Source organism: Erpetoichthys calabaricus, chromosome 3, assembly GCF_900747795.2.
Source record: "Erpetoichthys calabaricus chromosome 3, fErpCal1.3, whole genome shotgun sequence".
In the NCBI taxonomy this organism is placed as follows: domain Eukaryota; kingdom Metazoa; phylum Chordata; class Cladistia; order Polypteriformes; family Polypteridae; genus Erpetoichthys; species Erpetoichthys calabaricus.
The window spans coordinates 275,665,269-275,897,461 of record NC_041396.2 but is presented as its reverse complement, the minus strand read 5'-3'; the positions used below and the strand labels follow the sequence as shown (position 1 = coordinate 275,897,461).

The following is a 232,193-nucleotide window of genomic DNA, read 5'->3' as shown; positions in this document are numbered from 1 at the left end:
CTGTCTACCAAAAAATCCTAAAGGAGAATGTCCGGCCATCTGTTTGTCAACTCAAGCTGAAGCGATCTTGGGTGCTGCAACAGGACAATGACCCAAAACACACCAGCAAATCCACCTCTGAATGGCTGAAGAAAAACAAAATGAAGACTTTGGAGTGGCCTAGTCCAAGTCCTGACCTGAATCCAATTGAGATGCTATGGCATGACCTTAAAAGGCGGTTCATGCTAGAAAACCCTCAAATAAAGCTGAATTACAACAATTTTGCAAAGATGAGTGGGCCAAAATTCCTCCAGAGCGCTGTAATAGAGTCATTGCAAGTTATCGCAAACGCTTGATTGCAGTTATTGCTGCTAAGGGTGGCCCAACCAGTTATTAGGTTCAGGGGGCAATTACTTTTTCACACAGGGCCATGTAGGTTTGGATTTTTTTTTCTCCCTAAATAATAAAAACCACCATTTACAAACTGCATTTTGTGTTTACTTGTGTTATATTTGACTAATGGTTAAATGTGTTTGATGATCAGAAACATTTTGTGTGACAAACATGCAAAAGAATAAGAAATCAGGAAGGGGGCAAATAGTTTTTCACACCACTGTATATATATATATATATATCTATATCCGAAGCCATGCAAGCACACTCTTGAGAATGCAACGTATAGTTGTACAGAAGAAAAGCAATCTTGCCTCAAATGAATGGCAACCTTTTGTAGGTCTATGAACTTAATTTAAACTTTAGGTTTACACGGTGCTTTCTTTCCGAAGTACCTGCACTCATGAATAGGTCTGTATGTGTCAGTCGGTCAAATCCACGCGCTTCGCACCGGCGAAGTACCGCTTTTAAATTTTTATTAAGAAGAAAACAAAACCTTTTTAAATTGAGGGAAAATATACTAATAACAGTTTGTTAAGGATCTGTTTTTTTGTGAAGCTGCCTTCACTCGAGTGATCACTTCGACCTGACTTGGTGGCCAACTATAAGCGTTACCTGGTAGGTAACCACCCATACAATCAGATTGTGAATCAGACTACGAATGCCGTGAATGTAATTACCCCGATCTACATGTTGTCAAATAAACGAACCACACGCCGTGGCGCGGAATGTAATTACCCCGATCTACATGTTGTCAAATAAACGAACCACATGCCGTGGCGCAATTTTAGGGGCTTTGCCTGTAGCGCTGACATCCGAGGTTCGATTCCCGTAAGGGAGTGAAGTGAGTGGCTGGTTACCTACCAGGTAACGCTTATGGTTGGCCAGCAAGTGAGGTAACATCAGCCATGGTGCCTTCAGTTGTGAGAAGCAGATCATAGAATGGTTGAAAATAGTTTACTGTCAAATAATGCAAAGAGTACGCGACACGTCTTTCCCCCTTATTCTTGGCTCATCAGGCGTACACACTCACTGCACTTGCTTACGGTAATCGAACCTCGGACGTCAGCGCTAGAGGGGCTTAGCAGCAGTGAAGTATTGCTTTTAAATTTTAATTAAGAACAAAAGAAAACCTCAGAGGTTCGATTCCCGTACGGGAGTGAAGTGAGTGGCTGGTTACCTACCAGGTAACGCTTATGGTTGGCGAGCAAGTGACGTAACATCAGCCACGGTGCCTTCAGTTGTGAGAAGCAGATCATAGAATGATTGAAAATAGTTTTGCATTTACCTTTTTAGCAAAAGGCGAGCTTTTAAGCCTGAGAAATCACCCCGCAAATGCACACGTTTAATTGCACATGTGTTAATATGTATGCTTACACAGTATCAAAAGACAGTGAACAACGTCATTTACCTTTGTTCCCGCGTTTGATAAAAGGCGAGCTTTTAAGCCTGAGAAATCACCCCGTAAATGCACACGTTTAATTGCACATGTGTTAATATGTATGCTTACACAGTATTAAAAGACACTCAAAAATTAACGTCATTTACCTTCGTTCCCGCGTTTGACTCGTGCTGTAAATCTCTTCCTTGTTTTTAGTTCACGTGATTACGTAGGAGGCGTGATGACGTGATACGTGACTCCGCCTCCTCCATTAGAGTATATGGACAAAAAACATGTTCCAGTTATGACCATTACGCGTAGAATTTCGAAATGAAACCTGCCTAACTTTTGTAAGTAAGCTGTAAGGAATGAACCTGCCAAATTTCAGCCTTCCACCTACACGGGAAGTTCGAGAATTAGTGATGAGTCAGTCAGTCAGTCAGTCAGGGCTTTGCCTTTTATTAATATGTATAGATATATATATGTGAATGTATGTATGTATATATGTATGTCTATATTTATATATATGTATGTGTGCATACAGTGGTGTGAAAAACTATTTGCCCCCTTCCTGATTTCTTATTCTTTTGCATGTTTGTCACACAAAATGTTTCTGATCATCAAACACATTTAACCATTAGTCAAATATAACACAAGTAAACACAAAATGCAGTTTTTAAATGATGGTGTTTATTATTTAGGGAGAAAAAAAATCCAAACCTACATGGCCCTGTGTGAAAAAATAATTGCCCCCTTTGATAAAAAATAACCTAACTGTGGTGTATCACACCTGAGTTCAATTTCCGTAGCCACCCCCAGGCCTGATTACTGCCACACCTGTTTCAATCAAGAAATCACTTAAATAGGAGCTGCCTGACACAGAGAAGTAGACCAAAAGCACCTCAAAAGCTAGACATCATGCCAAGATCCAAAGAAATTCAGGAACAAATGAGAACAGAAGTAATTGAGATCTATCAGTCTGGTAAAGGTTATAAAGCCATTTCTAAAGCTTTGGGACTCCAGCGAACCACAGTGAGAGCCATTATCCACAAATGGCAAAAACATGGAACAGTGGTGAACCTTCCCAGGAGTGGCCGGCCGACCAAAATTACCCCAAGAGCACAGAGACGACTCATCCGAGAGGTCACAAAAGACCCCAGGACAACGTCTAAAGAACTGCAGGCCTCACTTGCCTCAATTAAGGTCAGTGTTCACGACTCCACCATAAGAAAGAGACTGGGCAAAAACGGCCTGCATGGCAGATTTCCAAGACGCAAACCACTGTTAAGCAAAAAGAACATTAGGGCTCGTCTCAATTTTGCTAAGAAACATCTCAATGATTGCCAAGACTTTTGGGAAAATACCTTGTGGACTGATGAGTCAAAAGTTGAACTTTTTGGAAGGCAAATGTCCCGTTACATCTGGCGTAAAAGGAACACAGCATTTCAGAAAAAGAACATCATACCAACAGTAAAATATGGTGGTGGTAGTGTGATGGTCTGGGGTTGTTTTGCTGCTTCAGGACCTGGAAGGCTTGCTGTGATAGATGGAACCATGAATTCTACTGTCTACCAAAAAATCCTGAAGGAGAATGTCCGGCCATCTGTTCATCAACTCAAGCTGAAGCGATCTTGGGTGCTGCAACAGGACAATGACCCAAAACACACCAGCAAATCCACCTCTGAATGGCTGAAAAAAACAAAATGAAGACTTTGGAGTGGCCTAGTCAAAGTCCTGACCTGAATCCAATTGAGATGCTATGGCATGACCTTAAAAAGGCGGTTCATGCTAGAAAACCCTCAAATAAAGCTGAATTACAACAATTTTGCAAAGATGAGTGGGCCAAAATTCCTCCAGAGCGCTGTAAAAGACTCATTGCAAGTTATCGCAAACGCTTGATTGCAGTTATTGCTGCTAAGGGTGGCCCAACCAGTTATTAGGATCAGGGGGCAATTACTTTTTCACACAGGGCCATGTAGGTTTGGATTTTTTTTTCTCCCTAAATAATAAAAACCACCATTTACAAACTGCATTTTGTGTTTACTTGTGTTATATTTGACTAATGGTTAAATGTGTTTGATGATCAGAAACATTTTGTGTGACAAACATGCAAAAGAATAAGAAATCAGGAAGGGGGCAAATAGTTTTTCACACCACTGTATGTATACATATGTGTATATATATGTAGATATGTCTATATTTATATGTATATATATGTACATATGTATATATATGTAGATATGTAAATTTGTATATGTGGATGTGTATATGTATGTATATATATGTATATGTGGATATGTGTATACAGTATGTAGATATGTATATATATGTATATATGTATATATATGTTTACATAACCTCTTTAACACACTACTTCTCCGCTGCGAAGCGCGGATATTTTGCTATTTTATATAAATGCAAAGTTGACTGACTGTCTCATTCACTCACCAACAAATACATTATTTCCAGTTTAGTTATAAAGCTGACATTTCGCAGGATTACATAACTAGGGCAGTAGATATTGACCAAGAATGGATATTTCAATCAACATATCAATATTTAGGGGTAAACCCCATATCATAACAGAAAAATGAAATAACCAAGCTCAACCAAGTAATCTGTGCAAACATTACACTTGCAGGTCCCTCCAGAAGATAAAGACACTTTACCCACCAGATATATTCTGTTCTAACAGGAACCACTGCATCTACTGTAAATGTGATTGTTTTATAATAGGCCTATAGTCAGATTTGGTCCACTAGAGCAAATTAATAGCAAATGAAGGTCTACCATCACAAAATGTGATCTAGAATATTTCTTGAAAAACATGTCTGATGTCTGTAGTTGCTGATTTCGTTGCCTGAGCACATCGTATTACATGACTAGTAATGAAGGGTGTCAGATTAAGACTACTTTGTAATGACTAACCAGTACAATTACATGTTTCTAAAGTATTGCAAGCATACTCCTTTTTCTGACAGTCAATAACGTGTTCCCTGAAGGATCTGATGCCTATGCAAAGGCTTTACATGCAAGGCAAGTTTAGGGCAGAGACTATGGCTGTTTGTCCTTTTTCCAATCTGTTGTGGTACATAAAATATGTGACATCAGGCAGAGAAGTCTAACTTATGTACAGCATTGTACTTCTGTGACTGTCATTTTTTATTGATGGAAAATAAATAAAAATTTGATCACAAAAAAAACAAAAAAAAAAAACATTGTACTTCTGCCTGAGCACTAATTAGTTGTTTGCTCTCGCGTACACAAAGCCTACCACTATAACTTAAGACAAAGTGAAATGACTGGCAGTGAAAGAAGCACGGTACAACTGCCTCTGACTTGCGAATATTATGTAAATCAAGTTTGTGACTAAAATCACTGAAAAAGTCAAGTAATGTGATATGGCCTTAAGTAAATGTATACAAGTTGTTAAGATCTAAAACCCCACCGTGCACACTTTGTAGCACATTTCACTTTCTTTCATCGCAGTCATAATAATCTTTATATTGGTGTCCAAAAATAAAGTATCAAAAAGCAATAAACAGCAAACAATGAGACTGATTTTCACCCTAGTTTCTTAAATTTACTGTTTACAGATTTTAGTTTCTCTTGTTTTTCTTCTGACAGTGCATATATGAAATTACTCTTTTGATGACACAGTAGAGATGAACTCCTGACTAGCAAGGATAAACAACAGGCAAATCAAGTTAAAATTACTAAAGTTACAATTATTAAATTAAAATAACTTTGATCACTTTCCTACACTTGTCCTTGTTTAAAGTTTATTCATGTCTCTCGTTTTGAACTTTTCCAGTTTGTTATTTTTGATTGTCCTTTTAGAAAGTTTTGAATCATTAGTTTGTATACCTTTTTTAAATTAAGGATTGTTTGTTCTAATGTTTTGACAAATTTTTTAATTGTGATACATGAATGTCTTTTTGTTGCCTTCATTTCACTATTTTAAATTCAGTTATTACCTTTCAAAAGTACTGAGAAATTGTTTATTTTAGTTTTATTTTTGTTTTTAAGTCAGAATTTGGCAGCCTTTACCTACAGGCTGTATTCTTTACTGTGCTGTTATTTGTACACCCTCCAAAAAGGCACAGAGTGTGCAAAAAACTTTACTAACAACAACAACCAGTATTGTTAAGCACAAAATCTTAAACACATAAAAAGCTTAAATCCCCCCAATTTTTTTTTACCTGCTCTGCAGATATTAAGAGAATCTCATGTCTAGCCTTCTCAATTCCCTCCTTAGTGCCAGCAATCTTGATCTGATTACTTGAGTCCTCTGGCCTAGGAATCTGAATCTTCGTGGCAGTTTTCAGCTCCAGTTCCAGCAGCTTCTCACCATTCTTTCCAATAACAAACCGATGGTGCTCCTTAGGTATGGTGACAGTGGCTGAAGCCTAAGCGGAGAGGGAAGGTGGGGGTTGATATAACCTTTCATTTAATAAAGGGTGGCCTTTCATCTTACAAAGAGAAGTGAACACTGTTTAGGTGTATTTAAGGTAGAAATTTCCAACTCAAAATCTAAAAGCCTGAAAGAGACTGGTGGTAGTTTTGAGCTCCTGTGAAGATGTAGGATGGATAAAGGAATTATCATACATCCTAGCAAGTGGCAAATATCAACACAAAGCACAATTCCAGCCTGGTAAGGTATACAAACAAAATATTATTAAATACTGCATATTAACTCTGGGATGTCCCATCTTAAAAATTCTTATCATACAAATAAATGCATTAGAACAATGTATTGCGCACATATTAAACTAGGCTTATAAACAAAATGTGTCTTGTAAGAATAAAATTAATTTAAAAAGTCATGGATACATGCTATTTGTTCTTCAGAATTTGATTTTAATCTTTTCATTACTAGGCACCTGTCTCTCTGTACACAGCAAACTGCTTGATAATTTCATTATTAATCCCTAACTTTCCAAAATATGAGTTTAGCAAGAGTAACATTTGATTTCTTTATTTCCCCCCTTGTTGATCATAACATATTTCACCTCTATCTGGATAATTTTTTTTATCTGTATAATGAAAGACCCATTTTTCTTTTCAGTATTTTTCTCTTTTAACCCTCTTTTGACAATTTTAAACAACTTTAAAACAATGAGCTTAGGTCTTACTTACAAAAATGACCATACTTCCCCACCTGGGTCTGAAGCCGAGCTACAATCTCCTTTCGAGCTTTCATGACAGAGTCAAGCTTGCCAGTCACCATGATGGACAGGCCCTGATCTTTAGCCAAGGAGAGCTCAATGTGGGCTCCTGTCTTCTGCATAATATCAAGGCAAACCTTAGACTCCTCTCCTTCACCAAACTGGCTGTTGTCCTTGTACCTGCGCTCTTCCAGAGGGACATGAAACACCTATATGGTAAAGAAATAAAAACACCACACACAACACATGAGCTGAAATTTCAGAATTATTTAATAATGCCCAGAGTTTGTAGCAAGACAGAGCTCTGCACAGCAAGGACAGAGTAAAGAGCCTCAATTAAATGACAGTTATTTTTAACTTTTTTTTTTTTTTATAAACTACAACTCAGGCAAGTATCCAGACCAAAAGTTGGTGGTTAACTAGTGATGCTTACAATCTTGAAAGAGCGAGTTTATAATTAAAAATACTGAATAAAAACAAGAATAAAATTTCATGTCAGCGGAAACAAAGTTAAAGATAAAAGATAAAGGGGTGTTTGTTAGAGGACTTTGTGAGCAAGTGACACACCATCTGTGGTCAAGTGACCCACGTCCTGATTACAGAGGAATCGAAGCATTACGCACATCCAAATCTGTTCCTCGGAGAGTCGCAGTCAGGGCGGCTGATGGAATGCTGTGGACAGCCTGAGGGTTCGCGGGATCCCCTCGAGGTTGCTGGATATCATGGCCGGCCAATACACTGGTACTGTGAGTGCTGTGCAGAGTGTTGGCAGAACCTCTGTGCTTTTCCCAGTTGATTCTGTGGTTCATCAGGGGTGTGTTCTTGCTCCTACTCTGTTCAATACTTGTATGGACTGGGTGTTGGGCAAGGTCGTGGGGTCCAGTGGCTGTGGGGCATCTGTAGCTGAAGAAAGATTCACGGATCTTGACTTTGCCGACGATGCTGTGATCTTCGTGGAATCAATGGAGGCTCTGATCGGGGAGCTCGAGAAGCTGAGTGAGGAGTCTGAGTGTCTGGGCTTGCGTGTGTCCTGTATAAAAACCAAGATCCAGGCCTTTAATGACCTCTTGGGCACAGACATCAGCAGTGTGTCTGTCTGCACAGAGAGTGTCGACCTTGTCGAGAGGTTTACTTGGCAGTGACATTCATGTCTCTGGTGACTCATCCTATGAAGTCAGTAGATGGATTGGGAGAGCATGGGGGGGTCATGAGGTCACTGGAAAGGGGTGCATGGCACTCCCGATATCTATGCTAAAGGATGAAGGTCAAAGTCTTTAAAGTCCTGGTGCTTCCTGTCTTGCTATATGGTTGCAAGACATGGACGCTATCCAGCGACCTGAGACGAAGACTGGACTCCTTTGGTACTGTGTCTCTCTGGAAACTCCTTGGGTACCGTTGGTTTGACTTTGTGTCGAATGAGTGGTTGCTCATGGAGTCCCGAATGAAGCACATTACCTGCATTGTGAGGGAACGTCAGTTACGGCACTACGGCCATGTGGCGTGTTTCCCCAACAGTGATCCAGCTCGTAAAATCCGCATTGTTGGGGACCCGAGTGGCTGGACCAGGCCAAGGGGTCGCCCACATAACACCTGGCTGTGGCAGATAGGGATCCCGAGTTGTGTCGTCATGTAGTGGGTGCGGCAACACACTGTACCAGTGCATGCTCCCCAACTTGACTTGACTTGGAAACAAAGTTAGAACTTGAAATATTGTTTGAATGAGTATTTGAACTGCACATATGAATATTTGGTTGAGCCAGCTTTGGGAGTAAGCATCAACTAGCTTTGACACACCACTGTTTTTTGCACAAATCCGCTTGTTAGATTTACCATACCTCATTCAAATTGCTTAGACAGGACTAGTGTACCATACATATCAAATCATAGAGGTAGTGCTTTGTGTAGCTCATTAGTTTTCCACAAGTGTAAAAGTACAACCTTGCACCCATGCTCATAAAAGGTTTGGAAAAATGTATTGAGAGTTAAAAATTTACCTCACGCTGGTAAAAAGACTGGAGAAAACAAACCATAGAGGTAAACAATGCAATCTTTATGTATTTTTAAGCAAAACATGGTACACTGTATTTTAGTTATTTACCATTCATGATTTAAAAGGAAGCAATCAAATTCTCATAAGTCTTCAAGAGGCACTCTTTTCATTTGTGTGCGACTGGTACCTGGCTTTACTTTTTGTTGAAAGATGGAAAACTCAGACAGCCTTGGTGTCACTATCCCTCCTAATCCATTAACAACTGTGTTTGGTGTACTTCCAGATGGGCTTAAAGCGGAGAAGGACAAACTGTAATTGCCTTTACTGCACTATTGGCACTGTCACACATGTGCAATTGGGAGGCAGCTAAAGGGCCTGAATAATAGTAATTCCACAGCAGAACAGGGGGCGGCAAGGTGCACGGACTTTCTTTCTCAATCCTTTGCAGACCATCCACGGGAAATCCCGCATGGTTCTGGCACCTCTGACGAACTCACTTCCAGTCCCGGGTGGTTTCTGTTGGGTTCAAAGGGCAACAGCGACCCCTGGCGTTTACATCTGGCGGAGCCGGCAGAATTCTGACCATCAGTTTGGGTCAGAAAACCTTTAAAAATAACATATACGCTAACCCGACAGACAGACACAAAGGACACAGAATAAAAGCACTAAGAAGTATTTTAATGTTTCTTCTTGGAAAAAAGTGTCTCCCAAGCACCCCAGCCACAATGAACAGGCAATTAAATGAACACAATACTCTCAAATAATAATAATTCTCTCCTCCACACCTTCCAGGAAGCTCTGTCACACTCCTCCCAACTCCGGCTCGCTTGCTGCAGCTCCAGTAGTCCTTTTTATAGTCCTTGATGGAGAACTGGTCTTTTCTTCAGTTCAGAAGTACTTTGGAGCTTCCGTCCTCATGACCTTGGAGTACTTCCGAGCTACAGATGAGGCACGACTCCTCCTGTCCCTTTACAGCTCCACCTGGCAGCACCCATGGCACCCAACAGGGCTGAGCAACTGAACTCCAAGTCCCAGGATGCCCTGCGGGAATCCGGGGCACCACTACATTCCAGGGAAGCTGCCTTCTAGCGTTCTGGGGGAGGCAGTGTCCCCCGTCCTTTAAGCGTTCCAGGCCAGGTTGAGCTGCCTGCCATCCCTCACACAGTAAATGGAGAACTCGGTACGCACACTCCCCAGACTTTTGAATGTTTTCATCCAAAGACCTACATTTCTTAGCTCAAAAACATAAGTACAGTTTAAGCTCCAATAAGTGTGATGGTGCTTTTTGATGGTTTGACATCCAGTCTAAGATCAGACTCTGTTTGCTTTTTATATTAAGGGTCAGGAACCAACAGCCATGCAAAAAGGAACTTTAAATGAAGTACTTATCTATAGGGCCCACACACTGATAACTTTAGGATGTGAAACCACAAAAACTTACATTGCTAAAGATGTGAACCTGTGAAAACATACTGTATACTTGTAACACCTCACATACAGTGCCTTAGCTGGGATCTGAATACATGACTCTGGAGTTGATACAAATAAGATAACATTTGAGTATAACCATCTACACTGAGGTATTTATTTATTGTTAAGTAACAACAAACAGTTGTACAGTGCAAAAAAAAAAAAACAAAATGAAATTTGTTGTACAGTTGTCTGGTGAATTAATGTAAAATTACAAAATGTACTATGGACAGGCTTGGGTTTGATTTTCAGCACCCGTGTAAAACTCATCTTTTGATGGTTGTTTTTGGTGGTGCATGTCACCTATAGTGAAAATAGTGCTAGTTAGAAGTACATTAGTTTGCAAGCATTTCCATGAAACGGTGACAGGATTCCTGGAAAACAGCGTAATACTCAGCTAAAACAGAAAATCAACACATGCAAAATGCATTACCACTACATTTTAAGATGAAAAGCAATATAGTAGAGAACAGCAAAATTATTGTAGCATTACTGAACTAAGAACATGAGTTGGGATTATTTAGAAATGTACCCATTTTTTGCACCTTGAATATGCTTGTGATATGCCATCTGTTGAATTCTATTAGTACGCACATAACAAATGGTATAACACAACATGCATGGTTTCAAGATAAACTGCAACAGCCTCTTATACAGTGTGATGGATGGCCGGGGCGCCCCTTCACCATATCTGTCAGTGGGACAAGAGTGGGAAGCCCAGTATTTCCCCCTGGACGCTAGATGGCAGCCTCCCTGGGTTGCAGCAGTGCCTTGGACTCCCCCAGGGCTTCATGGAGGTTGGAGTTCTGTGCAGCTCTGTGGGGTTCTGCAGGCGCCGCCATGGGGTGCTGCAGCAGGAGCTGCTAGCCCCTTTTGGGCACTGGTTTCGCCTTACCCGGAAGTGCAGCCAGATGTTGCCAAACAAGCACATGGAGCACTTCCGGGTACCCAATAAAAGGGAGCCAGCAACTGCCGCTCAGCGGCCAGAGTCGGGTGGGAGGAGGACAAAGTTTGCTGAGGAGGAGTGGTGGTGCCAAGAGGAAGAAAGTGCTTGGTGTATTTGTATACTGTGCTTGGGACTGTGTTGTGGCTGGAGGGATTACGGGGTAGATGTGCCCTCCAGCTGAAGAATAATAAACAGTTTATTCATTTTACACGTGCCTCCCGTGTCCAATCTGTGTCTGGTCGGGCGCTATACAGCGTCCATTTTATAATAGGTAGTACTATCAAAAAAAAAAAAACTGTAATAACCAGTGGTCAAGGTAAATCACACAGAGAATGTGTACAGTGATACAATAAGTCAAGTTTCCAATCAACATGCTGTATTATCGAGGGATAAGCGAGACTCACCGCATTCGTTAATAGATTGTGTGTGTTTATTCTTAAGACACGAAAGTAGAACAAACAGATAATATTCACAAAATAACATTAGTCATGCCTAACTTGCAGTCACACACTACTCCACACAGGATCTTATCCACAAAAGTACTGAATGTATTAGTGAAGCCTGCAATGCCTGTCACTCCTTAGTGAGTTCTTATGTGGACTGCTATCTATTGTAGGCATGGAGCTGGACAGTTTGACATCCGTGGCAGAGCGACAGGCACTCAGCAGGCTCCTATCAATTATGGAGAATCCACTGCATCCACTAAACAGTGTCTTCTCCAGACAGAGGAGCAGCTTCAGCGACAGACTGCTGTCACTGTCCTGCTCCACTGACAGACTGAGGAGATTGTTCCTCCCCAAAACTATGCCACTCTTCAATTCTACCCGGGGGGGTAAACGTTAACATTATTCAAAGTTATTGTCTGTTTTTACCTGCATTTTTATTACTCTTTAATTTAATATTGTTTTTTATATCAGTATGCTGCTGCTGGAGTATGTGAATTTCCCCTTGGGATTAATAAAGTATCTATCTATCTATCTGTCCTCTAGTACATGGTTTTATGCTATGTACTAACCAACGGTGTCTTACTTCTACTGCACTTATTCTGCAGGGATAAGCAGATGGCAATGTCCCCTACACCTGGTGCCCTTATACTTGTCTTTATAACTAGAGTAGTTGAAGTAATAAGGTATAGAAAAGTCAAAGAAATGTGGTTACTTAAAGTATAGAAATGACAAGAAAGCATAATACAAAAGAAAATAGATAGCAAAGCTTACTAAAAATCAGTCATGTTAAGGGTGGATGTTGCCCTAGACAGCTTTTTGACTCAGCAATCACCATGATACATAGCTTATGCTCTCCGACGTCCAAATGAATTGGTCTCTCTCTCTTTCTGATGTGTCCTGGTTTCTAACATTGTTTCCAATGTTGTTTTTTTGCCCCTCAGATGAACCATATTTATGTTAAAATTACACATAAGACACTGTGAAATTACACTCATATGATTGGCTAGCTCTTCTGGTGATGAATGGCTCTGCCCTAAATCTTTAATCTTGTATGTACATCTGTATAATATCTTACTGTCGCCATAGTTTTTACCATTATGGGAAAAAACTTGTCTGATCATTTTAGACTAAAAGCACCATAAATACATTTGATAAAAAAACATATGCATTAAAGTTATAAATTACTAGCAATACACAAAATGAATGTACAAATGTATTTGGGTCAAAAATTATTAGTCCACAAGAGAGGATGCTTTGAAAGTAAAATGCCTCTGAAAATTAGTTAAATTAACTTAAGAGTCCTATAAGTTACATTGTAAATAAGTTCATTTATAGTTCATCATTGTTCATTTAAGTAACATTAAAAAAGTAACCTGCAGTTTCATAAATTGACGATTTTATTTATCAGGACACTCAGTGAATTTCCATGGACTCGCACTACAAAGCATCTAATTTAAAGATTTGTGGTGTTGCCTGCAAAATCTGTCTCAGATGCAATTTTCTTGCAGCATGAGCTAAATGAAGAGCTTCATTATTCAGCCGTGCAGAGACCATTTACTTCCTGATGTCAGCACTCACCTTTTCTGTGCAGCATCTCTACTACAAATTGATGATAGCAAAGGCTTTCATCAAGTAGATATTTCTCTTCAACCACAGTACCACAGTCATTCTAGTAGCACTGTTACCAAACATACACATAACAAATTTTACGAATAAGATGCATGACCTGAAAACCAGGCTACCCACAGCTAATAGGCCAGAACTCACCACTGATTTCTGAACTATACCAACAACCAAGAGCCATATCAACATCACATTCCACTACATTAAGTAAATGAAGTCTTATAGATGAAATCAACTGTACTATACACAAAAACCTTTATTAAAGGAAAAAAACTTTTTAAACTCAAAACTTTAGTTCAGGGGTTTTTAATTTTAGACTATGAGGCATTAAAAAAAGCTACAACAACTGAAACCTGAAAATGAATTTGTGCAAAACTTATATATCATGACCAAAAACTATGTAAACAATGAACACATTTCAAAGATCACATCCAATAAGCATATTTCAAGGCTTACTTTTTCTATGACAAATGAAGATGTAATTAGTGCAATAAATGAAATAAAAAAGAACACTTTCATATTAAATAAATTTATAAACAATAAACAACTTTGAAGTGCTTTATTTTCATGTGATGGGAAAAGGAGCAAGAGTGCAAAATAAATAATGAAAAGAACTCTAACAGATTAATGAAAGAGATAATAATTCAATGAAATAACAAAAATAACTGAAAAATAAAGTAAAATTTTATCCTTCTAAATAAGAGAAGCTCAAAGTCTATTATTTCCTCTGTGAGAGCAGGTCTGAACCACCATCAGACAAACACCAGCACTTTACAAAAACACACGTTTATTCTTACAATAAAGTCCACACAGCACACAGTGCTCCCGCACCAATCACTCCCAACACGAGCCTCTCCCAATGTCGTTTTCAGGCCGCCTTTCTCTCTCCTGTCACTGGAGCTTCGTCCTGCTCCAGCTCCCAACTCTAGCTCCCCGACTGTAGGAAGGCGGCCCATTTTATATTCAGCTGGATGTGCTCCAGGTGCTTGAGGACATTCTTCCGGCGGCACTTCCTGGTGTGGCGGAAGTGCCGCATGAGCACCTGGAAGCACTCCAGGTGTCACTGGAAGGACCTTCCCCCATCTTCCCAGGTGTGGCGGAAGTGCAGAGTTCCCAGGCTTTATGAGACTTGGGGCACCCCCTGGCGGTAGCCACGGGCCCCCACAGGTTTGTGCCTCTTTGCTCCATCCCCATGATCCCCTGCTTATCCAGGGCGGTTGCCCCCTCGTGGCCTGGGGGACGTACTGACTGCCTCCCCATCCTTCCAGGCATCCCGGCTGGGTCTGGCCCCAGGTCTCCTGTGACACCTCACACTTTCAGGATTACATAAAATAAAAAAAATAAAAATCCCACAACAGCTATGAAAAGTTAATCTTGAAAGTGCAATTCAGTGTCCCCAGGCAGCTTTTTTGCTATAGTCAATAAATGGTTGAGTTTTTGTGAATGGCAGGTCATGCTCCATAGTAAATATGGGAAATCAGATAATTTTTTGGTTGCATACATGGTCTAGTATAACATAGTAGCTAGCAGTGCTGGTGCCTGTTGCTCTTGTAAATGCTGATGTAAACTACAGAGCATTAATAGTGATCCTGTAAATTTAAACTGTGTTTTGCTATACCAATATCTGTTTTCCTCACTCATGTCACAAAGTAGCGGGCGGCACGGTGGCGCAGTGGTAGCGCTGCTGCCTCGCAGTTAGAAGACCCAGGTTCACTTCCCAGGTCCTCCCTGCGTGGAGTTTGCATGTTCTCCCCGTGTCTGCGTGAGTTTCCTCCAGGCGCTCTGGTTTCCTCCCACAGTCCAAAGACATGCAGGTTAGGTGGATTGGCGATTCTAAATTGGCCCTAGTGTGTGCTTGGTGTGTGGGTGTGTTTGTGTGTGTCCTGGCACCCTGCCTGGGATTGGTTCCTGCCTTGTGCTCTGTGTTAGCTGGGATTGGCTCCAGCAGACCCCCGTGACCCTGTGTTCGGATTCAACGGGTTGGAAAATGGATAGATGGATGGATGTCACAAAGTAGATTCAAATGCCCCATTTATGATCAGATTGGATGATAATTACAAGTTTCGCTGTGGGAACTTTTACTGAAAGTCCCAAAAAACCATGATGCCCAAATTCACAGCATTGTGAGATAAGATGACTTTGCTCCTCTTTCAGTGGTATAAAATAAAAGCAGAACCAGGTCAGTCACAGTTTACTTGTGGTTATTTGGAGGTTTATTAATTATATTTGGAGGTATGTGATGTAAGCTTAATGTGCTTAGTCTGTTTTATTTTCAGAAAAAATACATATTTATCTTTAATTGCTTGTTTTGTTGACCAAGTAGCAAATCAACAGTAATATTCTCAAAACCTGACCAGAAATTCATGTGAACACAACAATGTGGAAACATGTGAAAACACTGCAACTTCCTCAACAGTACAGAGGCGAGCACCAGGTTTGTTTAATTTGTGCCACCAAGTGTCAAAGCGTTGTCCTTCACAAGCCCCTCACCATTTTAATTTTTAAAACCTTGTTCTACTGCACTTGTCCCCAGCCAATGATGATTACATTTTAAGAAAAAACTTTCAATTATGCACAAGCATGCTAGCATAGTAATTGTGAGAATACTATTATTGGACTGGATAAATGTATATAAAAGAGAAAAAAATGTATTTCTATTTGGTTGAAGCCATTTTAATAAAATATTGACATGGCCAGTGAATATTTCAATGAATCTTAAATCAGCCATATTCCAGAAATGAGGTGTTGCCAAAGATCTTAAAGCCATGCAAACATAAAGCTGACAGACTGTTGGTTGCGGCAGTGTAGACACAGGGACTTGCAGGCAAAGTGGTTGTCTGTGCATTTATCAACTTTACTCTCCATTGTGAACAGGGCCTTAGTAGCAGGTTTCTTTCCTACAATGCAAAACACTATTCCCATTACACTAATATATTCAGGCACATATTAAAACAACTGTATACCTAAATGTGCTTCATACCTGAGTGATGACAGAGGACTTGATTGGTCGAATCTTGCTCCATGCTCCCGATGGTTCACTAGATTTTTCTGTGGGTGCACCCTTTTCTGGTAGGGGAGGGAAGGCTTCAAGGTATGTAGGAATGTAAGCTTCATCCTCTGGTACACCGCCTTATTTTAAATAAACAAACAGAAAACCCCAATAGTTGTTGCACCAGTGATGCAGCTTATACTTACTGAAATACATTTCACAAGAAATATCACAAAACATTTCATCCACCAACAATAAGCAGTGGAAGCTGGTCAAAGTGAGAGCACAATCTTGTCAGGGCAGTCTTGAGTGTCCTGGTAATCCTTCAGCTATGTAGAGTCTGAAATCATATTTTGTTTAGATAGGACTGATGTGGATTTATTCATTGTAGGGTGTGGAAAGCTTAGATGCAGTGGTTGTCCAGTTTTGTTGTATGCCTACATATGCACAAGTAATTATTAATAAAAAAAAAAAACACTTGTCAATATGTCAAACAAAGCCCCCAAATGGTTAAAGAATGCTACGGCACCTAATATTGAAAATGTAAAACCAAAATTAATAAGATATCATTTTCTAATCATAGACATAAAAATAGGAATATAAGATGGTGTTAGGGCTTTTGTAAGTCAGTAAAAGTGAGGCACTTTATGAAAATAGGGGCAGTAAGGTTAGCATGAATGAAACTTACGCACACTAGTATAAACTCAATGTTTAGAACTGTAGGGAAACATAGAAGTAGAGTGTGCAAGTAATGATACCTGAAAGAGTAGAATATGAAACGATGATATGCAACAAGTACACCACAAACGCATTCTTCTCAGTCACTATAAGTCCCTGTTTAAATTCCTTCTCATTGTAAAGTAATTGAAATGAAAGCACAGCAATTTTAAAAATAAAGTATATCCTAATATGAAGGTTCAAAGATTTAGACAGATAAATAAAAAATACACTTCCCTCCTAGATGAAGTTGTGTAAACGTTGCAGAGGAAGTGAAAGGATTTTATTCCTGACCAGTGGATGTACCCAACATTGCCCTGAAATACCTGTGAATTGGGTTAAGGTAAGAAATATATATATATATACACACACATTTATATTATGATGACACTTTAGTTATTATTGACTGAAATGTTAGTGTCCCATCTGTCCTCTACACTACCTCTGTGATAGGTATCAATTTCTCTGCTCTTATTAGTCAAGAATGTTTTGTCCTTGATTGGATTTAATAATTGCCTGAATTCCTTTCAACTATAAATGCTACTTCTTTGCATTTTCTGGTTTACTGTGGTTTCACAAATACATATTTAATCCCACATCAATAAAACTGGAAAGCTTGTTTAAAACTGAATCCATAGATCACGAAAACCATCTAAAGTAGGGGGATCCAGGAGTGACTGGAGAATTTCATAGACATCACTGCATGTCTCCATATTATTAAAGGAGAGCACACCAGTGTCAGTATTCAATGTTATTTAATTCACTCAATGTTGATTTAAAATTTCAACACATCATCACATTATATTAGTATCAAAGCCAAAAACTGCAACTGCCTCATTATAAAATGAACTTGAATAAATGTTTACCATCAAGAAATAATATAATTTAACATAGTCCTGAGTTGCTCTTTCTAACACATTCTAAAATAGTGTTTCATTCTTTTGCATTACACTTAGCAACAATACAGTGGAACCTCAGTTCACGACCATAATTCGTTCCAAAACTCTGGTCGTAACCCGATTTGGTCGTGAACCAAAGCAATTTCCCCCATAGGATTGTATGTAAATACAATTAATCCGTTCCAAACCGTACGAACTGTATGTAAATATATTTTTTTTTAAGTTTTTAAGCACAAATATAGTTAATTATACCATAGAATGCACAGCGTAATAGTAAACTAAATATAAAAACATTGAATAACACTAAAAAAACTTTGAACAACAGAGAAAACTAACACTGCAAGAATTTGCGCTATAGGGAAAAAAATGAACATTTGAAAATCCGTAATTTAATAAACCACCAAGAAAAATAACATTGCAACAATGCACGCTACAAACCGATTGCTGTAAACAGAAGTGAAAACAAAAACAAGCCCGGTGTATTCTTTAACTGCCTTCTCTGCCTTATGAGTCCAGCCCCCTTTCTCTCGCATGTGTGTGTGTGTGTGTCTCTCTCTCTCATGTGTGTGTGTGCATGTGTGTGTCTCTCTCTCTCTCTCTCTCTGTGTGTGTGTGTGTGTGTGTGGGGGGGTGTCTTTCTCTCTCTCTCTCTCTCTCTCTGCACAGGGAATGCACAGGGAGAGACTGAACACATGCGGAAATCATCGGCGCGTGCACAAACCGAAAGGGAAACTGGCTTGTTCGTATACCGAGTGTGTGGTCATGAACAGATGCAAACGTTTGACGAACTTTTTGGTTGTAAACCAATTTGTTTGTGTTCAGAGACGTTCATGAACCGAGGTTCCACTGTATATAGATGTATAATATTGTTGGCTTTTTCAAAAATGTAAGGTTTTGCTTCAACAATAAAAAAATGTGCTGTCATCAATTAATTTTAGAATTATCGTCAAGGGTATATAGGACATCACAAAATAATAGGGAGTGGGTGAGCAAAACACCAGAGTTTCTTTGAACATACAGTTTTATGGAATCATAGCTGAACTTCATTTAGCATCCAATTTTGCACCCGCGAAACTCACTAAAAAGGGCATTTTGGAATTTCAAAAGTTTTGTGAGTGATTAAAAGGAAGGAAATTTGTTCATTAAAGATTTGCCAACTCCATACACTTCTTACAGATCTGTATATTTCTCAAAAAATAAGGAAAAACCATGACTGAACACAACCCATGATGAGACATCATTCTCTTAGACACATGGACACAATCTGTGATACAGCAAGACAATAAAAGTGTTATCCAAATTGGTTATCCTATTGTTAAATTCTGCAAAAAGTATTTTTTTCTTTAAAATATACACAAATAGATTTTTGTTCGCAACCTGCATAGTTTAACTACTTTTCACACAGAATTTCATAAATATATGTAGTTCAGCAGGGATGCCCAAACATTTGCATGAAAAGTTATATATCTGAGCATTTTATTTTATACCATTTTTGTTTACCCTTGTAAAGTGTGCAAATAAATTTTGTGTCTATTGTCCATCAACACTTTCAGTAATAAAGTGTGCTCAAGTATACACACTTTGCAAGGTTATTTACATTTCAGATTGTGTTTTGTAGGTGAAAAATTGGTGTGTTCTGAGCCTGCCCTCAGTGAACACACTACTTAAGAATAATTTGAACTAAACAGCATCTCTGTTTGTAACTCTGTCACTACTATGGTAAAGGGCTGGGTTTTTTCACAGAAAATAAAATTTTAAAAGGGCATACATATGTTTGTTGATGTTGCAAAAGAAAAAAGAATAAAAATTATGTTTAAGAATATTTCTCAAAAACATGGATTTCCCTGATGGTGCTGATATATCACTTAATTTTGAACTTCCCACAAATTAATCATAACATTATTTTTTGGAAAAATACTTGCTTACTGAATTTTATCCTTTTCTCATATTAACACTTTTGGAAATAATTATCAGTGGCAAATTAAATCTCTCTATTATATAAAATAATTTTGGGACGAGACGAGACTTTTTCAGAGAGACAAGACCTTTTCAGAGAGATAATTTCAAGTCCGGCGAAACGAGACTTTGTGCCAAGAGATGAATTGAAAACCTAATAGGTCCAAGCTGGGGTAGAAATATAAGACAAACAGTAGAAGAAGAAAAGAAAGAATAGAAGACAAAGTAGAATGTCGTAAAGAGGTTAAAAAATGTTGCCGCAATACACATGCAGAGCAGGTTAGAGATTATTAAAGTACTAAAATTCGAAAGTCTCAAAAAAATTTAGCAAAGACTGCATTAGTGCTAACAAACGAAAATTATTACTCAGTAAAATAAAGGAACAGCGAAAAGAGATCAAATATATGGACACAGGTAATATGACAGAAGTATGCAGATTATTCGGCTTTAAAGTTTAAGTCGGGGACTTGTAGATCGTCTAATTTGTGTTGCTATCAGGGAATAGTGTTTCTTCCCAATGAAGAGACATATCTGCGAGAAATAAAAGATTTGTTATTCGGTGAAAGTGAAATCCACAAACACTACAGGCAAAATATCCAAATCTACAATAATCTGTTCGCGTTCGCATCATTCAATGCTCAAAACATAGGTTTACACGATTCAGGACCATATGCTATGAGAATCTGTGGTTCCACAACAATTAAAGCTACTACAAGTTTAATTTCCAAGACTCCACAATTTGGTCAGGTTTATATTTATGATCACGGAGAAGCGATGCAACATAGAATCAAAAGAGTTAAATGATCGGACGAATTAGAAATTCTACAGCCAATAATGGATACAAATCCATACGTCCAAAAGTATCACACTTTACACAAAAGTTATCCAAAAGCATAACACGATTCGTCGCAAGTGGCAGATACAGGAAATGACAAGCATGTAGAGCCCACATGGGGGTTGGCGAGCGAAGTGAGCAGGGAGCAGAGCCTCCTAGCGTATATTAAGAAAGAAAGAAAGAAAGAAAGAAAGAAAGAAAGAAAGAAAGAAAGAAAGAAAGAAAGAAAGAAAGAAAGAAAGAAAGAAAGAAAGAAAGAAAGAAAGAAAGAAAGAAAGAAAGAATAAATTTGTAAAGACTGAACTTATCATTTAAGGGTGGTGATCATCCAAGTTTTTACATTTCTCTTTTAAAGATATTTAAAATAATGTTTGCAATCATATGATATGACAACAAAGAAAACATGAAAAAGTAGAGGAAATTTACATTTACATTCAAAGCCCATTCAAGCAGACTAGTGTACTGAAAGTTTGTTGTCCTTAACAAGTGTGAGTTAAGAGTTCTCATAATGAAACTTGTTAATAATGACCGGATCTACTGATTTTTCTCTTTCTATTTAGTTTATTAGCTTATTTAACATATATAAAATTATCCTCCACTCACTATAACTCAACATGTTATATTATGTAAATGTCAGGAAAAAAAACACAAATAGTTACACCATGCAGAAGAATTCTTGTATCAAGAGTATAAGGTGCTCACTGAATAATATTAACCAATATTTTGTTTAATTTCCAGTTCCATACCTGCTGTGTCCTCATCTCTCAAGCCACTGCGGTGCTCAGCAAAACTTTCAGGTGTCAACACGGCCACTGAGCTCATGGTTTCAAACCCAGATTTGCGAGTATCCGGTATTCCACTGCAAATGGATATAATCAAGTAAACAGAAGGTCCCTATTCTGGACTTTTTACTGCATGGTAACCACAGCTATATTTTAAACAGATTATTAATAAAAATAACTACTATAGAAACACTATAACCAAAAATAAACAAATTTAAGACTATTCTGGAATGTTTACCCTTACAAATTTGTTCTATTTTAACTTATTTAAAAATAAAAAGTATTACTAAAGGGAAGTTCTCTTTATTTGCAATGAACAGACAGGTTTATACAGTTTTTCAATATAACTTAAGACATGTTCAATGCCACCCTCGCTTCTAGTCTTAAATTTAAAGAATTGTTAAAGAAATACTCCACCAAAAATGATATTGTAATGTTATTTGTGTTAAAAAGAAAAAAATAAATATCACATTACACATGTTGCATATTCCACATGTCATTTATCAGTCTTAAGCTGAAAATGTGTCAAATGCATGTTTTTTTTACTAAAATATGCCAGAATGGGGGAGATTGGACTTAAATACAAAAAGTTTCCCATTTATTATGTGCAGTGAAAATTTCAGAAACATTAACAACTTTTTAGTTAAAAAAAAAAAAAATGACTGGAGAACTCATTTTTTTTTTTCCATGGATGTTTTCCCCATAGTTTGCTGTGGTACAGCATTGGTCACTATTCTCTTGTATTATATCATAAACTTTTTTCTCTCCATTTGGCATGAAAGTATAAAATTAGGAATTTTTCTTGGCTTTCACCATAAACTACATGGGGTCAGTAATATATTAAAAAATATTTTAGGCTGGAGTATTCCTTTAATACCAGCAATGCTACACCTTAATTAAGCTGGTGATGCCTGGATTATACGTTATTAACATATTTATTAAGCAGATTCTTACAGTGCTTCACCAGGACAAACTCCTGCCCCATAAGCAGCACAGATATTTTCACTAGGAAGAAAATCTTACCTCCAGTCCAATAATTCTGGAAAGCCACTCACCTGCGAAATGGTCAAATGCCAGAGAAGTCCGTCCTGAACGAGGCTACCGATGGCGCTTCAGTGTTAATTTGTGTCTTTGGTCCTGAAAAGCAATAGAATTTAAATAACTCTTACTGAAGTCTATCCACCTAAAAGTCACAAAAAAAGCTTTTCCAACAAATTGATTTTCCTGTAAACAGATGTCTATTATTATATTAATGTTTTGTGAAATAACTGACAAGATTTGACTATGCAGGTCAGTTTAACCTACAGTAGACTGCATACCCTAAAAATAAATGGCTATTACTCGGTTTAGGTAATAAAGGAGCTACAAATTGCTGAAGTGTAGTGATTACAACACTTCATATTTTTTTAAAAGAAAGTATTTACATAATCAAAAATCTTGATTTACACCAATATCAACCAAATAAAACACAACAAAAGGTTGCTTTAGGAATGTCCCTCCGTAAAAATAGATTTTACAGTACATGACCAAGACATTTCATGAAGCACAACCCTGTAATTAATTTTCCTTTGGGCCTCATTCTGCCAGCTATCATTGCACTAAGTTTACATGGCATATCCCATAGCATTGCAAAGTTATACTGTTTGGCACAAGCTGTTTAGAAACATTGTCTCTCTCCTGCACCTAGACAATCTCTCAAAACAAGTATTGCAGTTACACATTTTTAATTTTTTTAGATAAAAAAATACATAAACACACACACACTTTATATCACTCTGAAGCAACAAGCAAACAGTTCGCAACTATATATGTACAACTATGCACTCGTTCAAACCTTTACTTTCAAAATTACTTTTAATTTTAATCAAATAAACCGTAACCCTAATTTTAATTTAATTACTTTCAATGTTTACTACTAGACATAAAGGAAGCCTACATTTTGTACACTCAATTGTATTTTCTGTGCTGCGATTCACACATCTTGTCCCGTCTTCTGTTATAGTTACCCCATAAAGTTTATTTATTTATTATGTTGTTTTTTTCTTGCACTGCAGTCTGGAATAATTAAGTACATACATTTCCATTCCAGTTTCTTCCAGTACTGGGTTATGGGGGTGGGGACAATACTATATGACACTCACAAACAATAAACACAGTGCAAATCTTTAAAAAAAAAAAAAAAAAAAAAAAAAATCGACAAATTATTAAATGTTCATAAGAGGTTTATCAAGAAGATACAATGCTAACATGATTAACAAGTTTTTAAGTAAAACAGTCAAATTTCATTTATCACAATTTATTACTCAAATTTCTTTAATATAAAGGCTAATACTTCAATTTTCTTTCTCTCTCTGGTCAAGTCTGCCTTAATGTTCTCAGGAAGTTCAGAGCAGAAAAAAACACTTGCTCTAGCTGAACTACTGTAATACCTCACATAAAGGAGTACTAAAAATTAATTACAGTAAATCTTAAAAAAAAAATGCAGATACTGAAAAAATCATTTTTTGTGATCGGTCCATTTACCAATCACCATTTGAGTCTTTTGTAGTAAAAATTAGCCAAATTAAATTAGTAGGCAATCAGTTGGAGCATTACTAAATGACATACGAGTTCTCCACAAAAAACTGCATGCATTTTATCACCAAGGGGGACCCCTAATCCCTCAACGCCACTTCCCCCAGGGCATCAAATTAAATGCATATAAGTGCACTTGACACTCCAAGTGAAACAAAGGCACTCACTCATAAAACTACCCTGACTCAAATTTATATGTACCGACAGACTAGGTAGTATTATGTAACCTAAAGGTACTTCTCTCTTCCCCTCCCTTTTTGCTTCTGGCGAACCAACACCTAAGCTCACGATCACAGAGCCACTCCACCTTTATAGCATGTTTGCTAATGTGTTCTTTGAGCTTTACAGAACTGTTGTCCTTCAACTTCACTTCTGCTAACAGCCTAGGTTTTCATAAAGCAGCCAGCTCCATTTCTCTATGTAAGTCAAACTCAGGGCTCAGACAAAAAAAGGACATGCATGTTACCATAGCCTACTAGTATTATCATCAACAAATAAGAAAAAACATGGGTAGGCAAACTTTTCTTTTGTTTGTAAATTTCAATCAAATCAAAAAGTCAAACCACTTTTTAGATTTTGGGATATTTAAGTTTTTCTATGATAGGTGTTGTTTTTACTGCTAAATATTGAAATGTTTTTGATAGTGGATACCTACTACCCTCTATGTACAATCCTGCTCAATTTCAGGTTTTTAACTAAAAAGGAAATAGTGTTTTGTTTATCAGTGAGTAAGCGAAGAAGCGAGTGAGTCAGCCTTATATTCTATATGAGGAAACCATTTTCTCCATGTGTCCGTTATCCATGTTACTTAATAGGAATTCTGCCTATTCCAAAGGAAAAACGGGCTTTAGTTTAATCTAAAATATGTGGTTTATGCCAGGACCTCTTCACATACATTATTACAGACGTATATTACACACACAAAGTACATACTTCCTCCTGATATCTAGGACTAAATACTTATACTCCCAAAGTTAATTTTGCTATTTCTGTACAATATAAATTCCTTTATTTAACCCAGGCACAGGGGATGCACAAAACAGTGTGTTTCTTCATGCCGGTCCCAAGCCTGGATAAATGGGGAGGGTTAAGTCAGGAAGGGCATCAGGTGTAAAATTTTGCCAGATCAACATGCGGGCAACGAAACAGATTTCCATACTGGATTGCTCAAGGCCCGGGTTTACAGCAATCGCCACCAGTACTGTTAGACAACAGAGTGCCATCGGAAATTGGGCTACTGTTGGCCAAAGAACGAGAAAAAGAGGGGGAGACGTGCAGAGGAAAAGACTGGAACAGAGGGTAGGAACATTGAATGTTGTCAGTATAACTGGTAAGGGGAGAGAGTTAGCCGATATGATGGAGAGGTCGATATATTGTGTGTGCAAGAGACTAAATAGAAGGGGAGTAAGGCCACATGGATTGGAGGTGGATTCAAATTGTTCTATCAATGTGTGAATGGGAGGAGAAATGGGGTAGAGGTTATTCTGAAGGAACAGTATGTCAAGAGTGTTTTGAAAGTGAAAAAGAGTGTCAGACAGAGTAATGATTATGAAGCTGGAAATTGGAGGTGAGATGATGAATGTTGTTAGTGCATATGTCCTGCAAGTTGGGTGTGCAATGGATGAGAAAGAAGACTTCTGGGTTGAACTGGATGAAGTGATGGACAGTGTACCCAAGGGACAGAAAGTGGTGATTGGAGTGGATTTCAATGGACATGTTGGTGAAGGGAACAGAGGAGACGAGGAGGTGATGGGTGGGTATGGTGTCAAGGACAGGAATGAAGAAGGTCAGATGATAGTGGATTTTGCAAAAAGTATGGGCATGGCTGTGGTGAATATGCATTTTAAGAAGAGGGAGGAACATAGGGTGACATACAAGAGTGGATGAAGATGCACACAGGTAGATTACATCTTATACAGAAGAGTTGATCTGAAGGAGATTAAAGACTGCAAAGTGGTGGCAGGGGAAAGTGTAGTTAAGACAGCATATGATGGTGGTCTGTAGGATGACATTGGAGATCAAGAAGAGGAGGAGAGTGAGGGCAGAGCCAAGGATCAAATGGTGGAAGCTGAAAATGGTAGACTGCAAGGTTGAGTTTAGGGAGGAGATAAGACAGGCACTGGGTAGCAATGAAGAGTTACCAGACAGCTGGGCAACTACAGAAGAAGTAGTAAGAGTGACAGCAAGAAGGGTACTTGGCGTGACATCTAGATAGAGGAAGGAGAGAAAGGAAACCTGGTGGTGGAATAGAGAAGTAAAGGAGAGTCTAAAGAGGAAGCAGACGGCGAAGAAGAAGTAGGATAGTCAGACAGATGCAGAAAGTGGACAAGAGTACAAGGTGAAGAGAGAGGTGGAGAAGGCTAAAGAAAAGGCAAATGATGAGTTGTATGAGAGGTTGGACACTAAGGAGGAAGAAAAGGACCTGTACCAAATTGGCTAGACAGAGGGACTGAGCTGGGAAAGATATGCAGCAGGTTAGGGTGATAAAGGAAACATTCTCACAAGTGAGGAGGGTGTGTTGAGAAGATGGAAAGAGTACTTCGAGAGGCTGATGAATGAAGCGAATGAGAGAGAGAGAAGGTTGGATGATGTGGAGATAGTGAATCAGGAAGTACAACAGATTATCAAGGAGGAAGTAAGGACAGCTATGAAGAGGATGAAGAATGAAAAGGCAGTTGGTCCAGATAACATACCTGTGGAAGCATGGAGGTGTTTAGGAGAGATGGCAGTGGCATTTTTAACCAGATTTTAATGGAATCTTGGAAAGTGTGAGGATGCCTGAGGAGTGGAGAAGAAGTGTACTGGTACTGATATTTAAGAATAAGGGGGGATGTGCAAAGCTATAGTAACTACAGGGGGATAAAACTGATTAGCCACAGCATGAAGTTATGGAAAGAGTAGTGGAAGCTTGATTAAGAAGGGAGGTGATGATTAGTGAGCAGCAGTACGGTTTCATGCCAAAAAAGAGCACAACAGATTCAATGTTTGCTCTGAGGGTGTTGATGGAAAAGTATAGAGAAGGCCAGAAGGAGTTGCATTGCGTCTTTGTGGACCTGGAGAAAGTATATGACAGGGTGCCTCGAGAGAAGTTGTGGAATTGTATGAGGAAGTCGGGAGTGGGAGAGAAGTATGTAAGAGCTGTACAGGATATGTACGAGGGAAGTGTAACAATAGTGAGCTCTGCGGTAGGAGTGATGGATGCATTCAACGTGAAGCTGGGATTACATTAGACAGCAGCTCTGAGCCCTTTCTTATTTGCATTGGTGATGGACAGGTTGACAGATGAAATTAGACAGGAGTCCCCTTGGACTATGATGTTTGCTGATGGCATTGTGATCTGTAGGGAGCAGATTGAGGAGACCCTGGAGAGATGGAGATATGTTCTAGAGAGGAGAGGAATCAAGGCCAGTAGGAACAAGAGAAAATACATGTATGTGAATGAGAGGAAAGTCAGTGGAATGAGGAGGATGCAGGGAGGCAGAGTTGGGGAAAGTGGATGAGTTTAAATAATATTAAGATCTACAGGATGGTAGTGAGACCAGCTTTGTTATATGGGTTGGAGACGGTGGCACTGACCAGAAAGCTGGAGACAGAGCTGGAGGTGGGAGAGTTAAAGACGCTAAGAATTGCATTGGGTGTGACGAGGATGGACAGGATTAGAAATGAGTACATTAAGTCAGAGAGGTGAGATTGCATTGGTTTGGACATGTGCAGAGTAGAGATGCTGGGTATATTGGGAAACGGATGTTAAAGATAGACCTGCCAGGCAAGAGGAAAAGAGGAAGGCCTAAGAGAAGGTTTATGGATGTGGTGAGAGAGGAAATGCAGGTGATGCGTGTGAGAAAGCAAGATGCAGAATACAGGAAGATATGGAAAAAAAACGATCCACTGTGGCAACCCTTAACGGGAGCTGCCGAAAGAAGAAGAAGAAGATACATTCCTGTATTTATTTATTTATTCATTGATCGTTGCATTTTTGTCCTGTGAATCTGTACCCTTGTTTTTTTGTGTCTCAGGTATTGCTTGCATCTAAATTTCCCTTTGTGATTAATAAAGTTTATCAAATCTAACACACTACGGGTCAAAAGTTTTAGAATACTGACATTTTTCCAGATTTAAGCAGTTCAAGTCTAGTAAATAACCTGAAAAGATACAAAGGTAAGCAGTACAGAGCCAGAGGTTTAAAAAGTTGCTTAGGTTACCAAAAACTGAAAAATAATGTAAGTTTCCGAATTATACAGATAAGCCCTTTACAGGGAACAAGTAATGGGTTAATAACGTACAGAATTTCTGCAGCAATGGAAAGATTTTTGTTGATTACTTACAAACCCTCTTTTAAAATAGTGTTGGGCAATGGGTGCTGTTTCACCCTCTGAAGCATTATTAGGAGTACAAGTTGCTAACCCATGACTTGTTCTCTGAAAAAGGATTTTTAATGAAACTCTGAAAATTACCTTATTTCTCAGTTTTTGGTAACTTAAATGTTTCTTTCCTTAACCTCTGGCAGTTTACCTTTGTACAATTTTCAGTGTATTCAGTGAACAAGTAGAAAAATGGGAGATGTTCTAAAACCTTGGACTAGTGGTATACAATCATAGAGTACTGAGCAAAAAAATACCAAGAAAGAGCAGTAAAGAGGAAAAAAAACATAAATAAAGTTAATATTTGGTGGATCAAAGAACAGCAGCAATTCTCTTAGGCTTATTTGCATACAGTTAGTGAAGGCCCTAGCATGGTCAGTTGCTCCGGGCCTATTGAAAAACCTACCAGAGTTCCACTACAGTCTTTATCTTACTTGCTCCTGCCTCTGCAAATAATTACCAGGTCCTGACCGACTTGGTAATTTTGAGGATGTGGGCTCTATGGGGATCATACTATCTGTTTCAGGATTCTGTGTTTCTCTTTTCACTGCAGACTTAACATTTTTTTATTAAATTCTAAACCCATGAATCTTTATAAAACTGACCTGAAACAGCCCAAAATTAATCACTTTCTTGTGTTTCATAAATTCTGTACTGCCCCTGGGTTCTGACCAGAGAAGGACACATTCCTCAGATGACTAATACTTGTCGGAGGGGATTGGAATACCTAGAAAAGTGAGCTATAACAAGCAGCCTGAACAGCAGAGATAGAGGCTTATACACAACATTTAGAGACACATCAATTGTGTCTCTCTGCTACTAAAGCAAATTGGTTTCTTGCCTTACACCCTGTGATGCTGTAATGATCAATGGCTCCCTGTTACCCTAAACTGGGCAGATTAAATGTATCCCTCAGTTAGGAATATGACACTGACCAAACACTGTCAACTGCATACAAAGAAAACATCAATACACCAAACAGGCCCCCACAATTATCAATGCATTTCAGTCACTGACTGCACATGTGCATTGCATTGTGGTCTGTGTGCCAGCTTCACAATGTAAGTATCAACAGCAGCAGTTTTTTTTTGTTCTTTTTATATAATTCAGATATTTTTGTTTTAAGAAATTAAGTACTGCATTACACGGCTTGTTACTTTAAAAACTAATCCAACCATGTAATTTTTTAACCCAGCAACACTGGTTCAAAGCACCTGCTATCATTCTTCTGCCCCCAATCGTTCTGCTTTCGTGGACAAGTGAGTTTCTGAGCTTTTTTTCCAGCTTTGCACCAATGGATTTTTGGTCTCAACTCTGCCATTTCAAAGCTGAACATTTTCTGCTCTAGAAGGAACTACATCCAATGAGCAACACTACATTTCTAGACCTCAACTATGCTTGTTTATTGTGCTTCTGCAGAAGACCTTGGATACCACATGGAAACACAGGTCTGCCACTAAAATTCTGCTTAGAAGAACCTAAACATTAGATCATTAGCACCAGTCTCTTATATTTGCGTAAGTAAGCATAGCCTACATGCCTAAAAAGATCTCACACTTTTGAACTCAAAAGGGGTCTACTACTATATTAGTTTCTTTCTTTCTTTAAGGACATACAAACCTCTTATCTAAGTTATCTAAGTATCAACTAAGTAACCTAGTACTGGCATTCATATGTATTAAAATATAATGCAGTGTCCAAATTTATTCTTACATTTACCAGTACTCTTCTGAAACCAAAAAATACTGCTCAAAATCAATTTTAAAAATAAAAGGTCAAACATTATATCTGTAATACTGAATTAATGAACTACAGGATATTTTCAATTAAACTAACTCTTTAGAGCTGTTTTAAACAACAAACCTTTAAAACCTTGTTTGCCAAAAAATCCCTTTGTTAGCTTTGTCACTTTTATCCCTTTCAGAAATAAACATTATCTTACCTATCTTGCGTATTTTCTTCTTAAAATTCCAACTGAATGACAAGTAAACCTCGAACAAAGTAAATTGAAAAGCATTTTCTTTTTTCCCCAGCTATGGACTACTACTGTTACAAACAGTAAACAGATATCCCCCTTTAATCTAGGTTTAGATAAGTGTTAATGCCCCATATATATTATATATTATATATATATATATTATATATATATATATATTATATATTATATTATATATACACACACAGTGAGGAACATAAGTATTTGAACACCCTGCGATTTTGCAAGTTCTCCCACTTAGAAATCATGGAGGGGTCTGAAATTCACATTGTAGGTGCATTCCCACTGTGAGAGACAGAATGTAAAAAAAAAAATTCAGGAAATCACATTGTATGATTTGTGCACAATTTATTTGTATTGCACTGCTGCACATAAGTATTTGAACACCTGGCAATCAGCAAGAATTCTGGATCTCAAAGACCTGTTACTCTGCCTTTAAGAAGTCCACCTCTACTCCACTTAGTCATCTTAATTAGTACCACCTGTCTGAGCTCTTTAAAGACACCTGTCCACCCCACAGTCAGTCAGACTCCAACTGCTACCATGAGCAAGACCACAGAGCTGTCAAAAGACACCAGAGACAAAACTGTGGACCTCCACAAGGCTGGAAAGGGCTACGGGGCAATTGCCAAGCAGCTTGGTGAAAATAGATCAACTGTTGGAGCAATTGTCAGAAAATGGAAGAGGCTAAAGATGACTGTCAGTCTCCCTCGGACTGGGGCTCCATGCAAGATCTCACCTCGTGGGGTATCACAGATGATAAGAAAGGTGAGGAATCAGCCCAGAACTACACTGGAGGAGCTGGTCAATGACATGAAGAGAGCTGGGACCACAGTTTCAAAGGTCACTGTCGGTAGAACACTATGCCATCATGGTTTCAAATCACGCATTGCACGGAAGGTTACCCTGCTCAAGTCATCACATGTCCAGGCCCGTCTGAAGTTTGCCAATGACCATCTGGATGATCTAGAGGAGGCATGGGAGAAAGTCATGTGGTCAGATGAGACCAAAATAGAACTTTTTGGTCTAAACTTCACTCGCAGTGTTTGGAGGAAAAAGAAGGAGGAGTTGCATCCAAGAACACCATCCCTACTGTGAAGCATGGGGGTGGAAACATCATGCTTTGGGGGTGCTTTTCTGCGAAGGGGACAGGACGACTGCACTGTATTAAGGAGAGGATGAATGGGGCCATGTATTGTGAGATTTTGAGCAACAACCTCCTTCCCTCAGTCAGAGCACTGAAGATGGGTCGTGGCTGGGTCTTCCAATATGACAATGACCCGAAGCACACAGCCAGGATAACCAAGGAGTGGCTCCGTGAGAAGCATATCAAGGTTCTGGAGTGGCCTAGCCAGTCTCCAGACCTAAATCCAATCGAAAATCTTTGGAGGGAGCTGAAACTCCGTGTTGCTCAGCGCCAGCACAGATCTAGAGGAGATCTGTGTGGAGGAGTGGGCCAAAATCCCTGTTGCAGTGTGTGCAAACCTGGACAAGAACTACGGGAAACGTTTGACCTCTGTAATTGCAAACAAAGGCTTCTGTACCAAATTTTTCTCAGGTGTTCAAATACTTATGTGCAGCAGTGCAATACAAATAAATTCTGTACATATCATACAATGTGATTTCCTGAATTTTTTTTTTTACATTCTGTCTCTCACAGTGGGAATGCACCTACAATGTGAATTTCAGACCCTTCCATGATTTCTAAGTGGGAGAACTTGCAAAATCGCAGGGTGTTCAAATACTTATGTTCCTCACTGTATATATCTATATATATAATTCACTATGCCGCTGCCAGAGCAAGACACCCACGGAAGCACGCAGGACGGAGCCACACCCACCAACTCTAAGACCATTGGATACGACGACAACTCGCAGAGCCACGCCCACCAACTCGGACGCGACGACACAGAAAAAACAGCGTCATTTATGTTCGTCTGTGGTAGAGTCCACATGAACCTCTGAGCCACGTTGACTGTTCATAGAGGCATGTTTCTTGCGGATGTGAATCGCTATATGCAGCGTGTAAAACAGTTTGCGAGGGGTATCCAATGGGATCCTTAAAACAATCCTTTAAAACTGAGGTTAAAACACAATGGAAGGAAGCAGTCTTTAAAAACCAATAAGCCCTGTGCCTCTGTTTCATTAGCGTCTCACCTGCTTCACCGATGCAGGCCCTGCAACAGTCAAGACGCTCTCTCAGCGGAGCTGACCTTCTCTGTACCTGACTCCACTACTGTCAGTCGCCTGATTAAAAATGGCCTTTTGAAGGGGAGGTATGGACCCGCTATACCACAGGAACACATTGTCTTCGAGCCTGCTCTCGCTCACTCTAACGTACTGGCTTTCTCTCTCTCTCCTCACTCGCTCGCACACTGCATAGGAGAGAAACACCCGCAGCATTACTCCACCCGGAAACCGTTTCAGCCACACTTCCACACCCCTCGCTACGGTGTGAGCGCGATGATTATTTATTTAAAAATGGCCTTTGAAGGGGAGCTGTGGACCCGCTATACCACAGGAACACCTGTGACATTGCCTTCACATTGTTTTCCTTTTATTTCTGATCCCGTCGAGCAGATCAGACACCCAGGCAAACAACACTGAATAATCAATAGCTACAACTACTTTGCCCACCCCAACTCCTCAACTGAGTCGGTTTCGTCTGTGTTCAGCAGTGTTTCCCAAACTCGGTCCTGGTGAACCCCTGTGTTTCGTGATGGAAACCGGGGCTTGCAACTGTTCCCCACGAACAAGGAATTCCCAGTAAATGCGGGTCATACGCTTGCACTGATTACGTCCCTGCCCTTTGTACACCCTCCCACCCCTGCTACTACCATGGTCGGGTGACTTGGTGGATTATATATAGAAAAGAAGCCAGAGCCGCAAAGAACAATGAAAAGTCTACGTGGCTCAGAGGTGCATGTGGACTGTGCAAAGACGAAAACAACTCAGATGACGAGTTGCAGGTGGGCACATGAGCAGGCAGTGCATACTGAACAAGAAATCAGCAGACTAGCATGATGGAGAGGGCGGAATGGGCGTCCATCCCCTCTCCTCCCGTTCCACCCTCCGCGCCCGAGCGCCGTCCAACCCCGTCCCTCGCTCTGGGAGGAGAAGGCGCGACGGCGGTCCTCCAGTTTTCAGTCACGGACAATTGTATGTTGGTTCGTACCATGCATTGTTGCAATGTTACTTTTCTTGGTGGTTTATTAAATTACAGATTTTTCAAATGTTCATTTTTTCCCTGTGCTTAAAAATCATTAAAAAAGTGGCCTGATTATGCAGCGTATGCTACGCCGCAGGTTGGCTAGTATATATATATATATATATAATATTTAAAAATGATTCGGTTTGGTCCGTTTATAGGAGATGGACGTCTGAAGCAGAGCTCCGCTAGCAGCGGCTTTATTTTCCCACGTATTTCATATTATTTAGAGGTATCCTGTATTTAACCCGACCAAGGAACTTCCACTACAATATACAAGCATGAGTAACAAGAAGAAAAGTCAGAAAGAACCGGAAAAGAAACTTAAAGCTGCATCGAAGTCCGGACAGACTTCCGGCCTGAGTGCAGGTGTAAGGTATGGCATCACGGAGACTGACCTGGAACAGGCAGAAGAGTGCGCAGAATTCCTGGGGCCCCGCTCCATTGTATCGTCTCCAGTCGAGAGTGAAAATGGGAGCGAAGGCGCAAGTGATACAGGTCGCGAGGGATCGCCGATTACTGAGGATCATTCGAGACTAGAAAGGGCTCTGCAGGACGTGCTCTCATCTACTCATCGCGAGCCTGTAACAGGAGCTGCATTTTCACTTGCGGAGCACGAAAGCAGAAGCGAACTGTCCGAACTGAAAGAGATGATCGCTACACAGATAGCTACACAGAAAGAGATGAACACTACACTGGCCACTGCCATGGTTACGGCCATGAATGAGCTTAAGAAAGATAACACAAATGATCTTAAGAAGGTGGCCACTGAGCTCAAGAAGGATAACAAAGATAAGGAAACGCGTCTATTTGAACGTTTCAACGTGAACTTTAAAGGCATGTGAGTTATAGACGTGAGTGTGAAAATGTGGAAGTGATTAAAGTAGGATTCGTTTTATTTATTTATTTTTTTATTTCTTTCTTTTTTTTTTTTTTTTTAATTTATTTATTTATTTTATTTTACTATACCTTAAAGTAGACTGTTTAACTTCATACCCTTGGTTTAATGCTTGTTCTACTATTTATACAATTACCATTATACTATTACAGCATGAATTACCAGGTTTATCCTAGACTATTTTTTAAAATCACTCCCAGGGCTTTTTTTTTTTTTTTTTTTTAATCTTAATATCTTAACTTAAAAGCGCTGAAGATTATTTCAAGATTAAATATTGTTAATGAGAACATTTTCGGCAGATAGTATTAAGGATTTAACTGTAAAAGATATCTCTGTTTTAATTCTGTAACGCCGCTGCAGGGTGGGGTTTGTTTTGTTTTGGACGTGCTCTGTCTCTTCGTATGTCAGAGGACTGGAACATCGCGAAGTGGGGTCTAGCCTCTTGTGGGGAGGCAAAATGGGGGGGTGGGGGGATAAAAGGGGGGAGAGAAGGAGTGCAGGTTATATCTAATCTATTCTTATAATCCTTATAATTATAAATATCAATGCAGCAACAGGCTAACATGCAACAACTCCTGGGGAATCTTGAAACTAAGATTAAAACTGCCATATTACCAATTAAAACTATAAAATGACATTAAAAACTCAGAATCAATGTCTCCATGATGGGACAGTTAACTTTGTGAGCTGGAATGTTAAAGGCCTGAATCACGAATTAAAGAGAAAGAAAGTATGCTCTCACCTAACAGGCTTAAACGCTAAAATAGTATTTTTACAGGAGACCCACTTACTAACCAAGGATCAGTTCAGATTACAAAAAGACTGGACTGGCCAAATGTTCCATTCTAGCTTTATAAAGAAAACTAGAGGGGTGGGAATTCTCATACATAGAACAGTTCCATTTGTAGCATCAGAGGTAGTGTCGGACCCTGAAGGGAGATATGTGATGGTCATGGGCAACTTATATAACAGTAAAATGATTTTGATAAATGTTTATGCACCCAATGTTGATGATAAGGAATTCATGCAAAATCTATTTGCATCCATTCCCAGTGTGAACACTCATAAAATTATAATGGCTGGGGACTTTAATTGTGTTTTAAATCCACTCTTAGATAGGACTCCTGTGACAGGGGGGACGACATCTAATACTGCAAAGATAATTACACAGTTTTTAAATGATCACAACTTATCAGACCCCTGGAGGTTTCTTAACCCAAACTCAAGAACATATTCGTTCTACTCACCAGTGCATTATAGCTACTCAAGAATTGATTATTTTTTTATAGATAATAATTTCCTGCCTACAATTAAATCATGCAAATATGACACAATTGTTATCTCTGACCATGCCCCTCTAGTCTTGGAGCTAAAATCAATAAGCCCCTCGTACTCACCTCGCAGATGGCGTCTTAACCCTCTTTTATTGGCAGACGAGAACTGCACAGAATTTATATCCAAACAAATCAGCTTCTTCCTAGAGACAAACACGTCTACAGAGGTTTCTGCAGGAACACTCTGGGAAACTCTAAAGGCCTTCCTAAGAGGCCAGATTATTTCATATCTTTCCCATAGAAATAAATTAGAAACCAAGAAAGTGTCAGAGCTAAGAAATGAAATTACTAGAATAGATGAAGAACAAGCCAGGCGTCCAAGTGAAGCTCTTCACAGGAAAAGGCAGGCCCTGCATACAGAACTTAACATCTTAACAACTAAAGAAACTGAACAACTTATTTATAAGTCTAGACAGCATTACTATGAACACGGAGAAAAAGCTAATAAGCTTTTAGCTCAACAAATTCATAAACAAGAAGTTCACAATGAAATACCAGTAATCACCAACAAGAATGGAGAAGAAATCATCGACCATAATAAAATAATGCACACATTTAGAGATTACTATAAGTCTTTATATTCCACTGAGCCCAAAGAAGACAACACACAATCTAATGCATTTCTGGATAATTCACAAATACCACAAATAGATGCTCTAAGTGCTGAGGAACTAGATAAACCTCTAACGCTAACAGAATTACTAGACGCTATAAAGTCACTACAAAGCGGGAAATCATCAGGCCCTGATGGTTACCCCGTAGAGTTTTATAAGAAATTCTCCACTCAGCTAGCTCCACTCTTATTGGTAACATTTACAGAAGCTAAAGACCACCAAATACTACCTCAAACATTTCGACAAGCATTAATCACCGTCTTTCCTAAACAAAATAAGGACTTGTTACAATGTGCATCATATAGACCAATTTCACTCCTGAATAATGATGTTAAGATACTCTCAAAAATCCTAGCTAGAAGGATGGAGAAAGTGCTGCCCTCGGTAATATCACAAGATCAAACTGGATTTATTAAAGGCCGACATCTATCTTCAAATCTCCGACGCTTGTTTAATGTTATATATTCACCAGCAAAATCAAACACCCCAGAGATATTACTATCATTAGACGCAGAAAAGGCATTTGACATGATCGAATGGAATTACCTTTTCACTGCATTGGAGAAATTTGGGTTTGGCCCGAATATTTGTGCTTGGATTAAACTACTGTATACCAGTCCAGAAGCTTCAGTTTGTATTAATAAAATTTGCTCAGACTACTTTAAACTAGAACGTGGTACCAGACAAGGATGTCCCTTGTCGCCACTGTTGTTTGCAATCGCTATTGAACCACTGGCGGTTCACTGCCGAAATTCTCATCAGATAAAGGGGATTGTCAGAGAAGGACTGGAACAGAAAATTTCTCTATATGCAGATGATATGGTCTTATATATATCGGACCCAGAAAACACTGTCCCTGCTGTTTTAACAGCACTAACAGAATTTCAAAAGATATCTGGTCTTAGAATTAATCTGAATAAAAGTATACTCTTTCCAGTGAACTCACAAGCATATAATATTAAATTAGACACCCTACCTTTTACCATAGCAGATCAGTTTAAATACCTAGGGGTAAATATCACAAGTAAACATAAAGCTCTTTATCAACAAAATTTTGGCGTCTGTATGGAAAAAATTAAGCAAGACTTGCATAGATGGTCAACCCTTCATCTCACTCTAGCCGGAAGAATTAACATTGTTAAGATGAATATCCTTCCTAAACTTCTCTTTTTATTTCAAAACATTTCAATATATATCAATAAATCGTTTTTTAAACAGTTAGATTCAATAATAACCTCATTCATTTGGAACTCAAAACACCCACGTATCCGAAGAGCGACCCTACAAAGACCTCAGGCAGAAGGTGGCATGGCTTTACCTAATTTTCAGTTTTATTACTGGGCAGCAAACATATGTAGAAGAAGAATGTTCTCCTCAGCACCATGTATTTTGTGTGTTTAGTAAATTAGAATCTTTATAATAACTATTTTGTAACTTGCCAGTGAGAGACGCTTTGGCTTATGAACTAACAAAAATATATTATTCCAGGGTTCAGGAGAAATAGTGTCCACATGAATAAAATGTAAGCTGTTTCTTGTTTTTCCCTTTTCTCAGAGTGAATGTTTCAGGGACAAGGTCACAAGGCTGCAGAACTGCACATGTAGTTTATGCAAAGGCGTCTCTCCTGTGCTTAGCTTCCAAAACACAGATAATGCTTAGCTCAACAGACATATTGTTTAACTTTACTGGTTTGATAAGGATGTTCTTTCTGTCTTATTAAACATGAGATGCTGAAGTATAAAAAACCCCTCCTGGCTTTTGATCAGGGTTCAATTGAGCTTTGCGGCTATAGGTTATACTCTTTTGAATCTCTACTTACTGCGACTCCAAATAAATAAATAAACAAGAATTGAGAAAATATTATCTGTCTGCTTTTCAGTGTGCATTTTTTCGTCCACAGTTTTGGCGCCCGAACGTGGGGCAGGTGACGGGCAGACGACTCCCTGGGCGGGTTCGTCCAAGTGGACCGATTTCCGGGATCGAGGACCAGCTCCGGTAAAAGTTAGGACTGGCCAACCTTGGGCGCTTTCCTGCGTGGGGAGTCGCTGACCTCCTCCTGACCGAAACGAAAAGCAACTGGACGGGATTTTTCCAGGCAGGCAGAAGGAGTCGCGGTGAGTAGATTCGGGGGATTCCCGTTGGTTTGACTGGTGTGCTGGAAGAAATAGAAGTATACGGGGGAATAATAAAAGAGAATAAAAAATAAAAAGCATGCTAAAAGAATAGAGAATTATACCGTATCGACCTAGAAGGGTTCTAGGGATTCATAGAGAGCGACGGCACAGTGTGAATGCTAGTAAGTCATCCCTTAAGAATTCGAGTAGAAAGGACCGAGTGGCACGTTCCTATATTAAGAGGAATAGGGGTGAAAGGGGCAGTTAGAGTACGTGTGAAATTTGAAGAGGGGAGGTTGATTTCCACTTGTCAACTGGTTGATTCCGGGGACGACAAGTGGAACGAGAAATAATCGGGGATTGGGTTGCTCTCTATTGAAGGCCTGCCGCTTACTATGGGAAATTGTAATGGCACGCCAGTCAAACAGGTCCCCCAGGGTCCTCAAAACCTAATGTTAGAAGGGTTATTTTCAGAGAATCACCAGGCTCCTAGTACACCGTCGGGATTGAAAGGCGGGTCCCCTAAACAGTTAATAGAGAAGCAGACTGGGTTGGATTTAAAAAGGCATGTAAGAAGTGGAATAAGCAGAGGCGTAACAACCTGCTGGCTGCTGAAGTCAAAACACAAAAAAGACAAGGAAGAATTATTGCTAGCGTTGCAGAAAATGAAGATAGAGACAGCGCCCAAGCCTGAAAGTAAAAGAAAGCAGACCGAAAAGAAAGACCCCCTATACCCCATAATCTGTCCACCCCCTCCTTACCAAAACTCCCCCGCTTCCACCTCCTGCACCCTCTTCTCCAACAACACCCCCTGTTAACAGACGAACCGTCTGGAGCAGGTTTTTACGATGAACAATATCATTATGACCCATCCTCACATATTGACCCTGAGGAAGATAATTCAGATCATTCACAAGGTGCTACTGGGTTGCAATGGCAGAAATTAAAAGAGTCATCTGTCTCCCAGCGCACGAGCAGTCGGTGGACTGCAATTTGTGGAGCTGTTACAGCAGCTGGATAACATGTATGAAACAAATGCTGCAGAGTGGACACAGGTGCTCCGTCGACAGCTGAGCACCGCATGGGCAACTGTAAATCACGGTGATCATAACGGTGTCCCTTGGCGTTGGAATGAAGGTCCTTTCCTTGCCCAGTGAGAGCCTTTGAAAGGAGCCCTGGCAGAAAAATATAAAAAAGGGCACAAACTGGTCACTAATTTCAGCCGGCTCACCGATTGCAAGATCTGATGGCTAATCACTCTGGGCTAGACAATACAAACGATAGAACTCGTGCTGCAGTGCCTCCTTTCATCTCGGGACTGAGAAGTGACATTCAAAGCAAAGTCTGCACGTCCTGCAAAAAAGCTGGAAGACCGCAACGTTCGAGGAAGACAAGCGTCATGCAGAGCATGCTGACAGTCAGACTAAATTAAAAGAGTCAGACACACAGACCAAACTTTTGGCTGCACAAATAAATTACTATACTGGAAGAACTGACCTGGCTAGGGGGAGAGGACGTGGAAAATTCTTTGGAGGTCGAGGGCGAGGGCACGGAAGAGGACGCGGGTTCCATTTATCAAACCCTAATAATCCTTTTGCTCAGATGCCTAACCCTTCGGAGCAGAGGAGCAGACGCCAGCGTCATATGCCTGCCGCTGCTGCGGTGAACTTGGACATTTCAGACGCAACTGCCCACACAAGCGCCTCCGTCACCCCCTCTCCCTGAGCCTAATGACATTCCTTGGTCCTAAGAAATATCAGGGACCCCAGCCACTTTTTCCAGTTTCCTTTGCTTACTCGTCATGCTGAAACTGATCTTTTATTGACTTTAATGGCAAAGAAACTGCCTTTGAAATGGACACAGGAGCCATGCGCTGAAGGAGGTTCCTGTGCAATTACAGCTCAGCATTAACAGTTTCATTATTGACTCGTTCCTTTCTGTTAAATCATTTGTGTCCTGTGAAACTGCTGGGATGGGATCTTATGACTTAATTGTCAGTCTCAATTTTCTTTAACTGAACAAGGATTTTTGCTGCTCCATTCCTAAGCTCCTGTGCCAAAACTTCACACCCCCAGCCCTCTTTTACAGCCTGGACCCTGAACATCTCCCCGCACACCTTCCTTTTTGAAAGTCCTTCATTTCTTTCCCCTCATGCCTATTTTCCTCACTTACAAGTCCCGGACACCCTGCCTTGTACTGCCCAGTATTTCCCTACTGAAGTGGACACACCTTGGTTAGAATCTTTTCTTTCCTCCAGCACATGCCCTGAAACTTTGCACATTCCATGTATTTTTGTTGTCTACTAAAGCAGTTGCTTCAGTGCACCTCACATATTCACAAAGCGTTTTCTGTTTAGGAGATTCGGTTCCCCATGTTTCCTTAGCACTGTGGTCCCAAGGGAAAAATTGATTATGGAAGGATAGCACACTGAGCCACTGGTGATTTTCTCAAAATCTTCCTTCCGCCCGTACCATGTCCAGGATCCTCTGTCTCCAGAGGCAGAGGCTGGCATCGCCACCGTACATTCTGATCTCGTGAGGCGAGGAGCGATTATTCCAATTACATACTTTCCAGTCAACTCCCCCATTTTTTCCTGTAAAAAAAAGGCTGACGGGTCCTATGACAAGTTAACTCTGCATTTTTTTTTTCCTAGAACACCTATTGTTCCTAATCCTTCCACTATTCTTTCCACGATGCCCCCGTCCGACCGGTACTTCTCTGTTCTTGACCTTGCTAACGCTTTCTTTTCCATTCCCGTGCACCCTGATTCTCAATCCTGGTTTGCTTTTACCTTTCAAAACCGCCGATGGACCTGGACCGTCATGCCTCAGGGATATACTGAAGCCCCTTGTGTTTATGGTTTTGGCCAGAAAAAGATAATAAATTGATACAGTATATAGATAAGAAAAAAGAAAAGAAAAATAAATAAACAACAAGTGCACATGATACTCAGAAAATTGCTATTCTTTTTAGGTGAAAATGGCCATAAAAAAGTGTCGAAGAAAACAAAGAGAAAAAAAAAAAAAACTGCAGTTACTTCAAGCTATCGTTAAATATTTAGGTCATGACATTTCTTGCGATACAAGAGCTCTCTCTAGCGGCCGTTTAACCATCATTCAAAACCTTCCAAGACCGGTCACAAAACAACAGGTTAAGTCAGCATATTTCTCTGTGGCTGCATAGCTTTTGGTGGGAATGTTTTCTTGTTGTGGAGTTGTGCTGTGTGTTTCCAGAGATGGATTATTTTTGTTTACAGTTGGCATTTGGGTCGCCACGGAAATTAGTGTTTCCTTGTTGTCGCTGACCCAGTTCCGCCTCAGACTTTTCCATGATCTGGAGGCTAGCATGTATGGCACCACGGTGAGATGAATTCCTAATTTAAAAGTAGTACCAGCTTGCGGCCTGAGAAGTTGTTTGATTGTAAGTTTTTCAGGAGGAGCACAGCCTTTACAAAATCTAGCTAACACTGCCATCTGGCTACATGCAGTGGTATAGCAGGCTGACAAGGCTCTATGTGATTAAAATAAAAAAATAAATAAATAAATAATAATAAAAATGCATTACTCTCACTGACTATATTCTCGTCCATTCACTGTGTTCGTGGACGAAAAAGGGGGGATTAATGAATGCAGTTTTAACGCAACCACATACAGACAAACAAAGTGCTCATGAGCCCCCTAACAGTAAAGGTACCTCACACTGTTCATTCTATTTTAGTAGAGGATTTAAGACCAGCGCTGGCAAACCGATCCAACATCAAAAACTTATTGAATCCCTCTTAGAAGCTATAACTAAACCATCAAAGTTAGCGATCGTTAAATGTCAAGCTCACATAGGAAAACAAGATCCTGTCAGCAAAGGAAACGAATTAGCTGATCACTTTGCTAAACAGGCTGCATATAATAACACATCAATTTCTTTATTCCAACAGAGAAATAACCAGGACCCTGATAATCAACTTGTTTCTTTACAGAGTGCAGCCACGGACAGAGAAAAAAGAAAATAGTCCAAAGAAGGGTCCCTCTCTGATGGAGTCTGGACCCATAGGCAAACTAACAAACCTTTCCTCCCAAAGGCTTCTTTCCCAGGTATGGCAAAAATCGCTCATGGTCTAGACCATGCTGGAAGGGACGCCATGATTCAGGATGTTGAAAAACACTGGGAAGCTGCAGGCTTTTCTACATATGCAGAGCAGTTCTGCAGATGCTGTGCATTATGCCAAAAGTCTAATGTAGGAAAGGGCACCCAGGTAAGTCCAGGTAAGTCCCGCCGTTACACCTAATCCAATGGGTCCGTTTGAACACCTCCAAATGGATTTCATTGAACTAACTCCGTCTAAAGGTTACCGTTATTGTCTAGTAATTGTTGATGTGTTCTCCCGATGGGTGGAAGCTTTTCCTTCTAAACACGCTGATGCTAAAACTGTAGCCTAAGCTTTAATCAAAGAAATTATTCCTAGGTGGGGCATACCACAGAAATTGCAAACTGATAATGGCACTCTCAAATCTAAATTAGCAAAAATCTGTGAGCAGACAAATTTATCCTGACCAGACACTTTGCCTCTGGCCTTAATGAGATTGAGGGCAAGAACACACCGGCAATTAGGACTGTCGCCGTTTGAAATTCTGACCGGACACCCATGCCTGTGGGCATGGTTATGCGAAATGTTAACCTGCATACTGTGGACAATGATCTTCTCTCTTGTCTTACAGGTCTCCGAGCTTCTCTGAAAGAAGTCCACGAGCAGGTTAACCAGGCCTGGAGGACTAATCTTCCATCTAAAGACACGCCGATTCCCTTAGGCACTTGGATCCTCGTCCATGACACTCGGAGGAAACATTGGCATCAGCCGAGGTGGAGAGGACCGTTCCAAGTTCTTCTATCCACACCACATGCAGTGAAAATGGAAGGATTGCCCGCCTGGATTCACGCCTCACATTGCAAGAGATGGCACCCTTGATTGCTGTGCTACTATGCTTTCTTTTCCCTTGTCTACTGCCCTGGTCACCTTGACTTTCCTGTTAGGAATCACCACATCAGTGCAGGTTGATTTCTGCTCTATTATCAACTGTGGGACTGGTCGACAAGCCCAGTGGACCTGGTCTGACAAATACGTGTGTATGACTGTTTCAAGGTATTATTGGGGAAGTAACTGCGACACCTGGCAATGGGTTTTTGCTAACACTGGAACTGAGGACTGGGGTTCTCAACCTTTTGAGGCCCAAAAATACGGTTTGAAAAATCGATTTTCTATCATAAAAGGACATGCTTCTCATAAATGTGTTGACAACCATTGTAACCCCTTGATCATCATTTTGAAGAACTCCTCTTTACATGACTCAGGAACCTATATATTAGGGGCATATGTATCTGGAACAGACCCTTTAGGGAGATTTCTAATTAAGATTGACAATCCTGTTACTAACACCTCTCATTCTCCTGCACACACACCCGTCTCCCCAACTTCTGGTTCAGACTTTTCTTCTGTTAAGATTATGAATATTTCCACCCTCTCATCCACTTTTTCAATTGAAACTGGCTATGGCGATCAGAACCGTTGGTTACAGTGGGTATTATATTCGGCTAAGCAAGTAAATCAATCTGATTGCTACGCCTGTGCTACGGCCAGGCCACATTTGGCTACCGTCCCTTTCCCTCTTTCTAATATTTACCCTGTTGGTCTTCCTTGTCTCCTTGCCCTTTTTACCTCTCCGTCCACACCAAAAGACTCTAACTGCATTACACTTTCTCTCCTCTTCCCCCCCCACTCCTCAAATGACTCCCCCCGATGTTCCAGTCTCATGAAGGCAATTATACCTGCTTCTCTAGTAATTATAGTTCCCCCTTCTGAGGTACTAATGTTGGTCATATCCCTTCTTCCTTCTGTTCCCAGACTTTCCAGGTTAACTCCACCTCATTTAATTCTACATTATCACTTTTCCTGTTGACACAGTCCACTCCGCGTGCTGATGTTTGGTGGATGTGCAGTACATTAAAATTACTTGATATTCTTCCACCTGTTTGGACTGGCACATGCACATTAACCCAACTTGTTATGCCATTCCACCTCCTCCCTTTGAATTCTCCTCGCATGTCGTCCAGCTCTGGCCGACGTCGTCGACCCCGCTCTACTGACCCCTCCACATTCTCTCTTCACGGCCCTGGCGTTTACTTTGATTCCATTGGTGTCCCTTGTGGAGTCCTTGATAAATTTCAAGCGCGAGATCAAGTTGCTGCCGGATTTGAGTCTATTTTCCCCCAAGTTACAATAAATAAAAATGTAGATTGGATTAATTACTTATATTACAACCAACAGCGTTTCCTGAATTTTACTAAAGAGGCTGTTGAAGGGATACATGAACAGGTTGATAGAACATCTCTTATGACTTGGCAAAATTGATTAGCATTAGATATGCTCCTTGCTGAAAAGGGGGGTGTATGTGCTATGTTTGGTGATGTGTGCTGCACTTGCATCCCTAATAATACGGCTGCCGATGGATCAATCACCGTGCTTTGCCAGGTTTAACTGCCCTTTCAAATAAATTAGCTACCACTTCTGGCATTTCTAGCCCCTGGGGCTGATGGCTCAGGTCAGTTTTTATTTCACTGGCCGTTGCTTTTATCATTCTGTTACTTGTGGCCTGCTGTATAGTCCCCCTAATTAGATATATTGTGTCCCAGTATTTCACTGCCTCCGTGGCCAAGGCTTATATGTTACACGAAGAATGCATGCTTCCCATTTCTTCCTCCTTTCCTTCCACTCCTTCCCCTTCTCCTACTCTCTCCCTTGTTACTCCTATGTCACCCATATTTTTGTTGGTTCAAAAAGGGGGGAATGTAGAAGAAGAATGTTCTCCTCAGCACCATGTATTTTGTGTGTTTAGTAAATTAGAATCTTTATAATAACTATTTTGTAACTTGCCAGTGAGAGACGCTTTGGCTTATGAACTAACAAAAATATATTATTCCAGGGTTCAGGAGAAATAGTGTCCACATGAATAAAATGTAAGCTGTTTCTTGTTTTTCCCTTTCTCAGAGTGAATGTTTCAGGGACAAGGTCACAAGGCTGCAGAACTGCACATGTAGTTTATGCAAAGGCGTCTCTCCTGTGCTTAGCTTCCAAAACACAGATAATGCTTAGCTCAACAGACATATTGTTTAACTTTACTGGTTTGATAAGGATGTTCTTTCTGTCTTATTAAACATGAGATGCTGAAGTATAAAAAACCCCTCCTGGCTTTTGATCAGGGTTCAATTGAGCTTTGCGGCTATAGGTTATACTCTTTTGAATCTCTACTTACTGCGACTCCAAATAAATAAATAAACAAGAATTGAGAAAATATTATCTGTCTGCTTTTCAGTGTGCATTTTTTCGTCCACACATACAAGCCATAAAAACCTGGACACAAATAAATGCACATACACAGGCTTGGTCTGCAATAGAAGTAAAATCCTGTAGTACTTCTTTATATTCCCTGCTTTGCTCTCCAATAAATGAAAGTTATCGCAAATATACTAATAACCCAATTGTGCTTTACTCACTCAGAATATGGAACCAAATTAGGAAGCATTTTAAGATGGAAAATCTTTTATCAGTGGCACCTTTGCAAGGGAACCACCTCTTTCAACCTTCGCAAGTATATCCAGTTTTTAATACCTGGAAAAGTTTTGGGATTAAAATGCTCAGAGATCTTTATATAGACAACATATTTACATCTTTTGAACAATTACGTTCAAAATTTAACCTCCCAGCTACACATTTCTTTTACTATCTTCAAATTAGAAATTTTGTTAAACAGAAATTGCCCGATTTCCCCCACCTTGCACCCTCCACAATGCTGGAAAAAATACTGCTCAATTCTGAGGAAACAAACACTATTTCCGCAATATATAAAATCTTATTAGAGTCCCTACCTTTCAAAGATCCAAGAGGACATTGGGAAGAAGATCTCTTAATCAATATATCAGAAAAGGAGTGGAAGGTAGCAAAGCAGAGAATTCACTCGAGTTCTATATGCGCAAAGCATAGAATTATTCAACTAAAAATTATATATCGAGCTCATCTGTCTCGCTTAAAACTGTCCAAAATGTTTCCAGGCCAGGATCCAACCTGCGAGCGCTGCAACCAAGCTCCTGCCTCACTGGGTCACATGTTCTGGGCCTGCACCAAACTAACATCATTTTGGACAAAAATTTTTAAGTGCCTCTCAGACAGCCTTAGTATCACAATCCCTCCTAACCCACTAACAGCTGTGTTTGGTGTCCTTCCAGATGGACTTGAATTGGAGAAGGACAAGCAAATGGCGATTGCATTCACTACACTCTTGGCACGCAGACTTATTTTGTTAAATTGGAAGAATCCTAATTCTCCTCTTATAAGTCAGTGGGAAACCGATGTTTTATATTATTTGAAATTGGAAAAAATCAAATTTTCAGTTAGAGGATCTGTACAAAATTTTTTCAAAACTTGGCAGGATTTAATCAATATTATTTTAGAATAAGAGAATTAACTATTATTGTATTTAACTCCCTTCTCCATCTCTTATTTATATAGATATTTACTTGTCCCCTTCTTTTGTCTAATGTTGCCTTATTAACAAGCTTAAAGAAATTTTCCTTTAGCTAAGCTCTCCTTCTCAGGGGTGGGGTTTGATTTGTTTTCAAATTTGTTGGGTTATAAATGGATCTGTTTGTATGGAATGATTACAATGAAAATTAATAAAATAAAAATATAAAAAAAAAATATTTAAAAATGATGGGTCGAGACGTGATCATCTTTGAAGTCCACTTCCACTTTGAAGTCCCGTGAGACTACTTGCACGTCCTGCCATACTTACAAATAATTTCTCGGAGACACTTTAACGTCCCACGAGACAAGGAAGTGAGACAAAAGAACAGCTGCTGTACAGGCTTTTAAATGATCGACGCGCAGCGCGACATGCAGAACACACAGTTCGGTAGCAGCAGCTGATCTGTCCACATCTCCTTAGCATGTCTTGAGCCCAATATATTATATATATATCATTTTTTTTTTTTTTTTTTTAAATAGCATTTCTCATAATGAGTGGTATGAAGTGGAGGAAGGGATTTCTTTGAACAGACTGCTAATTAAGCCATAGAGGGACACCAAATGATCAAGTATATCCAGTTTAAGGTTAGTTTTATAAAAATTTATTTAGCTTTTTAAAGATTCATTTAAAGAACATTTTCCATTTTTGAAAATGTATACCATTCAGTAAATACACCTTTTGGTTTGAATTCAGGGACATCTTCAAATGATTACTTCAGGTAAATCTAAAACCGATTCTTGATTCTGTAACTTAAACATCCTTACTTGCTTTTGAGATGATACAGAATTCAGCAAGTTCCTGCATCCAAGAGAAAGACAATTGGTCTAGGATGGACAAAAAAAACAAACAAAAAGAAACGGCACTGATGTTCCTAAAGGACTTTTGTAAAAAATACAACGAAGATTAGCTATATGTATAGTCAGTACAATATAAGCCAGAAATGTTTGTTTCTTGCATTTCAGTGAATCATAACAGCAGATGTTAGCATGGACCCTTGTTTAGTTAATGACTTATAAAGGCCGCCATTGACTAGTAGGAGTAATTCATATATGCTGTATATTTAAACCGTGCATCATATAAACTGAAGTCAACCTGTTATTTTAAACTGAGAATGCACTCTAATTTTAAATAATGAACTGAATGATATATTTAGTAATCCAAACAGAATTTTTACTTTTTCTTTGGCTATGATCTCTCTGAGACACCACTAACCTATGTATATGAAAGATACGCCATCAAACATGGCACAAAAATAAAAAGCATATAGTAAATAAGACACCATGATACAAAAATGCAGTATGAATACCTTTTTCAATTTTCCTGTTTTGCCTGATGCCTTTTCCTGATCAGGAGTTCATCGGATTACAGTGAAATTTGGCCTACACTCTACAGCTGGAGCAAATGTAGGTAATTAACTTGCTTAGGGATCATGCCATGGGTTAGTAGTGGGGCAAAAACTCTTATTATATAGGTACCCAATTTTATTACATAGTAAATCTGTAATATTTTCATCTAAGCATTAATATTCTGTATGATTCAAGTGATGCCCAAACTGAAACTAAAATGTTATCACCAAGCAAAATGAGTTGCATGATAGAGAGCTTATGGTAAACAATTTAGAAGTTGCACTTAGGCACACACAGCAACTGCCAGCTCCTTAGAGACACACACATGAAGAGGTTCTGAATAATAATACACAGAAGGAATTCAGCTGTTTAGAAGTAACAATCTTGGTAGCTATGGGATTAACTCTAATTGTTGCATCTATGCTCAGAATAAAAATAAAAAAAGAAGATGAAAAGGTCCAAATCCTGATATACACAACATTTCTTTCCACTTCTTATCCAGACAATCTTTGTTTAGAATGTGTATTGCTGTTCATAGATTTTAAGAATGAAAACAAAGCATTGAAGTGACACTACAGAATAACTATAGTTAGTCGGATGGAGGGAATGTCCCACATTTTGTGCATATCTAACATATCTTGTCAATGACTATCAGGAGAGATAATTAATATGCCCACATATATTAAAAAAATACTTCATGTGGCATACTTACTTTTTCACATAACTAAACATACTGCACAATGGTGGTGCTTGCCTGATGTCTCCCCTATTTCTTTAATGTTGGCAGTTATTTCCATAATTGTGCCTGTTGCCAAGTGGGCAAACTATGTAAGTATGTGCATGAAGGTGCTATGTTGTGCTCAGCAAGGCTTAGGCTAGTCTGTGATGCTGTAGCAGTCAATGTTTAAAAGGATCAGATCTACAATAGGTGTGTTGTCAGCTTCTTACAGATGTTTTTTAAAACACCATATGCTACCTGACTCTCTGTGGCACTTCTTCTTCTTCTTCTCCTTTCAGCTACTCCCGTTAGGGGTTGCCACAGTGGATCATCTTCTTCCATATCTTTCTGTCCTCTGCATCTTGTTCTGTTACACCCGCAACCTGCATGTCCTCTCTTACCACATCCATAAACCTTCTCTTAGGGCTTCCTCTTTTCGTCTTCCCTGGCAGCTCTATCCTTAGCATCCTTCTCCCAATATACTCAGCATCTCTCCTCTTCATATGTCCAAACCAATGCAATCTTGCCTCTCTGACTTTGTCTCCCAAACTGAGCTGACCCTCTAATGTACTTGTTTCTAATACTGTCCATTCTCGTCACGCCCAGTGCAAATGTTAGCATCTTTAACTCTGCTACCTCCAACTCTGTCTCCTGCTTTCTGGTCAGTGCCACCGTCTCCAACCTATATAACATAGCTAGTCTCACTACCGTCCTGTAGACCAGGGGTAGACAACGTCGGTCCTGGAGTGCCACAGTATGTGCAGGTTTTTGTTCCAACCCAGTTCCTTAACGAGAACTCAATTATTGCTGATGAAGCACATATTGCTTAAGTGACATTTTAATGCTTCATTTTAGTGGTCTCGCTTGTTAAGGTTCTCCAACCTTAATTGCTTATTTCAATCTTAAACTGCTGCATTCAGTGTTTTAATTGCTCCTTATTAGCAATAAGATGTAAAACAGGGGTAGGCAATGTCGGTCCTGGTGAGCCGCAGTGGCTACAGGTTTTCATTCCAATCCAATTGCTTAATTAGAAACCAATCATTGCCAATCTCAGACCTTATTTAATTTTATGGCTTGTTAGTCTGTGCAATGTAAGGCTTTTATATCGTAGATTTTTTTCCTTTCCAAGGATATCATCCAAATGATTTGAAGCCTAAAACAGATCATTTTCAGTCTGTCACATTTTTCTATTAAGTGTTTTATTAAATCAAACCGTGCATGATGAACACACACAGATGTAATTGGAAAAAAGCTAGCTGGAGAACTGCTGGCTGCTTTGTCTTTTACATCTTATTGCTAATAAGGAGCAATTAAAACACTGAATGCAGCAGTTTAAGATTGAAATAAGCAATTAAGGTTGGAGAACCTTAACAAGCGAGACCACTAAAATGAAGCATTAAAATGTCACTTAAGCAATATGTGCTTCATCAGCAATTATTGAGTTCTCGTTAAGGAACTGGGTTGGAACAAAAACCTGCACATACTGTGGCACTCCAGGACCGACGTTGCCTACCCCTGCTGTAGACCTTCCCTTGTGGCAGTAACAACAAATAAAAGGGAGGACTTATTTTTACATGCTAAATGATTCCAACATATTATGTATATTAATTTATGTACATAGATTCCACTATTTTGACAAAAAAAGTAAAAAAGACTTTTTTTTACTATATAAAGACTAGCAGCGTTTGAAATTCAGCTTTGAACCATGGGAATAATGTCTATTACTTAAAGTTACTGAATGATTTAATTTAATGAAGAGTGAAAAAGCTTTCTCATTTTTATCCCATTATGAAATTAGTTCAGGAATAAAAATACACTAGCCAACCCGCAGCGTAGCATACGCCGCATAATTATGTATTGATGGGTGAACACTTCCTGAACGACACAGTTGTCCAAATGGGTTGGGTTTTATGGATTCCACTGTGAGTGAATGAAAAGATGGACCTCCTTGAGAGAGCAACATACAATTGTCCGTGACTGACAGCGGGATCGTCTGTGACAATAGAGGCCACGCTGGTGAAAGTTACTTCATCAGTAGGGATAAGTTTCAGCACTTGTTCATTAAGGTGTAGCAAGTCTTCGTTGTTGACGCTTAATATAGCTTGCATACGGAGTTGTTCCGGAGTCACAGGTGAGAAACACGTTTTTAATGTCTTTTACGCACAGGGAAAAAAATGAACATGTGAAACATCCGTAATGTAATAAGGTATAATGTAATAAGGCACCAAGAAAAGTAACATTGCAATAATGCACGCAACAACCCGATCACTGTAAACAGAAGAGAAAACAAAATCGAGCCCGGTGCATTCTTTAACTGCCTTGTAGCACAGTGGTAGTGTTGCTGCTTTGCAGTACGGAGACTCTGGAAGATTTTGGGTTCGCTTCCCGGTTCCTCCCTGTGTGGATAGCGCTTTGAATACTGAAAACACCGGTATATGAATGTAATGAAGTATTATTATTCTTATGCGTCCAGCGCTCTCTCTCTCTCGTGTGTGTGTATGTGTGTGTGTGTGTGTGTGTGTGTGTGTGTGTGTGTGTCGCTCGCTTGCTGTACTTGTTCCTGCAGGCATAGGCCGCATAATTATTTATTGATGGCTGAACAGTTTGGAAAGACACAGTTGTCTAAAAGGGGTGGGGTTGAGGATACAACAGTAAGTGAATGAAAAGATGGAACTCTGGAGAGAGCAACATACAACTGTCCGTGACTGAAAACTGGTTTTGGCACATACATGCATATCTTTTTGAAAGTTTGGCCCTGTGCCTTATTAATTGTCATCACAAAGGCCAATCTAACAGGAAATTGTCTTTGTGTAAAAGTAAAAGGCAAATGATCCGCGACAAACAAACTGTTTTATACGCTGCATACCAACCCGCGGCGTAGTATACGCCGCATAATCACGCAGTTTTTTTAATGATTTTTAAGCAGAGGGAAAAAAATGAACATTTGCAAAATCCGTAACGCTGCTTTCAGTAAGTACAATGCACACGCGTTTTATTTGTCGGCCACTTTTTGCCAGCCATCCTTTCTGGTTTGGGCTGCTTTTACAGTGTTCCCGCTTGTGCATATTAAATCTTGAAATCCTTTGAGTAAGTAATTAACTAACTACCACCCACATGCACAGCTTGCGTGAAAAAAATGTGCCCGTTCTTTCATCATTTTGTTGCAGCCTATCAAAGACTTGCTGATCATGTTTTCTAGACTCAATATACATTGGCTTTTCATTCAGCGCTGGGGCGCGCATTCATCTCGGATTATTACATCCAGCTAATCTGCTACACAGCTGCGTTTGAAAAACTGATTTATCCCGGATGAGTTTCACCGGCATTAATGATTAGGAATCTGGTTGGAACAAAACCCTGCAGCCACAGGGGTTCACCAGGACCGAGATTGGGAAACACTGCTGAACAAAGACGAAACCAACTCAGGTGAGGAGTTGGGGCGGTCAAAGTAGTTGCAGCTATTGATTATTCAGTGTTGTTTGCCTGGGTGTCTGATCTGCTCGACGGGATCAGAAATAAAAGGAAAACAATGTGAAGGCAATGTCACAGGTGTTCATGTGGTACAGCGGGTACACAGCTCCCCTTCAAAAGGCCATTTTTAAATAAATAATCACCACGCTCACAGCGTAGCAAGGGGCGTGGAAGGGTTGCTGAAAGTCAGCTATGTTGCGAAGTTTGAGATGACATTTTTCCAGAAAAACCCGACTGATAGAAACAAACAGTTACCTGATGCAGGAATTTCTATAACATTGAAAGAAGTGTTGTTTCCATGAAATACATTTGAAGCGGTAGCCATGGTGGGCAAATGAACAGTCAACGTGGCTCACAGCTGGATTTGGACCGCAGCACAGACCAAAGCGAGTGAGTATGTGTTTGATGAGCCGTTCGAGTTTGTGGGTGTGGCTCCTTCCTGCGTGCGCCATGGGTGTCTTACTTGTCGGCGGCTTAGTGAATCCACACCCCTTCCTGCGTGCGCCATGGGTGTCTTACTTGTCGGCAGCTTAGTGAATTATACCGAAAAGTCAACGTGGCTCAGAGGTGCATGTGTACTCTAGCACAGACGAACATAAATGACGCCGTTTTTTCCGAGTCGTTGCGTCCGAGTTGGTGGGCGTGGCTCTGCGAGTTGTCACCGTATCCAATGGTCTTAGAGTTGGTGGGCATGGCTCCTTCCTGCGTGCGCCATGGGTGTCTTACTTGTTGGTGGCTTAGTGAATCCACGCCCCTTCCAGCGTGCTTTCATGGGTGCCTTGCTTGCTCTGGCGGCGGCTTAGTTTAGTGAATCCACGCCCCTTCCTGCGTGCTTTCATGGATGTCTTGCTTGCTCTGGTGGCGGCTTAGTGAATTATATATATATATAGATAACTCGTGCGTGGTTTGACAGCATGTTGATATGGCAAATAAGGTATGAATTGCAATGGTTTTAACTTGTAGTGCCCTGCATTTAAATGTGAAAAAAAGAAATGATATTTAAGATTAATGGCTTTCTAATGCAGCACAGTTCAAAACCTTGAGAAAGGAACAGGAACTCCACATTCATACTGTAATATAACAGACACAGCTACAATACACCCATTCTTTTTAACTATGTTACTGAGTGCATTGGATGTGAGGCATACACTAATCTTGGACAGAAACCATGCTTACGTATTTCCCCATTTACTCATACAGGGCTAATTTAGGGTCATCAGTTAATCTAGCCTACCTTAGAAAACTCCACACAGGAAGTGCCAGCTACAGCTGAAAATTAAGACGAGCTTCAAAATTTGTGCCCACCTTTGCATCAGTGGCTAGTTAACAACGGTGGCAAAATAACCTGCTTCAAATGTTTACTCCAAAATTAATTTATTTTTCTCTTTAAATTTTACACACTGGCCAGACTTTCATGTGGCTCAGCACATAACAAATTGAAGCAGCTCTTAAATAATATGACATATAGTTTCATAAATGCACAGTTAGCAGGGCTGCTAAAACAGCTTACTTCATTGTTGTAAATGAATCCACAAACACTATATTTACACCAGTTTTTTTTATTTTTTAAAGTGATGTTCATTAATATAAAAACTAAACAAATATGACGAACGCACTGAAAGAACATATAATATATTTAAATGATATGGAAGTGATCAGAATGTTTTCTTCATTTAGGAGTAATTATATCCATCCAGGTCAATGGATTGCTACACAGGCATAAGCAACAACAAAGTCTGACCACATATGTGAGGTACCTTGAAAATCTCAGGCTGTTTACCAGAGTACTGAAATTTTCACTTATAATTTTGATATGACAAAGGTAGCCACAAGTTGGGACAAAGGTTGAAAAAAAGTGCAAATTTGAAAAATGAAATCAGACATTTTTTATTTCTGAAATATAAATTAGTACAAGACTTGCTCATTCAATATTACGCTTCAGCAAACCTAAATCAAATATCAACAAATGTCAAATACCTGACAAAGTGATTTTCTTGAAATGTCTTATTTGAAAAGTGTGTTGTTACAAAAAGAACTTTAAAACATTTATAAATATGAATACAGTATTTGTTTTATCGGAGTATTTACTAATTTATGTGGTATTGATTTTAAACAGCATTTATTTTTAAGTTCCTAAACAGAAAATGTCAGAATAAATGTACTATGTGCATTTTGCTTTTGCTTAAGTATGCTATGAAGCAAATTTGTTTACAGAAAGGAAGAGCTACTCGCACTACAAACAAAAAGATGTCTTGGGGGAGTGGCGATCATTCCAGAAGAACTGAGGCACAGGTATTCGGGATGCAGGGCCGGCGCTAAGGTAAAGGCGAAGCTTGTGAACAAATGCAGGAAATATAAATCATCTTTACCATCAGTGGTAATGGGGAATGTCACTGGTCAACAAGACGAATGAGCTAGCAGCACTAACTAAAAACCATCGGGTCTATCAGTAGTGCAGTTTGTTGTGTCTGACGGAGACATGGCTAACCGACAGCATTCCCGATGGGAATATGGACATTCCGGAATTCACAAGTGTAAGAGCCAACAGGGACAACACTGTGGTAAAAGCAAAGCTGTGGGACTCAAACTGTTTATTAACATTACATGGGGTAACAAGGGGCATGTAACAGCTAAGAAAACAATCTGCTGTTGGGACACCGAACTGTTAGTAGCAGGTGTACATCCACACTACATGCCCAGATAGGTTTTCTCAAGCCATCGTTGTTGTTCAAGTTCCTCCATGGGCAGACGAAGGGAAAGCATATGACATCATACTTGCAACCACTGCAAGACTTCAGAAGCAACACCCAGAGGATTTCATTGCAACCTCTGGTAATTTCAATCATACTACACTGGACTCAAGTCTGGCTTCCTTTTTTCACTATGTTGATTGTCCCACCAGAAAGAACAAGACAACTGACCTTCTTTATGCAAATGTAAGGGATGCTTACCAAGCCACTCCCCTCTCCCACTGGGTAGGTCTGATCACAATCTTGTTTACCTATAGCCTCAGTACAAACCTCTATTTCAAAGACAATCCACAATTACTCACTCCTTCAGGAAATTGTCTCCTGAAGCTGAAACCACATGGAGAGGATATTGAGGGGATTACGAATAGGGGTGGGCGGTATGACCAAAATTCTATATCACGGTATTTTTCTAAATTATCCCGGTTTCACGGTATTCGACGGTAGTTTTTTTCCCCATGCATGAGTGGATGTTAACCACATTTTCCACTGGAATTACTGGCTAAGAATAACCTATTCCACTGTCAAGAGTATTGTACATTGTACAAAAAAAACATTTTAATGTGCACACAAGTATTAATACAGGTTTGCATTGCCCCATAAAGTGATAGTTTTCAAGGAGGTGGCACTAATGGAGAAGGTATCATATTGCATGACAGATGCAGTCAAAATATAGAACCTTTTTATTGAACAAATTTTGCAAAAACTTAAACTATAATTTCGACAACATGTTTTCAACCATACAAAGAGGCATTTAGACTTAGTAAAATATCCAGAAGTGCTTGTCAAAAGTTGTATTGCACTGAATATGTCTTAGAAAAGGAATAAATAGTAAATATTTTTTGTAAACCAACTACACTTTCTGTTAATGATAACAATCTCTGTCCACTGACACGTTAAAGTGACTTTTTAAACAACTTTATCATCATTAAACTGCATAATATTTAAACTAATAAATAATAACAATAAAATAAATAATAGTATTATTACTGATAGTTGCACTATTATGTTCAGTGTAAAGAACTTTATCGCAGGTGTGACGAGGCTCCAAAAAACTGGATGTATGAATGGGTATCGCACAGGTTTAACTTAAATATTGTATAAATGTTGGGTTTGTGATCTGGTGGTCGGAGACACGAACACAGAATTCAATGCATGTTCTTCTGAGCGGGCTTTCTTTATTGCACGTGTGCTGTCTCTATCTGACGTACTAAAACCCCAGTTCCTATCCGTCCTTTTTCTTTCTCCACATAACCAATCACCACACGATAAACGTCTTTGTGAAATTAAAACTAGTTATAAACTTAGCCCACAGAGTGTTCAGAACTTTAAAAATATCTTCGTTATACATGTTTAATTATGCCATCCATTCAGAGCTGCGCCCATCTCTGAACGAGTCGCCAGCACATCAAAGGATGAATATAAGCAAAACATACACTAGCAGGGTCAATATAGCACAACAAAACCCCACATCCTACATGACTTTGAAAGGAAACTGAAGCGCTGAGTAAACCCACCAGAAAAACATGCAAATGCAAGGCAGGCACGCCGCCATGCCCCCATATGATTAATGCATGCTTTAATGCATTTCACCATGAAAATTATATTAAGTATTTATTTTAGCATTCTAAATGTTCAGAGAGAAGGAAGATCATGAAGTGAATGTATTCTGTGTGGGGTTCGCTGCCGGCGCCTCCTCTTAGTGCAAGAAGAAGTCAGTTTAAGAATCACTTAACACAAAGCATTTAATGTGCTATATAACTTATGACGGGCTTTGAAAACATGTCGTCACACTATTACACAGTACCCAGGTACATTACACTGTATTTAAAACAAATAAAACAAGTACAACTTGGCTTGCAGTGTTATCCAGTAGTATAGAAACAGTATTTACACATCTGACTTTTAAAACTAAAGTATCTCCAGGCTCTCTGTCCATTTTCACCACGCAGCATTCCTATGCTACCGCCCACTATTTGGTGGTGTAGTAGTGAAAAAGAGCCCTAGTGCAACAAATCTGTGTTTAGCGGTGTAGCAGTGAAAAAGGTCCCCACTTGAACAGTTTCCCGCTGCGCCACGTTCCGAACGTCGTTTAGGCAATTTAAACCGGTGTTGCGGTATAAGAAAAATCCATATTATAAAAAAAAATTTAAAACGGTTTTCGGTACGAACCGGTATACCGCCCAGCACTAATTACGAACAGACTGACACTGACAGTTTGACTGCCCTGTTCCTACATTACCTGTCTCAAACTCACTGGTCATAAACGCAGATACTCGCCCATCCCACCCCAAAGCTGCCACCATAGATATTGTAGCCCTCTCCACCCAACACAGTTCTCAACAAAACCATGCCAGATGTCCAAAATTGCAGCAAATCTGTTGTTTTTCACACGTTCTGCACAGGTGTCTTTGTTGTCAAATCGCAAATGCGGTCACAGGACATCGTATCTTTGATTGCCGGTACAACAAATAGTTCTGAGGAGGCGTCAACCACGGCACCAACTGTGGTCACCGCTGCTCTTGTGAAAAGAATGGAGATAAATGACAGAGAGAGAGGCAAGTTAGTTGTACAGCGTGAACGTCACTGAGAGAATAAAACTGAATAATAAAAAAACAAGCACTTTTACAAGTAGCCAAAATTTACAGAGGGTGTTACAGACTCAAATCAAATGTATGTTTTTATTGCATTATAATAATAATAATAATATTAGCAGCTGCTCAATCCTTGGAGCGCTGAGACTCAAACCCGGTACCTTTGGGTTATAAGGGAGCAGTTCTTACCTCTGCTCCTTTCAAGAATACACATCAACTTCCTGTCAATTGACATCTGAGCTTGGGTTTTTAACTCACTGACAGCAACACGTAATTCAAATTTTTTTTTTTTCTTTGGTAATACTCTTAAATAAAAGCACACGTTTATTTGATATTTGGACTAAAGTCTTCACACATTATACACTTCACGTCACTATTAATATAACATGAAAAAAGTTTCTGCTTTAGGTATGTGTTCAGCATTTCATGCCTCGCATTTCCTTTCATTCCAAGACTTAACCAGCTCTTTGTAGACACGGAACACACATGAAGTGCATATATTCCAAATAATTATATACTTTATTTGTTACCCTATACAACTCCAGGCACCTCACACGCAGACAAGGAGCCTTGGCTTGAGCTGGGAGAACTTTTTGCCAGAGTTGAGCTCCGTCAAGGGGGGATGGGATAGCAGGCTGCTTGCGCTGATCGACACATTTGCAAAACAAAAGATGCTGATGGAGAGGTGCGAAGGAATTTAAGGTGGGCCGGGACTACAAGTTATTTAGTAGGCTTCAGAAATTCTAGTGTTAACATTCCATATCATGAAGACCTTGGGGCGACTACTTCTTCATCTCCACAGACCACAACTGAATCACACATTATCACCCTGCAGTTTACCTATTGAGAGAAGGTGGGTGTGGACGATGCCATTCTCTATCTTCCCCACCGTATCCACTAGCACCTGGACAAAGGATGTAGTGCTGCGAGAATCACATTCTTTGACTTTTCCAGTTCCTTCAACACAATCCAGCCCCTTCTGCTGAGGGACAATCTGATGGGAGTGAACTCATACCTGGTGAACTGGATTACAGATTACCTCACTTGTAGACCTCAGTTTGCCAGACTACAAAACTGCACATCACAGACTATAATCAGTAGCGCAGGAACTCCACAGAGGACTGTTCTTTTCCCTTTCCTCTTCACCTTGTACACATCAGACTTCAACTACATCTCACGGACATGCTACATGAAGAAGTTCTCAGATAACACTGCTATTATGGGGTGTGTTTGGGTTAGACAGAAGGAGGCATACAGGGGTCTAGTGAATGACTTTGTGGAATGGTGTTGGTCAAGCCAACTGCTATCGAACACTTCCAAAAACAAGGAGATGGTCATGGACTACCGTAAGGCTAAACCTCCACTGAGACCTGTCTCCATTAAAGGGTCTGATGTGGAGTGGGTCATGACCTATAAATACCCTGAAATGCAGTTAGATGACATGCTGGACTGGTCATATTTCACAAAGGCTCTGTTCAGGAAGGGACAAAGCCAACTCTATTTTCTGAAGCTGGGCTCCTTTAACATATGCAAGAAACTCCTGCAGATGTTCTATCAATCTGTGGTTGCCAGTACTCTCTTCTATGCCGTGGTGTGCTGGGGGGGTAACTTGAAGAAGAGGGATGCTGATTGTTTTGACAAGCTGATCAGGCGAGCAGGATCTGTGGTTGGAATGGAAATGGACTCTCTGGTGACAGTGGCAGAGAGAAGGACACTATGCAAGCTGCTATCTATTATGGACAACGTCACCCACTATACACTTCCATAATTAAGCAGAGGAGCTGTTTAGTGGTTGGCTGCTATCACAGAACTGCAATACAGACAGATACAAGAGATCTTTTGTCCCCAGAACAATCAGACTCTTCAACTCTTTACAACAAAGCTGGGGAGGTCATTGAGCTCTGAACCTGATACTCCTTCTCTGCTCAAAAGCTATATTAGATATATTAGCTATGCACTACATACAACCTCTTTTTTTGGTTGATATTGCCCAATCAGTATAAGCCATGTCGTTTTATTTTATTTTACTTTGACAACTCACTTTAGTATCTGTCACCTGTCACTTTGGTAGTAGCATTATTTGCACAATTCTCACTGCACCAGCATTATTATATGTACCATCTAGTGTACTGTGATTGCATTATGTGTACAGTATTTGTTATTTGTGTAGTAAGTGTACTTAAATGTTTATATTTAACTTGGTATAATTAATTCATGGCTACTGGTACCTGAATTTCCCTCTGGATCAATAAAGTATAAAGATCTACTTATCTATCAGCCTATATTTTAAGTGCTTATATATTCAACTTAACTAAAACTACTAACACCATCACTACCACTACTATTTCTGTTATTCTTCCTACAAACTGAACAGTTTGAATGTGAAAAGTGAAGGGGAAATGTGGAACAAAAATAAAACAGCTGAAAGATGAAACTTTAAACTTTAATCAATGACAAGGCTACTGTGAAGCATGCTGCAACATATCAGCTAGTCAGGGAAATGGAGAAACTACAATTCCCAAAACAGAATCTTCATGCTTTGCTTAGTTGCTGCTCTTTATCTAATAACAGTGGCCAGAAAATAATTATATTTTGGAAATAACAGCAAAAGAAAAACAGAGGCATTCTACTGTAACCAGTTCAGCAAAATATTTAACCCAGGGATGGACAAAATTGGTGGTCTGGGCACCGAGACTTATCAGTTTTTAATTGTGGAGAACCAAACTACAAGCTCACAAAGTACAGCGGACTACCATATGTTTTGTATCTGTGGTCCATGCAATGTATTCCTATTTAAAAATAATTTGATAAAAACAAAAAACACAATTCTTCCTGTATGATCTTAACTTTGGAGTTACTTTTAAAGACAGCTGCATATAGCGCACCAGACTGCCTTAACCCCCATCTAAAGCCTGGTTTATACTTGATGCGTCCATGTCAGTTGCAAGGGCAGCACAGCAAAAATCATGCCAGATATGGCAACATACACTGAGTTAGCGCAAAGAAGTTTTTTTTGAATGTTAGGTTATGTGCCTGCAGGACCATATACCCTAAAGGTTGAATTTCAAAGACAGGTTAGTTATGTGGGTGCCAGAATGATAAACAAAGCGCTAAATAAGAAGCAGCGGGTCATCAAAGTGCAAGGAAGACATGCAAAAATATTTGAAGAGCATCTCCTCATCATGTACATCACCCATCCACTATAAGAATATTATACTCTATCTCCCTTTGCAGCTTTTACTTAATGGGTCTGCAGACACAGACCCACTAGAGGGAGATATAGCAAAATTGTGCAGTAAGTCTACAAAGCAAGCAAGAGAAACAATGGAGGTAGCTGTAAAGCAACTGAGGCAGTGAGGGCCATAATGACAGAAGTTTATAATTTCCCTTCATCATGTACTGTGATATAAATAAAATAAAAATGAACACATGCTTGTTATGGATTAAAAAAAAAAAAAGGGGGGGGAGTAGAGGACAAGGTGAAGCGCTCCACTACTGCTTCTATACCAGTTACAAGTGAAAGGAATCATAATTACAAGCAGCATTATGACAAAAATAAATAGAAAAAAAAATCTAAATACTTAGCAGATAAAATCTGGAGGATAACTGTAAAGCAGAAACTACTTCAGGGAGGGGACAGCATCACAACCAAGTCAGAGAATATACCATGCTGTATGCTGACAGCATTTAGAAACCACATGTAAAAGCGATCCTTTGTTTTCAAGATAAACTAATTTTAGGATTGAAATTGTGAGAAAGCACAGTAACACTAGACTGTTTACTAGTCAGCATGCAATATCTAAGAAATGCTGATGCAGTGCCAAGTTATTTAATTAAATGTACAACTTGGAATCAAAAATATACACTGATGCAGCATATAACTCTTTTCAAGAAACCTCTAAGAAAATGACCTAACATATTCATCAGCTTGTGGTGGCTTGATCCAACATTGCTACTGTCTCAAAATTTCAATTGGATATTATCCTTTCAAAATCAGAAGGCTCCATTACGAGAAAATCTTGCCTTATACCAATAGAGAAGAATGTCATAAAAAAATAAGATGCTCACCACTAACCAATATGTATGTACTCTGGTCTCCTAAAAGGTGTAATGGAGGTTGTGAAAATGCCTCTTATTATTATTCCAAACACTGCAGAGTGTGAACATGACTTTTCAGGCTTACACCTGACCTTTACTAACATGAGGACCCTCTTAATGGTCCACATGACAAATTTTAATGCAGCTGTATACATAGATCACTGACTGTGGTCATCTAAAGGTGTATGACACTTTAAAAGACTTAATAAACTTGAAGGTCAAACTGATGATTTTTTTTTTGACACACAAACTATTTGGTGGGGTCTAAATTAGGTGTGAAAGCAAAATTTGAGAATACAAATATTAATGCAATATTTCAGTTCATTTTTGATAAAATATTTTTGTGTACATTGGAAAAAGAACACACATCACCATGACATAATCCTTTAAAGATCATTTGTTTGCTAAAACATTCTCTTTTAAGAGGAAGATTATGATTATGTTTATATTGTGATAGAAGAGCGCTGTGTGATGTTAAAAAAGTTACAGGTAACCTCCGCCCTGATAAACCTGGGTTACCAGAGAGCATAGGTTTGACAAGCTGGTAGCCCGGGCACACTACCATATGCATTTACAGTTTGCCTAACCTGAGACCTTTTCATTTTCAGATGCTTTGACTATTGACTTTGCTACATCTTTAGCAGATTCCATGTTAACATTCTGAATAGCAGAACCAACCTCACACACACAAAGCTATAGAAGTTCTAGTGTTTTCCTTTCAACAGGAAACATTAGACATGAAGGTTGAGTACATACACTCATAGGGAAAAAAGTACACTATCCTTCAATTCTGTGGTTTTATTAATCACGGTCTAAATCACAATTGTGTTGTTGTTATTAACATAAACAGAGTAATCTAATCTTAGGTGAAAAATAAAAAAATAACAGATCTCAAAAAGTAATTTTTCCCCAAAATAAAGCAAACATTCAAAAACCTTGTGGGATAAAATAAGTACACCTTTCCATATACCATAATAGTAACAACTGGGAGAGTATTTAGCAGCCATATATTACTAATTAAATGTACAAACTTAATTACCTCTTAAAAAAAAGCTGAAGTATTTACAGTTTGATGTTCTGGAAAATTTAGGATTGTGACCAAATCATGCCAAGAAGAAAGGATATCAGCCATGACCTCAGAAAAGTAACTGTTACTGCTCATCAAACTGGGTAGGGTTATAAGGCCATTTCCAAACAATGTGAAATTCATCATTCTTCAGTGAGAAGGATTGCTTCTAAATGAAGAGCTTTTAAGACAGTTGCCAGTCTTACAAGGAGTGGACGTCCCAGCAAATTCAGTACAAGTTCAGACTGTTTTAAACTCACAGAAATCATGAAAAACTATAAACTACACCACATTATCTACAGACCTTGTTGGGCATGTTAAGTGTTCATGTCTATAACAGTACAATTAAAAAAAAACGACTGCACAAGTATAGCTTTCATTGAAAAGTGGCAATACAAAAAGAACATGGCAGCACAGCTTAGGTTTGCTAGATTGCATCTGAACAACCAACAAAAATTCTCAAAACAATATTTTTTGGACTGGTTAGACCAAGATGCATTAGTTTGGTCACCAAGCACAGCAACATGTTTGTGGAAAACTAAACGCAGAATATCATCACAAACACCTCACCAACTGTAAAGCATGGTAGTGGAGTGGTAATGATTGAGCTTGTTTTGCAGCAACAGGACCTGCAGTCATCGAGACAACAATGAACTTTTCTTGGGAGAAATTTAAGGCCATCTGTATGACAGCTTAAGCTGGAGTGAAATTCGTTCACACAACAGCACAATGATCCCGTGCACAACAGCAAATCAAAATTCAAATGCCTAAAAAAGAAAAACAAGATTTTGGAATGGTGAAGTCAAAATCCAGACCTCAATCCCATAACGATGCTGTGGCATTATCTTTAAAGAGCTGTGCATAAACAAATTCTCCAAAATATCAATGAACTGAAGCAATGTAAATGAGTGGGCCAAAATTTCTCTAAAACAATGTGATAGACTGATACACTCCTATAAAAAGGTTTACTTCAAGTTATTGCTCCTAAAGGTGGATCTAAATGTTACTAAATTATAGGATATACTTATTTTTCCCACATGGTTTCTGAATGTTTGTTTACCTTTTAGAAAAAAACAAGAACATTTTATAGCATTTGTCACCTAAGGTGAAATTTGTTTGTTTATAGACGTTAGTGGTAACAGCACAACTGTGATTTAGACTCTGGTTGGTATAAAATCACAAAACTGAAAGACTGTACTTTCTTTTTCTCTTGACTATAGTTGTGTCTTGTTTTTGAACCCTTTTCTACGGGTGCAGCATCCCAGAACACTATTGGCTTTAACATTAAGGCTTTTGTGCAGTCTTGCTTTATTTGCCTTATTTGTCCAAGTTTTTGTATGAGAGTTCTCCCTGTGGCTAAAATGTATTATAAGATTTTTACAAATCAGAATTTGACAAACAATGATAACATATACATATCCTGGACACTAAACTCACTTTTTGTTTCTGCCTTCATTAGTATTCTACTATTCCATTTTTGCTATGTTGATTACATTGGTAATGACAGACAAACATCGGACCATAAAAAAGTGTAAACATATACAACCATAGCTTTAAAAGATATAAAAAGTAGTTAAGAGATTAACATAATTGAACAGGGACAACACTGAAACAAGAGTGCATAATAGTTAAAAACAGAAAAGCTAAAGTCTTGAACACTTTTGAATTGTAAAAAGGGTATTACTCCCCATTTTAATTGATAGCTTAATATGGTGAGTGGCATGCATGCTAGAATATCCACTAAAGTACAGGGTGGTCCAGATCTAACTATGCAATTATTACATTGTATTGAATTATATTAAAAGTTGCATAGTTAGATCTGGACCACTCTGTGTTCAAATAATGTGCTTCATATCAGAGATTGGTTTCCTACTGGCTTAATGAAAAAGTAAAATATCAATCTAGTTCAAGAAAATGCTAGAAGCTGTACTATAAAACCATGGACAGACATTTAACTCACAGATAAAAACTATGGAAATGCAAAGCCCTAGCAAACAAGTGTATTGTTAGCTTAAAAACACATTTATAATAAGTTTTTACAAGCCAATGTCGGTTACTTACCACCATCCTTACCTATTAGGTCATATACTCAAAGAAGCTCAAATAATCAGTGCCTATGGGACTCACTTAAAAAGGGGGGATTCCCAAAGAGATTAACACCTATCAGCATGCCAAGGCAAACTATAAATAAACCATGTTACAGTGCAGCAAATAAAGAAAATGTAAAAAGGTATCAATGAAAACAAGCATAGACTGGTATCTTGACAATGGTTATTTCTATCTTTTGGTTCACAGATGAAAATAGACACAACTTCAAACAGAAGATGGTTAAAAACAAAAATAAAGGAACTTATACCTATTGATATTTACTACATTCACAACTATTGGTAAAAAATATTTTAAGGGGTGCTTTGCAAAAAAAAGCAAGTATAAATAGAGGACAAACTGAAAAAATGCTGTACACATAAAAGTTACAAGGGCATCTATAGTACAATAAGGATGATGACAAATGTCTTAAACCTGGCTTTCCAAATTTAAATGCAAACAGCCTATAGGCCAAACATGGCCTGAAATATTTCAAGGAGGTGTCAAAATCATATATTTACTTGGCATGACTAATCATCAGAGCTCTCAGATGTTAATGTACAGCCTAAGTGTATCTAATCTACTCTATATAAATAAAACCCTAAGCCTAAAAGTGCAATGATTTTATATGACGTTTTTATGTCACTTTTTTTGTCACACTTTAAATTGTGCTTATTTTAAAACCTACATATACATATATTTGGTATCACTCTTTTCAGAATTTATTGAACTTTAATGTGATGTTGCTAGATTTTCAGATTCTTATTCCATTTTTAAATTATAAACTAAAAAATATCCTGAGAGACGAGAATTTGTGCCAAAAGATTTAACCATGCCCGGGGTCGGAAATAAAAGACATACAGTAGATGACAAAGACAGCTGCTGTACAGGCTTTTAAATGTTTGAAGCGCTGCACAAGATGCAGATCACGCGGCACGGCAGCAGCAGCAAGTCAGCAGCTGATCAAAAAAAGAGGAAGCAAAAAAAAAAAAAAAACTGTTTCCCATTTAATCACCGTTTAAGAGAGGGTTTCGAAGGAGCAACCGCATCCCCTTGGGGTGCGTTCATCCCCCCTCTTCACAACAGGAGCGGCAGAGATGCGAAGTGGCTGGCGCATAGCACAGACAAGGGGGGTTGGCAATCAAAGCAACCAGGGGGTAAGCTCCCTAGTATAGAATAAAACTCAATACAATTATCACTACCCCCTCGTTAAGTCTTTGTCCTATTAACTCAGACAATTATGCTAATTTTCCTTAAACATTGCTTATCCTGTTGCAGTTTTATATCAGACATCTTTAGTTCTCAAAGATGTGAGTGATTACATGCTCAGACGAGAATAATATGATAAAATTCATCACACTGTGCTCTTTTCTTCCCATTAAAATAAAACACTTCAGAAAGTAATTCTGCTTCTTCTTTCAGCTGCTCCCGTTAGGGGTTGCCACAGCGGGTCATCTTTTTCCATAACTTCAGAAACTGTAATAATGAATTAATACCCATATTCTTACTAATAAGCAAATGAAAGACACAGAAGCTCCGAGTTCAAATATTACCCACTCTTTTTGTGTCTGTATGGCTATTTATCTGAATACTTCAATTTTACTTCAACATTGCAAAGAAACTGGTTGTTTAATGGGAAACTCTAAATTAGTCCAATATTACCGAGTGTGGGTGAACGTACAATTCACACATTGGTTCCTGCTTTGAACCAGATTTTGCATACAGAGCCAACCGCTCTGTGGATGATGCAGTGAATTTAAGTCTAAGCTTTATTTACCATCACCTTGATAAGTCAGGAGAATATGCAGGAATCTTGTTTGTGGACTTCAATACAATCATCTCAGACCTCTAGATAAGAAACTCACCCAGTTCAACCTGCCAAGTTCAATAAGCCATTGGATCACAGGCTTTCTGACAGATACTAAACAGTATGTGTGGTTGGGCACACACATCTGACCCATTAACCCTCAGTGCTAGTGCACCGCAGGGATGTGTCATTTCTCCACTATTCCTTTTACTTTATACAAATGACTGTACCTCTGGTGATTTGTCTGTCAGACTTCTTAAATGTGCACTTGACATCACACCAACTGGCCTCATTTCAAACAATGATGAATTTCAAAAATAATAGCACCAGAGCCTGGGGACTCAGAGGTGGGCTCCCCCATCTCTGGGACTGAGGTCACCGAGGTGGTCAAAAAACTCCTTGGTGGCAGGACCCCGGGGGTGGATGAGATACGCCCGGAGTTCCTCAAGGCTCTGGATGTTGTAGGACTGTCTTGGCTGACACGCCTCTGCAACATCGCATGGACATCAGGGACAGTGCCTCTGGATTGGCAGACCGGGGTGGTGGTCCCCCTCTTTAAGAAGGGGGACCGGAGGGTGTGTTCCAACTACAGAGGGATCACACTCCTCAGCCTCCCTGGAAAAGTCTATTCGGGGGTTCTGGAGAGGAGGGTCCGTCGGATAGTCGAGCCTCAGATTCAGGAGGAACAGTGTGGTTTTCGTCCTGGTCGCGGAACAGTGGACCAGCTCTATACCCTTAGCAGGGTCCTGGAGGGTGCATGGGAGTTTGCCCAACCAGTCTACATGTGTTTTGTGGACTTGGAAAAGGCATTCGACCGTGTCCCTCGGGGAATCCTGTGGGGGGTACTCCGAGAGTATGGGGTACCGGCCCCCCTGATAAGGGCTGTTCGGTCCCTGTACGATCGTTGCCAGAGCCTGGTCCGCATTGCCGGCAGTAAGTCGAACCCGTTTCCAGTGAGGGTTGGACTCCGCCAGGGCTGCCCTTTGTCACTGATTCTGTTCATAACTTTTATGGACAGAATTTCTAGGCGCAGCCAGGGCGTTGAGGGGGTCCGGTTTGGTGGGCTCAGGATTGGGTCACTGCTTTTTGCAGATGATGTTGTCCTGTTTGCTTCATCAGGCCGTGATCTTCAGCTCTCTCTGGATCGGTTCGCAGCCGAGTGTGAAGCGGCTAGGATGAGAATCAGCACCTCCAAATCCGAGACCATGGTCCTCAGCCGGAAAAGGGTGGAGTGCCCCCTCAGGGTTGGTAGCGAGATCCTGCCCCAAGTGGAGGAGTTCAAGTATCTCGGGGTCTTGTTCACGAGTGAGGGAAGAATGGAGCGCGAGATCGACAGGCGGATCGGTGCGGCATCCGCAGTAATGCGGGCTCTGCATCAGTCTGTCGTGGTGAAAAAGGAGCTGAGCCGCAAGGCGAAGCTCTCAATTTACCAGTCGATCTATGTTCCTACCCTCACCTATGGTCATGAGCTATGGGTAGTGACCGAAAGAACGAGATCGCGAATACAAGCGGCTGAAATGAGTTTCCTCCGCAGGGTGTCTGGGCTTTCCCTTAAAGATAGGGTGAGAAGCTCAGTCATCCGGGAGGGGCTCAGAGTAGAGCCGCTGCTCCTCCGCATCGAGAGGAGTCAGATGAGGTGGCTCGGGCATCTGATCAGGATGCCTCCTGGACGCCTCCCTGGTGAGGTGTTCCGGACACGTCCAACCGGGAGGAGGCCCCGGGGAAGACCCAGGACACGCTGGAGGGACTATGTCTCTCGACTGGCCTGGGAACGCCTTGGGATTCTCCCGGAAGAGCTAGAAGAAGTGGCCGGGGAGAGGGAAGTCTGGGCATCTCTGCTCAAGCTGCTGCCCCCGCGACCCGACCTCGGATAAGCGGGAGACAATGGATGGATGGATGGATATAGTATATCTATTATCTATATCACATTAATGTTTTTGCTCACTTACTTGAGGGATGCAAATTTTTTTAGAGTTGACTGTGTGAATTTTCCAAGTTCCTGCAAATAATGCCATCCACTAAATGAATAATTACAATGTGGACAAACTGTAACATTAGATTCATTCCCGTTGTTTAATGAAAGACAGTGCCTTAATTTTATAAAACAGAAGTGACCAGTCATAGTGCGTCCGACTTCCTGGAGCAAAATAAACCATAGCCATGAAAAGTAAGATTGACATGTTTTGAAAAACCATGAATGATTTTGTCTATATTTATTATAAGCTTTTTATTAGACATGTTTCTGGCTCTGCTTTCTCCTTGATCTCATTACTGTGTGAGCACAGAGAGTCCCAATTTGTGATGGGCTGTGTCCTGAAACGTCACATTTGTTTCAAACTTTATGTGCATCTTTAAACCAACAGTGCAAAATTCATATGCACTTAATAACATTACAAAAAACACATCATTGTGAAAATACAAAAATATTAATAGTATAAATATTCAAAAAGTTAACCTGTATTACATTTTTGAAATTTGCTATATAGAGTACGACCATTTTGTGTTGGTAACAGTGATAAACACCAATTCAAAATAAAACACAATACGCATGCTTTGCTCATAAACACCAATTCAAAACAAAACACAATATGCATTCTTTGCTCACTTGCTCGGAGTCAGGCTATTTGAAGAAAACAATGCTATCTGAAATTTATAAGTTGTGAGGTAATGCTAACCTTTCACTTCAGTCAAGAATTTAAAATTAAAAATACAACTTGGTCAGAAAGAAATAGCATTTTCTGTGGTCAAACTGCACTGGAGGTGATGTGACACTTTTAATGTTTCGGTATTTTCATGAAAAACGAAAAAAAAAATACAGCATAACTTAAGCGCTTTTTATTTCACACCATGTAATAAAATCAATAGTGACCTAGGACCTACACCTAGTTTAATTTTACATGAATGCACTCAAGAGTGAAAGTGAAATGTCAGTCATGATCTAAAATTAAACTAGTAAAACTAAAAAAAATCATTATTACTTTGCAAAAACAGGTACAGCTGATATTAGGCTATCAGTGGTTATAAATCCAGGGTTAGGTCTTGGTTGAATTATGTCACAATGGCATCATTCAATATTTCCCAATGATTTAGATCTCAGGTTCTGTCGCATAATTGAAGCCGAAGAAGGCTGCCAGCACAGTTTCTTCAACAAATTTGGGTTCAGTAATATTTACATTCAGGTTAAGACTGGCATGTAGCAAATTCAGTTTTTGTTTAGTGTTTTCATTTAATGCAAAGTTAAAGTAATCAACTAATCAATCAAATACTTAAATCCTGAGTACACTTACATTATCTGTCAAATTAAGTTCTTCTGCTCATCATGTCAATGGAGATGGTGCGATCTTCTTCTCAACTTACTGAAGTGTAAAACAGTGACTTGGTTTTTGTAACATTCACCACACCATTCTTACATTCTTATGAATTCTACATTTAGTTTATATACCAACATATATAGCATATGCTGTAATCATATACAGGTGTGCTACGTAGTGTTTATATTCTTATGAAGCCCTTTATGGTATTCTAGTTTACATTTTTGCAATAACACACTTTGGAGCTTATGGAGTGCTGAACTTAATTTGTTATTTTCAGTTAAATACATTACTAATGCAGTATCCAAAAAAAAATTAAATAAATAACCAATTAATCATCAGACTAATCAGTTCACTAATAAATTGCCAACAATAAGATGCTGCAGATGTTCTATCAGACAGTTGTGGCGAGCGCCCTCTTCTACGCAGTGGTGTGCTGGGGAGGCAGCATTAAGAGGAAAGACGCCTCACGTCTAGACAAACTGGTGAGGAAGGCAAGCTCTATTGTTGGCATGGAGCTGGACAGTTTAACATCTGTGGCGGAGCAAAGGGCGCTCAGCAGGCTCCTATCAATTATGGAGAATCCACTGCATCCACTTAATAGTATCATCTCCAGACAGAAGAGCAGCTTCAGCGACAGACTGCTGTCACTGTCCTGCTCCACTGACAGATTGAGGAGATCGTTCCTCCCCCAAACTATGCGACTCTTTAATTCCATCCGGGGGGGTAAACGTTAACATTTAACATTATACATTGTTATTGTCTGTTTTTCACCTGCATTATTATCATTCTTTAATTTAATATTATTTATTGTATCAGTATGCTGCTGCTGAAGAATGTGAATTTCCCATTGGGATTAATAAAGTATCTATCTATCTATCTATCTATCTATCTATCTATCTATCTAACTAACTGATGTGGACAGCCATAATTATAAGTAAAAATACCAAAAAAGGGAGGCATTTTTTTTTGGTTGAAATTGCTTAGGTGCTGAGATACACATTGAGTATCTCTAATCTGAAATGCCTGTGGTTGGAAGTATGTTGGAATAAGTTTGGAATAAACTTAGTAATTTTGCATAATTGCATCTTCCTAAAACACCTTCCATCAGTTCCTCCAGATTGTGCACTTTAAACCATTTCAAGAAGAAAGCAAAATAAACTGATACTGTGGGAAAATAAAATGCTAAAACAGCAATGATCCACTCAGGATCTCAGAAGCACAAGCGACTCAAGCTTAATGATTTAGTTTGTACACTGTAATGAGCATGGCAACAGAAGATACAGGCAGACAGACACTGAAATGGCTGCAGCTACTTGGCTCCACGTTTGAGAATTACTTCCTTATTCATTTAGACATGCAGTCAGAAGTGGAGACGCATTGTGCTTCTATTTTACAATTCAGATTTTTACAAACATAGCTGACAATTTTTTCTACCTATACCATCAGTTTAGGATGCTAGAGCATTTCAGATCAGGGATGCTCAGCCTGTCCTTTTTTGTGTTGCCAACTGCATAGACGATATACTGTATTCTACAAACACAGCCAACAATAGTCCAGCAGAGATCTATGTTTTTAAATTACATTCTAGCAGTTTTCAGTATCAATAAATCTACATAAATACATTTTCAACATTACATTGGCCCTCTCAACAACACCACAAATCTAAAGCTTATTAAAATAATAAACTTTTACTGGACCATACAACAGATGTAAACTATAAAAATACAGAAATATTGTTCATGTGATGTATGCTATGATGTGTTCTTTTATTTGTGTGTATGTGTGTATTTTGTTGGTATTGCATTTATCCTCAAAATAGTAATATATGTTAAAATTCCATAGTACTATGTACACACATTAAATGTGAACTTAAATAAAGCTGTATATCCAGGGCCTATGAATATTTCAAATTAAGTTATAGAATTACATCTTACAATATCTTTATACAAAAAATTACTGGAACAGACAGCTGAGTGGATGCCAGATCCATTTGCAAATGGGAATGAGGGAATACTGGCAAAATTCGGAATCTATCTACTGATTTGAAAAGAAGTAAACAATTTAGGTACAGTTCCTGACAGCCTAACAAATTCTTAAGGCAGTGTAATAGAATGAGATGGCTAACAGTATCAAAAGGTGCAGTTAAATCATTACATTCAACACTATTAAACAAGATTAATCGAATTCAGATTCACAGTGGGCTACAGCCTATCCCAAAAGCACTGAGCACAAGTCTAGAAATAGTCGTAGGCAGGGCATTAGTCTATTGCAGAGCTTACATTTTTTCACAAACAAACAAACTTAATTTGGAATCTTCAATCAACCTAAACAGCACCTCCTTCGGAATGTGGGAGGAAAAAGTGTAGTACATAGAGGGACACTCACACGGGCATGGCAAGATGTGAAAACTCCACACATACATTAAATAAGGGCAATATTTTAATCCAGAATGTTGGAACTGTGAGACAGCAGCTGCATTACCCTGCACTTAAATTCAACAGGATAATGGTATTTCTTAATTTAGTAAATATTACAATGGATAAAAGGAAACATTCTCTGACATTTGTTATTCACCATTTCAGACTGAATACACGCAGAGCTGCAGCATTCTTTTCAACAATAACAGACCAAAACAGAGAAAGCAAATTTAGAATTTACAGTACAAACAGACTGCAAGGAATTTTTAGTATTTATGCTGTACCGTATAAATAAATAAATATGCCGTCACTATTTACCAGGGAAGCAAGTACATCCTTAAAGCAAACTGCTTCAGTGTCTAACAAGTGTCCCAGGCTGTAGAGTCGGAAGCAATTATTGGGTTACTAGAGTTGGAGGCAGTAAAAATGTACAAGCTCTAACTAAATGTAAATTGTAATATATTGCATTAAAGTTTTCAATTTCACATATACTGATTTGATTAAACTCTCTTCTTTGAGACATCTGATAAAAATACAGCATATATTTTAATTTTGTAAGTTTAGTATTATGTTTAATGTTACTAAGTGTTTGTAAGCCACAACAACACTTTCAAACCTGACCTTTAACTGATTAGAGTGACAAAATGTAGCCTGATGATTCACACCGGCAGTGATAAAAGGCCTTGTATCTTGTAGTCGTGTGCTTTTAATCAACACAGTAAATATATTAGTCTAATTACAAATAGAGGAGTTGGAGGTACCAGAAATTGAGGAGTTGGGGGTCAAAGGTTTTGTGTCCCGACTCCACAGCCCTAGAAATTCATTCCTGTTGCCAAACAAATTTTTGCTTTAGAGCACTAGCTGCCATAGGACAATTGTTTGGCCAGACTGGCAGAAAAATATTGAACTGGGGTAATTTGCTTCATCAAACCACCTACCACTTCTGTCTTCCTACAGTTCTCAAAACTGTACTTGTTTAAACAACAAAATATGTAAATTGGGGCATATTTCAAATACAAAACACACTATCAAATACCTACCACTACCTGACCCCATCAATTAGCAGCGCTCACAATAGCCACATAACCCCTTTTCTCCTCAACTGCTGGGCTAAGTCCTAATTAAAACATTCAATTGAACTTGGCTTATGAAATTTTCAGACCACATTTGTTTTCACTGTGAACAGCAATATCCACACACAGGGTGCAACATGTATGTGTAAATGTGCTAATATGAGGGAATTATATAGTAAGTAACAAAATTATCACATTTGCATTAAATGAACAAAGAGACAAGGAAGAAAACTGTAGCATGTCGTTACATGAAATACACTCAACTTGTATTACTTTAGAAAGTGAACTAAATATCCAAAAATCAGTAAAAATCACTCGCTCTTCTCACCCGGTCTCAGTCTTACTAACTGGCCTATATTCCTTGTGATCCTTGTCAGGACAGCGAGCCATAAAAGCAGCCATGAGAAGGAACTTAAACCCTCACAAGTGTCTTGTGCTGGTGGCATGCTCCACTGCTTTATTATTTTTTACTTTTTTCCCCCCACTTGCGGTACTTCTGAAAATCACAAAGTGCTTATGGAAATGTTGTGTGGGTCTTGTAGCAGTAAGCTGGGGTCCCAGTGCTGAAAATGTATTGTGACATATATTTAAATGATTTTTTTTTTTTGCTGTGTTAAATTAAAAAAAAATCATGTACAAATGTGCAGGTATAATACCCAGAATCATTAAATTAAATTCAAATAATTTACAAAATATTTGTACCTTACTTTTTGAATAATTTCACAGCCCTGATTAGGACAACAATTACTATCAAGACTAGACAAATACTAGCAGTCTAAGAAAAGAACACCTCCGCTACAGGTGATAGTACAGCTGTATACACTCATGTGTAAATGTAACTACACCAGTAAGTCTTTTTTTTTTTTTTTTTTTTTTTTTTAAATTAATTTTTATTGTAATCATTCCATACAAATAGATCAATTTATAACCAAACAAATTACACCAGTAAGTCTAATAGTCTAACATTGATGGAGAAAGTTGTTCCGCCCTACTCTATGCAGAATTCTATCAGCTATATGATGTGTGAGGTGTGTCTTGCATCGACAGTCCATTTCAAATTCCCCCACAGCATCTTGATGGAATCAGATCTGGGCTTTAACTTAGTCATTCCAGAACCCTACATTTCTCATATACTTTAGGTCACTGTCATGTTTGGAGTGAGCTTTACTTTTGTTACGGATGGTATGACATTATCCTCTGGTACAGTGAAGAATGCCAAGATTCTAGGATGGTGAACTTACCCAGCTCTAATACGGCAAAGCAGCCTCAAACCATAACATTTCCACCCCATTCATTACAGTTGGTATTGGGTTGTTCTGGTGAAATGCTGTGTTTGGTTTTTGCAAAACATGTCTTCTGTTACTGCAGCAAAATAACTATTTGCTTTATGTGTGCAGAGCACATCATTCTACAAGTCCAGGTTTTTGCCCAAGTGCTCTTGGGTAAATTTTTGTCTTGCCTTGATATTCTTTCTGGATAGCACATATTTCTTCCTGGCACAACTCCTATGTAGACTTAATTTGTGGAGGCTCTTTAGAATTGTTACAAGAGCTACTTGTAGGTCCAGTAACAAAGTTCTGGGGATATTAGAGACTTCTTTCAGCATCATGCATTCTGCTCTCAGACTGAACTTGCCAGGAAGACCTGGCCCAAACATGTTGGGTGATTGCAGATGGCCTTCCAGACAGTGGAAGATTGATTTGAAATTTTTGGAGATCTCTTCAAATACCTTCCCAGACTCACCGGCATCTATAACTTTCTTTCTGAAGTCCTCCGAGAGCGCTTTCAATCTAGGCTTGATGACAACACACACTTTAACAACAAAGGTCAAACCAAACCAAATGTCTAGAGGTTTAAATAAGACAGATTCAGACAACATCTTCTCTAAAGATGTTCTAATCATTGGCACCTGGCCTGGTGCACCTCATCACGGAGTGTACTTGCTATTTACACAAATGTGAAATTTGCATGTATGCTTATTTAAATTATACAATGGACTAAAAAATGTACATGTGGCAAGAGGTTTCTTATATTACCTTTATCTACAGATACTGTTTAAATAAACATCAAATATCTTGATATGTCCAAATATGTTAAAAAAAAAACAGTTCATGGAGTGTACTTACTTTTTTAATGACTGTATAGCCAAAATGTTTTGTGAAACAATATGTTTATAAGCTGCTTTTCACTTTTACTAAATGTACTTTTTTGCCACAGATGAAGACATTTTGATTATACTAGAAACAGCACTTAATTAATGGTAGATTCTACATAAAATAATGAAGTGTGATTTATGCAGTCAAAAGTATTGGAGTAAGAAAATATATAAACAGTGAATGTCTGAAAAAAAATAGAAGCAGAGAAAAACAGGCATATAGGGTAGCTACACCGCTTACTGGACTAATTTTTGTAAATAACCATTAAACAAAATAATAAAGTTGAGGCACTTGCTGTTTACATTTCTATAGTTTTAACATTTTACTGTCAATCTACGCTCATTTCAGTCTGCACAAAACTACCTGTAGCCACACTGAAAAGCCTACAAAGGACAAGACATAGTAGGTGTTTCTGGAATTAAAATTTTTAATCGTACTGCTAATAATGATAACAATATTCTGGCTCCCTACACTCTAACAACTGTTTGTTTCAAAATGTTAAATAAGCATTAAATGTTAAGCTAAAGGTGGGCTTTCTATAATGTTTCAGTGTTATGCCCTATCTGTGCAGTTAGTAGTAATAGGCCTATAGCAAAACACACCATCAATAGCAATCAAGAAGACTTTTTTGTGCTTTTCAGGTCACAACAAAAATATTGACATTTTAGAGAAAACGATAACACAAACATAGTTGGGGCTCCTTATGGCCTTAAACTGGACTATAGGTAAATGGATGCTACTGACACTAGCTCAATTTAGGACTGCCCAAATTAGAAAGTGTGAATGGCATCTTTGAGGCTGACTCTAAATAATCTCTTCTATTTCAAAGTAATGTTTAATTCTAACTGTAATACTGATCTTAAAAGATTTATAAATATACTTCATCAAATTTCTGTTGGCACAAGAAAATACACAGACTATATTTTCCCAAATGTCCCAAAGAAGGTACAAAAGAAAAGTTTCAATTTAATTTCGTATATTGAAAAATCTGCTCTCCAGCAAAAAGTTTATATATTTATTACCCCATCTCTGAGATGAGATGACTAAAGTGTAGATGAAATGTGAAATTTCTAAAATTCATGCATTACTATTTTGTATAAAAGAATGACTGTATTTAAAACTATTGAACAATAAACCTATTTCCTTCACCTCGGTTTCCATTTGTTTATCTTGGCAAAGGTCAATTTGACAGAACCAAGAAGCTCTTTCCAGAGCCACAGGAAATCCCAAAAATAATCCCTAGAATATGTCCTATGGCATCTCTTGACCAAGAGAAGCTGTTGTTTTATTCTGAGATCCTTCTGTATTGTTAAGCTCCTCCTCTTGAATAGAAACTTCATTTTTCTTGCTTGTACTTCCTCCTCTAGTCACTAACCAGAGCTCATGATTACAAGTGAGAACTGATATGTAGACAGATAAAAGCCAAAGCATCATCCAATGACTTAGATATAACAAAATAATTACTGATATCAATGCACAATGATTTATTGCGGAAACTCATGAACACCTCCTTTCACTTGTAAATAAGACCCTGAGATACCAGAACTCCTCTACCAAGGTCCAGTTCTCTTTTCTAACCTGAAGACAAAAAATTATGCCTTGCAATAACGGACCACAACTTTCAATTAGCAGGTCGCCTTTAACATCCAGAGTATATTGCAATAAGCTGAAAACCTGTTCTGTTCATATTGGACATAAAGTCTGACATGGCCATGAGGACAACATTACCAACAAACTGAAGGAAAGAGGTAAGACACACCATTGGTAGGATCTTATACATAATTTAGAAGGTCTCAAATTAACAGCAAGTATGCATACACCAATTCTTACTCTTGAAATATGGAAATGAAAAGGCACCCAGTAGCTTCCCTCAGAACTCTATATCAGAGGTTTCAAACTCCAATCCTGGAGAGTCTCAGTGACTGCAGGTTTTTGTTCCAACCCAGTTGATTAATTAGAAGTCAATCCTCACCAATAACAGATCTTACTTAATTTCATGGCTTGTTAGTGTTTTAACTCTACCATGTCAGTTCATTCTTAAATCACAGATTTTTTTTTTTTAACAAGCAAGTCAACTAAAATGAACCAGAAAAATGTCACTTGAGCAATAAGTGCATCTTCAGCAATACATAATTTCTCCTGAAGCAATTGGGTTGGAACAAAAACCTGAAGCCACTGCGGCCCTCCAAGACAAACCCTGATTAAAATGGTCTGAGTCTTAAACAGCAAATAAATTAATGAAGCTAATTAGTAGCAAAAACTAGTCACTAATAAAGAAATGAAAGCCTATAGCCACTGTGTCTCTCCGAGATCGGAGTTGGCCACCCCTGCTCTATACTCTAATCACCCTAACATAACATGATTTACAAGCATAAGTCCTTGCCAAGTATACAAAGCATATGCAAAGCAGGAGAAGTCTGTTTCAGTACCTTGTCATACTTGAACACAGCTTCTTTTTCCCTTTTTAAAAAGAAATTCTGTCAGTCACAGGGCACTGTCCCTGGCTTACAGACAACTTTGAAAAGGCATACTAAAGACACCCCCACAATACTCTGTGCTTTCAGCATTTCAGACCAGATTGTATCCATCCGGTAGCATTGCCATTATGAAGTATTTAATCAACTCAATGACACTAATTTGGTCCCAATCCAAATCAAAGTTTCCTGCACTAACTTGCCCCCACTTCAATTTATATCAAGTCAGTATTTATGAGCCTCCCAGAAACTTAATGGCCACTAAGTTGCAACACATGTCCCAAATACCAGTTTTCTCAGCAAAGATCTAGCTGGTCTGGATTGGTTCTAATCATGCCTATCACATAGCAGACACTGCACTCCTACACCCAATTTTCACCTACTAGATGATAATTTGTTAATGGCTCTGTATGGATTTTTCATGTCAGCAACAACTAAGCTAAAAGGGTCACTACTGGGTGTTGGTCAATAAACGCTATCTCCATGCATGACTCTGTTAGTGGATGTCACTATATCTGCTTTCAGTGATGCTTGACTACATCCATTTACAGCTATCATCAAAAGTTTGTCTAGCCCCTCTCTTTTCACCAGTTTTCCAAATGTAACTCTATTATGAGCACAAGATTTCTGTCCACATAGATCTATGTACACCTACCACATCAAACTCACAGGAGAAGATATTTTCAAACGTACTGTATATAATAAGGGCGGCACGGTGGCACGGTGGGTAGCGCTGCTGCCTCGCAGTTGGGAGATCTGGGGACCTGGGTTCGATTCCCGGGTCCTCCCTGCGTGGAGTTTGCATGTTCTCCCCGTGTCCGCGTGGGTTTCCTCTGGGCGCTCCGGTTTCCTCCCACAGTCCAAAGACATGCAGGTTAGGTGGATTGGCGATTCTAAATTGGCCCTAGTGTGTGCTTGGTGTGTGGGTGTGTTTGTGTGTGTCCTGCGGTGGGTTGGCACCCTGCCCAGGATTGTTTCCTGCCTTGTGCCCTGTGTTGGCTGGGATTGGCTCCAGCAGACCCCCGTGACCCTGTGTTCGGATTCAGCGGGTTGGTAAATGGATGGATGGATGTATATAATAACATATACATAGGATATTTATTTTATATGGTACTAGGGGGGCAAGACCCCTGGCGCCTTAGGCGCCCAAGTCCCAGTTGCGGCCAGAATATTAGTAAAATCTGTACATGTACAAAAGAAAAATGATTTATTGGAATCAAAATCATGAAATTCTATAAATATGTACAAGAAAAATTAATTATTATTTAACGGAGTAAAAATCATGAAATGAAAACAAAATATTTACTCTCTTACCGATTGGAGTATTCCCGTTAAACTGAGGTCCACTATGCTGGATGAGTATTTATAAGAGACTAAATAAACAATCCATTCGTTTTAACTGACATTCTTATAGACAAAAAACTTTTTTTAAAAAATGACTCATTTAAATAACAGGAAAAATCACATGAAAAATAAAGTGGTATGCAATGGGTCATTGTAACTCGACACCTTCAGCTAACTAAATTACCTAAATACAAACATTGGTGTTGTTAATAGATATTTTTTTTAATAGTTTGTTCCTGTGAAAGAATGTTTACTTGATCAAAATTAAAAAGCACGACTTTCTTGATGTTTTAGTTTATAACTAGCCGATGCCTGCCGTAGCATACGGCGGTGTAAGAATAGGAATGGAAAACGGTGAGAAAGGAATTCAGAAATCAAGAAGAAATAAATACTTCTTGAAAGACTCAGTGTGCATATAGAATTTCCGGCCAAACAGAATTACATGTGAAAGTGATAAATAAATCAGGGTTTCCGAATTTACGTACTATGGCCATGGCATCCTGATAGTTTTGTTGCATGTATCTTGGACTTCCTGGAAATGTGGACGGTAATATGATTATTTTGCCTACACGAACATTGTTATTTTCAGCATTTGCTTGCAGTGCGTCTGATAGTTTGACGCACAGATCTTGTTGATGTAATCTGAGATAGTTGAGACACTCGCCCTCTGTTTTAACATACGCATCTACGACGTACTGTTGGAATAGTTTGCCGCTGGAGTGGAAAATACTAAATGTATCCGTCATTGCCAATCTGTACGCGTAAAATTGGCACTGAGTAAGCCTTATTCACTTGCACGTTCTTTTATCGGGAACATGTTGTAAATCTTTGTGCCAGCCAATGTCTCCGTAAGGTAATAAAAGTGGGTAAACCATAGGATCGCAATTCATATTGAGCGTGGAAATCTGTTTACAGGAGTTGCCTATGGGATAGGTGCAAATGTCCCTTTCAGCAGGCGTTTTGCCATCTTCTCCGACAAAAATCGCTGCAACTTCGGTGTGACATGTCGGGGCATTGTATCGTCGTAAATCTCGTTGTAAATCCTGCCTAGGGGTTTCCTTGAAAACCATTCATACAGATGCTGTTGGACTGGACTGAGCGATTTCATGCATGTGTTTGTATGATTTAGCGAAGGGGTTGATGGTTCTGAGCATGGAATCTAGCTGGAGAAAAACATTTTCGCTGCATGCAGAATTTGCTTTTTTTTGTAAGCGTACTTTACTAGCTTGCGCTGTGTCAAAAACATACAACTGTCCATATCCTGGAGAGGTAGAAGTGTTAGCATATAGTGGAGAGATTTGGTGATAAATTTGCCTGTGTATTTTAAAACAGTATGGTCCGTGGCCAAGAGGTTGAGTTATCTGTGCACCCATGGAAGCAAACGCTAGAGAAGAAGTTGTATTCTCGAATGTGTTCATGATAATTTTTAGCTTCTGATGTTTGCTGTGTAATAAGTTGTTGTAAAGACACAGGTGGCTCCCGCAAGGGTGGTAAAGCTACTTTACCGTTGTGGCAGCACCTCGAGTACTTGTTGGATGCATTACGCTCAGCAGGCCAGTATAGTGCATGACATGGAAGATGACGAATAGGAATCGAGAAATGCCGTGTCGGCTGCGTGTGGGCAGGACCGGTTTTGAAGTGGAAGCAGGACAAACCAGAAGAGAAATATATATAAGAGATTTAAAAACGGAATAAGAATCTGAAAATCTAACATCACATTAAAGTTCGATAAATTCTGAAAAGAACGATACCAAACATATACATGTAGGATTTAAAATAAGCCAAATTTAAATCGTGACATAAAAACATCACATAAAATCGCTGCACTTTTAGGCTTAGGTTTTATATATATATATATATATATATATATATATATATATATATATATATATATAAAGAGAGAGAGAGAGAGAGAGAGAGAGAGAGAGAGAGAGAGAGTAGATTTACCCCATATAGTTTGTAGTGGTGACCGAGAAAATGTTTTAATTTTGTGAGCGTAAATGATAAGCAGGAAGAAGTATTAGGGGAATGTGCCTTTCCTGTTTAACATTTATGGCACTTTTTCTAGAAGTATTAACAGTATTTTAGCAAACAAAGCGAATAGATAATGGCTACGTCGATTATGTGACATGAATTACATGAGGATTTCTTCTCTTCTTTCCATGGATATTTTTTACATTGTTTGCCATCATCTCCAAGAAAACATAATATTAAATGTTTTTATCTGCCATCTCCTTACCAAACTATTTGGTAGGTAATATATAAAAAATACAACTTTTGGGTGAAGTATTCATTTAGTGTTTACAAACTTTGCTCATCTCCCCAAAGTGCTATGATGAAGAATGTGCGTGTTGTCCTTCTTTCCTTGAACTTAACCTGCGCCTCCTCTCACAACTTTAAAAAAATATATCTGAATGTTGACTGACTACTACAATTTGATCCCTTGTGAAAATAGATGTCTGTGAGTGAGTAAGTGTGAAGTGTAATTGACAAGCATTGTATCCATGGTCAGTTAAAGTCTCTTAACCATTAGAGTGAGGGCATGTACTCAGTTCACTATAAAGCTGAATAAATGAATGTCATACTTAAATGGACTGAGAGACAGATTAATAAAAGTTAACTAGTTTTCTAAGTGCAGTCTATACACTGAACTCTTACATTAAAATTGCTGTTATCTATTTTACAATGAGCAGAGTGAACTAATTTTTAATGATTTAATAAAAAAGTTAAAAATAAGACAGTATAAATGACAGTTCATTAGGGAGTTATAGAAGCAAAGTGAATGAATGGTGGCTTTAGCTGAAAGGAAAGACTTATATAAATAAAGACAACACCTGGAACAGAAAGACTGCAAACTTAAAAAAAAAAAAAAGGAAAGAATTCTGCCAGCATCAGACTCAAATAAACCATGGGAAAATTATTGTCAAATATCTAGGTGGAGAAGAAGGTAGCTCTGGTCATCCTAAGTTACAAATTAGTCATACAATACTGAAACCTAATGAGAAATGCAACTAAAGCCATTCAGCTCCTACCTGGTGCTGAAGTTAAGTATTAAATGCCTAGTTCACAAGCATGCCTTTCCAAAATACAAAACAAGACATTATGATCACTAACACTTGCCCTATATTAAGGACTTGGACCAAGTGAAAAATAATTACCGACTTCACAGTAAAGACAAACAGCACTGAAATTAGGTAGGAATCGGGATAGCAACATTCCAAATCGACACCAAAATGGCAAATTGCTGGATAAGAATAGCTTTGGTCAGCCTTTTGCAGCTGTGTATGGTGGACGCTGATGTCTTCTCCTCAGAGGTCATCATGGTGGACGCTGCTCTGTTGTCCCAAATGATGATCTTTGAAGATCATGTGGCTTTGTTTCCGAATTAAAATACAAGGACTCTGCCGACAGCTCCTTGGTGAGGTATGCAGAAATATTCTGCAGCATGAACGTGGTAAACGTAGACATCACACACCCAGCTGATTTCTTTCATTCAACTTGCTGACCCCCCGAGGTGTCGACGGGGGAACGGCGTACCACCAAGGTCCCTGCCACTCCTGCAAAATATTAGCATGGGACGTTGCGGCCAGCACTCCAGATGTGAGCACAGGACGCAGCTGTTTGCTTAGATAGTCTTTGGCGATGCGGATACGACGCCTATGAGACAGGCTCCCCAAAGGTTGCATTGGGGATACCCTCGGGTGCAAAGGGGAACGCACAGCTTAAAACGCACCGAGGCCCTGCCGCAGCACTAACACATTGCAGAAGATGAGCAAAACAAGCATCAGCTACGCTCTGCAGTCTAAGTTTTGTTATAAAAGTCACACACAAACCCGTGCACACACATACCGTGCAAGGCGCTAGTCCTGCCACATGCATATTTTAATAAAAGCACGCTGTTCCTTACCTGCTTCCTCCAGAAATCCGTCATAAACACACGGTACTGTCAGCGGAGTGATCGCACGCTCTCACGCAAATACGTCACTGCGGTCACGTACAAAGGAGGTGGATTGACGCATCACCACTCACCCAGGACTGAAAAGCCGCAGTATCCTGCCGCGGTTAGAATTCCCTCGTTAAATAGGCTCAGTACTGTAGTTTTCTTCTCAATGAAAATTCAGAGTTCACTTTAACAAGGACTTACCTGACATGTTTCTAAGAGGACGTATGTTCTTTGTTACTGTTTCCTGATAAACAACAAGAACAGTAAAAATAAAATCAATGTGACATGATTAGACAACAAAACAGGATTAGGTGGTATAGTAAATAGAGCTCTAGTTAGGGACAATAACTAAAATCTTGGGCATTTTGATATTTGCCTGTGTAGTTTGCAAGTGGAAGGGTATTCACAAACAGCAATGTACCTAATTTGCTGTCTTTACTGTCTTTGTGGGAGTCTACATTCCTGTTTTTTTCAGGGACATGGAGTACATGGTTGGTTGGATAGCATTCAGTTTGGTTAAAAATTCATCTTAATTCTTTCCATCATGATTCTTTCACCTATCAAAAGAACCTTAGCTCCTTTCTCTGTGACATAGAACATGTGTTTTCCGTGTTTTCTCTAAGTACTCCAGTTTCCTTCTGCATTCCAAAGTTAAGCTGTTTGGTTGTTCTAAACTGGTCTAGCAAGAGCAAATGTATACTCAGGTCTGCTAGTGGGCTCTGTGTTGAAGCAGAAGCCTGTAAAGATTCAACAACAACAAAATTTATTTATATAGCACATTTTCATACAAATAATGTAGCTCAAAGTGCTTTACATGATGAAGAAAGAGAGAAAAAAGACAAAATAAAAATTAAAATAAGAGAACACTAATTAACACAGAATAAAAGTAAGGTATCTTGTCAGATCTTGTCTTATGCCTAGTGGTACCAGGACTGGCTCTGCTGAAAATCTGCACTGGATAGACAAGGCTCAGGGCCCAGTTGTTCAAACTATTTAATCGGGATAAAAATGATCTGGATTTTGAAATCCCTTGTTTTGCTATCCAGGATCTGGTAATTCATTTTACTTTCATGCTGGTTTTTCAAAGCAACACTAGATTGGATCACTGTTATCCAGATACAGAATATTCAGGATTACCAAATCCGGTTTATTAGTGCTTTAAATGGAACCCACAGTGTAGCCTACTGGCTATGTAAAGAACAACAGGTGGACCAAAAATACCAGTAGCCAAATAGCCATCATGTGTGTTACTTGGAAGAAACAGAAAACACCACAATAAACAAATATTTTTCCGTTTCATTTATAAACAGACAGATTCCATTTCAATCTCACAAGAATAAATGAATGAATGACTGAAAGAATAAAATATTTCCCCAAATATGCACTGTGGTTATTTTTATATAATTGTAAAACAAAAAAGTCCAATAGTCAACAAAATAAGGAACATTTACAGTTCCTCATTGGTACAGAGACCAGCTCTTTCAATTTCTGCTTTTAGGAGTTGGATTTCCATTCTGACTTTAGTTTGTTGTAGTTGGGTAAGGATGAGTTGTTCCTTTGCCAGAAGAATCTGCACTTCTGCTCTTTCAGTTTCTCTTGTAAGAAGCAGCTCGTATGTGTCACCATCCAGGTTTGGAGAATGCTTACGCTTTCTTTTTAAAGGTTCTGTGACAACAGCTGGCTCTATCTGTGAGGATCCACCTTCTTCCTCAACCACTTGACTGAGATTGAGGACAAATATTTCCTCTTCATTAGGAGGACCAGGCTCACCCTCCTCTGTAACTGTGGGCTCACCATCGACTTCAACACCATCAATTCCATGCAGAGCTTCTGATTTGTCACCATCAATAATGTCAAGGACAATGTCTGTATACTCACCCCTCTTGAAAGGCTTGTTACCCGTTGTGGGGTTTTTGGCCTCAGCAAGGTCCTTTGTTGCCTTGGCTTTAAGGTTCTTCCATCTTAATATGACTTGTTTTGTGGTCCTTTTCTGACCAGCCCCTATAGCATTCACATTCTTGGTGATGTCCTCCCAAATGTTCTGTTTGCATTTCTTGGTCACTTCTCTCCCCTTTAATGAACTGAAGTGTCCTACTATGGAGGAATAATGGCACCTAACACCCTCCAACAGTGCATGGTTTTCTGCCACTGTGAAATTAGGCCCTTTTGAGTCCATGGTTCCATCTCTTTTGTGTAGCTAACACTGATTTTATAGGCCCTGTGCTTGATTGCGGTAATTCAACACATGACAAACCAGTCAGCTCGTTGTTGCTTAATTGATGTGTGACCAAATAAATGAAAGGGAGTGGCAGTATGTGAACTGAAAAGGGAGGCACAGCATCAATGTCCAACTTGTGGCCAACACTGACCTCATCAGCACAAACTGTGTTGTCAAGTGGCCAGGGTCTGTCCGTGATACACGTATCCTGAGGGAGAGCGCACTATACAGAAAGCTCCAGTCCAACCGACCAAATGGCATAATATTGGGAGACAGGGCTTATCCACTCCTACCATGGCTGATGACCCCTTTTCCAGTTGCAGACACACCTGAGCAGGCAGGCTTCAACTTTGCACATTGCAAAACAAGATGCGCAATTGAGCGCTTAAATGGAGTCCTGAAGAGGCGCTTTGCATGCCTTAACTACTTGCGGGTGGAACCCAAGGTGGCATGCAATATAATACTAGCTTGTATTGTCTTGCATAACATTGCCACCAGGCGTAATGTTCCTCTTGATGACATATATGATGGACCTGAGCCTGATGAAGTGCAACCAGAGCAACCTCCAATGTTCGCTTCAAATGAGGGCCAGACTGGATGTGTGATCAGGGATGCAATTGTAAGACATTACTTCTGACTGATGACTTGAGTAATAGTAATTGTCATTTTCTTTAAAATACAATGGACAGTAGAGTTTTTTGAGCTTTGAGATTTTGTTTGAGTACTGATATTTCACAGGGATTTTTTTCCTTTGACTATACCAAAAGGCTTCATGTCTTATTCCCTACTTTATTTATATTGTCATTGTCGTAGTTCAACAATTGTAGAAAATATAAATAGATGTATACATCACCTGCAAACATAGCTTTTTTGATCAATTTTTCAAGTTTTATTTTATTGTGTGCCAGAAATCCACACTGAGTCCACCTCTGTGTTGGGATCAGGATTATCCTAATTTTTGGGATCAAATGTGTCCCAATTCATACACAAACTTTTGAACAACACAAAAAACTGTTTGATCCTGATTAAAACTGAGATTGGATTAGGTGATCTGATCTGATTCCAGAATCCCTCTTTTCCCTTTGAACAACCCATTTTCAAGATTCAATCCAATCTGTTATCCCAAATCCCATTGGATTACTTTTGAACAACTGGGCCCAGGATATAGGTGGGTGGGTAAATGAGGTTAAAATATCAGTGTAAAGACAATCAAGATGATTGCATTAGGCTAATTTGAGCGAGTGTGCTCACCAGGGTTGATTTTTGCCTTGTAACACATATTGTAATGTTCAAGTCAGGGATGAACTTTTTAAAAATACCAGAAATACTGCTGTGATGGAGGTCAGTAAAAGAGATGTGGAGAAATCTTTGTGACAGATTAAAACTAAGAAGGCAGTGGGGTCTGATGGCACATCAGGTTGGCATCAAAAGTTATGTTTCAAGCAGCTCTCTCCAGGTTTTAATTTGTTTTTTAAGTGGTCCATGCGCTGTGCTTGTATACCTGAACTGTGGAAAACATTAATCATTACCCCAGTTCCTAAGGTCCCTAAGTTATACAATTTGAATGACTAGAGACCAGTAGAGTTAACCAACATTCTAATGAAATACTTTGAATACTTGGCAAAAAAACAGTTTAATGACAGTGACTAAGTAATTTCGAGATAACTACCAATTTGGTTTTTGTGCAAACAGAAGTGTGGAAGATGCTCTGCTGGTTATTGATAAGCCTAATTCATAGGACAGAGCAGTACTTCTGGATTTTTCTTTAGTGTTCAGAAACATCCAGCCTCACATACTGACTGATAAATTGAACAGTATGAATTGCCCACCACGGCCTGGTCATTCTGGCCTCCTAATCATCCTCTATCTCTAATTGGCTATCTCTATCATCACTTCACCACCTAGCAGCTAATATGTGGTGAGTGTACTGGCTCAAAAATGGCTGCCGTTGCATCATTCAGGTGGATGCTACATATTAGTGGTGGTTGAAGTGGTGCCCCACTCACTGAAGCGCCTTGAGGAATGACAAAGCACTATATAAAGGTAAAGAATTATTATTATCATCATTACTTAATAATAATAATAATAATTATTATTATTATTATAAAAGTAACTCTCTCAAATACAGGGACTCCACAAGGATGTGTTTTGTTTTCATTAATATTTATATTATTATTATTTATACTGTACACAAGTTACCTGAGACAGAACAATGACCACTTTTATCAAGTAGGCTGATGACACCATGCTGATAGTATACATGCTGCATCTGCAGAGGATGACAGCCATTATTTAAGACGAGTAGACTATTTAGTAAATTGGTGCAATAAAAATTCTCTTAATCAGAATGACAATAGCAATAAATGAAAGATATTTATTTAAAGAGGTAGAATTTCGTTATGTTAACCAATCATTGTTCTGGAGGAGGAGCTAGAAATAGTGACTTAATATAAATACTTAGGAAGTACCCTAGATAGTAATCTTAATTGGAATATAAATATAAAAACACATACGTACTGTAAATGCAGTCAGGGCTTGTTTCTCCTCGATAAATTCAGACTATTTAAAGCGGGCGAGGACCTCATGTTGTCCTTTTATGACAGTGTGATCCAGTCTACTAACATTTGCATCTTACAACACACATTGTCATCCACAAGAGCCTGGGGAGTGTCTCAAGGGTATTGGTTCAGGGAAACCTGTCAGGGAAGACAGAGGATGAAGCACAACCACTAACATGGTTTCCTTTCCCTTTAGAGCAGAGAAAAAAACACTGGAAGATGACTCACATGACTTCCAGTTCTAATGCTGCAAGTCCCACCTCTCTGGTGTCTACATTTCTTAAACTGCAACCTTCCCAGAAGTCGGTGGTTATCAAGGACCTGCTCTCAAAAAGTACAAAATTACATCTTAAAAGCATCTTTTTTCACACCAGCTCATAAGAGCCATCTTATCAACCAATAATTGTGAAGTACTTTGAGAGACTGATGCTCTCAAACAGCAAATCCATCACTTCTCCAGATCTGGATCACAATCAGTTTGATTACCGCATAAACCGATCCACAGAGTCTCAATTGCACAGACTTAGTTGCACTCCATATGGCTCTGACACACCCATAACCTTTATGTGAAGATCCTAGTTGTGGAGATCCTAGTTGTGGAGTTCAGCTCTGCATTTAACACCATAACTTCCCACAAACTTAAAAATAAATTGGGCAAATGGGTCTGGACACTTCTATATATCTTGACCATGAACGTCCTATTGAACAGACCACAGTGGATCAGAATTGGGAATCACACTTATTTAACTGTCATTCTGAACACAGAATCCTTGCAGAGTTGCATGTTGAGCCCAATACTCTTCACCCTCTTTACCCATGAATGGCCCACCATTTACCTGTCTAATACTATACAAGGACTACAGCTTGGTCCCAAACACCACAGAAACAAAGGAGATCATTGTAAACTTCAGAAGAGCTAAGAAGATAGACTGCACACACACACACGGCCACATTTATGGAAAAGTAGTAAGAAGCAATAGAAGCAGTGGAATGTGGCTCAGTGGGTCAAATTCCTAGGAGTTTACATAAAACCTGGTAAAAATGACCCAATAGAGATTCTGCTTCCTTAGGAAATTGGAACAGGCCTAATTTCCTCAACAACTCCTGGTGAACACCTACCACAACATCATCAAGAGCATCCTCTCCCACTGTGTGAGAGCGTGGTACTCTATCTGCATGGCTGTGGAATGAAAGGATCTGCATCTTGTGGTGAAGGTGGCTCAGAAAATGATCAGTATGGGCCTCTCACATTTGGACAGTGTCTATGTTAGCCAACTGGAGAAGACGGCCATCCGCATCAGCAGATACACAATACGCCCTGGACATCCCCTGTTTGATCCACTACCATCTAATAGGCAGTACAAGGTGATCCTATCCCACATAAACAGGCTGAAAACCTTTTTTCCCAGAGCTGTGGTCTCCATTACCCCTGAGAACCAATTTAAACCCCACTTTGGACTGTTATTATCCCCCAAAGGTTGAATCTATTTATCTACTTATTTTTTGCTAGCTATTACTTTACTGGCCCTTATTTTGTATATATGTAAATCTGGCTTACTATCTTTTGATATATTGCTACTTTAAAGAGAGAAGTCATTCCAAAATTCATTGTCAAGTATGCTGACAAATATAATTTCTGTTCTATTTCCTAAGGTTTTTTTTTTTTTCATTTTTTAAACTGAACAATAAACAGGTTGTCTCTGGACTCCCAATCCTTTTCTTTGCACTTTGTGTGTCTTTATATATATATATATATATATATATATATATATATATATATATATATATATATATATATATATACGTATATCTGCAATTCAGTTTCACTTATTCCCATAAATGGCATCCACCTATAAGCAAAGCATATTGTACATTAATTACAAATACAGCATAATTACAGTGTAACACAAAATCAAAGGCTTCAACATAGAAAAAAACATAATGGAATATATCCAAGTTATAGATAGATAGATAGATAGATAGATAGATAGATAGATAGATAGATAGATAGATAGATAGATAGATAGATAGATAGATAGATAGATAGATAGATAGATAGATAGATAATACTTTATTTGTCTCAATATGGAATTTTTCCTTTTTTAGAGAAGCTAAAGAAATATTAAAACAAACAACAACAATGCCAAACCTCCTCCAAAATGCACACAATTAAAACATAGAAGTAACAACTTCTCATTAGTTAAAAATAAGAGAACAGTCACAGTGAAGCATTATAAAGCATATTACCATAGATATGAAGGAGCCCAAGAAGTGTTTCTTGACACACTTCTGTTGAATAATTCATTGAGTGAAAGGGCTTAATGATTAAAGTACTATAGTATACTATGCCATACTGTAAATATTGATTTGATATTTTTTGATAAGTTTATGTTTTTAGTCCATGTTCCACTGTTCTAGTTTAGCTACATTTCATTATGTATCAAGGCACAGGCAAACAACAACAATTACAGCAGAATATCAAATAGATCAAGCAATGGCTCTATCAGTGACAAGGACACATACACTCTTAGGGTACACCAAAATGTACTACAGGATGCTGAGATAGAAAAGAAAACAGAAGATAATTAATTACTGTCAAATAAACAAAAAAACTTGTCATAATTATTAAAAGCAATATGAACATCTTTTTAAGCCATTCTAACAATCATAAGCTATGCTAAAATTATCAGTCTTCAGTTTGTTTTTTGTCTTGCAATGATAAGTCAAGCAAAGTGACACCTTTTATTGGCCAACTGAGCAGATTACAATATGCAATCTTTGGAGGCAGCTCAGGCTCTTTCTTCAGGCAAGATGTAGTAGTCTGTGTCATCTTTGCATTTATTTACATGTTAAAATGTTTAATGCATTTTTCATTTTAATGTATTTTTTCAGATAACACCTTTGAGTGGTACACTCACTATAAATGTACACATACGCAGTGTATTATACAATAACGTTTGCACCAGGACAAGTATGACATCTACTGGACTTTAAATATACTACTGTGAAATTGCGAATATGCTCCAGGCTTTCTTTGCCATTGTAAAGCAGTTCTTTCACACTTGCCTCACTTTTGTGAAAACATAAAATGCATGTTGACCCTACAAGCAGAGTTAACTTTTTTCTTCCTTTGTCTGTTTTCGTTAACTTCATTCAACATATCAGACTTGAGTTCTTCTAACATGCAGCTACTTCAAAGTAATTAGTAAGTTAAAATTGTAAACAGAACAATGAAGCAACATGTTTGCCCTGACTTATGCATTTTAATCTATTGGCTAACAAAGCCTTACACGCTATACACATGTGCATGGTATTCAACTGCAGTCCATCTTTAATACTCACCGTTAGTCTGAAGTGTGGGCACTACACAGGACTTGTAAATGCTAAAATGTTTTGTTGTTAACAGAGTATCAGATGTCACACTAATCAATATACTTTGATTGTTTGAGCAGGTTTTCATTTTGCAGACTGGCACGCTTATTATTCTTAGAAAATGAAGTCATAAAGGCTACAAGCTGTACATCCCACACTTAATAAAAAAAGCAACTCTTGCCTGTAGAACCACACCTCTCCTTCACCACCACCACTACCTACTTGATTATTTGAAATAGTTGGAGCCACTGAGACTTGTGTCTCTGAAGTTAAGCTAACTGATGAGGGACTTGTTAGGACCCAATGTTCTACTGCTGGAGGCTGGATTAACTGAACACTAATAATTTGATGAAATCAGCATCAAATAAATGGACAGGATAGCATTCTGTCTCAGAGTACAGTCATTCTCATCGGGTCCTTTTAAAGTTTCCAGTTAACATAACACACAACTTAAATATATGGGATTGGGGACATTTGCTTTCTAAAATGCTCAATATCATCTATTTGTGGGGATATTAATTTCATAAGGAAGCAAGCATTGGTAAATTGTTCAAAGCTGATACCCCATCACCTGTCACCTATACCAATACCTTACAACCTATGTACAAGCCATCAAAGTTTTTTTTTCATGTACATACCTGCGTAACCACGGGAGATTACATTTTTAAATGAAATGCCCATCTTAAACTTTTAGATGACATGTAACTCAGACTGTAATCCTAAAGAGCATTGAAGTGATGTATTGAGTAGTTGCCAAAAATCAACACAAAATACAGTAGTTAACGTTGTTTTTTCAATCTCTGCTGTAAAGTAAATGATTGCACATTGCTAATGTATTTTTGTTTCAAAAGAAATAAGTATATTGATCAATGAGTAGACAATACACAAATATTCAAATATTTCTCCATCCTACCAATTCCTTTCAGTGCTAAGTCTAATTTCAGTTTGTGGATAATCAGAGCCTAACCCAACAGAGAAGGACAAATTTAGAATCAACAATCAGATCCATCACAGGGATCAATTAATTACTTTTTAAGAGCATACTGGAATTCCAAAGAGTCTCATACTGAATTAAAGGTGACACATGTAAGACAATTAGTATTTTTGTGATAATTTTGTGATACAAATTAATAATATCTGATAGAGACCAGGCATATAAAATGGTAATGAAAAATTTTATATAGTGCCTTTCTGAAGTGAATACTCCTATTCAGAATGTTTTATACAGATGGAGCATTGACTTGGTAAGATGACTCAGTTAGATTCACATAGTGAGTCTTGTAGCTGGGATTGAAATGAAAGTTATGTGCTTGACATGCCACAGTGCCTGCAATAGTTTTATTCCACCAACATTGATTCATTCATTTTTCACTCTGCTTTTCCTAGTGAAACATAAAGTGGAAATACTCCCAGCTTGACAGACAATACCATCCTATCTATGAAAATGTTTTCCAGTTCCTTCTGCGAAATTTGTAGGTTTCTCCAGGTTAGTGATGTAATACAATCCCTCTACTCTGTCCTGTGTCTGCTCTGGGACTTCTCAAATGTGGAAGGTGTCCAGTGGACATCCTAACTACATGTTTAAACCACCTGACCTATGTTGTTTCAAATAAGGGTTTCTGCAGCAAGTTTATCATTTTTACTCCTCATTAAATCACCAAGAGTGAACCCAGCAACCTCATTTTGCTTCTTGTACTCACAATCCAATTCTTTGGGGCTTACCCAGAGCCTGTGTCCTCTAGGATGAGTATATATGCCACTAGAATCACCCAGAAATGTTCATCTTTTTGATAGAAATTGATACATTTTATATCCATATACTGTTAAATTGATTTAAAAAAAAAACAGCCAAGCCAGTATTAGTGTTTCTAATGGCTATTACTGCTTGAAATGACTGATTTTTAATTTAATGGTATCTTGATAAAAAAATAATCATTTTTTATCAAAAAGATTTAAATTTCTGAGTGATCCTAAACTTTTGACTGGTAGTGTTTTGACCTTTGTCAGTGGATTAATAAAATTTGAGCATATCTAACAAATCCTGGATAAGGCACATGTCCATCATAGAGAACTCACTGGGTTAAGTTACCAGCTCCCATCAACCATAAAACTTAAATTAAGTGGACTAAGAAAATGAATGGCTAAATGCATAGTACTGCTGCTCATTTAACACTGGAAGATAACCATTATTCAAAGTTCTGTCATTTTGGTAGCCAGCAAAGGTATTACATCTTTATTGTCTTGCAGTTTTTAAATCCATAATCATTTTTATGGGGAGGCAAAAGAAGGAAATGACCTTTTGGCTTAATTTGAATTACTGGAGTACTAACAAATACCTAAAATGATTACATGAAACAGAACTCTGCTGCAATTGAGGAAATGTCAACTATGTAAGAACACCCTGTGAGATTAATTCCTAGAATGGGAGAATTACACACAAGTCTACATTCCTTGTGACGCAAGAACCAAGGACACAAGAAATCTCAAACTGTTCATACTTATCTGTACAGTCATATAATGTTTGTTTGTTTTTTCTTGTTATCCTTACTTCCTTTTATTATTTTACAATGTCTTCTGAATTTGTTTTTCCATTACACCATCACTGGGGGCAAGAACTTATTCTGAAAACACTGTGCACAAGGTAGAAACCAAACCTGGATGGTATGCCATTCTCACTGGTCCAATTAACCAAAACATGTATGTGTGTGGGATTTAAGAAAATAAGAGAAAAAAAAAAAACAATGAATGTGCAAAATCCACATGGACAGCTATGGGCTCAGAAACACCTCTAGAAGTGTGATATCACAGTTCTCCAGAAAATAAAGGCAGATTAACTAACTTTAAAAAAACAAATTGTGAAATTGCAGGGGCACTCAGACACCCAGGTACAGAAATAATGCCACAACAGAGCCATTTTACATTTAAATAATAGAGACACCTTTATTGCGCAATAACACTAAAGTATTTTGTTGCAATGATCCTTTCAGACTTTGCTTGAAATAAGGAAAAATCAGCTTTTCCAGAGTAAGTGTTAAAAGAACAATCCTCCCTTTAGAATTCTTTTAAAGAGTTTAGGATACTCCTTTACTGAAACTGGACAATGTCATATGAATTATTACCATGTAAAATATATAATTAATTAAATATACGAGGGATGTTCAAAAAGTTACCGCACTTTTATATTTTCGTTGGAAACGGTGAAGGCGGGAGTAGTAATTGGGTATTAAAAAGTTTGTACGACGCTGGGAAAATTGTATCGCAAAGGTGACTATGTAGAAAAGTGATGTCATTTTTTTTTTAATTCTTAATAAAAACAGTTAAAAAGAGGTGCGGAAACTTTTGGAACGTCCCTTATACATACACAGCTATATGCACAAAACTAATGCATGAATTATTAAAATATATGATTATGTTGTGATCAGAATCCCCCCCCCCCAGACTTTACATATGCCAGCGTCTAATCCTAAAAATGAATCAAACAAATCAAATGAATAAAAAGAACTGATTCATTTAAACAGGTAGTTCAAAGGAATCAAATCAGTAAAGAGAACTGAAATGCCCATCAGTATCCTCCTCCAGTCTGTTCTTTTAAGCTGGAGGCCTCTGTGACAAGAAGAAACAGGTTGGATGCTTCCTTCCAGGGACCTCATTGATCTTTTCCTATGAAGTTCTAGTTGCTTTCCTTTACTGATTCTACTCAGTCAGTCTTCCAGTTTTCAACTAGGAAGAGGAAAGAACATGCTTTCATGTTCTTTTAAACCTAGGGTTTTCCCTGTGCTCCCATGTTGGACTTCATAATTGATCGACTCATTTCAAGTAGTCTTTACTTTATATAATGCCTTTCACAGTAAAAAAGGTCATTTTGAACTGATAGTATACAGCAACATATGTTAAATGCTTAACACAGGGCAGTACTCTTAAAAATTTCAATTAGTGATAAATAAACGGGGATAGACAATCTAAAAGGGAACAGAGAAAATGGTGGGTTTTCAGGAATGACCTTCAAAAGTGAATACACAGAAATACATAATAAGAGAGTCCTAATTAACAGAAACCCCAAATCAAAATGATTGTTAGCTAAGAGTGATTTTGAGTAATAAGTCTTTAGCAAGGTGAAATGCCCAGAGTCAAAGGATCTCAGGATTTTATATTATATAGGGTTTAACAATGAGGTAGAACAGGGATTAAATAAACATGTTTACAAATTAGTGGCAGAATTATGATTATTGTAGGAAGTCCAGGCGTTTGAGTCACTTGAGGGGAGATAAAATTTCCTATTTGGTTAAATTCAGCACTAAGGACTTATTGTAATAAGGATTACAAGTAAAAGATGTACCCAAGATGTACCATTGTTGAAAACAGTCCCAAGGTGAGTGACTGGGGATGTTGCATTAAAATTTAGTGACAACAAAGACTCTTAAGTTGAGCTGGAGGACTAACAAGACAACATTATTTTATGTTAGTGTTCAGCTGTAGAAAGTTAGTCATTATCCATGCAATGATGTAACCGAGACATAACAGTGAGCTTGGTTAAGTTTAAGTTCAAGCAGTATAAGCTGTATAGATGTACCACATGAGGTTATTCTGATGAATAAAACATCTCGCATAACATTTAGATAATGAACATAAGTGAACCAAGCAATGTAACCTGAGGGACTCCACAAAAGAGATACTGTATAGGGCTGTGCTCACTAAGGAAGACAACTATATGCAACTGGAGAGGTGTGAGTTCATCCAGTGCAGTATTTTGCAGTAAGTCCAGTATCATATTTAAGGTGGGTGCTGAGGTCATCAGTATCAGTGTTGAAAGGAAGCAGCGACATCAAGAAGAAATTCAAAAGGAAATCTGGCAGTAAGCAGTTATCCATTCATATATCCTTTTTCTGAACCTCTAAATACAGTCATGCATAATGCAAACAACACCTGTGTCCGTGCTTTTTTTAAGCCCATTGCCCAGACTGAAAAAATGTAAACATTTGATTTCAGCTACTGTAAGTGACATGTGAATGGTGTGAAAACAAAACATCCTAGAGTTTTAGAAACTATAGGAATTAAACTGGCTGACAAAGGTAGTCTAAAGCTGAAGTGAGACCAGTGGAACACAATATATGTGTAAGGTACCTCAACACTCAGAATAATACAGATATAGAGGGAGTGGAAGAGAGAGGGAGGAAGAGGACATTCCATACTGAGAGCAGTACAGTGCCTCTGTCTGACAGTGTGCATCCGGTTACTACAGAAAGCATTCCAGAAGGGAGAAAGAATGTACTGTAATACCTCCCCAGGATGGTAGAGGGCAGACACACAAAACTTTGCTACAGAATGGCTGATTTGTTGTGAAAGTATTTACAAAAGGTACTTTAACCTCTAAGGTTCTTTTATATGGGTGAATAAGATACTACTGGAAATGCCTAAACCATCAGCCTTCATTCGCACATACATCCTGCCATGCTTGCCTATTTAACATTTCCTCAATACAGATAACCTTAAATACAAACCAAGAATACTTCAACACATGGCTGGGTACCTCAACTTCTATAGCTTACGAAGAACTAGAAGCGGCTCCGCTCACAAATTGTCCCTGTTGGGATTCATGGTCATGTTGATCCTCCTCAAGATTGCTTCCCCTACCATTGCTCTACCATTTAGGCAAACTAGTTGGTTGCATAGAATGGCAAAATTTGTAATGGGGGGGGGGGGGGGGGGGGTATTTTTTAAAACAATACAAACTCTGATTTGTAAACACTCATACTTAATACACCTGTCTAATTCACACTAATCCTGTTATATCTTTATATATAATACGCTACTGTGGCTGTTCGTTTGTCTGTCCAGGATTTTAAATCACCTGTAGCTCGCAAACCTTTTGACCTATTAACCTGAATTTTGGTACACATATACTACGTGATGTCTACTATCCGCTTTCAGGGTGATGATTGACCTCCAAGGTTATTCCTCTTTTTATTTTTATTTTATTTTATTGAAGAATCAACTTTCAGCAGCGGCCATGCGACGCATGTGTATGGGCGCCATTCTCATCCCTACTACTTTCGCCGTCATTTCCCCTACCTCTTCATATTTTAAATTATTCTTGAGGCAGATTGAAGACTTAAGTGCCTGCTTAAGTGAGAAATTAAAGAAAACATGCTAAGTAATTGCAACACAAATCAGTTTTAATGTGAAAAGATGCAGACGAAAGAAGAGAAGAAGCAGGCCGCTAGAGTGGAGAAAAGAAGAGCTGCTCAGGAAGCAGCAAGCACATCAAACTCTGAGCAAATGAATGGTAAACGTACAGAGAAAGAGGATGAAAGCTATAAGTCAAGTGTATTCACTGCATGTTATTGTGCAGTGCGCCATTACTGGTTGTTATATATTGTGATGTTTGGTCTTAAATGACAGCCAGATCTGTGGGGGGATTTGATGGTGGTTATGAAACTCAGGCTACAGCATAGATAATAATAATAATAATAATAATAATAATAATAATAATAATCAAACTGGCACAGCATAGGACACACAGGACTGCATTCTATAGTCTCCCAAATAAGATTACATTAATACTGAGCAAATACCGTTCTCTACTGTTCACCACAATTTATGACTCTGGTTTTTAACATGTTAAAAAAGTTCCCCATAGTCCTATCCCTGGACAGACTCTATGAGGTTGTGAATTGATTGAACAGTTAAATTGCATTATTGGTATGGTATGGTATGATATTCGCATATGTTAGCAAGGATGGGGTAAACAGGAATTAAGGGTAAATGTTTAAGAATAGTCATTATGCTTCAGTTTCAGTGAATTATGTCATTATTTTACGGTTGTTAGTTTATTTCAGTAACCTTAATAAAATGTTCATGTTTATGGAGCTAACTTACCATACCTCGTTGGCTGGCACTTGAAGATCATTTGTAGGTAACATTAAGTTAAGAGAACCTTTAAATGCAAATAAATAAATAAAACTTACTAATACAGGTCAATTTCTATAGATTATCTGAAATGTTACCTCTCAATTGTGCATTTTAACAATTCTTAAATTATAAATTCACCATTTTGTATCCAAACCCTCAATGCTTTGCTGTCCTCAGTCCTCTGTCTTCAGGTTTCTATGTATAGGTCTGGCAGGGATGATTCCATTTAAACCAAGGGTGGTGGTGGGGTGCCATTTACAGCTTCCCCTATTGAAGCAAAAATGCTACAGATGGCCCTGGCTTAGACTTCAGAATACCTTGGCAAAAGACAAGAGCTACTGCAGCTACTCCTGCTGGGTTTTCTGTACCCTGATGGATACCTTTGAAAATGCTACACAGTCTAATAGAACCCAAGGGCTAATCACTACCCCTAAATGAACTTATTAATAATCATCGGTTACTGCTGAATACTCAAACGTTCTCAATCACTACTTATATTTACTTCACAGTAAAAGAAGGTATACGTTTTAGATATGAAAATATTCAACCTAAACAATTAAAATCAGAGTCACACAGCAAGCTTTGATTTGGGGGGTGGCTGTAGCTTTAATTCTTGCAGTATTTTTCTTGTTAAGCCAGGTATGATGGTTGTGAGCAGGGGGGTGGTCTGTAGATGGCAAAATTGGACTGAACTGTCTTCTCTCTCTTTCTTCTTCAGTTATGATGCCTCTGAAGATGCATTTTAAAAATCCTATCTTTTATAGAGTGCCTTTGGCTGCTATGACTGAGTGCCATTATGAGCAATGCTGCACATCCTCATTCTGACATACTAATACTGAGTACCTTCAGCCAACAAATAAATCAGCAGTGTCAAGAAACGCTACAGGGGCTCATTTATACTGACAGCAATACACCTCTATAATACATTACTATGACTGTGAGAGCTACATTTCTTTTTCATTTTCTTCTTTGTTCTGACCAAAGTGTGTATGTATATTTATTTACCTACCTACTTACTTATTTGTCCAACTATCTATCAGTTTATTTATTTAAAGAGCTTCTGTAAAAAGTCTGATTTCTCCCTAAGGATAAATAAAGTTATATATATATATATATATATATATAGCTATTTTATGTAATATATCAGTTGAAATTGGATAAGCTTTCATGGTCTGGTTGCCTTTTAAGTAAGTATACTTTTTCAAACATGTTGATTTACAAAATCTTGAGCTTTTATCTCACATCTTCTTAAAAGCATATACAGACTGGTATGTTTAAGCTTAAACATATACATTATAAAAGTAGAAACAATACTTAACTTCCCAGAATTCCTTAAATAATTTGCATGCATTTCTAACATATCCTGTCTTCTGAAAAACATCCTATGACTGAGTCATTGTTCTGTGCCTGCATGTGCCATGTAACTTGCCTGTCAGGTTCTTATCTAGAGTAACACTAGCTTTAGTCACACAATTTATTCACATAAAAGCTACTAAACATTGTAAGTCATATTAAGCATATTGTAAAAGCACATTTTTATGCAGCATTATAATGGCTATCATGAGTTAGGAAGTGAGGTGGGCTGAGCTCTGACCATTGCAGTTTGGTATGATGAATGTCAAGAAAAGAAACTCAACCTCTAACCGTCATGCAAGCTGAGCACTTTGAACTATCTCAGTAAGATAATGTTCCTTATTGTTTGAAAGTGCAGGAATTTTACACTGTACATTACTCATGAAGCTTAAATATACTTCACGTTATTTAGTTTTTAGCGATCCAGCATTTTGCATTTGAATTACATACTTAGTTATTGTCTGTGAGGAGCTACACTTTATCTCCTGGATTTTCCTCTAGGTACTCCAGCTTCCACCCACTTTCCTAAACTCGTGCTCGTTATGTTAACTGGCAGTTTATATTGTAAATATATTAATGAAAAGGACCTGTGAGGTACTAGCACCCTATTCAAGGCAGTTTCCTGCTTTATGCCAAGAGCTGCAAGGATAGGCTTTGGCCCCAACACTTTTGGGTTGCATTGAGTGTATGTGAGAACATTTTACGCTGTTCTTCACTGAGTACAGATTCAGAGCCCCAGCACAAATTTACCCCTATCGTAATAAGTAAATCGATAAGCCTAACAAATGAACACTTAAACAACATTAAACAAAGGATATTCAATTTGACTAACAAAAAAGTCATGACTTATCATAAAGATGACTACGTGATAACAGAGAACAAAGAAGAAAATTCAGCATTCCTGAACTGATTAATCTCCAGGAGGTCCATAGTTAATTACAACAGACAAATCAGACAAACTAACAGTTCTGATTACCTTCACCAACTTACTGCCCACCATTTCCTGAGGATTCTGTAGTATCACAAGTACATGCTAGACACTGTAAATGATCTCAAGGTTTGTCAATATCTTTGGTGCCACACTCCATAGGCTGAAATAGTACTTTGGCAGTGTACAATAGCAGCAATTGCCATAATCAGATACTGCAAGAATTTTTGTGCAAAGGACTGAAAAACAGTTACTATATAATCAGCTAATTGTCAACTCTTATCAGCTAGGCTAGACATCAGCAGTGATTTTTCAACCTAGATATATATGCCAAGACTTATAGAGCACAAGCATGCAGATCTTTCCAAAATGTTGATACCCTGCAGCGAAAACCTCAACCTCCCACTCTTGTTTTACTAATCTTTGCAGTGTTAAGCAGATGGACATCTTAAAATCACAATGAAAATTCTGATATGTATGCATTAATAGGTTTTGTCAAATAAATAGGACATAAGCCATTTAAAGCTTTATATACTTTATAGTGGAAATTATATGGTAATACTTCTTAGTTTTAGTGAAGTAAGCAAATACATAATATGTATAATAGCTTCAGCAACATACTGCACAACATAAAAATGAAGACTCGGTACAGCAATTTATAAAATGTGCTTTATTCATTAGTCATTCAGTACTGACTTTGAAGCTAAAGGCAGTTAGGGTCTAGGAACAGATGTTACAACTCGGTTCACTGAATTAGTCTAAGAAATGAGGCCAAAAGCGGACAACCTTTTCTGCTGGTGAAGCTTCTCATGTACATAAGGCTCTCTCTCAATACTTACAATTAGACCTTTATTTGATGATGTTTAGGGCTGGGCTGCCAAAACCATAAGCAAGGCTAGGTGATCATACCCATTGCCTCACAAACTCGTAAGCAGCACTTTATTACTCTAAAAAATTATTAGATGTAAAAACTAAGTTTTTATTTATTCATTCATTTATTTATGTATTTATTTATTTATTCACCCCACAACTTTATCCAAGGTGACTTACAAGGAAAATTATAACACATATAAGGATGATTAGGTGGAAGCATCAAAAGCAACAGAGAACAAGATAAAAAAAATCTACCAAGGGGGAGTAGTTCTACTATTAGTGAATTTCACCTACAAATAGTCTAAGACAAATTTCTGTATCCCAAATTCTTTGTCAATACAACAGCATCTATTTTGTATGAAGAGAATATAAGCACTTAATAAACATTGAAAGAAAAGATACAATTTTCAAAGACTCCTAAACACAAGTAAATTGGATTCCATTTGAATAGCCAAAGGGAGATCATTCCACAGCTTAGGAACTAGAACGGAAAAGCATTGTCCACTCTTGGAACACCTGGCAAGAGGAAGGACAGTCAGGAGACAGGCAGAGGCAGAACAAAAAATTCTTGAATGGACATATGGAGAGGCCAGAGACTGTAGGTAATAAGCAGAACCATTCAGAGAACTGTATATCAAGAGAAGAGTTTTGAACTGGAGCTTTGCGGTAACATGAAGCCAGTGAAGAGAGCAAAGTAGAGGGGTAGTAGCAATCAAATGAGGAACAGAGAACACCTGTTGAGCAGTTGCATTCTAGAGGATCTGGAGAGGTCAGAAAGCAGCTGAAGGAAGCTCTGGAGGGATAGATTTGTAATAGTCCAGCCGAGAAAGAACCAGTGTCTTAACAAGGACATACAGTATGTGGCATATTTAATAAGGAAGATTCAGATCCTATGAATAAAATGAAGAAAGAAAGAACATGATTGGGTCACTGAAGAAATACAACCCCAAATCAGAAAAAGTTGGGACAGTGTGGAAAATGTGAATAAAAAAAGAAAAAAAGCAAGTTATAAATTCTCCTCAAATTTTATTTCATTGCAGACAGTATGAACACAAAATAATTCATGTTTTGTTTTGTCAACATCATTTGATTTGTAAATAAATATCCATTCTTGCCATTCAGGCTTGCAACACATTCCAAAAAAAGTTGGGATGGGGGCAATTAAGGGGTAGTAATGAGGTATAATAACTAAATAATGATGTGATTTGAAACTGGTGATGTTAACAGGTGATTGCAATCATGATTCGGTACAAAAGCAGCATCGAGGAAAGGCCTACTCCTTTAGGAGCAAAGATGGGCAGAGGATCGCCAGTTTGCCACCAAGTGCGGGCAAAAATCTTTGAAATGATGAAGAAAAACGTTTCTCAAAGACAGATAGGAAGAGACTTGGGCATTTCTCCCTCTACAGTGCATAACATAGTAAAAAGAATCAGGGAATCTGGAGAAATTACTGTGCGCAAAGGCCAAGGGCACAAGCCTAAACTGAATGGCCGTGATCTCCGAGCCCTCAGACGGCACTGCATTAAAAACTGTCATTCATCAATAAATGATATAACTGCGTGGAAGTCACTCTCAAGCACTACAGTACGTAGTTACATTAGTAAATGCCAGCTAAAACTGTACTGTGCCAAAAGGAAGCCCTACATAAATAGTGTCCAGAAGCGCCGTCGACTTCTCTGGGCTCGGAGGCATCTGGGATGGTCCATTGTGCAGTGGAAACGTGTATTGTGGTCAGACGAATCGGTTTTTCACATCTTTTTTGGAAGAAATGGACGCCGTGTGCTGCGGACCAAAGAGGAAAAGGACCATCCAGACTGTTACCAGATACAAGTCCAAAAGCCAGGGTCTGTCATGGTATGGGGTTGTGTCAGTGCCTTCGGCAAAGGTAACTTGCACTTCTGCGATGGCACCATCAATGCTGAGAAGTATATCTCAGTTTTGGAGGAACAAATGCTGCCTTCAAGACGTCTTTTCCAGGGACGCCCATGCTTATTTCAGCAAAACAATGCCCAACCACATACTGCGCGCATAACAAAAGCATGGCTGCGTAAGAAGAGGGTGCGGATGCTTGACTGGCCTGCCTGCAGCCCTGATTTGTCTCCTATAGAGAATGTTTGGCGCATTTTGAAACGAAAAATGCGTCAACGAAGACCCCGTACTGTTGCGCACCTAAAACGTTGTTTGCAGGAAGAATGGGACAAACTAACACCTGCAACACTTAGTCACTTGATTTCTTCAATGCCTAAACGTCTTTTAAGTGTTGTTAAAAGACAGGGGAACTGTACAAAGTGGTAAATGCTGTACTGTCCCAACTTTTTTTGAAATGTGTTGCAAGCCTGAATGGCAAGAATGGATATTTATTTACAAATCAAATGATGTTGACAAAAAAAAAACATGAATTATTTTGTGTTCATACTGTCTGCAATGAAATAAAATTTGAGGAGAATTTATAACTTGCTTTTTTCTTTTTTTATTCACATTTTCCACACTGTCCCAACTTTTTCTGATTTGGGGTTGTATATTCAATGAATGAAAGTGAGGAGTACAGAGTTATACCAACATTCCTGACTGTGTTTGATGGTGAAAGGGTGACATCTTTAAGAGCAATGCTTAGAGACAAATCTGAGGAAGGAGAATCAGAAGGCAAATACAGGATATCTGAGGTTGAAAAGTTAAGTTTAAGGTGATGAGCATTTATTCGGGATAATATAGCAGAGACAGCTGGTAATCTTGGTTTAAACCTGTAGGTTTTAAGAGTAATGTAAGATAACAATCTGTGATTCATCAGCCTAGAGGTGGTATGAGAAGCCATGAGGCGAAATAACTCTGCCTAAGGAGCAAATATACAGACAAATGTGGACTCAACACTGATCCTTGAGGCATACCTGTGGAGAGTTTCTATGGAGAAGACAAGGGGTTAGACCAGGAGACAAAAGGATCGAGTGGAAAGGTAGGACTTGAACTAGTACAAAGGAGAACCATGGATTTTCATGTTTTTCAGGGAAAGAGATACGCAAGGAGTTGTTAACAGTATGAAAGCTGATGAAAGGTCAAGAAGGATAAGGACCTAGTAGAGAGAAGCAGCTTGAACAGGTCTAATAGCATTGGTGACATAAAAGCGGTCTATGTAGAGTGACCCCTGCAGAATCAAGACTGAAGAGGATCTAGTAGATTGTCAGAGCGATAACAGGAGACTTTTTGTTGTTTTCTGTGGTGTGAGAGTTAATTAATTAATAGTTAATTCATTTTTTTTAACTTGCTCATAAAAACTTGCTCATCCTGGATATGATGTTAATCTGCATCCAGCCCTGCATGTAGGCCCTTCAACCTGCAGGGAAAAACCTGGGGGTTGGTGGCAGAATTGGCACTCCGGCCACCATAAAAAACCTCACACTGATTCCATTCCATCTGAACTTGTGTGGTGCTTAGGTGTCACCTGTTGCATGGCTACACTTGGGTCCCAATCTAGGATCCTGAGTTGGTTTGTCATGTGGTAGGTGCAGCCAATGTGCTGTATCAGCGCATGCTCCTAACCTCTCTTATGCTGAACACACATCTGAAAAAATAAAGGATGATGGACATTAATCTATAATAAATGACATTCCCTTTGTTATCTATGTCTGTTTCATGCTCTTGACAGCAGATTTTTTGTTTTCATGTGGATGGAAATTTTTTTTTTAAATGGTGCACTGTGGATGGGATTTTTTTTAAACGAAGGAGTAAAACTCCCATTTTAAAAAATACACGAGTATGTGTGGATGAGGCCTAACTTTGGTAGGGCAAAATTTTGAACAGATGTGACAAAGATAGATCACTAAGGATGCACAATATAAAATGTTGTCATCTTGAAACAATAGTATTTTGGCATAATCTAAACTGAAGACAATATTCTGTGAAAAATTAAATGTATGATTCTCTTGACATACTAATCCATCCAGAAACAAAAAGGGCACAATGAATGAAAATAATTTCACATGCACCATGATGAGGTTCTTGACAGAGCAAGAAAGACTACAAAACAGTGTTGGACTGAGACACCCATGATTAGCCTACTAGGGAGAGTCTGGATATAAGCAAACATGAAAATCAGGTTTATACAAATTACACTCAATTATAATTAAAATATAACTATAACGTATTTAATTAAAATCATTTTTATGATAATATTTATAATTGTTATAATTAATTACATTCTAATTATAATCAGGTTTATACAAATTACACCTAAATACAGATGCTGTGCCAGCAGCAGTCTTTTAACAGAAGCCAAGTATTTCTTGCTGTTTTTCTTTTCTGAACTTATTTATTAATAGTTACTAACTAGTTACTAGTCTTATTTAAAATTAGAATTGATCTGGCTTCAGGCTTGTCACTGATAGTAGTCACTAGAAATCAAATAAATGGATTTTAAATTTACTGATGAACTACAATGCATGTAAACCCAGGTGCCAGTTGTTATGACTGCACTTCAAACGGGCTGCAAACCTGGATGGATTCGTGAAGAAGACCTGAAGGCTTCAAGGGTAAATTAAATAATCTCATAATCGACTACTGGCATTGCAATTGCGAGTGCCTAAGAAGCTCATCTACACTTTACTACAGGAGATGTTTGTCCACAGATGGAGAAGGAGACGTGCCACCATGAGAATAAAAACTAAGCAAAAAGGTTTTAGAACTGGTCTATCATCTGGGGCAATGTTCAATTGCAGTGTCTCAGGAGACACTGTAAGTAAGGAGACAATAGAGGAAGCTACATGCAGGAAAAGCTGTGGGACCAGATGAAGTCAGTCCTCGAGTTCATAAGGCCTGTGCTGACCAACTTTGCGGTGTTCTCTGCCACCTGTTCAATCTGTCCTTAAGGCTTTACAAAGGGATGTTGCTATGGAAAACATCCTGCATTGTTCCTGTTCCAAAGAAGGCAGACACCTCTTCACCTAATGACTACAGACCAGTGGCACTTAGGTCTCAAATCATGAAGATCTTTGAGAGACTTGTCCTGGACTATATGAGTCCTCTTGTGGTAGACCACCTGGACCCATTGCAGTTTGCCTATCAGATAAAGATTGTTGTAGAGGATGCAATGATATATCTGACCCACAAGGCTTATCCTCACCTGGACAAAACTGGCAGAATTGTGAAGATTATGTATTTTTTTACTTCTCCAGTGCCTTCAGTACCAACTAGCCATCACTGTTAAGAGGTAAACTCAGAGATATACAGGTGTATGAGCTTGTGGTGTCCTGGATAATGGGCTGTCTGTCAGGCAGAACGCAGTTTGTGAGACTCAAGGACTGTGTTTCTGATATAAATATGAGCAATGCTGGAGCACTGTACAGAACAGTCCTGTTTCCTTTTATCTTTATCCTTGTCACTTGCAGAAAAGGTGTATTGGTAAAGGAGATGAGACAGAGGAGAGGAGTCAAGTGGAAAGTTTATTTCTTGGTACAAAGAGAATTGTCTGCATCTTAACATCAGCAAAACCAAGAAACTGGTTATTGATCACAACAAAGAGCATTTGTGTCTGGTGTAGAGGTGGTCCACTCCTACAAGTACTTGGTGTCCACATCAATGACAGGTTAGATTGGTCTTGAAACACAGAGAAAAAGGGCAGAGCAGGCTCTTTTTCCTTAGGAAACTGTGTTCCTTTAATGTGGAAAGTGACACCCTTCACATCTGCTATAACTCTGTGATGGACAGTACGACTTTTTTCATGCTTTGGAAATACTAGTAAAGTATCATAGAATATTCTAAATATTTTTACCCAGTTAATGTGTAATGTGATAATTGCATTTGGTTCAGGTCAATTCTGTTTTAAATTTCATTTATTGTAAGTTTGTTGATACAATGTGAGGGAATGCTATTAAAGAGAGAATATCAGTAATGAGATGACTATGGTATGACAACTTGAGCTTCTGACAAGGAGTAATAGGGACATGTTCTGCAAATGTTATATAAGAGCTAGAATGAAGTCTTGACTTCAGCTGACAAACATGATTAAAATGCAAGTTACTGCGGAGAACAAAACTAGACTTTTCAGAAAGTGCCATGAGATGATTTGACAAGGCCTGTATTCCATATGAGGTATGTTGCTGATCCTGGATGAAACTACTCTGCTTTGTTAGAATCTATAATTAAAGAAATTGACATTAGTGAAACTGCCCATGTCACTGAGGTTTGCAGGAACTGTGCTATGTGCAATGTGCCTCCAGGAGTAGGAATGTTATGTAGACCTTGTTTTCATTAGTGCTTGAGTGGAACATTAGGCTATGGTTATGGATAACCCAGTCCCCAGTGAATATATGAAAGATGGAAACAAAGTAGACCAAGCACCGAAGCCTCAAGTTCAAATTTACCTTTATCATCATATGTACAATTAACTGCGGTGGGTTGGCACTCTGCCCGGGATTGGTTCCTGCCTTGTGCCCTGTGTTGGCTTGGATTGGCTCCTGCAGACCCCTGTGACCCTGTGTTCGGATTCAGCGGGTTGGAAAATGGATGGATGGATGGGTGGGTGTACAATTAAGTCCTTATTGCATGTCTACCACAAGTCAGATCAGGTCAAGTAAGGTTGGGGAGATTGCAGTGGTACAGCATGTTGCCGCACCCACCACACAAAGAAACAGGTTGGGGTCCTGGTTGGCAACCCCCAGGCACACACATGGTCCAGTCCCACCCACCGAAAATTACTATCTGCTGCACCCAGGTGTTACATGTCCCCTTGGCCTGATCAGAGCTTCCATTGACTCCACAAAGATGACGGTATTGTCTGCAAAGTTAAGATCAGTGAATCTTTCTTTCAGAACTGGTGTGGTGCTGAGGTGTTGCCTGCTGCACAGCAGCACTTGGGTCCCAATTTGAAGAGGCCTATCTGGGTAGGAGTGTGGAATGTCTTGTCTTTCCGGCATAAAGATCACCTTGCTCTGCTGTTGGAGGAGCTTTGTAAACTCTGCATTTCAGTGGTGGCACTCTCTGAGGTGCGCAAACATGGGACAGGCCAAATCTCAATTTTATGGATGTACTGTAAATTTAAAAGCATTCACAGTAGGATACAGCAGTGAAGAGTACCTGGACAAACGACATGAATATACGGGATGGACGTACACAAACATTAAACTTATATGGTCATTTTAACTGACATAACTAGACCGACCATGCTTTGGTGCTAACCTCTGAGCCATCTTATTTATGTACATGAGCTCATATATTGAATTTGGGCAGGAAAAGGGTGTGATTTCTTCTAAATCTATGAGTTTGAATGTATTTTAGGCTCTTCTTCCTTATGCACTTTGATCTTTCAGCATGCAGATGCTCTCGCTCCTCATCTCCATGTACTGCTTATCGGACTGGACTGTAAATTTGCGTTCGATTTGCAGCTCTCGTCAAGTTTACGAGAGAGGCAAATGCTGTTGAAGTACGCAGGGTTGGCAAACGCTTTCATCCGCTTCATCATCATCCATATTTATCTATTCGTTTAAGTTTTTTTAGGTAAACCATGAGCCTACATCCGCGACTGGCGTTTTGCCCAGAAACATACAATACTAGTCTGAGGCGGAGCCACTCCCTTACCTCTCTCTCATTCAAACGTGTAGTACGAAGCAGGAAAAAGGCGGCGGTCGAGTTACACGGGATAACCCGGAGCGGGATGACTGCACCCTCCTGTGGCACGGCGCTCGCGGTCGGGTATGCGACACGCTGGTAGGGCGGGAGTCGCGGAAAGAGCAGCGGGCGCCTTTGTGTGAGCCGTGCGTGTGTATGCCGTATGGTGTTTGAAAGCGGCGGTGTGGAGCCGAAACAAAAGGCAAAGGCTGAACAATAGGAGCGTGGGGACTGCAGGAGTAGAAGGAGGCGGTGGGGAAGAGCCTACACTCCCCTCCAGCTCCTCTTGTGACAGCCGAGCCGTTCCATGCAACCAAAGGCACGGAGAGCTTCAGTCATACGCCGTTCGCCTTCTTTTGAGATGCGGCGTACGAAGTGAATGGACTTGAGTACTTGGGGTGGACTTTTATCTTTGGACAGTGGGTGTCACAGCCAATGGACTACAGAAGCAGCACTTAAGAGAAAAATGGACACGAGGTAAGATTTTTTGTCTTTGTGCATGAAAAAAGACCTAGTCTGACAACGCATTGTGAGGCACGGAGGCTCGAGTGTCCGAATTCGTGGCAGGGAGTTTTAAGGCCGAGGTGAGGTGAGAGTGAGCGTCCCTGCCTTGCACAGGACTGTCAGATTGTATTCACAGGACGAAAAATACAGACTCATCAGTTAGACCCTTCTTATACCACCTACAATTGACTAACACCCAGGACAATATACTTGATTTTAATTGTCATTGAAATATTACATGCTACAGTGTGGCCACTTAATTTTAAAGGTTTGTTCAGTTTGTATACTTTACGTGCTCATGTAGTCGTGCTATTCCTGACAATTGATACTTTCCGTTTTCAATGGGCGCCGTCCTTTTCTTTTGTGTGACGTTTCCGAGATGCAGCGGATTGGCATTGTTCGACTATGAGCTTGTGCTCGGACCCTCCGGTCGTTTTCCATTTATACTAGACAGTTATACGGTGCTTGTTCAACAATAGATCCATCCATTTTTAGATCAAGTTGAATTAAATTGGAACGGCTACCAGGCCGGGATTGGTTCCTGTTTTGCACCCATTGCAAATACACAAGTTTTATTTGTTTTCTAGACATTTTGTGCAGTTTTGAGCAGATAAGTTATCTGTGTGTAAATAAAAAGGCAATATCCTTTACTTGGTAGCTGTGTGTATTTACTGTTCACCATTAGCCAGTTTTAAAAAATTCTCGTTGGGGAAAATTATTTCATTGTTATCAGCCTTTCCTGTTAAGTCAAATCAAGCAATGCATTACATTTAATAAAATATGTTTCCTGTTATAAAGAGAAAATCATTGTAACAAGCAAGACCATTCAATGTATCAAGTCATCACTATGTTTTCGTCCATATATAGGTATACTATACCTGTAAATCATTATTATAAAGATCTTTGCAAAGCAGTTAACCAGTTTTTCAGTACAAGTAAAAAATGAATTAAGGTTAGCATTTGAGTATTTAGCGTTTGAGATAAAATTAATGTATATGGTTTATTAAAGTAAATGAAAAAAATTCATACTTTGGGATGCATGGCACAGTGGTTATTCTGCTTCAAATTTTGGCTATTGGCCATAGTCAGTTTGGACTTTGCACACTCTTAAGTAATTGAGAGTTTTCTTGCACATTGCAGAGCAGTGCATATTAAGTTATGTGGCATTTTCAAATTATCTATGCAAAAGAGAACTGTAATGGTTTAGATCAAGGGTATCAAACTCAAGGCCCTTGGGCCAGATCCAGCTCTTGGAACCATTTTAAACTGGCCTGCTTAATGGGTATTCAAAACGTGTTAAGTACTGTATGACCTGTGATGGATGTTTTTTGAAAGATGCCCTTTGACATGCATTTAAAAAAATGTATTTTGATATGATTTATTTTTATACCGGGCATTTAAAATTCATCTCCAGGGTCTACTTGTCCACTTTATCTGTGCAGAGCAGTGCACCACATCAACTAACCTGTAGTTAGAATGGAAGCTGGCTGTTCATAATGACCAATTAAGAAAAAGTGAAAAGGCAGGTGACACGCCACACTGCTACAGAAAACTTTAGCATTTTAGAATGTTATAGTCTCGTGAAGATGATGGCAGCTTGCCTTCACATGTGTTATTGCTACCAGTCTGCTCACTTTTTGAAGCTGTACAGGCATTGGGACTGGCCACGCTTCTGTGGCTTATGTGTCTGCTTCCATTGCCCTACATGATTCTTCCATCTTTACCACTGACTTGATTTTTGTTTGTGGATAGAAAATTAATTTGCATTTCCTATCCTTGTAAATATGATTTTTGTCCATTTCTGATCAACTCTAATTGCACACTTTTGTCACAGTATATATAGTACATTCTACAGGAGACATTATATTGTATGAATAAGACAAAGAAGGAATATTGTCAGCCAGTCTTTGTTTTAGAGTATTGCATGGTTCATAGTGGTTATCATCACCAAGTACACTTCGTATTGATAAACGTTCAACCAAATACAGTATAGGGTGAAACAGAGGTTTGCTATACAGTTAAGTCTATAACCCATTGCGTCGAGTTAAAATGGTAAGACAATTGGATATACCACCATTCATAAAGGTTACATTCGCAAAACGCTTCAGTTAAATAAATATCAAATCCAGCCATCAATTTTATAAACCCGCTTTATCCTAACCAATTTTCAGCATGATTATAAAACGTACATAACAGTAGGTATTGAATGAATAATGAAGTATAAAATGTAGTGTCTTTAATCGTCAGGGTGAAAATGGAAGACTGTTGTCAGTTTGAGAGCTAGTAATAATTACTACAATCTCAAAGTGATTGACATATTTTAGCATTAAAGTTATCCATGAAAGAATGTGATTATTAAAAAATAGGCATATTTTTTTTACCAGAAATTAATTACTTACTGGTACTTCTTTTTAAGTTAACAGCTTGTATATTTTTGTTTTGTTAGGTATATTTGAATGCCTTAATGAATAAAATTACACATTTATTTTAGACTTAGGAAATATCTGTATTTAACCTATTAAAGTAAACATGGAGCCAGTGACCCCTAAAAAGCAGACAAAATCAGCTTAGTTGCTTTCAGGAAGATTGGTTTCCTTCTTTCTAAGTCTGCTGCTTTATTGTGCTTAGAATAACATTATCCTTCTAGTCTGTCCTAAAGTGACTTGTCTTGAAGTAATATTCCTGTCTGCCGATTTAGGCAATTATTGCTGGTGTAGACTGGAGCTAATGGAATCCTTACAGCTGCCTGCATGGTTTAAAACAGAATGTATGTGTGTATGATATTTCAAAGGGAAAGAGTGTATACAGAGAGTTTTTTTTAGGCATTTGCAAACAAATGCACTAAAACTGAATATTTTCAGATATGATGACTGTGTATGTCTACATACAGTATGTGCTGCAGTTCTTTCTGAAAACTTCATGTGCTTTCTTGCTTTCTTGTTATGTCTTTTGTAGGATTTTGGATCACAAATCATTTTATTGTCAACTGATAAAAAACCAAAACGTTTTGTTAATTATGTTTTGAATAAAAATCTGGTAACATATTAATTTCAATCTGTTAATCTAATTGTTTGTTTTATTGTTTTAGTAGTTTAGTGTAGAGGTGGGCAGCAGTTTTGCATAGTGATTAGCTCTGTTCATTGTCTTGGGCTCAAATCTAGAAGCTGTTTGTTGTCTTCTGTTATAGGTTTTGTCTTTTTAAATTTGCTTTATTCTATCAAAGTGTTATAGTTGCATTGTGCACAAAAAAGAAGACATTTGCCAGCAATTATCTGTATTATATAGTTTTTACAAGCATGCAGAGTCTGACATGAAGTTTTATTTACAACATTCAAGCCATTGTACCACTTGCACCTCAAATTGGTGAGAGTTTGAGGCAGGCCAACAACAATAGTAAAGCATACCAAAAAAAAGACGAGGACAAATGCGTATTATGTAAAGCAAGCTTGAAAGCAAAAATAAAGTTTTTTTCCCTCACAGGCTTGGTCACTCTAAAGAGTGAGAATGAAATGAATAATTACCGTATATTAGTTATTGTGCTTTCTGTTCCATAATGACCAGGTTTTTATGAATGAATCAATTTTATTCTTTCTTGTGAATAAATCTTTAGTTTTCTGTATTACAACAGCGTTCGTGTTTGTGAATACAAGTGATATAATGACATGACACTCGTATAATGGAATTCTAAATAAGGCATTTTTTCATTGTATATTGGTGTTTGTGTGAAATTCAGTTAACTTATATAATTAACACATTTAAGTACTGTATGTGGCCGTGGAATTATGAGGAATATTTGGCAATATAATTGTCTTTTGCAAAGTATTGAAGTTACTAAAAGTAGCAGTGTGTGCCTTTTTATTAAGGGCCAAGTACCTGAAATGGAGCTTGGTTGCTTTTGCATTTTTCAGTTTGAATTTTTCAAATAGTCTTTCGATTTAAATGAAATATATTAAAGTATTTAATTTGGCAGAAGAGTATATTATGTACTAAGCTGCTTATAAGTTGCTTTTTCATTTCCTATACCATTAGTCTTTCTCATGGAGTCTGTGTGCAATTCATTATTACGCAGTCCACAATTCCACTCTTTCTTGGGAAATATTGATGTTTTTTGCAAGAACCTTAACAATAAGTTAGTATTTTCTTTTTTGTTTTGCTGCCTTAGTTACTAAAGATGTGCTGTATAATATTACTTAATGACTGTAGTAGATTTTCAGAGCTTCATCTTTCTGTATTAAATTGACTAAACTGTTCTTTCATGTTAGTCCTCAGTTCACTGATTATGATTTCTTCTTATTGTCTTTGTTTCTTTTCTGAAGCAAAATAATTGTTTTTTTGTGTTGTACTATTAATGACTGCAGTAGTAATCAATATTAAAAAAGCAATAAACCTGTTTTGTGTTGCATGACAGTAATCCTCAATAATGTGTAAGCAAAGAGATGTTCTTAAATATAGCACCACTTAAGGCTAAGAGCTTCACAGAACGTTTTATAGAAATTATACATGGATAAACACAGAACAAAAAGTACAAAGCAAAGAAGAGTGAAACAAAAACATGCTGACCCACTGATATTTGTTAAACGCTGTCTGCCAGGGGTCTGAGCAGCAGAGACGTTTGGCTAACATTTTTGTCACCTACCCCTTACAATTCTGAGCTTATGGTAACTCTTAAAGGGCCAAATGTTTCGGGTGTCAAATGTTGATTCCCTAAAAGAGGCAATCTGCCCTCTTTTTGTCAAGTCAGAGACCATATGCTTCACTGAAGTGAACTAGTCGTCCTTGAGTTTACCATTTATTGGACATCCTGACCAAAGCAATGAACTTTTGCTTTCCCTGTCAACTGTGAGGTCTTTATCTTACCCAACTTCCATGTGGTGTGTGTCTGTCTTTCTTTCTGTCTCCTATTCCAGATGGTATCTAGCTACAATAACCTCTGTCTGTACAGGGAACACTTACATTTTCTCCTCTGATTGAAAGTAACCGAAAATGAGCTAATCTCTCATGTAGAGAAATGACCGTTTTGGTCTTAATTTTAATAATTGTATACTGATAGTATTCTGATCACATTTGGATATTGTCAGTTGTTGATTCATTATACCTCTTAAAGGTATAGTTCTTTTATTACAATAGTGTAATATAGTAGGGTATATTCCAAGTTGAATAACATGAAAAATACATTGTGTTTATATAAATGTTTTTTCCAAGGTGTTACACATCATGTGTTTTTTTTTTTTTTTTTGGCTCTTTAATTATGTGCTAGAAAATATTGGCATGCACTGGAATTCCCCTCTGGTATATTCACACAGAATATTGAGCTCACAGAAAGCAAAATGATTTGGAATTGTGTGTTCCTTTTTTGACTTACCTGTATTGTAATTTGCACATGTTTGCCCTTTGGAATTTACTAACTCTAAAATAAATCTTTTATGAGTAAATTTTGCAATAAAAACATGAGAAGCATTTTATGATCTGTGTTGTTTTAGGAATTATTTTATGTATCTGTTTTTACTCCTTTAGGGATATTTGGTGTTCATTTTTTTTCTTTCATGCTGGAAAAACATTCTTATCATTTATTTTTAGTTTTGATTTCATTTTGTAAGTCACGGAAGTTGGGTGGATTGGTGATGGCAATTTAGCTTGAATGTGTGTGGTGTGTGTTTACATGTGGTATGTTCACCATGTGATGCACTGGCACCTTCTCCAGGGATTGTTCCTGGATAGGCTACAGCTCCCCTGTACCCTGCTCAGGATGAAGTGGCTTAGAAAATGGATGGATGGATGGATGGGCATTTTACATGTAACCATGATTACATTTTGTGAATTCTAATGTTAAAACACAGGTCATGCCTGCTGGGCTAGATCCCCGGATGTCTCATTATGTGACATCTCTAGACTCTTTGCCCAAGATTGTAGGTTAACCTAAAGTTTCCAGCGTGTGTGTGTGTGTGTTTTTTTTTTCTTCTTTATTTTAAAAGTTCTGGTTAGCGATTCTCTACTTTGTTTTTCTGACTATGATTTTAGACTTGGCACTTTGTTTTGAGTTTGTAGAGTGCTGATTTCCTAGTTAATTATATTCAGCTTACTTATTGGTTTGTTTCATCTGGTGTTCCACATACAAAACTTGCTTACGCTTGGAGATGCGCATAAGCCATTTGTTATGCAAAAGTTGGGGTTTATAAAACATGAACTTGATATGGAAATTGGGTTAAAGCTTTGGAAAGTTTTAGCAACTTCTAGCAGCAGGACAATGAAGTGAACAGAAATTTGCATTTGAATTTGGTACCGTGTGTCCCAAAAGTTCACATGACCGTCATCATCAATTTCTTCCATTTGAAGCCTGAAAACCATAAGGACTGATTTAGAATATCTGTATTAGGCAGAGAATGCCCAGTGAGGGCTGGGTGGTCTTTTGGCCTTGGAAGATAGACAAGGTATGCGTAACCTAACAGTTATGTGTGACTTAGTTAACTGATTTTGGAGTGTTTTCTGTTATTTATTTGCTTCATCAAATAGACAGTTATCAAATTTTTGTTTTTAAGTATTTTGCAACAGGTGTATGTGTTGTGGCGATTTATATAGAATGCAATGCCACTCTTTGTACAGGAAGACATAAGTAGCAGCCATGCGCACTTATTTTTCAGTCACTATAGTGCTGACTGTACTGATGATATTTTTCACCCACAAGAGCATCTTTTGGGCATGTACAAGAGGAAAATACCGTTGACAAAATACCCAAGTTGAAATAACAATTTTCAAGCTAAATCTGAAACCTGTAATTGAAATTGTGCATAGTATTTCTCAGTATATTTTAAGGATCGATGACGTCCCAGTGAGAGTTATTTTTGAGTAGGATGGATTATATTATTCAGTGATCCATCCATCCTCTAAGCTTGCCTATCCATGTCAGGGGGCAACTGGAGCCTATCATAGCAAGCAACAGGAACAGGCAGCCCTAGGATAGGTTGCCAGCCCATCCTAGGATGAATGTGCACATGCACACACAAAGACACATACACATGTCAGGAGATAATCTAGCTTTGCGATTTCATCTAACACACATCTTTTGGGACTGTGGGAGGAAACTGGAGCTAGCTCACAGGAACCCACATGCAAACTTCATTCAGGGAGCACCTAGGATGTGACCTCCAGACTCTATAGTACAAGGCAGCAGCACAGCCACTGTATAGATAATTCATTGAATAACATATTTACATTAACTTTAGTCTTAAAAAACTGAGGGAAATACTCTTCTTTTTTTAGACTTATTTTAGTAATATATTGCATTATTTAGGTAGGGTATTCAGGGTATGCAGGTGCTTTGGCCACTCCTTAAACTCCACCAATTGTCAATTATACCTCAAGCTGACATTCACAAAAGCTTTGTTTTCTGTGTTCTCCCATGGTTTGGACGTAAAACCATTACTCAGAATCTTGGCCAAATTTATATGGTCATGAATTTTATTTTTTATTTTTAAATCAGCCATACATGGTTACTGGTGGAAGGTGAAGGGGAGCAGCTAAAATTAAGTGCATGCACCCATACTTTTAAGTTGAGTTGAGATTTATAAAGGAGCTTGGTGTGGGACCTGACTTATGTATGGTTTTATAAATCCATTTATTGTGGTTATGCCATATTACTTTTCTATTGTATGCAAAATTTTAATATGGAATCTAAGCATGGTTTTATACATGAGGCCCCTGATCCCTTATTTCCAAAACACTGCAACGTTTAGCATCATAGGTAGTACAAAACCGTATGAAGAGATTTAATATGTGTTTTTGGAATATTGTGATGGTAATAAGCATCTTCCTAAATTTTCTTTGGAAAGTAAACTTGGACCTCAACATAGAGAACAGAAGATTGGGAAAATGAAATAATTAGGAATGTTTAAATGATAAATAGATTGTATGCAGCCTAAAATGATAACCACAGATGTTTTCAAAAAAGAGTACTTTTGGAATCACTGCCTTCCTTTATGTGTAAAATGTACAGTAATCCCTCGCTATATTGCGCTTTCGACTTTTGCGGCTTCACTCTATCGCGGATTTTATATGTAAGTATATCTAAATATATAACGCGGGTTTCTGCGGACAATGGGTCTTTCTACTTCTGGTACATGCTTCCTCAGTTGGTTTGCCCAGTTGATTTCATACAAGGGACGCTATTGGCGGATGGCTGAGAAGCTACCCAATCAAAGCATGCAGTTAAGTTCCTGTGTGCTGATTGGCTCAGCGATGGTGAGCCGAATTCGATTCTGCTGCGTTAACCAGGAAGTCTCGTCTCGCTCATTCAGCATCAACATGTTTTGCTGTGTAAAGAGTTAACTTTTGTGCTGTTTTGTGTTTATCTTTGTGCATAGTCAAGTTACTGCTTCAGGTGCTGTGCCCAAGCGCCAATGGAAGATGTTAACGATTGCTGAAAAGGTAAAAAGTTTGGATATGTTTTATTTAAAAAGGAGGAAAAGAATATAAGATTTATGGCTGCTAGGGATGGGAATTGATAAGATTTTCACGATTCCGATTCCATTTTCGATTCTGTTTAACAATTCGATTCTTTATCGATTCTCCTATCGATTCTTATTTTTAAAAAAGGAGAACACACAGGTCGATTAACTTAGAACTTTGTTTTATATCTTATCTTTGAACAAGATAGAAATTTAGGAGTAGCATGACCTTACAAACCCAACAGTGAGATCTTAAGAGATCCACAGCCTACGGCTCCTCGATGGGGTGCCATGGTGTCCCCAGGAAAAAATGTGTAAATGTAAAATAATAATAAAATAAATATTCTTCTGTAGCAATAACAAAGTATAACATAAATTATTCTGTGGCAATTACACAAGAATGTCCAGTAACATTTACACTCTCCTTTTTAAAAGTATATATGAGCTGAGCACTCAAAAATAAAACTACATCAGCCAGCAACAAATACAATCAACTCAAGTCCAATGGAACTGTGCACAATGCAATTCTGCAACCATCAACTATTTTGACAGCTACATCCATGTTGGCCGCATTATCAACAGTGGCTGCCACAACCTTGTCTTTGATACCATACTCCTCCAAGATCTTATCAGTCTCCTCTGCTACAGCTGTTCCTGTCTGTGCCTGGTACACTGGTTTGGTTTTGAGGACTTTTTCTTGAGCCTGGCCATTCCTGACATAATGCAGCGTTACTGTGAGGTAATGATCTTGACTAAAACTTGCCCATCCATCTGCAGTGACGGCTGCCTTCAACACATGTTTCAGCTCAGAAATGGAAACGGATGAAACATCTGGTAAGAGGAGAACACGCAAATTTGACATTCCCTGACTTAGCCTACAATTAAACACATTCACTTACCGAAAATTGGGGGCACCTACTGTGGCAAATGGGTGCAAGCCTTTTACCACAAACTTAGTCACTGCTCGCTGACATTCGTCTATCCTGGCCTGTGTCATTTCTTTTCCCCGCCTCTGTGAAAGGAGAAGCTACCGGTAGACTGCAGCGAGAACTGCCAGCATCTGAGACAGCCAGACTCTGTCTGTCTCTCTCGTCATGGTCATCTAAATGCAATGCACAGTAATAGCAGGTTTTGCAATAAGGCAAATCGCGCTAACATAATATGCAATGTTAGTTGATTAGTTACCTGCCGTATTAACGGGAGAGGACCTGCAAACGTTACCATTGCTGCTGGGTTGAGATTCACTAGTCCGGAGCGGATCAAAAACACAACATTCATTTAAGGTTATCGCGTGTTTTGTGTGCAAATGCTTTTGCATATTCGTAGTGTTTCCTCCCTTTGATGAAATATATACTTTGCAAGTATTGCAAGTTGCCCTGTTGTCATCCTTTCTCGTAAAGTATAACCAAACTTTTGAGCATTTGTGGCGCTTAGGCGCCATGTTTCCTGCTGGGTAAATGACGCTACACAACGCGGTGACGTCATTCGAGGCGACTGGAATCGATAGGGGAATCGTTTGCAAAAATGGCAAACAATTCCAAGGAATTGAAACAGTGGGAACCGGTTCTCAACAAGAACCGGTTTTCGATTCCCATCCCTAATGGCTGCAGTGTCCTATAACCAGGGTGCAAAACGAGTTGTAAGTGGACGTAATAAGGTGGTAAGGTTTATAAGAGTGTGGGAAGGGTTTATAAAGCCTTAAAATATATATAAATAATAAGATAAATATAAGGTCGCTACTTTGCGGATTTTCACCTATTGCGGGGGGCTCTGGAACGTAACCCCCACGATAAGTGAGGAATGACTGTATTTGGAAGGTACTCAAAGGTACATTATTACACTTGCTTCTAGTGCCCCAAATGTGGTGTAATTATAAATGACTGCTGAATATACACTAGTCACAACAGTATTTTCGGTATCATATTATAAAAGTTTCTCTGCTGGATTCATTCAAGGCTGTGTTGTTTATCCCCCCCCCTTCTTATCCACATACTATTTACTGAGAGATCCATGCACCCCATTATTACTTGACTCTGTTAGCTAGATAGGTGGATATATAGAACTTTATTTGTCCTGGAAGAAATTCTGTTTTTTTACAAAGGCTCTTCACTGTATTTATTTATTTATAAATGTATTTAAAAATCTATATATAAGCACACTATGATCTGAACACACACCAGAATGACTAGAAAGAAAGAAAACTTCTGACTTTGCAGTTATAGTAAGGCATTATGGAGGCATATTGCTCTTCGTATAAAGGAGCCTTAGTTGCATTTTTTGACACACTTCTGCTGAATAATTGGTAGGCTGAAAGTCCTCAATGTTAGTATGTCAAAGAAAGAATGTACAGCATTCTGCCCTTTAATATGTAGATTCCTCTGTATTGCAAGAAAAGTGCAACCTGTATTGATGTGGACCCCCAAGTAATTGTACATCCACTCCCTGAATAGTGACTACACATGCAGGCTCTTTGGTGCAGCGAAAGTCAATAACCAGTTCCTTGGTTTTGCTGATCTTAGGTTGTAGACAATTCTTTCTGTACCAAGAAACAAAATTCTCCTTCTGACTCCTATACTCTGTTTCATCCCCTTATCAATACACCCCCTAAGTAAAGAATCAATTGAGAATTTCTGCAAGTGACAAGACCTGGTTTATATTTATAATCTGATGTGTACAGAGTGAAGACAAAAGGAGACATTTTTTGGAGCAGATACATAATTGAATCCTCTACTTCAATTTTTATCCAGTAGGCAAACTGCAGTGGTTCCAGGTGGTCTACCACAAGAGGACTTGTATAGTCCAGAACCAGCCTCTCAAAGGACTTTATACGTTAGGTGTAAATGTCTGTGGTCTTTCCACTGCAGCACTTTCTGGTGCTTTAGGGACAGACTGAACACGACAGAGGATACCACAAAGCCGGTTAGCACAGTTCATAAGAACTTGAGGACTGATTCCATCTGGTCCTGCAGTTTTCCCTGTGTGTAGCAGGTCCTGCATGTTATTTCCTCATGTGGAACAAGACACAAACTGATAGAAACTGTTGTAGTTCCTTCCAAATTCACATGGTTGAAGTCAATAAATATAACTGTAGGATCAGAATAAGGAATTGTTAAAGTGTTGATGAAAGAGTGAATCATTTCAGTTGTTGACACACCATTTTAGAGAGGGAGGAAAATAAACTTTAATAAGGATGATGAAATTTTTCTCCTTCTGCAAATAATTGTGATGAATTCCAATAGCTAGAATTTCAATGTCTGAATTGCAAACTGTAGTTTTAACTGTACTATGGTCACTTTTTCCTCCATTTCTCATGCACATAGATGACTAGTGTCCCTCCTGTCTTTTTTTCCACATTGCACTGGTTCTTCGAGGAATCAGTAGAGGCTGTGATCGGGGCTCTGGAGAGACTGAACAAAGAGTTGTGAGTGTCTGGGCTTGTGATTGTTCTGAATGAAAACCAAGATCCATGCCTTTAATTACCTCTTGGGTACAGCCATGAGCAGTGTGTCTGTGTGCAGAGAGAGTGTTGACCTTGTCGAAAGGTTTACTTACCTCTGCAGCGACATTCGTGTCTCTGGTGACTCATCCTGTGAAGTCAGTAGATGGATTGTGAGAGCATGGGGGAGTCATGAGGTTGCTGGAAAGGGGTGTGGGGTTCACCCGATATCTATGCAAAAGGACCAAGGTCCAAGTCTTTAGAGTCCTGGTGCTTCTTGTCTTGCTATATGGTTGTGAGACTTGGACCCTATCCAGTGACCTGAGACGAAGACTGGACTCCTTCGGTACTGTGTCTCTTCTGGGCATCCTTGGGTACCGCTGGTTTAATTTTGTGTTGAATGAACGGTTGCTCACGGAGTCCCGAATGAGGCACATTACCTATATTGTGAGGGAGCATCACTTATGGCACTATAGCCATGTGGTGCGATTCCCCGAAGGTGATCCGGTTTGCAGAAACCTCATTGTTGAGGACCCGAGCAGCTGGACCAGGCCACGGGGGTGCCCAAGTAACACCTGGCTGCGGCAGATGGATGGTCATTTCTGGAGGTTCGGACTGGACAGTGTGTCTGCCTGTTTGCCAACCAGGATCCGGATCTGTTTCGTCGCGTGGTGGGTGCAGCAACGTGCTGTACCAGTGCATGCTCCCCAACTTGACCTGCACTGGGTCTGTGTCTGCTCGAATAAGGTAAAATCCATCCAGCAGTAAAACAGTGTCAAGTATATCAGGTTTAAGCCAGCTCCTTGTAAAACAGAAAATGCAAATGTACTTGTATTCTTCTTTGCAGACTTAAGGCAGCCTTTGGGTTTTCTTCAAAGCTCCATCCAGCCATTTTGAAGTGCATTCGAAACGAGCATTTGGGTTTGCATGCATTGCAGATAATTGGTAAATTGAAAATCCATGTAAAATCCATTTATCTGATTTCCACTGGCTAGTCTCAGTAACAAGCCAGAAACAAGAACCAATCTAATATTAAATAAGAAGAAAAGTTTAGAAACAAACAGAGAAACAGTGAGAAATATTTAACTTCTGTAAAAGGTTGCTGCTTGCACAGTACCCACAATAAAAATCTTTAAAATGAAATAAAAAATCTTTCATGAAGTTAACAATAGGATTGGTTACCCTTTATAATCAGAGATCATGGAATGATAATTTTTTGCCAGATTTTTTGAAGTGGTTGGAGATGTGATTTTGCTCCTTTTTTTACTGACTTACTCCACCTTTCCAACTTTTGGCCATCATATTAAGGGCGATAATTAAACTACCAGGCTTTATCTTCATTTCTGCCTTGACTTCCTTTTACTGTAAGTTTAGGATCCTAGCTTGCATACATATCATATGGATACTCTACAATTCATAATGAGATATTCTGGTCTTTTGCCAAAGTTAAATGTATGGTGGGAGGTTGAGAGCACGTACTGATTATACAACTTTGGCACACCCACCACACAACAAACCACCTGGACTGGGACCTGAGTGCCACCTAGTGATACCTAGGCACCACACTGGAACAGTGCGAGGTTTCTTACAGTGGCTAACGTCATATCCAGGACGAAGCAATTGCAGGATAAGGGTCTTTCTTAAGGGCCCAACAAAGTAGAGTCACTTCTGGCATTTATGGGATTTGAACTGGAAACCTTCCGATTGCCCACACAGATCCCTAGCCTCAGAGCCACCATTCCGCCCCAAAGTGCAGCTTATACAGAAGAAAAAAGACAGTCAAGTCCTTCAGTTTAACGGAAGCACCTCTATTGAACAAAGGAAATAGAGAAAGGATCTGCTGATGGTGATTACTTTATCCTGTGCAGACATTCCAAGTAAAAGAGAAGGATTTCTGCCAGGCTTTAAATTTCTAATATTGGTTAAAAGAGGGACAGTCTTGCTTTTGAATATTCTTTCAAATGTGAATGCTATAATTATTACAATAGGTGCTAATTTCTGGTAATTTTGGCTTTAAACAGTCAAAATATTAATTGCATAAAATCAGATTTCTAATAACTTATTTTCTGAACAAACTATGCATTTTGTGGATGGTCATGAGCTAAAACCTGTCCTGGCAGCTACAAGCACATGTCAGAAACCACATTTGGATGAAGCTTGAGTGCATTGCAGGGCAAAGTTTTTATGAGCAGTATCAATAAATTCTAAAGTTTTAACATAAAGCATGTCATTAATAAAGAGTAAATACTTCTAGTTTGTTGTTAGTAGTACAGTATATGATACAGGCTTGTGAAGCGATCAAGCAAACCCTTTGAAATATTTTGGGCCTTCCAGTTTAAGTTCTTACACAGATTTACAACGAAAATACAACATACAGAGCGGCTATAGTAGTCCTTGACAATGTAGCCTGGATATGTGCTGAAAAATTGTTTGAGGCAATATTAAACAGGGTGCTTCTTAATGTGTAATGCTAATAATAAAATTAGTATTTGCTTATGTACTTAGTCTTGCCTCTCTTTACTTTTAAATGTGAATAAAGAATGCTCCACAATGACTGTGTGAGGAGAAGGCAGATTATAAACCTTAGGTGTGCAAACTAACTTTATTTTATGTAAGCACTGTCTTCCAGGAAATCCTGAATAGCTGCAGTTACCATCTGCTTGTCTATTAATCACAAAAGTTCACAAAGTCTGAATTCTCTGTAGGTCTGCCTTAGCCAATTCTTTGCTGGCTGCCAAAGTTAGCTGAGTCATGATTCTCCTCTTGTATGTAAATTGAAACATGATTCCCTTTTTAAAATGACTTTTTTGCACTGATCATCAAAGGCCAAAAGAAGAGATAATGGCACTGGTATGCAATTCACAAGTGTGAATCTGTAAAAACTCCAAATGAATCTGTTGTTTGGTGGCTCACAATCTGAATTATTCACTGTGTTGTATTTGAATTAAAAAGTCCTGCAGAAAGTAAGTAAAGAATTTACGTAATTCTATCACCTTTGGTTATAGAAACACTAATTTATATGATTTGTCAGCCCATTGCAACAATCATTAATTTACCTGTATTAAAGGAAGTGCATATTAAAGAATATGTGATAAAGCATTAAAGCTAACACAGAAGGAAGCACAGTGTACAAAGACCCTATCACACGCAACACAGGAGCCTCCCATGAATAGTGATTGCCAAGTACTGAAGCTGTGGCAGCAGAAACTGATGGTCTTCTGAAAGGAAACTAATGGCTGCTGAGAATTCATGCTTGCCCATGTTAATCTCCAGCAATGTACAGTGCCTGTAATCAAAGCAGTTTAGCTCTTTATAAAGGCCTCTTCTGTTTACATGCCTACATGTTAATAAATTGTATTCATATCGTGTTTTTATTGGTTTGGCTTATTTGGTTGATGACTGGGATTGGCTCCAGCAGACCCCCGTGACCTTGTGTTAGGATATAGCGGGTTGGATAATGACTGACTGACTGACTGAAAACATGGTAGAGCTTTACTGCAGTATGCACCTTTGTCAGATTTTGAAAACTCTGAAAGTTTTACTATTTTATTATTTTCACTGAGATAATAATGTCAAAAATGATTGTACATACAACAGGTACTGACTTGCTTTAACTTAGCTGTGTAGGCACTAAAAAGCAAACATTCAAAGGATTTTTTTGCATATCTAATGTTGCTGTATTCTCATTTAAATGAATATTGTATGTTTATTAAATTAGTAAAACATTATAAGATAAAGAATCAATTGAAAACACTAAAAATTAATATATGATATGTAAATTATATAATTCATTAACCTCTTTTTTTATGACAGGACTTTTATATCTAATGTTGCGGAATTCTTAGCTACCCATCATTTAAATTAATTGGATATGTTCGTTACAAAATGGTCAAACACTAAAAACTATTGTGTCTATTGAAAAATGACTATAATTTAAATATTTTAATTGTATCACGTTTAAATTATTACGCCATTCATTCCCATTGCATTTGTCAATGAGAGGCAATAGGAAAAGATATAGTAAGGAAAAAAAGGTTATAAAGCTCTGTTCTGTAAAGTTAATATTGTTAACTGTAGAAGTACTGAGTTTGAATCCATAATTATCTCGCACTAAAGGCAATGTCACATTACACAATTTTTTCAGTGATTTTTTTCAGTTGCAGACTTCATTTTAGTTGGGGTCACTCACAATGTGCTCCCATGACTACCCTTTGTGTAGTCTGACATACACAATGACTCGTTCCAACCAGTCTGGTGCTCACCCCAGTAAAATCAAAAGATTCATAGGGGAGAGCTTGTGCACATGCAAGAGCTAATAACCAATGAGTGCTCACGTGGAAGTAGGACTGGATGATATGGACTTAAATTGATATAATTTAAAATATTAGTGAAGGAAACAGTTGTTTTTGTTATTAAAATGATAACATTCATGAATATCCGTGCCTTAACGAAACCACTCAGATAACTTTTTTTCTCCCAACCGTTTTTGTTTTATATCCCTTCTTTCCATTGTATGTATTGCATCTGTGTCTGCCAGTCAGTAAACAAAGCTCTTGATTAATTACACATTAATCACTGATCATAGTACATGTTCTGTTTTATGATTAACATCATTTGCAATAGTTCCAAATTATGTATTTGCATAAGCATTCTTTTTCTTGTCTATATTGGTCTGTATGATGATCAAGTAAGAATGTGTAAGGGGGTGCTTGAAGTTCTGAAGAAGGTGGTGATATTTTGGTGGACACAGCAATTTCATCTACCCAGTGATGAACTTTTCAAACTGAATACACAGTTAAATGATGTCTCCCAATTACAATCTGGCACTACAAAATCACAAATATGTATTATTTCATTGATATTTTACTTTTCTATGACTTATCTCTGCTCACAAAGTAATTTAGTTACAAAATTGACTTCCTCCAATAATCGTAACAGAATAAAAAAATAACCAAGACTATGTAGTGTAGTGCTTCTGGGGCTGGACCCTTAGAAGAACAAGTTCTTCAGGTGGCTACAGGTTGTCAGATTGGGTGAGGATATGTGAAAAGCCATCAAACACAGAAGTAGGAGCTGCTAAGGGGGAGGGGCATAGGGCAGACATAACACTTAAAGAGCGCTTTGGCCGGGTGTCTCAGCTTCTAAAGTCCATTGCCCAGGGCGTGTGGCTGCTGGCAAGCCTCGAATGTGCTGACAGTCTGGATAACCGGAGTGAGGAGAGGCCACCGGCATGTTGCACAGGCATTGACACAGAGCACTTGGGTGTGTGGAACCACAGAAGACCTATGTGACATGGAGGAGTGCCCAAGGAAGACTGTAGTGGGTTCAGCTGCTGAAGAAACTAACAGTCCTTTTCAGAGCTAAATACTGTCTGCTTTCTGCAAAATGCTAAATCCATTCCTTTGTCTCCTGCACTTCCAGATCATTTCAGTATTTATAAATGTTAATTTAATTGTAAATGATTACACTATACATTGAATATCCATTATTGTAATTAGGAAGTTTAATTCACATTCTACACAAAAATGTAAATTCAAAATGGAAAACAAAATAGCCAAGATGCAGTTTACCCCAAGTCTGATAGACAAAAACTGAGTAATTTACATGAAAGAAAACTATACAGTTGAGGTTGTACATGAGTATAGGAACCTGTCATGCATCCTGGGAAATAGAAGTAAATTTAGGAAATCCTGTAAAACCCACAATTAAAAAAAGCAACACCTTTTCTGCCTGTTTGAATTTCATAAGGCTGGTGGTGGTGGTCAGCTGAACGAGAAAGTACTTGGACTGAGAAATATTTTGGAAATTCAGAGATGCAAATTTTTATTAGTGGACAGAATGTTGGCTTGTTTGAGTAGCATTGTAACTTTTTGGATTCAGTGTATTGTGTTCTAATTACAAAAGGCTTAGGAGCACGAACAAACAGAAAAGTTCACTGTTAATTTTTCACAGTGTCTTTCTTTGCCCCTTTTCAGTCTTGTAGAAAAAACATTTTTCAACAACCATCTGCTATTTAGGTTTTATAATTGATATAATTGCTCCACTTAAACACATTATCAGTACATGTTAAATAAGAATGTTTAAATTTAGAGGTACAAAACTGTAGTGTCATTCATTAATTTTGTAAAAATCTCATTTTTTATCTTTTTAGAAATATGGTAGCTGTCTTGTGGAGGTACAACTGCACTTCCATCTTGGATGAAACTGTTAGCTTGTGAAGTGCATGATAGGGAGTGGTCATTCTTTTACCTTGAGCTTGACTGTAAAGGCCACCACTGATTTCATATTTAAACCTGAGTGAGTCGTTTATCCTGCCTTTGGTCCAGTTTAAGAATATTTTTTTCTTGAAAATAATGCTGTTTGTTCTGCATATTTGACAAATAGCATGATATACCTAATGCTCTTTTTGAATGTTGTGCAAGTACTAAAATGAACATTTAAGTCTCTATATAAATAAAATGGCAAAAGAATACTGCTGGCAGCAAAGACAGGCCATTGACATCAGCTTCTAAAATTAGGTTTGTGTTGCTGTCTCTTTCTGTCTGTTGAAATCCAGGTATGTAATAACTGTTTCAGTCTAACAGTTTTTCTTAACATGTAAATATTGTGCTATATGTTTTCAGTGTTACTGGTACCATGTGATTGAGATAGATTAATGAGGTGAATGCTTGGGATCTGGATCACAGTAGTGCTTGTGGTGAGGTAGCATTAAACCTGGATTAATTTGAGTTTCAGCATTGAAAATGCTATACTGAGTCGGGTTACAAAATGCCCTGAAAACAAATACAAGCATCCAGAACAGATGTGCTAGACGTTACAATGGGTTTATGTGGGTGAAATCATATTTAACTGGCATACCTGAGTTTTAGGAAGTGGACACATGAGAATCTGATAACGGTACAGATAAGATATTTTCCTTAATTTAACAAATTCTTTTTCCCAAGTGGCTTACAAAAAGAACTATAAATAAAATAGAAAATACAGGACATTGCATTGTAATTTCCATGCTTAGCAAGACATAATTGACTGTCATATGAAAACAACAATTTTTTAGTAGAGTAACATCTAGCAGTGCATTTAGCACCAAAAATATATGGAAATATTTTATTATCAATTTTGACTTTCAAAAATCTTGCATGGAAAACCGTTAAAAGACTATATTAAATGCTGCATGGCTTCAGGAAGTCTACAGCCTAACGATAAGGGCAAAATATACTTAAAATCAAAAAGCCCTGTGTTATTGTACAGGGATCTTTTTTTAAAATAAGCCGATGGCATAAATGGGCTCGTGGGGATTAGTGCTGTATTTCTCATTTTCATTTATAGAGATTCTTCTTCTTCTTTCGGCTGCACCTGTTAGGGGTTGCCACAGTGGATCATCTTCTTCCATATCTTTCTGTCCTCTGCATCTTGTTCTGTTACACCTGCATGTTCTTTCTCACCACATCCATAAACCTTCCCTTAGGCCTTCCCCTTTTTCTCTTGCCTGGCAGCTCTATCCTTAGCCAACCTTCGCCAACTCTACTCCCTGCATCCTCACCATTTCACTGACCTCCCTCTCATTTACACACATGTATTCTGTCTTGTTCCTACTGACCTTCATTCCTCTCCTCTCCTCTCTAGAGCATATCTCCCCCTCTCCAGGGTCTCCCTCAACCTGCTCCCTACTATTGCTACAGATCACAATGTCATCAGTAAACATCATAGTCCATGGGGACTCCTGTCTAATCTCGTCTGTCAACCTGTCCATCACCATTACAAATAAAAAAGGGCTCAGAGCTGATCCCTGATGTAATCCCACCTCCACGTTGAATTCATCCATCACTCTTACTGCAGTTCTCACCACTGTCACACTTCCCTCATACATATCCTGTACAACTCTTACATACTTCTCTGCCACTCCCGACTTCCTCATACAATACCACAGCTCCTCTTGAGGCACCCTGTCATATGCTTTCTCCAGGTCCACAAAGATGCAATGCAACTCCTTCTGGCCTTCTCTAAACTTCTCCATCAGCATCCTTAGAGCAAACATTGCATCTGTGGTGCTCTTTCTTGGCATGAAGCCATACTGCTGCTCACTAATCATCACCTCACTTCTTAACCTAGCTTCCACTACTCTTTCCCATAACTTCATGCTGTGGCTCATCAGTTTTATTCCCCTATAGTTACTGCAGTCCTGCACATCCCCCTTATTCTTAAATATTGGCACCAGTACACTTCTTCTCCACTCCTCAGGTATCCTCTCACTTTCCAAGATTCCATTAAACAATCTGGTTAAAAACTCCACTGCCATCTCTCCTAAACACCTCCATGCTTCCATAGGTATGTCATCTGGACCAACGGCCTTTCCGTTCATCATAGCTGTCCTTACTTCCTCCTTGCTAATCTATTGCACTTCCTGATTCACTATCTCCACATCATCCAACCTCTTCTCTCTCTTGTTCTCTTCATTCATCAGCCTCTCAAAGTACTCTTCCTATCTGCTCAACACACTCTCCTCGCTTGTGAGTACATTTCCATCTTTATCCTTTATCACCCTAACCTGCTGCACATCTTTCCCAGCTTGGTCCCTCTGTCTAGCCAATCGGTACAGGTCCTTTTCTCCCTCCTTAGTGTCCAACCTCTCATATAACTAATCATATGCTTTTTTTTTAGCCTTTGCCACCTCTCTCTTCACCTTGCGCCTTATCTCTTTGTACTCTTGTCTACTTTCTGCATCTCTCTGACTATCCCACTTCTTCTTTGCCATCCTCTTCATCTGTATACTCTCCTGTATTTCCTCATTCCACCACCAGGTTTCCTTTTCCTCCTTCCTCTTTCCAGATGTCATGCCAAGCACCCTTCTTGCTGTCACCCTTACTACATCTGCTGTAGTTTCCCAGCTGTCCGGTAACTCTTCACTGCCACTCAGTGCCTGTCTCACCTCCTCCCTAAACTCAACTTTGCAGCCTTCCTTTTTTATCTTCCACCATTTGATTCTTGGCTCTGCCCTCACTCTCTTCCTCTTCTTGATCTCAAACGTCATCCTACAGACCACCATCATATGCTGCTTAACTACACTTTCCCCTGCCACCACTTTGCAGTGTTCAATCTCCTTCAGATCAACTCTTCTGCATAGGATGTAATCTACCTGTGTGCATCTTCCTCCACTCTTGTACATAACCCCATGTCCCTCCCTCTTCTTAAAATACGTGTTCACCACAGCCATGTCCATCCTTTTGGCAAAATCCACTATCCTCTGACCTTCTTCATTACTCTTCTTGACATCTTGATAAAAATACTGCAAACAACTAGGGTGAATTTGCAAATGATACTAAATTAGGTGTATTAGTAGGTACCCTAGAATCATCAAAATCACTACAGATAGAACTAGACATGCATTCAAATGTAAGTAAAAGATATCTAATGTAAGCAAATATGATGTTACACATTAGTGTGTGTGTGTGAGTGTGTATATGTATGTATGTATGTATGTATGTATACAATAAATACACCAACAAATAAATACTAACATACAAGTTTAAAAAGCTAAGAAGACAAGGAAGTTCATGGTGACTTAATATAAAAAGGTAGACAAAGCTTTGGGGCAGCTACTGCAAAAGCATGGTCTTCTCTAAGCTTAAGTCTAGAACAACAAAAAAATTTTAAACTAAATTCTGTAGTGAACAGGAAGTAAGTGAAGAGAAGCTAAAAGTGGTGTGATGTGATTCTGTTCTTATGTGCCTGTTACAAGCCTGGCAGCGTTCTGAACTAGCTGAACACGAGCACGGGATGACTGATTAACTTCCAATGTATAATGAGTTACAAAAGTCAAGCGGAAAGAGACAACACATGAATTAGTGTTTCAAAATCATGTGCAGAAAGAAAGGACTTGACCTTAGCCATATAATTAATTTGTTTATCAAATTTGAGGGCATTACCAAAGATCACACCAAAATTTTTTGCAAACTATTTACAGTAGGTTTTCAAGGGGCCAAGATTAATTTCTCTAGCACAAGTAAGATCAGAAGGTCCAAAACATACGATCTTTGTGTTTTTGTCATTTAGACTAAAGAATAGAATTAAGTGACATCCATGTTTTAATATTTTTGAAACATTCCAGTAAAGGTTTAAGAGAATGTATTTTGATCTGTTTCAAAGGAAAATATATCTGTATATCGTCTGCGTAGCAATGGAAAGAAACAGTTTTTTTAAAAATGGATCCTAAGGGCAACATTTAAAATGAAAAAAGAATAGTCCCCAGAATAGGTCCTTGAGGGACCCCAGAGGAGGTAGGCAACCGAGGATGAAGAGAAATTTCCTAGGCTTGTTGAAAGGCTTCTGCCTGTGAAATATGACTTCAACCATTCCAAAGCAGTTTCTTGTATACCCACATACTGCTCAAGATGGGTGATAAGGATGTCATGTTCAACTGTATCAAATGCTGCAGTTAGATCAGCACCAAGACAGCAGTATCACCAGAGTCACTTATTAAAAGGAGGTTGTTTAAAACCTTTAAAAGTTCAGACTCTGTGCTGTGGTGTATCTTAAAACCAGACTGAAATACTTTAAAATGCCATTTTCATTTAAAAAAGTTTGAAGCTGTAGAAAGGCAACCTTCTCCAGAATTTTAGAAAGAAATTTCTCAAGTCTGTGAAGTCCATATTTGGTTTTCAAATTAAAGGCTGTACCTAGTGCTGGGCGGTATACCGGTTCATACCGAAAACCGTTTTAAATTTTTTTTATGATATGGATTTTTCTTATACCGCAACACCAGTTTAAATTGCCTAAACGACGTTTGGAATGTGGCGCAGCAGGAAACTGTTCAAGTGGGGACCTTTTTCACTGCTACACCGCTAAACACAGATTTGTTGCACTAGGGCTCTTTTTCACTGCTACACCACCAAATAGTGGACGGTAGCATAGGTATGCCGCGCGGTGAAAATGGACAGAGAGCCAAAAAAAAGCAGTCACATCTGTCGCCTGGAGATGCTTTAGTTTTAAAAGGTCAGATGTGTAAATACTGTTTCTATACTACTGGATAATACTGCAAGCCAAGTTGTACTTGTTTTATTTGTTTTCAATACAGTGTAATGTACCTGGGTACTGTGTAATAGTGTGATGACATTTTGACTTTATTCTCGACATTTCCACTTTAATCTTGATGCTTATGACGAGAATATATTCTTTTGACTTTATTCTCGTAATTTGTCATTAAAGTAGAACATCGTAAACTAAACTTCATCATAAAATGAATATTTAATTTACTAGATTTTCTCAAACCCCATCATAAGTTATATAGCACATTAACTGCTTTGTGTTAAGTGATTCGTTCAGAGATGGGCGCAACTCTGAATGGATGGCATAATTAAACATGTATAACGAAGATATTTTTAAAGTTCTGAACACTCCGTGGGCTAAGTTTATAACTAGTTTTAATTTCACAAAGACGATTATCGTGTGGTGAGTGGTTATGTGGTGAAAGAAAAAGGAAGGATAGGAACTGGGGTTTTGGTAGCCTACGTCAGATAGAGACAGCATGCATGCAATAAAGATAGCCCGCTCAGAAGAACATGCATTGAATTCTGTGTTCGTGTCTCCGACCAGCAGATCACAAACCCAACATTTACACAATATTTAAGTTAAACCTGTGCGATAGCTATTCATACATCCAGTTTTTTGGAGCCTCGTCACACCTGCCATAAAGTTCTCTACACTGAACATACACCTGGGGACCCCTTACTGCGAGGGAGCAGCACTACCGCCTCACTACCGTGCATGTGTAATACCTCCTTTAATGCATTTCATCATGAAAATGATATCAAGTATTTATCTTAGCATTCTAAATTTTCAGAAAGCAGGAATATCATGAAGTGAATGGATTCTGTATGGTGATCGCTTAAGAAGCGTAGTGATTAACCACTGGGTCGGGGAACGTAACACAAAGCATTTAATGTGCTGCATTAATTTATGACGGGGTAAATTAAGTAATTGATTAAACATTGATTTTAGGAAGAAGTTTAGTTTCCGACATTCTACTTTAATTATGAAGTAAACTATGAGAATAAAGTGGAAATGCCGACTTTAATATCGACATAAATGGCGAGAATAAAGTGGAAATGTTGACTTTGTTCTCGACATATAGTTTGTTTTTTTTCTTCCCAGTATAGCTTAGCTTGAAGCAAGGTCCATATTAATGCAGTTTGCCAAAATGATGGTACAGTTGGTAAGATGTCATCACCAAGTTGCACTTGTTTTATTTTATTTTAATTTGGTGAATACTGTGTAATGCACCTGGGCTTGAAGTCTTGAAGTAATAGTGCAACTATCAGTAATAATACTATTATTTATTTTATTGTTATTATTTATTAGTTTAAATATTATGCAGTTTAATGATGATAAAGTTGTTTAAAAAGTCACTTTAACGTGTCAGTGGACAGAGATTGTTAACATTAACAGAAAGTGTAGTTGGTTTACAAAAAATATTTACTATTTATTCCTTTTCTAAGACATATTTGGTGCAATACAATTTTTGACAAGCACTTATGGATATTTTACAAAGTCTAAATGCCTCTTTGTATGGTGGAAAATATGTTGTCAAAATTATAGTTTGTTTTTGCAAAATTTGTTCAAAAAAAAGGTTCTATATTTTGACTGCATCTGTCATGCAATGTGATACCTTCTCCATTAGTGCCACCCCCTTGAAAACACTTTATGGGGCAATGCAAAACTGTATTAATACTTGTGTGCACATTAAAATGTTTTTTTTGTACAATGTACAATACTCTTGACAGTGGAATAGGTTATTCTTAGCCAGTAATTGCAGTGGAAAATGTGGTTAACATCCACTCATGCATGGGGAAAAAAAATACCGTCGGAATACCGTGAAACTGAGATAATTTAGAAAAATACCGGGATATAGAATTTTGGTCATACCGTCCACCCCTAGCTGTACCACAGCTTGTTTAAAAAAGGCTGGGACTGAACCAGTCTCAAAACATGCATTTAAAATGTCAAAAATTCTAGGCCTAACCACTTCACTTCAAGGTATAGAGTACATCTCATTGTAATGACTTAGGAATTTTATGGATTCACTACTGTGCACAATCAAACAATGTGCTGAACATTTAAAATTAGGTAGGACATTGGCACTCTGCACTGCATGGTATATTACCTAATCAAGGGAATATTCATTAAGCTGTATAACAATCCTATGACACCACATCTTGAGTACTACATGCCATTTTGGTGTCAATATAACACAAAGGACATAATGAAGTGACTTAGTCAATTTAGACACCATTTTATTTAATTGGGTGTTGCTGGGGGCCATAGCCTATCCTGCCAAATTCACCTTCAAGACAGGAACCAACTCGGTGTCAAACTTACATTGGGTATAATCATGCACACATTCATATTCATGCATATTGTGCTAGTTACATTACTGCACCCATCTTTAGAATTTGTAAGGGAAAAAATAGGCCTGGATAGAAGCTAATGTAGATATAGTGGCAAAGGTGGAAAATGGTTAAGTGAGAATATTCTATAAATGTTAAAAATATTCATTCACAGAAGAAGCCATAGATGTGTGAAATAAGTTACCTCTGTGTGCAACTCCCCAGTCTTCACTTTATATTATTTTGGAAATATTGGGTGAATTAACAAGCTATATTATGCCACATTTCCCTTTCTTGTCAAACTAAGTTCCGTTGTCTTGTCTAAAATTACACTAAGACTGACCATGGAGCTAATATGAAAGTAAATAACACAGTGTTTCATGGTGGCAGGTTTCCTAATTTACGTGTTTTTTATATATATATATATATAAAGATACATTGAACTCACCTGATGAAAGTTCAACAGCCATAAAATTAGATTTTTAAACTTGTTTTAAATTTTTCAGCATTTAATCAATTACCTTTTATCATTTTTTTTTCTTTAGTAAATGACTCTTTAAATACATTGGCTGCACATTATATTGCCTGTGTACCATTTTGTTTCAGTATTATTTGTTTATGCATGCATTCACTTCCTGAATGTAGACCTAACAATATGAATAGGTAGAGTACAGATTAGGGCTGTATCATTATGTCTACAAAAGGAAAGTTTAGGTTGAAATAAGCATGTTTTTTTTTCTCTCAGGCTTTGATTGTAATAAAGAACAAACATTTATAGTCTGCCACAACTGAATAGTATTTGCTTATCTTTAAGAAAACCCGTCTGTCACATGGTTTTTAAATTCTTGAGATAAGCTGGGGTACAGTTTCACAAAACAAGTCCTAAGTAAGTCATTGATCTGTCTCATGAGCAATATGAAAGTATATATTTATTCAGGTAAGCCTGTTGCTAAGAAAATTGTGATTGTATCCTTTTAAATATATTGGTTTAAAAGGATATATAATTTGCATATATTAAAAGTCAGCACACCAGACACAAAGACATTTTAGGACATAGTCAATCAAATGACTTATTCACATGCAGTGATTCAGCTACTTTAGTGATTACTATGAAGATTATTAATTGAAGACAGCATTAGTGAAGGAAATGCTGTACACTGAAAGATTATTTTAATTGTTCCTTGCAATGTATATTTTTCTGTAATTAGGTTAAAGCTTAATTTTCTCAATGTTTCGGTGGCATTCTTTTGGCATGGCAAAATGATATGGAGAACAAGTAGTATAGTGTAAGTTATAAAGACAGCGTTACTTCAGAATTGATGTTGTTGCTTATGGTACTTTAGATAAGTCTATTAAAGGATGTGGTTTATGATGATTTCAAGGAAGTCGAAGTATTATTCTGATTGAAATATATATATTTAAGAGATGTGAATGCTGTTTACAACTGCATGAGTTAGAATTGTCTCACACAGCGGAGATGGGAGTATCTGTCCATATAACCAGTTTAAGCTGTACACTCCACAGGGTGGGGCTTTATGAAAGAGTGGCCACTAAAAAGCCATTGCTTAAAAAAAATATAAGAAAATAAGTTTGGAGTTTGCCCCATAGCATGTAGTGGACTCCCCAAACACACAGAAGAAGGTTCTCAGTTCAGATGAGACTAAAGTTGAACTATTTAGCCATCATTGGAAATGCCATGTGTGGCACAAACCCAACACACAGGTGGCGCTGTGGTAGTGCTGCTGCTTTGCAGTAAGGAGACTGTGGAAGATTGTGGGTTTGCTTCCCGGTCCCTCCCTGTGTGGATAGCGCTTTGAGTACTGAGAAAAGCGCTATATAAATGTAATGAATTATTATTATTATTATTAACACTTTTGATCACCTGTAGAAAAACATTTTCACAGTGAAGCATGGTGATGGTAGCATCATGATGTGGGATTGTTTTTCATCAGAAGGACAGGGAAACTGGTCAGGGTTGATGGAAAGATGGATGTTCTTAAATTCAGGACAATTCTTGGGGAAAACCTGTTTCACATTTTCAGAGATTTGATACTGATATTAAAGGTCACCTTCCAGCAGAACAATGACCCTAAAAATACTGGTAAAGCTACACTGGAGTGGTTTAAACTGAAACATTTAAATGTCTTTGAATGACATTTAGCCCAGAGTTCAATCCAATTGAGAATCTGTGTCATGACTTTAAGATTGCTGTACAACAACAACAACATTTATTTATATAGCACATTTTCATAGAAGTAATGTAGCTCAAAGTACATTACATGATGAAGAAAGAGAAAAATAAAAGACAAAATAAGAATTAAAATCAGAGAACACTAATTAACATAGAATAAAAGTAAGGTCCGATGACCAGGAAGAACAGAAAAAAAAACCAAAAAAAAAACTCCAGACGGCTGGAGAAAAATGAAGTCTGCCGGGGTTCCAATCTGTACACCAACGCAACCCATCTAACTTGAAGGAGTTTGAGCAGTTTTGCCTTGAGGTATGGGTGAAAATCCCAGTGGTTCAATGTGCTATCCTCATTGAAACAATCCCCAAGAGACTGGTAGCTAGAATTGAGGCAAAAAGTGGCTTTACAAAGTATTGAATTTGGGGGCGAATACCTATGCACATGATTTTGTGTGTTTTTTTTATTATTATAAATATCGTATGTGTCACAATAAAAAGTAAGTTGCACCTCCAAAGTGGTGGGCATGTTGTGTAAATCAATTGGTGCTAACTGTACCCAAATTTCATTTTAATTCCAGCTTGCAATGAAACAAGATGGACAAAAACCTAGAGGGATGAATACTTTGACAAGGCACTGTAGCATTTTCTGTTTTGGGATATTAACAGCACTGATTACAGATTGCCAAGGAAATGTGGGATTATTCATGTTTTTGCTTCAATTTCTAGATAATCTTGACAGTTAGAAAGACAGTTATGTATTGAACGCTGTGTACCTTCTCCTAAAGTGTTGAACGATAGATACAGTATTTGCTGCATAGAAAATAAAACTGAAAATTTAGTAAAGCTGGTTTACCCCTGCTAGAGAAGGATTTTTTTGTCATTGGATGGTTTTGTCTGTATACCTACAAATCCAGTAAATTTTAAGAATGACAGTAAATCTGGTTTACTTATAGGATGATGTATTTTTTTTCCTTGTTTTTGTTCACTCTAACTTATTAGACTTTGTAATTGTGAAATTCTTAAAGTGAACACAGGCAACACAGTCACATTATCATCCTCTCAAAATATGCACAAAACATATTTTTATTTCTGAACTTGCAACATAATCAGATAAAGTTTGCAAAAACTATAGCCTCTTATTTCAGTTTTTTTCCAGGGTCAAAGCTAGAAAAGGGTTGGATGAGTGTTAGGAACCTGAGCAATTCATAATTCTGGGACTTGGAAAATTAATCAGCTATTCCAGAACTTTCATTAAACCTCCCTTATTATGGATGTAGTTGATGTTAACAATAGGCTTAGAGAAGTTAAAAAAGGAACTCCTATTCAAAATGATTAGCTTTCAACATCCTCAATAATTAGTTTTTCATTGACAAAATATGTTGCTACAAATGCTTATATTGAGAGCATTAATATTACACCAGCAGTTGCAAGAACACATTGAACTGTCACACTATGGTAAGAAAGAGAATATCTCACAAAATGTGCATTTTTGTGCACACCATTCATAACAGAAACAGAAATAGTCACACAATTATTTTTATAAAAGAAAGTATATGAGTAATAATAAGGTACATAAATTCAAACAAATTTATCAATACCCCATAATACTATTACTCAGTAATACATATGAATAATTACATTAATATAATGATTAAAAAGAAACACAACCATCAATACAGTTAATGAATGTGGTTAAATCTGCTGTCTAGGAAAAATCATTACATTACCCATGTGATTGTGGGTACAGCTAGATGTGTGGCTGTAAGGAGATGCAAAGTTGATTTCTCTGTTTGTCTAAACAGATATACTTGTGATTGTTTAATTCCTGTTTAGTCAGTGGTGGTTCATGTCTCTGTTAAAACTGATCCTGGATTGAGATGAGAAATACATTCCTATGTGTTCCATATACCAATCAAAGAAAAAAGTAAATCTTAAATCCAATTAAAAAAATATAATTTTTGATGTAAAAATACCAAAAAACCCAAAAAAAAATACTGGTGAAAACACCAAAGCAGTGTCATTGTCTGTTTAAAACAAGACACCTATACCATGACTTTAGCTTTAGAAGACTTGCTATAAATATTGTAATATTTTATGTAAAATGCTGACAAAACCAGCTCAGGATAGAAAAATGTTTTGGCTTACCATTAAAAGTGTTGTGATAAAACGAGTCAAGAGATGATGGGCTACCTATTTAGGGCTGAGGTAATCCCTATGTCATAATCAACCAAACCCTTTCATTCACAATAATACATTTTCCTTGTAAGTGTAAATTTAGTAGTAGTGTCTGAACATATTACAGAAAAAATATAACCTGTAGTTGCTATGATTTATTCAATCCAGTTATATTTTACACTATTGTGAGTAAAAAGCTTGTTTTTTCTGAATTTTGTAATTGTTACCATTTTTATCAACTTCAGCTGGGTGGTTTGCTCCCCCAGCGCTGATGAACTTAATGGTGAGAATATTCCTTCATATCTTAAATTTCTATAGCTCCTTGCGTGTATTTACTGGGTGAGAATTAATGGTTATTCAACTTGATCTTGGTGAAGACTTTAGAGCTTTCTTCTTATTTTTTTTTCTTTGGGGTTTGTTGTGAAAATGTTTGCTCATTTATTTTTGCATTACTATATAAGGAGCAAATTTGCATCAAAGCTACAGTTCCCAGGGCTGTGGAGTCGGAGTCGAGGAGTCAGAGTCGGAGACAATTTTGGGTACCTGGAGTTGGGGTCAGAGTCGGCAAAAATGTACCGACTCCTAATAAATTTAAATTGCAATGAAAAAAATATAGCAAGTTCAAATGTCCCATTTCACAAATAATAATTATAATTAAGTACTTCTCTGATGTAAGAATAAAGCCCAGTGCATAGTTGTGTTACTACTAGTGTGAAGTTCAGCTGAGCCATTCACAGCCCTGACAGTTCCAATCTTCAAGCTGTTAATAGACATTAACAAAGACATAATAAAGTGACCCAGTAGGTTTTAAGCAATTGTTCATAAATTGTCACCTGTTGGCTTTTTTTATTTTTATTCATGTAAACTACTTTAAAGTTTAATTTTAAAGGCAAAATAAAAAGGAAACTAAAATGTTGACTTAAAGCTTGGTTTACACTGTTACTAGTGCAGTACCATTAGCCATGGTCCACTTGTGAAATGCCTGAGATTTCGTAGTCTTTAAATATGATAAATGTGTAGTACAATCCATGTACTTTAAATTCTTAAGAGTTCTCAGACGTGATGTCTCTATAATATTCAGTGAATGCAAAATTTACCTCAAACATTATAAACTAGTGATTTATTAATGAGACTTACAATGCAACATTACATTTAGTTAATAAATGCTGCTACAATTCTTTATGTGTGTGTTTTTTTTTTGTCTCAACGTTATCATGTTTTTAGGTTATTAATGTGACTAATCACACCTTGTGATATATGGGCTCAATTTAAAGCTTGACAGGTCTGCTTGCCTCAGACACCCATTAAATACTGAATCCTTTCATACAGTACCTTATACACTGACTTTGTTCTTAATCTGGCAGCATTACTCCTTGTAAATTGAATGTTCACTGTATTTTATCAGTTCATAATTAACTTGTATTTTATAATGTAGGTTGTAACAAAACATCGTTGCGTAACTTGATATAGAATGAAAAATCGTTTTTGGTTGTACTCAAGAGGTCTGCTTCTTACTTTTTGACTTGAAAGGCAATACTAAGCAAAGTTGCTTCACTTGTTTTCTTGTAAGCAGCTAAAGAAGGATTGGCAAAGCAAATTATATTTGAATTGTTATCATTTAGAATGCTTTTTGGAAATACAGTGCCTATATTAGATACACAGATGATAACACTGCATATCAGTAATACTTTATTTTATATAAGTACATTTAAGAATGAGCCTTAAAGAAAATGTTTCAGTTATTACATATCTAGGTGATGCAGAAGTAGTTGGGTTATGACATAGACAATAAGAAGCATTAATATATATTAATATATCAAAAAGGGTGAATTTCTAATTTTATTCCTTGTTATTTATCAACAGTAATTTGTATGTAGCTCTTGATTTGAAAAGCAGAGTATTGAGTGTTTTTTTTTTTTATTTATTCTTGTTGTCTTAGCATCTCCAAGGAAAATTAGTGTGTTGAACATAAAAGACTGCTTCATCCTGCTCTACAAACATCTGGCAGAGTGGTGGATGGAAAAAAATGTGCAAACACCTTTCCGCCAAAGCTGGGAATGGTTAGTAAAGGAGGACCTAACTGTAGCCTGTGCTTCTGGATCAACAACAGTAAAGCCAACACCATAAATGACTTTTAAACGATACATGGTAAATATATTTATTATCAGTCCATACTTAGTTAAAAATCTCTGTGGTACATGTAGTTGCAAAGTCTGCATGGACCACAGAGTGATAAGGTAAACCATAATGGGAAAGAGAATGCAAAAAAAAAGAAATAGAAGAAAATAATTAAGCAAACAACAAACATTGTGCAAACTGTGAGTGTAGCAAAGTAAAATTGTATTTTTAGGTAAGTCATTGTGTTTTACTAGAGGCTTGCCAGAATGTATGCTTTACAGAATACTCTAGTTCAGGTATAAGTGACCCATCCTCAAAATTACAATGAATGTTAGATCCTGTAAGTCTGACCTCCAAAATAGCTTGATGTCATAATTTTTAAAAGTCACACAGAATACTATTTTATTTAATGCCTTTTTTAGGAAATATCATTAGCAAACAAAAAATTATTTTTGCTATGATCTAAAAGTGCCAGCTAGGGATGAATTACACACAGAATGAGGAACTGTGTTACTGCAGGTCTTAAGTTAAACTGTACTTGCAAAGCAACTTCTGGAAAGCCCCTTCCTCCCTTACAGTACATACGGTAATCCCACACGACACTTGGCTAGTCTCTTTTACTTGTGTTAACCACAACATTGACAGCTTGAAGTATTTTTTGCTTATAGAATGATGAACTTAATTTAGAAGGAAAGGTGTATCACATCATAGAAACAAGCCAAAAATTATTTGGTACAAATTTTATAGCAAGTATGATTTTTAAGCTGTTTCTACTTTATTCTGTTAAACTCTGTTACTTTTCAGAATCTCTGTCTTGGTGCTTAGATTAATCATTCAAATAGCTACATATTGCCTATTATTGTCTGCACTATTGCATAGCAATCTACAGAGTTGCAGATATTACAGTGTTAAAAGAAAAATATCATGGTACTGTAAATTTATACTCTTCCTGCAGTTCTGCATTACATGCACAGGCAATACTAGAGGGTTTGAATGCTTAAAGGCACTCCCAAGCCATGAATTTGGGCAGTCTGAGGTGTTAGAGGTATGAGAGTCAAAGCCTCTAATAATTAGGCTTTGTACAGATCTACATGAAAAGAAGAAGTGATTGATGTTTTTCAAGTTGTGGCACAATGAGGAACTTGTTCTACTGTAATTTGTAAATCGGTTAACCATGATGACTATTATAGAGTATTTCAGTTTGCAAATGGAAATAATAGAAAATGAGTAGTGTTTTCTTTGACTGTAAGCCATTGCATGTTTACTGAGCTGAGGGAGATAATAAAACATAGGATGACATTTCCTCAAAAAAGCAATGTCAAACATTTTTTACACAGCACAATGAAATGTCATATTTTAAGATTATTTCAGAAAAACTAATATGTATAAATAAAGAGGATTACACTACTGAGAAATAGGACTAAGATGTATAAGGGGAAATGTAAAATAATTTGAAATATTTTCTCAGTCACTGAAGCAATAATTTATTGTTTAGCATTATAAGATCATTCAAACTAATTAAATCTTAAAGCACAAGCTATTTTCTGCAGTACTTTAAACTATTTGGTGTGATGTGAAGCTTTTGTACACAGTTGGGGTTTGGGGAATATCCATCCATCCATCCATCCATCCATCCATTTTCCAACCCGCTAAATCCGAACACAGGGTCACGGGGGTCTGCTGGAGCCAATCCCAGCCAACACAGGGCACAAGGCAGGAAACAATCCTAGGCAGGGTGCCAACCCACCGCAGGACACACACAAACACACCCACACACCAAGCACACACTAGGGCCAATTTAGAATCGCCAATCCACCTAACCTGCATGTCTTTGGATTGTGGGAGGAAACCGGAGCGCCCGGAGGAAACCCACGCAGACACGGGGAGAACATGCAAACTCCACACAGGGAGGACCCGGGAAGCGAACCCAGGTCCCCAGAACTCCCAACTGCGAGGCAGCAGCGCTACCCACTGTGCCACCGTGCCGCCTGGGGAATATCCATTTATAAAAAAATAAAATTGTAATCTAGTGTCAAAAGAAGGAAAATCACTAAAGTTAATTTTAGAAAATTCCAAGTTAATTTTATTAAATTCTTTTACTTTTATTATTTTTTGCCATTTTTATGGTATTTGTATTTAACATAACATTGCCATTTTTGTGCATGCATCCTATGCATTTTGCTCTTGTCCTGATTATGGTCAGTGTTTTGTACATAATTATTTAACAGTCTTACTGTGTTTATGTAATGGGTTCCTGACTGTCTTGAAAAATCCAGTCAGACAAAATGTTATTAATAAAATATGAAACTGAACATGAAGCAGCACCTAAACTTATTATTAAATAGTCTTTTTTTTTTTTCCTTTTCAGAGTAGTATTAATGTCATCATCATTGTAATGCCCAACTGAAGCCATAATGTCACTGCCTGATTCTCAATCTCAGGAAGGAAGGCCTCGCCCCCCAGTGAAACCAAAACCTGCTGTACTGTCAAGAACAGGAATCAATTACTCCTCAGACATCAATCAGAAAGAGGCAATACCAACCATGCCATCTCGTTCCCTCCCCAGCCTTCCAAGTGGAAAGCATCAAAGCTCTGGGACTGGAAGAGGAAGTGTTGTGCGAACAGAGAGAAAACCATCAAATATAGGGAAAGTTCAAAGAATTGTTAATCAGTTTTGCCAGCAAGAGAAAGAAACTGGAAAATGTCCAATTGCTCTTACTAAGCCTGAAAAATCTGGCTGGGGTACATCATCTCTGTCCATACCCAGGATAATGCCTAAAAAGAACCACCTAGTCAGTTTTGAACAGCTGGAAAAGCCAAACGAAGAAAATGATGACCAGTCCTTATCTAGCTGCGAGCAAGGAAGTCGTTCTGGTAAGTCATCACTGTAATATCTGGTTGGGTATATCAAACATAAAACCAAAATGTTCACTTTTTGTCATTTTTGTTAAGATGTGGTGATTAATTGTGAATTCTACTCAAGGTAAAAAAATAATGCATTCTGTGGTTGCAAACTGAAAAGGTATCTTCATATTCATGCAGAAGTCTTCATGTCATTGTCAACCTACACAAGGGGAATAAATACAAACCATAATAATCTGAATATTGCAGATGATATTTATTGTTACTTTGAATTTATTGATCATTTCTTCTTTTGTGCTTATTTCAATGTGCTTTACTCTTTGATTTTATATTTGTTGTTTGCTTCATTCTTTTTATCAGACTGGAAACCTTCATTTATCTTTTTAGAAAAGGATGCAGAGGTTTTGAAAGTTCCCAGTTTGATAGCTTTCATAGGTCAGTCCTTTGTTTTATATTTGTTAGCTTGATGAATGTTAACCTTTTTGAGATTCCTATGATCAATGTCATTTTTTGCCAGAGATGTCTGAAATAATGAAGTTGCCTTTTTTTAATTATTTACATTCAAAAAGTATTTTTCCATAGTTTGACATGTAATGATTTTTGATCTTACCTTTAGCATTTCTTTCTGTTTTGCTTCCTTTGTTTTCAATTGACTGGTGATTCAGTTATATTGTTTTTAAGAATCCATTTATATGTAATATTTTTTTACTCATAGCTGTTTCTTCTTTGGTTTAAAAGCTATTGATGTTCTCCTCATCTTTTTATTTTTGATCTGTGACCTTTTTTCAATTTTTCATATTACCATTGTTTTTACTTATCATTGAAAGCAATAATGAACACGTTGGACTAATGAGTTGTATGCATCCTTGAAGCGAAGTCTAAGGAGTAAAATTGGAAATTCAGCTGCAAAAGTAATGTTTAACACAGTGTAACTCTTTCATAATCTTCTCTTTAATTTAGTAGTGCATTTATAATGTAGCATTAACAAAACATTTAAAAATTAGGTCAGGATATTAGAAAATGGATAAATGGGTTGTAAAATAATGACCAAGAGAACACGCATACAGAAAAAGTTAAATGTGGGCCAAGCAGTTTAATATATAAGGCATTAACCTGTAATCATTTTTATCCAGATACTGACATTGTATGTACAGAAAAAAACATTATTCAAAGAACTGAATTTATATCTAATTTATAATTTTTGAAAATGGACTAAGTCATGTTACATTAATAACATGTAAATGAAACACAACATAAGGAGATACATTAATTCTAACTGTTTATAAAAGTAATGATCTAAGTTTTCTGATGGTTGCCCAGGCTGTCTTATATAGTACAGTATATGTGAAGAAACGTAATTTAACTAGACAGAAACATTTACATCCAAATAAAACTATAAAAGGCAACATTTTAATTAAGCTTTTCCTTGATGATGCCTTTTTATGTACATATTGCAGGTGAAGTTCACCTCCAGGAAGTATGCTCCATTTACTCTCCCATAAATGAACACAGTTAAACATGAAACAAAAAGAAAAATTAACTACAGTAATCCCTCGCTATATCGCGCTTCGCCTTTCGCAGCTTCACTCCATCGCGGATTTTATATGTAAGCATATTTAAATATATATCGCGGATTTTTCGCTGCTTCGCGGGTTTCTGCGGACAATGGGTCTTTTAATTTCTGGTACATGCGTCCTCAGTTGGTTTGCCCAGTTGATTTCATACAAGGGACGCTATTGGCAGATGGTTGAGAACCTACCCAGCTTACTTTTCTCTTTCTCTTGCGCTGACTTTCTCTGATCCTGACGTAGGGGGATTGAGCAGGGGGGCTGTTCGCACACCTAGACGATACGGACGCTCGTCTAAAAATGCTGAAAGATTATCTTCACGTTGCTATCTTTTGTGCAGCTGCTTCCTGAAACGACATGCTGCACGGTGCTTCGCATACTTAAAAGCTCAAAGGGCACGTATTGATTTTTCACTGTTCCTTTTTATCTGTCTCTCTCTCTCTCTCTCTCTTTGTCTGCTCCTGACGGAGGGTGTGTGAGCTGCCGCCTTCAACAGCTTTGTGCCGCGGTGTTTCGCATACTTAAAAGCCAAACAGCCCTATTGATTTGTTTGCTTTTCTCTCTATCTCTGTGACAGTCACTGCTTCTGACATGCACTCCTTTGAAGAGGAAGATATGTTTGCATTCTTTTAATTGTGAGACGGAACTGTCATCTCTGTCTTGTCATGGAGCACAGTTTAAACTTTTGAAAAAGAGACAAATGTTTGTTTGCAGTGTTTGAATAACGTTCCTGTCTCTCTACAACCTCCTGTGTTTCTGCGCAAATCTGTGACCCAAGCATGACAATATAAAAATAACCATATAAACATATGGTTTCTACTTCGCGGATTTTCTTATTTCGCGGGTGGCTCTGGAACGCAACCCCCGCGATGGAGGAGGGATTACTGTATTATCGATAGACTCATGTCAAATAAATATACAAATGGGAGGAGTACTTGCAAGCTGTCATATGTGTAGCAATGAACAACACTTTGTTTTGTAACCAGGACAAACAAAAATATCAGGCAGTGGAATTCCCTAAAACTTTGTTTTAGACCTCCTGAATTTAAAAAAGAGAGAGAGTTAAATGAATGAAATATGTAAGATATACTATAAATACAGTGAACAACCTAACACATTTTATTTGTCTGCCAAATTTTAGACCTTGCAGTCCTTTCTGCTTTCACTGTGAGATAGGTTAAAAAGGACAAAAGAATAAAATCATTCAGACACTATGAAAATTATAAGTCTAACTCTGATAAATACAGAAATTGACGACTCCTCTTATGGAACGTAAAAGCAGGCATTAGTTGGAACATGTACTCACACCCACTGTGACCTTTAATAAATTGAGCCGAATATAGTATTTGCATATTAGAGAGCTGCTAACTGAGAAGTAGACTTAAAACCTGCCAGCCTAGGGCTAGAAGAAGAGGAAGACATTCTTTTATTTTATTCATTCAATTTGATGTACAGAATCTCAGGAGTAATGCAGTACTTTTCATTGCTTAATTAGATGTTGCAAAAAGAACAATTCATAGAGATTAGCAATGTTTGGCAGAATATGTTATGAAGTATACAGCCATGGTTTAGCACCAGGACTAGATGACAAATGAGCCACCAGTAAACCAGGACACAAAAAGGTAAATAAGCTGTGGAAAAGCTTTATGAACTACCCTGTAGAACTGAGTGGTAGTAATTTTTTGAAATCATTGGCATTCAAAAGGTACCTGAAACTCAGTACAGTGCAATAACTCTTTGATGTCACAACCACTGCTATGGCCCTAGGTGAAGAAAGTGTGTTGTCTAGGGTTGACTTTGATAGAGAAAGATGCAGAAAGTGGATGGACAATATTAGAGAATCTCTGAAGAGGGAACTGGGAGGTAGTTCACATTCTGGGTCAAAGCTTCAGGGTTAAACATAAAAATAAAATAAAAATCTGGGAATCATTTCTGTAGAGGTTGAAAAGAGAAGGACTGAGCAAATAAGAGAATTAATGCAAATGATATCCTAGGTATGGATGGGCATAGGGGCACTGTTTTATCAAACACCTAATTGTGTTTGGGGGGAAAAAAAAAAAACCTCTGTTGCCTAATATAATATAATTTGTGAATTTCCCATTGGGATTAAGAAAGTATCTATCTATCTATCTATCCATCCATCCATCCATCCATCCATCCATCCATCCATCCATCTATCTAATAGTTCTTTATAACCATGAGGTAGAAATTATTTTCTTTTCATTGCAGAAAACAGTAAATTGATAGCTTTTTGTGTGAATGATGAACAAATATATTTAATACACACAGATTTTCCAACAACTTAAATTTATCACAACAAAACGTTTTAAGAATTATGCAGCACTTTATGAAGAGATCCTCTGTGAAATACACTATATACTCCATAATGAACATTTTATTAAGGATCATGGAAATTATGTATGTGGCATCTTAATACTTAAAGTAAGTGTCCATTCTGCTATGATACTCTCTCTCTCTCTCTCTCTCTCTGTGTCTCTCTTTTTCTTTTCAATCTACTTTGTAAATGTGATGGTTGAAATGTAATGCTTAACTTCAAAAGGCACAAACATATTTAAAAAGATTCAGTGGTTTAAAGAGGCAGGAACTGGTAAAATTGAAATATTAAAAAATAATTCGCAGATTCCATGTTTGATATGCACATTGGAAACTCTGTCTGTTCAGCATGTGTTGGTGTAGTGCCTTTGTTATAGTTATCTGCTAGCTGTGCAGTACAATGCCCGTACTTCTTTTTCAAAATAAACAGTACCCTTTGTTTTAAACTGCTTTCATTGTCACTGTGGAGTTTATAATGGCAAACTGATCTGCTCACAAGCTATCAAATCAAAAATATCCATGCTTGCCAGTAGCAGTATTTACCAATAAAGAGAAAAATGCACTGTGTGCCTTATTTTTAAAAAAGGGCTATATGGAGATATCACAGTTTAGTAATATAACATTCTGAAACTTCTTAACCCAATTCAGGATCATGTAGAGCACAAACAATTTTTGGCAACATCAGGCAGAAGACATGAAGCACCCCTGAACAGGGTGCCAGACCATCACAGATGCCACTCATGCACTCACCTACTGTACAGTCACACTCACATAAGGCCAATTTGGAGTGCCAGGTGACCTAATATATACATTTTTGAGGATGTTGATAGAAAACTGGAATACTTGAAGGATGACCTACACAGACATGGAGAGCCTTGGTATGGGAAGAAAACATAGGACTCTGGACCCACGAGGCAGCAACATTAACAGCATGTTGCCACTATGACGTCCAATCACAATATTATAATTAATCAAAACAAAACGGGCTAACATGATGCAAAGGTAGCCCAAATGATTCAGGTGCTTTTTATGCCCTACTTCTGTCTAGGTTGAAATACTAAAGACTATGCCTCAGTAATGAAACAAGAGCTTTCAAATAAACATTTTCTGCAAACTATCCATGTGGTGCAGTCTTCAATAGAATGCAGTTTGTACACTCAGTAAAAGAAAACAGAAGTGTAAAAGAATGCTTCAGCACACAACCCTCAGTGCATTGTTACTGGCCAGGAAGCTGCAATCTTTCAACAAATTTTAAATATCCAATGATTTTTCTAAAAGAAATATTCAGTATTTTATAATATTCAGTATTTTATATCCAGTATCTTATATGTCAGTACAAAATTAGTTAAAATTGACCATCCATAATTTCATCACTAATCCTGATTGACACGTTGTGAAGTACAGGACAGATTTATTCAATAAGACGCATGAAGGAGCTGTGAAATAGGTAGGATGTGTATTATTCTCTTGCAGAGCCTGAGATTTCAAGCTCAAAAAGAGATAAAATGGGGACAGGACGGATATTGTAAAGCAAGAAGCTTGAACAAAGTCAACAGCATATGTTAATGAAAGTAGAGCATTCTCTCATCCATTCATTTTCGTAACTCTCTTAATTCATTTGTAGACTCTCTTGGAGCCAGAACTTCTTTTGGCCACATAAAATATGAAGCAGAAACCTATCTTGGATACCTGTCCATCACAGGGCTCACTAACATACCTGTACACATCTGCACAATTTCAGACAGGGCCAGTCTTGTAGTTTCAGTGTAACTCCATGTATTAAGGAATGAAAATGTGTGTATACACCAAAGTTAGTTAAATGAATGGAATAGAAGGCTGTGATGACTCCACAATATTGTGGCAGGTCATTCATAAAAATTTAAGTAAACTGAATTAAAAAAATGCACATCTGGTTTTTATGCATTTAATACTGCCCAGCACAGATTGAAAGAATGGATTAAATCCCCATTTTCTTATATGGGCTCTAATTTGGCACTGTCAATGTACTTTACAAAAGTTATCTGTGGTTTTCATACAACATTGTATTTACTTTTACATAATTTCAGGTGTTTTATCTATGAAATAAGCGCAAACTAAGGCTGACTAGAAAATGTTGGCTAGAAAGTACACTGTATTGGTTTTTGCTATTTTACTTGAAACTGTACTTAATCCAGTAATATTAGTTTGTGATATGATAAATCAATCAATTGAGATTGTAAAATCTCAAGTAATGTTGCCTATTACAAATAAAAACGTAATTGTAGTAAGCTAAACACTAAACTGACAACATAACTTTTGTGCTTTCGTTTAAAGAGATCTATTTACATATTGTAATAGTTACTTTCTTTTGTGCCGATGTTGCCATTTATATGCATCTGTAATGATTTTGAACAGGATGTAAGGTTGTGATAACTTTATCTCAGAGAGTTGTTTCTTTAGGGCAGGGAGCCCATTCAGCACCCTCTGGGGCAAAGCCTGCTGATGTGATATGTCAGTGACTGGAAGGAAGGAAGAGAAAGAAGAATTTTTTTGGAGGAAAGCTTAGAAACATTGATTTATTTTGGTATCTTGGCAACCTTGGACATGATAAAGGAAGTAAAGATATGTGAAGATGTTTTATGGGGCAGAAAGGTTCAAGAGGAAATTGTAGGTAAAAAAAGAATCAGTACAATATTAAGATAAAATTTTTTACTTACCTGAAAAAAAGAATGGAATTTTACTTTTTAAGGTACAGTAGGTGCACTTTTCCCCGTATACAAAAATGCAGAACAAAGAGTGGAAGGTCGGCAGGTTGAGTTGGAGAGGTTTGAGCTGGATGAGAGATAGAGACAATGGGTATCAAGTAAAGCAAAGTTGGAAGTAATGAGAGCACTGGTTGAAAAATTTTCTAAGATGCAGGCATAACCTTCAGGAAAATAGAAGGCAGAAATAATGGAAAAAAACAAAATCCTGCATAACATTTTCAAATCAGTTCATATAAATATGACTACACCAGTGGTGTTCAGTTTGCATGTCACAAAATTTATTGATTTCATTCAAAGCACAAGATCTGTTTAAGATCTTAATTTTGTATAGGTGAAATGTAAATAAAACCACACTTGATGACATGCTTCATGTTTTTGTGAACAGTGTAAAATTATGACAGGTAGAGGGTAAATTAAGAGTTAAGTCAAGCTGCTTTAAAAACAATGATAAGGTGTATAATAAGGCATTCCTTATAATGAAGGGTATTTTCACCAAGATAGTGAGATTTACATTAGATTTAGGGGAGCTGAATTTCGCTTTATATTGAAAGTAATTACCTAGTCATTCTGCACTTATAATGGTTATAAAACAGGAATGTGGATCGCTATCTCTGGAACTGGTTATTCCAGTTTTGACAACATATGTTTTCAAAATAGACTTCTATTCAGATATTGTCACCTAATTTACATGCATACCTAACAAATTATTTTTTTCTGTCTCATTATTTTAAACAGCTACTGGAACAGGAGATATGTTTGTCATTTTGGGTGTGTAAGCATCTGTTTGGTTTCTCTCATTTAGCCTTATATCAGAATAGCCTTTGAATAGTACCTTTAATAATTCACACTGAATTCAGAAATGCTGACTAAAATCACATATGTAGAGTAACACAATAATCACTAAGAACGTTGTAGTTTGTTTGGGCATTAGAATGCCATTTGGCACTTGCCGACTGTTACAGTACTGTCCAGTGTTTACCCAAATCTGCAAATTGTGGTCAGCAAAAAAATTCAGGGAAAAAACTCTCAAATACAACAATGTATAAACAAAAATTAATAAATTGAAATGTTGAAAAAAAAAAAGATAATTGTTCTTTAAAAAGGAGTGGTGGCATTTATTTCTGATAAATGCTGCTGATTTATTTGCTTGTGCTCCATTTAGCATTAAAGACATTAACTGTATTCAAATCTTGTATTTTCTCAAGCTCCAGCATGGCAAACTTTGTACATTCAGTGGCATGGTAACATTCTTTCAGCCATAGTTGACAGTTCACATCGTAATCAGTGTTCCTCTAAAGAAAAATGATTAATAATAGAACAGGTTTTTGTACATAACATTGTATATTACAAATTTTAGATTAATATTTAATTTATTAATTTGCAAAATATTTGCTGACTATACTATAAGAAAGTAGACTTGCAATGTTTAAATGTTTCACATTTCCACTCCCCATCGTATGACTTACTGTATTCTAACAAAAAGTAATTAGAAAATCACTTAAATAATTATAACAATTACGTTAAACTCTGTTGTAAATTTACATAGCCACTGACCATGTACACACACATATTCCTGGTGATGAATTTAATGTGGGTTGGTTTTATGATGATTTATTCCAGGTCAAACAAAAGGCTAAGTGGTCTCCTGTTTGTCAGATTCCTGGTCTCATGGAAATTTTATGATAACCATATATTTTTTTAAAGAATTTTTTTAATCACTAGAAAAATAATATGCATATAGATCCACAGGAGTTATACAAGTACTGTATACACTTCTTCAAAACATGGATCTTTATGCCTGAAACGTCTTAACTTTTGTGAAATTTGCCAGCTGTAAGCTTAAAACAAAGAATGTTTTACCTCTGTAAAGGCAAAATCAGAAAAAAAACTGCTTTAAAAATACTCTGTAGAATGCTTTTTAGCTATTTTTCTTTCTCTTTTATTTTATTATTACAAGAAAAGATTATATTCTGAAAATGGCTTCATTAAATTCTGAACATAGGGCCTAGAGCATACATGTCAAACTGAAGGCCCATTACAAATTTATTCAGCCCTTGACATTATATAGCTTATGTTTATAAGAGCTCGCCTGCTGGTATATAGCACACACACCACTGATACTACAAATACCAGATTGCACTGGAATAGCTAGTGTTTTGTCATGTTAAACAAGGCCTGCAAGCACCAGCTCTCCCTGCCCCTCTGTTGATATACTCATCAGCAGCCTCATGTCGTAACCTTTAGTCAAATTTAAGCTATCCCCTGAAAAATGGCCAAATTAAAGGTGAACTCTGAAAACAGGGGCTTTCAAGACAAGTGGGAGGCAGAGTGCCTTTTCACTAATATAAAGTGTAAACCTGTTTGTCTTGTTTGCACAGCTGATGTGGTTGTAATTAAAGAATATAACCTAAGATGACACTATGAAATGAAACACCAGAAGAAGTACAAGGACATAAAGCAGAAACTCCTGAAAGTGGAAGAGTTGAACAGAAGTCTGGTCTTACAGCAAACTATGTTCATAAAAGCAGAATCACAAAGTATGGCAGCTGTTAAAGCTAGTTTTATTGTGGGAGAAGAGATGGCTAAATCAGCCCAGCCATTTACAGAGGGAGTGGTTTGTCAAAGGATGCATGATTAAAGTGTGCGATATTGTGTGACTAACAAAAAGCAAGCTTTATTTAATGTAAGCCTGAGCAGAAACACTGTTGCTGATCGTGTATGTGAACTTGCCAGTAATCTACAACAACAGCTGATGGAAAAGGGGAAAGATTTCATTGCATATTCCTTTGCTGTGGATGAGAGCCATGGCATATCTGATACTGCCCTGCTGTCAATATTACAGTTACAGAGGAACATTTGAGAATTAAATCAATGCATGACACAAGAACAGGAAAAGAGAAATCTGAAGTAATGTGTAAATGAAATGAAGTTGAATTGAGACAAACTGGTACAACAACAACATTTATTTATATAGCACATTTTCATACAAAAAGTAGCTCAAAGTGCTTTACATAATGAAGAGAAGAAAAATAAAAGACAAAATAAGAAATTAAAATAAGACAACATTAATTAACATAGAAAGGAGTAAGGTCCAATGGCCAGGGTGGACAGAAAAAACAAAAAAAAACTCCAGAAGGCTGGAGAAAAAAATAAAATCTGTAGGGGTTCCAGGCCACGAGACCGCCCAGTCCCCTTTGGGCATTCTACCTAACATAAATGAAATAGTCCTCTTCGTAGTTCGGGTTTTTTACGGAGTCACTTGATGCTGATGGTCATACAGACTTCTGGCTTTTAATCCATCCATCATTGTTGGAACATCATGGTGCTTTGGGTAGATGGTGGTGGTGTGCGCCACCACCAACAGGACACCGGAAAAGGAAACAGAAGAGAGAGTAGGGGTTAGTACAGATTTTGAATGAATAGTTATTATAATGAATTAGATATACAGAGTATCAGGATTAAATTACAGTGAAGTTATGAGAAGGCCATGTTAAAATAATGTGTTTTCAGTAGTTTTTTAAAGTGCTCCACTGTATTAGCCTGGCGAATTCCTACTGGCAGGCTATTCCAGATTTTAGGTGCATAACAGCAGAAGGCCGCCTCACCACTTCTTTTAAGTTTTGCTCTTGGAATTCTAAGGAGACACTCAGTTGAGAATCTGAGGTTTCGATTTGGAATATAAGGTGTCAGACATTCCGATATATAAGCCGGGGCGAGATTATTTAAAGCTTTATAAACCATAAGCAGAATTTTAAAGTCAATTCTGAATGACACAGGTAACCAGTGTAGTGACATCAAAACTGGAGAAATGTGTTCGGATTTTCTTTTCCTGGTAAGGATTCTAGCAGCTGCATTCTGCACTAGTTGCAAACGATTGATGTCTTTTTTGGGTAGTCCCTGAGAGGAGTGCGTTACAGTAATCTAGCCGACTGAAAACAAACGCATGAACTAATTTCTCTGCATCTTTCGATGATATAAGAGGTCTAACTTTTGCTATGTTTCTTAGGTGAAAAAATGCTGTCCTAGTGATCTGATTAATATGCGATTTAAAATTCAGATTACAATCAACGGTTACCCCTAAGCTTTTTACCTCCGATTTGACTTTTAATCCTAATGCATCCAGTTTATTTCTAATAGCCTCATTGTATCCATTATTGCCAATCACTAAGATTTCGGTTTTTTCTTTATTTAATTTGAGAAAGTTACTATTCATCCATTCTGAGATACAAGTTAGACATTGTGTTAGCGAATCAAGAGATTTGGGGTCATCAGGTGCTATTGATAAATACAGCTGTGTGTCATCAGCATAGCTGTGGTAGCTCACGTTATGTCCCGAGATAATCTGACCTAATGGAAGCATGTAGATTGAGAAGAGCAGTGGACCCAGGATAGAGCCTTGTAGAACACCATATAGGATATCATGTGTCTTTGAGTTATAATTACCACAACTAACAAAGAATTTTCTCCCTGCCAGGTAGGATTCAAACCAATTTAAGACACTGCCAGAGAGGCCCACCCATTGACTAAGGCGATTCTTAAGAATATTATGATCAATGGTGTCAAATGCGGCACTCAGATCTAAGAGGATGAGAACAGATAAATGGCCTCTGTCTGCATTTACCCGCAAGTCATTTACTACTTTAACGAGTGCAGTTTCTGTGCTGTGATTTGTTCTAAAACCTGACTGAAATTTATCAAGAATAGCATGTTTATTGAGGTGCTCATTTAACTATATAATGACTGCCTTCTCTAGAATTTTACTTAAGAAAGGCAGGTTAGAGATGGGTCTATAATTTTCAAGAGCAGAGGGATCGAGATTATTTTTCTTAAGTAGGGGTTTAACTACTGCAGTCTTAAGACAGTCTGGGAAGACCCCTGTATCTAATGACGAATTTACTATGTCAAGAACATTATCACTAAGCACGCCCGATACTTCTTTGAAAAAATTTGTTGGTATTGGGTCAAGGGCACAGGTGGAGGGTTTCATTTGAGAAATTATTTTATGTAAATCAGGTAAATCTATCCTAGTGAAAGACTTTAATTTGTTTATTATGGGGTACTGGGGTTTAGGAGGATCCTTAGTGTTGGGGAGATATACTATGTTATATATATATTATACTATGTTGAAAAATACAGCGATAGCCTCACAGGTTTTACTGGAAGTACTTAGGAGGCATTCCTTTGAGTTACCTGGGTTTAACAGATGATCAATTGTCGAAAATAAGACTCTGGGATTACTAGCATTGTTATTTATAATCTTAGAGAAATAGCAGCGCCTCTCAAGACGGACTGTGTTATTGTATTCTGTTATTTTAACTTTTAATATTTCATAGTCAATAGTTAGTTTAGTTTTCCTCCATTTACGCTCAGCTCTACGGCATGTTCTCTTTAAATCAGACACTCTTTGGGTCTTCCATGGTATAACAATGCTAGAAGATTTTTTAACTGTCTTTTCAGGTGCAACTAAGTCAACAGCAGCCCTCACTTTAGTATTAAATCTTTCCACCTTACTATTTACATTCTCCTTGCTATTATAGTTGGCACTATAAACGGACTGATTGGTTAGAATGTTTGAAAGTTTTAAAGCTGCTGATGAGTCAAAGAAGCGTTTTTTAACAATATGCTTCTCATGAGTGTTTTCTATCATTATTTCTATATTAAAGAGTAGAAGAAAATGGTCTGATAGACCCGTATCAATGACCTGCTTTATATCAACTTTTAGTCCTTTAGTAATTACTAAGTCTAACGTATGACCTGCTTTATGTGTAGGCTGATTAACGAGCTGTCTCAAATCAAAAGAGTCCAGGAGGTTCATAAATTCTTTTACTTTCTGGTCATATTGATTATCTATATGAAAATTAAAGTCGCCGACTATTAAGAGTGTGTCATAGTTCGTAATTAAGATTGACATCAAGTCAGAGAATTCCTCAAAGAAAGACGCGTTTAATTTTGGAGGTCTATACACAGATAATACTAGAACGTGAGAATCTCCCTGAATAATAATGGCGAGATACTCAAATGGACTTGAATTTACCAAAACTAATATTTTTACATTTTAACCTGCTTGAGTAAATGTTTGCTAGTCCTCCACCTCTCTTTCCCTGGCGATCAGCACGAGTAAAACTGTAATCCGGAGGCGCAGATTCGATTAAAACAGCTGCGCCATCTGAGCTAAGCCACGTTTTACTTAGTGCAATAAAATCTATTTTTTTATCACTAATAAGATCGTTGATAAAAAACGTCTTGTTAGTTAAAGCTCTAATATTTAATAGTGCTATATTCAATGTTTTGGAGGAGCAGAGATGAATACTATGTGCGTTATTGATATATGGAACAGGAATTAAGTTATTTTTTATTAGCGCCGCTCTGCGTGTAATTTTTTGTTTAATCTATGATATGTTTTTATAGTTTTAATACATTGTTCATCTAAAGTAGTAACTTTAATTAAATTATTGGTGTTTATGCCGTATTGCCTAGATTTTCTATGTGCATTAAGATTGGTTATTACAGTATTTATGTTGTGCACTTTTATGGAAGATTTTATTAAACAATTATCATGACCAAGCACAGGAGTGGCATTTCGGAAGGGGTTAAAAGCAGAGATAGATAGTCAAGATAAACGAATTACCTTGGATATGTTTTCGGAGAGGACCCGGGCGCCGAAGCTATTCGGATGCAGGCCCATCTCGCTTGAAAAAACGCGGGTCTTTCCCAAAAGAGGTCCCAGTTGTTGATGAAACCGATGTCTTGATTCTTGCAGAAGCCCTGCAGCCAGTTGTTTAAACCAAGCAGACGACTGTAGTACTCGTTTGATCGTCTGACGAGAGGGAGTGGACCCGAGATGAAGATCTTTGCCGATGGGGTCCTCTCCTTTGTGTCTTTAATTAATGCAGTGAAGTCTGCCTTGAGGATCTCGGACTGTCGGTGCCTTATGTAGGTAGGAATGATGACAGGTAGAGCGCTAGCGATGTGCGATGAAAAGAGTGGATTATTGGGCAAGATTCAGGAGAAGATGTGGGAGGAGAATTGTGAACGAGAACTGACTATTTATCAAAGCATCTTACACCAGGAATCATTGTGTGGTAAGGCCCTGAAATGGGAGCATTTAATGAGCACTGTAACACAAGCAGTTAACTTTATAAGAGCCAAAGGTTTAAATCACTGCTTGTCTTTTCTGGAGGAATTAAGTTCAGAAAATGGTGATGTGCCCTATTGCACAAAGGTGTGATGGCTAAGTCAAGGGAAAGTGCTGAACAGATGTTTTGAGTTGTGTGAGGATATCTGTCAGTTTATGGAAAGCAAAGAGAGAGACACCACAGAGCCCCAGGATGGAAATTCGCTGTGTGAATTGGTGTTTCTGTTATGACATAACAAATCATCTCAATGCGCTCAACCTGCAGTTTCAGGGGTGGAGCTGTGTGATCACGGACATTTATGCTGCAGTGAGTCCTCTTAAAGCCAGGTTACGCCTTTAGGAGATGCAAGTACTACAGGGAAATTTGGGTCACATTCTGTGTTGCCAATCCATGAAATCAGTTTGCAGTTGACGTGGAAAGAGCACCTACAGTGCATCCGGAAAGTATTCACAGCGCATCACTTTTTCCACATTTTGTTATGTTACAGCCTTATTCCAAAATGAATTAAATTCATGTTTTTCCTCAGAATTCTACACACAACACCCCATAATGACAACGTGAAAAAAGTTTACTTGAGATTTTTGTAAATTTATTAAAAATAAAAAAATTGAGAAAGCACATGTACATAAGTTTTTACAGCCTTTGCCATGAAGCTCAAAATTGAGCTCAGGTGCATCCTGTTTCCCCTGATCATCCTTGAGATGTTTCTGTAGCTTAATTGGAGTCCACCTGTGGTAAATTCAGTTGATTGGACATGATTTGGAAAAGCACACACCTGTCTATATAAGGTCCCACAGTTGACAGTTCATGTCAGAGCACAAACCAAGCATGAAGTCAAAGGAATTGTCTGTAGACCTCCGAGACAAGATTGTCTCGAGGCACAAATCTGGGGAAGGTTACAGAAAGATTTCTGCAGCTTTGAAGGTCCCAGTGAGCACAGTGGCCTCCATCATCCGTAAGTGGAAGAAGTTCGAAACCACCAGGACTCTTTCTAGAGCTGGCCGGCCATCTAAATTGAGCGATCGGGGGAGAAGGGGCCTTAGTCAGGGAGGTGACCAAGAACCCAATGGTCACTCTGTCCGAGCTCCAGAGGTCCTCTGTGGAGAGAGGAGAACCTTCCAGAAGGACAACCATCTCTGCAGCAATCCACCAATCAGGCCTGTATGGTAGAGTGGCCAGACAGAAGCCACTCCTTAGTAAAAGGCACATGGCAGCCCACCTGGAGTTTGCCAAAAGGCACCTGAAATTTCCCTGGTCTGATGAGACAAAGATTGAACTCTTCGGTGTGAATGCCAGGCATCACGTTTGGAGGAAACCAGGCACCGCTCATCACCAGACCAATACCATCCCTACAGTGAAGCATGGTGTTGGCAGTAAAGAGGAATGGGCGAAACTGGCCAAGGATAGGTGTGCCAAGCTTGTGGCATCATATTCAAAAAGACTTGAGGCTATAATTGCTGCCAAAGGTGCATCGACAAAGTATTGAGCAAAGGCTGTGAATATTTATGTACATGTGATTTCTCAGTTTTTTTATTTTTAATAAATTTGCAAAAACCTCAAGTAAACTTTTTTCACGTTGTCATTATGGGGTGTTGTGTGTAGAATTCTGAGGAAAAAAATGAATTTAATCCATTTTGGAATAAGGCTGTAACATAACAAAATGTGGAAAAAGTGATGCGCTGTGAATACTTTCCAGATGCACTGTATATGTTTTCTTTTTGCGGTTTTCTCCTGTAATTGCAAGGTAGAATGTTAGTAGCTATATGTTTTGATTTTCATTGAGGAAATTTTTTGGCTATTTTGATGGCCTGCACTAAAATGTTTTCATTAGAAATGTTCAGTGAAAAAACTGCTGATAGAGAGTAAGGCATAAGAAATGAATACCACAGATGTATCTTTTATTTTAAATTCGAACTCTCATTTTTTAAAAATTTAATCAATAAGCTGGGTTTATGAATTCTGTATAAGATGTTTTGGGAAAAGTTAAGTTCATATTTCTGTATGAATAATTTGACATAATACATCTGAAAAATATGGTCAAATGATATCTGTTTTTTCAATAAATATTGACCCAGTTTGGCCTTCGACTTGGATCTAGTATTTTATTTTGGCCCCCTGTGTGATTGAGTTTGACACCCCTGCCATATTAGATCTAAGAAAGAAAGCACTTCTGGGGTGGGGCATTGGTCCATTGTAGGGCATACTCATGCATTACATAATAATAAACATAAAATTAAAATTAGTTACTGAACACCTTTTTTTTCCTACTTGTATGATGTGCGCCTTGTGGAGGCAAAAGATATTCATAAGATGTGCATTTATTTTGGAATAGGTACTATATATTTTTTTTACCTTTTGGTTTTAACTATGTAGATGACACTCGGCTATTTTTCACCACTTTTTGCTGAGTTCTTCAGGTTTATGGAACAGATTGGAAGAGTATTGTTGACCAAGGAAATGGGTCCCATCCAGTCTCCGTCATCAAAACAGGAAGAACTTCCTGGATGCCTTCTAGCATGCTATGTGTTTCCCCATCACACAAATTAAACAGTCCTAAAATAGAACATCTAAAAATTTTATGCTGTGTAAACAAGAGAACATCTTACACTGCGGTATCCTCAAAGTATTGAGAGGATTTCAGTTTCCTGAGCAGTAACTGATGTAAATGCTAAGTTTGAAGATACAGTACTAGTATTTATGCACATGGATTATTAAAAGTCTGTGGGTAGATTGCTCCTTTGTGTTAATAGCTTGTTAGAAAGAGAGAACTGATTAGGGGTTTAGTATTCCAAAGTTTTAAGGGAAGTCTTTTTATTAATAGAACTTAGACTCTCAGAACTAGTATTTTAGTTGTATAACACATATTATAGAGATTCCTGTGTGAAAGGGTACATTCTGTTTTCTAGTACGTTCTAATTTCCTTTTTGTTTCTTTTTTTTTCTCTATTTCTTATATCCATAAGCTACATTTCATTCAAGATTGTTCCTTGGATACTATTGTATATTAATCTACTATGTCATTTAAAAATAAGTCTCATTTCATATAGTGGATAACTGGGTATTATGATGAATATTGTCCATATTAGTATGTTTGTTCCATATTTATCCTATCTTTAACACCTAAACACAATAAAAACAGACAGATTATCACTTAAGTTTTGTTACTTGGAAATTAAATATCATAATATCTAGCATTGCTTTTTTATATTTACAATGTTTCTTTATTTTAAGATCCTGATGGCAAGGAAGTGGATTCAAGGCCTCAGTCTAACAGTGGTGTGGAGGAACTGAGTTTGACAGCTCTCCCATTTATCACAAACTGCAGAGGAGACTGTGGGTGCCTTTGCCACCAAGAACATCCAGGAATGGTACTAGTATGGGTACCATTAGCTCAGGCAGAGCAGAAACTCTATGAGGAGGAGAATGGACAGGAAGAAGACTTGGAAGATTCTGCTTTGTCAGATGTATCAACAAAGGAGGATGAAACAGTTGGGCAGGTGAAAGGAAAAATCAAACAAATGTTTGTGGTCAACAATCCTCCGGAGGAAGAGGATCCTTCAATTTCAGATAGTTCAGGTGGAGAAGGCTACAACTCCCTCAGTTCCCAGTCTTCTGGAATTCTGGGGAACTTCAGTGACTGTTCAAAAACAGATATTGTCCTTACAAGCTATAAAATGAACAGTGAGGAGGAGGCACCGGTGCAGATAGAAGGCAGTTCGGAAAGTCAGGATATTGGTAAACCAGCAGCACATGGAAAATCATTAGATGGGGATTCTGTATATGAATGTTCAATTATTTTGCCTTCAAGTGGAACAGAGAGTGACCTCTTCTGGGTCAGTATCAGTTGCAAGAGGATCAGTGGAGCATCAGCCTGTATCTGCAGTCAGGATCCGTAAACCTGTTCGAAGGAGCAAATTACCTTCTCAGGCTTCTCTATCAATTGAAAAGGACAAGGAAGAAGATGTGCCACCAGCTGTGCCCCCAAGGCTTCCCAAAAAGCCACCCAGAACTGCGTCAGCTTCTAATGCTAAACAGGTAGTACCAAGGGAGAGCTCTATGGAAGACACACCTATACTCAATGTTGTTGCTGATGGAAACATACCAAATGCTTTACCTCCCAGGCCTTTACCACATAAACAAAATAAGGACAAGAAACATATGCAACATTACAAAGGTTAGTAGCTCCATGTGTTAAAACTAAATGATCTTGAAAACAATCCATTTTAAACAGTGTGTAACCCATAACTTAACAGATCAATATATACTTTATTGATTCTAAAAATGAAAATTGCACTGTTAGAAGCAGATAAACTACATAAAGCACATTTAAGATGAAGCTGTAAAATAAACTTATCTGAATGGCAAAAAACATAGTGTAGCCAGAAGCCCTATTTTAATATCTAATGGAAGTTGGTAAAAAAGACTAACAGTACTATCTGTAGCACTGTGGTGGCATTGCTATATACCGTATAATATTGGCCAAGAACATAATGCAGAAATATAGTATTTTTTAAACAGTACCTATATTGTTACCCAAGAGAATGAGCCCCAACTGCTGGCTAAGGAAATAAATATGCAGTAGTAATGGTGCAATATTGTCACATGTACAAAGTACAGTGAAATAGCTGTGAAGTGCAAAAAGTACATACAATAATGTGATTTGAATAACACAAATAAACTCTTATAGTTACAGTATGTATTTTAACATGATTATTATAGGTTTTTTGTAACTTTTATATGTACAAACCTTGTCAGTTTAGCATGAATAAATTTTTTTATGTAATTTTTGTATAACATGTCAAGTAATCAAAGTAAATCTGTGATATTTGAATTACTAAATTAATTACCGTACATGTAGTTACAGTGAATTTACACCCCTGCAATCTGTGTTGTAGTTTTACTTTTAAAAGGATACATTTTAAATGGATAACTTATTTTTCTCCATAAATCTTTATTTAATAACCTATAATGACAAAGTGAAAACATGTTTTCAGAGAGGTTTGAAATTTATTAAACAATCAACAACTGATGTCTTTAATATCCAGCCCCTTTGCCATGCCACTCTGAATTGTGGCGAGGTGAGTCCCATTTGCTTTAATTACACTTCATATGTGTCTAGAGCTTTTTTGGAGTACATCTGTGACAAATAGAATTGATTGAACATCGTTTAGAAGGCATACCCCTATTATATATAATGTCCCATGATTCACACTGTATGTTACAACAACATATAGATCAGGTCAAGTATATAAAAGTATTTCTAAAGCTTTGAGTGTTGGCAGGAGCACAGTGTATTCAATAATTGTGAAATGGAAGTTTGGAACCACCAGGACTTTTCCTAGAGTTAGCTATTTGGCCAAACTGAGTAATGGGGCAAGAGGGACCTTGGTTAGGGAGGTGACCAAGAACCCAATGGTCACCATAACACAGCTGAGATGGGAGAACCTGTTAGGAGGAAGACCACCTCAGCAGCACTTAGTCAGTCAGGTTTTCATGTTATACTGGCTAACTCACACTTGGAGATTATCAGATGCCATTTAAAGGGTTCTGAGGTCATCCTAGTGGTGAAACATAGTGGTGGCAGCAACATGCTGTGGGTGTGCTTCTCAGTGAAAGGGACAGGAAGACTGTTTAGAATTGAGGGAAGGGTGAATGCAGCCAAATACGGAGAGGCCCTTGAAGAAAACCTGATCCAGAGCACATAAAATCTCAATGACCCAAGCAACAGCCAAGACAACACTGGAGTGGCCTTGGGACAAGTCTCTGACAGTCATTCAGTGGCCCAGCCAAAGCCCAGACTTAAATCCCTCAGAACATGTGTGGAGAGACCTGAAGATAGCAGTTTACAGATGCTTCCCCTCAGGTTCTGTTAGATTGGATGGGATCTGCCAGAAAGAATGGAATAAATTGCTCAAATCCAGATGTACAAATCTTATAGAGGCTTACCCAAAAAGATTTGAAGCTGTAATTGCTGCCAATTACTTCTACAAAGTACTGAATTAAGGTTCTGAATATTCAGTTTTTGACTTTTAATAAATTTGCAGACCTTTCTGAAAACATGTTTCACTTTGTTATTATGGGTTATTGAGTGTAGATTGATGGGCAAAACAGCTAACGTATCCATTTAAAAAGGTCTCTACAACACAGTAAAGCATTCAGAAAGTACTGGAATCTTAATATGTTCTGAATCCACTGTACATCTAGGTGTCTTTCTTTACAAGTTTCTGGTTATTTTTGTGAATAGGCACTATCAAACTTGGCTAGGGAAACTTAATGAAGTAGTTTCATTTTGACCTGGCTAGTATACAGTATATTCATTACGTTCTGACAATTAATAGGAATGACAAAGTGATACTGTACATCCTCAACATCAGAGTTGGGAATCATGCAGTACCAAGTAACATGCAACTCTAATCTAATTAGATTTCCTAGTAACGAAGTGGTGTTTTTACAATTTAAATTATTGTAATAACATTACAATTACTGACTTAAGTGTAATTTTGTTACTTGAGTTAAACATACAGTTCTAAGCAAACAATATGTAAATGTTATAAATTTCTTGAAAGGTAGGCATTCTATCACAACGTAAAATTTGAGGAGGTGAGTGTCTATGCATTATTTTCACACAAGTACAGTTATTGAATTTTGAAATACTGTCAGATCAGTAAAAAGATGTGAGTTATTTTACTACATTACATGAATAGTTCATTTTAGTTTGAGATTATATTTAGCTCAGATTTCTCTTTATTAAGGAATAAATATTTTAAGTTTTAATCTGAAAGATATTTTCAGTTTTATGACACATTGAAAGAATATGGCAAGTGGAGAAAATTTAATTTTACTTTAAGGAGTGTCTACTTTTATAGTGTAAAGAGCGCTTAGAGGAGAAAACCAAAGAGACATGCATGTACTATTAATTGGGGTATACAATAAACCCTGCAGATATCGGAGTCCAAATGAATCAAGTCTTTTTCCTACTACCTGATACATTGGCAATACTTTTAACATTTGCCTACTTTGTTTGCAGGTGTTGGAGTAGTTAAGTCAATTTTATTTTTAATTATCAGATTTATTTTCTGTTAAGAATTATTTTTGAGAACTGAAAGACTCTACTTTCTGCTTAATATGTTTGAATTGGCACAGTACTAATGTAAGCCATGCTGTTTACTTGTTCAAGTGCTGAATTGATGTTCACTGTTATTGGTTATTTCTTCCTTTTTAAAATGCTGAAAGGACATGTATGTCATCCTTTTACTTTCCATCTGGTACATACAGTATTTGAGTTTGAAGGGCAATATAAAAGTAGAATAATTAATAATGTGATTACTTTTTTTCTAGGAGTAATGAGTAAAGTGTTCCTGTTACAAAGTAAAAAAAAGCAATTAGCAATTCTGCTCAACAAAATGTTATAGTCTTTGAGTAGGATTCTTTATGTTGTTATTTTGAGTTTCAGATGAGGAAGAGGAGATTGGAAGTGACTGGGATTGCCTTGAAAATGAAGTACAGGAGATAAGGTGAGACAAATTAACAAGTGTCTTTGATAAGCAGTCATTAGCAGCTGTGAGTCATTTTAACAGTGTCTAAATGGGCTTTAGGCAGAATAGCTTGATGGCTACATGATTGGACTTGAAATCATAAAGTTGCTGGTTTAGTTTTCACCACTGAACCATCATATAGCCATGAACAAGTCACCTGGGGCCTCATGCATAGCGCCATGTGTAGAATTCACACTAAAACATGGCATAAGGACAAAGTGGAAATGTGCGTACGCACAAAAAAATCCAGATGCATAAATCTGAGCGTCTTGTCAACTTCCACATTCTTCCACTCCATAAATCCCGGTCAGTGTGAAAGTAACGCATGTGTACGCGCCTGCTGTCCTGCCCCGTCTCCTCCCAGAATTACGCCTCTTTGAATATGCAAATCAATATAAATAGCCCTTAAGCTCAGCGTTCTATGAAAGACAATGGCAAAATCACTGGGGGAAAATGGAAGAATTTCAGTGAATACCAAGTGGAGGCAAGGAAAAACGTACTATTTGTTGGTTTAAACAGTGGTATAAACAACAAAAGGAAGTTGATCGAGTAACATACAGGTGCTGGTCATAAAATTAGAATATCATGACAAGTTGATTTATTTCAGTAACTCCATTCAAAAAGTGAAACTTGTATATTAGATTCATTCATTACACACAGACTGATGTATTTCAAATGTTCATTTCTTTTAATGTTGATGATTATAACTGACAACTAACGAAAGTCCCAAATTCAGTATCTCGGAAAAGTAGAATATTGTGAAAAGGTTCAATATTGAAGACACCTGGTGCCACACTCTAATCAGCTAATTAACTCAAAACACCTGCAAAAAGCCTTTAAATGGTCTCTCAGTCTAGTTCTGTAGGCTTACACAATCATGGGGAAGACTGCTGACTTGACAGTTGTCCAAAAGACGACCATTGACACCTTGCACAAGGAGGGCAAGACACAAAAGGTCATTGCTAAAGAGGCTGGCTGTTCACAGAGCTCTGTGTCCAAGCACATTAATAGAGAGGCGAAGGGAAGGACAAGATGTGGTAGAAAAAAGCGTACAAGCAATAGGGATAACCGCACCCTGGAGAGGATTGTGAAACAAAACCCATTCAAAAATGTGGGGGAGATTCACAAAGAGTGGACTGCAGCTGGAGTCAGTGCTTCAAGAACCACCACGCACAGACGTATGCAAGACATGGGTTTCAGCTGTCGCGTTCCTTGTGTCAAGCCACTCTTGAACAAGAGACAGCATCAGAAGCATCTCGCCTGGGCTAAAGACAAAAAGGACTGGATTGCTGCTTTCTGATGAAAGTAAATTTTGCATTTCCTTTGGAAATCAAGGTCCAAGAGTCTGGAGGAAGAGAGGAGAGGCACAGAATCCACGTTGCGTGAGGTCCAGTGTAAAGTTTCCACAGTCAGTGATGGTTTGGGGTGCCATGTCATCTGCTGGTGTTGGCTCATTGTGTTTTCTGAGGTCCAAGGTCAACGCAGCCGTCTACCAGGAAGTTTTAGAGCACTTCATGCTTCCTGCTGCTGACGAACTTTATGGAGATGCAGATTTCATTTTCCAACAGGACCTGGCACCTGCACACAGTGCCAAAGCTACCAGTACCTGGTTTAAAAGACCATGGTATCCCTGTTCTTGATTGGCCAGCAAACTCGCCTGACCCTAAACCCCATAGAAAATCTATGGGGTATTGTGAAGAGGAAGATGCAATACGCCAGACCCAACAATTCAGAAGAGCTGAAGGCCACTATCAGAGCAACATGGGCTCTCATGACACCTGAGCAGTGCCACAGACTGATCGACTCCATGCCACGCCGCATTGCTGCAGTAATCCAGGCCAAGGAGCCCCAACTAAATATTGAGTGCTGTACATGCTCATACTTTTCATGTTCATACCTTTCAGTTGGCCAACATTTCTAAAAATCCTTTTTTTGCATTGGTCTTAATTGATATTCTAATTTTCCGAGATACTGAATTTGGGACTTTCATTAGTTGTCAGTTATAATCATCAACATTAAAAGAAATAAACATTTGAAATACATCAGTCTGTGTGTAATGAATGAATCTAATATACAAGTTTCACTTTTTGAATGGAATTACTGAAATAAATCAACTTTGTCATGATATTCTAATTTTATGACCAGCACCTGTAGAGTGTCGGAGAAACTCGAAAGCTCAAGATCACAAAGTCGCACAGTGCCCAAAATAAAAAAAAGTTGTCAGATATCAAAGTCGCCGTGAAAAGGCGAGTCGTAGCCCACCATCTGAGAGTCACATGGAAGCTTATTAGGGTACAGAGAAAAGACAAAAAAATAGGCACACAGTGGCAAAAAAAGCTTGAAATGTCAACTTTAATCTCGAAATTACCATTTTAATCACGTAGTTTATTTTGTCATTAAAGTAGAACATCATAAACTTCATCTTAAAATCGTTTTATTTACTAGTTTCTCAAATACCATCGTAACTATAGTAGCACGTTAAATGGTTTGTTTTGTATGTGTTCTTCTGTGTGTTGAATATGTGTGAATCACTATGTGCTTCTTAAACAGGCTTTCTCTTCTTCCAACAAGACACAGAATCCATTACATTCGTGATATAACAGCTCTCTGAATAATTACAATACTGAGATATATTCTTGATATCATCTTCATGACGATAGGAGTTAAAGCATGTTATTAAACATGGGAACACGGTGGCGCAGTGATAGTGACGAGCCAGCGACCTTCGATGAAATAATTTATTGCAGCAGTACTGTCTCTTTCAAACGTACTAACCCCCGATTCCTGTCCTTCCTTTTCTTTCTCCAAGTAACCAGTCGCCACACAATCAAGCTCTGTAATAGATGTTAAGACATCTGTAAGCTTAGAATGCCGATTCTTCAAAACTTTTAAGGAACATTGAAATATCTTCATAGTACATGTTTAATTATTCCATCCATCTATCCATCCAGTGTCGCACCAGCCTCAGCAAGAGTACAGCGCGAGGCACCAGATCGTTGCTAGTGCTGTGCCACCATGTCCTGCCATGTTTAATTATTAACAGTATAGATTGTTTAAATGATGTTAACATTTTATCTGTATAATGTAATGAACAGAATTTACTGTCTTAATCTTCTTTATTTATTTTTCTGGTTTGTACAATGCTATATACTGTATATTCTGCCGTTCTTTATTATATTCTGTAAGTGCCTTGAGCATGGGAAAGGCGCTATATAAATAAAATGTATTATTATTTTTATTATTAACATATTTTGCTGCATTTCATCTTAAAAATGATATCGTCGTCATATGTAAATATGCGCTTTATAAAGTGGCTAAGGTTGTGCAATATTGTAACTGCATAGCAAGTTTACAGTGAGGTAATTGTACTTATAAGTACAAACAGTTCTACAAGGAGCACTTGATGGACTGATTGAGTGCGTTTATAGTTCTTGGAATGAAACTGTTTCTGAACCGCGATGTCCCTATAGGAAAGGCTCTGAAGTGTTTGCCGTTTGAGAGCAGTTCAATAGACAGCATGGCTGAGGCAGCGTATGCTAGATGATGTATATCGATAATTCTCTTTCTGATCAGATTGTACACTCAGAAACAGTGGGATAAATAGTGTGAGTGGTGCATTGACAGGAACAACGCTAAAGCAGCTATGGTATTTGGAATAGTTTGGCCATTCCGTGGACCATTATATTGTTACAGGTCAATTACAATCAGATGCCTTAAACTAATAAACAATATGCGGTTAATTTCAGTGTATTTGATAAAGCCGCGTCAGGGATGTGGATCTAAAAACCCAGCCACAGGAGATGCACAAGCCAGTGTGTTTCTTCATGCCAGTACCAAGCCCGGATAAATGGGGAGGTGTACGTCAGGAAAAGTTTACGCCAAATTTACGTGTAAACTTTTGCCAAATCAATATGCGGACAACAATACAAATTTCCGGATTTACCAGATCATTCGAGCCCCGGGTTAACAACAACTGCCACCAGTACTGAAGAGGAGGAGGAGAAATGGAGTAGGGATTATTCTGAAGGAACAGTACGTCAAGAGTGTTCTGGAGGTGAAAAGAGTGTCAGACAGAGTAATGATTATGAAGCTGGAAATTGGAGGTGTGATGATGAAATTGGGTGTGCAATGGATGAGAAAGAAGATTTTTGGAGTGAGTTGGGATGAAGTGATGAACAGTGTACCCAAGGGACAGAAAGTGGTGATTGGAGCGGATTTCAATGGACATGTTTGGTGAAGGGAACAGGGGAGGCGAGGAGGTGTTGGGTAGGTGTGGTGTCAAGGAGAGGAATGAAGAAAGTCAGAGGATAGTGGATTTTGCCAAAAGGATGGACATGGCTGTTGTGAATATGCATTTTAAGAAGAGGGAGAGACATAGGGTGACGTACAAGAGTGGAGGAAGATGCACACAGGTAGATTACATCCTATGCAGAAGAGTCAATCTGAAGGAGATTGAACACTGCAAAGTAATGGCAGGGGAAATTGTAGTTAGGCTGCATAGGATGGTGGTCTGTAGGATGACGTTGGAGATCAAGAAGAGGAAGAGAGATGGCAGAGCCAAGGATCAAATGGTGGAAGTTGAGAAAGGAAGACTGCAAGGTTGAGTTTAGGCAGAAGGTGAGACAGGCACTGGATGGTAGTGAAGAATTACCAGACAGTTGGGAAACTACAGCAGATGTAGTAAGGGTGACAGCAAGAAGGGTGCTTGGCGTGACATCTGGACAGAGGAAGGAGGAAAAGGAAACCTGGTGGTGGAATTGGGAAGTACAAGATAGTATACAGAGGAAGAGGATGGCAAAGAAGAAGTGGGATAGTCGGAGAGATGCAGAAAGTAGACAAGAGTACAAGGAGATAAAGCGCAAGGTGAAGAGCGGAGGAGGCGAAGGATAAAGGAAAAGTATATGATGAGTTGTATGAGAGGTTGGACACTAAGGAGGGAGAAAAGGACCTGTACCGATTGGCTAGACAGAGGGGACCGAGCTGGGAAAGATGTGCAGCAGGTTAGGGTAATAAAGGATAAAGATGGAAAACGTACTCACAAGCCAGGAGAGGGTATTGAGCAGATGGAAAGAGTACTTTGAGAGGTTTATGAAGATAGAGAACAAGAGAGAGAAGAGGTTGGATGATGTGGAGATAGTGAATCAGGAAGTGCAATGGATTAGCAAGGAGGAAGTAAGGACAGCTATGAATAGGATGAAGAATGGAAAAGCCGTTGGTCCAGATGACATACCTGTGGAAGCATGGAAGTGTTTAGGAGACATGGTAGTAGTTTTTAAACCAGATTGTTTAATGGAATCTTGGAAAGTGAGAGGATACCTGAGGAATGGAGAAGAAGTGTACTGGTGCCGATAATTTAAGAATAGAGGGGGATGTACAGGACTGTAGTAACTATAGGGGGATAAAATTGATGAGCCACAGCATGAAGCTATGGGAAAGAGTAGTGGAAGCTAGGTTAAGAAGTGAGGTGATGATTAGTGAGCAGCAGTATGGTTTCATGCCAAGAAAGAGCACCACAGATGCGATGTTTGCTCTGAGGATATTGATGGAAAAGTATAGAGACGGTCAGAAGGAGTCACATTGCATCTTTGTGGACCTGGAGAAAGCATATGACAGGGTGCCTCGAGAGGAATTTTGGTATTATATGAGGAAGTCGGGAGTGGCAGAGAAATATGTAAGAGTTGTACAAGATATGTACGAGAGAAGTGTGACTGTGGTGAGGTCTGCGGTAGTAGTGACGGATGCATTCAAGTTGGAGGTGGGATTACATCAGGGATCGGCTCTGAGCTCTCTGTTATTTGCAATGGTGATGGACAGGTTTACAGATGAGGTTAGACGGGAGTCCCCGTGGACTGTGATGTTTGCTGATGACACTGTGATCTGTAGCAATAGTTGGGTGCAGGTTGAGGAGACCCTGGAGAGGTGGAGATATGCTCTAGAGAGGAGAGAAATGAAGGTCAGTAGGAACAAGACAGCATACATGTGTGTAAATGAGATGGAGGTCACTGGAATGGTGAGGATGCAAGGAGTAGAGTTGGGGATCAACAGTACAGAGTAACGGGGATTGTGGAAGAGAGGTGAAAAAGAGAGTGCAGGCAGGGCGGAATGGGTGAAGAAGAGTGTCAGGAGTGATTTATGACAGATGGATATCAGCAGGAGTGAAAGGGAAGGTCTACAGGACAGTAGTGAGACCAGCTATGTTATATGGGTTGGAGACTGTGGCACTGACCAGAAAGCAGGAGACAGAGCTGGAGGTGGCAGAGTTAAAGATGCTAAGATTTGCATTGGGTGTGACGAGGATGGACAGGATTAGAAATGAGGACATTACAGGGTCAGCTCAAGTTGGACGGTTGGGAGACAAAGTCAGAGAGGCGAGATTGCGTTGGTTTGGACATGTGCAGAAGAGAGATGCTGAGTATATTGGGAGAAGGATGCTAAGGATAGAACGAACAGGCAAGAGAAAAAGAGGAAGGCCTAAGAGAAGGTTTATGGATGTGGTGAGAGAGGACATGCAGGTGATGGGTGTAACAGAACAAGATGCAGAGGACAGAAAGATATGGAAGAAAGATGATCCGCTGTGGCAACCCCTAACGAGAGCAGCCGAAAGAAGAAGAAGAAGAGGGATGTGGATCTAAAAAAGAAAGGGAAACCACACAAGAACATGATGCTGGGTGCCGCCAGTTTGCAAAACCGAACGGAGTTCAGTCTGGAGTAAATGATAACTAAATTTCTTTTTAGTTTGGTTTAATTTTTAGTATATAGTATCATTTACTATAAAACAAGTGATTAAAATGAGGAGTTCTGTGGAGCTTAATACTGCTAGTCAAATAACATGTATTTTCCAATACCTATAGCCAATGTAACTGAGAACATCTGTTTTGTACTTCATTGTTTGTCTGTTAATGTTACTTTTTCCCAGGTGCATTGAACTTTTTTAAACATTTTAACATTCTCTGGATTTGTGTTTTCTTATGTTTTCTTTGTTCTGGCAGCTCCAATTTTGGTCATCGTTTAGTTCTCAGATGAGAACTATGTACTGTTTATAGAGATATTAAAAGCACATAATCATTTTATTCCTGAACTGTACTTTTCAGTGCTTCATAGCTTCTATTTTTTTTGTTCTTCTTAATTTGCTTCATTTCTTTGGTCACAATGTGTTTATTTTTGATGGAATTGTTTCTCCTGTTTAAGATCTGTACACTGTTTTATAACTTCAGTTTTGTGTATTATATGTAACTGATTGTATATTACCCTCATCCTGTAACAATAACATATCTTCTGTTACTTTGGATATACGTTAGATAACACCACACTCACCTCCAAAAACTTGGGTTATTTGACAAGATTCACATTATGTGGAATGCAAGTTAGACGTTTACTGTAGTAAATACATGTTATGGTACCACTACTGTTAATCAATGAATTTGTAAAATGTAATAAAATACTGTGTTATTCTCATCTGTTTAACCAGTACTGAATGCTAATAGAAATTACCTTTAATGTTTTATAATTATGTATTTTGTAGTTAGAAATATTTGGCAGACTTAATATTGCTAATTTATTCAGCAGTGTGGTGTTTTATAAACTCTGTGGGAAAGTTAGCTTAGCTTGAAAGTATCATGGGTCATCATCATGGCCAGTTATACAAAGCCATCACAAAAACAAAAGATTTTCATGAGGACACACCATTCTTTTTCACATATTTTGTCAATCCCTATTGATGTTATGAACAAAAAATATTGTCAAACTGAAATTTCACACAGAATTATTATACCACTGTAATTGTTGATTTATTCCTATACAGTTCTTTTTGTTAAAAATGTTTTGTAACAATTGTTCAAACTTTATGCAAAACCGTTTGGTGTCTAGCTATACTAATTCATTTAATAACTGTAAACAGTTCTGTCATGTCTCCTCTTAATCTGCTTTTGTTTAAGATAAAACGGTTCACCTTCTTCATTTTTTCCTCATGTCTAATAACCTTGCAGGCCTGGATTCAGTTTAGTCAAGCCAAGACAGTTGTCTAATAACGATCTGCGTCTTGCAATTACTCACATATTGTAAAATAACTTATACATGTCATTTTTTAACAAAAAAGACCAGTATTTGGAGATTCAGCCATTTTAAGGGAAGACCAGCTGTGTGCAGTACCTCAGCACTTGTCTTCTTCCACAGTAACCTTTTACCCCGCTAGGGTGCGGTTTCCTCTTCAACGACAAAATCACAGTAAATTCTAAATTGCCACGTGGCTGGTTTTGTTTTGATTAACTTCTTTATAATGTGAGAACTCACACAACCAAAAAGAAAACGCATCCTTACCTAAACGAAAAAATGTACTAGGGATATGGGATGAAATTATTGTTTTCAGATCTCTTTTGTTGTCACAAATAATGCGCCGGAAACATGGAAGTGATGTTTTTTAATCAAATCTTTCAAAGCGGACATATTCTTTTAGTTTTTTTTCTTTTGTTTTGTTTTGGAGCCCCGTGCCTAATAGGGTTCATTCTGAAATGCCAGGATTAACTATCCATCCATCCATCCATTTTCCAACCCGCTGAATGCAAACACAGGGTCACGGGGGTCTGCTGGAGCCAATACCAGCCAACACAGGGCACAAGGCAGGAACCAATCCCGGGCAGGGTGCCAACCCACCACAGGACACACACAAACACACCCACACACCAAGCACACACTAGGGCCAATTTAGAATCGCCAATCCACCTATGTAAATTAAATTTTTTTTTTTAGAAAAGGCTGAACCTGAATGCACAGCTTTATGTGGCAAATGCATGTATACTATGTTTGTGAAGAAATAACTTTGAGTTGAAAAATATTTAATTTATAATTTAAGTAAAAGTAGGAGTAAAACTGCTTTGGTATACAGATCCAGATAAGCAAAACTGATGAAATGGTCTCATCTAGTTTTTAATTTTAATACAAAATATATATTTTTCCAGACTCCAGGACACAGTGAGGCATGTTTCTATAGACTGGGAATCAAAACTGCAGGATGGTAAGCGAAAACCTTGGGGGGGATAAAAGTTCACAATACATATATTCAGAATGATTAGATTTTTTTTCTTTCTAATGTAATAATCTGGATTAATTTTATTTGCTTTTTATTGTTCATTAATTAGCCTTCTTATCTATTATTTTATTTTTTAGTGTTTAAAATGTGTTCCTTATGTACTTTATAAAAACCAATTTATCTACGTGATTGTTGGCAGTTGATGTTTTTAAGCTAGTACTTTAATTATAAGTAGAAAAAAACTCTGCAGAATCACAAAGAAAATATTCATGATCCTGAAGTTTTTTAAGTTTTCTTTTGAGATTCAACATAATGAGTGCTGCTGCTTTGCCTTCTTTTATTGATTTTTGGGTGTCCTTCCAGTAACAGATTACGCAGTATTAAATTATCTTTCTGTTTTTGTGTTTATAATAAATATAAAATTTACAGTGAAAACAGGCATTTTGTAAGTTCAGAATTAATGCAGGGTTCATTGCAATATAAATTAAATTGAAGCTGGATACATCAATATCCTTATCTTGTTGTCTTGCAAGGCTTTTATTTATAGCAGCAGTAACCTGATGTCCTTGATACTTGTTCTGATTGTACTAACTATACTATATAACCTAACTTTGTCATGCAGAACCCCTCTATCAGACATACCGGGAGTTTGTAATCTCAAAAGAGATCAAGCGTCAATCAGTTTCAAGGAACATCAGCAAAACCAGCATAGACTTTATATCAGATTCCACATATGCAGCAGGCACTCACAAAAACAAGAGCAAGACTGGTCCTCCTCAGAGTCTGTTGTGGCAGGAGCTGCCTGCTGTGCGAGAAAGCGGTATTCTGGCAGAACTAAGCCCTGCAGAATGTACTCTTCAGGAGGTAAGTGAGCCAAATGAGGTGAGGTGGGCAATAGTGTTAGTGGGAAAAAATGACAGGAAGCAAGTGGGTGAGACATTGAGGAAGGAAGGAAAATCCATGTTTCAATTTCAATAGAAAAAGTGATTGGGTCATGGTGGGGTGGAGCAGAATTCTTTGCTGTTTCCTACAAAAACTGAGATTATGGGTGTGCCTGTGTTTTAACCATTAATGTGTTTCTAGCAGTAATTAGAAATCCTTTGTTCAATTTGAGTAACACAAATAGGGTAAAATTTAAGGAACCTCTATTCTGAGATGTTTTTTGTAAACAGTCATTAAAATCGTTTTCAAATTTGCTACGCTGATGTAAATGACCCAAAGTGTTTTTTCTGTCTTGAACTTACAGATATACTGTATATATAGTTCAAATTTATACTTCAGTAACTAATGGCTGCTAGAGGTAGCTGTTGATTAATTGGTACATATACAATGCATTTCTTGCATTGGTCTTGCCTTTCATTTATTGTTTCTGGAAATTAGTCTTGAGTGTGGATTTTTATACTTGGAAAATACACTTAGAATATTAGTTATGAATACTGCATTATTTTTTGAGCAGATACTGCTTGCATCCTTTCTATAGTTACCGTTTTTTTTTTTATTTCCTTTAAAATGCATTATTTCAAAACTTAAAGTTTTGTCCTAGTTTTTCCACTGTTTTGTCAGTTATGCAAGCTGTTTAACATGATCTGCATTTGAGCACAACCTTAATGCCAGCATGGATGTGCCAGAGAAATGCACATTTAACCAGTACTAGTGGAAAATAATCTTTGACCCTTGCAGCACTATAGTAAACAGGGACACGGTAATGATAATAACCACCAAAGAAGTATAGATTTTGATTGAGTAGTTGAAATATTCTTCATATAAGAATAAATTATTTATTTATAAACAGTTAAAATATTTTTGATCCAGTATTGTGAAAAATTCCAGTGGTTTTCCCTGCTGTTTTTTTACCTTTTGTGCTTCAGCTGCACCTTACAGTCTGGATACTCTAAACTGCTATAAGGAATTTAATTAATATTCAGAATAATTTAGACAAATGTATATCAACTTTATTATTATTTTTTCATATTGTATCAAATTTGTGTATATTTAAATAGTTCAATGTTCTAATACCAACAGCACAAAACAAGATTATAATGGTTTCACAGGCAATGCTAAACCATTCCTGTTTTTTGCCCAATACAGAGTATGTTTGAGGTCCTTACATCTGAGGCATCATACCTGCGCTCCCTCAATGTCCTCATTGAGAACTTCATGGAATCGAGAGAGTTGGCAGAAACCATCATTATACGTGAGAAGAAGATCTTGTTCTCCAACATTACACGTGTAAGAGAAGTCAGTGAGAGGTCAGTTCCCTTTCACCACATCATCATTTACACTGCTAAAGTAAAAGTACTGAAAGATTATTGAGGTTCAGGTCTAGCACAGTGTGCAAGTACTTAAACAGACTTGACATTTGATTATAAGTAACTAATATAATTTTAGGAGGCCATATTCTTTCTGCTTGATTTGTTCTGAAGCAGTGTGCTAATCATACAGTGTCAAGTGAAAGCCTAGAGTCTTCTGAATGTTAAGCATACAATAGATAGATTCACATACCAAGATGAAGTAGGAGTTTTTCTAATAGCTTAATCTATGGTAGGGCTAATTAATTGTTTTTAGGAATTGGTTTATTGATGCTCTTCATGTTAAGTGTCAGGGCTAGCTCTTAAAAAGTGCAGAAGACATTCCCAATGTGGTGCTCATTTCAGCAGTCACTTTCTCAGAATGGAGTCCCCTCTTAACGCTTTCAGTCAAATTAGATATGGTTTTAGTGCATGTGCCCCATCCTAAATTGTAAATCCTACGTACCTGTACAGTCTGCAAGGTACTGATTTATTTATTTTTTTTAAATTTTGTGTGTGCCTACTAAGTAAACTAGGCAATTGTGTTTTGGCACTCCTGGTTGGAATTCTGGTTTTTCTACATAAACGACATATTTCAGAAGGGACAGTCACATTTAAGGCACACAAAAGCAGTGGGAGACCTATAGTAAAGTTGCATAGCCAAAACGTACATACCAAAAAAGGGATGTGGTTATTAAGAATTAAAATTTTGTGATTGTAAACAAAAATTTTATGGAACATGCAGTGCCCACAAAATCATTCCACTATTTAAAATGTTTAAATATTGCTGGGTTTTAAAAGGTCAGTTGTTGGTGGTTATCCAAAACAAAATATATGTCCTCTCTGCAAATTAACTGTTTGGCCTTTTGGCAAAGATTCTTAATATTACAACTGGCTCATTTGAATACTGTGATATATTTAATGTACAGATTAAAATTTCTAATCCCGCATGGCAAAGCCTAATATAACAACAAGGTTAAAAGGTAGGACCCAACCCATGACAGACTTATGCACCCCTCCTCCTCCCAAACCTCCCACAATCACTGCTCAAAAGATTTAAACTCCAACGTGTACATAACAATACAGCTAGGTAAAATGATCAAGAATCAGAACTCTTCATTGAGCCCTTAGTGAGAAAATATCAGTTTAATAGTTGCATCCTATGTTGCAAATGAACTGTAATGTAAATATAATTTTAAAGCAGACATTTTTGTAAGATTAGATATTAAAATCCTTGGAATATGTATCACTGTTACATGTATTTCTTTTATTTTATCAGTTTTGTATTGGTGATATTGGCTAAACCTACAGATTAATTTAAATTTTATAAGTGCAACCCTCTTACTTCTAGCATAAAATACTTTTTGAGGTCTGTGTACCAGACAACCCTTTTTGTTCATCTAAATGGTGCACACTCTTATTTACTCTCAAAACAAGTGCCATCATGCTGTTTTGAACTTGCAATGTTTGAAACAAAATTTTTCACCAGTGGGCCAAATTGATAATTAACTCATTGGTGTTTCTTTTAATGTGTAAGAGCCATAATAAGCTGGTACTTTGTGTTTGTTTGACAAGTTATTTTAAAGCGGCTACAGAATAACTTCCTACCAAGACAGCCATTTAAATGTTTGTCCACCTTGACTCATATAGGTGTTGTTTTGTTCTTGGTACTTTTATTAAGTGCCATAGTATCTTGTACAAGCTTTGACAATAACAAAAATATCAGTTGTCCTAAATTTTTATTTAGTTCAGTGAAGAGTATGCATGGTTGCTTGTAGGTTTATGTCAATAAGCATCATTCTTCACTGTACCAGTCCTGTCTGTCCAGTAAGGGATTATATAATTTAAATCCAAGACACTAAATGTTGTAGCTGATTTTTCCAATCTTTTTATTTTGTTTAGTTTACTGGTCCAAAATTAATACCATCAGTGATAAAAAAGATAGGAATTTTGCATGTAAATTCAGAATTCTTATTTATGAAATTCAACACTGTACTAATTTCCGTATATGTTATGTATGTTCCCTTATATATAGAATGCTTATTTCTTGTCCACAGGGGGAAATTTGGCTCTTTACATAAGGTCTTTTAATAAATAAATACATTAATAGATAGATAGATAGATAGATATACACACACACTTTGGTCTGAACACACACCAGTATAGCTATAAAGCAAGAAAATTAAAAAAAGAAAAGTTCTGACTTGGCTTTCACAGATGAATTGCCGTTGGTTTAAAGGAACCCCAGTAGAGTTTCTTTTCACATTTCTACTGAATAATACTTCTGGCTAAATGTACTTAATGAGTCAACCAGAGGATGTGCAGCATTATTCATAATGGCCCTCCATTTTATTTTAATTTTGTCCTTCGCTGCTACCTTCAGGGGGTTCAGAGTACATCCTATAACTGTGCTTGCCCTTTTAATTAGCTTGTTGATTCTTTGAACCTCTCTTGAAGTGATGTTACCAGCTCAGCATACCACAGTATAGAAAGTTGCACTGGCCATCACAGAGTTATAGAACATGTGAAGGATGTCACTTTCCAGATTAAAGGAAATGCAGTCTCCTTTCTTGTATAGTTCCTCTGTGTTCCAAGACCAGTCTAACTTGTCATTAATGTCGATCCCCAAGTACTTGTATGAGTGGGACACCTCTACATCCTCTCCTTGAATAGTGACCAGACGTGGTGGCTCTTTGGTTCAGTGAAAGTCAATAATCAGTTCCTTGGTTTTGCTGATGTTAAGATGCATACAATCCTCTTTGCACCAAGAAACAAAGTTCTACATCTTACTCCTATACTCTCTTATCCCCTTTATCAACACACCCCATAGATGCATAATCATCTGAGAATTTATGCATGTGAAGCCTATTATCAAGGACACCATAGGCTTATCCACCTGCATGAGTTTTCCCCATAACAGGGATGGCTAGATGGTATTGAAGGTGCTTGAGAAATCAAAAAACATAATCCTCACAGTGCTTCCTGCTTTGTCTAGGTGAGAATAAGCCTTGTGGAGTAGATAGATAATTGCATCCTCCACTCCAATCTTTGCCCAATAGGAAAACTACATTGGGTCCAGGTGGCCTACCCCAAGAGGAGTCATATAGTTCAGGGCTAGTCGCACATAGGTCTTTATGATGCGAGATGTACGTGTCACTGGTCTGTAGTCATTAGGCGAAGAGACGTCTGCCTTCTTTGGAACAGGAACAATGCAGGATGTATTCCATAGCAGTGGCACTTTCTGAAGCCTTAAGGACAGACTGAGCAGGTGACAGAGGTCACCACAAAGTTGATCAGCACAGGCCTTAAAAACTCGAGGACTGACTCCATCTGGTCCCACAGCTTTTCCTGTGTGTAGCTTCCTCAGTATTCTCCTTATCTGGTCTTCAGTTATGGACAGTCCACACTGGTGGTCAGATGTGGACTTGTCACTGGCCATTCCAGTTGATGTTGTAGGAGTTGATGTAGTAACTTTACTGTATATTTATTTGTGATGTTTAGCCCTAGATAGTTAAACTGATCTGCAATGACAAAAGGAAAGGTGTCCAAACTAATGCTGTTTACAATAGAATTCACTGGATAAAACACACTTTTGTTCAAATTAATTTTGAGTCCAGATATCTTTTAAAATTCTGCTAGTTCAGTTAGGGCTGCAGGCACTGAATTTTGTGGGTCTGATATATACAGTACCATGTCATCTGCATATAGTGATATTTTCCTGTTCAAGTCCTTTCGAAAGTGAACAGCTAATGGCTTAATGGTGATTGCAAATGGCAGTGGTGACAAGGGGCATCCTTGTCTAGTATCACGTTCTAGTTTGAAGTAGTCCAAGATAATGTTAATACAAACTGAAGCTTCTGGAATGCTACACAATAGTTTGATCCCTGTGCATATGTTAGGGCCAACCCCAAATTTATGCAAAGTGGTGAATAGGTAATCCCATTCAACTATATCAAATGCTTTTTCTGCATCCAAAAGTAATAAGATCTCTGGAGTGTTGGACTTTATGGGTGAATATATTACATTAAATAGGCATCGAAGGTTGGAAGCCAAATGTTTATACCTTTAATAAATCAGGTTTGGTCTTGTGATATTACTGAAGGGAGTACTTTCTTAATCCTTCTAGCTAGGACTTTGGCGAGTATATTAACATCATTATTCAGAAGTGAGATTGGTCTGTATGATGCACATTGTAATAAGTCCTTATTTTTCCTTAGGAAAAACAGTAATTAATTCTTGGCAAAAAGTTTGAGGTAGAATTTTATTGTGTCTGGCTTCTGTGAAAGTTGCTAATAAAAGGGTAGCTAACTTGATTGAAATTTTTTATAAAGTTCGGCAGGGTAGCCATCAGGACCTGGTGCTTTCTCACTCTGAAGTGAGTTTATAGTGTCTAGTAATTCTGATAGAATTATAGTATAATTATCTGTCAGAATTACCGTGTCAGAGTATCCAGCTGTGGTATCCGTAATGTATCACAAAACACATTAGATTGTGTCTTGTATTCTTTAAACTGAATAGAATATAAGGACTTATAGTAGTCTCTAAATGTGTAGATTATATTTTTATGGCCAATGATTCTATCTCCGTCTGTGTTGGTGATTACTGATACTGTTTCTGATTTATTTTTGTGGGAGAGATATGAGATAATCTGCCCTCTTAAAAATTACTTCAGAGTTTCCCAGAGTATTCATGCAGAAACCTCTGAGGATGCATTTGTCCCTAAAAAAAAAAAATCAATTTGCTTGGATTTAAATTCTGTAAAGTTCTCATTTGCTAATAACAGGGGGTTAAGACGGCAGCTGCGAGATGAGTATGTGGGGCATAGTGATGTGAGTTCCATGATCAGAGGGCTATGGTCAGACATAACACTAGCGTTGAATTTGCAAGATTGGATCACGGGCAAGAAATTGTTATCTATAAAGAAATAATCAATTCTTGAGTAACAATGATATACTGGTGAGAAGAAGGAATATGCTCTTAAGTATGGATTTAGAAATCTGTCTGATAAGTTATGATTAATTTAAAACTGTGTGATTATTTTTGCAGTGTTAGATATTGTCGCCCCTGTAGCTGAGGACCTATCCAGGTCTGGATTTAAAATACAATTAAAGTCTCCGGCCATTATAATTTTGTGAGTGTTCAAGTTAGGAATCGATACAAATACATTTTGTATAAAGACTCTATCATCCATATTGGGTGTGTAGATATTTATCAAAATCACTTTACAATTAAATTAATTATCCATCACATATCACCCTTCAGGATCAGATACTACATCTGATAATGGAGGCTAAGGATCTGCGCTGGTATCCCGAAGGTTGCCGGTTCGAATCCCCGTCACTGCCAAAAGGCCACTGCTCTGCTGGGCCCTTGAGCAAGGCCCTTAACCTGTAATTGCTCCAGGGGCGCTGTACAATGGCTGACCCTGCGCTCTGACCCCAAGGGGTATGCGAAAACTACCAAATTCCTAATACAAGAAATTGTATAAGGCGAAATAAAGAACAATAAAGAACAAACAAATTACAGTGGAACCTCGGTTTGTGAGCATAATTCGTTCCGGAAACGTGCTCGCAGTCCAAAGCACTATTATATCAAAGCGAATTTCCCCATAAGAAATAATGTTAACTCAGATGATTTGTTCCACAACCCAAAACTATTCATATAAAAATGATTAATACAAAATATAAAGTATAGTATAAAGAATATAAAGTATAAAATATATATATAAATGTATAATCATGGCTGGTGTGAGTGAGTTTCTAAACTCTTGTGGGATTCCACCCAACGGGACGACACACGGAAGAGCGTCCCAAAGCAATCGCAGTCTCCCAGCGCTGTAACAGTTTGCCGTAAAAGCGAATCCGAAAAGATCACGGACATGCTATAAGCGCCTGCCGTCGATGGGTGATACAAGGAACAAGGAACATTATAAATGCGCAGGGCACAGTATTACTTGGCCACGACCCTGCCTGACTGCTGTGTCTGTGTATAGGAGAGTGGCAGATCCCTCTACAATAAATAACTGCGCTGTTGCTGTTTCAAGCTGAATAAAGCTGGTGTTGCTAAAGTACTGAGACTCAGCTTCATGTTTTGGGATACAAGACGGGGACTCCAAAGCACAGACACACACACACACAGAGTCACAATGCTGTAGTAAACAGTATACACTCATATGAATGTTGACTATATGAGTGAAGCACGCTGACTCAGACGGAGAATAGGAGACAATTGCCCACAATCCTGCAGCGAGCGAGAGAGAGAAGAACCATCAGCTCAGTTGTGATCACATGACACTCAGCAGACAAAGAGTATACATACTACTCGTATTGCAAGACCTCGCTTGTTTATCAAGTCAAAAGTTATTACAAATTTTAGCTCGTCTTGCAAAACACTCGTAAACCAAGTTACTCGCAAACCGAGGTTCCACTGTAAATTGTTCTATGAATTAAGATTCCCACGCTTCTAGTTTTCTTTGTATAGCTGGAGTGGAATATTTGGCCAGTCCAGTTTCTTTGCAGTCGGAACTGATCCTTGCTGATTAAGTTAGTCTCTTGTAAAAATCCTATCTTGGCATTTAGACCTGCTAGGTGAGTGAATACTTTCTTCCTCTTTTATTCATGATTAAGACCTTTGACATTCCAGCTCACAAAGTTCACTGTTTGGTCATAGAGACATTGCTTCTGAAGTTTTGTTGTCATTTTATAATCTTAAATTAAGCTTGAACATTATTGCATATGATAGGTTTAACCATAATTTCCAATATTGCCAGGAGTTATAGCTATGAAGCCTATTGTTGTGTTGGCATTTACAATTGTGGAGATGAAAAGGATAGATAAGAAATAGCTTGCTCTCTTTCTCTCATCCCCCAGACCCCCTGCCCCCCATATTCCCTCCCTAAGTAAGGCTAGACCACACTTCACAAAGTTCCAGTCCTCTGACATGCCTAGAGATCGAGCACGACCAGAACAAAACAAGCCCTCAAGCTGTGATGTAGAAGGAACAGAGTGGAAATATCTGTTGACAATTCAGTACAAATACTATAAGCGTGGAATATAATCTAGAGGCCTCATTGAACATTTCAGTGAATTACAATCTAAATGAATCTGATGTCGCTTCTCAGAATGAAACAAGAGATTATATTTGAAAATAACTGCATTCGGATTTTCCCTGATTTTTCACCTTCAACAGCTGCTAAATGTGTCACATTTTACAGCATTAAACAGCACGTACACAAAGCCAAATTTAGATACAGCCTCTTGTATCCTGCTAAATTAAGAGCGGATGTTCAGGGCAAGTTCTACATTTTTAGTTCTTCGGATGAAGCAGAAAAAGATCTAAAAATAAATTGATCCTGACTCTTTTTTAAATACGACTGTGAGTTGCATCGTGTCCCAGCAAGGCAAAGAAGAATACTGTATACCTGCAATATGGCCTTTTTGCAGTGAGTCTTTTGCCGTAGTTATACAATTTATTTAATTCCCTGCTACTTTAATATTTTAATTACAATTACAGTAATCCCTCGCTATATCGCGCTTCGACTTTTGCGGCTTCACTCTATCGCGGATTTTATATGTAAACATATTTAAATATATATCGCAGATTTTTTTGCTGGTTCGCGGATTTCTGCGGACAGTGGGTCTTTTAATTTCTGGTACATGCCTCCTCAGTTGGTTTGCCCAGTTGATTTCATACAAGGGACGCTATTGGCAGATGGCGGAGAAGCTACCCAACCAGAGCGCGTATTACGTATTAAATAAAACTCCTCAAATATATTGTGAGCACGGGGGCTGTTCGCACACTAGAGGATACGGCCGCTCCTCAAAAAACGATGAAAGATTACCTTCACATTGCTCTCTTCCTTGCTGGGCTTACATATGGCTGCTTTGTCAAGCGATATGCTTCCCGCACTGTGCTTCGCATACTTAAAAGATCAAACAGCACATATTGATTTTTGATTGCTTTTCTCTCTCTCTCTCTTGCTCTGACATTCTTTGCTCCTGACGGAGGGGGTGTGAGCAGGGGGGCTGTTCGCACCCCTAGACGATACGGACGTCTAAAAATGCTGAAAGATTATCTTCACATTGCTCCCTTCAGTGCAGCTGCTTTGTCAAGCGACATGCTTCCCGCACGGTGCTTCGCATACTTAAAAGCTTGAACTGCACGTATTGATTTTTGATTGTTTACTTTTCTCTCTCTCTTTTGCTCTGACATTCTCTGCTCCTGACGGAGGGGGCGTGAGTGGGGGGGCTGTTCGCACCCCTAGACGATACGGACGCTCGTCTAAAAATGCTGAAAGATTACCTTCACGTTGCTCCCTTCTGTGCAGCTGCTTTGTCAAGCGACATGCTTCCCGCACAGTGCTTCGCATACTTAAAAGCTCGAAGGGCACGTATTGGTTTTCGATTGTTTGTTTTTCTCTGTCTCTCTCTGACATTCTGTACTCCTGACGGAGGGGATGTGAGCAGAGGGGCTGTTCGCACACTGGCCTACAGGATATGGACGCTCCTCTAAAAAATGCTGAAAGACTACCTTTACATTGTACATCGTTGCAGCTGCTTTGTCCGGCGGTGCTTTGCATGCTTAAAAGCCAAACAGCCCTTTGATTGTTTGCTTTTCTCTCTCTCTCTGACATTCTGTGCTCCTGACGCGCACTCCTTTGAAGAGGAAGATATGTTTGCATTCTTTTAATTGTGAGACGGAACTGTCATCTCTGTCTTGTCATGGAGCACAGTTTAAACTTTTGAAAAAGAGACAAATGTTTGTTTGCAGTGTTTGAATAACGTTCCTGTCTCTCTACAACCTCCTGTGTTTCTGTGCAAATCTGTGACCCAAGCATGACAATATAAAAATAACCATATAAACATATGGTTTCTACTTCGCGGATTTTCACCTTTTGCGGGGGGGTCTGGAACGTAACCCCCGCGATAGAGGAGGGATTACTGTATAATTCTATTTATGTGTGTGTGTGTGTGTACAGTATGTGTGTATATTGGAAAATATATATATATATATATATATATATATATTTACATACAGTATATGTGTATATACATATGTACATATGTGTATGTACAGTGGTGTGAAAAACTATTTGCCCCCTTCCTGATTTCTTATTCTTTTGCATGTTTGTCACACAAAATGTTTCTGATCATCAAACACATTTAACCATTAGTCAAATATAACACAAGTAAACACAAAATGCAGTTTTTAAATGATGGTTTTTATTATTTAGGGAGAAAAAAAATCCAAACCTACATGGCCCTGTGTGAAAAAGTAATTGCTCCCTTGTTAAAAAATAACCTAACTGTGGTGTATCACACCTGAGTTCAATTTCCATAGCCACCCCCAGGCCTGATTACTGCCACACCTGTTTCAATCAAGAAATCACTTAAATAGGAGCTGCCTGACACAGAGAAGTAGACCAAAAGCACCTCAAAAGCTAGACATCATGCCAAGATCCAAAGAAATTCAGGAACAAATGAGAACAGCAGTAATTGAGATCTATCAGTCTGGTAAAGGTTATAAAGCCATTTCTAAAGCTTTGGGACTCCAGCGAACCACAGTGAGAGCCATTATCCACAAATGGCAAAAACATGGAACAGTGGTGAACCTTCCCAGGAGTGGCCGGCCAACCAAAATTACCCCAAGAGCGCAGAGACGACTCATCCGAGAGGTCACAAAAGATCCCAGGACAACGTCTAAAGAACTGTAGGCCTCACTTGCCTCAATTAAGGTCAATGTTCACGACTCCACCATAAGAAAGAGACTGGGCAAAAACGGCCTGCATGGCAGATTTCCAAGACGCAAACCACTGTTAAGCAAAAAGAACATTAGGGCTCGTCTCAATTTTGCCAAGAAACATCTCAATGATTGCCAAGACTTTTGGGAAAATACCTTGTGGACTGATGAGTCAAAAGTTGAACTTTTTGGAAGGCAAATGTCCCGTTACATCTGGCGTAAAAGGAACACAGCATTTCAGAAAAAGAACATCATACCAACAGTAAAATATGGTGGTGGTAGTGTGATGGTCTGGGGTTGTTTTGCTGCTTCAGGACCTGGAAGGCTTGCTGTGATAGATGGAACCATGAATTCTACTGTCTACCAAAAAATCCTGAAGGAGAATGTCCGACCATCTGTTCGTCAACTCAAGCTGAAGCGATCTTGGGTGCTGCAACAGGACAATGACCCAAAACACACCAGCAAATCCACCTCTGAATGGCTGAAGAAAAACAAAATGAAGACTTTGGAGTGGCCTAGTCAAAGTCCTGACCTGAATCCAATTGAGATGCTATGGCATGACCTTAAAAAGGCGGTTCATGCTAGAAAACCCTCAAATAAAGCTGAATTACAACAATTTTGCAAAGATGAGTGGGCCAAAATTCCTCCAGAGCGCTGTAAAAGACTCATTGCAAGTTATCGCAAACGCTTGATTGCAGTTATTGCTGCTAAGGGTGGCCCAACCAGTTATTAGGTTCAGGGGGCAATTACTTTTTCACACAGGGTCATGTAGGTTTGGATTTTTTTTTCTCCCTAAATAATAAAAACCACCATTTACAAACTGCATTTTGTGTTTACTTGTGTTATATTTGACTAATGGTTAAATGTGTTTGATGATCAGAAACATTTTGTGTGACAAACATGCAAAAGAATAAGAAATCAGGAAGGGGGCAAATAGTTTTTCACACCACTGTATGTGTATATGCATACTTTACATATGTTTACATTTTTTATTTCCCCCAAACAGGATTGTTTAACATCACACCTCTGATTTATTGTGTTAGGATTGTACTATCATATGTTATCTGCATCTCCATGGGAACTGTTTAACATCATACCCCGGGTTTATTCTTTCGAGCCTGTTGAAATCAATTTCTGAGCTGTATCAATGAATGAATACAGGTTGCAGTTTAATTCAAGAGATTGAATATTTCTTCTTGACAAGGAGCTAAACTTTCCTACATTCTTTTCCTTTCAATGAGCATTGCTTTTTGAATACCTCAGACTTCAAAAAAAAAACTAAAATTGTCACACAGCAACACATTAAACTACATTCATCATCGTCATCAGAGTTCTATTTAGTCTCAGTGTTTCTTACTGTTTAGTTAGAAAATCTAACTCTAAAAATAATGACGAGCAAAACAGCAGAGTTTCGTTTTGAATACCATTTTGCACATCCATCCATCCATCCATTTTCCAACCCGCTGAATCCGAACACAGGGTCACGGGGGTCTGCTGGAGCCAATCCCAGCCAACACAGGGCACAAGGCAGGAACCAATCCTGGGCAGGGTGCCAACCCACCGCAGGACACACACAAACACACCCACACACCAAGCACACACTAGGGCCAATTTAGAATCACCAATCCACCTAACCTGCATGTCTTTGGAATGTGGGAGGAAACCGGAGCGCCCAGAGGAAACCCACGCAGACACGGGGAGAACATGCAAACTCCACGCAGGGAGGACCCGGGAATCGAACCCAGGTCCCCAGATCTCCCAACTGCGAGGCAGCAGCGCTACCCACTGCGCCACCGTGCCGCCCCATTTTGCACAATTCATGATAAATTCTTTTTGCATGTCAAGTTGCAATCATGAAACTTGATAAAAAACTGGTATAATGACAGCATAATAAACTAGAGGATTTGGACACAAAACAAATCCTTCTCAGCAAAAACCACAACAGATGTGTTCAGGAGGACAAAAGTTAAATGTACCTGTTCCTGGTATTCCTAAGTGCAGTCTTTTGTCAACCAAAACTGCCAAGCAACATAATATTTTAGTCCTTAATAGGACTGTTTGGGTCAATAGTGTGCTGTGGGCACAACAGTCTCTGCTCCCAACACTACAAACCATAACACAAAACAGTACACTTTCCCTGCATACAACATGAATCTATACTGGCAGCTATTTAGAAGAGCACACTAGCAACTTACAGGCATTGTGTGACATCATATAGAGGTGGGAGAGTGATGATATTTACCTCACCTTCACTGACTGGCTACTGGGAGGGGCTTTGGGCATCATCGTGGGTTGCAAGGGAAACTGGGAATAATCCCTGACAGGAACTAAACACCTTTCTTCCTGTGTCAGTTTTGCAAATTTCACTAATTGCAAAACACCATTTTTTCACAAAATGTTCTAGGAAGAAAAACCTTAAAGTGTGCTGCAAATACAAATTTGTCTGAATTTCTGGTTCATCATTTTGTGTGCACTGTGCAGTCACTAAAGATGAGCATTATACTTAATTATCAGCATTTATGATGCAGAAGTCCTAATGTTTTTTAATTAATTTCTGACTTAGTCACTATGGGACTGAATTGGTGCTGGAGATGTTTTCCCCACACAGAATCAAAAGCGGAACCTGGAAAGAATGATCCTGAATCAGATGTAGCTTCAATATCTAAACTCACTGGCTCAGTCCAGTTTCTGGGTTGCCTAATGCCTTTTACATATGTAACACAGGCTACTATTGCACATATCTTTCACATTAATTTAGCTTTACTTCTGAAAATGTTATCTTTGTAATAATGAAAAAAGAAAGCTGTACATATTACTGGACACAACTCACAAAAGTGCACCTTTAGAGAACACAAAACAATAGATTTCAACTCTGGATATAACCTATATATGAGCGAGCTGTGTTATAGATGCCTTTCTGATTTAAATTGGTGGGTGTGTAGTCTTTGGAAAGCTGGCGAGCTTTCCAGTGATGCTGTAGGTGGATGGAAGAAAGCTGTGATGCTGGCACAGTTCCTCAGAGGCATACCTTTTAACTTCAAAAAATTGTATGTTGATCATCAGTTTGATTTGTACTAGTCATGAGTTTTCCTACTGAAAACATTTGTCTTACTTCTCGCACATAAAAATGCAATAATGATTAGCACTAATGCAGTACATAAATGTTCATCCATACATTTCTCAACCCATGTAATGTACTTTTAGTGATGCACAGAATGAGAATCTGTGCCAGCAGCATTGGTCATAAGGCAGAACACAAACCCTAGACACAGTGATACTCAGAATGAGGAGATTTATAGTCACCATTTAGAGTAAGTTTTAACATTTTCAATATGTAGGAATGAAGAAGGATTAGGTGGAGGTGGTTGACACAAGCAAAGTGACTGAGCTGTAGTTAATGCAGTGATAGCACAAACCCCTGCACCATATACTAATACATAAACATATACACATTCTAATTGTAATCAGTTGAAAAAAATAGTATATAAGAATGTATCAGTTAAATGGAATAATTGTGAAATTTAGTCCCACACTGAAAAACAAAGTTGTAAATTCAACTTCTTGGACTTCTTATCTGCAACATATATTTCCTCTCCTCCACCCAGACTTTAAAACTCCAAGCCATTCACACCTTGGCAAAGAAACATGTCTGACTGTATTTTGACAAGTCAGAGAATTTGTTGCTAACTGAAATGCTCAGTTAGAGTCAAAACCTCACATCTTAGCTTCTTAAGCTTAATTTCATGGTTATTGGTGAATGTATATGTCATTCTGCATTACTGACTTATTTCATCGTATATTTCTAAATGTGTTGAATAACCTTTATAATCTGTTCAGTGATTTTTTTAATTGCATTTTAGCTTATTTTATTTTGGTTCCTCTTTATAAAGCATCTTGAGATAGGGTCGCTTGTTATAGTATAAATATACAGAATTATTTATATTATGTAAAATTATAGCCCACACAAATGTGTTCTGCTTTGCATTATTTTAGATCCCTTGTCTGTACATACTCTTAAAACGATTGCTAACTGCACACTCAATTATGGATACAGATAAGGTGTACTTCAAAACTGTGAACATCAATGGTTCTTATTTTGTTTTTTCATTTTTATATGAGCCTTTTGTTGTATGGAGAAATGAAATATTGACTTGGTAATTATTGTTGTGATTATCTAAGTGGTTTATATACAGAGCTCTTAGATAAGTGGAAAATTCTAATTAAGCGCATTATATGGATATGATGAGGGGAGCAATAGTTAGAAGAAACCAGTAAGAGACAAATCACATAATACATACCTGATTTTGTTTTTTGTTTTTTTTTAACCCACACTGTTCAGCTAAGATCTAATTTGACTAGGAAGGTGATACTAGGCAATCAGTCTTCCAGGTGTTTGTAGTTCACAAGAAATAAAAAGAGAATTCACAAGTAAGAGCAAACATTAAATTAGGAACAAATTATGTATCATTTGTTTAAACTGGTCATATAATTGAACGGCATAAGAGAGTGGGAAGGATAAGACAATGGCCTTCAAATTTTTTTTTTAAGATAATAGCATTGGGAATTCCAGTTTCAGTCAGTATTTTGCTATAAAAGTAAGTGTACCTGTAGTCCCTCAAGGTTATGTGTAAATTAGACACATAAATGAGTTAAACTTTGGCTAATAATGCTCTATTGTAGTGACACAAATGTATTAGATAATTGCTAAAAGATTTTTGTGTTTATACAGTAATTACTGATACTAATTGTGTATGTGCTGCTAGTTTTTTTTTCCTTCATCACTTTGACCACATTCTTTTCTGAATACAAATCTTCATCCAAATCTGCTTGTAAAGATAGACAAGCAGACAGCTTTACTTTATTATTAATATTTTTTATCTGGTTATCGGCTTATTCCTGGCTTTAGACTTGTGTTTTATCTCCCAGTCTGTTTGGAAATTCATAACTGCCTTGTTTACTGGCTGTACATTTTTGTTTAACTTTTAGAAACACAATCAGATAAATAATATCACCACAAAAATCTTGTATAATGTTTAAATTTAATAACTTTTTTTGTATCTTCGAGCATTACTTGGGCTGTGAAAACCGTGGTAAAAGCGTAAGTCCTAAGTGTCACTTGGGCAACTGTACAAATGCGTTTTGGTAAGTGTTAGAACTGAGAATCACTTGGGCTGTAAAAGTCTTGTCAGCATAAGTCCTGAGCATTACTCGGGCAACGTTATAGGCGGGTCTTGCGTAAGTGTTACATCCGAGCATCACATGGGCCAAGGTGTCGGTCTTCTTCTCTCATCTGTAAGTGTGATCACTAGCCCCTACCTCTATAATAATGACGTCTCATAAGAAACGTTTTTCAGCAGCCCAGGTGTTGCACACTCTTGCTAGTGATACTCAGGTGATGAAACTGAAACGGACAGTCTGAAAGTGATTCTGATGAATCCAATAAAGTGACTTGCGTCTGGATGTCTGTTGACCCTGCTTCAAATAAACCAGCGCTACCTCGTTTTGATTTTATGGGGCAGCCAGGAATTAAAGTGGATGTTGACAGCCAAGATTCACTCACTCACTTGAAGTTATTCCAGGAAGATGACGTGACTGACAGAATTGTTGTTGAGATTAATCATTATAGTGAGCAGTGTTGGACAAATAACCAAAGACCTAAGCAGTTTTCCTATTCAAAAGATGGGAACTAGTAACTGCTGATAATATCTGGGCCTTTTTAGGCTTTTTGATATTACAGGTAAAACCTGAGCAGCAATGGTACTGGTCCAAGAACAAAATTTTGGCAACACTGTTCTTTGGAGAAATTATTTCTGAGTGTAGTTTTCACTGATTATAAAATATTTTCACTTTACTAACAATAAAGACTTTGATGAGAATACCCATAGGCAACTGTGTTGCAAAACACAGCACAAACACCATCATCAAGTTTGCAGACGACACAACCATCATAGGCCTTATCACTGACAACGATGAGACGGCCTACAGAGAGGAGGTGCTGGCATTGAGTAATTGGTGCCTGGATAACAACTTGTCTTTTAACGTCAGCAAAACCAAGGAGATGATCGTGGACTATTGGAAACAGCAAGGCATAGAACACCAGGCCATCTACATCAGTGGCGTAGATGTTGAAAGGGTTAACAGCTTCAAGTTCCTCAGAGTAAACATCACCGAGGATCTCTCGTGGACCCTTCACGTAGGCACTGTGGTTAAGAAAGCTCGCCAGCGGCTCTACTTCCTGAGGAGGCTGAGGAAGTTTGGCATAAATGCCAACATCACCTCAAACTTTTACAGGAGTGTGGTCGAGAGTCTGCTGATGGGCTGCATTACCGTCTGGTATGGGAGCTGCTCTGCCAGCAGCCGGAAATCACTACAGAGAGTGGTGAAGGCAGCAGAGCACATCACGGGCAAGAGTCTCCCTGCCATTGAAGACATTTACCTCCATCGGTGCTTGCGTAAGACAAGCAGCATCATAAAGGACCACAGCCATCCAGCACGCCAGCTGTTCTCATTGTTACCGTCTGGCTGCTCGGACTACAAGACTTAAGAACAGTTTTTACCACCAGGCCATTCGACTCCTCAACAGCAACACCTGAACACTTACTGTACATACACTTACATTACACCTACATTGCATTACATCTACATTGCACTACTCACACACAAACTGTACCTGCACACACTCTGAATACTGACTGGAACATGCATCTGCACTTTATGGAATATGCATCTGTACTCATAAAACATTATCTGTGCAATAACTGTCATTTGTACTTGCTGCTCATTGAACTCATATTGCTCTATAACTTCTTTTAAAACGTACATATTTTATTTTATATGGCTTGTCTATTTTTAACTTGTATTTTTTTTTTTTTTAGCTTCATTAGATCTAGGCTGAGTGACTTGTTTTTCTCGTCATACACATTTCATTGTATGTTGACCCTGTGTTAACCTATATATGACAAATAAACCTAAACCAAACCATCCAACACCCAAACTGAAGAAAATTTAGGAGATATACCAGGCCATTATAGCAAAATTTCGGAATGTTTACATTCCAGATTGAGATGTCAGCATCGATGAGTCTCATGGCTTATAAGGACAGACTGTCATGTCTACAGTACATTGCATCAAAAAGTGCAAGATTTGCCATAAAGTTGTACGAGCTTTGTGAATGTAAAAGGGGATACATTTGGAATTTGGTTCTGTATACAGAGAAAGGGACAATGTTTGATCAGAAATATAATCATTACAGCATTGCTACGTTGTCGGTGCTGATTTTGATAGATGCTTTGATGGATCAAGGTTACTGTGTAACTATGGACAATTTTTATACTTTGCCAGAGTTATTTGACATCTTGCTGTAAAGAAAGACTGACACATATGGAACAGTGCATCCCAACCATCGTGGCATGTCTCAAGACTTTGGCAGAGCTAAATTACAGTGAGGTGCACTAATAGCTTGAAATGGAAAGACATGAAAGATGTTTGTCGTCTTAGCACTGTACTTAATGCAACTACAGTCACTGTACAAGCAAAAGGCAACAAGCAGATTATAAAGCCTTAATAATAATAATAATAAATTTTATTTATATTGCACTTTATATTTTAGCAATCCCAAAGTGCTACAGAGTAAAAATAGAATAATAAAATAAAAAAAAGAACAGAAGAGTCTATAAAATACTTTAACAAAATGACTTTCTAAAAAGATGAGTTTTTAGGTTTCGCTTAAAGGCCTCAGTCGACTGTGGGGCTCTCAGGTAATCAGGGAGGGCATTCCACAGCCTCGGCGCCACCGATGAAAACGCCCTGTCACCCATGCTGCTGAGCTTAGTTCTGGGGACTTGAAGAGTGTTAGTGAGTACAGAGCGGAGGGAACGTAAGGAGTTATGGGGGGTAAGGAGTTCCTGTAGATAAAGAGGGGCATGTCCATAAATGCACTGATGGGTAAGAAGGGAGACCTTGTACTCTATTCTGAATGAAACAGGGAGCCAGTGAAGGGTTTTCAGGATTGGGGTGATGTGATCATACTTTCGCACCCTCATCAGGATCCTGGCAGCGCTGTTCTGAATATACTGGAGTCTCTGGATACTTTTGCCAGGAATCCCAATGAGGAGTGCATTACAGTAATCCAGCCTGGAAGAGACAAAGGCATGGACGAGCTTCTCTGCATCTGCCAGGGTGAGTAATGGGCGGAGTTTGGCGATGTTCTTGAGATGGTAAAAAGATGACTTACAGAGATATTTGATGTGGGTGTCAAAAGTAAGTTGGGAGTCCATTCTAACACCCAAATTAGTAACAGATGTGGAAAGAGGAATATTTTGGCCAGAGAAAGTAATACTGGTGATGGTAGAAGAGCGAAGATGATGTGATGTACCAACTAAGATGGCTTCTGTTTTGGATCTGTTCAACTGAAGAAAATTGAGCCTCATCCAAGCCTCTATCTCCTCCAGGCAGGTAGACAATGTAGATGTTGGCAGAGGAGCAGTAGAGGAGGTGGGAGTAGTCCTGAGGTAAAGCTGAGTGTCATCGGCATAGCAATGGAACGATAAACCATGTCTGCCAATGACAGTTCCAAGGGGGAGCATGTAGATAGTAAAAAGGATAGGGCCCAGCACAGAGCCCTGTGGAACACCACAGGCGACGTTGTGGGTGTGGGACTTTGCGCTGCCAAGGGCGACATGCTCAGTTCTGCCAGTCAGGTATGATGTAAACCAATTTAGAACAATTCCTGAGAGTCCAATAGTGTATTGCAGGCGGTGAAGAAGGATGTTATGGTCTATTGTGTCAAAAGCAGCTGTCAGGTCAAGGAGGATAAGTAGTGAAGGGTGAATGGGTGTAGATTGTGCAAATCAAAAATTGACTTTCTATCCTGTTATGCGGATGCAACAAAATAAATACTACAAAAAGATATTTCGTCATCTGGTGGAACAGTGCATTTGGAATGCATTCGTGTTAAACAAAAAAAAGCTTGCAAAACTGTATCTCTTGCAAACTTTACATGCCAGCTTGTAGAACAAATCATTGCCACACTACCACTAAAGAGCTGCAGTCAACCCAGCAGATTGCAGATCAATCCAGAGTGACTTATTGGTAGACATTTTAAGGATTAGGTTTAGGTTTAGGTTTATTTGTCATATATAGGTTAACACAGGGTCAACATACAATGAAATGTGTATGACGAGAAAAACAAATCACTCAGCCTAGATCCAATAAAGCTTAAAAAAAGATTACAAGTTAAAAATAGACAAGTCATATAAAATAAAATGTGTATGTTTTAAAAGAAGTTATAGAGCAATATGAGTTGAATGAGCAGCAAGTACAAATGACAGTTATTGCACAGATAATGTTTTATAAGTGCAGATGCATATTCCATAAAGTGCAGATGCATGTTCCAGTCAGTATTCAGAGTGTGTGCAGGTACAGTTTGTGTGTGAGTAGTGCAATGTAGATGTAATGTAAGTGTGTGTAAGTGTTCAGGTGTTGCTGTCGAGGAGTCAAATGGCCTGGTGGTAAAAGCTGTTCTTAAGTCTTGTAGTCCGAGCAGCCAGACTCCTGTATCGTCTGCCGGACGGTAACAAGGAGAACAGCTGGCGTGCTGGATGGCTGTGGTCCTTTATGATGCTGCTTGTCTTACGCAAGCACCGATGGAGGTAAATGTCTTCAATGGCAGGAAGACTCTTGCCCGTGATGTGCTCTGCTGCCTTCACCACTCTCTGTAGTGATTTCCGGCTGCTGGCAGAGCAGCTCCCATACCAGACGGTAATGCAGCCCGTTAGCAGACTCTCGACCACACTCCTGTAAAAGTTTGAGGTGATGTTGGCATTCATGCCAAACTTCCTCAGCCTCCTCAGGAAGTAGAGCCGCTGGCGAGCTTTCTTGACACAGTGTCTATGTGAAGGGTCCACGAGAGATCCTTGGTGATGTTTACTCCGAGGAACTTGAAGCTGTTGATCCTTTCAACTTCTATGCCACTGATGTAGATGGCCTGGTGTTCTCTGCCTTGTTGTTTTCGATAGTCCACAATCATCTCCTTGGTTTTGCTGACGTTAAGAGACAAGTTGTTATCTAGGCACCAATTACTCAATGCCAGCACCTCCTCTCTGTAGGCCGTCTCATCATTGTCAGTGATAAGGCCTATGATGGTTGTGTCGTCTGCAAACTTGATGATGGTGTTTGTGCCGTGTTTTGCAACACAGTCATGGGTGAACAAGGAATACAAGAGGGGGCTAAGCACACAGCCCTGCGGCACTCCTGTGTTTAAAATAAGTGATGAGGATGTGTGTTTGCCGACTCTCACCACCTGGGACCTGTTTGTGAGGAAAGAGAAAATCCATCTGCAGATGGTCGTCCCCAACCCAAGGTCGTCAAGCTTCAAGACGAGTTTTGAGGGGATGATGGTGTTGAATGCCGAGCTGTAATCTATGAACAGCATTCTTACATATGTATTTCCTCTTTCCAGGTGGGTGAGGGCAATGTTTATTGTTAGCGCAACGGCATCCTCTGTCGATCTGTTTGCTCCAACAGAAAAAAAAACAGAATCCATCTCATACTTGTGCAGTGTGGTGTTCAAAAACTGATAAATCTGGAAAGAAATTTTGAAAAGAAACACGTTATTATTGTCCCGACTGTGACGTTGGATTGTGTCTTTCACCATGCTTTAAGATTTACCATACAAAGGACTCATTTTGAGATTTCGTACTGTTTTGGCATCATTAATAGTATTTTTGTTATTATTGTTCATTTGATATTATTTTTATTCATCATTACTATTATTATTTGTATCATTACTATACTTTTGAGTTTAATAAAAATGTATTTTTTCATGCCAAAAAAATGCAATGCTTTTTACATGTTTTTTGGAGTAAAATACAATGCTAAGGAGGTTAATTGTTACAAGATTTATGGATATAGTTGCAACCAATTATTGCAGGGATTGAAGTATAAAATGACCATGTTTATATGGAACTGCATTTTGAAACACGGCTTGGATATAAAATCTCATTATTATTTTGCTGATCACTTTTAATGGCTAATGGTAGGAGAATATCAGCTTTTTATTGCAACCCAGTGAACATTCATGGGTCCCCAGCATTATTCATACAACCCTTTGATTAAAGTTACTGATAGCAAAGTCTCTTTAGAAATATTATTGTGTAGGAGAATGGCCTTTTCTTGTCAAAAGCTGTTCTAATGTCCATGTTAGAGACTATTTTCCATTGAATCATCATATGATTACAAGTAAAACACTTGCAAGTTAAAAGTAACTTGTATGAAGACCCTTTAAAGGTCTATACTACAGCCATACATTAAGTGATCTCCGTTAAAGAGCCCCAATTTCTCCCATACACTTAGTAATACCATAAAGTAAATGAAGGTTAATTGGTGCATTTAGTGGGTTTCCCCAGTTACCCTGTCTCCTGCATCCTAAAGACTAATAAGTAATGTACAATTGTCCAAATATGTGAGAGTGTCCATGGGTGTTTGTAGCAGTGATCCACTGCAACCATTTAAGTACAGGCTGAGTATACCTAATCTGAAATGACTGGGACCAGAAGTATTTTGGATATTTTATAATATGCATAATGAAATATCCTGAGGACACAAGTGATCAAGTAGCCAACATGACCACTTCAACACTGAATGAATGTAGAAAAAGAAAAAAATAACACCTTACGGGGCTGCTATTGTATCCTCAGATTCTGAAACTCAGACACACTAGTACAAATTCCAGCCTAGTGGAATGTTGTCTTTGCATTGCTGAATGAGTTTTTGTTTTCTGCGGAGTCAATGTTTAGCTTTGTTTTATAAATTAGAATCTCGGAGTGCAGTAGGGTGTTATCTGAAAAGAAACTTTACTCCTCCTTTTTTTAAAACTAGAATGCCAGAAACCTACGAAACTTGTAATCCCGGCCCACTTTAAATCCCTTTGCACCTCTCCTTCAGCGTCTTTTGTTTTGTAAATGTGTCGATCAGCACAAGCAGGAAGCAGCCTGCTGTCCCATCCCCTGCCCTGATGGAGCTCAACTCAGGCAAAAACTTCTCCCAGCTCAAGCCAAAGCTCTCTTGCACACACACATTCATACAAGAAAACATCTATGCCATGGAGTACAGGTAAGATCGAAAAGAAAAAAAAACATGAACATGAGTTGTCATTTGAACAAGTGGCATAGCGTTTTCAAATAGTGATGTTTTCTTGTATGAATGTGTGTGTGCGTGCATGCTTGCGTGCGTAACAATTGGTTACTGGAATCTAAAATAAACACTTTCGCAAAGGTATAACGAAGTAAGTGTGCCTTTATTCAACAAAAAAAACTGAATAATAAAAAATTCAAGTGACAACAAGATACCCAGAAGTCATGATTCACCAGCGTTTGTGTGTCTGCTTATATTCCTTCAAAGATGTCTTTAACAGCAAAACTTTACACTGGCTGTTGCAGACTGAAATCAAAGGCTTATTCTTTCTGGGTGCATACATCATCAACATAACACTGCCAGAAATAAACACTAGCGTGGCGAATTGTGTGCATACTAAAGTGACTATAGCTATAGGTGGAATTCCCATTTTAATTTATGGTGCCAAGAAGAGTTGTGTTGCGCTGCAGCAGTGTAATAGCCAGTGAAAGCACTGTGAAGAAGCTGTCTGTTGTTACGGTCCTGCCTTTGTCCAGTCTGATAGCGGTCATTGGATATCATATGTGTGATTGCCAGTGCAACAAATAGTTCTGAGCAGGTATCAGCTACAGCACCCATTGTGGTCATCGCTGCTGTTGTGTAAAGAATTGAGATAAATAACATCAACTCAGAGAGGGAGAGGCAAGTTTGTTGTACCATGTGAACGTCACTGAGAGAATAAAACTGAATAATAAAAAACAAGCGCCAACTTTTACAAGTAGCCAAAATTTACACTGGGTGTTACAGACTCAAATCAAATGTATGTTTTTATTATATTATTGTAATAATAATAATTAATAGCAGCTCACTACTCAAAATGCAGAGCGCCCGGTCTCGAACCCGGGACCTTTAGGTTATAAGGCAGTTACCACTCGAGAACACATATAAACTTCCAGTCGATTGACATTTGAGCTTGGGTTTTTAACTCCTTGACAGCAACATGTAAATCAAATGCTTTTTTTTTTTTCTTTCTTTGGTCATATTCTTGAATAAAAGCACACATACTTATTTGATATTTGGACTAAAGTTACACACATTATACACTTTGTCATTATTTGTATAACATGGAAACATTTTCTGCTTTAGGTATGTGTTCAGCATTTCTTGCCTCACATTTATTTCCTTTCATCCTACACCTACCCAGATCTGTGTAGAGAAGGAATACACATGAAATGCATGTATTCCATATAACAATATACTGTATTATTTACCCTATACAACTCCAGGAACCTCACATGCAGAAAAGGAGCCTTAGCTTGAGCTGGGAGAAGTCAAGGTGGGGGATGGGACAGCAGGCTGCTTGTGGTGATCAACACAGTTACAAAACAAAAGATGCTGATGGACAGGTGTGAAGGGATTTAAGGTTTTTTTGTAGGCTTAAGGAATTCTACTCTTAATGATTTCTGTCAGGAGCCCTGAATATTTTATAAATATCCTTGTTTCTTGTTTTTTTGAGGATGCTGAGCCACTCTGAAGGCTGTAATCTGTTTGATCTGAGTTACTGGGGCATAGATCTTATCATTGTTGCCCCACCGTGTAGAAACACTTTTTAATTGTCAAATTACTAATAATTGGCTGCTTGCTCACCCAAGTCCATCCCAGTAGCAGACCAGTACATCTTCATACTATGGCATTCTCCTTTTTTACAGATTTCTGAAGGACTTGAAGGAACGTGTAGAAGACAGCCTAATTATTCCAGATGTCTGTGATATCATCCATTACCATAGTCAGCACAACTTTTCTGTCTACATAGATTATGTTCGTAACCAGATTTACCAGGAGAAGACCTATACTTCACTCATGTGAGTACTAAGAGCCCATCAGTTAATCCGATTTTATTAATGAAGTATCTTTTTTGCACAGTTTATGCTTTAGCTCATCAGAATTAATGTTAAAAAGTGTGAAAAAACCAATAGGTCTGAAATTTAAATGTTAATAGATTGTGAGAGTTTCCAAGCTATAATATGTACGTGCAAGGGGAACAAAAAATTCTAATGGGAAGCTCCACTGAAATAAAAATGTGACTCACCGTGCATTAACAAGGCAAAAATTAATATGGAGTAAAAGATGGGCTTAATGGGATGGTTAAGCATTTGCTCTTTTGCTGTTGTCTCTTTACAGGTGTTGCTTGCTGTAAAACATGTGATTTTTCTATTAAATTAGCACTACTGCCTTTTTACCAGTGAGCTTCTATTCAACCCCCTGGAAAGCCTCCCTTTTTTGCTATGAATAACACCTTTGTCAATCTGTTTAATTTTACACCTGCAAAAGTAATATTAAATGCCTTAAGTTACTATAAAAGTCATTAAAAACTATAAAAATGGTACACTTACAAAATCTTCTTATACAGTATAATACGCTACCATGGCTGTCCATTTGTCTGTCCAGGATTTTAAATCACCTGTAGCTCACAAACCGTTTCACCTAGTGACCTGAAATTTGGTACACATATACTACGTGATGTCTACTATCCGGTTTCGGGGTGATGATTGACCTGCAAGATTATTCCTCTTTTTATTTTTATTTTATTTTATTGTAGAATTAACTCTGTGCGCCGTTCTCATCCCTACCACCTTCGCCATCATTTCCCCTACCTCTTCATATCTTAAATCATTCTTGAGGCAGATTGAAGACTTAAGTGCCATCTTAAGTAAAAAATTAAGGAAAACACACTTAAGTAATTGCAACACAAACGCTTACTTAATCAGTTTTAACACGTAAATATGCCGACGAAAGGAGAAGCAGGGCCACTAGGGAGGAGAAAAGAAGAGCTGTTCAAGAAGCAGCAAACGCATCAACCTCTGAGCAAACGAATGCTAAGCGTACAGAGAAAGAGGATGAAAACTATGAATGCTTAAGTCAAGTGTATTCACTGCATGTTATCGTGCAGTACGCCGTTACTGGTCATGTAATAATATAGCATCAAACAAATCCATGATGTGACATCTGTGTGGAGAAAAATTTGTGCAGCAACAAATGCGCAAAGGCAGTAAAGTGCCATGAACAAAATATATAATGTTAGGAGAGAGACCATACACAAATGGAAGGACAATACAAAAACGTGTAAATTAAATAATAACCAAACTGTGCAATTTATAGTGCCAAATTGTGTGCATTACATTGATCTTAGTTTTAAAAATATGATACATTAAATAGCATGTTTTCTGAGTACAGTATTGAGATGCCTAGATATTGAATCTCTTTGCATGTTCAACTGTTTTAACTATTGTTTTCAGGGAGAAGAATATGCAGTTTGCAACAGTGATCACGCGTCTTCAAGAATCACCACAGTGTCAAAGGTTACCCTTCATGTCTTTTCTGCTGCTGCCTTTTCAGAGAATCACCCGAATAAAGATGCTTATTGAGGTAATAATGGAGTATGTTGCAACACAAACAGAGAAGTCTTCATGGGATTGTGAAATAAGTTGCAAATTATTAAAGTGTCTCATCTTAAACTGAATTGTAAAGAATGAACAATGTGCCACCCAAATTATCATAAACAACATTGTGTCTTAATATCATACTAGAATGCTAAATGTATTGTTAGAAATAAGACAGGAACTATAAAGCAAAAGCACAGTGTAGGAAAAAAGTGCTCTTCATGGTGTTGGCTACATGTATAAAAGAGGGTGGAGTGAAGTTGTGAGTACACAAGTTTTCAGAACTGTTGACACTAGGTAGTCCCAGGTCCATAACACCAGCACATAGAAGCACTTTCTAAAAACTTGGCAGAATTCTTCTAATTGTGCCACACACCCTTAAATGCATGAATATTAAAAAAGAAAAATAGAAATATGTGTGCAGGTGATACAGAAGTTACCAGGAGATAAGGGTAAGTACTTGTATTTTGTCAATTGTTGCTCAGTACAAGTATGTATTTAGACTAATAGAGCACTGTGTCACTAGGTGGCTATGAGTATCATCAATATAACATCACCATAGCCTTTCTAGTGACCTATTCCTATGAGTCACATGAATGCTTGGGCAGATACCATGCACTTGCCACTTTGTCTAACTGCGTACACTCACAACTATAAAATGTTTGTCCCATGGGATTTCCACAGAGTTTACACCATCTATGGTAGGGCTTTAAGAATAAATTTAACTAGATGAATAAAACTGAATGAATGAGAAGATACAGTAAAAGAATTGAGGCTTTAATTAAAATATATGAGCATTTCCAAAACTTTGTGCACTGTTATGCAACACAGCTGTAGTTTTTTTTATCATTGTTAATTAAATATACAACCTTTGTCCATTGTAAAAAGCAGCTTTTTACTTTTCTACTGAGCCTTATTGCAGTTTGGTTCACACTGCCCTACGAGTGGAAGAGTTGGTTGATAAGCATATGTTTGTGAATATTTAATTTGTGATTCTTTATGTGCACAAATTGATGTAGCCAAGAAGAAAGTGGAGTAGATCATGTGTGTTACTCTGTGTGTCATTCAAAGTGAAATTGCACAGAAAGAAACTCCAGCAAATCACTTGTGATTGGTCAGGAATGATACAGTACATAATAAATATTTAAACATTCTGAATGCGGTGACCCAGGCAAAAATTGGGAGATCACATATTCATTACACAGCATGGTCAGGCCTGATTAAGATAATTCAGGATTGTGGAGGGTCAATGTCTATCCCAACAGTACTTGGTTCAAAGCAGGAAGCAGCCCTCGATAGGGTGCCAGTCCATCATAGTCACACTCAGATAGAGCCAGTTTTGAATCGCTAGCTGCTCACTGGTGCCATATCTTTCACAGCTGGAACAGTTAAATGTATTAAACATTATATTGTAAGGATTAATGAGATTTATGATTATAGTTATTTTAGCAGATATCGTTACCCAGAGTGACATAACAAAAATCAATATCCATAAATACAGTTGATTGATTAGCTGGAAAGTACAAGGTTAACAAATTGCAGAGAATTAAATTTTAAAGTGAAACACAAGAAGCTTTAGAGCAACAGCTGGTCCGAAGACTACATTAAAAATGGCAGTTGAACAAAATTATAGCTGGTTCATCGAGTCTGTACTATTGTAAATCTAGGAGGACAGCTGAGTATTTAAAATCCTGAGGAGCCCCAAGAGAGAGTGTTTATAAGAAACTCTGGGTAATTTTGTTGGAGACCTGCATTGTTCACGTACATACAAATTATACTTTGAGTGTGCATTGTTTGCCTTAGCCTTGCCCAACGAAAAGTGTGAGCTATAATCAAACTTTGAGAGCAAAAGAAGAAAAATGTTTAAATGTAATTAAAAAATTGTTGCTTAACTAATCTCATCCTCAAACCCACCTAATTTACTTAAAGGTAGTAGGGAGTTGGAGCCTTTGCCAGCAGAACTGGGTGTAAGCCAGGAAAATAGCCCTGTGCCAGGCAATTGCATGGCCCATCTACACACACCCACTGGCACTTATAATAATACAGGATCCTATTTGGAATCATAAATTAAGCTAATCAGCACACCACTCAGACTCCACAGGTACCAGATGTGGCCCTAAATCCAGGATTCTGGATCTGTAAAGCAGCAGCACTAACAACTGCTCTACTGTGCTAATAAATTAATTGTAAAGTATAAAAAGTTATTATATATGCAATTTAAGTACTGGCAAGTTAAATATTTGTTGTGGATGACTGAATGCAACCAAGATGGGAATTGAAGCAATAACTTGTAAATACACTTGCATATTCCTGATTACACACGCTATTTGTGAATAGTTTTACAATACCCCAGTTTTTCAAGTTTTAATTGAAATTTAAGCAGTTCACGTCCAGTGAATAGCCAGAAATAGTACAAATAAAAGCAGTAAACTGCCAAAGGTTAAAAAAAAAAGTATAGGTTACCAAACACTGAAAAATGAATTTGGAATTTTCAGAGAAGTAAAACGGCCTTTTTTCAGGGAACAAGTAAATCGGTTAACAAGTTAAATGGAAGTTCATTAAACCTTGAAAGTTGATGTAAATAGTTCCTACAGGTGTTCCAACATTTGCTGATTACTTACAAACACACTGTCTCTATAAAAGTGATGTTAGAACAAACTATGTTGCTGCAACATCTGAAGCATTATTAGGGCAATATTGCACTGAATATAGCTATCACAATGGCAAGAAATAAGACAATTAACAAAGGAAAATGGACAGACCCTTATAAGCCCTTAAAAGTTTAAGTCTTTCTCTTAGAGAAATTCCAAAAAAAGCCAAGATGTTTTTGAGTACATTGTCCTATACCATCAAAAGGAATTTGGAATCTGAAGGAACCTCTGACAGGAACAGGCCTGGCAGACCCAAAGCCACAGCACAATCAGAAGACAAGTTTCTGAGAGTCTTCAGCTTCAAGCACAGCTTAACAACTGTCCAGTCTCCATATCTGTAACTGTTTACCTTTTAATTTGTGTTATGCTTTAATTTCAGAGTACATTGAGACTGGTGGTGGTTCCTGGCCCAGACCCAGGCAAGCCTCTTTTTCTTCTTTTGCAATATTAGCAATGCCTTTCTTACTGCCACTTCAACTGTCAAACCAGCAGCTCAAAGTCTTGCCTTAACAATTGAATTTGATACTTGGTTAGTTTGACCATTGTCTGTGAGTGGACTTTCACATAGTGGTTGACGCTTACAAACTTGTCTTCAGATTTTGTTGTGGCTGTGAGATCACATTTTGTTTGGAGACGGTCCCTCCAGGGATTGTAACTTTGGCATGGTGAGTGGCCATGGTGGACCTCCTTGACCTAGACCTTGAGGTGTTATTCCTTGATGAACACCTGATGGCAGGGTGAGCCATGAAGACCCTTGCATAGTTCAGCCCAAAACACCATGTGAAATTACCTTGTGGGTGTTGAGTGGAATATCATTTTGGAGACAAGCATAAGTGTGACAAATACAGGCACACCTGACCATGGAGAAAGAACTGTGGCTTATGGGGAAGTTGAAAAAGCCAACAATATACAGGTGCTGGTCATAAAATTAGAATATCATGACAAAGTTGATTTATTTCAGTAATTCCATTCAAAAAGTGAAACTTGTACATTAGATTCATTCATTACACACAGACTGATGAATTTCAAATGTTTATTTCTTTTAATGTTGATGATTATAACTGACAACTAATGAAAGTCCCAAATTCAGTATCTCGGAAAATTAGAATATTGTGAAAAGGTTCAATATTGAAGACACCTGGTTCCACACTGTAATCAGCTAAATAACTCAAAACACCTGCAAAAGCCTTTAAATGGTCTCTCAGTCTAGTTCTGTAGGCTACACAATCATAGGGAAGACTGCTGACTTGACAGTTGTCCAAAAGATGACCATTGACACCTTGCACAAGGAGGGCAAGACACAAAAGGTCATTGCTAAAGAGGCTGGCTGTTCACAGAGCTCTGTGTCCAAGCACATTAATAGAGAGGCGAAGGGAAGGACAAGATGTGGTAGAAAAAAGTGTACAAGCAATAGGGATAACCGCACCCTGGAGAGGATTGTGAAACAAAACCCATTCAAAAATGTGGGGGAGATTCACAAAGAGTGGACTGCAGCTGGAGTCAATGCTTCAAGAACCACCACGCACAGACGTATGCAAGACATGGGTTTCAGCTGTCGCATTCCTTGTGTTAAGCCACTCTTGAACAAGAGACAGCGTCAGAAGCATCTCGCCTGGGCTAAAGACAAAAAGGACTGGACTGCTGCTGAGTGGTCCAAAGTTATGTTCTCTGATGAAAGTAAATTTTGCATTTCCTTTGGAAATCAAGGTCCCAGAGTCTGGAGGAAGAGAGGAGAGGCACAGAATCCACGTTGGTTGAGGTCCAGTGTAAAGTTTCCATAGTCAGTGATGGTTTGGGGTGCCATGTCATCTGCTGGTGTTGGTCCATTGTGTTTTCTGAGGTCCAAGGTCAACGCAGCCGTCTACCAGGAAGTTTTAGAGCACTTCATGCTTCCTGCTGCTGACGAACTTTATGGAGATGCAGATTTCATTTTCCAACAGGACCTGGCACCTGCACACAGTGCCAAAGCTACCAGTACCTGGTTTAAGGACCATGGTATCCCTGTTCTTGATTGGCCAGCAAACTCGCCTGACCTTAATCCCATAGAAAATCTATGGGGTTTTGTGAAGAGGAAGATGCAATACACCAGACCCAACAATTCAGAAGAGCTGAAGGCCACTATCAGAGCAACAAGGGCTCTCATAACATACCTGAGCAGTGCCACAGACTGATCGACTCCATGCCACGCCGCATTGCTGCAGTAATCCAGGCGAAAGGAGCCCCAACTAAATATTGAGTGCTGTACATGCTCATACTTTTCATGTTCATACCTTTCAGTTGGCCAACATTTCTAAAAATCCTTTTTTTGCATTGGTCTTAATTGATATTCTAATTTTCCGAGATACTGAATTTGGGACTTTCATTAGTTGTCAGTTATAATCATCAACATTAAAAGAAATAAACATTTGAAATTCATCAGTCTGTGTGTAATGAATGAATCTAATATACAAGTTTCACTTTTTGAATGGAATTACTGAAATAAATCAACTTTGTCATGATATTCTAATTTTATGACCAGCACCTGTATAGTTAGATTTCCCTCTACAAGCTGCACCAGACTTTCCCATTAAAAGTAGACTATCTCTTGCTGTGCTGCTTCCTCACAGGATAGGCTATAGGTGTGTATGGTGATTCTGAACAAGTCACTGACTAGGTGCTGTACTGTTGGAACCTGTATCACTAATCAAGACTGTCAACTTATTGTGACTTCCAAGTTACATTGAGAAAGATATCGATTTTTTACATATATTTGCTAAGTGGCTATTTACAGTATTTAAAAAAAAATAGTCTATTCTTTGAATGGGTACCATGTACTTATTCAAAGAAACAGAGACGGTAGCGAAGTTTTATTAAATACTGTATCTGTGCTTGTAATTGGTTCAAAACTAAGTTTACTCATACATGTACTAGTACAATGGGCCAAAGGTCAATAATTGAATTTATAGCTATTTTCTGTGATTTGAAGCCACATGGTCTGAGCTTTCAAGTAAAGGGAGGTGCTGAACTGTTACTGATATGACTTGGAGTACAACCAGCTTACACAAATGGAGTGTCTGCTGGACAGATTGGGAAAACACTCCGTTGGTAGTGAGTCTGTGTTGGGAATGACTAGCGAATGAGATGTCTCTGGTTGGTTTCATTCTCACCTTTAGAAAATGTTTCTTCTGCATCGTGTGAGATGTCAGGCATAGTATGTGAAGGGACACTGTTCATGCCAACAGTACTGGAGACAGCTGGAGAGAGCTGTGTCCAGCAGGTGTCAGTGCCAGTCATAATGACAATCCTGTGACCCCACTGGTGGACCCAGCTGTTATGATGAAGAAAGATGCCAGTTGTTCAGTGTTGGCGGTTTTAACTAAAAATTACTTGTGGACAACCTTGAAGAGTTTCTGACAAACAAATTAGTGACTCAGTAAAGATACAGTAAGTGGGAGATCATTCATGTATTCTAAGTAAGGGTTTGGAAAACATGTACCCCATGGAATCATGTGGAAGGAGTATGAAACCCCAGAGGTCCTGCAGTGTGCCATTCCCCCCCCTTTTTTCTTTTGTCGAGTGAGTTGTGCCTGCATAGTTAGTCTTACAGCGGATATAAAAAAATCTACACACCTCTGCCAAAATCACAGATTTTGTGTAATAAAAAATGAAACCAAGATAAATCCTGTCAGAACTTGTTCCACCTTTATTGAAAAATTGCAATCTATACAAAGAACGTGAAAACAATCAGAAACTGTTTAGTGAAAAAAGGAAATTTGTCTCAATCTGACAAATCATTTTAATGTACTCTGCCAGTGTCTTCTCTTCTGTTCATGATTTATTCAAAGACTTAATATGTGAGTGCAGCTATGGCTTGGAGTGGTTCCAGTTTGCTGGTCTAATGATTACTTCTGTGCTGAAGATGCTTTCATTTTGGATTAATCAGACTGATCTTAAATACACTGGAGCTACTTGCATCTGAGTATGATATGATTGGGATGAAAATTTTAAATTCCAGACCAGTATCTTGGTTCTCCCTCTGAATAGCTTGATATCTGAAAGTGGGTTGTGTTGTGGGGTGTGGTTGTAATTAGCTTGCATCTAGCCCTAGTGAAGGAGTTCAGGTACCTCAGGGTCTTTTTGACAAGTGAGGGTTGTGGTGACGTTTTTGGGAATGTTACGCTGTAGAGGACTTTAGTGGTGAAGTAGGAGGCTAAATTCTTGGATAGTGCTTTTAATGTACCGGTTATTCTGCATCCCCATCTTTATAATGCAAAACTCTTGGTAGTTACTGAAAACACAAAACTGCTAGTCCAAATGGCAAGCATTAGTTTCCTTTGAAGCATTGCTGGGCTTACTCTGTCATTGAATAAAGAAGCTGAGCTGAGGATCTTGAAGTAGAACTCCTGCTTCTCTGTGTGAAGAGAAACCAGTTGGAATGGTTTACACGTGTAGTTAGGATGTCACCTAGGTGCCTCCCACGGGGAGTTTACCAAGTGCAGCCCAAATGAAGAAAACTTGGAGACAGACCCAGGACACGCTGGAGGGGGAGCTGGAGATTATTGCTGGGGATAGGGAATCTTGGTTTGTTCAGTTTGGTGATGTTTATGTACATGACTTCATGGAAAGTAAGTATATGGCAGGTCAGCTATGCTGTCAGGGAACAGAGCACTTTAAATCAATGTGTGTTCTCAATAGATACTGAGTCTGGAGTTGCTTGGGTATAGATTTTTTTTTAGTACAACATAAGGTTAATGGGGAGAAGAAGAAAGAAACCTGTCCTGCCAATCGGGGCCTTAAGTCTCCACAACCTTCTTTTGTCTAGACCAGTGTTGTCAAACACAAGGCCTGCATGCTGGAATATGGCTCTTGGTCCTTTTTAAAGAGGCCCATTTCATCAGTATTCAAAACATGTTACATACGGTCCATGATGATCATTAGTTTACCTAAAGACCCCTTTTGCATGTATATAGGTCATATTATTATATGATTTTGCCAGAATACATTTACACATGGTATTAAAATGTGTCCACAGTGTCCACTTGCATTTATTTGTGCAGCACAGTGCACTGCAGCTGCTAAATTGTAGATGGAATGAAAACTGACACAACAAGAAAAAGTGAAGATTTGTCACGCTGCTGCAGAGAACTTGGTGTTTTAGCATGACACCAGAGACGTGACAGTCTCATGAAGAAGATGTCAACATGACTTCACACATACAACTATTGACCACTCTGCTCACTTTTTAAAGCTGGTGTGAAGGACTGGCCTTCCTTGCACAGCTTACCTGACTTGTGCCATTTTCTACTTCTTCTATCCATTTCTGAACAACTCTGAATGCGGTCTGTGTGATTTTTTTTTTTCATGCAGGTATAAACATGTGTTCTTTACTTTAGCTCCAAATTCTTGCCTGTTTCCTGATGTAAGATGTGCAGTTGTAAGTTTTTTTCACTCAGTGCAGTATACAAAGTGTTATTATTGGCCTTGAATAAAACGGAGTTCAATGACCCTGCTCTAGACACAGATTCCCACATACTGTTACATTTTTTTCTCCCTTGTCAATAGCTAAAGCACTACATGTGATGCTTTGACCTTACATGCACATGACCATTTTCTTAGAAGAGCTGAAGGAGAGACAACAGCAAAAGTCATATCTAAACACACTGGTTATATATGGTTATTTAATCCAGCAAGGATTATTTAGGTAATTAATACCCTATTAACTAGAAATCACTTTGACATGAGCACCAATCTCACCGTCTTTGCTACGGTTATAGAATGTCATACCAGCTTCCTTATTTGATATGTAACTAATACGTTAATTAAAGAAATCTGAAATTTTATGGTGTTCAGTTTTTCTTTGGATTAAAGCAGTAGAAGTGGAATGTAAAATATGCTTATACAGTCATAATGAATATAAAAATGAAAGTTCCTTCAATATAAATGTAAAAAATTAGAAAGAAGACTGCATGCTGTAAACATAAGTGACCTAGTGGCAATAAGTCCTCCAGAAAGTCACATGATAACAATTTCTGACCTCTGTAGTAAATCAAATTTCATTGTCATTAGCTACATAACAACATGGGGGCACAAAATCTCAAAGAACAACTGGACATATTTATTTAAGAATAATGTATAAATATATGAAGGTATAAACATGTTGAATAAGAGGGCTAGAGTGTAACTGCTGGGATTCCACAAGAAGACTATGATTCATTAAGAATTTGAAGAAAATCTGCTTTGTTAAGGACTCACAGTGATGATAAAATACTTGGCTGCATTACTAACATGTCATTTTAACTCATTAAGTTCAGGTTGAGTTGCTGTTTCACATTCAGGACTGTTAAGAAACAGTCAGCTAAACTGGGTTTAATATACATTTTCAGATGTTCTGGACCCTGAAAGAGATTAATAGACCATTTGATGATTGTGCTTCTTTTCCTTTTAAACAGAATATACTGAAGAAGACAGAAGAGGGGACTATTCAAGAACAGACAGCTTCCAAAGCCTTATCCTCTGTTTCCAAGGTTAGTAAGCCGAGTAGTGCAGATACAAACGGTCGAAAGAATGAGTAATAATGGTTTGAAGGGTGGAATGCTTCTTATCTGGTAATGAAAATGTAATGAAAAATGGTGAAATAATAATTAACATATTAAAAAATAATAAAATATATTAATTTTAAAAAGGAAATAAAATTGTTTTAATCTTTTACAATTCACATTCCTCTCATGGCGGATATTTTCATCTGTTTCCACCTTCAGATTATCAATGAATGCAATAGCCAAGTGGGGAAGATGAAACAAATGGAGGAGCTGATTCATATTGCCAAGACAGTGGAGTTCGACAAATTAAAAGTATGTTAATGAGAACAAAGTTATTACACTTAAATTGCATACATTATAAATGACGCCATGTTCAGCACCCTCATTTGAATGGGTTTCTGTAATACAATGGGAAAGATGTCAGATCAGCCAGCAACATTGTTTATATGTTTTGAAATCCTTGCATATTTTTTTTTTATGAATAATCATTATCACAAAATGGTTTGTATGCAATGCTGATACACACCACTCATAACTTCTCGTATCTATTTTTAGTTGTAAATTAAATTAGCTTTTTTACACACATTTTTAAAATAGAGGTAACTGTTTAATCCATCTTGTTTATTGTGTTTTCCAATAGCTGTCTTGTCATAATTGGCCTTCCAAAAATATCATGTGACAGTGGATAACAAAAATCTCCACAACTATATTGAAATTTCAGCCTTTGTTAATGTAATTGCTGAAATCAGGACACATCATGTCTGATCTTTGTCAGCGGAATAAAGAAGTTTAAATACAGTGAGGTATTGTTAAGAAGTAACCGTAGAGGTGATTATGAGATTGGAGATTGATCAGTGAGTTAGTGCCAGGGGTAGCTGTCTATTACCCAGTCACTCATCATCCTCATCCTCACTTATGGTCACAACCTTTGAAACATGAATGAAAGAATGAGATGTCAAAACAGTTAACGTGGTTATTGAGCTCACTCTGTGATGATAGGGTGAGGGGCTAAGCAATTTACTGGGAAACTGAAGAATAATCTCTCCTTTCTCAGAGTGTGATTAGGTAAAGCAGTTAGTTTTCCTTCTTGGCTCCTGCCATAAAATACTGTATATACCATGTAAAGCCCACTGGGAGAAGACTCAGGGCTGACCCAGAGCATACTGGGGAGATTTGATCAGCCTACTGGTAGAAGACTTGGGGCTGACTGAGCACACACTGGAAGGATGTTATCTTTCAGCTGGTCATGGCATGTCTGGAAATTCTTCAAATGCTGAAAGAAGCTGCTGAGGAAAGGATGCCTTGTCATATAAGATTAGTGTGTTACTACTGTGACTGTCATCAGGATAAACAGAGTGAAAATAGTGAAGAAAAAAAATTTAAAAAGCATATAATTTTTACATCTGTGCATTCTTTATTAGAGAAAGACAGTCATTTAACCCAGATTTTTTTAAATTAATTTTTGTGTTTTACATGCATACATACTGAATATCAGGGACAGTCTTGCTGTTGTCCAGCAATAAGATAACATGGAAAGTAAAATTTGTTATATAGCTCTTTGCAAATGAACACATCAATGGAGTGGTTTTAAAAAAAGGTAATTGAGCTATAATGGCAAGCCTATAGAAAATCTGTGGGAGTTGTCATCCAACTGAACTTGAGTTCTTTTTCCCAAAAACAGAGGAATACAATTACAATATCCAGCTGTGTGCCAAGTTGATTTCCAAACTGTCTGTTGGAATCAAAAAAAAGGTGCTTCAAAGAAGTATTAGGTAAAGATTGAGCTCACTTTTGCAGCCAGGGCATTTAAAGCCTTTTTTTGTTTTTATTATTTTACCTAAGTGATCTGTTTGCCGGGCGGCACGGTGGCGCAGTGGGTAGCGCTGCTGCCTCGCAGTTGGGAGATCTGGGGACCTGGGTTCGCTTCCCGGGTCCTCCCTGTGTGGAGTTTGCATGTTCTCCCCGTGTCTGCGTGGGTTTCCTCCGGGCGCTCCGGTTTCCTCCCACAGTCCAAAGACATGCAAGTTAGGTGGATTGGCGATTCTAAATTGGCCCTAGTGTGTGCTTGGTGTGTTTGTGTGTGTCCTGCGGTGGGTTGGCACCCTGCCCGGGATTGATTCCTGCCTTGTGCCCTGTGTTGGCTGGGATTGGCTCCAGCAGACCCCCATGACCCTGTGTTTGGATTCAGCGGGTTGGAAAATGGATGGATGGATGGATCTGTTTGCCTTTTTCTTAAATATTGCTAGTTTTAAGATCTTGTTAAATGTGAAAAAGACAAGAAAAGTGACATGATTTTCAGCTTTTACATAAACAAAGCCTTAAATTTCAATTAGGATTTATGGAAGTTTGGTAAATTCACTGTATGTTTATAATATTATTTATTTAATGATTTATACCAGGAGAATGTAAAAGGTAATAGCATCATATTAAATTTTCGTTAAAGTAGAGGCCTTTGCTTTGTACACAGATGGGTTAGAAGTGTAGGGGTCTTTATGGTGAAACTATTCTGAAAGAAGATAGGAAAACATACTAGCAAATTGTGAATCCCACCTTGGCATACTATATCCGTTGTGGGATATGGCTGGCCGTTCATCCCGGCCAATACCCCCATGCCGCCAGATGGAGCCCTCCCGGCAACATGGAGGTGCCCCGAATTCCAGTAGGGCATCATGGATATTGGAGTTTTCCTTCACAGCCCTGCTGGATACCGTGGGGGCCGCTGCCGGGAGGCCCAGGGATGTGTACTTTCCGTAGAGCCTGGAAGTATTTCCAAGTCACGGGAACGGAAGAAATGATATACTTCTGGGCTGAAGAAAAGGAGAAGTTTTTACCTGACCCAGAAGTGATAGAAGTCACCCGGACTGAGGGACAGAAACACTTCCGGGTTAAGGACTATAAAAGGACTGTGGGAGATCCCAGACGTTGAGCTGAGTTGGGAGGCAGGGTGACTAAGCGTCTGGGAGTGGAGGATTGTTATTATTGTATTGTTTGGAGTATTGATTTATTGAGTATTGTGGAGTGTAGGTGCTTTGTGCACATTCTTATTATAATAAATAATAATTCTGGACTTTTACCTGGCGTCTGATCTGAGGGTTCAAGGGAGCGTTAGCACCCCTATCTGTCACACCGTATATACATATTTTTGTGTGAAGTTTATTTTACACAGACATAATGTGAAATTAGCTTAAAAAGTCATGTTCTAATTGTTTCAGAGAACTAGTTTGGAAACTTTTCAAATTCTTGATTTGAGTTAAGCTGGTGTAGTGGGAGAACACTGCTGTACCCATCTAATACCTTTTATTTGTGTTTTGTTTTTCTCATGTTTCCTTTTTGATGAAAAGGCTTTGCCACTAATCTCCCAAACTCGCTACTTGGAGAAGCGTGGTGAGCTTTATGAGATGGTCCGAGGAGGCACCATCTTTAGCTCCCGACCCAAGTTCAGTCCTGTCTACCTCTTTCTCTTCAATGACTTGCTTCTCATAACCATCAAGAAAAGGTAACAAGCAAAAAAAAAATATTTAAAGCATAAGATAAATGAAAAATTAGCAAAAGGAAGCAATAACTGCTGTGAATTTCTTCTAAATAAGCAAGGCATCAATCAGTCATGCTAATACTGTACTTATTTTACTCAAAAATCTAAGAGTTTAGTTAAAGTATATGTAAATCAGGACACACTGTCCTCACAAAGAACTTCTTGAATTTGGAACTTAAGACACTGAATACACTAAACTGAAAGAAGTCAAATGCTGAGTTTATATCTATCAGATGCAATGTATTTATATGTCTGTATCTATCAGATACAGTCCTTGAATATTATCTTGTTCCACATATAACTCTTGTTTGTTATTGTAAGATTTCTCTTCAAAATTAAAATTCTGTAATCATTCTTTCCCTTTTTTAAAATGTGTCAGACCTGAGTAGGATAATGAATCCCAACCAATCCTAAGTAACCAAGTATAAATCAGCACCCATCAATGCCAATTTTATTACTGTATACAATTGTGGTGATTAATGTGGAATAAGGTCTGCTAAGCCTCAATGGAAGAAAGAAAGGAAAAAAAAACTTTTCAGCTCCACATTTCAAACAAGTTCCAGTAGAACTACATCTGTGTTTGTTATGCATTGCTTTAATTTTGTGCTGCATAATAGTTTTACTCTACGGTGGGTTGGCACCCTGCCCGGGATTGGTTCCTGCCATGTGCCCTGTGTTGGCTGGGATTGGCTCCAGCAGACCCCCGTGACCCTGTGTTCGGATTCAGCGGGTTGGAAAATGGATGAATGGGTAATAGTTTTACTTGTATACAGACTCACCAATGGATGGAGCTTTAATGTGTATTTGTGTGCAGTCTGTGACACTAACAAAATTGGGTAGGCTGGCAATCTCATTGAATACTTGCTTTACATACACTTGCTGTTGCTTGTCATAGAGGAACAGGATGTCATCATCCAGTTGAGTACCACCGGTACATATGCAGTTCATGGATGGCTGGGAAATCTCAAGAGCTGTGGCCAGTCCCCTGCCAAAAATCTATTCCCATATCTAAAAAGCCATGTGTGGCAATGACCTATAGATGTGAAGTTATGATACAGATTTTTATCAGTCATTTCCATCATGTCGGACCCTAACAGACCCTAAAGTTGCACACCCTATGAAGTGCCAAATCATGTAAAACTGCAAGAGCAACAATTTTAGTGTTTCACTAAGGCTGAGTACCTTTTATATAGAAAGTTCAGTAATTATGGACAGATTCAATGGATTTCTTGGTTGGCTGAATGAGCGATTAATAAATTTAAACACTTATGTTACAGCAGGCAACATAAAGAAAATAAATCCCAAAAACAGTTTTGTTATATACCTATTTATCTCTATTGAATAAAGTACTCTTGCATTTAATGCTGCTGATTGGCAACTATTCTTGTAAACAGTGTTAGATTTGTATATAACAGAGCACTGTGTGATTTAAATTTATACAAATGATGACCTGTATTATTTAGCTGCATTTGTAATTCACATTGCACTACAAACAGTCTGGAACAGGCAGAAATGAGTATCAGAGTTACTGAAATATTGATGAATACCTAAATGCACATAAATGTGTTTCTATAAGCAGTCCATCTATAGATTTGTTCTTCTCATCTTTTATAATTGAGACCAGTTGTGTTTACTATATGAGCATAACGACACTAACTTGTTTGTTTTTTATATTGCTACTGTAGAAGTAACAAATGTAGCACTCACCGTATCCAGGCAAATTTTATTATCTCTCTATTATAAAAGGAAATCCTGGAAAGCAAAGCAAAAGCAAGGCTACGATACGTGATCCTCTCGAAAAGACAACTTTAAAGACCCGCGAGACCAAAGACACTTGCCACGGTGTAAGACACGCCCTACTTCCAAGATAAGACCATGGGCAGAAAAACAAATCAGTAGTGTAAAGGCAGTCACGCAGCACACACAGCTCCATGGCTCTCAGTGCATATAAAGTGTATAAGGTCAATATGGTAGAAATGAAACATCGACGACTAAACGAAGACGAAAGAAAAGCGCGGAGAAAAGAGACCCAAATGCAGTGGAGAGAAAAAAATGCTAAAAAGAAAAACAGTAATCTAGGTGCAAATTTAGAAAATAAGGAAAGTGATAATCAGCCCAGAACAAGTGGAATTGAAAACAAAGCACATCCAAAAGGGCTCAGAATTAAAAGAGTAGAACTTCATAAACAGGAGCAGCGTTATACGTCCTGCAAGAAAGCGATTTAACCACGCCGGGCCGGAAATAAAGGACAATTATTGTTTTTACAACGTCACGCGAGATAAGTCAGTGAGCCATCATTTAAAACAAGTCCACAGACCTCTAACTAAGCAGTTGTTGGATTGCTTTTGGCAGACACACATAATGTGCTCCCAGCTCTTAAAACGACGACATGCGACAAGCAGAACAGGCAGCTCGCCAGCAGGTTGAAGCCTTTTTTGTTTTAAGTGACTGATAGTCTTCTGTGCTGTACTCCGCCCCCCTCAATTGGACCTGATAGCCGTGTACTGATTGATGTAGGAAGCGGGGAGGCGAGACCCGGGGGGGGAGGGGTCGGAGAGGGTGCTAGACAGTTGTGTTTGGGGTTACGAAGTCGGTGATTGTTCAAGTAAAACTTTTGTGACACTTTATTACATCAGTCGCTACAGTATCAAAAAAAAAGATAGTAAAGATCTCATTAGCGCAAACAAAAGGTGATTAATCATCAGAGCCAGGTGTAATTGAAAAAATAGCAGGACAAAGCAAGGTCGTCCCACAACATTTAAAGAAACGACAAGTTTAATTTCAAAGAATACACAAATTCGGTCAGGTGTATATTTATGATGGCGGAGAAGCGATGCAAATTTTAACAGGCGACAAGTAAGGTGATGTATATATTCCGCGAATAACATTAGACACCAAAGGAGATCGTGATATGCCATTCGTATTAAAATGTTTACAGTTTACCGTAAGAATAGCTTTTGCTATGACAATTAACAAATCAAAGGGACAACCATTAGAAAACGTTGGATTATTTATTAGAGAAACAGAAACAATATTCACTCACGGGCGATTATACATTGCGTTGTCACAATGTATCTCCAAAAACGGATTCAAAGTTCAATGCGATCTTGAAGAAAAGGTAATGCCAAATATTGTTTTTAATAAACCTTTAAGTAAAAAGTGTAACTAATGAAACTGAAACATTTCCAAAGAAAAAAAAAGCTTTTAAAATTGTATATCCGATTAACCAAACATTGGTGCAGTGGGTAGCGCTGCTGCCTCATAGTTAGGAGACCTGGATTCGCTTCCCTAGTCCTCCCTGCGTGGAGTGTGCATGTTCTCCCCGTGTCTGCGCGGCTTTCCTCCGTGTGCTTCTTCCTACAGTCCAAAAACATGCAGGTTGGGTGGATTGACGATTCTAAATAGTCCCTAGTGTGTGCTTGGTGTGTGTGTGTGCGAGCCCTGCAATTGGCTAGCGCCCTGCCCGTGGTTTGTTTCCTGCCTTGCGCCCTGTGTTGGCTGGGATTGGCTCCAGTAGACCCCAGTGACCCTGTAGTTAGGATATAGCAGGTTGGATGATGGATGGATGGATTAACCAAACACAGGGGTTGGTGAGCGAAGCAAGCAGGGGGCGGAGCCCCCTAGTTGTTCTTAAGAGAAAGTCTTTGAAAACAATTCTGACATGTCTAAAACAGCTGCTTTTTCATGTGATTCACGTGCAGTGTTACTGATGGGCCAATATATACTGTATAAAATTTATACCTATGTACAGCAGCTGCTCCTTTACAATAATGATTTAACATTACATATTTAGATTTGCTATACTTTAAAATTCATATATGCATAATCCCCATTTAAAGCAAGTACTCTTTGTACTTAATGAATCAGATGTCTGCTTCACAGGGGTACCAATGTATCAATTTCAAAACTTTTCATCACACATGATAGAATAAAATCAAAGAAAACAATAAATGTACTACCACCTATAGATGAAGCACTGCATCCTGTAACATATTTGAATTTAGTGTTAGTGTGCCCTCTTGTGGTGCTTTGAATATATTGCTTATGTGCAAATCTATCTACCATGTACTGTATACTCTTGTATAAGTGGGGTCTTGAAACCCAGAAAATACGTCATAAAATCAGACCCCGACTTACGATATACGCCTGTTCAAAAATGCAACCTTTTTTTTTTTTTTTTAACATCATCGCACCAGTTTCTCAGACACATCGAATTTTGTTACAGCAGCACAGTTACCAATTTCTTTCGCCACAACAACTTATAATTTAAAACTAGCTTCATATTTTCTTCTGATTGAATGCTCCATTGTAGATAAGGGGTGCTCTTATGATAAAGGTGTATGAGGATGTGAGATACAAAAAACACAAAACAATGCAAACGTTGCTTCAGAATAGTTTGGGTATTACTGTGTGGGCATGTAGGCACAATACATATTAAAAAAAAGGCAGTGTGCTCCATGATTACTCTGTCTGGTGGGCGTTAGCATATCATAATCTCTTGGACCAATAGCGTGAATTTTCCACATTCGACTTATATGACCAACATTATAAAATACCGGAAATTATACAGTAAAATCAGGCCCCGACTTATCCGCAGGAGAACTTAAACATGAGTATATACGATATCTATCTATCTATCTATCTATCTATCTATCTATCTATCTATCTATCTATCTATCTATCTATCTATCTATCTATCTATACTATTATATGTGTGTATATATATATATATATATATATATATATATATATGTGTGTATATATATATATATATACACACACACACACACAGTATTTGCATGTAAAGTCTTCAAAGTTACTTTTGAAATGCTGAATTTAGGTGTAATTTGTTAAAAATGCAAAACCTTTTTTTCTGAATTGTTTTTGTTTTACATATTATAACTGCATTTATGCTCTGCATAATTGATTTGAATGTAGAACATACACTTCATTGTGATATCCTTCTTTTGGATAGGAAATTAATATCATACTATAAACCTCTGTACAGCCTATTTAAGTAGTTTTACTTTATTGAGTTAAGTTGGAAGTTTAATATAAGGACTCATCTTATTTTTTTTTAACTGTAAATGGGCTTTTTGTGAAGCAGATAATTTGGTAACGATGAGACCAAATTCTCAAGCACTCTTTTTTGCATCTTTAGTTGTGATCGGTATGTTGTGTGTGACCATGCCCATCGCTCACTTGTCCAGATCCAGCCAAATAGTGATGTGTCTCCTGGAACAGGTTTGGACACTTGCTTCTACTTGACGTTACTTGAGAATCACCAAGGCAAGATGGTGGAACGACTCCTGAAAGCTCCTACTCAGTATGTGTACTTTTAGTTCATGTTTACATCACAAAATTAATTTCTCCTTATTAATGTGTTGAGGATGCTCAGGTTTTGCTTAATTTCTCCGGAGTTTAACGTTTGGAAATCTTTCATTTAAAAGGTCAACTTCTTTTAGACCTTAAGAGTCCAATTGTTAAAACATTTAATAGAACACTTGCTATCTAGATGCCCAGATTTCTGGAGCTTTAAGATTATACATTTCATATACATATACTTTTTGCAGAGCATGAAGAACTTTTTGTTTTTATGAATAGTGGCCTCACAGAGTTCCTTTTTTTTAATGTTCTAAAGTTAAGGGTTTTGTGCTGTTTTTTCAGTGTGTTTTATCTGTCAGATGTTTTTCAGTCTACAATATTTTACTTTCAAATCCCAGATCAGACATGCATCGCTGGATGGCAGCTTTTCCAAATCCCAACATTACTGAAAGTAGCACAGATGAGACAATATATGATGAATGGGGTAAGTTATGTTGACTTTTGTGCCTAAGACCATCTTGGCCAAACCAGGTTAGTGCAAAATAGTTAAGAATGATAGCTGTATTTGGTAATTTATAATTTTTCATGTGTGTAACATAAGATTTTCAAACTCATTAATGTGGCCTGTTTAATGTCACATCCAGGGCTGGCCACGAGGCAAACACCTCAGGTAGTTTTTTGTTCGGGCGGCATTTTCATGTCATTTTTTTATTTTTTAACATTATGAAACAATTAATACAAAAAAGTTTCATTTGTACCTAAAGAATTACATACAGATCCAGTACCATATTTATGTACTATCTTTAAAAATTTTATTAAATAAATTTTCATTTAACACTAGAATTACCAAAGCCTATGAAAAAACTCGTAAATCCGGCCCACCTTAAATCCCTTTGCATCTCTCCGACAGCGTCTTTTGTCTTGTTAATGTGCCGATCAAGACAAGCAGCCTACTATTCCATCCTCCCACCGCCACAGAACGGGCACAAAGTTCTCCCAGTTCTTGCCTTGATTGCTTATCTGGGAGTGAAGTGCTGGAGTTTTAGAATGGAAATAATATATCGTTATTTGGAACACATGCATTTCATGTGTGTTCAGTTTCTACAATAATCTGTATAAACACATCATTAAAACAGAATCATGTTTCATATTTTAGTAGTAAATAACAAAATGTAGACACAAACTATATAATGTGTAAAACCTGAAGTCTAAAGATCAAATAAACACTTTCACAAAAGGTTCAACGATGGTGCAACAGCTTCCATGGCATAGTGGCAAGAATTGCTGACTTGTAATCAAGAGTCCCCCGGTTCGATCCTGACTGTCTCGTTTACAGTACACCCGGAGCACCCGCAAATTGTGAAAATCTACGAATTATGGATGTGGTTTAAAAAATGCCTATTTTTATAATTTAAACCCTAAATATGCCCCCAAAACACTTTAATTTCATTTCAACCTCAGCTTAATACATTACCAAAAAAAAAAAAAATGTAAAGATAAACCCGTACACTGTATGTATATGTAAAATACCGCTGTATGTACTGTAATTCTTACAAGCGCGTTTTTCATTGCCAGAAGCCTTAGAAGGTGCAGGGCGTTTCAAGGGCATCTTGGGGCTTTAACCCTTAAACTGCCACATACTTGGGGATTAATGCATCCCTGGACACCAAATACTTTTCTGCTGCACTTTAAGTAAACGTCACAATTCACAAAAAAAAGTGAAGTTTTTTTTCAAAGAGCATCACAATTACTGCAATGCTGATCATTTTACATACTGCTAATGAACTGAAAAAACTATTTAAAAAACTACTGGAACAACATGTACAAAGTGCAGCTGACACCATTGATATATAAAGGCCTAGGAAAGTGAACATGTTAAATGTTGAGAGTATTGTGGTCTGTTTAACATGTTAAATGTTGAGAGTATTGTGGTCTGTTTAACATGTTAAATGTTGAAAGTATTGTGGTCTGTTTAACATGTTAAATGTTGAGAGTATTGTGGTCTGTTTAACATGTTAAATGTTGAGAGTATTGTGGTCTGTTTAACGTGTTAAATGTTGAGAGTATTGTGGTCTGTTTAACATGTTAAATGTTGAGAGTATTGTGGTCTGTTTAACGTGTTAAATGTTGAGAGTATTGTGGTCTGTTTAACATGTTAAATGTTGAGAGTATTGTGGTCTGTTTAACATGTTAAATGTTGAGAGTATTGTGGTCTGTTTAACGTGTTAAATGTTGAGAGTATTGTGGTCTGTTTAACATGTTAAATGTTGAGAGTATTGTGGTCTGTTTAACGTGTTAAATGTTGAGAGTATTGTGGTCTGTTTAACATGTTAAATGTTGAGAGTATTGTGGTCTGTTTAACGTGTTAAATGTCGCCTCATCCAGGGCCAGCAACAAAACAAATGCCTCTGGCAATGTTTTGGTCAGGGTGATATTTTCATGTATTTTCCTTCTTTTTTAACATTACGAAACAATAGTAGAAATGAGTTAAATGTGTACCTAAAGAATTACATACACATTCACTACCTTATTTATATACTATTTCTTTAAAAATTGTATGTAATATGATTTTCATGCAAAGGTTTAACATTTCATTTTACGCGGTTCACAACAATACACCACATGTGAATATGTAGCACTGGTGTTCATTTTCTTGATTTATACATACTGACACAACTGCAGGGGAGTGTCAGGAAAGAGGGGGATTATAGCTGTCCTTGTACAATGCTAGAGAAAAGTTGCAAAGTTAAAAATTATGCCTTTTTTTCATTTCATGTTTCTGTAAGAAGATCAAATCAGTGTCATATCACTTAAGTGCTAAAATAAGTTACCTTTGAGTTGTGCTGAAACCAAAATAAGTATTTAGTGCCTCTGTATAAAACTTGCCAGTCTGCCAGCAAGTTTACAGTGCAGACTGCCGTAATATAACAACAAAATTCTGCAAAATAGAAGTGTAATGATTATCCCTGCCCATGATTCAAGTTTGCAGTATCTTTGCTAAGTTATGCAAAAAACGCAACATAACCATTTATGTTTGTTTTTAAGTCAGATAAAAGCTTTTTTAATATGCCAGGAGCAAAGGTGTATTTAGAGTAGCGTTTTCCAACCTGTTCTCTGTGGTGGTACAGTTTTTTGTGACTCAAAAAACCACAAATGCTTTAAATCTATAAATGTGTTAAACTGTCCCAAGAGACGGGACAATTTAAATCAGTTTTCAGTAGTGCTTTAAAGTCAACAGTCGTTAGGATCGTTTTTTACTTTGACACATCTTTGTCTCATATGCCTCATATTACATGTCTCATTTAATACGCCTTGTTTTCAAAAAAGGAGCAATACTCCTTTTTATATTACAGTAGATAGACACAGCGTAAGACGTTGCCTGGATGAGTAATGTTAAGCTCTGATGAGAAACACAAAAACCTATCCAAGGTGACTTATAACATCTGAGATACACGTGGATACATTTGTTTTGTTGGTCCAATTGAAGCACATTCAGGTGAAGCGATTTGCTCATGGTCACACCGTGTCAGTAGCAGGCTTTGAGCCCACAGCCTCAGGGACTGAATTCCTTGGTCCAAAGCTTTAGCCACTACAACACCTTAGCTGTCAATAATAATAGCTATTGGTTTAAAAAAAAAACTTTAAAATATGACGTACAGAAAAGCACTTAGTTACGTAGTACTTCTGATACACCCGATTAAACATCGGCACTCTGACTGGTGCCCACTGTCTTATGAAGTCCCCAGTGTGTGGCCGAGTTACACGGCTAGTGAGCTTATAAAGCAGCCAGTTTGCCATCACAGTTTTCTGATCTGTGCTGCTTTTGATGTTGCTATCGTGGCATTCAAAATATGCTGGATTATTACTGTAAAATGTATTGCTTTGGGATGTCTTTAAGCAGGAATTGTTTATCAATTTGCATAGAGCCTTTCATGCAATTTGAAACACTTTTGATTATTAGTTTTGGTGGTATTTTACTAGAGAGAATAAAATCAAATAATTTCCTGGCTTTTAAATTATGACGCTATCTTGAACAGTGGCTGGTGCAGGTAAATGTGTTAAGTAGCTAATTGTGTATGGGCAGCAGTAGCTTCTTCTGGCAACCAGCTGTCCCGCTGAGGCTGACGAAACTCCGCTGTTCTTTCTGAATTTTACAAATGGTACTCTTTCCCTTTCCTAGCATTACTATAACTGTATAAGCTTTGGGTTTCAATGATGATGCCCCAGTCTTTCATCAGTTTGCTTCACCCGACAACAGAGAGAGTTTTGGGTTGTGGAGGGGTTGCATTGACTGCCAAAAGTTCTTTTGATTGTGCTTAGTCTCAGATGTGTTTACCAATCTGTTGCCAGTCCACTTCCGCTCTCCACCCTTCAAAGTTTGTAACTTATTTTCTGTTCTTTTTTTTTGGTTGTACATCTTTTAGCTGCTGCCAGCACATTATGCAGTACATACTGTATATACAAACCACAGTAAACACTTCAATGAGTAACCTTGTCTAATGTGGCTGTTCTCCATCCTTGCTGTACATACGTAATCTGATGACAAACCTTTGTGAATGTGGTCTTGTCATCCCTCAGTGTGCACGAAGCATTTCATCAGAACTAATCAAACGCCCTACTCTGTGTTTGTGTAAGCAGGACATTTATTATTGTATAACATCAGTTCATAAGCTTGAATTTTTTACTGATGTATTGACAATCAATGGAATTAAATATACAGTGATCCCTTGCTATATCGTGCTTCGCCTTTCGCGGCTTCACTCCATCGCGGATTTTATATGTAAGCATATTTAAATATATATCGCGGATTTTTTGCTGGTTCGCGGATTTCTGAGGACAATGGGTCTTTTAATTTCTGGTACATTCTTCCTCAGTTGGTTTGCCCAGTTGATTTCATACAAGGGACGTTATTGGCAGATGGCTGAGAAGAAACCCAGCTTACTTTTCTCTCCCTCTTGCGCTGACTTTCTCTGATCCTGACGTAGGGGGTGTGAGCAGGGGGGCTGTTCGCACACCTAGACGATACGGACGCTCGTCTAAAAATGCTGAAAGATTATCTTCACATTGCTACCTTCTGTGTGCAGCTGCTTCGTGAAGCGTCATGCTGAACGGTGCTTCGCATACTTAAAAGCTCGAAGGGCACTTATTGATTTTTGACTGAAAAACAAACTCTGTCTCTGCTCCTGACGGAGGGGGTGTGAGCTGCCGCCTTCAACAGCTTTGTGCTGCGGTGCTTCGCATACTTAAAAGCCAAACAGCCCTATTGATTTGTTTGCTTTCCTCTCTGTTTCCTTTGAAGGGGAAGATATGTTTGCATTCTTTTAATTGTGAGACGGAACTGTCATCTCTGTCTTGTCATGGAGCACAGTTTAAACTTTTGAAAAAGAGACAAATGTTTGTTTGCAGTGTTTGAATAACGTTCCTGTCTCTCTACAACCTCCTGTGTTTCTGCGCAAATCTGTGACCCAAGCATGACAATATAAAAATAACCATATAAACATATGGTTTCTACTTCGCGGATTTTCTTATTTCGCGGGTGGCTCTGGAACGCAACCCCCGCGATGGAGGAGGGATTACTGTATTCAAATCTATTTTTGCAGCAGTCTTTAAAAATATGATTGTTATTTACTTTCCTAAGATTTTTTTTTGTGTAGGTAAATTGTGGTTGCATTTTTCTAGCTTTGCCTGAAACTGAGAACAAAAGAAATACCATTATCTGAATGCAGATTATAATAAACACACATACAGCATAAACCCGTTTTTGGTTTTAATTGAAAGGGATGAATTTGCTATAGATTTTTTTTTTTTGGATATATAAATCATACCTTCATTTTTTTTCCCAGACTGCCCACAAGTTCATTGTGTGGAAAGCTACTCAGCCCAACAAGCAGACGAGCTTAGTATGGAACCCACCGACATCATCAACGTGCTGAGGAAGACAGCAGAAGGTGGGAATCTTGAATGTGGCTCATTTTGTATAAATACTGTGTTAGTGTTTGATGAGAGTATTTAAAATAAGTTTTCTTAGTATAGAAAAACAACAAGAAATAATGTAATTAAGTAAAAACCCCTTTGGATTTCATTCAAGTGTATCAGCCCATTCAATTGCTTGTTAATTATTGTCTATAAAAATACTGTTGATGTCATCCTTGCTTGGTGAAGTGAATGAAATGCTCGCTGAGCGTTTCATGCTACACCTGGTGGGAGTTAGTTAAAATGTAATGTTTACTTCTAAAAACTTCATTCTGGTTTGCCACTGAGGAGCCGTACAGTTTTTTTTACTGTTATTTGTCAACTGCAAAGATTAGTTGAGGATTGTTTATAAAGTAGGGAATGTGGGGATGTTCTGGGAATTCAGGGCAGGCCTAAAGTACAACTTCACATGAAGAGATGAACAGCACTGTAAAAACAAATACACAAGGCACCTTATGAATTTCTAGTTCAACGTTAAAGAGCCAAAGTAAAATGAGTGAATAAATTAAAAATTGTTTGTGTTAATGATAGCAGTACGAAGAATAAAACAAGTGTGGAGAAGGGTGTGCAGCTGAGCTGAATCATAATATAGCAATTAACAGAAACAACACAGATGGGGAGGAGTAGGACACGCCTGTAGATATAGTTACACATTTTAAGAAGAATGAGCAAAACAGAAAAAGGAGAGTTGCCATTTAGGTGAAAATGAATGTAAATGCACATCCTTTTCAATTGGATTGTGAGCCGTGTCTTAGTGAGGATGTCTGGATGTGACTGGAAAGCATTAGAGACAGAGGCCTGGTTTTGGGAGTGTGTTATAGTCCATCCAGTATAGTAGTTTCCTTGTGCATCTTTTAAATTTTTTTTAAAACACAAATTTAAAGGGGGTTGTTAACTGTAAAAATATTGACGGGGCTAATCTTATAAATAGTGGAGTACAAGAACATAAGTTTTTAAGACCTAATCAGTGACTGATTAAAGCATAAACAGGAGAAAAGCCAGCCTAGATGTAGTAACTTGTGATATACAGGATAAAATCTAGGGGATAGATGTGATCTAACATTTAGGATGTTGTGACCATAATGTAATACAATTCACAGTGTCCTGACATTAAATAATCTTTCGCCGTGATGAGACTTGTTAGGATACAAGACTTTTTGGAAAAGATTTTTTCAAGTTCCGTGAGACGAGAATATTGCGTTGATATTTTTAAAAGTCACTCCCTCCTTTCAAACATTTTCAGACAAGACCACGATACTCTCACCTCTCAGTCTTGTAAATGCTTTTGTCAGACAACACTTCCTGTGCTCTCAGCTCTTATACATTTTCACGTTTTCCTCCCTTAAATTCCCAATACAAGAAGACTTATTATGTCCAAATCTTATTGAAGAATTTCATCACAAAGGCAATCCTAGCACTGAGAAACAATGAAGTCAGATGAATTAACGCCAAAAATGTCTATTGGTTACACAGCAAATTGGTTAAATGCGTATCAATAGACTATGCTGAAACAGTTGGTGGTGATCGTGCGGAAGATGAAAACATCAACTTACAATATCACTAAGAATATCTACAACCGTTAACACCGTCCAGTCTTCCACCGCACGAATTACTGTACAAAGAAAGATGTATCCAAGAAAGGTAATGTAGTACATCTTCAGGGGATAACATTAGACAACAAAGGAGATTTTGAAATGCTGTTTGTATTAAAATGTTAACAGTTCCCCGTTAGAATATCTTTTGCAAAGACAATTAACAAATCTCAAAGCCAAACATTCGAAAGAGTCATTTTATTTAATAGAGAGAAAGAAACGAAATTCAATCACGGGCAGTTACATATCACGTGGATGCAAATGTAAAATTAAAATCTGTTTAAATTGTACATTCACATCCCAATACGCGAGCGGCATGAACTGTAAAGAGGCTAGTGCATAGCGCTGGTCAGGGGGTTGGCGAGTGAAGCAAGCAGGGGGCTCCCTAGTATTTAAAAACAAAAACTGTCAAGTTTAACTTTAGTAGGGATAATTTTGAGCAGGTCTGTTAAAGTCTAAAAAATATAAACTGGGATTGGCTTTTAACACCAGAATCCCTGAAGCCTATGAAAACTGCTTGTGTACTAAAGTGACTTTAGCTGCAAGTTGTAATGCTGGTCAACCTTAACACTAGAATTACCAAAGCCTATGAAAAAACTCGTAGATCCGTCCCACCTTAAATCCCTTCGCACCTCTCTGTCGGCGTCTTTTGTCCTGTAAATGTGTCGATAAGCAGCAAGCAGCCTGCTATCACATCCCCCGCCGCCACACAGTTTTCTCAGCTCAAGTCTGTTTAGAACCCACATTAGGGTGCGACATTCACACCCCTTCGATATGACTGCTTCAGTGGCACAGCGGTATTAACTGTTGACTGGTAATCAAAACTTCACGGGTTCGAGACCGGACGAGTCTGTTTTGAGAAGTGAACTGCTCTTATTCTTACTATTTTAGAATAAAAACATACATTTGATTTCAGTCTGTAACGGCCGGTGTAAATGTATGGTACTTGTAAAGGTTAGCTTTGTTTTTTGTTTTTATTCAATTTTATTCTCTGTCATATTCACGATCCCACTCCCACCCCACCTCGATCTGACACTGCTGTTTTCACATAATTATTTTATTATTTATTTTATGATTCTTTTGTTTGTTTTGTGTAGGATGGTATGAAGGTATTCGCCTTTCTGATGGTCAAAGAGGCTGGTTTCCCGCAAATCATGTTCAAGAGATCACCAATGAGCACGTCAGACGACGTAACCTCCGTGAGCGATACCGAGTCATCCGGGCTGCAGAGCAACTAACCAAACTGAGGACCAGGACTGGCTCTTAGTCCCAGGCTTCTGTCATCTTAGGGGAACTTGCTTGGCAACTTAACATGTAAGACACGTGGAGACATCATATTCAGGGGAATGTTTGGCCTTTCTGCATGCCTTGGGCGCTGCCACATTGCCTCCTCGAAGCTCAGTCCAACACAAAATAAAACGATTACAGGAACTTCTGGGCTTAGCAGTTTTCACATTCTCTGGTTTCTTTGAGGATCTTTCACCTTTCTTTTTTTCTCAGCCACTCTCAATACAAGGTTTGCATATAGAAAAGAGAAGTGAACTGGTAACAGGGTATTTTAATAAAAATCTCTTAACTGTACAAAAGGACATTCTGAAAAGAAAAAAGAACATTGTTCAAGACTTGATTTTTTGGAATTTTTTTTACACTACAGTTCATGACTTTGTTTTCCTCAATACTTGAAGACATTTCAGTTCTGATTGCCATGACTGGGAAATTGAAAAACGTTTTTTTACAGAACTGTTAACTTCTGATGTTCTTGTGTGTATGTATGTATGTTTGTATATATATATATATGTGTGTCTTCTAATCAGTTGAGCAGAATACGGTAAGAGAAGATGTAAAAGTAACGGACACAAAAGGAAAAGTGACGATGGCTCATCTAGGCAGCCTGACTCGAGGAGCTGAGCTAACTGATCTGACTGTGGGTTAAGGTATTTTAGGAAGTAGTTGACTGTCAGATGCAGGCCATCTTGGCTGATGGAATGGCACACAAGCCAACAAACACCCACAACAAAAGAATGCAATCAGATCTCCTTATATGATTGAACGCCATGCTTCTCATCACCGTATTTTATTCACAGTAACAGGAGTACATTGTAGATGTCACGTCTTGCTTTCATGCTAGTGATGTTTAATGGAATTTTGTACTGGTGTTAAAAGTGGGCACCTAGAGTGCGAGGTATTCCTTGATATGTGCCATTCATTGGTGTTGTAGGTGTGTATTCTGGTTATTACACTACATGTTTTAAGTGTTACATAAGAAAACCAAACAAATGGGCCTCTCTTGAATTTTTGCACTATGGCGGACTTGTCCAGCATTCATGCTTTTTCATTTGCTGCTGTCATCACAGCAGTGACATTTTTTGCCCTTGTGGTTTTTCAGTTATGAGACTATCGAGCTTTACAGGCCTTCATTTCTCTGTTTGACAAAATTGAAAATGATTTCAAATCTCAAAAAGTTTCCCTTCTCAGTCACAGATTTTATTCAGTGAACTGCACTGTTACGGATTTTGTGGGCTTTTTCAAAGTCTTTTCATGTTCTACATGCTGTTTGAAATTAAGATGTATTTTGAAATTGCTGGCACTTTCACTCTGCTGTACGGTTACTGAAATTCTTTAGAAAAACCATAAAGAGAACTGAAAACCCACACTGTAAGGAAAAATCAAACCGCCATCACTTCCTCGTACTGAAGGTTTCACTGTTGGCAATGTGACTGGCCATACAAAAAGCACGGTGTCAGTCTCTGTGGAACTCGGCCGAAAACAAGTCATGACTCAAATAGCTGCTAACGTCATTTGCCATGACTGGCATGAGGTCCGTGTTAGATCATGAACAGCAGCAGACTTGGGTAAAAGAAAGTGGACCTCAGCCTCATGTACTGTAAACAAAGGCCAAGGCCCCTGACATCAAACCACAGCTTCCAGCTCCTGCCCCATGGACCTTGTATGGTCCTGAGCACGTTGACTGTACCTCCTTACACTCCCAGTATTGGTATGTGCAGTGGAGTCCATGGTGCCCATTCTTGTTCCCACCTTGAACTGCCCATCTTTGGCACCGCTGAAATGTCCTGTAAATGCCAGTCACATGGGCCAGTACTGAATCCGCTTCTTTTGACTCTCATGAATGGCTCCATGAAGAAGTATTTAAAATGAATAAATATTAATGCTGCTCTTAAACTGTAAGTGTCATGGTTCTTATGTCACTAATGACTCTGGCATGAAGAACATAAATGTATTTACTGTTAATCCGAATGAACCTGAAGGAAATAAACATTAATGAAAAACCAGAAGTCTGAACCCTTGAACCTTTTTTTCACAGAATACCACGTAGTGCACTCAGAAACTGAGATATCTGATGTGGCTTCCAGCCATCCATACGCCCAGATAATGCCCTCCACAACCTGAAGATACAGATGGTAAGAGGGGGCACTCGAAAAGCTTGGCCTTCACCGCTGAATTTGAGCAGTTTGTGTGTCAATGTACTGTAACAAACAAGTACAGTATGTCCATTCTCCTTGTGAACTGCTACTTGAAGTATTTATTTTGTATATATCTAAAAATAAACATACTGTATTATTTAGCCTCCACATTATTGATAAATCATTTACCCAGCTATTTTCTGGTGCTTTTTTTCTCAAGTACAAGGTCACTGGAACTTATCCTGAAAACCAAGCAAATGACCCAAGGTTGTTGCAGACCACAAACACCTCTTCATGGTAACGGTGTTCCCTGATGGCAGTGACCTCTTTTACCGTAATGCCCCCCCTACCATCTTCAGGAATAGTTTGAGGAATGTTAAGAGTTCAGGGTTGTTGCCTTGGCTTCCAAACTTCCCAAATCTCAATCTGATTGAGCATCTATGGGATGTGCTGGAAA

General features: G+C 38.2%; 2 protein-coding genes across 3 annotated transcripts in view; one reads left to right on the top strand and one right to left on the bottom strand.

The window, feature by feature from the left end:
• Window positions 1–83,931, bottom strand: part of hdlbpb (high density lipoprotein binding protein b) — a 163,412-nt gene extending 79,481 nt beyond the window's left edge. For both annotated transcript variants that reach the window (XR_007934582.1, XM_051925431.1), the window contains exons 1-6: window positions 83,861–83,931; window positions 22,630–22,711; window positions 21,539–21,651; window positions 16,377–16,525; window positions 6,915–7,130; window positions 5,956–6,162 (exon numbers count right to left, since the gene is read on the bottom strand). Coding sequence is in view for 1 of the 2 variants with exons in the window: in XM_051925431.1 (XP_051781391.1) it covers window positions 5,956–6,162; window positions 6,915–7,130; window positions 16,377–16,525; window positions 21,539–21,614 (648 nt within the window). In the remaining variant the exon portion in view is untranslated. The remainder of the gene's footprint in view (window positions 1–5,955; window positions 6,163–6,914; window positions 7,131–16,376; window positions 16,526–21,538; window positions 21,652–22,629; window positions 22,712–83,860) is intronic.
• A 25,740-nt stretch (window positions 83,932–109,671) lies between these two features.
• arhgef15b (Rho guanine nucleotide exchange factor 15b) lies at window positions 109,672–231,803 on the top strand. Its single transcript, XM_051925437.1, is given in 19 exon segments — window positions 109,672–110,180; window positions 141,765–141,973; window positions 144,312–144,817; window positions 145,166–145,240; window positions 161,818–162,434; window positions 162,436–162,760; window positions 166,040–166,100; window positions 175,076–175,131; window positions 175,769–176,010; window positions 177,235–177,395; window positions 200,993–201,145; window positions 202,580–202,709; window positions 211,803–211,877; window positions 212,112–212,204; window positions 215,234–215,388; window positions 220,586–220,750; window positions 221,148–221,233; window positions 226,593–226,697; window positions 229,412–231,803. Coding segments are annotated over 17 exon segments (3,129 nt in total). The 5' UTR covers window positions 109,672–110,180; window positions 141,765–141,973; window positions 144,312–144,357; the 3' UTR covers window positions 229,582–231,803.
• Window positions 231,804–232,193: the final 390 nt, after the last annotated feature.